Source organism: Centropristis striata, chromosome 5 (assembly GCF_030273125.1).
Source record: "Centropristis striata isolate RG_2023a ecotype Rhode Island chromosome 5, C.striata_1.0, whole genome shotgun sequence".
Lineage (NCBI taxonomy): Eukaryota > Metazoa > Chordata > Actinopteri > Perciformes > Serranidae > Centropristis > Centropristis striata.
Genome location: NC_081521.1, coordinates 26,456,678 through 26,745,035, shown reverse-complemented (window position 1 = coordinate 26,745,035; position 288,358 = coordinate 26,456,678). Strand labels below are relative to the sequence as shown.

At 38.9% G+C, this 288,358-nt stretch overlaps 10 protein-coding genes and 6 non-coding genes across 23 annotated transcripts; 10 read left to right on the top strand and 6 right to left on the bottom strand.

The window, feature by feature from the left end:
• Nucleotides 1-4,920: 4,920 nt before the first annotated feature.
• On the top strand, nt 4,921-24,428 carry LOC131972283 (prestin-like). 3 transcript variants are annotated; one of them, XM_059334089.1, is made up of 19 exons: nt 4,921-5,032; nt 7,004-7,149; nt 7,262-7,401; nt 8,804-8,914; nt 9,143-9,291; nt 10,276-10,440; nt 12,880-13,032; nt 13,698-13,780; nt 14,349-14,496; nt 14,744-14,857; nt 15,759-15,836; nt 16,014-16,109; nt 16,211-16,317; nt 17,565-17,634; nt 20,765-20,854; nt 21,151-21,312; nt 23,245-23,299; nt 23,957-24,081; nt 24,186-24,428. In XM_059334089.1, the coding sequence occupies exons 2-19, from the start codon at nt 7,004-7,006 to the stop codon at nt 24,213-24,215; spliced, it is 2,022 nt and encodes a 673-aa protein (XP_059190072.1). In that variant the 5' UTR covers nt 4,921-5,032; the 3' UTR covers nt 24,216-24,428. The 3 variants fall into 3 exon arrangements, with proteins under 3 accessions (XP_059190072.1, XP_059190073.1, XP_059190074.1); XM_059334090.1 differs by lacking the exon at nt 4,921-5,032 and adding an exon at nt 5,889-5,940; XM_059334091.1 differs by lacking the exon at nt 4,921-5,032 and adding an exon at nt 6,561-6,659.
• Nucleotides 24,429-24,765: 337 nt separating this feature from the next.
• trnam-cau (transfer RNA methionine (anticodon CAU)) lies at nt 24,766-24,837 on the bottom strand. The gene has a single exon. It is a non-coding gene; the product is annotated as a tRNA-Met (tRNA).
• A 3,263-nt stretch (nt 24,838-28,100) lies between these two features.
• Nucleotides 28,101-28,173, bottom strand: trnar-ccu (transfer RNA arginine (anticodon CCU)). Its single transcript has one exon. It is a non-coding gene; the product is annotated as a tRNA-Arg (tRNA).
• A 602-nt stretch (nt 28,174-28,775) lies between these two features.
• On the bottom strand, nt 28,776-28,848 carry trnar-ccu (transfer RNA arginine (anticodon CCU)). The gene has a single exon. It is a non-coding gene; the product is annotated as a tRNA-Arg (tRNA).
• A 602-nt stretch (nt 28,849-29,450) lies between these two features.
• On the bottom strand, nt 29,451-29,523 carry trnar-ccu (transfer RNA arginine (anticodon CCU)). The gene has a single exon. It is a non-coding gene; the product is annotated as a tRNA-Arg (tRNA).
• Nucleotides 29,524-30,129: 606 nt separating this feature from the next.
• trnar-ccu (transfer RNA arginine (anticodon CCU)) lies at nt 30,130-30,202 on the bottom strand. Its single transcript has one exon. It is a non-coding gene; the product is annotated as a tRNA-Arg (tRNA).
• Nucleotides 30,203-32,430: 2,228 nt separating this feature from the next.
• On the top strand, nt 32,431-60,433 carry LOC131972282 (solute carrier family 26 member 6-like). 2 transcript variants are annotated; one of them, XM_059334088.1, is made up of 19 exons: nt 32,431-32,553; nt 33,464-33,603; nt 33,788-33,898; nt 34,901-35,076; nt 36,110-36,274; nt 36,353-36,505; nt 36,610-36,692; nt 36,777-36,924; nt 37,160-37,273; nt 38,511-38,588; nt 38,993-39,088; nt 40,004-40,110; nt 40,326-40,395; nt 41,432-41,524; nt 51,788-51,901; nt 52,101-52,247; nt 53,525-53,579; nt 55,446-55,588; nt 58,861-60,433. In XM_059334088.1, the coding sequence occupies exons 1-19, from the start codon at nt 32,444-32,446 to the stop codon at nt 58,882-58,884; spliced, it is 2,127 nt and encodes a 708-aa protein (XP_059190071.1). In that variant the 5' UTR covers nt 32,431-32,443; the 3' UTR covers nt 58,885-60,433. The 2 variants fall into 2 exon arrangements, with proteins under 2 accessions (XP_059190071.1, XP_059190070.1); XM_059334087.1 differs by lacking the exon at nt 58,861-60,433 and having other exon boundaries at nt 55,446-55,941.
• Nucleotides 60,434-67,189: 6,756 nt separating this feature from the next.
• mgll (monoglyceride lipase) lies at nt 67,190-115,768 on the top strand. 3 transcript variants are annotated; one of them, XM_059332791.1, is made up of 8 exons: nt 67,190-67,318; nt 69,294-69,429; nt 84,919-85,025; nt 89,550-89,686; nt 102,713-102,823; nt 103,369-103,458; nt 106,532-106,747; nt 108,464-115,768. In XM_059332791.1, the coding sequence occupies exons 2-8, from the start codon at nt 69,302-69,304 to the stop codon at nt 108,593-108,595; spliced, it is 921 nt and encodes a 306-aa protein (XP_059188774.1). In that variant the 5' UTR covers nt 67,190-67,318; nt 69,294-69,301; the 3' UTR covers nt 108,596-115,768. The 3 variants fall into 3 exon arrangements, with proteins under 3 accessions (XP_059188774.1, XP_059188772.1, XP_059188773.1); XM_059332789.1 differs by lacking the exon at nt 67,190-67,318 and adding an exon at nt 68,285-68,514; XM_059332790.1 differs by lacking the exon at nt 67,190-67,318 and having other exon boundaries at nt 69,113-69,429.
• Nucleotides 115,769-119,992: 4,224 nt separating this feature from the next.
• prkar2aa (protein kinase, cAMP-dependent, regulatory, type II, alpha A) lies at nt 119,993-170,354 on the top strand. Of its 2 annotated transcripts, none has more exons than XM_059334136.1 (11): nt 119,993-120,645; nt 121,558-121,837; nt 152,668-152,703; nt 158,412-158,548; nt 161,070-161,176; nt 163,813-163,954; nt 165,028-165,129; nt 166,418-166,492; nt 166,617-166,682; nt 167,179-167,317; nt 168,995-170,354. In XM_059334136.1, the coding sequence occupies exons 2-11, from the start codon at nt 121,591-121,593 to the stop codon at nt 169,117-169,119; spliced, it is 1,176 nt and encodes a 391-aa protein (XP_059190119.1). In that variant the 5' UTR covers nt 119,993-120,645; nt 121,558-121,590; the 3' UTR covers nt 169,120-170,354. The 2 variants fall into 2 exon arrangements, with proteins under 2 accessions (XP_059190119.1, XP_059190118.1); XM_059334135.1 differs by having other exon boundaries at nt 119,994-120,645; nt 121,554-121,837.
• Nucleotides 170,355-172,069: 1,715 nt separating this feature from the next.
• On the top strand, nt 172,070-178,460 carry LOC131971531 (N-alpha-acetyltransferase 80). Its single transcript, XM_059333038.1, has 3 exons — nt 172,070-172,158; nt 176,013-176,037; nt 176,273-178,460. Exons 1-3 carry the CDS (start codon nt 172,070-172,072, stop codon nt 177,239-177,241), a joined length of 1,083 nt encoding a protein of 360 aa, XP_059189021.1. The 3' UTR covers nt 177,242-178,460.
• hyal3 (hyaluronidase 3) lies at nt 172,100-182,808 on the top strand. 2 transcript variants are annotated; one of them, XM_059334131.1, is made up of 7 exons: nt 172,100-172,158; nt 178,527-178,802; nt 180,340-180,775; nt 181,532-181,679; nt 181,819-181,939; nt 182,050-182,139; nt 182,223-182,808. In XM_059334131.1, the coding sequence occupies exons 2-7, from the start codon at nt 178,554-178,556 to the stop codon at nt 182,574-182,576; spliced, it is 1,398 nt and encodes a 465-aa protein (XP_059190114.1). In that variant the 5' UTR covers nt 172,100-172,158; nt 178,527-178,553; the 3' UTR covers nt 182,577-182,808. The 2 variants fall into 2 exon arrangements, with proteins under 2 accessions (XP_059190114.1, XP_059190115.1); XM_059334132.1 differs by lacking the exon at nt 172,100-172,158 and adding an exon at nt 174,465-174,947.
• LOC131972415 (U5 spliceosomal RNA) lies at nt 174,059-174,174 on the top strand. Its single transcript, XR_009394473.1, has one exon. It is a non-coding gene; the product is annotated as a U5 spliceosomal RNA (small nuclear RNA).
• Nucleotides 182,809-183,671: 863 nt separating the features above from the next.
• si:dkey-20d21.12 (uncharacterized protein LOC556245 homolog) lies at nt 183,672-185,497 on the bottom strand. The gene is made up of 3 exons (XM_059334137.1): nt 185,291-185,497; nt 184,452-184,670; nt 183,672-184,245 (listed from the first exon to the last, which is right to left on the bottom strand). The coding sequence occupies exons 1-3, from the start codon at nt 185,424-185,426 to the stop codon at nt 184,109-184,111; spliced, it is 492 nt and encodes a 163-aa protein (XP_059190120.1). The 5' UTR covers nt 185,427-185,497; the 3' UTR covers nt 183,672-184,108.
• A 2,899-nt stretch (nt 185,498-188,396) lies between these two features.
• On the top strand, nt 188,397-198,870 carry amt (aminomethyltransferase). The gene is made up of 9 exons (XM_059334134.1): nt 188,397-188,901; nt 191,153-191,320; nt 191,422-191,502; nt 192,639-192,770; nt 193,011-193,089; nt 194,196-194,341; nt 195,322-195,502; nt 196,965-197,120; nt 197,597-198,870. Exons 1-9 carry the CDS (start codon nt 188,776-188,778, stop codon nt 197,770-197,772), a joined length of 1,245 nt encoding a protein of 414 aa, XP_059190117.1. The 5' UTR covers nt 188,397-188,775; the 3' UTR covers nt 197,773-198,870.
• Nucleotides 198,871-199,814: 944 nt separating this feature from the next.
• On the top strand, nt 199,815-212,670 carry ifrd2 (interferon-related developmental regulator 2). Its single transcript, XM_059334133.1, has 12 exons — nt 199,815-200,372; nt 205,152-205,268; nt 206,024-206,108; nt 206,230-206,354; nt 206,547-206,704; nt 208,028-208,081; nt 208,248-208,426; nt 208,542-208,650; nt 209,041-209,175; nt 209,327-209,455; nt 210,825-210,917; nt 211,049-212,670. The coding sequence occupies exons 1-12, from the start codon at nt 200,330-200,332 to the stop codon at nt 211,127-211,129; spliced, it is 1,308 nt and encodes a 435-aa protein (XP_059190116.1). The 5' UTR covers nt 199,815-200,329; the 3' UTR covers nt 211,130-212,670.
• A 3,635-nt stretch (nt 212,671-216,305) lies between these two features.
• Nucleotides 216,306-230,174, top strand: zgc:136971 (S9 family peptidase). The gene is made up of 21 exons (XM_059333222.1): nt 216,306-216,761; nt 221,508-221,643; nt 222,503-222,578; nt 222,667-222,742; nt 222,931-223,043; nt 223,259-223,393; nt 223,527-223,618; nt 223,969-224,006; nt 224,106-224,227; nt 224,312-224,372; nt 225,160-225,254; nt 225,604-225,655; nt 226,820-226,911; nt 227,064-227,196; nt 227,603-227,686; nt 227,784-227,864; nt 228,056-228,144; nt 228,349-228,542; nt 228,635-228,737; nt 229,354-229,460; nt 229,594-230,174. Exons 1-21 carry the CDS (start codon nt 216,644-216,646, stop codon nt 229,691-229,693), a joined length of 2,097 nt encoding a protein of 698 aa, XP_059189205.1. The 5' UTR covers nt 216,306-216,643; the 3' UTR covers nt 229,694-230,174.
• Nucleotides 230,175-288,358: the final 58,184 nt, after the last annotated feature.

The window sequence follows — 288,358 nt, the reverse complement described above, 5'->3', positions numbered from 1 at the left end:
CAACTGAATAATAAATTATTTATTAATGTCTGTGTATTGCTGGTAGCTTGAGACAATGATGCTGAAGGCACACCAATAAAAATAGTGTGTTTTCTTATGGAAATGAATGAAACTTATGAATCGATACCCCCTTCACCACAATGGCCCTGCAGGAAAAAGAGTTTATTATTATTTTATTATGATGAAAAATGTATTCTTCTTATTTGTTGTCACTTTTCATATGAACGCATAGCACCTTTTTAACAGAAGGGGACCGCTGAAGCTGCAGTATTTCTCTTCCAAAACAAATAACTTGAGCTGAATTTCATAAAAAGCTCCAGGCCAGTATATTACTCTTCTGGTGGAAGGGTCTGTTTATATGACACACATAAATATTATTATTATTATTATTTTATCATGTTTTCCAAAGTTGGTGCTGCTATTTTAGTAAAATCTGTAGTAAACATAAACTTGCCTTCTCAGCTTAAACCATAAAGGATGTTTGCAACAGAGAAGCACATGTAAGCCTCTTAGTTTCATTTTATGAGACCAAAACATGCAGATTTAAGCAAGACCGCTTCAGTTACCAGTTAATCTACCAATTACACTACTTTGTATCTTTTTTATTGAAATCTCACCTTTCTTACAGCAGCCAAGGCACCCCTGTCCTCCCCAACTCTCCAGCGCCCCCGTCAGACTAATCACAGAAAACGCAGCCAGCAGCAGACATCTTCATCCTCCTCCTCCTCTAATCCTCATCCTGCTCCTTCTTCCATCCTCGTCTCAGACACCACCATGACACCTTGGGGAGGCCTGGCCCTCTCAGAATCCTCTTTTACCTCAATCCCCCTGCCTCCCCCTCCACTTCCACCTCCACCCCCTCCTGCTCCTCAGCCCACGCCATCCACTCCTTATCGTGGGAGACAGGACAAAGACGAGGACGTTTCAAGTTCCAGTTTTAACTCTGAGGCTCCGTCTCCACCTGGTGCTGTCCCTCAGGACAGTGCAGGTATGTCTGGAAGTAGGTCCCATCATGTTCTAGCTAAAATATTGTGTTTCTTTAAGATAATGTCAACCTACTGTGTGTTTACTTAAAAATGTTGTGATATTTGAAGTAAAAAAAAAAATCCTGCTTTCCACAGAAAAAATACAACACAAAAAATCAAATTAAGGGGGAATGCCCGTACCTTTCAATGGCCCTTCAGTATGATAATAGTCTGAAAAATGGGGATAAAAAAAGCTCTGCATCAGTCAGCCTTGTGTTTCCCTTAGTGCCCCCCTCAGTGGTTGGGATAACACTAATGGCACCATGTCCTACCGGATAGCATGAACTGTAGACTACCTAACATTAAGGTAATTACCTAGCTAATATTAATAACCGGCCTAGCTAACTGTTAGCTATAGAAAAGTAATTTTACTTAGGTAACAATCAGTGGTGGAAAAAGTATTCAGATCCTTTATTTAAGTAAAAGTACTAATACCACACTGCAGAATTATTTCACTACAAATAAAAGTCCTGCATTCAAAACTTACTCAAGTAAAAGTACAAAAGTATCCGCATCATTATGTACTTAAAGTATCAAAAGTAAAAGTACTCTTAATGCAGAATGAACCCACTCAGACAGTTTTTCTATATGACAAATATATTACTGTATTATTATTGATGCATTTATGTTGATTTTCTCAAGAAAGGGCTCATTTTAACAAAATAATATACTGTTATGAGGGTTCTTTCATAAAAAAAATAGCTAATCTTGAAAGTTATCATGTTTTTTATGTTAAATCTCGACCTGAAAAGTAACTAAAGCTGTCAGGTAAAATGTATTGGAGTAAAAAGTACAATATTTGCCTCAAAATGTAGTGAAGTGGAAGTATAAGATTAAATAAATTTTAAATTATCAGGTAAAGTACAAGTACGTCAAAATTGTACTTAAGTAAAGTACTTGAGTAAAAGTACCACTGGTACCAATGGATAGATAACTGTTAGGTCTTTTTATTTTATTTTTTAAAGATTTGTTTTTATTAACGAAGAAAAAACTCTAACAGTATGGTTATGATGTACAAACTGTTAGGTCTTTTAATGAATTCAGGCCCTGTACATCTCTATAGTTTTGTGACCAATTTCCTCTAACTTTGTCCACATCTGTCCCTCTCTGTTTATGCAGGTGGAGGGGTTAGAGAGTTGCGGGCGAGGCGGAGGTTGTTGCCCCAGCGTCGGGTGCCTCGTCCTCCCCGTCTCCCGCCACTGCGTCCCGTAACCAACCTCAGTTTCTCTCGGAGCTTCACCTTCTCTTTCTTTGAGCTGCCGCTGCACCAGTCGCCTCGCTGCCGTGCCGAACGCATCAGAAACCTCATGCTGCTTTTGAGACAGATACACTACTAAAGAATCAGTGGTGCATGGACATTTTTATTTTTCTGTTGGACATGGATTGATTACATACATACATACATACATACATACATACATACATACATACATTTCAGTATTCCATTGTCAAATCAAGACTGAGGGACAGACACTGTAGTTTCTGTATTTTCTGTGAACAGTTGACATTGTTTGGGTATCTTTTTGGATCAGTATGTATCATGTTTTGAAATATTGTATTATGGGTTTGAACCTTTTGATATCCCCTCTATATATTTTAAATCAAAATATAATATGTATTCCGCCAGGGAAAAAACACTCCATAGGTCATTTGTACAAGCAGCTTAATACAACCCAAGTGGCGGCGACCTCTTGTGGCAGTAGGTATCGTATTTCACAACTTGAAGACGTCATGACAGGTGGGGACAGACCTGAAGTCAACAGGTTAGAGGTTTTCACTCGTCTTTTCACCCCACTGACACCATGGATGAGGAGATGTTGATTCTGAAGGTCCAAAATCATACAATTATCTATGTCCCGTCACATCCTTTATGTAAAGACAACCATAAAAAGGAAGTGGCTTGGAAAACCATTGCAGGAGTAATGGAAGTGGATGGTAAGTTACCATTATGGTCCAATAAATGTTGTTTGAAAGCAAATTTTCTGTTCTTGTACATTAAATGAGAAATTCTCTAGTTATACATGTAGAAAATCCGGTTATATCACTCGATTACGCGCGATTTTGCAAGATCTCGTGCGTCCTCAGGACTCCGCTGTCCGCAACAGACGGCACTTAATACTGCATAGTAGAGGTGGGAATCATCCACGATACGATTTTATCGCGATACTTGAGTCACGATACGATATTATTGCGATTTTAAGCATTTTGCGATATGGTGAGTATTGCGATACAATATATTACTTATTTAACTGCATTTTGTGTCCACAAAATTAAATTAAATCAATAATTGTTTTGTCAAATAAGACAGTCTTTTTATTTCTCCACAATGAGAGTCAAACCCACAGACTGACCAACAAAGTATTCAGTCAAACTGAACTGAACTGATATCAAACATGCAGTGCAACGTTTGCTCCGTTGTGACTTTCATGTTCTGCTCGAGTCTAAAGAACGTGAGACAGACGCTTCCAGTCATCTGTCACACAATGAGCCGTTATAGTCACATATGAATCTACTGCCCGCGACGTCCACGCAACACAAGTTATCGCAAGTATATCTGCTGTTCCCAAACTTTCCTCAACTTCAAGCTTTACTGCTGTGTATAGCTTTGATACGGCTGTGTCCGTGAAATAACATTGCGACGGAGTCACATACCTGGTTCCAGTGTCTTTACCATGTAGCTAAAACCATCGTTTCCACAACGATGTATGGCCTCAAGTCTTTGCACATGAAGCAAGCAATGGATTGTGTTATTTCCTTTGCGCGTTCTGAATTGAGAGGCAGTTCTGTCGGCTGGTTTCTCGGTAGCGCTGATGTAGCGTTAGCTTTGGCGTCATCAGTTAATGCAATCTCAGGATGGTGCCGAGTTAGATGAGCCCGCAAGTCAGTATTTTATTTTCATGCGGCACTCCTTGCAAACTCCATGTGTCATTTCTATCTCATTCGTCCCTTCCTTGTTAAAAAAAAATCCAAAATAAATCCACACGCTTGACATTAACGCGGACGGGGCTCTCCTTAATTATTATCTCCGGTGCCGCCATCTTTGTTGTACCAACTTCTTCTGTCACGCTGACCATCACCTCTACTGACCTCACCAGAATAATACTCAACAGCACCATCTAGTGGATCAAAAAAGCAATTGATTTCATTTTAAGTACCAAAGAATTCACTTAATTTTTTTCCATTAATTATGACAAAAAAGTATCGATACTTGGCGGCCATGAATCGATATTATATCGCCACGCAAAATATTGCGATACTATGCTGTATCGATTTCCCACCCCACCTCTACTGCATAGCTTTCGGAATTATCCACATTCTACTACAACACAAGCTACATAATGTCAAATGCTTTAGCTTAACTTACAGAAATGTAGTTAGCTTAAAACTGACTTTGGATATATGACTTAGTGACAAAATGCAATGCATAGTTAACATCTACTGAGTTTCAGGATCACACAGTTTGATGATGATGTCTCACATCTGTATACGCCTGTATTCAGATTTTAGACACATAGTTCAGTTTTTTTACCCTGTTTGTAGTACATTTCACCACACAGTAGCTTTTAGACATTTTCTGTTGTTTGCCAACAGACATAATTGACAAGGAGGCTCCTTCATTCAATACAAAGTCAATAGAGAGCGGTGGATTGTTTTTTATACCCTCTGGTGGGGGCGGGGCTTAAGTGCGCTCTATCTGCCAATGGACCATTTGCAAAAACTCCTCCCCCGAACGCTCCTCATCCAATCATACCTTAGCAACCGTTACTGAGAGAAGATGGTCCGTCAAGCTTTGAGCTCTGAGCAGCAAGGTGAAACAACGTGCATATGGGATTTGTAAATCTGACACCAGGTAGGCCTACCCTAAGAGTTTAGCTGGAGGAATCGTTTTTTCCCTTTTCCAAAACCGAAAAAGCAAGAAGAGCTGGCTGTGAATTAAACAGTGTGGGAGACCCCTCTCCCAACTTAATATCTTGAAGATCAAAAGACACGCATATGTCTGCTCCAAGGTAATCTGCTAGCTAGCAAACATGAGCTAACTAACGATTGTCCAGCTATGTTAGAAGAGATAACCCAAACTGGATTTAACAGTTATGGTTCCTTTCAACTAGTATTCTTACCACTAGTCCAACAAACTAATGTTAATGACACCATCTATAAAATTAGCACGCTAAGCTAACTAGAGTCTAACTAATGCCTAGAGTCTAACTAATGCCGGTGGATTAGCTATCGTTTTCATGGATCAGTCACTCTCATCTCCTCGCTGTAAAACAATGGGGGCTGCTGATTCTTTCGGGGAGATTGGATGTTTCTGGGTAAGCCGAATAAATATTACCGTTATCAACCATCGTCATCAACACACCTGGTCCGGTTCCCTATTTTTTCAGTCCTTCACAATAACTCACAATACAGTAAAAATACAGATGTAGCCTATAGCACATGCTAACGTTACATCAGTCTGTGCTATGGATGATTTACCATCTTGGCACTAGTGACATTTATTTTACATGTTTTCTAGATTGTAGCCTACAGATGAGATGTTTGTAACTATAGTTACATACCAATGCTAAAGATTTTGTGGGTTTTGCTACAAAACCTCTGTAGCACCAGTGCTTTGAGCAAAATAAGTTAATGTCCAGCTGTGTAATGTATCAATGTTGAACACGGCCCAACAGGCTATTATAAACTTGTTTTATTTAGTCCTTGTAGCATTTTGTGAATGGGCAGCCTACCTCTTGGAGGTATTACTCCAAAAACACTAGCTAACACAACAGCGGTCTGCTCCACGGCTGCTGACAGTCCTGGAAGCTTGTCAGGCATAGCAACAGTAACTAGTAATAGTAAAGGGGGTGGAGCTTTGAGGCAGTCGCTGTTCTGTTTTTATTAAGGATAAACATTGGAGCGGGGTGACAAACAGGTAAACGGTACACTTAAATATGTTTCTAGATCTTCTCCTAAATTTATCCAAATCATTTTGGTGCATTCAAACTAACCAAACTGCTACCATTTTCACAATGTTAATCATTAATTATGTGTTTTAAACTGTAACTGCGGGAGGTATTACAGTGTAGGAACCAATAACTTACTTACTGTGGTTGCACAGGTTGGAGAACTTGTTGGTCAAAAATGTAGGCAGTTGTTTAACTCCTTATTTTCCTTTATTTTTAATTAACAGAGGATCTGCAGCCACAGCTTTTCTTTTGTATAATCCTGGAAAATGGTTGTTGTTGTTGTTTTTTTTAAACTATTTGCTGTTCCAATTTCTTATTGAGGTTAGATAAAATGTTGTATTTCTGTCTATTCATTCTCTTTGGCTTCTTCATTTCCCTCCATGTAAGTATTTTAATTAATTTCACATTTCCTCAGTTGGAATGGATTTCAAAAATTACCTATTGTGAAAGGTGGATTACATTAATGTAGATTAAAACAGAGAAAATACTTATCTTTCTCATTTGCTCTTTTTCTCTCGTGCTCGCTCTTTCACACACATACAGAGCATGAATCTCTGAAAGCTGAGCTCTGATAATGGAGGCATTCAGACACACTGAATGGGGGGTGAAGGGGAGGAGAAAGGGGCCGTAAACTCTCTGTAATGTGCAGAGTTCAAGGCTGTTCTCAACCTTCCCCGACTCACGTGTGAGTTTTTAGAACTGTGTGTGTGTGTGTGTGTGTGTGTGTGTGTGTGTGTGTGTGATCCTCATACACGCACACTGTTGCATGTGAACCCTTTGTACTCGTGCGGCTCCGTGCTGATACAGAATAGGTCAGTCCCTCTCTCTCCCTGGTTTGGTTTGTTTTGGTTACCTATGCAGTTACTACGGTACTACTCATCTTCTTCTTTGTCATGTAACTTTATACACACATTTTACAAACCTTAAGAAATGTGCAAGAGACACATTATATACACACACAGTCCTATGAAAAGTAAAGTGAAAGTGGAGCTTGACTGTGCTGCCAGTAATCTATGACACTGATTTCAGATGGACAGCATTGAGCGAAATGGCCTTCCTCACATCAGGCAGCCTTATCTCGCTGTTGCTCTGGACGAAGCACAGCTGGATGTCCTCGGACAACGGGTAGAAAAGAAGACCTTGTCATGTTTGGAGAGGGTGAAGGCACACTGTTGGTAAGTCAAAGGATAGGTTTAGTTTTTGAACTTTTTGTGTGTCCTCAGACAGTTTAAGGCCATTTATATGAAGCTCTATGGCCTTAAACCCTGTTTATATGTGTTCCTCCAGGTGTTCTGGTCCCAGGTTGAAAAGCTTTCTGCTGGGCTTTTTTCCTGTCCTGTCATGGCTACCTCGCTACTCCATCAGAGAAAACGCCATTGGAGATCTGGTGTCTGGAGTCAGTGTTGGGATGATACATCTGCCACAGGGTGAGGATGCTGCAACCGATGATTATCACAAAAAGAGTCTTAACAGGTTTTAACAACTTTAGCTACAGGTTTGAAGGGTGCAACTTTAAAATGCAATGACATATATAATATATGTTTTTCTTTTGTTTATGCCCCCTAAAATGTTTGGCTTTCACTATACTGTAACTTTCACTATAATCTGTGCAAAGATTGTCACTAGTGAGGTGTATTCACATTCCTCTACTGAAGGAGAAGATGTCACCTCACTTCCTTACAATGTCACAACTTCAAAAGTCAATATAAAAAGTCATGAATGAAACCCTTCAGAGCAGAGTTGACCTGCCAGTACTGAGAGCAAAAACAAAGCTGACAAACAACATAAAAGGCTAAAACTACACTTACCATTCTGATGCGTCTGCGATCACAACGGACTCCTCATTTGAGTCTGGATGATCAAGCAGGCTGAAACTCTCTGGTGTTTCCTCTGATTCGGAAAAAATAGACCAGATGCCAAAATTAGAGCTGCAGATTGTGAGCTGGCTGCTTGAGAAGGGACTACCCACTTGACATATTTTCCTAACCTCAACCATAGCTGCAGTGTGTCAGCAGATAAACTAACTTGGGCCACTTTGTTCTTTTACTGGTAAACCTTGCATAAGCTAGCCTTTTCAGATTTGTATTTTTAACTTTTTATCTTTGTCATAGCAGAGTATTTTGACACACTTTAAAACTTTTCAGAATCTAGTGCTGAGCTTTGAGCCAGTTTGACATAGTGACTAAACGATGGAATTACAATTACCGGGTCCGTCAGATGACATGACATTAGGCCCAGAAAGACTTTTCCCCATGGATTTACAATGAGAAAGCAACATCCATAAATCAGCAGACTTGTGAGTCTAGAAGAGCAGTTTTGATTAAACTATTTATTCCAATTCAAGTTAGGGGAGCACTTAGCTGGAAGTAGCTGGCTTGGTTTTCAGAAGTGTTTGGCGAGCTTGCTCCATGGGCCCATAGTTTTGGAAGAACCATAGAAGATCTGGATATTTTTCAACTTTCAACTTCTTAAGTTTCCACTGAGCAACTTTCATACCAATGCTATATCCAGTTCTCTTTTAACATCCATTGGCTGGATGGGCACACAAAAATGTTCAAATCTCTGAGTTTCCATCATGTATTTACAGTAAATGTAAATAAACTGTTGTGTGCTATTGCCCTCAGCATGCTGTAGCCTGCTTTACATTCCTCTCTCCCTTCTTTGCCTACTTCCTTTATTTCGCCTTGAACCCTTGAACCTTTTCGGCCCTGAACCATTTTAGGAAGAGAATATTCCAGTGTAGAGACCCCTCAACCTATAGCTTTAGGGAAGTTCTGAATATTTAATTGATACAGGGTTTTAACCTCTACCTCTCTGCTTCTTTCTCAGGTATGGCCACTGCCATGTTGGTGGGAGTTCCACCAGTGTGTGGTCTCTACACCTCTATGTATCCTCTCATCATCTACTTCGTCTTCGGCACCTCCAGACACCTCTCCATTGGTGACTATCACCTTTTATTTCACAATCTCAGTGCCTTCCTCATGAGCAATAACTGACAATAACTAACAAACTTAAGGGAAATCCAACCTGGTCCAATAACAGTAGGTCTACAATAATCTAATAACCTAGTCTTTTTTTTCTTTTCTGTTGCAATCAAATTTTCAGTAAGATGTAGTCTTCACAGTAGAAGTCCTGCATAAGGCTTGTGTGTCGGTTTATGTGTGACAGGTACTTTTGCCGTCCTGGCCATCATGATTGGGTCTGTGACAGCTAACGTGGAGTTGCCTAGCAACGGTGGTGAAGAGAGTCAGATTGATGTGGAAGCCGCCAAACTGAACGTGGCTGTACAGCTCACCTTCATCTGTGGCCTCATACAGGTACACACTCGTACACACACAGTAAATTAGTCAATACATGGAAAAACAGACTGCACAGGCTCATGATCATAGCTGTGCAGCCTATGTTCACCTATGACCTCTTAGCCCCATTATGGAGACAAGCAGCAGAAAAGAGAATTTCCCTGCAGACATCTACTGAAGTATCAAATTTGTTAAAAACATTCCATCCATTGTTGTGCATACACAACCTGCTGTGTTCTCTGAATCTCTCACTCTTCTTCATTACAGGTCAACATGAGGTGTTATCTGCCCCAAAGCTACATATAAAACAACAAAAAAAAACCTTTAGGGCCCACTGTGCATTGATAATAACAAGGTCCCTCACTGGGTTCCCACTACTGTAATAATTAATTTTATTAATTTGTGAAAACAGGTTTCAAAAAATGGTTTTGGCAGGTGATGATTTTGGAAGGACAAGTGTTTGTTGTTGTAATACAAATTTTGGTCAGAAGAGGATGAAACGCACCAATACCTTCTGTTCTAAATATGACTTTAGAACAGTTTTTTTCCAGATAAGTTTAAATTTCGTCATGCAATCTAAACTCAAGGTCTTGTGTCAAAATAAGTAATACAATAACAAACACTTGAATGTTTGTGATGATAATCCTTTTTTTTATGGCACAACTTTTAAGAAATAAGGAACCTGGTAAGATTATCCTGGCAAAACCATTTTTTCAGCTGTTCTTGAGTCATAATATAGGAGGAAAACAATTTAGATTAAACTTAGACAATGAATCATCAGTATTTTCTTCTCACTTGCCTCTAAGGGCTTCGATATAAAGAGTTTGATAGCAGAGCATTTTTCAGTGATAGAGAAAAATAAATTGTCATGTTGTATGAGAATTAAAGAGGCAGCATTTTGCTCAGATATTCAAGAGATAAAAAGAAGAAACTAAACTAAAGCTGTTTGTGTATGTGTATGTATGTATGTATGTATGTGTGTGTGTGTGTGTGTTCCCTCAGCTTGTGGTGTACCTGCTGCGTGGAGGCGGCGTGTGTCGCTTTCTGTCTGATCCTGTAATCAGAGGCTACACCACAGCGGCAGCTCTGCATGTCGTCGTTCTGCAGCTGCCACTACTGACTGGAATACCTGCACAGAAACACACTGGACTGCTGGCTTCAGTTTGGGTCAGTTAAAATACTGTGACGGCAAGCTTTAACACTGCTGATGTATCCTCAGGCAAGACTTTTAAGCCATATGAGCTCCTGTAGCACTGTTATGTGGCTGATCCCTGACCTCTGAAGTCCTGTTTTCTCATATGGGTTTAATTCATCAGCCTGCCTGTAAAGCTGAAACATGGTCCTGAGAATTTCTGTCATTTTATCAGTGAAAAGGAAAAGGAGCAAGGGAAGGGGCTCAAATAGGATTTTTAGCCTCAGCGCTCTCATTGACTACAACCTGGTTGATCGATACAAGCTCCTTTCACACTGCAGACCAGAACCTGGCAAACATAATAACTCATGGTTGATTCATCAGACTGAAGGTCACATCCCCTTTACTGGGCCAGCACTGACAGGCCCTAACTGTGTCTCTACACCTCACCTTAACCTCTTAGAACCTGAAAAATGTCATCATATTGGCACAGAGATGTTTTGGCAGTTGTTACTGCTGCAGGGGCTTCTGCTGCGAGTGAGCGATAGCTTTGTTTTTATTCTTGGCACTACACAGGGCGAACTCAAGGTTGGAATCAAACTCCTCCAAGGATGCACCTTGTCACCTCTACATGGGCAGGATTTCAAGTTGTAGGCTGCAAATATCTGCTGCCAACAGCTGATAAGTAACCAAACCCAGGCTGTTTGTAGCTTCCAACTTCACTGGACCATAACTTCCAGTATGCACTGAAGCAGCTGACAGCTATGAAACTAATACTTCTCTCTCTCATGCACTGATTGTCACTTTATTAGGTACACCTTTCTACTACCGGGTTTGATCCCCCTTTGCCTTCAGAATTGCCTTAATCCTTCATGGCATAGATTCAACAAGGTGCTGGAAACATTCCTCAGAGATTTTGGTTCATATTGGCATCATATCATCACGCAGTTGCTGCCAGCTGCACATTCATGATGATACATTCCCTTTCCAACACATCCCAAAGGTCCTCTATTGGATTGAGATCTGGTGACTGTGGAGGCCGTTGGAGTACACTGAACTCATTGTCATGTTCAAGAAACCTGTTTAAGATGTTTTGAGCTTTGTGACATTAACAGTTATCCTGCTGGAAGTAGCCATCAGAAGATGGGCAGACTGTGGCCATAAAGGGATGGACATGGTCAGTAACACTCAGGTAGGCGTTTAAATGATGCTCAATTGGTCCAGCATCAACAAGGCATTTTGGCCCAGAGAACTTCCGCTCACTGTATATTTTATATTCTCTGTAAACCCTAGAGATGGTGGTGCATGAAAATCCCAGTCAATCAGCAGTGAAATACTCAGACCAACAACCATGCCATGTTCAAGTCACTTAAATCACCTTTCTTTCCCATTCTGATGCTTGCTTTGAACTTCAGCAGCTAGTTTTCACCATGTGTACATGCCCAAATGCATTGAGCTGCTGCCATGTGATTGGCTGATAAGATATTTGTGTTAATTGGCAGTTGAACAGGTGTACCTAATAAAGTGGCCAATGAGAGTATATATCAGGTGGCAACCTCCAGGTCTGAGCAGTGAGGCAAACCAGGAAGTGCCTTAAGCTGCATTCTACCGGAAATTCCAGCAGGGGGCGCTGACGGTGGCTGCAAAAGCATTTCGGACCATCCATTTCAATACAAAATGAGAAAACTCACTTGATTTATTACCTCAGAATTTGTTTTATGAGAATACTACAGTCTCAATCGCTAGTTTAAAATCTTCTTCAAGACAATTTGATGTTAATAGTTCAAATAAGGGCCCCATTTAGAAGAAAATAGAAGATATCATGATTTGGGTGTGGCTACCTCTGATTGACAGGTCACTAACAAGGCAAGTCATCATCAGAAGAGAAGCAGAGCAATGTGTATCCACAGCAACGTGTCAATAAAGTTATATATTACGTTATATACATATAAAAAAGGACGTTTACCAGTTTGGTCTCTTTGACCCTTTCACACTGTATTTTCACTTAATGACAGTTTATTTGAACGTTTTGTTCATTAAAAATGTCTAGTGTAGTGTTTGGTTGGACTAACAGACACTCCAAAGATTTGCCGTTCATTTTTCTTAAGTAAGAAACGTACATTTTGTTTTTGTTTTTTGCTTGCCAAAATGAACATCCCAGTTAATGCTACAGGTAATGCTAACATGAATTAGCAGCTGCTTCTCTCAGTCAGGTTTCCTGTGTAGAGAGGTGTGTGGTCAGTGTCATCATATCCCTCTCGCTCCTCCACAGTCCAAATATGGTCTGCTCCCTGTATCGGAAACAAGATGGCGACGAGTGAAACGCTGAACTTGATGCCTCAAACGGGCAGTCCACAAACCAATGGGTGACTTCACGGTCACTACGTCCATTATTTATACAGTCTATGGTTTATATACATTTATTTATTATTGGTACAAGTATTTGAAAACTGTATGTGTGTGTCCTCTTCCAGACTTTAAGGGATGTTCTGTACGGAGTAACCAGCGCTGTACCAGGAACGCTGTCAGTCTCTGTGGTTTCCATGGTGATACTCATTGGAGGCAAATCGCTGAATGAGCGCTTTAAGAACAAGCTGCCTATGGCCATACCATGGGAACTTATACTGGTAAGGGATGGACACACACACACACACACACACACACACACACACACACTCAGAAGACTCATGTCCATTAGATGCACCCAGATGGACAGATGCCACAGTGATGAACTGATGAATGACTCACAGTTATATAAAAATCAGCTTTTATCAACAAAACCACAAATTCCCACATACAATAAATATCTGCACCTGGTCACTGATTAATCATCATTCTGTCTTCTGATGTTGTTTTGTTTTATATATTATAAAATTTGATTTAATATGTTTTTTTAAAGTTTATAAACGAGACATTTACTGTAGATTATTGTAATTTAAACTGTAAAATGTAAAATTAATTGTCCAAATTTACCAAAAAAACAAACATTTTTTTCAAGTACCATGACATAATTTGTCAGAAATTGTGTTTTTATTCGTAACCTGATTATTTAGATTATTTAAATCTTCAACATATATCACAGTTAGACTTGGTATGGTATGTAAAGGTGTGATGAGGAAATAATAATATTCCCATAGAACCTTTTCCCTGTGGTTTCACATCATTACAGTGTGTTGAAATTGTGTACTTCCATGTGTATGTGTTTGAGCAGGCTGATTGACCTGACATTTAGATGTAGAAAAACTGGACATTCTGTGCAGAAAATGTCACGTCCATTGTTTTTCTCCCACAGATTGTCCTGGGCACCATCCTGTCAGTGCAGATGGATCTGGTTGGACAGCACACAGTCCAGGTGGTGGGACACATACCCAGTGGGTCAGTAGAACTGTGTCATTGTTTTTTCTCTCCTCATCATCTAATTTGCTATTTTTTAACAATCTATTTTATCAGACTATTGTGTTGGTTTTTGCTTTGTTGAAGACTTCAAATAGTATGGATTTAGAGTGTGGCTGTTAGCCAATGAGTACATGTTTTATTCTAAATATAGTCATGGAAACTGAAACATAAATCATTGATTATTGAACTGAAAAAGATTTATTTTATTACTACTTGCACATAATGTTTTTGCCAATGTGCCGCATATTGAAAAAACTTGAAAATATGGTTGTAAGTTAATAAAAGCACTATGGCTCTTTTCTCTTCATAGATCTGACACTTTGATCCTTTAACCTCCCATTCTTCATACTTCTCTTCTCAGCATACACATAAGACAGTTAGCTTTATTGTGTTAGTCTTTATAGCTTTAAAATAATGATTGTTATTCATTGGGTGACTCGTCTTAAATTGCTGGTTATAATAATTTATTTTACAGAATATTTATTTTCTTCATTCAGTTGATCAAGCTGCCATCTCTTTACTTCCTCCTCCTCCTCCTCTTTCCTAGCCTGTCTTCTCCAGTCCTTCCCTCTCTCTCTCAGGCCAGAGAGCTGTTCATTCCAGCTCTGTCTACAGCTCTAGTCAGCTTCAGTTTCCTCACAGCAATAGGCTCCGTGTTCGCCAACAAACACGGCTATCACGTGGACTCCAATCAGGTACATTGATGGGAGCTTTAACTCAAGTATTTTCACCGGGGACCTCAAAGAGATAAAGTTTTGTTGTAGGCTGTTTGTTTTGATGGCTCTGAAATGTGAAAACTTCTTATTATACATTGCCCCATAAAGATTACCCTCACCCTAAGATTTTAAGCATTTTCCCTGAGTTCACTCCAGCAGTATTCCTGACATGTGCTGCAGTCTCAGTGCGTACTTTTCAAATTGCTGCTGTCTGTCTCTGCCTCAGGACCTGCTGGCTCTGGGTCTGTGTAACACCATAGGAGGGATGTTCCAGTGCTTCGCTGTCAGCTGCTCCTTCTCTCGCAGTACTGTCCAGGATAGCATTGGTGCCAAAACACAGGTATTGTGTTGTGTATTCCAAAAAGCATAAAAACCTCAAGCCACTTTTGTTTTTGCACCGTGTAAAAGATTCTATGGGGAAGGAAGATCAACTAAAAATTAACTAATCTTTTAGTTTAGTTCATTATGTAATTTTTCTGCCATTAGGGGGTCTCTCAATCAAAACAATAACAAAAGATGGAGTTTGGTGGCTTTCTCCCCTTTTCGACCTAGACAATTCCAGGGCCGGTTCGGAGCCGGTGCCTAATCTTGAACTAGTTCCTTGATTTTCAACTGCCAAAGAACCAACTCAGCCAGGAAAACTGGTTCCAGAACGGCACCAACACTGTGCTGGTCTTGAACCAGGAACCAGTTACATCAGGGGCGTGTATCATCAAAGTGTATCATTAATTTTATTTTATTTGTACAACTGCAATGTGATTGATACAGGCTCGCTTTCGTGGGCTCGTGTTAGGTTACAACAAAGTCTTACATTAACATCTTACGTTCAGTATTAATAAGAACATAATCGCTGTCCATAGCATTCAAGACGAGCAGAATAAATGTGTTGTACCTGTCGTGTTTGGATGTCAATATAGGTTCTCAAAGGAAACGTTTGTAATAATGGAAAAGTAAAAACACAGCTCAACAAAAATATTTTACAACCCCATTTCCAAAACACTGCTTGAAACTGTAAAATGTACTGTCTTTATACAGTTTTCAATGAAGTATATATCACTAATGATGATTATATTATCATGTCATTACTTTTTATACAACATCCCAACTCTTTTGGAATGAGGTTGTAGACTTTTCAAGGTGGAAAAAAGTTTCATATTGTACCTTTAAAAGGTCTTTCTCTCCTTCATTATGAGTTTTCCTTACCTATTGCCCTTCTGTTTTGTTTAAATCTCATGTCTTAGATTGCCGGTTTGGTCTCAGCTCTGGTGATGCTCACCATCCTGTTGGAGATCGGTCACCTCTTTGAGCAGCTGCCAAAGGTAAAGTACAAGTTTTGACAGTTCTCCTGTCAATGTGGCTTAAAGCACCAAAGCCCGATAGAGCATTATCAGTGAAGATGTTTTAAGAAAGTGTCAAGTCATACTCCATCTGGACGAGACTCGCAGTCAGGATGACTCACTTGTCTTAGTTCAGTGATGCCTTGCTGTGTGTTCCAGGCAGTGTTGGCAGTGATTATCGTGGTGAACCTGCAAGGGATACTGGCTCAGTCCAAAGATGTGTGTGTGCTCTGGAAGTCTGACAGATTAGACCTGGTGGGCTACACACACACACACACACACACACACACACACAGAGTTACAAACAGTCTAGCTCCCCCTCTGACCTGGTCCTCTCTCCTCCTCCTCTCCTTCAGCTGGTGTGGGTGACCTCGCTAGTTTCCACGCTGGTCTTTAACCTGGATCTGGGTCTGGCTGTGGCTATCGTCGTCTCTCTGCTCATACTCATCTATAGGACACAACAGTCAGTAAATATCAATTTACAGTTGCTACATTGGCTATTTTCCATCAGTTAAACCTAGTGGTGGAAAGTACATTTATTAAAATACTGTACTGAAGTACAATTTTGAGGTATTTTACTTGAGTATTTCTATTTATGTAACTTTATACTTCTACTCCACTACATTTTAAAGGCTAAAAAATTTACTTTAATTCCACTACATTTAGCTGCCAGCTTTATTTACTTTTCAGGTTGAGATTTAACATAAAAAAAAACATGATACATTTAAAATAAGTATTGCTACCTTGACAACAGTAAAATGCTGCTTACATAAATGAATCAAAATTAATAATTCAATAATATATTTGAAATATATATATCAGTCTGAGTGTTGTAATACAAGTAGTTTTATTTTTGATACTTTGAAATGCAAAAGTATCAGCATCAAAATGCACTTAAAGTATCTTCCACCACTGTCTAAACCTCACTGTTTAATCACAATAATACTGTATAACTTTAAAATAAACGTATAAGGGAAAAGACTGATAAGGGTGGTATACAACCAGTGGTAGAAAGTAACTAAGTACATTTACTGAAGTACTGTACTTAAGTACAATTTGACTATTGACTATTTCAACTTTATGTAACTTACTACACCACTACATTCTTCAGGCAAATATTGTACTTTTTACTCCACTACATTTCTATTTTAGTCACTTTACAGGAGATTTAACATAAAAACATGTACAATTAAAATTATTAGACTTTTTAATTAATGATTTTTATAACAGTATATTAAGTAATTAAATGAGCCATGTCTTTACAAAATTAAAACACTGCTTACATAAAAGCATCAATACAAATAATGTAATAATATATTTAGAATATATAAAACAGTGAGTTCATTCTGCATATCAAGTACTTTTACTTTTGATACGTTAAGTACATTTTGATTCTGATACTTTTGCACTTTTACTCCAGTAAGTTTTGAATGCAGGACTTTTACTTGTAGTGGAGTATTTTCACAGTGTGGTATTAGTACTTTTACTTAAGCAAGGGATCTGAATACTTCTTCCAACATATCCTGTATGTGCTAAAGGTATATTGTGTAGATTTGACTTGTCTTCACTCACTTATTCATTTATGTTGTATTTTTCATACATCCTAAAAGTTTTATATTCCCCTCTCTACTCTCACTTGTCTCCCAGGCAGAATTGCACTCTCATTAATATTCCTCTGTCTCTGTCTTTCATCTTGTTCTCATCTTTCAGCTCCTCCACTGTTGTTTTTGGTCATATTCCTGGTACAGACTGTTACAGAGACGTGGGACTCTACATTGAGGTAAACTCAATCTGTCTCACAGGTCCCGTGGCAATAAGAAATGTGTTTGATTAAAGTTTGGTGTTGTTCGAGATAAGTTGAGCAAAGTTTAGCCCCGAGGAAATTAGGAAATGACATGAAACGTAAAAACACAATGCAACTCTTTGACAACACAGAGGCAGCATCCTCACCATGTTTCTGTCTGTCTGCCTTGTGCCGTCCCTGTTCAGTGTTATGATTTGGGTTAGGAACATGGTGTTAGAGCTTTTTAGCAGCTGTTTCAGAAGATGCATGTCATTAATCACCTGACAGCTGCTGTTTGTATCCATGAGACAACACCAATCAATAACAATCAGTATCACCTATCAAAGTTCAGTATGTTTTAACTGAACTCTCTTAGTTCATTCCAGTTTTCCCTAAAACTGTATCTAGAGTTTCTGTTCTTCTCCACCAGCCTCAACACAACTAAAGTCTGTTTACACAATCAATTTTCTAAATCCAACAATATTGCGACAATTCATGTCATCAATGATTTTTGACAAGTTAGTGCTTAGCATGAACAGATAAAACATCAATGCAGAACAAAACCTACAGAAATGATACATGTTGGTTGTGTGTTATAAACTGCTATATTGTGTATACAAAATAGTAGTCCACTAACCAATGAGGTCACAGTCAGTGTTTTGTACAGTCTATGGTCCTGACCTAAACAGAGTTAGTTTCCACAAAGTCAGCAGCTAGTGGCCATGAGAGGAACTGCAACTTAACTTCAATTAGTTATGAAGTCATGATAATAAGCGTATTTTCCCAAAATGTTGTACTATTCCTGATAAGTTCTTGCTCAATTTCAGTCATAATGAGTTGGAAAGACTGCAGCTTTGTCACACATCCAAAACATCCAACTCTGAACTTGAATCCATCTGTTATATATGGTGCTTAATACACCACATAGGCAAAACAAAAACAAAAATAAATCCTTGGATAAACCCAGTCTGTTGGTTCTATTTTTGCCTGCAACCTCACCATGAACTTCTACTGAGTCCTCAAAAACTTTTTTTTTTACCAAACTTTCTCCATTACCACCTAAAGCCAAATATATGCAGTATGTGATTTGATATCACATAAGTTTCTTGGGTTATCTAACACAAACAGTGTACATCAGGCCTCAGTGTCATAAAAGGGCAAATATTTAGGAACAAGTACAAATACACTGATTGCTGGTGGACTCAGAGTCCTTGATGGTAGATAAATACTCTAAAATGTACTTAAAGTATCAAAGTAAAAGTACTTGTTATGCAGACTTGACCCACTCAGATTGTTATATATTTTCCAAATATATTATTAAATTATTTGTATTGATGCATTTATGTAAGCAGCGTTTTAATGTTATAAAGATATGGCTCATTTTAATTACTTAATATACTGCTATAAGATTTAATTTAAAAAAATGTTTAGTCACTTTAAACATATCATACATTTTATGTTAAATCTCAACCTGAAAAGTAAAGAAAGCTATCAGCTAAATTCAGTGGAGTAGAAAGTAAAACATTTGCCTCTAAATGTAGTGGAGTAGAAGTATAAAGTTACATGAAACAGAAATACTCAAGTAAAGTACAAGTACCTCAGAATTGTACTTAGGTACAGAACTTGAGTAAGTGTACTTAGTTACAAATTACCTATGTTCATGTGCGCTGGTGTCCAACTGCACACAACTGGTGCCTGATATTCTACTATTATGCAACAATAAATACTAATTCCATAATATAGTGGCATGGAAAGTAATAATATGGACAATTAGGGGCAGACACCTTTGACACTAAAGAAAATTAAAAAGCAACAAAGAATTCAAAAGACCAAAGTCTGTCTGTCTGTTTAATTTAACAACAACATGATGTCTCACAATTCAATAATGTTCATAATTGGGCAGCAGGCCATTATACAGCTTCAGTATGTCAAGGCCCGACTCCGGATGATACTTTACTAATAAAAGGATGAGTCACTCTGACCTTACATGACCACTGATGATCTTAGCTGATTGCAGGCTGTGGACTTGCATATCTAAAACACTATCAATGTGAAACATGGTCAGTAATGAACTCTCCACACCCTGTCCTGTATCTGCACATGAAACACCCCACTCTTTCAACTGTCATCACTGGTATCTGCCATCATCACTTGGTGATTACAAACGGGCAGGAGATAGATCAATATCAGTCTGAATAAAATGAAATCAGTTATGTAAGTATATATGTAGCAGGTCAGGAAATTAAAGTGTCCTCAATGTGTAAAATGACACCAAGTAACAGCAAATTCTTAAGTGAAGGTCAGTCTTTTCTAAACTTTGTGAACCACTCTGTACGCTACAACTGTCATGCAGCCAAAACACACTAAAAATATATCCCTGGCTGAAAACCACCATCTGTCACACATCAAAACACCAAACTGTCACCAAAGGCAATCTGTCTGGGCTCCGAGCTTCAGTGAATCCCTGTCAACTTCTCGCTCTCTGTTCCCTCCACTTGATTCTCTGCTCAATCTGTTACACTGCTGGCTGCCGCACCACTCCCCTCTGTATACTCTGTCAAGTATCTATCATGCATTGGTGATATGTGTGCAGTGGCTTTCTTTGTAGAAGTTTTACTTCATGAGTTATTTCTTTATATAAATTATTTTTCTTCCTTTCATTGTCTTTGATCTCTCTCTGCAGAGCCACATTAAAACAGTGTTTCTGAGGTAGATATTTATCAAATTGGTTTATTGTATGATCTAAATGGTGTAATCTCTAAGATTGTGGGAGATTTCCCTAACTGGCTACCCCCAAAAAGAAGATTTTTTAAACAGTTGTAAAAAATTAAAGTATTTTCAATAAACAACATTGACACAAACATTTTCCAATAGATGATATAGCATTTAAAAAAAGTTATATACATATGATTGAAGGAGGTCAATCCTTCCAGTAAAAAAATCCGACTTTGTGTTACTATCACAACAACTAAAGAAGCAATTACTTTTTTTTTTGTGTTACTCCTCGACTGAAATTGTGATTAATATGTCAGGTCTAATGCCAGTTAATGCAAGTGCACCAGAGGAATAAAATAATGCATAAAATAATATTACTGTCTCTTTGTTGTCTGTGTTTTGTTTTAAACAGGCAAAGCAAGTTCCTGGTGTGACTGTACTCTCCTGTTCCAGTCCTATTTACTTTGCCAACTCTGAACTGCTCTTCACACAGATCAGACAGGTGCCAGCACACACACACACACACACACCATGGAATGAATGTAAATGGTGAGATAGAGAGGAGGAAAAGTGCCGTATCAGCATCAGTCAAATAGGAGTTTTATTTTATTTTATTTTAATTCACCTTAGGCAATATAGGAAGTGTGTTTATAGGGAGTATGAGCCTGTCTCTGATCTTTGATCCCTCTGGTTGGAACAAAATTACATATGGATGTTTGAAGAAAATTATCAAATATATCGTGTTAAATGGCAATGAAAACTCATTTTCCACTTGTAACTTTTCCTCACCTTATCTAGACAGCGAGTCGTGAACAGAAGGAGAACCCAGCTGCTGGAGTCCACACCTCGAACACTTCCTCCTCCTGCTTAGCCAAGGCATGGACACACACTCATTGCTTGGTTCTGGACTTCAGCTCAGTCACCTTCATGGACTCTGTGGCCATGCCAGCACTTTGCAAGGTAAGGAAGGAGAAGTAACCTGACTGTCTAAACTCATCTTTAGTTTCATTTTGGATAAAGAATACATCTAATGAACGATTGATTTTCATTCTTTATTTTGTTGCCTGAGACATGTCATTGTGATGTTTCTGCACCAAAGATAAATTGTTGATTAAATGGTGTGGGTAGCACTACAGCAGCTTTATCTGGAATATACTTTGAGTTCCAGCGAGTGGTGCTCTTTTTTTTTTGTCTTGGCCGTCCGTCACACATACCAGGAAATTGAACACGTCATTTCTCATATAACAAATGATCTTTCCTAGAAAAGAGGTAGGACCAACCAACATGTCCCTCCTATGGTCTTAAGCTCCGATCCCCAACAGATTTAATTGATACTTACATGAAAGTACCTGAGTGAGAAGGGCTAAAAATGGTTTAAACAGGAGTGGAAAAGCATTTTGTGGCAAAACATCGCGTTACTTTGGCGACACCAATATACAGTCATGGAAAAAAATGTTAGACCACCCTTGTTTTCTCCTTGCTTTCTTGTTCATTTAATGCCTGGTACAACTAAAGGTACATTTGTTTGGACAAATATAATGATAACAACAACAAAAAACAGCTCATAAGAGTTTAATTTTAGAGCTGATATGTAGCCATTTTCCATTGCTATTTTGGTTGATATCATTTTATTTATCCAAACAAATGTACCCTTAGTTGTACCAGGCATTAAAATTAACAAGAAATTGAAGAAAACAATGGTCTAATGTTTTTTTCCATGACTGTATTTTATGTGAAGTTGTGGACTTTGAACTATCTTAAATCCATTTCAATGTAGTGTTTCTCTGTAAATTGAATATGTCAGGCTGAACATCCACGTGCCACTCCTCCTTGTGTATCTCTTTCTTTTTAATGTTACAACACTATGAACTGTGGGTAATTCCCCCAGGCAAAGTCTGCAGAAATGTACGGATTTACGGAATTATTCATAATGGTCTCCAAGATAGATAGACAGACAGACAGGCAGACAGACAGACAGACAGACAGGCAGACAGACAGACAGACAGGCAGACAGACAGACAGACAGACAGACAGACAGATGCAAAAACAGGGAATGAAATTGTCCATTGTGGGGCGAAAGAGTGTTTAAGTCTATTGGTGGAGCTGGATTGGGACATATGGAAGTATCAAATTATTCACATGCATCTGAATGCGGAGATAAGGATTGGACCCTACAATCCCAATGCCTAAAGATAAAGATAAAAAAAAATATGCGTGATAAATATAATAAAATGTAGGCTATATTTTCTCTGTGGATATGGGCTTTAAAAAATAAAGCATGTTTAAGGAAACACTTGACATAAGCATTCATTTGACATGTCACAGGAGGAAAATTTAAAGTTCTGTATGAAAGATATATATTCTTTGGTGATGTTCAATATAATCTGCCTTCATGTAAACAGTGTGAAGCCTTAAAAAAAACCCCAGACCAAATCAATTCAGAACACTAATTGTCGTGAGTTATTTTTAGTCGTGGCTATATTTTGCAGTTTATTCTAATGTGTTAAGATGGGAACATTAGCGTAGGTTGGTTTGAATGGATATCAGCCGTCCTCTGCCAGCTCTAAACCTGCCAACTCTGTCATTAAAATTGCTGTAGTGGTTGGCAGTCCTCACACCTTCCTGCTGATCAAAGACTTTTACAAGAAATTATTATTTAAGACTAGACTTCATGTCCAGTAATTGCACATTAGAAAAAGAAGATTCGAGACACGCCCCGTTGGTCGCACACACACACCTCTCACAGCTTTTGATGAATAGAGTTACCGCACTGATATCACTTTGTTATCTCTGCCTCCTCTTTGACCCTCATGATAATAGAAGAAAATCCATTCATTTGCCTCAGCACTTGTGTGTGTGTGTGTGTGTGTGTGTGTGTGAATTATTCACCAGGTTGTAGAAGACTTGGAAGTCCAGGGTGTCGGAGTGTTTCTGGCAGCGTGCCCAGGTCAGCTTCAGTTTCATACTCACTTATTGTTTAAAGAGTGGCACTTTTTTTGTCTCTCTTGTGTTATTCACTCACTTACTTACTTACTTACTTACTTACTTACTTACTTACACACACACACACACACACACACACACTAGCGTCTAGCGTTGGGCTGTAGCTCTGCTTGAAACATGTAGCTACAGGACAGTATTTTTTTTTTTTAACCTGTTGCTTCAAGTTCACTGTACTGTAAGGCACTGAGGTTTCCCCCATTTACAGTGAGGATGAGTACATTTACAACAGTACAGAAATACAAATTAAAAATACAGATAACAGACAAGATAAATAAATGAGTAAAAATGCCATTTAAAATGACCAAAGGTAAAAACAGTTGCAAAGAAAGTCTGCAATCAAGCTTAATTGAAAAAATGTTGAGGCCGTATTGATCCTCACTGTAAGTTTAAGATCATTCCAGGTTGTGGGTGCATTAAAACAAAAGGCTGACTTCCCAAGTTCAGTCAGCACATGGGGAACTGAACCAATATTTTGATCGTGTCAAATCGTGTCAATGATTCCAATCAAGAAGTCTTGTTAAGTAGGGAGGAACATAAATACTTGAAACTTTAAAAATAAAAACATAAAGTGTGTGATCTGATGCTCTCTGTGCGTTTACAGAAAGAGTGTTATGTCAGCTCCAGACTCAGGGTTGTATACCAAACAGCCTGCACAGCTCCTGTCTCTTCCCATCAGTCCATCATGCTGTCCAGCACTGCCTCAGCACCCTGCCCAGGCCTCTGGAGGTAAATTATCTCACTTCACATTGTAGACATCCTGAAGAAATTAAGGGGAAACTTAAGTCTGAAGTTTCATATATCAAAGTTTATTTGTTTTTATCTCTTCTTAGGATATCACCCCAGATGCAAATGACTGTTGAACCTCCATGACTGCTACTTTTGAATGTTACCAACAGGACAGTTTTCTCACTGTAACAAGATGACAGAAAGAAGAGGGGTGACAGACAGACCAAATACAGCTTCATTTTATTTTGAAAGAAAGCCATTATCACCTTTCACACTGTGTATATACGTCCACTTCTCACACATTTCCAGACAATAAATATAATTGTTCCTCAATTTGCACCATTATTGACCTTTTTATCATGAAGTATTTGAGATTGGCCAGCTGCGATTTGTAGTTCTCTCACAGTTCAAGATTATTTTCTGTAGCTCCAATTTACAGGTGTCACGTTAACACCTCACAAGCAGGATTTTTCTAGGCACTTCATAGGGTACGGCAAGGCGGGTTGAAAGACGAGTAGTCAAAGGGTCAAAATCACAGCTCCAGTTACAATGCGCATGTGCTATACACTGACGATGAGATGACATTTCACTCTTGATTACTCCTCTTTCTACTGTACTTGGGGTACTGCTCACAGCAAATAAATGAAATATCTTCAAGGTAAACAGCTGCTATTAAAATGCAACTAGCAGAGGATGGTTTCGATCCATCGACCTCTGGGTTATGGGCCCAGCACGCTTCCGCTGCGCCACTCTGCTGGAAATCACCCCAATGGGACTTGAACCCACAATCCCTGGCTTAGGAGGCCAGTGCCTTATCCATTAGGCCACTGGGGCTTGATGATCCATCTCTTTCACTATACAGAAACAATGGGGTAGCACAGACATCAGCTTAGAATAATATAACAATGGCCCCTGAGGTCACCGTAGCAGTGGCAGAGGTGGCACAACAATGAAGAGATAAAAGCCCTTTTCATAGTGCCGTTTCACGCCGGGACATTTACGTCTCTGTAATGTCTCGCCTCCACTATGAATGTGCCTGAAGTGGGATGCCGGGATCAAATGATGCCATCAATTTCCCACCTCCAGAGGTAGTCACAGAGGCGGAAAATTGGTGGGACGTTTGGAAGCGGGAGCGCTATGAACGGGCCATCGGGGCGAAGCGGGATATTTGACGTGGCACGTGATGTCTAACACACACCTCCGACTTGGTCTGACAGTCATCGAATCACTGTTCAGCAGCACAACAAATGCGGCAGCTGTTGCTAACTGTGCACAGCGCCGCTTATTGTGCATGCGTATCTCCGCATGTCTGGCCGACATCTCCCAGTGGATGTCCTCACACCACCTCAAACTCAGCCTGGGAAAGACCGAGCTACTTTACCTCCCAGGGAAGGGCTCTCCCACCACTGACCTCCACATCACTGTCGAGAACACAGTGGTTACCTCCACCAAGACCGCTAAAAACCTTGGTGTGACTCTCGACAACCAATTGTCCCTCACCTCAAACACTACCACCAGATCCTGCAGATTCTTGCTGCATAACATCAGGAGAATCCGCCCGTTTCTCACCCAGAAGGCATCTCAGATCCTGGTCCAGGCGCTGGTCATCTCACGCCTGGACTACTGCAAATCAATCATGGCAGGTCTGCCTACCAAATTCATCCGACCTCTGCAGCTCATCCAGAATGCAGCTGTCCAATTTGTTCTTCAATCTTCCCAAATTTTCACACACAACACCACTCCTCCGCTCCCTCCACTGGTTACCAGTGGCTGTGCGAATTCGTTTCAAGACTCTAGCTCTGGCGTACTCTGCTGCTAATGGTTCAGGCCCTGCTAACATCCAGGACCTTGTCAAACCCTACACCCCTGCCCGTCCTCTCCGCTCTGCATCAGCCAAACAGCTGGCGACTCACACCCTTCGTGGGGCGACTCGCCAAAAAAACTCTTCCAGACTTTTCTCTGTCCTGGTGAAACAAGCTTCTGCCGCAGGCTGAAGACCTAGCTCTTCCAACAATACCTCGGTTAAGACATGGTCACCTATATATATATATATATATATATATATATATATATATATATATATATATATATATAAAACTCTACTCTTCTCTTTTTCTCTTCTTTAGCATATAGCACTCCTGTAGCGATTACAGATGACTCTTAAAGTTATGTACTTACTTGGTTCCTGTGGTCTGAGGCTAGTACCATCAGGTTGAATGCACTTATTGTAAGTTGTTTTGAACAAAATCGTCAGCCAAATGACATGTAATGTAATAAGCTGATTGCTGGTTGTGTCTGTGACACAGATGGACACTTATAGGTTACTCCAATAGGCTCATAACACCAGGCTGAAACACAGTGTTTTGTTGTTTTGTAACCACACCTGACAGCGTGCTTGACACCTCGTACATCAGGGTAGTGAGGTGTGAAGTTTAACCATTAGGGTTAGAAAAAAATTAGATGGTTAGTTACTCTTTAATGATGGATGAACATGATAGGCCATGAAGAACCATTTCCTTGTATCACTTTACAGACAGACAGTTTATTTAGTCTTGAATTACACATATAGGGATGGCCTTACACATCCAGATTAAGTGTAGTGCTGCACCATCAAAAGTTAATGAACGCTTCCAATGATGTTTTTAAAAAATGGCCGCAGCGTGAGGGAGCGCAACGCAGGCAGGTCTGCTCTCGTAAGATAGCTCGACAAACAATCCTACTTATACTATTCACACCTCTGTCGCATCGCAGTGTTTAAGTCCTGCTTGTTGTTTGGTACAACATTTGATAACACTAAAACTGCAAACAATGGCAGCTGATCAACAAAGCCAGATCTCCCTACAGACTTTGTGGGATGGCATACAACAAATCAAAACTGAAATGCTCGCTCATCTCGATTCAAAGGTGGATCCCATTCAAACTAAATTGTGCAACATTCAGGTTTCTCTGGAGACTCTTGGAGAACATGTGGCCTCACTAGAGCAGCGGGTCAGAGCAAATGAGGACGACGTTACAAATCTCAGCGCGCTGACTAAGGAGCTAACTAAGGACAATGCCTACCTGATGGACAAGATCCAGGACCTGGAGAACCGAAGCCGAGCCTCCAACCTTCGCTTTGTAAGGATTCCTGAATCCGCGGAGGGCCACGATACCCTGGAGTTTATGTCCAAGTTAATTCCTCAGTTATTCAGCTCGGAAAACTTTCCCACTCCTCTGGTCATTGAGCGAGCTCACCGCACGCCTACGTTCCGCCACAACGACAGAGCAGGTCCAAGACCCGTCCTGATCAAACTCCTCAATTTCCAGGATAAGGTAAAAGTCCTCTGTCTTGCCAGAGATAAGAGGGAGCTGGTCTTTCAAGGTAACCAAATACACATATATCCTGACTTCAGAGCCGATCTAATGAAGAAACGCCGCTCCTTTGATCCTGTTAAACGGAGACTTCAGGAGTTAAATTTAAAATACTCCCTGGTATCCATCCACATTGAGTGTCATTGTCAACAGGAAACCACAGCTGTTTACCTGTCACAGGGCTAAATTTCGGCAGACAAGGGAAAACGCTGATTGGGAAACATACAGGAAACGAACAATTCTTTCCAAGACAATGACCCGCAACGCAAAATCTGATTATTACAAGGAATGTCTCTCCAATAAGTTTAAAAATCCTAAACAATTCTGGAACGCTTCAAAATCCATAATAAATACCTCTGATAAAAGCTCTATTAATAAAATTGGTGATGATAATGCGATAATTCATGACCCTTTCTTAATTGCTCAAGTGTTCAGTCAGCATTTTTCCACAGTCATCCACATTCAAAGTCCAAGTTGTATAATATTGTTATCAGAGGATGATTTTGATCTATCGACCTCTGGTTTGGATTGGATGATTTACCAGATTGTCCACCAGACAGCAGTGAATGAGCCTAGACCTAAAAAGCTGTTAGCAGAGAATGCTTTTGATCAATCAACCTCTGGGATATGGGCCCAGCACGCTTCCGCTGCACCACTCTGCTGTAAATCACCCCAGATGGGACTCGAACCCACAATCCCTGGCTTAGGAGGCCAGTGCCTTGTCCATTAGGCCACTGGGGCTTCACATATTAACAAATTGCACAAATTAAAAAAATACAATTGGTGGTTTGAGCTGAAATAGCAATGGCCCATGGTGAGTTTGAGCTAAGAACCTCTAGGTTATGGGCTAAGCACACTAGGCCAATCTGCTGTAAATCAACCCAGCTGGGATTTGATCCCACCATCTTGGCAAAGGAGGCTTTGGTACCACAGGTATGCCACAGGTTGACTTTGTTCATTTGCACATAGTGGACTGACTGAATGTGAAGGCAACAGCATTCCTGATCTTTTTCTTCTCAAACGATGGACACAGTCACCAAACTCAGTCTCCCAGGAATCAAGTTGCAGTTTATTGTGCCCAGGTGTGCTAACCTCATTGGTCAAAAAGGTCTCTGAAAACTGTAGCAGGAATGTGTATGCTAGACCAAGCAGTGCAATATTGTTATCAGAGAATGATTTTGATCCATCGACCTCTAGTTTGGATTGGATGATGTATGGGATTGTCCACCAGACAGCAGTGAATGAGCCCAGACCTAAAAAGCTGTTAGCAGAGGATGCTTTCGAGCCTTTGACCACTGGGATATTGGCCCAGCACGCTTCCGCTGCAGCACTCTGCTGTAAGTCACCCCAGATGGGACTCGAACCCACAATCCCTGGCTTAGGAGGCCAGTGCCTTGTCCATTAGGCCACTGGGGCCTCACATATCTTGCAAATTGCACGAATAAAAAAAATACAATTGGTGGTTTGAGCTGAAATAACAATGGCCCATGGTGAGTTCCATCTAATAACCTCTAGGTAATGTGCTCGGCACACTTGGCCAATTTGCTGTAAATCAACCCAGCTGGGATTTGATCCCGCAATCTTGGTAAAGGAGGCTTTGGTACCACAGGTATGCCACAGGTTGACTTTGTTCATTTGCACATAGTGGACTGACTGAATGTGAAGGCAACAGCATTCCTGATCTTTCTCTTCTCCAACGATGGACACAGTCACCAAACTCAGTCTCCCAGGAATCAAGTTGCAGTTTATTGTGCCCAGGTGTGATAACCTCATTGGTCAAAAAGGTCTCTGGAAACTGAAGCAGGAATGTGTATGCTAGACCAAGCAGTGCAGAATTGTTATCAGAGGATGATTTTGATCCATCGACCTCTTGTTTGGATTGGATGATTTACCAGATTGTCCACCAGACAGCAGTGAATGAGCCCAGACTTAAAAAGCTGTTAGCAGAGGAAGCATTCGATCCATCAACCTCTGGGATGTAGCCCAGCATGCTTCTGCCTCACCACTCTGCTGTAAGTCACCCCAGATGGGACTCGAACCCACAATCCCTGGCTTAGGAGGCCAGTGCCTTGTCCGCTAGGCCACTGGGGCTTCACATATCTTGCAAATTGCACAAATCAAAAAAATACAATTGGTGGTTTGAGCTGAAACAGCAATGGCCCATAGTGAGTTTGAGCTAAGAACCTCTAGGTTATGGGCTAAGCACACTAGGCCAATCTGCTGTAAATCAACCCAGCTGGGATTTGATCCCACAATCTTGCTAAAGGAGGCTTTGGTACCACAGGAATGCCACAGATGGGCTTTGTTCATTTGTACATATTGGACTGATTTGAATGTGAAGGCAACAACATTCTGTATCTCTTTGTTCTCCAACAATGGACATAGTCACCAAACTCAGTCTCCCAGGAATCAAGTTGAAGTTTATTGTGCCCAGGTGTGATAACCTCATTGGTCAGAAAGGTCTCTGGAAGCTGAAGCAGGAATGTGTATGCTAGACCAAGCAGTGCAATATTGTTATCAGAGGATGATTTTGATCCATCTACCTCTAGTTTGGATTGGATGATCTATGGGATTGTCCACCAGACAGCAATGAATGAGCCCAGACCTAAAAAGCTGTTAGCAGAGGAGGCTTTCGATCCATTGACTCCACTGGGATATGGGCCCAGCACACTTCCGCTGCAGCACTCTGCTGTAAGTCACCCCAGATGGGACTCGAACCCACAATCCCTGGCTTAGGAGGCCAGTGCCTTGTCCATTAGGCCACTGGGGCCTCACATATCTTGCAAATTGCACATATAAGAAAAAGTACAATTGGTGGTTTGAGTTAAAATAACAATAGCCCATGGTGAGCTCCAACACATCCATCCATCCATCCATCCATTCTTGTCCGCTTATCCGGGGCCGGGTCGCGGGGGCAGCAGGCTAAGCAGCGCATTCCAGGTGCCCCTCTCCCCAGCCACAACGTCCAGCTCCTCCTCGGGGACCCCAAGGTGTTCCCAGGCCAGACGAGAGGTATAATCCCTCCACCGTGTTCTGGGTCTTCCCCGGGGCCTCCTACCAGTTGGACGTGCCCGGAACACCTCTAACGGGAGGCGCTGAAGGTTGGAGCTCTAACACCTTTATTAAAAAAATCTACCATGACCACTACAGAAAATTACAATTAAACATTTAACAAGCAGTAATTCACACTACCACTGACTATCTTTGTAACAGTTTGGCCACAATTTTGTACACTTACCAAACATTATTCAGCCTTAGTTTATACCTTGTCTTGTTGTTTGAGTGATTTAACAGTTTCAGCTCTCTGATTCACTGGGAGGAAATAAATGACTGACAAAAGTGTGACTCAGCAATAAAAAATGTCATTGTCCACTGATGAACCTAAAGAAGACACTGTGTCTTTAAGAAAGCATATTGTCTGTGCTACTTAGTTAACCAGTATATGTGGTTCCAGTGATAAAGCAGCCCCTCCCACTCACTCTACTTTGGTGTTATCATAAATTAACAAGAACAACCCTGACAGAGCGACAAATGGCTGACTAATCTTATCACACGCGGATACAAGGAATGACATAAAGATTATGTCCAGTTTAAAGTGAATACATTACTGTATGTACAGCAGTTCTGTCTGTAGTCATCTGAGCTCTCATTTGTTTAGTTTTCTGTGTATGTATTGCATGCTGTATATACCTGTAAGTGAAATTAACATTAAGAATATTTTGGTTCAATTTATCAAAAAAATATTTAAAGTGCAAAAAGGTTATTGGCACAATGAATTAAAAGGCCACCGTGACAATAACTACCAAATTGTTAAAATAACTTGCTATGTAAATGTTAATTTGCCCCATTTCCGTCTCCACCACCTCTGTACAAAAGCAACAGCAGTTTGGAACTTTGCACCCTCTCTTCAAAACAATATACAGTTTCGTATCTAGATTTGTCTTCAAGGTCTCAAGGCACAGCAGTGGAGCCACGACGCAGACAGAGACTGTCTCACCCTCGAACAAGTGAAGAAGAGAGGACATAGAGAAGTAAGAGGAATATGTAAGGGAGAAAATTGTCGATTTAAAAATAAAACCATTACTTCATTTGTGGACTGCGACAAAAAAGCAATCACAACATGACGTTTGGTACCACTTGGAGCTACTTGGATCTGTGGGAAACTCTACAGCAGATTTAATTTGAAGCCTCAGGACCACTGCACACAGAGAGGATTAATTCATCAAAAGAGGGATGTTCCATTTTAGGATTGAAGGAATGTTTTTCTTTTTTTAATTTAGGCTGAAGTTTTTCATTGAGATCCTGACCAGACTTGGAGTTAGATCTATTTTCTCTGAACTGGAAAAACAGAAAGAGGACATAAGCATAGAAGCGATAGCATCATATCGCTCGCTTACTCTGAAAAGCTACACTAAACGGAAGGTTAATCTCAGGGGCTTTCAACATAAAACATTTTATTGATACAGTTCGGACTCACAAGGTACTTATTATCAAAGGTTTCAAACAGTTCAGTCCCAGAGAGATCGTGATCACGACTTGACTGAACATTAAATTTAAAAAAATGTATTTTTACAGCTGTTATTGTGTCAAAACACATTTAGATTAAGATCTTATAATAATAATTATAATAATAATACATTTTATTTATGGACGCTTTTCACGTCACTCAAGGTCACCTTACAAACAGAGCAAAAAACACTAGATAAAAACAAAACACAATAAGCTACATAAAAACAAACAACTACATAAAAACAACAAACAGAGCAAAAAATAGGATGGCAAGGTCAAACAGAAGAGGCAAATCTAAATAAGTGAGTCTTGAGCTGAGATTTGAAGGTGGAGAAAATAGTAATATGTTTCTGATTTTTTTAAAAAGGGTATTGTCTAATGACCGCATTTGTGCAATGATGATTAAAAAATAGATTTTCTGCAAAAAACAAAGAAAATTTCACAGAAAATACGTTTTTTGTTTATGTTGCAGCTAGTTTTAGCCATGGCAGAGAGGAGACGGATGGGCTACAGTGTGCAAAGGGAGATCCTGGACGAAGGAGCAGTGGAGGAGATTGCAGAAAAGTCTGATTCAAAACCATCTTTGGCTGAGAAGGTCAAAAAGTCAGTGAGGTAAAATACCCCCCACTCTCTGCACATACAGACATTTTCTGTATTGTACATTTATTTTCCTATGAAAGCACACAGGAATTACTCTACATTAGTCTTCATTCACACAGGAATTACTCTACATTAGTCTTCATTCACATGACAGTAATTTACTGTTTAAACTGTCATTCAAAACGCCTTACCAGGACGTTTTTTGCCCTAAACCTAGGTCAATGGTTTTATAACATAAATTCACAGAAACTGCAGCTGTTTGTACAACCGCAAACCTTACATGTATGTATAATGACGTGTGCTATTTTTAGGATGTGCCGCTAAACTGTAAGCCGCGAAGCACGAACTGCTTTACATGCATTTGTGTTGCAATGGGTTGTTCTGACACACGACCTATTCTGTGGTTTAGGTTGGAGAACTTTTTTTGGTGTATGCATGTCAAAAGGTCTTTAGCCAGGTAGATAGATACACCATGAAAGTAATTAAAAGTTAATTAAAATCTCATAAGCACACATATAAACATACATGCATGCATTCATGAAAACTACGTTAAAGTACTTTATGTCAAAAATATTCAAATATATAGAGATAAAACAGGATCAAAACCACATCCATGTCTGGGATCAAAAACAGCAAGTCATGTGCTTCTAAATGTAAGACTACTGTATAGAGAGTCTGTAATGCTTACATAACATACCCTGTAAACATACAGCTGACAGACAGAGAGGATAAAAGATAATTTATTAACTTTTTTAGATGGGAAAAATATAGGTCAACAGTATAATGTGGGTCAAAACAACACCAAAAATCCGCCTGAAGTTCAGACATGTCATGTACGCTGACATCAAAGTATATCCCTAAAATAATATGTAACCCCACTCTTTCTGTATCTCCTTTTTGTATCCCTGACACACAAACTCAGGTGTTCTGGTCCCAGGTTGAAGAGCTGCCTGCTGAGTAGTGTTCCTGTTCTATCATGGCTGCCTCGTTACTCCATCAGAGAAAATGCTCTGGGGGACCTGATCTCTGGCATCAGTGTGGGGATCATGCAGTTGCCGCAGGGTGAGGATGGAGGTTCAGTTCAGTAGAGAGGGGAAAACAGATGGAAGAGATAAAGGAAGAGATTTTGTCATAAATTATTGATTTTAAATGGTAATCTGCAGGTTGTACGTTACCCTTCTACACAATAGCTGTAAAATATTACGATATTGTAGGAAACCATATTTATGCTCTGCTCTCCCTGCAGGTATGGCTTATGCCCTGCTAGCAGCTGTTCCTCCGGTATTTGGCCTTTACTCATCTTTCTACCCAGTCCTGCTCTACTTCATCTTTGGAACGTCCAAGCACATCTCAATCGGTTTGTACTTTAACACTTGCTGTATCTGCACACCAGGTCATTTTGACAAAGAGAGGATTAATCTAACACAATGATTACTAACAAACTGAAATAATCCTTTTTTTTTATCTTCTCTAATCACGTTTAGGTTTAAAGCATAGACAAACAGTATAGAATCTCTAGCTGAAGCTCATGGCTTTTTAGGCCTGTTATGTTGCGGGCCAAATTGACCAATTTCAAAGTTTAAAAATGTAAAACAAAATTAGTTAAAAGTAGTTTTTCATAAAAAGAAAAAACATTAAAATGTAATATATATATATATATATATATATATATATATATATATATATATATTATAAAAAAATGAGTGAATTATCCTCATTGCACCATAATCTGTGAGAGGTAAAGAACACCATTGCACTAAATATTGATTGAAATAGTTAGCAATGGAGTCAAATATAAACAATATTTATTGGGATTTTTTAGTTTCTGCCACTTTTGTATAATTAAAAATCCCCCGGGTCAAATTGACCCACGACCATTATTGATGTTCCTGAGAAACGAAAATAATAGGAGGGTTAAGGAAAATATATTCTCTTCTATCGATTTCTGGAAGAAAAGTCATTGCAAAATCATCATGCATGTTGTTAAAGTACCTAAAAACCTGATTTCAAACCATAGGTATTTCTATATAATTTTTTTATATTCATGATTAAATATAAGCAGATTTGTTAATATTTTGTCCTGATGATGAGTCTGAAAGAGCTGCATGCTGATTCAAGTCATAGAAGTACTCAAACTATAAGAAATGTGACATTTCCAGTGGGAAAATGAATGGGACCTTTACTTCTGGAACCATCTAACGTGACCAGAACACTTTGTCAGAAGACAATGTACGCACATAGGACCCCAGCAGTCATAGCAAGAAGCCGAGGCAAAATTGGCTATCAGGACCAATTTGTGTCTCTGACAAATCCAATGATAATGACCAGCAAAACGTAAGTTTCCATCTCCCTTCTTCAGGAACATTTGCAGTGTTGAGTGTGATGCTAGGAGGGGTAATAGAGCGATTAGCCCCAGAATCTGACTTCATGATATGGAACAATGAGACCAACTCCACTACGGTTGATACCATCGCGCTGGATGCAGAGAGGGTCCGAGTGGCTGCGGCCGTCACCTTCTTGTCTGGAATATTTCAGGTAAATTACACTTACTTATTCTCTTGTCTGGAAATCAAGTATTTTTGAGGAATCTTCCAATCAGGTTGTGATGTTTCACAGCATGGTCAAATGTGCTGTCATCACTGCCAATGAATCAAAATAAAATACATTGTACTATACATATACTTAAAACTTACAGAGCTCTTTACAGACAGCCATTACATGTCAACAAAAGCTTTTAGCTGTTAGGATCAATTTCAAGAAATTACAGATCACTTGAAGCATGAAGGGGAGCTACTTTCATCTGTATTTGTCAATCAACAGGAATCTATATGTACACTAGTGCTCAAAAGTTTGAGGTCACCCAGAAAATGTGTGTGTTGTTTTCCATGAAAACGGATCGAAGATATAGTAAAGACATTGACAAGGGTAGAAATAACAATTTTAACCTGTACAAATCACCAACTTTACCTCTAGATACCCAACCAGCCTGAGGAAGGACCATTTTATTGTTTCTCATATCAGCACAAATTCGTTTCAGCTGTGCTAACATAATGCACAGATGCTTTAATGATCAATGAGCCTTTCAAATACATAAACGTGGATTAACACAATGTGCCACTGGAACACAGGAGTGATGGTTGCTGACAATATATAATAGATATTTCATAAGAAAGTCAGCCGTTTTCAGCTTTAATAGTAATTTACCACTTTAACAATGTCTAGACTGTATGTCTGTTATTATTATTTTTTTTTTAAATGTGCTTGTCTTTCAAAAATAAGGACATTTCTAAGTGACCCCAAACTTTTGAGCGGTGGTGTGCGTTGTGCCTTTCAGCTAAAAACTCCTGCACAGTCCAGGCTGAATTGTTGTTGATTAGTTATGATGGTGTAGGCATGATGGTTATTTGGGCAAAAGTTTTTCCTTGTATCACTGTGATGCTATACACTGACAATCACCTATGATAAACCAGTTTCTAATTCCATAAATGTTCATTGTATGCACAGGAGTGAGTGAGTGTCAAATTAAAAGCTCCCTGTGTTTTTTTTCCATTCTCTATAATGTTTGTAGATTCTGCTTGGTTTAGTCCAGTTTGGTTTTGTTGTGACCTACCTGTCTGAGCCGCTGGTCAGAGGCTACACCACAGGAGCTGCCATCCATGTCATCGTGTCCCAGCTCAAATACACCTTCGGCATCAGCCCTGTGAGATACAGTGGACCCCTCTCATTGATATATGTAAGGAAGAACACCGTCATAACACCTAATTGGTTCTTGAGCTTTTAAACAATAATTATATTACTTCTTTCTTTCCAGACTGTGTTGGAGATATGCTCTCTCATGCCACAGACAAACATTGGTGCTCTTGTGGTCAGTATAGTTACGATCGTCTGCCTCATCCTCGCCAAGGAGCTCAACGCATACTTGAGTAAAAAACTACCTGTTCCTATACCTGTGGAGCTGCTTGGTGTGAGTATTCTTCTAATATACTTCATGGACAGTTAGTTTCTTACAACAAAACATGCAATTATAGTTACACCCACTAACTCATCACTTATTATGGTTTTCTCCAGGTTGTTATTGCTACAGTGGTCTCATGGCAAGTTAACTTGAAGGAGAAATATGGAGTGGATGTGGTGGGACTGATTCCCTCAGGGTGAGAAACACACACACCAAAAATACACAAATGTGTTTATACTCATAAAAGTATTTGTAATGGGTGATTTTTTCTATTCACCAGCCTCCAGCCTCCTGTTCTCCCAACTGCCTCTCTGTTTGGTCAGGTGATCGGGGATGCCTTCGCTCTGGCAGTGGTTGGCTACGGCATTGCAATCTCATTGGGACGAATCTTCGCACTAAAATATGGATACAATGTGGACAGCAACCAGGTAGGGAAGTGATGGATGGAATCTTGATGATCTGCTCTTTTAAGTCGATATCTTGTAGAGGTGTGAATCAGCAGAGGCCCCACGATACAATTTTATCACGATACTTGAGTCATGATACGATATTGTTACGAAAAAAACAAAAAAACAATAAATATCGATACTTGGCAGCCATGAATCAATTTTCCCCCCTACCTCTAATGTTTCTTATATAAGTAATGTGTTTTTCCTGCTTTAGGAACTACTCGCCCTGGGCCTGAGTAACTCCATTGGAGCAGTTTTCCAGTGTTTTGCCGTCAGCTGCTCAATGTCTCGATCCATGGTTCAGGAGAGCACAGGAGGCAAGACCCAGGTTGGTATAAATGGATCTTATTTTGCTGCAGTGCCCTTCAATAGTGCTCTTATGAAGTCATAGCTGAGCTGAGAAGAAAAGATCTAGACCATCTTCGTTCTGACACTAACCTATAGTCATGAGCTTTGAACGAAAGAATGATACTGCCGATACAAGCGGCTGAAAGGAGTTTTCTCTGTAGGCTGGCTGGGCTCAGCTATAGAAATAGCGGAGTGCAGACATCCAGTGGGAGCTCGCAGTAGAAGTGCTGATCCTTTGCATCGAAAGGGGCCAGTTGAGGTGGTTTGGGCATCTCCTGGACGCGTCCCATTGGAGGTTTTCCGGGCATGTCCAACTGGTAAGAGACCCCAGGGTAGAACCAGGACACAATGGAGAGATTATATATCTTGTCTGGCCTGATCCGCCTCAGGGTTTTTCTACAGGAAGAGAAAGTGAAAATGCTTGTGGGGAGAGGGACGCCTAGAATACTTTGTTTGCCTGCTGCCCCTGCGACCCGGCCCAGATTAGCGGATGAAAATGGATGGATGAGGTGCTCTAATCTCTCTCACTATTGTATTGCCTTGCAGCCCATTGGGATCTACTTTGACTCCCCACTAGACCTGAGCATCTGGAAATCCTTTTAACTTATTTTTAAGATTTAAACTAAAATGTGTTGTACAAGTTCAAGTTTTTTTAATTAAGTTTACACAATCTACTGTGTGTATTCCACATAGCTGAAGAGCATTTCACCAACATTTAGAAAAAATACTTATTGGTTTTTATGCCCGGCATTTTTTAAACTTGACAAGGACGTCATGAGATCTTTCCTCAGATCACTATTTTCATACCAACAGTTTACTCTGCCTGTAGCTACAGAACTGGGCTAACTCAAAGGTTAAACAGAGTGAAAAAATGATCATAATTAACGTTGGCCTGATAAGTGGCATCATTAAAAAACACTTAGGGAATCGATTTTTGCTCACATCGTTGAAGTCCACCTACACAAACACAGATTCACTGAGAGGCTAAACCGATTTAGTCTGACAACACCATTAATCAGCCAAGGCCCATTATAGAGGAGAGGAGAGGCTTTAACTGATGATGCCTTGACTCATCTCATAATCATGTACCAATTCACTCTAATAACCACTACATCATTCCTCCTTTCTTCTCCTTCTTTAACTCCCTTCCTCTGATCTTTCTCTCTCTCCTGATTTCCATTCATCATGCCTCTATCTTCTCTCTCTTTTTGCTGCAGGTTGCCGGAGCTCTATCGGCAATAGTTATCCTTTTCATCACGCTCTGGATCGGAACTCTCTTTGAAGATTTGCCAAAGGTACTGTGTGTGGGTGGGGGGGTGTTTGCATGTGTGTTCACATCTGTGCACAAGCATGAGCACATACATGTGTCCAAGACTGAGTTAATGTTTTTGTAGAATAATCAGCCCTTCTCTGCGCTTCAGACAGTAAACCACTGGCTACTATTAAAAACAAATGATTAAAAGATCAGGGGCAATAAATTAATAACACTGACATATCTGAAGTCAATCATGTGAAAGGTACGTTAGAGGCTGTAAAGCTTTATGATTAAACACTGCTATTCAGGTCTTGTGACTCTTGGTCATTTGTTTGTAGCCTATTAAACTAGAGAACATAAAACCTAAAAAAAAAAATCATGATTTAGGCCTCGAAACTGGGTCACTCCATATAAACTGCCTTATATTTCATTTTCACTTTTCAGGCAGTGCTGGCAGCCATCATCTACGTCAACCTCCATGGCATGATCAAGCAATTCATGGACATCCGTGCACTGTGGAGGAGCAACAAAATAGACATGGTTAGTGTAATAAGACAAGGAAATGGTTAAAGTTTAAAAAAAGATAGATTCATTAATGTTTTTGGAACAGGATGTACTGCACTGAGTTCTCACATCTTTTTAGATTAAATGTTATCTTAAATCCCTGTCCTTCACATGCTGTTTGTGACACTCTGTTCAGATCAACACTGTTCATTATGAAAACGCCTCCAGCACACAAATTTCCTAAAACTAATAATAATTTCCTGTGAGCTTCACGTATTGTTTTGGATTATTGCTAACATATTGTCGTATTATGACTTGTTAATGTTAGCATGATAGCTAAATGCTAGCATTTTACACTAGCATACTACTGTTAGGATAAGGTTTGTATGATAACATGCATTTGCATACCTAATATAAGCATGTAAACACTTTACTGCAGCTGCTACTTATATTTTCCTGTTATTCCTTTTCTGCCAAAAATGTGAATACAGGCTGCGTCCATATAACTGATGAAATACTCCCGAGACTGACAGATTTGCTAAAACTGATTAAACTGCATTGAGCTCATGGCCTGTGTAAATGGTAAATGTTAAACAACCAAGTCCATCTTAACATTTTCATCCACTACTGATAACCATCTAAGGGTGTGTTCACAACTAGCTGTTGTATAAATCAGTGAAATTGATACTTTTGGCTGTATTTAGTCTGGTTTGCTTTCATAGGGCAAAAATGTAAACAGACCAAACAAAGAATCAGTCATGGTGATCTATTGTGCGCACAAATCCTGTCTTCTCCAGTTGATCTCTAATTATTTTATAACGATAGCAAAGTTACATTTTATGTCCACTTTTGCCCTTTCATGTGTATTGTGTGCGACATTTAAGGCTCTCTAGATTTGTTGTCCTGTTTTACTTCCCATTGTTACTCATCGTTAATCTCATTAATCTCCAGATGATTTGGGTGGCCACCTTCATCCTCACCATACTGCTCAACCCTGATCTGGGACTTGCTGCGTCCATCGGTTTCTCCTTGCTCACTGTCATCTTCAGGACACAGCTGTAGGAATACATTGCTAGACACACCCACAATGACATACCAGAGATTGTGGTGTATAATGATCGCACACATGTTCATTGGGAGAGGGTGCCACGTATAACAAAAAGATATCAGTCACAACACCAAACAATTAAATCGGTCCTTCTCTTACAAACAATACCTGAAGACAAAGTGTTACAGATTATTCATACACTTGTTTGTTTTGTATGTATTTCAGACCTACATACTCCTTATTAGGGCAGGTCCCAGGCACTGATGTTTACAGGCCACTGGAGGACTACAGTCAGGTATGGCACATTATATTTCAATAACCTGAAAACAGGGGCGAGAGCAAGTAATGGCTAAGAATTAAATATAGAGGTGTTGATGGGAGTTATGTACCACTCTGTGTCTTCCCAACCAATACTGGAATTCAGCTCTGTGTTAACTTTTTTTAATCTTAAACTTTGAATTTTACTAGTCCCATTTTTAGCCTTAAATATGAAAGAAGATTACATTACCTACCAAGCTTTGGTATTCAAGTGTAGTTAATGGCAATTTCAAAGCAAACAAAGCAGAACTCAACAGTAAGAGCTCACTGCCAAATGTTGTACCATCAATATTTAATTTTGAAGGCAGAAATAAGACTTGGTGTGTATTTTGAATATCACACCAAGTGAATGACTGTAAATCCCCTGGGATACACTGCCTTTTATATGAGGGATTAATGAACACAATACATCACTAAACATATTTTTTATTTTATTTTTATTTTATTTTAAGAAAACATGTCAGAGAGAGTTCATTTCTTGCTGATCTGTAATTTAAAAAAACAATGTTGGGGTAATCCTAGTGAATTGGTGTTTAGCTTATAGTTCATGCCTAGTTGCATTTGCGAATGTGTGTTAGCCAAAACATATATATGTTTTGAGTTGAACAAAACCTGTCAATAGGATTTTTATATAGTTATGTAGGAATTATGTGACATGGACAAAATTTTAACTGCACTGAGCAAATGAGGTTGACATGTACTGGATTAAATTCCCCAAATTTTGTACGGATTGTACCTCAAATGTAGCTAAGCTAATGTAGCTTTATGTTGAATATCTCGCAACTACTGGATGGATTGCCATAATATTTGGTCCACATGTCACATCCCCCTCAAGGTGAACTGTAGTAACTTTGGTGATCCCTAAACTTTCCAGACTAATCATCTGGTCAAAACTTTGTAACAAACTACCTACAAACATCAGCTGCACTTTGGGTTTAGTACATATTCGCGACTATTAGCATGCAAACAGGCTACACTGAGAGAGTGAACTCTAACTGACCGAATGGTTTCAGGTGAAGCGTGTGCCAGGGATTCTGATCTTCCGTTCCTCTGCCACCCTCTACTTTGCCAACGCTGAGATGTACCAAGAAGCTCTTGGAGAGAAGGTAAGGATACACAAATACACTTTAACTGTATCGAGGTGGGAGTGTCCAGGCACCTCATGATTCGATTTCCTTTTTCATAATTTTTTTTCATGGACGTAGGCCTTCCCCCATTCTTGCCGATCTTCTGCTGTTCTATGCCAATATTTTTCTGTTTTGTCGAGGTCGTCTCACCATCTTGTTTTTTGACCTTTGTTTTGTGTGCGGCCATTGGATGGTCTTTGTCGTCCAACGGTTATCAGTTCTTCTCGCAAGGTGGCCTGCCCATTTACATTTGCTTACCTTGCATAATGTCTCTTTGGAACGTTGGTTTGTTGCCGGATCCATACAGCTGTTTTTTGATCTCGCCATGTGATGCCGAGCATGATCCATTTGTGGGCCTTTTCGTTGTTCTTAGTTATCCATAGGTGACTGTCAGCAGGATGCATTGGTTGTATTCAATTCACTTTTACGGGACTAAAATATGATTACAAATTGATTATTGATGCATATAAATTTTGATTTCTATGCACTATTTCTCCTCAATGTGACGACTCTCTACTTTTAACGTATTTGTAATGATCAGTTATTAAAATGGATGAATTCTCTTCCGTTATTGTTAATGCTATAGTAGTAACAAATGAAAGAGATGTGTCAACTAAAGGGTTACACTCACACCAACATATTTCCAAGCAAAAAAGCCAAAGCTTCATGCCTCCATATGTTAGCTTTTAAGGCAGGGGGTCCTGGTCGGATTGCATCCATCTGCTGTTGCTCATGCTAAGCCAGCCATAGAACACATGAGAATTAGCCAAGAACACATGTTTACGTGCATTAAAGCCCAGTCTTACAAAATAGTTTCAGGCGATTATAATGTATGCAATGGGTTTTAAATTTCCAATTATTGACTTTTCTGCAATGATACATGATCCCTTTTCCCCCACCCCCATTCATAACCCAAAAACCAGGTCTTAACCTTCAAACAGCTCTTTAAAAGTGCAATACTCATTCATTCAGAACATTGATATAGCAGCAAGTATTCAATTTGAGAATTACGTCACGCTTCTCTGTTTTGTTTTGTGGTACTGTTGTGGAAAATCTAGATGACAAGAGTTTCTTAGAAAGACAGCCCTGTCCGGAATTTAACCGAAAAGTATCAAAAACAGAAACAATACTCAAGATACACAAATGGGTACTTGATTCAAGCAGCAAGTGCGGTTGATTTTCCATTATTGGTTTGATATACCTTAGGTTTGGCGTAAAGTCTGACTCATGATATCCTGTTTTATTCCAATCTGGTGTATTGGGCATTCTGTGTGTTTATCAAATCATATGTGATGCATTTTTAACTGCGATATGTCTGATAATCTTCCAATTAAGTCTACAACATTATCCTCCCATGTTAATAGAGATAACAATTAATAAACATACTGCAATTCATCTGTAAGATGTGTGTTTTATGTGGGAGAAACTTCTACATTGCCACATGCCCAAATAGGTGTTTGATATACTGATATCTACATATACATTTTCCAATTAAATCTCTAACAGTACCTGGTTCCAGAAAAGGCACGCCAAGGGGCTCCCGAAAGTGTCCGTTTGTTACTTGTTGGGTATGAGACCGAGAGCTGTGTGGAGGCGATCCCAGCTCTGAGGCATTTACAGTATTTGCTCTGAATGTCGTGTACAACACCTATTAAACTGAACGTCTAAAAGTAAAATGTTTCCTTTCAAACACATGAATATTTACATGTATTAATACATGTGGACGCCCCCAAAATACAGTATCATACATACAAAAAACACCATGATGGACACACAAGCCCAAATTTATTTGAACATACAGATAAACATACTGCAGCTACACACACACACACACACACACACACAAACAGAGAAAAAAGAAACCATCAACTCCAGCAACAATCCCCCTTGTCACCATTTCCATGCAATTAACTCCTCTCTTACAAACATTATTTTTGACACACTAATAACTGACCCGGCATTTCACCAATTCACACATCACAACCGTGACAGACATTGTTCAAAATGTCATCCCACCATTTTCTCTTCTCCTTTTTTTCCGTTAAACTTTTGTTTAAACACTCCCCTCCTTCTCCTTACCACCCCCCCCTCCTCCTCTTCTGTCACGTCTCTTTGGAGGAAATGAGAAGACAGATTGAGGGAAGCTAGAAAAAAGATGACAAAAGATGGAGGGAGGTTGAGAAGCAGAGACTGAATACGGGAGAGAGATAATGGCACGTCTCATTCATTTAAATGTCAGCATGTCAATGCCGCAGGGTCGCTCTTTTTCCCCCCCTTGTCTTTGATGCACAAATAAGCTTCCAAAGAGCTGTTGTTGACTGGCAGATGCTGCATATTTGTTTATAAGGTGAACAATTTCCAGCAGATGATTTCTGATCATTTTTGGATCTGGATGAGAGGCAGTTCTACTCAGCAAGTCACGGTGACGTGCAAACAATAAAATTAGAGATTATTTTCCAAGAAACAGTAAAAAAGTGCTGGTGAAATTTGGGATCGTTTACTGTTCATTCTCACGGGCAGAGACTGAGCTGATGGGCTGCACTTGCGTAAGTGGATACTAATGCAGTGGTGGAAGAAGTATTCACATCCCTTACTTCAGTAAAAGTACTAATACCACACTGTGAAATTACTTACTTAACCCTCTCATGCATGAATTATGATAAACTCAATCAGGATTTTTTTACCAAGTATTTTTATACATCATTAGGGATATAAAACAAGGTTTGCAAAAAAAATTTTTTCTATCTTTATTCTATAAAGAAATATTTATTTGTCCATTCAAGTGTACTTCATGCGTTTTGTACTGTAAAAACACATCAATGTAATAACATGGTAGTTATATAGGTATAGTTGTAATTTAGTTATACAGTTGTAATATGGTATTCTGTTGGAATGGTGGTTCCTCCACTACTCTGTAGGCTTCTCTATTTGAGCTCTATTGATAAATGTAAAAGTTAACATAAAAAAATTTTTTCACTCTGCTTTTTTATTTATCTTTAGGGATATCATACTGTATTCTTGTTAAGTCTCTGAACTGAGCATATTCTCTCATAGTACTACTGATGATTTACATCATCTAACATGAAAAAACTGGCTCATTGAATCCACAAGTCTCAGCTTTCTAGTGATGCCCAGTTTATGTAATTGAAAGCCTGTTTTGGGACCTCCGTAAGCAGTAATACAAATGAAAATCAAATGATTTGTACAATATTTGTTTTTTTTATTCAGTGTAATAAACTCAATGCCTTTAGAATTGTTTCTCAGCTGTCCTTGGTGTCGGCTTCCTGTGTGTGTGAGGAGCTTCCCAAACCCTCCAGCACAGAAGAAGAAGATGGTAACAACGTCCTCTGTGCTGGTCGGGTGGGGGCAGGACTCGTGGTGTTGGCGGGGGTCGGGGTGGAGAGGCAGGGGGGGTTGAGGCTGAGAGTGGGTCAGTGGTCTGCTGTGGTCCTGGTTCTGCCTGAGGTGATTGACAGCCACTCTCAGCTGCTCAAAGAGTACCACAAACATAGAGGAGTCCCGTCCTGTGGAAGACAGAAATATAACTCATGAATAATGTTGGACAAATTCACAATTCACTTATATAAGATTGACTCATCACCACTTAGTGTCACTACTGGTACTTTTGCAGTCTCAGTGAGGGGATTACATACTTAGCTGACTGAAAGAAAGGCGACCACCGCTCTCCTTCTGGTCCTGTAGTCGTCCATCCTTCTCATCTGGTCCGGGGTAAACACATCGTCTTTGTCGTCAAGAAGTCCTGGATGTTGGGTCTCATAGAAGAAAAAGAGAAGACAAACAAGATAGTTAGCCACCAGTTACTTCACGTCTGTTAGTTACAACACAACAGAGCAAGAGTGAGTAAAATCATCAGTCTTTGAATCACTGGGAAGTGAGATTATTTAATGAGAACACTAACTCCTGAGACTTTGAGGAGTTAATGTTCTCATTAAGTATTGACTTACATTTGTTTGGTGTGACCTATACCTGAAAAACAAAACAACAACAAAGTGAGTAAAACGATTAATCCCTCAAGTATTAAATAAGTGAAATTAAAATGTGTTGATGCTGTTATTAATCAACTTACCTCAGGTATACATGCCTGAAAAATCAAAGAAGAAGTGCAAGAAACTGAACCCCACATTTTCCAAATATATAACCTGTAATAAAAACCCTGTAAAAAGAAATAACTAGGTGCTAAACGCTACCTAATGCATCCACAACAATGTGAGATGTGGAGAGTTCACCTGGGCCTTTTAGCCCTCAAGATTCAGATACGTACAAGTGGGCCCTGGTGCAAGACGCTAGCGAGGGCTGAGTGAGCCCCGCAAGACGCAAAGGCTTCCTGAGGATTCTTCTGCCCCGCAAGACGCAAAGGCTTTCCAATCCTGCAATATACATTACCAGCTGTCCTCATCGGAGTCGCTGTCATCATCCCACTCGTAATGGAAAGGACGCCAGAATGTCCTGGTGGTGGAGGTGCCCAGGCCTGTAGAGGTGGAGGGTGCAGAGTTCCTGTAGTCCTCTTCTGTGCTCCTGGGAGCAGGAGGTGTGGGTGCTGGCTCCTCAGGGTGGATCCTCTGCCTCTTCGTACCTACCTGCTCTCCATCGCTGTCTTCCCTGCTTCTCTTGGTGGAGGAGCCGAGGCCTGGGGTGGAGGGAGCAGAGGGCTGCGCAGGCAGCTCCGGAGGCTGGGCACCAAAGAGAATCGGGAACAGGAAAGAAGAGTCTTCACTGGCAGAGTCAGACCGGACACCTTCCTCCTCCTCGTTGGACTCAATTAGAGGAACCTGATCCTGAGGAAAACCCTCATACTCACCGTCCGCATCAAAAGTGATGGGGTCTGGGAGATAGTTACCTGCATCCTCACCGTACAACACCTCGTTGAAGCCGTCTCCTGCAGGAAAAAAAAAGGAACTGAGAATGTGAGTTTACACCATAATGATTTCTCTTGACATGAAATAGTTTGCATTATATTAGCAACAAACAAGGTTAAAGTTGTTAAAAACAACAACAACTGCAGCATAACTACGACTCGTCACAATATAAAATATTTTTATTCTGAGCAGATGAGAACATGAGAATCAATTTATGCTGCATTAATCTGAGACAAAGATGATCATTATTTATTCTTCTTAACCTAACTGATAATGTGTTCATCTTAAAAAATATAAAATTTTGACTTGATATCACACGTTTATTCAGATATGTGGTGAAAGACTTTTACTCATATTGTGGCTATTCAAAATATTGTGTTTGGAGATTAAACATGATTGTAAATATAAAAGCTGTTATGACGTTTTCTTCAGAGTTGATGAACAGATAACAATAAAAACCATAATAATAATAATATTCAGATCATTTACTTAAGTAAAAGTACTAATACAGCACTGTGGAAATTACTCCACTACAAGTAAAAGTTCTGCATTCAAAACTTATTTCAGGAAAAGTAAAAAGTATCAGCATCAAAATGTACTTAAAGTATCAAAAGTTAAGTACTCTGTACCTCAAAATTGTACTTAGAACTTGATTAAATGTACTTAGTTACATTCCACCACTGCTACTACTTCTACTAATAATAATCATCATCATTAATAAGAAGTTGCACATGAAAAATGCTTCATAAGTGTTGGAGGAGAGGAGGCACCGTCTCGCGCTTTTACGCACGGCTCCCTCCACTTCTTTTAAAAATAAAAATAAAAATCATCAAGGAAGCAGTGGGACAACCGGAAAAATGATAAAATAGGGAGAAAGATACACGAACTATCCGACATGGAGCTCGGAAAGAAATGGGCTGAATCTTCACATTAATCTGTTGGTGTATTTTGAGGAATATCTAACAAGTGAATTTAATATAATAAAGTTTAAAGTAAAAGCTTCCACATTAATAATTTGAAGCTTCAACAGTGAAACAAATGGGTTTCATCCAGATTCCAGACAGAAGAACACGACATGTTTCAGTACAGCTGCACGTTCTGACGCAGCCGTTGACGTTCTGACGTCCTTTTCATTCATTCATTACCATTAAACGCTTATCCGCAATCGGGTCGCGGGGGCTGGAGCCGATCCCAGCTGTCATTGTCATTGGGCGAGAGGCGGGGTACACCCTGGACAGGACGCCAGACTATCGCAGGGCTGACACATAGAGACAGACAATCACACTCTCATTCACACCTACGGGCAATTTAAGTGCATAAGTGCATGTTTTTGGACTGTGGGAGGAAGCCGGAGTACCCGGTGGGAACCCACGCTGACACGGGGAGAACATGCAACATGCAAACTCCACACAGAAGACACCACCGTGTAGCCCCTACACCACCGTGTAGCCCACGGTGTGTCCATGTAATAATAATAAAATAATAATTCCATGGTCTCCATGGGAAACGTATATACATATATCAACATATATAGGGAATTCCCCTAAACTTGGTTTGGTCGCCATTTTGTTTCAATATTTTCAATATCAAATTTGGTAGATTTGGTGCCCTCATACCAAAACAACAGTGTTTTCAAACCACATCAATCATTAAATATGCATTCCACATCCCTACCGGGAAATTTGAGACATTATTTGCCAAAAAACATTAATATTCACGGAGAAATCGTCGAGTGAAAGTCTGGCACCCCTTAAATTTGTGATTTTCCAAAAGGCCTGATGCTTGGTGTGACCTGTCCATCTTAAATGAAAGTTTAAGTTTGTCTTACCTCCAGCGATGAGACGCAGCCTCGGGGCAGCGGGGCGGTTGAAGTCCATGGTCACGGTTCAGTGATGCAGGAGTTTGGCTTTACAACAAGATCAGATTATCTCTAGCGGGTTTAAACTGCGATAGTTTGTTTTTCAAAGGTTGTTTTGCAAAAAGTCAACTTGCGTCAAAGTCTAGATGCAAAGGGGAGATGAGACTGAGCTGCGGCCCTTTTATACCCGACCTGGATCGGCCAACGTTCTGTCTCCATGGCAGTAATTGATGCTTGTGATTGGACAAGACAGGAAGAGAAGAAATATTTGTTTTTCTCATCTTAGTCATATATTCTTATTTTATTTGTGCTTGTATTTGTTTTTCATTGATTTGTTTGACCATTAGTTGTAATTTAATTATCATAAATTATTATTTAATAATTATTGTAACATTCGGAGCTATTACTGACATTGTAAACCTTATACAACCTGAATATACTCATCAATATAAATCAGTCAATATACAAATACAAAAAAATTCACAGAGTGATGTGATTCATTGAGGTAAATTGGGGAGATGGTGACGAAATACATGTGTCCGTTTCTCCACATAATGTACTGAGATTGTTATTACATTTTTTAATGAATTAACTTTTCATTTATGTATTTCATAAAGCATGCTGTATACACTAAAGTTTAGACACACCTTCTCATTCTATGTTTTTTTCTTTTTTTTTTTCTTCACTTTTATTATTTTCAAAATTGTAGATTAATAATGAAAACATCAAAACTATGAGAGAACACATATGGAATTATGTAATAAAACAGCTTTGCACACTTCTGTTATTCTCTCAATCATGTTCAAGAGGGGCTCACCTGGAATGGTTTTCAGTTAACAGGTGCACCTTGTCAAAAGTTAACTTGTGGAATTTCTTGCCTTTTTAATGTGTTTGAGCCCATCAAAGAAAAAGGTGGCTTTGAAGAATCTAAAATATGAAACATATTCAGGTTTGTTTAAAGTATCAAAAGTAAAAGTAATCGTTATGCAGAATGGCCCCAATCAGATTGCTAAATATATTCCAAATATATTAATGTATTATTATCATTATTGATGCATTTATGTGAGCACCATTTAATTTTCGTAAACATAGGGCTTATTTTAACTTCTTAATATACTGTTATGAGGTTTAATTTAAAAATGTCTAATCACTTTGAATTAATCATATTTTATGTTAAACCTCAACCTGAACAGCAACTAAAGCTGGAAGCTAAATGGAGTGGAGTAAAAAGTACAATATTTGCCTCTAAAATGTAGTGAAGTAGAAGTATAAAGTTACATCAAATGGAAATACTCAAATAAGCTCTAAAATTGAGAGAACTGACCGCCGGAACCTTGAAAGTCACGTGACTTGGACACAAACCAATAGGAAAAGCTACGGGATATGACTGTCATTAATTTGTCATTTTTACGGATTCCTGTGAGACCAGGTTGTTCCAAAGGGATTCCAGTGTAAGTGGATATATTAAGTTACATCAAGATTGCTTCACGACAAACTTGAAAAATGTGAGCTTATCCTATAACCCTCCTGTTATGTTGAGGGTCAAATTGATCCATTTCAAAGTTGAAAAAAAAAAAAAAATAGTTTAAAGTATTTTTTCATAAAACGAAAACTTTTAAAATGTAAAATGAAATGTTTAATGATCAGTGTTATACAAAACCATTGTATTTTATATTTAGGTCTTTACAATGTACATAAAAATAGTTTTAACATGCATTTTTTATATTATCCTCATTGAACCATGATCTGTGAGAGGTAAGGAACACCATTGCACTAAATATTGATTAAAATGGTTAGTAATGGAGTTATTAATGAAATAAAAACATTGTTTATTGGTATTTTTTAGTTTCTGACACTTTTGGTTAATTAAACGAACAATATTGCTTTTCCTGAGAAACAAACATAACAGGAGGGTTAAAGTCAATGTAACTGAGTTCAGCAGCTAAAACTATATGGAGAGCCGTGGCAGTGACTGAACCGTTGTTGGCCTGTTATGCAGTCAATACAGAATGTTTTGTTCGATCTATGGTATCATTGCATTACTGTGATGAAGCCTGACCAAGTTTTCATGCTGACCAACACTGTAAAAATGCCTTTTTCATTATTTGGCATAAATTAGGATTTTAGATTATTAGATTTTTTTTTTCAGCATCTGGGCATACAACTTCTTCTTCGAGTGACAACTTTTCCGTTCACTTGTGTTCTTTCGTGGTGTAACTGTCATAGTTAATGTTTAACTTGAACCCTCAAGCAGAAGCACCAAGCTTCCTGAGCAGCTAAGACTTTCTTTGAAGTGGCTTTCCTGGAACGCCCTGTGGTTGTGTTCCTGCTCCACTAGTTAATGTTTCATTTTGGGGAATTACTGTAGTTGGACTTAGATAAATGTTTTTGTTCCTGGTTTCTGTTGTTACTTCCTTGTGACTGGTAATGAGTTTTAACCTCCCAATATCTTTAATAGCTTAATAACATTTGTCTATGGGGATCCTTAAGTGTGTATTCGAGGAACTGCAGTTTGTGGAGCTTCCACGTTGACTTAATTTTGCTGTCCTGGAGACTGCTGCTTGAATTCAACAAAAAAACAAAACAATATCAATACTATGGAATAATATTACATTCAAAGAGGACGTAAATGTAGTTTTGTAAACTTGTACATTCATATTTCTATATGTAAACTTAGTTTTGTACAGGTGTTTTTTTATTTTATTTTCTGTCTGTGCAATCTGACGCAGCAGCCTGTTCTTTATTTATTTTTTTATTATTTATTATTAGATCAGCTTTGTTTTCTTCAATTTCTTGTTCATTTTCCATAGTTTTCTTGATAATAACCAAAATCATCAACAAAACCATAGAAAATGGCTAAATATTAGCTTTTAAATTAAACTCTTATCAGCTATTTTTGTTGTTATCATTATATTTGTCCAAACAAATGTACCTTTAGTTGTACCAGGCATTAAAATGAACAATTAATCGAAGAAAACAATGGTCTAATAATTTTTTCCATGACTGTAGGTGTTCTAATTTGTGGTACTGACACAAACCTCTTTTTTCGTTTTGGTTGAAGAACTTGTTGGACAAAGGCTTGCAAGCTCACTTTCTTACGTGCATCCTCGCACGCACCTGACCACTTTACTATGTGGTCATCTTTGTAAATTGGGTTTTTGCAAAGAAAGAAGGAGGGATCTCCAGCTTCTGACCAATCAGTGTCCGTGGAATCACACATACAACAAAGTTGGCCTGTCAACACATACAACAAGAAAGTTAGTTGAAGTCTCTTGGGTAGATAAAATAGTGAAAACAGTCTCCACTGTAGGATGTTCGTTGAAAGGGATCTATAGTTCACATATATCTTATAATTTCAGCTGAAGTAAGTGGTGATGTGTTACAAAGAGCTGGTGCAATTTAAACTTGGAATGGTGCCTTTTGTGTGTGCAAGATAATAAAAAACACAGTGGTTTGTTGCACTGCAGTAAGGATGAATACCTCATACTATTACTGTGTTTCTTTTAGTCCGGCATCGATATTACCAAGATCCTGTCAGCAAAGAAGAAACTAGAGGCCAAATTGAAGAGGCATGAGAAGAAAAATGCCAAGAAAGCTGCCAAGAAGAACGCTGTGGACACGGTGAGGATGAATTGAGACATATTGACTGAAATGTTGCTGTTTTTCTACGACTTTCTAATACAAATGCTTTTCAGTGAATTTAACAGGAATATGCACAAAGAAGTACTAAAACATTACCAAGCTTGATGTTCATTGAAATTCCTGGTTCTGCATTCACCTTTGCAAAACATCATACTTTTACATGTCTCCTCCTGTACAGAAGGGGGAGCCAGAGAAGGAGGAGCAGAAGGACATTGCCATCATTGAGATGGAGGTTCAGCTCGACCCCTCGCTCCCCCGATCCATTATCCTCGACCTCAGCCCCGTCAACTTCCTGGACACTGTGGGAGTCAAGGCGATACACAGTGTATGAGTGAACTGTCACATTTACACCTGTACACACATATGCGAGAGAGACAGAGAAATACTCAATCAAGGTTTAAGTTACTTGTACATACAGTCATGGAAAAATTATTAGACCACCCTTTTTTTCTTCAATGTCTTGTTCTTTTTAATGCCTGGTACAACTAAAGGTACATTTGTTTTAACAAATATAATGATAACAACAAAAATAGCTCATACGAGTTTAATTTAAGAGCTGATATCTAGCCATTTTCCATGGTTTTCTTGATGATGATTTTGGTTATTATCAAGAAATCCATGGCAAATGGCTCGATATCAGCTCTTAAATTAAACTCTCAAACCTTTTATTGCAATCACTGCATTTGTATATGCATTACATTAGCTAGCTGTTCCATAAATTGACTTTTGTATTTAATATTTTGACCAAATTAGCAGGTTACTTTAAAGAATTTGTACTTTTTTGACATCTTATAAACACTACCACTCAAAAATTTGGGGTCACTTAGACAGGTCCTTATTTTTTAAAGAAAAGCACAATTTTACTTAAATTAAAATAACAGACATACGTACAGTCTAGACATTGTTAATGTGTTAAAGACTGGAAGCGGCTGATTTTCTTATGAAATATCTATTATATTTTGTCAGCAACCACCCCTCCTGTGTTCCAGTGGCACATTGTGTTAATCCATGTTTATACAGTTGAAAGGCTCATTGATCATTAAACCACCTGAGCATTATGTTAGCACAGCCGGAAACTATTTTGTGCTGATTTGAGAAGCAATAAAATGATCCTTCCTCAGGCTGGTTGAGTATCTAGAGGTAGAGTTGGGGATTTGTACAGGTTAAAATGATTATTTCTGCCCTTCTCAATGTCTTTACTGTATTTTGATTCATTTCGAAACTCATTTCATGAATAAAACAGCTTGTTTTCATGGAAAACAACACAGACATTTTCTGGGTGACCCCAAACTTTTGAGCGGTAGTGTAAATCTAAACTTCTCTTTTGAAGAAACTCGCTGGCAGACAGTTGATAGCTAATAAAGTAAATTAAATCCTCCCAGAATTAGATAATTTATTCACCTTAGGAAAATAAGGCAAATGTTGTTGCCTTATACATTTCTTTCTGATCTAGCAACTGCTGTCACTCTGCCTTTCTCATCTCTTCCTACAACAACTTTATCATGCAGCTCCTCAGCCGTTCAGTTACTGTAAATTGAATTGTCAGACTAATGAAATGAACCCCAATCTGACCTGTGCTCTGTGCTTCTGTGTCTGCTTCAGATCCATAGAGACTATGGGGAGATTGGTATAGAAGTGTTTCTCGCTGGCTGCCAGAGTAAGTCTCTCTACATCACTGGAACATTTAAAAATATCATTTTTCTTGCACAACTGAGTGGATTTTTGCAGAACAGATGAAAAGTTAAAATGGAATTACCACAGTCTTCAGTACTTCAGTACTACTTAATTACACATTAAGCATGTAATAATTTCTGATGAGTCCCTTGGTGAGATAAAATATTGAAAGAAGGAGGTCTAAGAGGGATTTCAAAATCTCTTTTGTTTCAATATGATTAAGTGCATATATAGTACAGTGGAAAGTAAGTACATTTACTCAAGTACTGTACTTAAGTATAATTTTGAGGTACCTGTACTTTACTTGAGTATTTCCATTTTGTGTAAGTTTATACTTCTAATCCACTACATTTTGAGGCAAATATTGTACTTTTTACTCCACTACATTTAGCTGACAGCTTAAGTTACTTTTCAGGTCAATATTTAACATGAAAACATGATAAATTAAAAATTATTATACATTTTAAACCCAACAGTATATTAAATAGTTACAATGAGCCCTATCTTTACAACATTAAAACACTGCTTACATAAGTGAATAAATACAAATAATCTAATAATATATTTAGAATATATATAAAAATCTGAGTGGGTGTATTCTGCATAAGGAGTACTTTTACTTTTGATACTTAAGGTACATTTTGATACTTTTGAACTTTTACTTAAGTATGCTTTGGATGCAGGACTTTTACTTGTAGTCGAGTAATTTCACAGTGTGGTATTAGTACTTTTACTTAAGTAAGGGATCTGAATACTTCTTCCACCACTGGTACATATATATAAAACACAAGTCCAGCTGAAGTTATAGAACTGCCTGACTATAGATTTGCTCTCTGTTTGTATCAGTGCTACCAAGAAAATGTATTTTATTAAATCTATGGGTTGATTCTCTTTGAACTCCATTTTTTTTCGATTATCAAATTATTTTTAAATCCATTTAAATCTGTCTTTAATCAAAGCTGTAAGCAATCCCTTGACAGTTCTTTTTTAAAAACAATACCAAAATTCCCCTGGGATATCTTTGTCCCACATTCTGTAATACACAATGGATGTATTTTTACATTCACGTTCCAGACCTGCTCAGCCACACACAATTTAAATCCTTCCAACAACACAAGATGTTGTTTTAGCTGTTTTAACTGATGTTATTGTAACAGTCCAGTGAAGGAAGTCGTTCATTCAATAGCTGGTGAGTTTTCCAGCCTAGTATGATATGCATTAGTGGGTCATGAGAAGATTTTAATGAGTTCTTGAAAAAAAAATGAAAATATCATAAATGAAAAATCTGGCAGGGGTGGTGATGTTTTTACTGTCATAAAGCATCCACTCTGTTTATTTTTACATAGCAGCCCACAAATCTTATTCGGTCTCACATGCTGGGAAGAAATGTGAGTCTCCAGGGGAAAATATCTTAAAACCACAATGCTAGGAACCATCCAGTTTATTCCAGAGAATCAGTAGCTCTAATTAGCCTGCACTGACTTGATAGCACCTAATGAGGAAAACAGTTTATTGTAAGTGTTTGCGTTCGAAAAGAGAGAATATTTTTAAAGGAATTATAATAAGTTTCAGTTAACACGAGGACTTTCCCTCCCACTCTCTTTTTCTCTCTCTTTCTTTCTCTCTCTCTCTCTCTCTCTTATTTACTTTAACTTTCTTTTTTCTCCTACTCTGAATGTTTTGCTTCATCCTCCTTGAGTTCTCCGTTTTTCTCTCTTTTTTTAATTCCATTTATTGTCATCTACACTTATTGTCTCCTTCATGAACATCTCTGCTTATGGACCCATTATTGCCTCTCTTTCTTTCTTTCTTTCTTTCTTTCTCTCTTTCTTTCTTTCTCTCTTTCTAGCTGGTGTCGTGGACAACTTGCAGACTGGAGGTTTCTTTAACGACAAAGTGACAAAGTCCCGTCTCTTCTCCACTGTCCATGACGCGGTTTTGCACTGTCAATCTGCCAGAACAGATATCCAGGATGAGGAGACATACTGCTCTGTGAGAATGCACACATGCACTCAAACAAACACGCCATAATGCATCACAAAACAGGGTACTGAAGTGTGCAGAGAGAAGTTATATTTAGTGATAACCTCAATGTTACCTGACGCTCTGGAGTAGATCATTTAAAACTACACTGATGGATTTTAGCCATTATTATAAATGTTGGTGTGCACTAAATACAATACTTATTATGTTACTATGGAGTCATCCTCTTAAAAATAGAAAAAAATCTTTGAACAAAATCCTCAATTCTAATAAAGTGATTAGTTGGATTTAATGTTTTAAAAATTGTAATTGTAATTTTACGGTACTGTTAGTTTGCTGCTCGACTGCCCTAATTATACAGGTATATGCAAGTGAACAGCTTCTTTACTGCAGTGAAATGTTTTTTTTTTTTATAAAGGCTCAACGCAAAAACATATAGAGAACAGAATATTTTTTCAGGGAAAAACATGTTGGGAAATTTTGGTAAACAAAAGTAAACAGCTTTTTTTTAACGTAAATTCCGTTTTTTACTTCCGTGGCTCACGTCACCCTCATAACTACTTCACTTCCGGCATTTACATACATTTATTTACTGTTTGAACTGTCTATAACGCTTAACCAGGACCTAAACCTAGGTCAGTTGTTTTGTAGCCTAAATTCACAGAAACTGCAGCCTTTTTTACAACCTTGAAGCATACGTGTATGTATAATGAATATGTGCTATTTTTAGAACGCGCCACTGTAACTCATATGGGTGGTATTGACAAACGGTCTATTCTGTCTTTTATGTTGGAGATCTTGTTGGGATTACCCATTGGAATCTTATTTCACAAAAAGTATAACACTAGTTATATATGCAACTGTGCATAAAATATTGCTTTAAAACAATGAATAGTCATTAAAAAAAAAAGATGTGCAGCATTTAAATGTCTATTTAGACTTTGCATGTCAACGTCCAACCATTCAGTACAGCCATAAGTAAAATCAATACAATGACTTGAAAGGTGCTTTAAAGCCTCACAGAGCTGAGGGGAACTCCAGAGTCAAGTCATAATCCCCTGTGGGTGTGTCACCACAAGTGACCCCTTTCTCATTATAGATTGTCCTTTTGTCAATATGCAAATATTGTTAACGCCAGCTTCAAGTATTTATGTACAGAGAGGTGATCAGTCGATTGGGTTTTAAGCAGAGGTATTCATTTAACTAATGGTTTAGCCAGGCTTCACTTGCATGAAATTGCTTTTGCAACAATTGAAAAAGTGTTAAACATTCTGAATCTTGGCTGCCTGATATAACACCCCACCCCCCTCCTCCATACAGAACATTAACTGAGATGTAAATGAAGGGAAATTACAGCAACTAAAAATGTTGCATGTAAAACTGTGAATGTTTTTTAAATGCTGCTTTAGACCGGTGAACCTCCTCACTGTTAGATGAAGAGTGAAGTCTTACTTTGGTACCAAGCTTATAATAGTTTTGGATTTTCCATTAGTTTTAGTTTTAATTTCGTTGTGAATTTTTGTTTTCAAATTCAGTTAGTTTTAATTAAAGTTTAAATTTTTCATAAAATGCATAGTTTTAGTTTAGTTTTGATTAGTTTTGGTGTTGGTTTTAGTTTTTTTGTAATAGGGTATTGGATATGAGATTCAAAAAGGTCACAATAAATTTTGCCTTTATTTCCTTTGCCTTATCCATCTCAGCCCTTGAAGGCAATTGACTCACATAGTCGTGTAACATCCCAGTCTCAATAAACATAAGACAAAGATGAAAACAAAGAACATTTTCACTATAATTTTAATTCGTTTTAGTTGGTTCTGTAACCATACAATACAGTTTCAGTTAGTTACTGTTTTTAAAAAAAAACCCTCTAGTTTTTTTTTATTTCCGTTAATGTTTTTCAATTCTAGTTTTCGTTATTTCTTTAGTTTTGGTTAACTAGAATAACCTTGTTTGGTTGAATTGGTGAAATCTAATTAAGAAATGAATAAGATAAGCATCACATTTGAGGTTAACCCTCCTTGTTAATGAGATGTAAAGAGTGGGAAGACGGCTGAGTTCGATCAGCAGCCTGGACTGTTGGAATGATGTATTAAGCTCTTGATTTCTTAATGGACGATGATTAAAATGTTTTTTCTGGATCGGTCCATTGATCCTTACTCTGCACTCCGACCTCCACTGTAAATTGATTGCACACAGTGAGACGGCTTGGGGGTGGGTGGAAATGGTATCACAGTAAAATACATAATATATTTATAGTTGTTTTTTTTTCAACACAAAAATGTAAAAGAGCATTATATGCCTCAGAAAAACTGCTCCTCTCAGCACATACCATCAATTTCCTCAACACACGGGCTTTCTGCGTGTGTGTTAATCTCATTTATACACCTGTGCTCACACGGATGCCTGTATATTGTTGAGCTCATGCGCTTTTGTTTCTGCCTGTTCTGTTTTAGTATTTAGTTGGGTGCGTGACTTTATGTTCCTGCTCCCATAGGAGAAATCTAACAGAGAACAAAGACGTGGCACTCGTCCATGAAATACAGTTCACAGGAGCAAATGCTTTTCATGGGAGAGATGGGGAGCTCACACACACACACACACACACACACGAAAACAGTCACTGGCACACACACAAAGACAGAAAAATACAGAGGATGTAAGCGAGTGGATGTTAAAAAGAGGATGAGGTTGGTTGAAGGAACTGTGCATAGAACGAGAACACATACACACAGTAACATGCATGCAGGCATGTGCAGATTAATGAATGCATGCACGCATACACGTGAACATATGCAGCCCATACTGTATGAATATATTCCACATGGAAATGGTTTTACATGAAAGAAGCAAGAGGCTACTTTGGAAATCCATCTGGCCTGTAGTGTATAAACACTTTATTTCAGAGAAGCATTTCAGCAACGCAGAAAGCAGAGCCTTACATTCACCCCGAGGCCAAATACAATACTTAAAGTTAAACATAATGAATGCACAAATCCACATGGTGTAAAGTGAAGACATAAGATTTGAAATAGTTTGACGCATTAATTCTGAGATTGCAGCATGCTGAGCCAAAGTTTCAGGCAACATGTTCCCAGTACTGTTGTGTTCCTCCTCATTAACCTCTACAGAGACTTTGATGCCACTGGAGAGGAAAGAAAATTCTGGAACATATTTTGAAAATTCCATCTACCGTCCCAGTTGGTAGCTCTGATCTTCTATCTCTGCTTCTTCTTCTTCTTCTTTTTATCTGTTTTGATCTCTCTTGTATTTCTTTTCCACAGGAGATCAGAGCGACACATTTGTGAGTCCTGAGAGGAACGATGGAGGAAATTAAGAAGAAGCGCCAAACACTCTATCTGTAGGAGGATTTTATCCAGTGAGCTTCAGATTTTTGGGATTTCCATCAGTCATAACAACCTGCAGACACACACACACACACACACACACACACACACACACATTGAAACAAACAAAATGAAGACTAAAACAACAGAATGCAATTAAATGAGGAAAGAGTACACACTTAGAGTAATAATGTTGTGCTGAAGGAGCATACAAATCAAAGCAACAGCACAAGCAAATACAACTGACCCTTCAGTAAGTCCCGCCTCTTAAACACAGACTGCCCAATCATAGTGTTGCGTTTGGCCAGCTCCAACCAGGGTCCGACAACTAGACTCTCATGCAATAGCTTCAGATTTTCTTTATTTTCAGGTTTATTTTCAGAAAAAAAAAAATTAAAATATAAAAAATTAATATATAACACTTTTTAAGAACTGAACATTTTTTTTGCACCAAGGGTAATACATGGCATATTTTTTTTTATAAACTCACACTTCTAAAAAAAAAAAAAATAATGCATTAAAATCAAACCCAAACAAACAAACAAACAAACAAACAAAAACAAAAACTAAAAAAAACTAAACAAAAACAAAAAAACTAAACAAAAAGCAACTAATAATAAAATTCCAGTTTGCACTTAGTATGTGGAAAATATTTCATATTTTGTGTTTTTATCATTTAAAACATGTGGGTTAATATTCCTATTGGCTAAAGGGTTCAAATTATTTAAGATGTACATTTTATAGTTATGATCAGAACTGAAGTTGGTCAAAAGATTTAATGCAATGAAAGTGAAAAAAATATTCATATATAATATTTTTATACCCTTCAGGGTTAAACATGGGGCCTGGAGCACATGTTATTGTGATGCTTGTTAGAGGTTGGAAGGAGATATACTATATTAACACAAAGCTAACATTACTAGAGTACAGCAACTCATTAACTCTTGCTACTATCCTACAATGGCAACTGAAGGTGTATTCAATATAACGTAGATATGATGCTTTTGCTTTTTAATAATTTTAACAGTGAACTAAGACCATCAGATTGCCCACCAGCAAATGTCCTCTGAATCTGAAAGTTTCAAAAGTTTCCCCTGAGGAGCAACATTATTGCTGTAAAGCATAATATATTCTGTGTTTATCTTTTACACCTGTTTTTGGCTGATGAGTTAGTTAACAACAAAGGGGCGGGGCTTAGTGAAGGGTCAATCATGCACAAACAATACATGTAGTTAAGATTATTAATCCAGATTTAAATTCTTCTACTATGTATTTTCAGTCAACTTTTTATGACAAATCTTATTTAATTGGAATGTCTTTAATCAGTAACAAACAACATAAATACCTGCATGGATTATTTATTTATGAAAATCTAAAAATCTGCCAGTGTCCATGTGCTTGCGTGACAAATAAATATTATTTTACTAAGTCAAAGCTTCTCATTCATTTGGAATGTTAATTTCCTTTCCAGACAGTTTTCATCTGAATGTTCATCGGAAGACATTTTGGTTTAGTGACGCAACGGCAGGAAATCTCCAAATTTCTCTGAAGAATGACAACTGATGGCTCAAATACGGAAACAGGGTGTTCCTATTTGTGGTTTTACTGGGGGCGGCTGCTTTATTGATACTCAGACTATGCCTTAATTATCTACAGGCGTTTCCAGTTAATGTTTATACTGTGTAACAAGTTTTTCTCTGAGACATTCTTCTGCCAGATGTTGCAGATGCTCATTATAGTGACTCAAACATAGATGTAGCAGTATGGACAGTGCACAGTGCAAATCAACCCCATCCATAACTATGAGGGGCTGTACAGGCCATAATTCATTCCTCCCTCTCACATACACAATTTTACCTCTCACATTAACAATTTTACCTCTCATATTCACAATTTTACCTATCACATATTCAATTTTACCTCTCACATTAACAATTTTACCTCTCACATTCAATTTTACCTCTCACATTAACAATTTAACCTCTCACATTCAAAGTTTTACCTCTCACATTCAATTTTACCTCTCACATTAACAATTTTACCTCTCACATTCAATTTTACCTCTCACATATTCAATTTCACCTCTCACATTCTCAATTTTACCTCTCCGTATTCAATTTCACCTCTCACATTCTCAATTTTACCTCTCCGTATTCAATTTTACCTCTCACATTAACAATTTTACCTCTCATATTCACAATTTTACCTATCACATATTCAATTTTACCTCTCACATATTAACATTGACCTCTCACATTCACAATTTTACCTCTCACATTCACAATTTTACCTTTCACATTCACAGTTTTACCTTTCACATTCACAAAAAATATGTGAATGTGAGAGGTATTCTTTGTCTATGTGAGAGGGAAGAATGAATTATGGCCTATATGGCCGCTCATAAATAACCACCCCAGATGTTCCCATATTGTAGCATATAATGCATCATTTTGTTTCACCTGTCTTAACCCCAAGTCTCTTGTAAAGCTGAATATTTACAGATCCACCATGTTTTGATCGGGGAGTTTAAAGTTCCATAAGAACACAGGAACAAAAATACAAATCAAAAGTGGTGTTTGTCAGCTTCATTTTTAGACAAACTGTCTGCAGGCAGTTAAAGAGGTGGGAAGAGGCTCATTTGTCACCACAATGATTTTGCAACCACATCAGTCCTCTGGTAACTAAAACCAGGTATAATGAGTCATTGTTTACTGGAACAAGAACACTCTGAATCATATTTAGTCATAAAAATGTAATATGAGGTAATGGTTTTCATTTAAAATGCCTTTTACTTTTCTCGGAACAAAAAGTGACTTTTCTTCATGGATTCACTTACAGCGTCCAAAAAACAAGATGAAAAATTGACTCACAAAACAAATGACAGCATACTGTTTTCCTCAAACACTCAAAACAACTTATGTTTAAGTTTTTCTGACAAGGATCTGTTGTGGCCCTGTGAAAATAGCTATGTGCATAAAAGCTAAAAAGTTAAACCACCAGAGGTCAGCAAAAACAAGATTTTCTTAAACTTCATAATTCAGCCTGACATCATCTTAGCTTTTTTTTTCGTTTGAGATTGGATGTATTTCTAACCAATCAGTAGCAAAAGCTAGAGGTCAACCAGTATACCCCCCCCCCCCCCCCCCCCCCCCCCCCCCCAGCTGTATATTGATGAGATCAGCTGTAAAAAATTACAGCTGATCTCATCAATATATTTATGATCATAATGGATCCAATGGTTGTATGTAATGTGAAGTGGATGCTCTTAGTGACAAAACCACAGAGAATTATCATCAGTTCTTCCGTTCCCCCTTTGAGCACTTTTGAGTCTCATTTACAGCTGTGCTCAGACGCTCTGGTTCTCAGAGCTAAAAGAGTGAATATTGGGGTTGTATCTATCAGATAGCCAGAAACGTTGATGGTAATGTTGCTCCGTGTTTGCTGGACATGTAAATAGGCAACTGTGTGCTAACAAGCTCGCTATCACTACATCAACTTAAAGATGCCCTGTGGATTTTTCTTGTGAACTAACAAAAGTTGTGTTTACATTAAGCTCTAACAAACTTTTTGTTGTTTATAGTCATGTACATTAGCTTACTTGTATTTATTCCCTGTCTTTGCTCTGTATACAGGACATTCTCTAACACATTTACTATAACAACAAAAGATCATATAATGTCAATGTTTACAGCTTGTTGCGCAGCCCCCGGGTGAAAACATCAAGGAATGCTACTTTAACCAAGGAGTTTCACCGACATAATCTGACCAAACATCAGTGATGGAAGAAGAATTCAGATCCTAATTACTAATACCACATTGTGAAAATACTTATATATTCAAAATATATTATTTGATTATTATTACTGATGCATTCATGTAAGGAGTGTGTTGATGTTGTAAGGATAGGCCTCATTTTAACTAGACCTTAATATACTGTAATGAGGTTTAGTTAAAAGAAATGTCTAATAACTTTATTGGGTTTTTCATGTTTAATCTTCACCTGAAAAGTAAAGCTGTCGGCTAAATGTAAAAATCAATGCAAAAAATGAATAGATGTGACAGATCACAAAACAGTCATATTAATATTATGTTGGTTTGTAATGCTGAACAATGTCCTCCAATGACCTGCTTATGAGGCTCGGATCAGGAAATGTGCTGTTTTGGAAGAGATTCTTTATTATATAATGTTCACATTCGGTGCGGAGAGGACGCTGGCGCGTTTGGCTGCCGCTTCTCCCTCCGAAAAACGAAAAACGTTTGCCCTGTTTTCGACCCTCGCCCGAGTGTGTCAGAAACCCTTACCCTGTGCCACTGGAGGCTACCCCCAGCTCGACCACTGCTTGTCCCGGTGTGGCTGACCATCGCCTGGTACGACAACTAGCCTCCAGCTTTCCGCCGTCGCTGCGACCACCGCCGCTGCCGAAGGCATCTACGGTGCGGTTAGCCCTTAGCCCTTGCTGGCTTGGACCGCTGCCTTCCTGCATCGAGCCTGGCTCCCAACCAGGTCCAGGCTCGTCTTTCCACTAACGATGCTGCGGTTGGTCCTGCTCTACCTGCTGTCTTCTCACCACCTGTCACAGCCATCCACCGGCTCCTTCAACCCGACCATGGCTCAACGCTACACAACCACGCAGCTCCTCCGGCTGAATCATCAATCGCCTCCCGCTACGGAACTCATCGCCGCAATAAAACACTTCGGACTTCTACGACGCCGCCACTACATCCATAGAGGCTCCCGTCGCAAGTTTCTCTACAACTCCACTGCAGCAAACAGTATCCCATCTCTCTGGACCGACTACAGCTCCCGCACTTCCGCATTCCGTCACCACAACAACTCACCACGTCATCAGGAGAACCACTACGTACATGCCTTCAACCTTCGCCCGGTAGCAACTTCCTCCATGCAAACTTCAAAACAAAAGCCTCTGAAAATAGCCCTGTTCAACACAAGATCCCTCAACAATAAAAGCCTCATCTTAAATGAATTCATCACTGACAAACAACTGGACTTCCTCTGTCTGACCGAAACCTGGCATAAACCCTTGGAATATTTCACACTCAACCAAACCACACCTACTGGATATTCATACATGGACAACCCACGCTCTAAGGGCCGAGGAGGAGGAATTGCAGCCATACACCGTCAAGACCTCAACCCTCGGCCACTCTCCATCACTGCTGCACCATCTTTTGAACATCTGGCATTTAAACTCCCCGGTCCAAAACCCCTCATCATTGCTATCATCTACCGTCCACCCAAACCCAACCCAAACTTTCTGTCAGATTTCTCAGAATTCTTCACACAACTGTCTTCACTCTCCCCATCCATCCTACTCCTAGGTGACTTTAATATCCACATTGACTCCCCTGACTGTAAAAGTACAACAGACTTTCTGGACATTCTCAACTGTTTCAACCTCACCCAACATGTAAATTTCCCCACCCACCGCCGTGGGCACATTCTGGACCTGGTTTGTTCCACTGGCCTCAATATTGACAACCTCTCACACACTGACCTCACCATCTCCGACCACCTGACCATCATCATGGACATCAACATTCCCAGCCCCCAACCCAAACAAAACCGCACTATAACCTTTCGCAACCTCAAGTCTCTCTGTCCAACCACCCTCTCCACATGCATATCCAACACCATAGCTGACTCTACCCTCCCTGAAAACCCAACTCCAATAGACCTCGTCAACCTGTACAACCACACTCTGTCCACCTGCCTCAACCAGCTTGCTCCCATAAAAACAAAAAATGTCTCATTCACTCACTCTGCCCCCTGGTACACTCCCGAACTTCACCAACTAAAGAAACAGCGCAGAAAACTGGAACGCCTTCACAAGAAAACTGGACTCACTGTACACTACCAAGCCTACAAAGACCATATCCACCAATACAAGTCAGCACTAAACGAAGCCCGTTCCACCTTCTACTCCGGCATCATTCACTCTGGCTCCTCCAACCCCCGCACTCTGTTTTCTACAATAAACAAGCTCCTCAAACCCATGGACCACATCTCACACTCCTTCACCCTGGAAAAATGCAATAACTTTCTATCATTCTTTCACTCAAAAGTTGACAATATACACAGCCAGCTTGCCACCTCCTCCTCCGTCAGCCTCAACCCACAACTTTCATCTCCTTCACTAACAGACCATTGTCTTTCTTCCTTCTCACCCATAACAGCATCTGACCTCTCCAATATTTTCTCAAGCATTAAACACCCCACCTGCCCCCTGGACCCCATTCCCTCCATCCTCGTCAAAGCTTGCCTCCCCTGTCTCACCCCACTCATAACCAACATCATAAACTCCTCCCTCACCTCTGGTACGGTTCCCTCCTGTTTCAAGCTTGCTGCCATCACACCCATCCTCAAGAAGCCCGGCCTGGACCCTGATAACCCCGACAATTTCAGACCCATTTCAAACCTCCCATTTCTCTCAAAAATTCTAGAACGTTCTGTTGCCGCTCAACTCCAGCACTACCTCCACTCCAATCAACTCTACGAAATATTCCAATCTGGCTTCCGTACCCACCACAGCACCGAAACCGCTCTACTCAAAGTGACCAACGACCTCCTGCTCGCCTCTGACTCCGGCTCCCTCAACATTCTCCTCCTCCTCGACCTCAGCGCTGCTTTTGACACCATCAACCACACCATCCTCCTCAGCCGTCTGCAATCATGCATTGGTATCACTGGCTCAGCACTCTCCTGGTTTAAATCCTACCTCTCTGATAGATTTCACTACATCTCCATCAATAACTGCAAATCCCATATCATCCCTGTCACACATGGTGTCCCCCAAGGCTCGGTGCTTGGTCCCCTCCTATTCATCCTGTACATGCTACCCCTCGGGCACATCATACGCCACCATGGACTACAATTTCATTGCTATGCAGACGATACTCAACTCTACCTCTCCACAAAAACCATCACTCCCGCCACTCTGCTCACCATCACAAACTGCCTCACCGACATAAAAACCTGGATGAACAGCAACTTTCTCAAACTCAACTACAACAAATCAGAAATCATAGTCATTGGCCCCAAATCCCGCCTCCCCTCTTCCCAGGACTTCTCACTGAACATTGATGGACACACAGTCACCCCCTCCCCCTCTGTCCGAAATCTCGGCGTCACCATGGATCCAACTCTCTCCTTCAAATCACACATCAAGAACATCACCAAAACATCCTTCTTCCACCTCCGCAACATCTCACGTCTTCGCCCAATCCTGTCCTCCTCCGCTGCAGAAACATTAATTCACGCTTTCATAACCTCCAGACTGGACTATTGCAACAGCATTCTCTACGGCCTCCCCTCCACCAACCTTCAAAAACTGCAATATGTCCAAAATTCAGCTGCTCGTTTACTCACCCACTCCCGCTCCAGAGACCACATCACGCCCATCCTTCAGCACCTTCACTGGCTCCCTATCCAGCACAGAATCCACTTTAAGATCCTGCTCATCACCTACAAAGCCCTCAATAACCTTGCTCCCCCATACCTCACAGATCTGCTCCAACGTCACGCCCCCACCCGCAACCTCAGATCTTCAGACGCCAACCTACTCACCCCCATCACCAGGACCAAGCACCGCACCATTGGCGACAGAGCCTTCTCCACTGCTGCCCCAACCCTCTGGAACTCCCTCCCGACTCACATCCGCAATTCCGACTCCCTCCATGCCTTCAAAAACCAACTCAAAACCCACCTTTTCAAAATAGCTTACAATACCTGAACTCATAATCTCTCATCTCTGTTTAGTTGTTTTCTTCTGTATTTTTGTGTTTGTTTGTGTCTAATTTCCTGTCATGTAAAGCGACTTTGAGTGCCTTTAAAAGCGCTATAAAAATTTAATGTATTATTATTATTATTATTATTCTCTCATTAGGTGGAAGCTTTACAATAAATAATCAGAGAAAGAGAGAGAGAGAGAGGCTGATCCACACATGGTACTTCCAATACATGAGTATTGGAAAGTGTGAACCATGTGGACACAACCATGAGTTTTTTCTTTACAGTAAATGAGGTTAAACAGAAAGAGAAGAGCTGTATCTCCGCCTCTGGGGAAGTGTGAGTGTGTGTGTGTGTGTGTGTGTGTGTGTGAGAGAGAGAGAGAGAGAGAGAGAGAGAGAGAGAGAGGCTGGCTGGCTGGCTGGTGTGTGTGTGTGTGTGTGTGTGTGTGTGTGTGTGTGTGTGTGCTTCTTTAGTTTCAACCCAAACGTCTCTGCCTGCATTCTTCTCGTGGCGGGTGGCGCGAGCAGAGCATCAGAGAGAGAGAGAGAGGGACGGAGAGAGGGGGGAGTGACAGACATACACACAGAAAGAGATTGGAGGAGTCCGAGAAGAAGCCGAAACTTGACTGCAGGCGCCCCTGAACAGGTTGGTTCCATCTCTGTCACAATCTTATTCTTGTAATATGTCTGCATAGGGACTTAACGGTGCGCCTGCGGTACTCAGTTTAAACCTTATTATGGACACTTCAGTGTATTAAATCTCCATTAACATAAAATCCTCGTTTAACTTGTAGTTTTACAGTGATAATCGCACGTGCGGCATCTTCTTTGGCTTCCTTAATTAATCTTTTTCATAAAAAAAACCCACAGACCTTAATATTGATGTTATTGCGCGTATTCCACTAGATATCAGCAGCCAAACCAAATGCATCGATTTTCCACCACCACAAGGCTATAATGTAAGCTTTATTATGACACTTGCGTTGAAGATGTTTTCCCTTCTGGACGCATGCAGTGCAATGATCACCCTGCCGTCCAGTTCTGCAGAGTCGTTCCCATGTGCATGAAGCTGGAATTGGGATGATTGCAGCAGAGATGAAAACAAAAGGGAGGTTTTGCGCGTACGTCATGAGAGCAGTTTCCAATAATGATCCAGTCACACTATAATTTGAGTGATAACGATTATTTTCTCCACTTCTCATTGGTATTCATGGGTTCTGTTATGATCCTGTCATGTGCAGCTCAGATGAGACACATTTCCCCGCACTGATGTGGCAAAGCAAGATGCATGAACCAAAATGCAGCCATATAGTTTACTCAGGTTTTAGTCACTTATTGCCACTTACTATAACCTATTTATAAGTGAAGTCAGGTTGTTAGGTCACCAAACCTGAAAGACGGCACGCGATCACCTCAGGAAATTGCTTCACACCAGGTCTATTTTTATTTTTATTTTTTTTTACCTCCGGTGGTTTGCTGGGCGGGTACACTCACTGTCCTCCTCATTGTAATGCTGCACATGCCATTAACATGATGTAGCCATATAACCAGTTGGACTTGATGTCAGGGCGAGACAGAGAGGGGGGGGGGGGAAGAGGAATTCATAAGATTATTTGTGTGTGCTACTAAATCAGCTCATTCTTTGTGTGCAGCGGACAGGTGTGCGCGTACTAGTGATGTTAAAGGGACCCCGCCAAATTCTGATATTTTTTTCCTCTTACCTGTCCTGTAGTGCAGTTTATATACAGTCAGATCTAAACGACAAAAAAAAAGTTCCTATACGTGAAACTGCTCGTAACAAGCCTCTGTGGACTATCTCGAGTAACCAGCTCATGGGTTCTGGTAAGATATATTCCTGTTGAGTTTTTTTTAATGCATTTTTGCCATTATACTTCCATTATATTTGAGAGGAGGCAGACATCTCCAACACCCCACACCAACACAATCTAGTAAATGGAAAAAATGTGTATTCTTGAGTTTAAGGTGGACTGTCCCTTTAAAACTATTGCGATAAAAATAGCTTATTAGCCTTTTATTGTTCACATGACAGCCTACAATCAGCTGTTACACTATATCTCAATGTATTATAAGTCATACAATGTTTATGTGTCATCATATATTTTATTTTATTCTTTAGATACATTTTTTTCTTTCCTCTCAGTAGTAATGTATTTGTTGTAACATTGTGGGAAAGTCTAGTAATTTGTGATTTTTCTTGTTAGCCTAATAGGCTATGACATGCACTTTTAAGTGTCAATAAAGCTAATTAGCATGAGAGAGAAAGAGAGAGAGAGCGAGAGAGAGAGACCTTGGTTGAAAGCAGAGCATATGGTTTAGTGACGTAACGCCGGTCGTTGCGGACGCTTTAACAACATTGCTCCTGTGTGTGTGTGTGTGTGTGTGAGAGTGAGTGTGAGTGAGTGTGTGTGTGTGCAGCTCAGGATTACATCCGCCATAGCCTTACCCACAAACCGTGTCCTCTCCGATGCACGCACCATAAATAAATAAACAATAAACAATGAACGCCGCGACCGCCGTCACCTGCCTGCTCGTCGCCGGCTTCAGCTGCTACCTCTACGGCAGCGATGTGTTGTTATCGCTGCTCCGTGTCTCTTTTGCAGAAACCTCCATGCCCGAGCCGGGAGCTGCTCCGCGGCGGAGCCCGCAGGGAGTCCCCTACACCGACCTGCAGCACATCGTCAACGCCGACGGACTGCACCTGTTCTGCCGCTACTGGGAGCCCGCTGGCCCTCCAAGGTCAGTAGAGAATTTAGCGCGAAAACTAACGGATTAAGTGTCTCTGTTTTGCAGTATTGTCCCTCTGCATGTGCGTACAGTAGGATATGAGTGTGGGAGATGGAGAGATGGAGTAGGCTACCAAGTGTTGGGCTCATTTTGTCTAATTGAATCCTGAGTTGCTGAGGATAAAAGCCTAATATGCACATGATTGCTTTCAGTACTAGAGTCACATGAGGACTTAAACTTTCTTGTGAGGTCGAGCGTGTGTTAATGTTTAGTGTGTGTGTGTGTGTGTGTGTGTGTGTGTGTGTGTGTGTGTAGCTCAGGACCCAGCTGTAATAAATTGGCACAGTTGGGTTTATAATCTCTAACTGTGCCTGGTCAGTGCTAGTGCACACAGAGACTATATAACCAACACCAACAGTTTTTTCGATTAAGGTTTCATATTCAAACAGTTCCCTATGAGCCTTATCAGCTCTGGTCTGGTTGTTTGACCGGTTTAATCAGTATTGCTCATCCTCCATAGACTGCCACGGTAACATCAACAAGACAAAATGTGTCTTTTTAAACATTTAATCTTCCTACTGGTTACATACTGAAGACAAACTGGCTAAAAAGCAGTTGTTGAGCTGTAATTCAGTAACTCAACAGTAATAAACGCACATTTGATACACAGCCATGTTCACAACAAGAACACATCGTCCTCACATCTTTATTACAAGTCATATTAAAGGCCTGGTCTGGTACATTATGTCAGTAATCAGTTACTCCTTAACTACATATATGCAACAAGAAAACATTACTAGGTCAAAATAAGACAACAAAGTGGTTAAAGTATGAAAACAGGGTATAGAATAACATTCATCTGTAATAAATTGGGGCAGTTTAGTCTCATTCAGTGACCCAAGCTCGTTAACAACAGATTTATGTTAATCTCCTCATATTGGCAACTACCAGATGCACCAGTGAGTCATACTGGGTGTGACCTAGAAACAAACCGTATTTTTTCAGCGGGCAGAACAAGTTAAACAATATAACATAACATAACGTCATTTAGAGAGGACACACGTCCAACAAGGCTAATGGTGCATTTACATGCTCATTAAATAGTCCCTTTTCCCAAGAAGACGATCTGGCTTCGGTGTGCTCAAGTCGTAATGTGGAAACAACATGGACGCAAAGAAAATGTGTTGTATTTTGTTGCGTTTTTGCGTAAAGAACACATTTATAGCTGTTTGCAGTATCAAGAGAGGAATGAAGTATGATTGAGAAACTAATTTTTCGGATTATTCTTAATCAACATGAATGCAGAACAAATTCCCAGTGTGACAGTGTTAACGGAAGTGAAAAATACTTTGTGTATCCTCCTTGTGTTTCAGATGTACTCTGAAATATGATGGGTTCTTCCCTGACCCATGCTTCCTCTTTCTCCCAAGTCTCATACAATTCTGCTGAAAAACAGTAAAGATAAGGACAGACTTACTTCATTGGTGGAAGTAAGAAATCAAAAAGCACATTTACTGGGAATGGTGATCTTCTCTTGACTTTACTATTGAGGAATAGTGATCAGCTTTTTGGGGTGTACAACACAATGGAGAAGGTTACAGATTTCAGTTAAAAACTAACTTAGTTGCACTTTGTGTTTGTTGCTCACTATTCACTAGATTCAAATGTAATAATTTACAGTACAGCACACATTCGACTGCATTTAAGGAACACTCAGAAACGGTTGGTTGTGGTTTTCCCCCCCTCACTCGATTTTGAAAACCCCCACTGTCCAAACATGAGGAAATGCTGGCTATCAAATGACAACATCTGTCTCCTCGTACCCATAGATCTTTGTGTTTGGAGGTTGCTCCTTGTAGTTGCGCTGAGCAACATTGTCAGCGTAATTAATATCATCATAGTTCATTTACAAAAGGCCTGAGATCCTGACTCATCGGGCATTCTGGTGTGTGAAAGAGTATAAATGCTGTCTCTTAGCCAAAAAGACACCTAACAATACAAGTAGATGATTAATGATTTATTAAAAAAAACACTCTGTGCTCGTGATATATAGTCTGCTGTTGGAGGCCCCTTTGCTATGAACTCTCGGGCCATGGCGGAGCATGAAACAGAACCCAGATGTCATTCTTTGAAGGGATAGTTCAGATTTTTTTGAAGTTGGGTTGTATGAGGTATTTATCCATCATCAGTGTATTACTTACAGTAGATGGCGGTCGGCATGCTACCAGTTTGGATAAATAAGCATAGAAGCTAAAATATGTACTGCTGTGGATTAGGGCAGTGTTAAAAGCACGTTATCAGTTGATTGTATGTATGTATATTTAGATTATTTTTAACACTTAACCTTGCTGATCTTTTATCTGTGCTCTCTTCAAAACTACCAGACTCCTTTGACAAAAACTGTAATTTTACCTTGCAGAACACATGAGTTGCTAGTCTTCTGCTGCCTCGATTGGTTAGTTTGTTTGTGTCATTGTGTTACCTCTGTGCTATTCCTTTAAGCTCACTTACAAACCACACAGTTGCATGCAGTGTGAGTGCACTGAGGAGATGTAACAGGAAGGCCTACAAAACATCTGGAGTCAAGACATTACTGATCTCTCCCACTCACACACATGAGGCTCACACATTTCAGTAGAGCAGTGACTCATTAACTGACACTGTGTATGTGGCTCTGCTGCATAGATTGCCCAATAAACTGACACTCATGGTTTGCAATAGTATGTGGGTAGGCATGTGTGTTTATTCTGCAGTCATCCATGATTATTGATGCATTTGCACATACAAATGCTCTTATATGAGTGTATGTGAGCAGCAAACCTTGGGATGCTGTTTTTGTGGGTGCTCAGGCATTATTAAAAAACATTTGACCTTATAATTAAACACAATACCTCTGAGGACAGACCTTATTGTCGTATAACAGAAGCCATTTCCCAAACTTGAGCCCACACGCCTCCAAGAACAGAAATTCACTACTCGCCATATATTTCAAGCCTGTCAACAAAGAGTCTTGGAATTGAATAACCAACTCTGAAAGTGTTTCCTACTCGTCCTGCCAAAAACAATCAATAAACTAAAAAACAAATTTGATTGGCATACCGTAACAGCTTTTTTTCTTCTTCTGCACTGCAAATCATGTTTTTTTGGAAGTAAAAGCTGAATCACTGCAGGCTTAAAATAGCTGCAGATCCCTCTGTGTTGTAACCGTTTTAGAGCCAAGGCTTTGGATGGCTTATATAAGACTGACTGGAGGCCAGCCAATGACCATGCAAGCACTCATGGTACAGAGGCATGCAAGCCTCCATGAAATGCTGTGCATCGTGATGCGTATATCTGTCGACCAATGTGTGCTTTTTTACAGCTGATATAAGTAGATATATATTGTGTTCGCCAAGTTTGTTATGAGGATTCTGAAATTCCATTAAAAACTGTAGACAAACAACTTTAGAAGCTGCACTTAGACTTTCACAGGAAATTAAAATTCTTCACTGAAGCCCAGACTAATTATTTTTGAGCTGAGCTAGCAGCTCCTTGTGTAAAGTTGGTTTACTGCAGGTTTTACAAGCTGACAAAACAGAAGCTATTCAGTTAAATCGCACCCTCACCATTACCCGAACTGATTTATTGTTCTTAATATGCTATTGCCTATGTTTGTCCGAGTATAATAGTTGATAGTTCAGAGTGAAACAGCTTCTCCTTAACACGCTGCCATTTAAAACCCTCTTAATGCAAAATCCTAGTTTCACACAGGATGTCATCAGAGAGTAAAACTGCTGAGCAAGTGCCACTGAAGGAGAGACTCCAGCCTGTTGTCTATCGTGCAGCCTACACTTAACCGTGAAAGAAATACTGTAATACACACCTCCTGCTTTAATTCAAACTGCCCCTGCACTCTGATGTGTCACAATAAAAGAGTTCTCTGTGGTCGGGATGGATGCAGCCTCCAGACTCACAGCAACCCACTCACTGCAGCAGTCAGATTAGTAATTTAACACAATGTGACACAGCATGTCAGAACCCAATTTGTGAAATCTCTCTGGATGCAGTTCAGCCATAAGCTTATAGCATTATGAGTATTTAAGTTAAAAAGTGGTTATGGCAATTGGCATGAATGGGGAAAAAGGAATTAGAAGTGCTTGGTATACACTGTTGATGTTTTTCAATTACAAGTTTCATATAGAAGCCTCAAAAACTGCCATACTTTATGCAAAGCAGCAGTAAAATTTATCTCTTTGACTTTTTTTGATAAGAATAGTTTGATATCAGCCACAGTAGCAGCTGCTGCAGTGATAAGCTTTGACGATCAAAGTAATCTCCAGACAAGAGATTTGCCATTCGACAGTTCATTCAGACGAAAGCCAAGCTTCTCAAACACATTATGAAATAATCTAGAGTGATACAAATTTAGTGAGAGAGTATGTCTGAGCCTTAACTTTGCTTGTTAACTTTTAAGTGAACTAGGACACAGTTGCAAGATTGTCAGACAATGATTAATTAATGGTTAATGGGGGTTGGCTATTGGTCAGACCAAAAATATCTAAATTAGTTTTCTAATATCCTACTTGATTATTGGATACCCTGAAACAAATCAATACAAGACAGCAGCTAACAATAATTTCAATAAAATTGTGATGTGATGTGCTGCAATCGTGGTGACGGGCAGCACTTTGATAATACCAGGCCTACATTTATTGGCTTAATCAGCTGAACCAACCAGAGGCCAGAGAGTTTTATCGCATGGGGTGTTTGTTTAGCAAAAGAGCGGAAATTAAGCAGACCGTTTGATATTAAATCTCATGCTGAATGGAGTGGGAAAGACCCATGCAACGTGTGTTCTTTGTGTAAAGAGGCACGGAGGTCGAGACGCCATGGAGAGGTTTGATGACTTCGGCTGACTGTTGAAAGATGTGGACAGATTATAGCAGTAATCCCAGCATCGGCCAGCCATCCTGGTATCTTTGAGATTTAATAGTAGAACTATATGATGAATTTGGTAAATCAATAAATCTGTCCCCAACATGCAATTGTCGCCACTTTGCAAATATGTCTTTGTGATTAACATATAAAAGATATAACAGATGGATGAATGACAAACCATTGTAGTAACAAATTAAAAACACATCACACTTTGTTCTTTAGCAAATATAAGTTGATAAGCGTTATGACATCAACAAAGGCCTCAGCATAACCTTCCTGATACTTAGTTTGTTGTTCCACTCACTTTCTGTACAGTTCAGGTCTCAAATGCGTCTCTTTTCCATCTCCTTTCCTTTAGATTGTTGCTTCAATTAGATAATTATTTGTAGAGTTGGAATCTTTCTGTAGTGTTTGTTTGACTGTACCTCTTTACTGTCACATACAGTATCTGTACTATGCAATGTCATTGATGGCAAGGAAACCACTTATTTAAAAAACTCTTCTGATAAAGGTTTTTTCCTTGTCCTGCATGCTGCCAACATGCTGTGTATTCAGTTGAATAGTCAGAAATATACAACCATGAACCCATAAATCTTTCCTTGAAATGTTTGTTTTTGGGGTGAGAATGAGATGGGCTGAAAGGTTATAAGCTCCTGAAAAGCCCTTTCACTAGAAGTAGGTGAAAGTTTGAGGGGAGGGGTGTTAAGAATGATTGACAGATCTTCCAATAGACATCCAACTGGGGCTTTGGCCTCTCATGGAGACCAAACATACCAGCCACACATGCCCTGCACACGTAACATTCATCTTTACATATGACTGACACTCACAAACACACACAGTTTGTGTAAGTGGGTCAGCCTGTTGTCAGTGTTTTCATTGATGGTGTTTCCTTCCCTGTTTGTGTTTCTGGTGTCATTTGATTTTCCTGCTGCTTCCTGCCACTGTTATACTTGTCAGTGGAGGACAATTTACAAAGATAAAAGCTCTATAATGGCTCTCTTCGAGTTTGCGCTTGGGGGGAAATTTTGGCTGAGTAATGCAGTGTATAAAATATTAGGGCCACTTGTATCCCCATAAAATTCACTGAGGAGGTGATTCCAAGTGCCAACCGGGATCATTTACTGTAAATTAATTTAGAAAGGAAACAGAATAAAGTCAGTGTTTATTCTGCTGCTACTTGTATTCACAATGACTTAATAATTTCATTAAAGGTGTTAAAGCGAATTAGAATTACTGCATCAGCAGCATTACAAGTAACAGCTTTAAAGGGATAGTTTGAATTTAATGAAGTGAGGTTATACGTATTATTTATCAGTGTATTACCTGCAGTAGATGGCATTTAGCGCACCACAAGTTTGGAGAAGCAGGCTCAAGTACTGGCACGTAAGTGTGATATTTTCTTTATTCACCATTATTGCAAGTAACTTTATCAAACCAATGCATTATTAATGTGCTTGTGGCACAAAGTCCTGGCAGTGCTGGAGTTAAAAGGTTACTTCGGATTTACCAAAGTCACACACTATCTAATGTATCTAATTATTAGTATTTCCATGAATTCGATTGGTTTCTGCTGATGCATTAAATATTGCATAATAAATGCAGTTTGATGATCCCCATGAGAAAAGCGGAATGCTGTCACAGTGAGTAGTGATAAGATACATCAAAGAAAAAGAGTTAAGAAATCCGGCTTGTAACAGGAGGGTCACCGGTTCGATTCCTGGACTGACAAGGACTGTAGTGTCCTTGAGCAAGGCACCTAACCCCCCACCCAGCTTCCCGGGCACCCAGAAATGTGCTGCCCACTCCTCCTAAACATGGTCATCTATCTATCTATCTATCTATCTATCTATCTATCTATCTATCTATCTATCTATCTATCTATCTATCTATCTATCTATCTATCTATCTATCTATCTATCTATCTATCTATCTATCTATCTATCTATCTATCTATCTATCTATCTGTCTGTCTGTCTGTCTGTCTGTCTGTCTGTCTGTCTGTCTGTCTATCTGTCTATCTCCGCATGCAGATAGTTTGTCGATTTATCAGCGGAATAAAGTGTGCATTCTTTTGATGACATGTAAGTTCAAGTTACACAGGGTTTTCTCTCATTTTTTTGCATTATAAACTAGCTTCACACAAATGTCCTCAAGGAGATGAAGGAGAGGGAGACTTTAATAGATTAGGCTCTTACTCTGACATTTAGTTTCCTGTTAAACTTTCCATAACAAGCAGATGATTGCATGTTGTGATTGCTGGAAATAGACAGAGACTGTTGACTCTTTATGTCGTTTTCTTTTTAGCAATTGTGCCACCACTAATGAAATGTCCCTGAGCTCCACCACACTGAGAGAAGAAAGAAGAAAGTTAGGCTGATGAAATGAGTCAGAGCTGAAGATTTTTTCAAATTTTTTTCAATATTGTATGTCTCCGTCTTTGGTTTACTTTTCCATATCACTGGTGGAAACTTCCCTGCTGTCTGTCTGTCTGTCTGTCTGTCTGTCTGCCTCCATGTCTTTCCATCACACAGCAACGTTCTCTGACTGTCTCTCGCTCTGTTTTTTGCTGTTTTTTCCTGGTACAGCAAACAAACGCACAGAGGCACACACTTTCTTTCCTGTACCGGTTTGTCACTCTTCATCCCTCTCTCAGACTCTCATTTTACACCTGTCACATTGTTCTTTTCTGTCATGTCCATTTTTCTTTTTCCTCCAAGTGTATCAAATGTCACTGTCACCTGGGATTTCAGTTACAATTACTACTCGCATGGCTACTTGGTGAACCACCTGTCAGCTTCTAAAATGTTGCAATTTTAAATGCTGGTGTGACATTGCATATAATTAAATATAATAACTTTCAAGTAGAGTCACTGCACATTCTCACATTTTAATCTGAATCCCAGGAAGACTGGCTATGTGGTTTCTTTATTTTAGTTTTATAGTATTTGAAGTTTGGCTTGTCCTGTTTCCTGTGTCCAACATATATCTTCTCGTTCTATCTTTGGTCCTCTCTTCTTTCTCTTTTCCTTTAATCTTTGCCTTTACATGTCTATACACACCCCTGTAACTAACTGTACATTCACTGAGTCTGCACTTAACAGCACTGATGTGGTCACCCACCTACACACACGCTGTACATCACATCCTTCTGGGAGCTTTTCAAAGAAAGCTCAGTAATTTGTGGTTCTTTTTCCTACACTCACACTGTGATACACACGGGATAAGAGGAAAGGGACACACACACACACACACACACACACAGCCCCATTAAGTTCTGAGCAGTCTAAGACTATTAATCGTATTAACATGCCAGTGTTCGGTCGTTCTGTCTCGTCCTCTGGCTCCTGCCCAGTCTGGACACACGGATGCCAAAACCTTCAGCGTTAATTTGACACCACAGTATGTTTATATAAGAGCACATCAGCAAAAGCCAATTAAACACATTCGGAAGGTGTTTAACAATTTCCTCAGAGACATGTTACAATCAATTTTTTTTAAAGTCTTTAAAGTTATGCTGCCTGATATAATCTCTTCCTGCCAAATCAGCAGAGTCAGGAAGCTATAAACCTTTTTCCCAGCAGACAATTTTACTTTTTTATAGTAGCAAAATTATGTTAAAATGGCATGTGAGAATGTCTTTGTTAAAAAAGTCCTATCTTTTTGCCAGTCCTGATGCTGCATTCACCTTCTGTTGTGCTGCATTGTAATTAAAAGTAAGCAAAATAAAATAACTGACGTAAAGAATGTAGCATATTCATGTAAATGGATTGCAAGGGTTATTTGTGGTAGCTAACTAGCCTCGACAAATAGCAGACATGTCCCGTACTTTACTGTAATTTATTCCTTCAGTGAAAAGTTACTGTTTACCATCAAAGTTGTTGAACTGGAGTAAACAGAGCTACACAAAAGGGGGACTTTTTATAGTAACCCATATAGTAAAATATAGATTTAAATGTCTTTGTTTATTATAAAGCATGTCAAGGTGCTTTATAAATACTATCAAAGCATCAAAAAGTGGGGCGCCCTAATAAATAAAACTATTATGTAGGGCAGGTAGAATGGACTTGTGGAAAGTACATTTCTGACCTCCTTGCCCAATTGTGCCAATGAAAAAAACATTATCATTGAACCCTGAGTTTGTATCCAAATTGTGCCTTTAAAGGAGCTTTCAGGACTTTGATTGACTCACAACTATACTATATATACAGTCATGGAAAAAATATATTAGACCACCCTTGTTTCTCCTTGCTTTCTTGTTAATTTAATGCCTGGTACAACTAAAGGCACATTTGTTTGGACAAATATAATGATGACAAAAATTGCTCATAAAAGTTTGATTTAAGAGCTCATATCTAGCCATTTTCCATGGTTTTCGTGATAAAAACCAACATCATTATCAAGAATACCATGGAAAATGGCTAGATATAAGCTCTTAAATTACACTCTTATATATTTCTCCAAACAAATGTACCTTTAGTTGTACCAGGAATTAAAATTAACAAGAAATTGAAGAAAACAATGATCTAATAATTTTTTACATGACTGTAGGCAGAAAAGTGCTGTTGACTTTTTTGGGATGGGGGCTTAAGGAGACAGGCAATAAAACTGAGCATTCCAGACAGAAAACCAGAATGTTTCTTCTTTTTGAAAAATAAATTTACATTTTTAGGTCTTTTTAAAATATATGAATTATTTGTGGAAAATACCAGAAAAGTCACAGAATTAATTTCAAGGCGACCATAAAATCCCTGCAAGGATTCTGTCTCTGCTCTTTCTAAATGTGAGCCTCAGTTTGCATCAGCCACATGCCAAAAATACTGAAGATTTTTGCTTTTGGTGTAAATTCACAGTCGAATGTGCAGAATGTGGCATCCGAGCACAGTTGGAGGGTTCCTACATAATCTTGGGGTAGCCAGTCAGCATTGCGTTAAGGGGATTAGGGTCTTGGCTTTGTTTTGGGCCTGTGGTTGTTTGGAGTAGCTCTGAGTAGAGCCAGAGGGAGGACTGAACTCTTTCTCGCTCTCTCTAAGTGTTTTAATAAGGCTGGTTATAAGCCATGTTGTTCCAGCAACTGAAACTGGTGTGGGAGACAAGTGGGTCTCCAGTTCCCATGAGAGACGAGAGAGAAGAACAGAGAGAGGGTGAAGAGAAATAAGAAAGAAAGAAAGGAAGAAAACCCTCTTATTACAGTACTTCAGATACACACAAAAGAATCAACACTAATACAATAATGTCTCTTTTATAACCAGAAAATAATCATGCAGGTGATAATGCACAGTAAGTCCTAAAGTTTAGTGTTAATGCGCATCTTTATCTACTTTTAAGGCAAAGACGGCTACTATTAAACATTATTGAGTGAGCAGAATATATCTAGTGCTGGAACTACTCTTTAATTAATCAATTACTTGATCAACAGAAGATAAATCATCTGAATAGCTGCAGTCCTAAATATAAAACATGTCTGTACAATATATACAGGCAAAGATACTTTGATGGTGTTAGTTGGGATATTTGTCCATCTTTGACGTTTCTCTCTGTTCTGTCCCCATTTAATCATGATTGGTCAATGTTATTTCGCCGTCAAATGGAAGTTAGCATTATCCACAGAATACCAGGGGCCACATTCACAAAATATCAAGTCTGAAAGGGCTGTTAAAGGGATAGTTCAGGTTTTTTGAAGGGGAGTTGTTGAGGTTGAGGTTCTTATCCATATTTCTTTAAACTTGCTATACTGTGTAGAATGTAAATAAAACAGAATGCATCAAGTTCTGAATGTAGAGTATATATTTACCAAAAACAAAAGTTCATCAGTTTGAACATAAGGTTCAAGTGTACTTTATAAAATGTCATCGGTTGTCCTTGCTGCCCATTAGCCTTTTCTGACAGGGAACTGAAGCCCTTATCTATGTTCTCTTTAAAGCCACCAGACTCCATTGATAAAAACAGTAATTAAAGTAACAAAAAATCAGTGTAAGTAAATAGATAAAAGCTTCAGCTCCCTCCGTGAACACTTAAACAGGGCTGAAACTGCTTAAACTGACATCAACACTACATATGTAATATTTTCACCGCTTTACCTTTGCTCCTGCCTGCTTAGAGTGCAGTCAAATGCTTGTTTGTAATTTGCATTTAATTTGGTTGAGCAATGATTTAAAGTACTGCAGGTATTCCGTATATAAAATAAATTACCATTCTACGACAGAACCTTACTTTTAACTATTTGTTGGAACATTTTGAAGGTATTTCACTGATTCTAAGGTTCCATGTTGATAAGTCATTATTTGGCTTTTTTGTAGCAAAGACCTATGACAGCCCAGAATGTAGTACATCTGTCGACAAAGGTGAAGGAAGGGTTCAGGCTGATGTCTAAGTAAAAGAGAACAATGGCAAAAATGTCACAGCCCATTGAAATAACACTTGTTCCAAGCAAATACCTCTTTGAGCAATGCCAGACCACTTTTGGCAAAGTGGAAACAGTGGGCTGGCTCTAGCACGGCTGAGCCGACATACTGATGATGCCTGAATTTTGTCACTCGTCTACAGATGCCTGGATCTGAATGAATGGAGACATCTGTTAAGATTAGATTGCTGGGTAATTAAATCCTTCAAAAAAAATGTAGACTTTACATCTCCCACTGTTAGCTGTCAACAGCTGATTGCCTTTATTTGATTATTTTATTTCCTCTTTCTGGCAACTCAGGCTTACTTTTAACTGAAACTGACAGGAGGAAGCAGAGATGGAGAAAAAAACTGAGAGCAAAGAAGAGAGGTTATCAAAGAGAAATTTAGAGAATGATTGAGGGAGAGTATCTTAGAGAACGGAGCAAATTCAAAATGTCACATTACAACTGTGGAGTCTGCAGTGTGTTGTTCACTGTACAGTCGCCTTTACAATGAACCCAGATTAGCCCCATTAATCCCCCACTGCCCCTCTGCATGTGTGTTACAGAACATTGTGGCTATACAAAGAAACTCATTCACACACACACACACACACACACACACACACACACACATAAATACATGTACATGCACACTCGTTCTCAGCCAACAAGTGCAGAGGAAGTCTTAGCCCGAGGCGATGGCTTTTCTAAAAAGGAGGGAAAGAGGAGCGGGTGGAATCAGAGCGATTTGCTAATGAAGCCTGATGAACAGCTACTCTTATTCTCCTCTTCTACCCGCCTCACACTCTCACTCACTTTCCCTCCTGTTTCACTTCATTCCCTCTTTCTCTGTCGCTGAATACATTTGGGCTAATTGTCTGCCCTGATTGAAGCTCTCACAGGCTTCTCAGCACTGCTGCTGCTTGGAGGAAGAACACTGCAGCGTTTCAGTGCAGCTTTATATGCGCTGATAGAAGAAGTAAAACCCTTAAAATCCTGGTCTCACAGCCAGCGCATTAAAGCAAAAAGTCTCTCTCGACATTCAGTACAAATATTTTCTTTGTAAAAACAAAGTGGAGAAATGGTGTCCTGAGCAGAGAATAAAGTTGCACTCTTTACGTGTGTGTTGTAATAACAGCTTCTCTGTTCTTTGTTTTGATAGGCAGGCTGCAATGTGAGTGTCCCTTGCTTTGAAACTGTTGGCACTCCCTGTGTTCGTGTCCCAATGGCTAGCTAATTTCTGCTACTCTGCACGCTACACTACTGCTGATATCAACTTGCATTCTGCAACAAAACCACCCTGCCACCAAGGGGCGGGACAGCGTGGAATCCAAGTTGCCCCAATGAGTGTAAGCTAACCCCTAATAGCAGTGTTAGCTCTGTCAGCAGTGTTGCCTAGGTAACACTTTTAGCACTTGTAGCACTGCCAACAGCATCCCAATCCATGGTGGCGGTTGCTGCATCAAATCACCCAAGTGAGCGTGGCGCTATAACCCCCATTATAGTGCTATCTTGACCCACAGTGGTGGTTGTTGCGCTATCAGCCAATTCACTTAAATGAGCTAGTAGCTAACCCATTAACTCTGTTAGCACGGCTGCCGTTGATAGCTGTGTTAGCACCACTAACAACACATAACAGATCGGAGGCGGCGATTTCACGCATGTGTGATTCATTTGCAGAAAGAGAAAAGTTGCTAGATTTGTCGCTAATCGCTTTTTTGAAAAAGAGCCGCTAGAGGGGTCTGAAGAATCGCTAAATATAGCGACAAAGTCACTTAGTTGGCAACACAGCTTGCCGTGTCAGTCTGTTGGCACATTCAAACTCCATTGGTTAGCCGCTACAAGTACCTGTATGGGAACAGAGGCCAAGGGGAACTAAATAGTGGGCGTAGCCAAAACACTCAGCCGCTTTCCAAAAAGTACTCAGAAAGTACTCAGTGGAAACACCTATAGCTGCAGTGCTGTGTTATCAGCCTGTTCACTCAGGTGAGCGAGTAGCTAATCTCCATTAGTAGGGTTAGCACTGTCAAAAATGTTGCCGTTGTTAGCATTGCTGATAATGCCATCTTGACCAATGCTGGTGTTGTGGAGTTATCAACCATGACACTCCATTGAACTAGTAGCTAACCCATTAACTCTGTTAGCATTACTGCTGTTGTTAGCACTATTAGCATCACTAATGACACTTTCCTGACCCATGCTGGTGATACAGAACTATCAGCCAGGTCACCCCACTGAATCTGAGTTAACCTATTTTTAACACACTTAGCTCTGTCAGCACTGCTGCTGCACTGTTAAAAACATTAACACAGCTAGCATTGCTAGCCACCGCCATTGTGGCTCAGTCACTTCCATGTTTGCTTGTGGCGTCAGAGGTGAATGTAGTGTGCAGCAAATCCCGGCCCAGACTGAGTTTATTTCTGAAAATCATGAACAGCACATTTAAAAAACAAACTTTACATGGTGTTATCTTAACTTCTCTTCACTCTGTCAGTCTCACTCTGCCCTGACGGAAGTTGATTTAATACGTGAAATTAACAGGGGATTATCCTGTTTGCTTTTACATAATTAGGCTATTATGTGAAAAGAGCTTTTGACATACAGTATTGGACATAGCTTTACCTTTGAGGCATGTTTGACAAATCGCTAATTGCATTGTGCGTAATAAGTCCACTGAGGTACCTAAAAGGAAACATAGACAATGACCTAATTGTTCTGCTAGTCCTCAGGGTGCTTAGGACTAATGGAAAATTTGATATGCACACATTTATGCTCTAAGTATGTTAATCATGGACTGTATCATTTATTTTGATGCATATAACAATGCTATGAAAGCAGTGAGATTTTATATAGTCTATGAGTGAGACTCAAGGACAACAGTAAAGTTGTAAGACAACAGCTAAAAGACAAGTTTGGTATGGCTGTGGGAAGCTGCAGATTTTTATGATAATCCTCGGTAGTTTAATCACTGTAAGTGGCCCCTTTTACATAGTTGTGACGCTGCACAGGCAACAGTCATTGCTGAAGGAATTATGTTTTTGAGTTGTCTGTCTGTCTGTATGCACATCCTATTCCAATGAGCACTATTTCTCAGCAGTGCCTGGAGATAATTTCTTTAAAAGTTCAATATGACCTCAGTAACTAATTAATTATGACCCAACTTCACACAAATGTGTAATAGGATACACTTCTGAATTTTTAATTCAGGAACAGACTAGTGACACTAATCTTTGGTGCTCACCTTGAAACTGGTGATTATAAACATCTACTGTGCTTAATTTATAGCTTCTTTGCAGCAAATTTATATATATATATGTATATTTTTATACAATCTATGATATATATTCTTTGCAGCAAATTCATATATATATATATATTTATATTTATATATTTACACTAATTATTCTCATCTCTTTAACCAACAATACACTCCAGAAACCTCTTTGAAAGCCATTAATTTTGTTTGTTTGCCTTGGAGGTATGTGTTAATTGAATTTTAATTGAAACATTTGCAAAAATACAAAAATATAGTCTCATTGAGTAGAGTTGGAAAAAACTAAATAATTGGGCTGCTAAAAATACTCCACATAAAAAAAACACAACCCCTCAAAATTGCCTTTCATACCGTGTCATTTATGTAAGAAATTAAATACCACTGCATAAATTCCCTAATCATCAAAATGGTTCTGCTTAAAACCAGAAGGAAAACTTCAAGATATTTGATGTGAAGTGGTAAATTCCATGCAGCCTTATTCAGTGAATATATTATAAATCACTTTTTTAGAAAATCACTTGGAGGGAAAACTGAAGAAAGATTTGCATAAAGGCTCCATCTTGCTGAATGTTTTAATGGATGCTGTCAGACAACCATAGTTTCCATACAAAGAAAGCAGGAATGTCACCGCTGTTTTCTGTGTAATAATGGGTCACATTGTGTTTTACTGGATCCCCTCAGTGTTTGTTTTGAGTCAGGAAGGAAGGGGTGTGTTGAGGCAGATAGACAGACAGATGGATGATAGCTGCCATCTTTGTAAATAGTCTCATCTTTTTTCTCTCTAATCTTTGTCTCTAACACACACACACAGCAATGATGTACAGAGATATATGCGTATTATCAAGATTTCCCTCAACCGGAACACTTAATGCAGAAAATGTAAAATGCAAAATTCTTTATCTCTGTTTCTTCTCCTCCTCTCAGGGCTCTGGTGTTTATCGTCCACGGGGCCGGGGAGCATTCTGGGCCATATGATGAGATCGCACAGAGACTGAAGGAACTGTCCCTGCTAGTATTTGCACATGACCATGGTGAGTCATAAACGCACACATTTTAATGACAATAGCACGCTTACACCTACACACATGGGAGCCCTTGTGTTCCTCAGTAGTTCAAACACAGAACACCTTGTGCACAGGTTCAAAGAAAGCCCAGCATCCCCTTCTCTGCCTGATTACGGTCCTTGTTAATTGTTGAGTGAAAGAGTGGAAATGAATTAGACTTGGCGGTACATTGCTCTTTTGTTCTGCTGCAACACCTCTTTGTCACTGTGCAGGTGGTGTGCTTTTAATGTACTTGCAAGAAAAACTTCACAAGTGTTGGTTTAAGGGGTGAATACAACTTCTGGCACTGTTCAGGTTTCAGTGAAACTGTTGTGTACCTGGAGAACTGGTTCTGAGCACCTTGGCAAAGTGACTTGGCAAACACAACATCCGGATGATCAAATCTGATAAACAGGGGAGAAAAAATGGATTCAAGGAGGCTTCCAGCTCTTGGCGTTGCTGTGCTTTTGGATGTGGATGAGGAAAAAACCCCATAAAAGTCTAGTCTGTTTATCGGCATAGTAAACACAGTGTACTCATCAGAAAGATTCACCTAGCTGCTCATGCAACAACTTGCATGTGCTCACCAATTAGTATTTGAATAATGGGGACCTAGAACTACTTCGTTTATTGTAAATTCCACTAATACCAACTAGAGCTGGGGGAAAAAATTGATACAGCATAGTATCGAGATATTTTGCATGGCAATATTATATCCATTCATGGCCACCAAGTATAAATATTTATCATCAGCAGGCCTGCAGTTTTTTTTTCTTTTTCTTCCTGAGGCTGTAGCGGGCTCAGTTTTAGGAATATGCTGGAGATACTGGAATCCATGAAACTAGAAGATTTAAGGAATCTATAGGCACCATGTGTGTCAGGATATCGTGTGAGGAAGTTGTCGAAATAATGCTTTTTTATGTTTCATTAAAAAAAATTCAGAGCAGTGAAGCTTAAAGTTGTCGTCCATACATGTTTGATATCAGTTAAGTTCAGTGAGAATGAATAGACTGATCATTTTCTCTTATTTGACAAAACAATTCTTGATTTAATTTAATTTTATGGAAACAAAATGCTGTTAAACAGTTAAATCGCAATATATTGTAGCGCAATACTCACCATATAACAAAATGCTTAAAATCTCAATAATATCGTATCTTGGGGCCTCTGGTGATTCCCACCTCTAATACCAACCTTTCCTTCTATTCCCGCTGTTTCTGTTCAAAACAAGTAGGATGTTTTAGAGCACTAGAGCTGATCTCTGGCTTGATTTGATTGGCTGCCGGGGCCAAGTGTGACATTTACCACAGTGTGACTTTCCATGTTGTGCTGGAATGTTCAGAAAGTTTTTAACTTTTATGCAATGCTGTTGCTGTTGCTGGTGATGGGTTTTAGCGACACATCTTGGTCTTGAGTTGTGTTTTTTTATGTTGAGCTTAATACTTTTTTCAGTTTCTCAAGGCACACTTCTTCAGTTGACATAATTAACCAAATAAAACTTGTGTTACCACCTGGCTCAGCTCAGTTCAGAGGCTGCCCTGTGGTGGTACTGATCTTAGGTACAGCAGGAATGTGCGAGCTCATGTGACTGTGCAGCAGAGCCTCGCTGCAAAAACAGCAGCATGTGTGTGTTCAATAAACTCATCTAAAGACAAACAGGAGAGAGAGAAAACGAGCGTGATGAAGACATAAGGTCCCAGCTGTAAAGGTAGAAATATTTACAGAGGTAGACGTCTCAATACAGACCTGGAAGAGATAATAGAAAAAACGAGAAAGATGACTGAGGCTGCTCACACAGGAGCAGTTTGTTCAGTGACTCGCAGTGAAATGTCACACTGTTAAATGGAAAATGCTGAACTGGAACAAGTCCCTGGAGACACTCGTTTTCCATCTATCTATCTCTCTCACTCTCTCTCTCTCACACACACACACACACACACTGCCGCAGGCAACCCCTGGTAGAGTTCAGCAGTTGAGATATTTCACTTATTCTTCCTCTGTCGCACTTTCCTCTGTCTCTCATGTGTTTCTTTCTAATTATAGGACTTTTATGTCTTTTTCATTCACAGCCTGCACAGACTGGAGCTTTGTTCCATCTGTCACACACTGCAGCTATTTACCATGCAGAGAACACCCTCCAAATACGGCTTGCTGGCTGGTTAACTATCTAAATATCTTAAATTTAACAAACACAGGAGGTTTTGACTTTTGTAGAATGTGGAAGCACAAAAGCAAATTACACCTCACTGACATCAAGCGGTGGGGACATTTTCATAATGGATTGTTTGTGAGAGGCACAGATAACAGCAGACCGGAGCAGCCTAATGATGTTTGCTGATGCTCAAATCCTGTTCTTCTCATTACATTATAGAAAAATAATGGAATTTTGACAGTTAATTAGTTCAACACTTGAAAACTTTCTGAATTCATCAGTCCATGCAAAGATTGTTTTTCTTACAATTCGATTAGAGCTCTCCAAGAGGCCATTATTGAGAAAAAATAATAGTTATTGTTTTTTGTTTGATGGAATTTATTTCAGACATTAAAGAAACATCATTACTGTTCAGTGTCAGTCAATTGAAGACTATTTTTTTAAAAAGAATAAAAAATTACACTATTTGCATTATATATTGTGTAAAAAAAAGTTTTCATAATGGCACATATCAGACAGCATATACACCGATACCAAAAGACCTTAGATACGCCAATATTGGCCGATAATATCAGTCAACCGATATATCTGTCGGGCTCTAATCACAAGTTGCAGCTCAAATTCTGTTAAACTATATGATTATTCTTCCCCTCGTGACATGTTGGCTCCCATGATGGTCTCTAGTACAAATCAATTGTGCACTTTTTTCTGATGTGTCAGCACATTTGTATGTAATTACCATGCAGAATTAACCTGCGACAGATAAGATGAGTCAACTGGGCTTGCTTTACCAACTCCAATAAAATCATAAAAAACATCCATATCAGGACTGTTTCATATCGCAGCAGTGTATCTGCAGTGTGTGTATGTCTGTGAGTGTCAGTTAGCTGAAGCGTGCTCATGTGTAAATATCTGCGTGTATTTTGAGAGTAAAAAAGTGTCTTCAGTGGAGTGTGAGGTCATTGATCTAAAGTGGGAGGAGATATAATGTGCATCGATCTGAGGTTTGCAGTGCTCCATCATTCGCGGGCTGCAGTGATTGGACATTGATTTCCAGGCTGCATTGATCACTTCGGTATCGGCGAGGAGAAAAACATACAGCGTGAAGACATCCTGGCATACGTGCTGCACATACACAGCATTTATAAATACACACACACACACTTTAGATTACAGAGCGAGAGCGAGAGAGGTGTGAGCTGCACATGTTGTGAATGTTTAGGAGCTCAGCGGTGTTATTGGTTCAATGGTCACCATGGCAACCCGCCTCACCTCTCAACCACTGCTGCAGAAAGCTCGAGGAGAACACACACAATTTATGTTCGCCTCGCATACACACACATACATATTCATATTTTCCCTCTTTTCCATCTGTCAGTCAAATCTCCCTCTCCTGTCTGTCTCTCGCCCTTTCACCCCTTTTTCTCCGCTCCTGCGTTCCCTCCATTTTCCTTTAACTTCACATCCTCACTCTCCTTCTTCCTCCTGTTCTCTTTCCTGTCCTCCCTCCCCCTCTTTCCTGTCCCCTTTTTCTTCCTCTCACCCTAATTCAGGAATGCATGTTTTATTTGATCATCTGTTGCTCATTGCCTAACCCATTAATCTGGGATTATTTATTTCCTAGATTCATATTTTGGTCTGGAAATAATAAAAAAATGTCCAACTATGTTTCTTAAAGTCTAAGATCTCTTGTTCTGTCAGTCAAGTTCAGTTAAAACAATATTAAATAGAGACAAGCAGGGAATCTCCATGTTTGAGAGACTGAAACTGCATTATTTTTGCAATTTTTGCATGGAAGATTACTTAAACAATTAATGAATTATCAAAAAAGTAGCCAGGAGGAAAATCGTTCTCTGTCTGGTCGAAATACAATTGCTTAAGGAGAGACATATTTACATAATTTACGCTTCTATTCATAATCTGGATCACTGAACACTACATTTTCAAATTATAACAGTCAAAACCACATTGTTGCCATTACAAATGGTTCATAAGAATTCAGTGTCTCGCTTTCTTTGTCACCTGCTCCCTCTCTCCCTCAACCTTCTTATTTCTTGTTCACACCCTTTTTCTTTCTGCTATTTATCCCTCTTTTGATCCTCACTGCTGTCTTTCATCTTTCACCCACCTCTCTGAAGGGTATAAAATGATTGTGAATGAGCGTCTGCAGATTAATTTTGATGATTTTGTCACATTCAGAAATCACTTCAGATGGGAGAGAAAGCTAAATATTGGAAATAATGACTATTACAAGCCAAGAACTTTGTTATTTTGGAAGGATTAAAAAATGTCTGAAACATCATAAAACATCTTGTAGTAATACCTGTTTCTTTACACCCGTCTTGTTCTTCCCTCCACAGTTGGCCATGGTCAGAGTGAAGGAGAGAGGATGAACATCAAAGACTTCCAGATTTACATCAGAGACTCCCTGCAGCACATTGACCTGATGAAGTCGACCCACCCAGACCTGCCCATCTTCATCCTGGGTCACTCCATGGTAGGACGCTTCCCATGCAGTATTTTGCTTTAGATTGTGGGTTAATCTCTGGGTTGTGTTTTATTTTAATTGCATTATTGTATTTCTAAATCTGTCCTTTACTAAAGAATTCTTTATTAACTGCAAATACCCCTATTCAACCAATGTGAACATAGTTCTAGTGCTGGTGCTGGTGCTGGTTCACAGTTGGTTCAACTTGCGAACCATCTCCGAACCTGTTTTTCCCCTTTTCGACCAAAGCAGTTCCAGGGCCGGTTCGGAGCCGGTTTCTAGTGCTGGTTCGCAGTTGGAGCAACTTGCAAGCCAGCTCTGAACCTGTTTGCTTTTCCACAGGCTCTAGTGCCAGGTCATTATGTCACCATTGCAAGTATAATAACAATAATGGCGGACTACATCGTCTCTTTAGAAATGTTGCTCCTGGCATTGTAAGATGAGTTGGTCTTGTTGGTCATGATAATCCTGCCCCCAGCCCCTAACGTAAGTGGTTCGGGGTTCAAGATCAGCAAAGAGTTGGTGCCGCCCTGGAACCAGTTTTCCTTGCCGAGAGATGTTTTTTTGGCTGTTGATAAGCGAGGAACTGGTTCAAGATTTTGCACTGGCTCCGGACCAGCCCTAGAACTGCCTTGGTCGAAAAGGCGATTTGTTTTTCCACAGGCTTGAGAGCCACGTCATTTATCAATGTATACATCTCCGCTCTCAGCAAGTATAATAACAACAACAACATCTCTTTACAAATCTTACACCACGACTGATAAAACACATTTTTTCTGCTCATCTTGAATGCTATGGACGAGGATTGTGTTTTTATTAACACTGAACATAAGATGTTAATGTTAGCCTTTGTTGTAAGCTAAGCTTGCCTGCTAACGTAAGCCCATATCAATCACATTACAGTTAAACAAATAAAATGAAATGAATGACCAGCAAAGAGTTGGTGCTGCTCTGGAACCAGTTTTACTGGCAGAGAGCTGGTTCTTTGGCTGCCGAAAAGCAAAGAACTGGTTCAAGATTAGCCTCCATCTTTGAACCCGCCCTGGAACTGCCTTGGTCGAAAATAGGTAACAGTATCATTTAAAAGCACCATTTTAATCTTTTTATCTTGTTCTTACCAGAGATGTGCTCTCAAGGGTCTTTGAAAGGACTCATTTAGCATAAAAAAGCATTAAAAAATGACCAATCAGCTAAAGAAATCTTGATCAACTAAGACCAAAATGATTGATTCGTCAACCGATCGTCTAAGACTCGGCAGTCCTATGTATTTCAAATAGCTGATAGTGAAACTCTCTCTGTTATTGAGGGTTGTTTCTGTTTTGTTTGGTGTGAAATTACATAATATTGTTTGAGTGCTTGTGATGCAGTGTGCTTGACACACACACTCAGAGAGACAGCTGCATGAAATTGAAGGGCAAGCCCTGCTCAAGCACAGGAAAGAAAAATAGTGAGATCAGTGTTGAGAGGTTTTCATCGACAACGTGACATTCAAATAAAAGAAATGGCACACGCTCTTCTTTCAGTATGAAGTGGTTTTATATCCCAAAATAGTCAGCCATGAAAAACCAGAGCGAATGGTGTTCTGCATGAAATTTGACAGTAGATCAACAATAGAATCAGGGGAAGCACTTTCAAGAATGAGTTGTTTAATGCAATAAAATACCATGACACCCTGCTTTTAATTATATGTTACTTGGTTTAGTTATATGTTACTTGGGTTTGAGCATCAAATACTTTATTTCTTTATGATGACTAAATTCCACCAGCAGAAAAACAGCTCAGGGATGGTTTGCTAAGTCAGCTCTTCTCAGCAAACATACCTTTTACACAGTGACACATTTTGTGCAGCAGCAGAGCAGTCACAGGTTCAGTGACATGCTGAAGGGCATTGTGGGTGTTTTTGTTGACGGTAAGCTCACTTTCCCCAGCCAGTCCAGGAGTCTAGGTAATGTTTTATGTAACGTGGGTTCTTTGTCGGTGACTGTGTTCACCTTTATCCTCAATTTCAGGCTTCCATTGAAAGTATTTAAATAACAAAGCAGTGGGTGTCCTAATATCTGTTAGGTTTCAAAGTTTTCTTCTGTGAGAATAATACCAGATTTTTTTCATTAGTTATGATTCCATTTGTTATTATTGTTATTTAAACAAATCCAGCTGTTTTTTCCTGTTTCTTGTGTTGTCTTGTATACTAAGTCAAGCTTCTGCCCATGTACTGTCATAGTTAGATTTATGTAGCATGCTGCATATTATTTTGTACAGTGAACATGTTTTAACACAGCATGCAAAATAGTTGCGAAAGGTTCCGACAACCTTCTGACTTTTTTTCTTTCGGAGGCTGTAGTGGGTTCAGTTTTAAGCTATAACTTTAAAAACAGACATGGCCATTTTCAAAGGGGCCCCTTGACCCCTGACCTCAAAATATCTGAATGAAAATGTGTTCACTCGGTTCTCACCAGTCTCCCATTTACAGACATGCCTACGTTACGCTAATCCCATGCAATTTTGTGCAAAAACCACACAGTTATTCTCATTCAAGCACAATTATGTTATTCTCAATTATTGTATTTGAATATCTCTGCATCCTGGGGTGCCTACAATGAATTGAAATTGCATACATTTGGTATGACTTGAAAGCTGATACTCGTATGGATTCAATGAACCCGATTTTATTAAAGTGTGGTAATGTTAGGGCTCCCTAGACACACAGTGCTGAGCCACATCCCACCGTAATCTTCAGGTTCCCATCTTTCAGATGAGGTACTACTTCTATCTACTGTGGACCTTGTATCTCCCCCTAAATACCCCCAATTCTCTTTAAAAGGGGGCAGAATGGTAAGGAGCTAATACATTTATTTATTACCTATTTTCTTGAGCTTCCTATCAACTTAGTTTAATTAAGCAACATAAAACTGTGTTACTGTGTTCAATTCAGACTGCATCAGAAAGTCTTTGGAAAGAAATGTGGCTTCAGGAAATCTCCAGACTCTGGGTCGAAGCAGAATTCTCAATGAGAAAATTACATAATTTGGACACAAAAAGCACCAAGGCCGGCCAGGGAACTATTTTTAACTGGTCAGTTTATTCAGTTTTTCACAGCACTGCATTCAACATCACAGCCTCTCACTGTTCCCAGTGACCCACTAACTCTGCAGCTAACACTACACAAACGGTATTGATGAGTTACATAATATATTATTACTGTCAGTGTTTGTAGGTCCAGTCAGTTTGTGCTCCTATGAGTTTGTGTCAGAAGAACAAGCTGTTCAGATTGTATTGTATTCATGCAAAAAGATTTTTATGCATGCAGCCTTTAGATGTTTTCACTTCATTGTTACAGCACAGGAAACAAGAGCTTCTGTGAACAGTGCAGTCAGCAACACCTGCGTAAGTCAGAGACATTTCAGGCCCAAACACAAATACACAGTTCTTGGTCTTTTGCTCACAGCTGGAAGACTCTTTTCAAGCGGGGAACACAGAAGATAAATGCAAATTCATTACAGAACTGTTCTGCCGTGAGACGCGCGGAGCCTTGTTATCTCGCAGCAGCAGCCCTGATTCAGCGGGCTCGTCGCATTCAGCAGAAAAATAACATTTTTCAGAAAATTCGCTTTGTGCTTTGAGGCAAATGAGATCCAAATGTTTCCAAATATACATCTTTATTTGAAAAGTTGACAGTTTCACCAACTGAATCATTTATATGTAAGTTGACACATTAAACATTTAACTTCAAGGCAGCCCTTGTTAGTCATGACCCTTTGATCTATTTAGCCATAATTTATACAAGGTTTATACTTAAGATTATTTAATAAAGTTAATATATACTTTATTTATGCTTTAGCTCAGTCATTAATAACAACAACAATGCTTTTTTTAGTGTACTTTAGGTACTCTCTTAGCATAACCCAGCTTTGTCTCTATAGCTACATATATGGCAGGGCAATATGGCTGAAGTCTTCCCTCCCACTATAGGTTATTTCATATCTCAATAACAATATAGATCACGATATACCATTTCTGGTCAATAAAGAAATATATAGTCCATATAAAATACCCATGGTAAAGCCCTTTTTTATACATTCCATACTTACAAAATATCGCCGTTTTTTTAACCTAATGTTTTGATTCTATAAATATTCATATCACCCAGCCCTAACATCTAGCACTTTTTATTTTATTTCCCATTTCTAAAAGAGCTGCAGAGCACCTGGAACAACATCGATTTCTTAACAGTTGGTCATTCCCTCCAGGTATTCATGATCTTGCATGGGGCTGGGCGATACAGACCATAACTCATATCCCAGTATTTTTAGGCTGAACGGCGATATACGATATACGATATACGATATATATATATATATATATATATATATATATAGATCAAATTCAAAACCTTCCACCTTTTGAAGCAATTTCCTTGCAGCATGTTTTGCAAACAATGTCGTGTTGCTTTTCATCTGCAATCCGAAAACCGAAATACCTCCAAATTACAGAACCATGGTTTGTTTTTTTCTTAGGAACTTGCTCTTCTGCCACTGTGTCCTCCATCTTTTTTTTTAGACACAAAATCCACACACTCCATATACACTTAGATATTTGATTGCACTAATGTAAATAGCTGAATTTGATGTACATGCTGTGTTTTTGCAAATTGTGGACAATGTGCATTTCATTTTCGTTTTTGGTTATAGTTTATAAAAAAATGTTTATCTCAAAAGGTCAGTTATAAACACACTCAAAATAAATTTCCTGTGGTTTGAAAGCATTTTGTGAACCTTTTTTTCAATGATACTTTTTAGGGGTACAGCTATGATATTTCTGTATTTAGAAAAAAAAATGCATTTTTTGTGTTTTTTGTTGTTGCACTTTTTAGCAATTTATTAGTATAGAAATAAGTCAATGCATATTATTAAAATGGCATGTAAGGGTTGTATTGATGCATAGCATATTAAAATGCTCCAAAGAAATAGTACTACAGCATGTAAAAATGTAAAGATGTGCTCTGGCGGACTTGTTCTATGGTAGTTCATAAAGGGTTATGGCAACATCAAAAGATATTATATATCGGTATGGCGGTATTGTTTCAACTACATATCTCTTTCTAAAATATATCGGTATAACTCGTAATACTGATATACCATCCAGCCTTAATTTTGCAATCACATGAATTAGGGGAAGATCAGATCCCGACACAAATATTCAAACCGGACGATGTCGCATGCAAATTTTACCAGTAACCAAAAATATTTCTGTGGATAAATCATCTCTATCTGCTACACTTTTTTAAAGCCAAGGTCAAATAAAAATCAAGTATTTGTCTTCTCGGAAGAACTGTTGTTGAATATTATAGTGGATTGCTTTCCAACACTTGTTTGTCTTTTAAGGTGAGAATCCATTAGATCTCATTAATGACTTTGTTGTCATCTGTAGAATTAACAGCTTATTCTAAAGTGAGAAAAACATGGGATCTTAATGGATTTACCACATTATCTCATGATTTGCGTGCATGTGGATTTTTTTGCTATCACAGCATCTCTTCTGATGATATTTTTTGTGGACTCAGATGATCAAATGTTCATAATAGCTTGCTTTACTCCTGGAATATTGCTTTCTGCTATGTAGCCTTCATGCTGACTGTTTTATATCAAACTGTCTTCAATTTAAGACAACTGCATCTCTTTGTAAATGAGGTCCTATCCAGTGCCACCAGGTGGTCTTTGAGATGTTCTAAACAGCACTCAATTTCATTTGTGAGTCTGTTTTTGCAAACCTTTTACGGCTCATGCTTTCCCGTGCAGCAGTACTGTATTTATATTAAGACTGATGCTGCGTTCAAAACAATCTGAGGATGTCGGAGTGCAGACGCCAATAGCTTTGTGTAAATTAAACTGTGGGTTCCCAGATGGGGGCTGAGTGTCTGTTTAGACATCGGAGTCTGTAAATATTAAGGCAGAGCTGGCTCACAGGAGCTCCACCTTCCTTTCCTTTTCCATCCCCTCTTCCCTCTTTTCTCTCAGTTATTTCCTTCATCCCTCCATCTGTGTCATTTCGTCAGGTGTTTGTTCTGTACTGTCATGTAATCCAGTCCACCTGTCCTACCATCACCTGCATTCATTCCCTGTCTTCTCTTTCCTCCACAGCGCTTCCTCTCAGTTGTTTTTCTGTCATTTAATTGTCTCATGTCCTTTCTTTCATCCTCAGCGTCATTTTTCTCACCTCTGTCCTTTCCTTTTCATGTCCTCTCCTTGCCCTTTGAAAACAACATAAAAGTTTGGGAAACCCAACCCAAATCAAATGTTGTGTTGCTGTGTTTTGGCAGGCCTCATTTCCCAGCTTCCCAGTGTTGTGTCTCCTCATCCTGTTTCTAATAGGGCACTCCTCTGTTTGAATCTTTGTTTAACGGGGGCCCGGATGAACAAAAACACCACAGTACCGTGGAAACCCTGTGGATTCTACAGTGCTCCAATGATAACATCCTGACAGACTGTGAGGCAGTTAGCAGTGTAGAGTCAGTAGACGGATGTCTCACTCCTGCATGTCACCTGCACTGTCAGTAGTTGTTGTTTTATTAAGTAGCTTGGTTGAATATTTCACACTGAGCTTTAATTTATTTGTAGTCAGTGGTTAGATTTCTGATTAAAATTGTGGTGCAGTGGTGTAAGATAAGTGTACATTGTCTACAACTTCTTGATGGATTAGCATGAAGTTCTGTTCAGACAGACATGGTACTGTGGCGCTCATTTGTCTTTTCATCTAAAACCATGAGCAGGGTAACGTTTTCACAAATATAGTGGAACAATTTTGTACACATATTCAAGGCACTTAGACATGAGCTGTGTTTTCATTAGTCCAAGTTGAATCAGATTTTGAAGCAAATTTTTTGAAATGTCACAGTAAGAAAATGTGATTAAGGGCCTTTCCTGGTTTGGAGCGAATAAACAAAGCTGCATAATTGTACTTTGGTCAGAAGATGGCAGTGTGATGTATTGATGTAGGCTAATCCTACAGTAGAAGAAGAGATTGAGCAAGAGAGAACAAATAATAAAAAAGAGATTGCTAATCGACAACTTTGGCCATCCATGAGAGAAAATATGTCTTCAGGAATTGGATTAAATTGGGCAACTTATAATTGTTCTTTCATCTCAGCTCGTCTTGACCGGCAGAGTGGAAACAGCCGATCAGTCATGTGAGTGAATGTTGTGACATTAGAAGTTATTCGGAAAAAAATGTTTCCATCTCCCGTTTAGCGCATTACATTTTTATCGAAAACAGACAAAAAACACCTTAAGCGAGCGTAAAAACATTTATGCACATTTTCGAAAGTTTTAGGGACTTTTGGTGTTTTCATCAAGCTTTTCTCATGCAAATCTTTAAAATGTACAAAGAAATGTGTTGATGGAAACACGGCTTATGTATGCTAATGAGTTTGGAGACTTCCTCTAGCGCCAAAATCAGGTCATAATCAGTGGTTTTTTTACGTGTCAAGTCTATTTTTGTGGCGTTAAGTGAATCGTTTTTTGCATCGACTGCTGTTCAAATAACACACATATAGCACTGTATATGTGTTTTGAACTTATTTACTGCATTTACTTTCACTGATCGAGACTCCCGGTCTGTTTGTGTATTCCTGTTTCACTACATGCAGAGTCCCCTCACTCACTACAGTGGTTGGAGAAATTGAATCAATCAATCAATCAACGTTAAATAGATTCAGTGGGGATTGCACAATAGAACATAAAAGTGTCACTCACATCTCTTTCACGTCTCGCTGACATATTTTTAAGCTGGTGTGAATTATCCTTAGCCAGAATAGATCAAGGCTAACATACCTTTGTTGATATTATCATAGTTAGGCTACTTCAACTTGAAAGTAACTTTTGCTCTTGTTTATTTGGATTTTTAGGACTTCCAGGATCCCAGCAGGAAGAGTCCTGTAGTCCTTGCTGTCAGCTTCTTGAAGCTATAGTGCCTGACATTCAGAAACTATTCCAGACACACAGCTGCATTCAGTTAAACAAAACTGACGTTGCCACAATTCTTTTTGTCTGACCTAACAGCAAGAACCAAAAAAATCTCTCTGCAATAATTTACTCCCTAAATGAAGTGAATAATTACAGTATTTGAAACCACCATAGAATGAGTTTCCCAGAGAGGGATCACAGATCTCACAAAATGATTAAAACTGACTAAATAAATTAGCTACAAATATTTAGCCTCTGTGTCTGATAGACTACACACACCATGTCATACGTGAAGCAGTTTGTTTGTGTTGTATCAGCTCATGGGAATGCTAAAAAAAATGCCTTCAGCTCTGGCCCCGTCTCTTATTTCTCTCCTTCTCCAAAAGCGTTTCTGGCTGAGGTTCATTTGTCGTACTTCCTCACTGTCAGAGTTTTTTATAATATTTGTCACAGTTGTCAATGTATTTTTTCAGCTTGTGAACCCTCCATCCTCTTACACTAAAACATATTTTTTTGTTTTATATCGTGCCATTTTTTGTGTGTAACCTCATCATTCTCCCATTTTGTCCCAGACTTTTTAGTGAAGGAAATCACTGTTTAACCCTATAAAGCCAAGTGTATCACATTTGATACACATGTTGTTGAGACCTCTACATCATCAGTGTGATATATTTTTTTCCTGAAAAACCTGATGTATACATGTGTTGGAGATTAAAAACAAACAAACTGAGCAACAAATTGCACAAAAATACCAGATGTAGCAAAAATGATACAGGTTCATTGCTGGGTGAAAACTTCACATCAGCAGATAAATAATTTTTTTCTTGCATATTTGAATTAAATGTTAAAAGGAAAGTCTTAATAGGATAAAAATGTTAGGTTTATATGTTTTTGTTAGTTCAAGAAAAACAAACTGTGAGCAACAAATTGCACAAAAGGACCTGATGTATCAAATATGATACAAATTAGAATTCATATATGCAAATGTATTTATTTATTTTTGTCAGCAGGTTCAATAAATACTCAAGTTTTAAAAAAAATATAATTTTCTCGCAATTATTTCACGGTTCAGGCTTTATAGGGTTAACCCTCATTTTATGTTCGCTTCTCAGAATAGCCATAATGTTCATGGGTCAATTTTTTACCAGGGGCATGTTTAATTCATAGGTGTCACATCCATAGGTGTCAAAAACCAATAAATCCCAATAAACATTGTTTATATTTCATCATTAACTCCGTTACTAACCATTTAAATCAATATTTAGTGTAAAATAGTGTTCTTTACTTCTCATAGATCATGGTTCAATGAGGATAATTCACTCGTTTTTCATAATAAATGCATGTTTAAACTTTTTTATGTACATTGGAAAGACTTACATATAAAATACAATGGTTTTATATGACATTGGGTTTTTGAAATTTTTATTTTACATTTTTTTTTTTCTGTTATGGAGTGATGTTGATAAATTAACATGAGTCACCTCTTCTGTTCAGGGTCAGATTGACCACAACAGTATCTATGTAATATCAACATGCATATATGTGAAATGAACCATTTGCATTTTATATGTTGATTACACTTATTAGACCAAGCAGATAAGTTTCATCCCGAAAAAATACTTTCAACAATTTTTATTTTATTTTTTAACTCAATTTGACCCGCAACATAACAGGAGGGTTAACAGAAAAGTTTTTTTTATTTCCGATTCTTATTGGGAAACTGATGATGCAAGCTATCCATATAATGTAAGTATGTTAGCTCCACGGGGGATTTTTGACAGCTCGAGTCCACCCACTGTCAGCAGACAGACATACAGTACAATACAAGTATTCATACGCTCAACCAAAGTTCAGAGAGAGAAAGTGTGAGGAGGCCTGTAATCAGCTTCTTAAAAGGCTCTTCTGTCCCAGTCCTCCCTCACTCGTCCTTCAGAATGAACTCACCCCAATGAGCTTTTGTACCAAATTACACTGAGTCATCTTATTCTATTTAACCGGATCAGATCAGCCAGTTTGGGAGGAAATGTCACCATTTCATCAAGCAGTTTTTCAGGGAGTGTGTGTGTCATGACATGGATATTTCAGTGTGCGGTTGTCTTTAAGTAAGTGTTGAAAAACTGTGTTTAAAGAGAGAAACAAGACATGGAGCTAGTCAGCCTCTTTTTCCAACTCTGTGTGTGTTTGTGTGGGCATATGCAGTGGTGAGTGTGCTTTAGAAAGGGAGATTTTCTGGTGGGAAACGTTTTGTCTTTTGGTGCCTCTTTTTCCTGAAGTGAGCCTGTCATTGGGCCCAAGCCTGATGAATATTCACACAAGTGACAAAGAACGCTCACATAAACAAAGTTGAAGCCAATTAGTGTCCAGAAAGAGAGAGGAGAAGGAGCGAGAGAGAGAGAAGGACAGATTCACCCATGCAAAAAAACTGTGCTCATGTGTCTCTGTGTGCAAAACACTGGCACTTGTTGCATATGGGAAGAGAGACCACGACAAATTGAACCATGGCGAATTGATTTGAGTCCTGGCCGCCACAGTGCTGCTAATTATCATGGGACTACATCACAGGATTTGAATAACAATCCTAAATGTCAGCATGGGTGCCAAGGTGTGGCCCTGCGCCGCTGTTTGCTGCAGCCACACAGTGCATGTTGTGGCCTGAGGGCCGTGGGCTCACATTCACATTTCTCTCCCAGTCTGTGTAGAGCATCTGCAACAAAAGAGCAGGGTGGAAATTCACGCCCATGTAAACAAAAGACGGATTGTTTTATGTTCTTCTTGACCTCTGAGGAGTTTTCCCACTGCTCCTCTCATCCAAACCTCTCACCTCCTTAGCTCAAAACCTTCCCAGTCTTATTAGAGGAGAAAAAACACTCTCTGTCTTCTGTTACAAGCCTAAGAAGGAGCTCATATCATTTTCCCCTCCCAAACTTGTTCGGTCTTCCAATTTTAACTCTTTAAGTGGCTTTAATTTGCTTCTATTGCTTCTAAAAAACTTTGCCTCTTGTAGACCTGGGCGCAAAATTATATGGTACTTGGAATAAGTAAGGCTCCATTTTTAATTTAACGTTGAAGTTTAATTCGCCATTTCCTAGTTGCTGAAAGGGTTGCACAATGAATTGCAACTTGCATTGTTAAAATGCTGCAGTTGTTGTTGTCCAACCATGTTTGATATCAGTTCAGTTCAGTTTGACTGAATACTTTGTTGGTCAGTTTGTGGGTTTGACTCCCATTGTGGAAACATAAAAAGACTGAAGTGAGATGAATAGACTGAGAATTTTCTCTTATTTGACAAAACAAGTCTTGATTGAATTCATTTTGTGGACACTAAATGCAGTTAAACAGTTAAATCGCTATAATATTGTATCGTGACTCAGGTATCAGGATGAAATCGTATCATGATGCCTCTGGTGATTCACACCTCTAACCTCTTATCCATACCGATTTTACTTTATTGTGTCTTTTCTTTCCTTCTGTCTGATTGTTCCTTCTGCAATACTTTATTCTTTAACAATTGTAAAGCTTGCCTGCAGCTTATATCTTTAAACTGAACCATGTGCATCACTGTTTCAACCAACAACAAATCCAAATGCTGGTATCAGATCACATAACAGTCAGCTGGTTCTACCAGGATCAACTGATACTGAATTATGGTCACCTGCCAACACAACCATGGACAGCAAACAGCTTGTGACCAAGGCTGCTGTAAAATAGCCTAAAACAAATATGGTGTCTTTTCCTAAGCATGTGTCCTCAACCTCAATGAAAATTATCATGAGGGCAAGTAAAAGACACACACACATAGTTTAATGATGGGTGTGTGTGTCGCTCAGGGCATTACAATTTCCTCTGCACCTTTACTAGCCCTGGGCTAAATGTCTCTGTGAACATGTGTCGACTGTAATCATACATCTAAAATTACATTGTTCACTGTAGCTTTAACTAACTCTAGCAACTCATAGCCTCGGTTAAGTTGATTTTCAGGGGTTAACCCTGATAATCGACTGGTCTAGACTGAAGTCAGGGTTAGCCCACTTTGGCATGTGGCAGAATCGTGCCATTGTGCTTTTTTTAGCCTGTGACTATGGGTTGTGCCACATCATATAATTTATGATAATACCGGTATAATTATATATGATTAAAAAAATGCAGCATTATTTTTTTATTGTTTTCTAATACTTCCATTTTGCACTGAAGAGAGAGTACAATTTTATTGTGTTGGGCAACTGCTGAGGTTTTGCACTTTACACTACAATTTAGATTTATGGTTGATTTTTATTTTGTTGTGTGACTTTGTGTTTATACAGGCTCAAAAAATAATTACAAAAATCCTATTTATATTTCAATATTCGGTATTTTGTCATATCATCAAGAATGTAGTTATTGCAAAAATATTGTGATATTCTTTTAGAGCCATATCGCCCACCCCTAATGATAACCACTTTAAGGTACTTCCAAGTCATTTTACTCAGCCAGTACCCTTCCTAAGCAAAAAAGACTATTTGACTGCAGCCATTGGTGAAATGAAATCTCCATGACTGAGTATTTGAATGTAGATTTGTGGATTAAAACATACATCTTGAGTTCTGTTTATTAAAACATGAACAAGTTACATATCTGTTGAACAAGATTTACTGTACCCTGAAGAACAATGTGTTTAGCTGATAATGAAAAACAAACAAGATAACCAGTATCAGTATGTACACGGTCACCCATAAAGTTGGAATAATTTTGTTTTTAGACACAATCCTCTGTTAATTATGGTTTCATTGTCATTGTAATATGTTTGAAAGAGATTAAAGTTTCGGGAAGATATACACTTTATCTGTCAAGAATAAATTACACTGTCACAATCATTTCATGGAAAGAGGTTAAAAAATATTTTTTATTCAAATTGTATAGGCTTCAGATAAGAGATGATTTCAGTGTGTATATCAATGATGTCAAGTATTTTGTAGAGCTGCCTCACCCGGATCATCTGCATCTCACCTCTAACCTCTTGACCTAAAAGCAAGTTTTAAACAACTGAAAATGTTTATTTATGAGATAAATAAATATATATTCTGTGCTTTTTCTTCCTCAGGGTGGTGCTATCTCCATCCTGACAGCCTGTGAGAGGCCCAGTGATTTTGCCGGAGTGGTTCTGATCGCTCCGATGGTCCAGATGAACCCGGATTCTGCCACACCGTTTAAGGTACCACAACATCGCTCGTCCATTTATTCTCTCCTCTTCTCTCTTGACTTTTCCTCTCCTCTTTTCTTCATAATTGTGTCACACTTTTCAGTCAAGTAGTCAGTTAACTGCAGAGTCATTTGTCTTACTCCCCTCAGCCCTGCTGTGGGTGATGACTGTAATACTGACACCTTTTATTTTGTTTGTTTCAAGGGCAAGAATCAGTGTAAGTGCCACTTGAGCAGCATTAGCTGTCTCTTACTGAATCTCACAGATTCAAGTGTGTAAAGGCCTAACACTGACAAAATCTGCATGGAAGGAAAAGAGACTTCTAATTATTAGCAAGATTTAACAAGAAGAAATGTGGGTTTTTTAATCAGGCACTGACAGAAGCATGACTGCATGGAAACAGGTGAATTATACTCAAAATGTTCACGACTGACTGTATTTCTTTGTAACACGAGTCAGATGGTGAGAAAAAAAATTGAGAGCGATAGAAACATTCATCAGGGAGGTGTTAGTGTGTGAAAATAAACTGACATTCTCTGCGTGTGTCTTGTTTGAAGGTTTTTCTGGCGAAGGTCCTGAACCACATGCTGCCCAGCCTCACTCTGGGATCCATCGAGTCCAAGTGGGTCTCACGGGACCAGAAGCAGGTGAGAGTCACATGTTGGTGTGTCTTGTTGGCTGCACAATACATTGAAATTTGATCAAAATCACAATATGGACCGGTGAAACATCCAAATCACAAGAGGAGCAAAAAATAGCATCCTGGATTAAGTATTGTGGTGCAAGATGTCTAGAGATTTAACAGGTCATCAAAATAGAATAGAATAATAAAAATGATGTAGAATAAAGTTAAAAAGAAATAATTACTTCAACAAACGACCGAGACCAAACTAAAAAACTAGTCGTGCCAGCATGGGAAAAACACAATTGCAATGAGCAATGAGTGCAATATTTGTTATCTGTGATTGAAATATCAGGTATGTACAAAAATAACATTCATAAGTCTCATGGGTAAAATATGCGTGTGAACGTTATCCGTATGTGTGTGAAGTCATGCACAAACTTGAGTTGACAGTCCCTGGAGGAAAGCTCATTCAACAATACGTACTTTGAATCCTTTCCAAAGTATTCAGTCTTATCAAGACCCGTGTGTGTGTGTGTGTGTGTGTGTGTGTGTGTGTGTGTGTGTGTGTCCTTGGCTGAGTTGTGTTATTTTTAATTATAAAAGCAGGTGCATGTGCTGTGTCAACTACAGGCCAAGGGGACACACTTGCTTGGTGTGTGCTGTATTTGGTTGTGTGTGTGTGTGTGTGTGTGTGTATTTTTAATGCACCACAGAGGAGACCAAAACACACACAAACAGGCACGCATGCATGTCTCTATTTGCACGTATTTGTGCTCAACTGTGTGAATACATACAGTATGTGAAACCTGTGTTTCTTTGTAAGTATTGAAACACCAAAGCCGGCCTAATAATAGAATCCCACTTCCTGTTGCCTCAGCTGTCTGTCTGTTAGAGGAAGTAAACTGTAATGATGAAAGAGAAAGATGACTTGTGATAAAGTGTCCTTGATGTGTACAAAGTAAAACAAGATATATACATGACACAAGGGGTTAACGGGAGTCCTACCATAGATACCTATTGTTTTATATTTTTATAGTTCAGCTTTGGATTCCATACTGCGCTAAAATTATATTCCTTCTGCAAAAATGTGCTGCCCACTGCTCCTAAGAATGGTGTGTTCACTGGTGTGTCAAAAAGGATGCAAATGCAGAGGGTGACTTTCCCCATTGTGGGAATAATAAAGGAATCTTAATCTTAATCTTAGTTACTGGAGAAGACCCACCTTGTTCCATTACTGAATAGTGTGTAGAGCTCCAACACGACCAGCTACAACAGTAAACAAAAATAATAATAAAAAAACACTTTTGTTTGCATGTTTGCTTGTTGCATCAGTATTAAAAACAAATCATTTTTCAGTCATCTGGGCCATTTTTCTATGGAACAATTAATATTACTTTTGATACAACTTTCTGATACGACTTCTGTACTTTAACCTTAACTTTAAGTTGTGTTTTACTTGTAATAGAGCAAAATGAACTGCACTTATATAGCACTTTTCTACTCTTTGTGACCACTCAAAGCTATTCACACTACAGACAGCTCATTCCCCCATTCACACACCCTAAGTGGTGCCACCTGCCATCATCAGGAATTCATTCATACAGCATCAGGAGCATATTTCACCATTATTAAATATTCAGAATGTAATACAGATCATGTAAACAGCATATTCTGATTGGATAGGCCTTATTCCAAGTGTAGCATCTCTGATAGAGACATGTGGGATATGCTTATATTATTCAGGTTCATTCTTTGGACATGTTTATAATGCATTCAGAAAAAGACATCTCTATTGTAGTTTAGAAGGCCTCTTGCCTGTTTATGCTCAGCCCTTTGTGTTTTAACTAAAAGTTGCTGTAAACTAACAGTTTGCATGGCTGGAGTAGAGAAAGAAAAGCCCACATTTCTGGTCAGAAGGACAAACACGCATATCGGTCGTACTGTAGGTATCACTTAATGCAGACGTATGAATGAAGCTTTAATGTGCAAACATAAGGATGTACAGGTGCATCTCAATAAATTTAAATATCATAGAAAAGTTTATTTATGTCACTAATTCAAAAAGTGGAAATAACACATTATATAGATCCATTACACACAGAATGAAACATTTCATGTCTTAATTTATTTAATTTCTTCTTATTATAATGATTATGGCTTACATTTAATGAAGACCTGAAATGTGTCAGTTTGTCAAACGACCAATTTTAAAAAGTATGTTTAATATGGAAATGTTGGCCTCTGAAAAGTATGTCCATATATATATGCACTCAATATTTGGTTGGGGCTATTTGACCTGAAGTACTGGAAATTGACTTTTATTCTAATGTATTGAGATGCACTTGCAATGCCTCTAACTATCCCTGCAGCTACTTTGAAGATGATTTATATTCTGTCATTTATTCCTTTTGTAACATAATGAAGGAAGTCTTTTACTTTTAAGACAGTGTTTCGGAGTGTCACTGACTCCTCCGATCTGCTGAACAGGTCGCGTTGTGTCACATCTCATCTTACAGTCATTCATTATTTAAAGCAGCAGTGCAGTGTCCAGAGAGAAGCTGCTTCTATTAGAGTGGGCCATCAGCTGTGTTTACATAAAAGATGAATATAAATGGGTGTGTGGGAGTTATGTGAGAGCATGTATGGAACTTGAAAGTATTCATTTTTAATGTAATCCTCAACTGTGATTTCAATTAATGTCACATATTCTTTCTTTGTGTCTTCTCTTACTCTGACTCTTGTTTTTCTTTCCACAAAGCCCTCCATCCATTTACTTAGGATTCCCTAATCCAGTTTGCCAACTTTTCCCATGAGTCTTCTCATTTTCATGTCCCTCTTTTTCTCCCATAAAAGTACTTATTTTCCCTTGACTTTCTTCCATATTTGGATTAAACTACAACGTTTGTTGTGCTTGTTATATTTAACTGCTTAATACAGACATCCAGACACTACTGCTCTCTAAATATCCAACAAAATATGTTGTGCCAGAAGGTTTCTATGGTTACATTAAGACATAAATTAGCCCTGCATCAATGTGATAAACTTGAGCATCGTCCGCTTTGCCCCATACATCTTTCCTTCCTCTCTCCTGCCAGGTGGAGGCGTATGACAATGATGAGCTGAACTTCCATGGCGGCATGCGGGTTTCGTTCGGTATGCAGCTGATGGGGGCGGCGGCGCGCATTGAGAAGGAGATCCCGAAAATCAGCTGGCCCTTCATGCTCCTGCACGGCGACGCCGACAAACTCTGCGACATCCAAGGCTCCAAGATGATGTACGAGAACGCTCCAAGCTCAGACAAGAAAATCAAGGTTGGCACATGTTGAGACATTGGTTTATTTTTTATCTATTTTTCATCTTTATTTAGAGGGCTGCTGGATAATAAGGGTAGAAGAGAATAAAATCATCACGCTGTTACAGTGCATATAATTCCTAAAAATTAGAGGGCAAAAACGTATGTTTTGCTTTTGTGACTGACTGACTGACTGACTGACTGACTGATACAGAACTAGAGCTTCAAGCAGTGTAAATATGTTTACTGGTACCTTTGATACATGAAAACACAGTTCAGTATACTCAACTTATGGGCAGAAAGTCTGTTTTTTGCAGTAAAAGAATTTAAATTTTTTTATTTAAATTAAACTCTCTGTTTAAATCATTAAAGTGCATTAATGAATGAAACCTTTCAGTTAAAACTTACTCACACAGGCCTACAGCTGACACTGACACACAGAGTGACTGACCTCTGGAGGTTCTTCCTTTTTGCAGGAGGAAGTTCACACACTTGTTTTGCACATGATTAAACGCATGAAGGACGAAATACAAAACTGTAATGAGAGGCAAGAGAAGTGAAAAGGGAGTTGTTCCTGCTCAATTCTTATCGTTCTTCTTCCCTACTGAATCAGGTGTTGTTCATGAGATGCAGGGACTGCTGTATCATGTGTTTTATCAAACACATGATTTGACTTCCAAATGTCAGAACAAATAGTATCAAGAGTTCACAGAACAGCAGGTGTTTATTTTCTTTTATAGTATTTCCTAGTAATGCACAATATTGATGATTTCAAACCACTACCAATAACTGATTAATAACCTGCTTCTCATGGCTGATATAGATACAAAAACCAATAATTTCACAATAAAAAGGAGTCCTTCAACTGCAGTTTATGCACACTTAGTAAGAGAGGCTAAGATGTAGTGAGCGAAAATAATTATTTAATATTCCATTTCTTTGCTCTAACCAAATCTAACTGATATCCTTACTGTTAACACAACAAAAATGAAGAAAAGTTATGACTCTTTAAATGTTCATTCATGTGTTAGTGAAGTAAATATAAAAAACTTCACAAACCACTAACATACTTTGGCTTTTATAGAGCTTTTTCAAATGAAATACTATAATATAATCTGTCAAATCAGACATATAGTAAGTATTGCATATAAAAAATAAAGTGTTCAGTTAAATGACATGACAAAAGTCATGTAGAAGACTGCTATGTATACTCTATTTATCTTAAATATTGGAATAATAAATAATAATATGCATTTCCCAATTATCTGACAATTTATCAGCCAAATATACAGTCATGGAAAAAATTATTAGAATTAATTTAAAAGCTGATATCTAGCCATTTTCCTTGGTTTTGTTGATAATAACCAAAGTCATTATCAAGAAAACCATGGAAAATTGCTAGATATCAGCTCTTAAATTAAACTCTTATGAGCTATATTTGTTGTTATCATTATATTTGTCCAAACAAATGTAGAACTTGAACTTGAAGAAAACAAGGGTGGTCTAATATTTTTTCTCATGACTGAATATCTTGCACCCCTAGTATTTCCCTGTAGATTTTACTTAGCATGATGGATTTGTCCCCTGACTGATATTTGACTGTGGTTCATTTTAAAGAAGCCTGACTCACATTTTATTTATTGTTCTCCGAATGGCTTCGATTTCAATCAACATTTCGAGCTCACATAACTAGTTTTGAACAGCCCTCTGACTCCGTCTCACTGCCTCTGTTCAGATCTACGATGGAGGCTACCACGCCCTTCACCACGACCTCCCAGAGGTGGCCGAGTCCGTGCTGAAGGAGGTTACCGGCTGGATCACAGAGCGACTTCCCGCTGTGACAATGCCAAAACCGCAGGGCTCCTAGAATCGTGACTTTGACAACCAGCGCTCCAAGGCAACTGCCAAGCTCGTCCCAAGAGGCCTGCTCACTTTCCAGTCAGGCATAACAATACTACCACTACACTCTCTGCTCCAAGAAATACATTTGGGCACATAGACTGACTTTATTTTCTCAGTATGAAACATTTACTGACTTTATCCTCTGGGCATATCAGTCAGTTACACTGATTTAAATTGGATGATGGGGTCAGAAACCACTTCTTATTGTAGATACCTTTCCCTGCGGATATATGTGTCGCATGCATTTATTTGCTTACTATTTTATTGTCTCTATTAGACTTCACTGAGGTGCAGCTCACGTTAATACAGTTTAAGCTACTACAGTATGCTGGGGTTCCAAGTGCAATAATACGTTTTCTTCATCATTTATACAAACAGGCTAAATATTTTTATGAAGTAATGGCAAATTTAACGTAGTGCATTATTCATCTGCACAGGCCGTTTGCTTTTTGCTCATCCACCCTTCACACACAGGTCAGAGGTCAGGATCAGCTGGAGGACAGCAGCTCTGGAGCTGCTCTGGGGTCAGTGACACTGCTTCACTGTCCTCACAGTGTCAGCAGATGTTTAAATAGGTTATTACAAATCGAAAGTGAGACTGTTGTTTTTTAGTGCTTGCTTGGAAGCAATCTCAGGAGAAAAAAACAATCAGAAAGCGCCAGGATACTCTCTTCAAATTATTCTCATCTTCCTTCTTGATTGCAGTGTTTTACTAATGACCTAAAACGCTGCTGTGACACTTACGGAGTGAATCAGAAATGTTTGCTGTAAGCACACGTGACTGATTTTATAACACATCCTCTCTTCTCCTGACTTCCTCTGCATGACCTTTTTCTTTGGCCCCAAGACAGATGCTTGAAACTTGTACACTGCACATGAAATCCATGTAAATTCTGAGGTCTAGTTTTTAACCTAGTCCGAGTTACCAATCATATAAAGTACTATACTTCTTCCACTTCTAGTTGAGAGTGTAAGGACATGAACGGATGCAGATTAACCAGGTGAAGCTGCTTTGTCTCTCTCTGCAGGTGGGAATTAGGAATTAGAGGAAGAGGGCAAAGTTCAAAAGCCCCCCCACCCCCCTCCATGTGACCTTTGACCTTTAAGGTCACACTTGATTTACCGTTAGGGTCATTCTCTGCAGCTATAACTTTATTAGGCTCAGACTGCAGACTTAGGTCCAGCTGGAAAACGAAAGGGACCCGTCGCTCTGTCACTGTGGACAAAGAGGAAGTCTCCTGTGCACAAAGCATCTGTCGTGTGGTGGACACTTTTATCCAAATGACCTTTAAGTAATATGGATGTATGCATTTCTTGCATGAGTGGTCACAGCGGGAATCCAACCTTTCAGAACAATGCATTAGTCCTCCGTTTTTTGGGGAAAACAGGATGTTCTCTAGAATGGATTCCAGACGAGGAGAGACAGACAGACAGTGGTCATACTGAGAATTAAACTTCTGGCTTCAAAAACACAACTAAAGACACCACATTAATATTAATTGTGAGTCGACTAATACTATAATTTTTTTTTGGGATTAATCTATTTATAGGGCACATCTATAAAACTGAGTCTATTCACAAAGAATCATGCAAAAGCACCACTTTAACCTTCTGTGGTTTGCTGTATGTTGTGCCATATGTTTCTTGGAAATTCAGCATGAAAAAACCATTAGAAAAGAAAGAAAGAAAAATGCAAAATCTAAAACCAAAACATTCAATTAGTCGACTTATTGACTAAGAGAGGGGGACGTGGCCTATATAGTCCATATGTTTATGTTTTCAAATGGAATTTCATCCAATTTAAATACATTTTAGCAGCTTTGAGGAACTTTATATGATGATAACTTCTACACATGATGGGGACTTTAAAGACGGATTTCAGTATTTGTCTAAGATAGTTACTGATTACGATTAGGACATATGTGTGTAGAAAAGGCAACTTTTCCACTTTCATGTCTCATAAAAAAATGTGAAAACTCAAATTCAAATAATCAAAAATAATTTAAAAAAAAAAGATGCCTTTTAGCTCGTAACATGAAAAGCGTGCTTTTTAAAAATCCTCTAAATCGCATCTACAGTATGAGTGGCTAAAGCAGTGTTCAAGCTAACATTTCCCCCTTTTTTTCTTATTTTCCTAAAGTTTAAAATTGTTGCTTCTCGAAGTGTTCACAGCAGTGTGCAGCAGTTAAAGTCAGCCCTGGCTTCAAGTAGGTTTTCAAAGAAACCATAGCAATAATGTCACAGTAGCCTGTACTTTTGGTAGCCATTAATTATAAGCTAGACAGACACACACTGAGTTCACCATTTTATATTGTCAGGTAGACTGTAATTAGCAGGTATTGCTATGCGTTAAGCTTTTTCCACCTGTTCAGTGAGCATGAGAACATTTCAGCAGCAAGTCAAGAGTTTTAAAGTGTATCAAGCATGGAGAGGGATCAAACATTTTGTAACACGTGTCTGAGTTTGTTGAATTCAGTCGTCACATATAAAAAAAATATGTAATGACACTTGACAGTGTCACCCAGCTTTTAGCTGTCTTTTCTTGATTACCCAGAGTTCAAAAGGGCTCATGCAGAGAGTGTAGGGGAAGCATGATGCAGTATCCATGGTGACTGTCACTCACATGTAACCACGGGAGAATTTTTTTCTCTCTTTTTTACATGTGTAGTAACCACAGTGATCACTACAAGACTGTTAGAATGAGATTAATTTCTGTCTCTCTTCCTATTTCCTCACCCTGTACCACCCTCTTTTGTATTTTCTTTTTTTTTTAGTTGCTGTGGTGACAAAATCTCTTTGTTCTGTCCATCACAGAGCCCCTTGTTCTGCTGCTAACCCAAACATCTTGTACTGTCAGCCACCCACACTGACCCTAGTGGTCAATTAGCAGAACAGCAAACAAGTTACATTTTCATCCGTTTTTTCCTGGGCCTTTTGGTCAGAAAACTCCCACTTATTTAGCAGGGGACACATTATTTAACCTGTCACTAACTCTGCTCAGCTTAAGACTGTTTTTTAATCAACTAAATGGCTTCAGGGATACAAAAACTTGACTTTTCTGAATCGGTATGCAGGGTTTGATTAGAAATTGCTCGCCCCCTGACATACCCTGCAGACACATTCCAGCTTCGATCTGTTTTGCTGTTTTTGTCTTTATTTTGTCTGATGTTTGCAGGCAGTTCTCTGAGCGTAAAGACACAGTTTTGCGTTGGAAAATGACAGCTTAATGAATTGAGATCAGCAGGATAAGTAAGGCAAGGTGCCCTTATAGTGTACATTTTCTACACACAAATCAAAGTGCTTTACAGAACGGATTAGTTACAAAATAAATCATAAGATAGTAAAACAATAAAAAGGATGGAAAAAAGTAAACAAATGGATGTAAATGCATGATTTCCTCAGTTTTCTCAGGCATCAGAAGATTTAAACCAGATGGAATATCGGGTTACATACAGACATAGATTGAGATGTAATGTATTCATTGGTCCCAGTGGGAGTCAGATCCTTAACCTCAACCTCTTATCACAAGCACTTCACACACAATCTGCTCCTGATTGAGCTTCAGCAGGCTCAGCACACACACAAAAGCTGCACAGTCCCAGTTGTATTCAAACTGCTAATAGCACACCTGCTGCACAATGGAGTCAGGCTGGCAGGATCCTATGGAACAGTATGAAAAGCTCTACCTGATAGACTGCACGAGAGCATATTACTGAGATGCAGATGGAGTGAGAGGAGAGGAGAGGAAACGAGGAGAGGAGAGGAGAGGAGAGGAGAGAGAAAAAGAGAGGAGAGAAGCTGTCAGTAACCATGGCAGCATGTTATGTTTTTTTTTTTCTTCAGTGAAATCACCCGGTGAAAAATGTGTTTTTGTTAATGGTGCAGGATGTACAGCCGACGTTGCTGCTCTTTCAGAGCCGCTTGTTCATTTCGCTGCTCTGAGGATTCCCTTTTGTGCGAGCATCGAGATAAGAGCGCAAACAATTACCGTCATCAGCTCGCAGTGAATAATAAGAGCTGCACACGCTCAATGAATTCAAATCGAGCTGGTATGCTGTTTGGACTGAGAATCTTTTTTGCAAAGAATTTTTTTTTTTAACTAAGGGTTAAGATTTTTCCTTTTTTTTCTAGGGTGTTTGTGTATTTTTGCCCCCATCTATTCATTATCTTGACTAAAAAGTGGTGAATTAAGGTATATACCTGAACATGAAGGAGGATTCTACCACTTTTTCAAAAGATTCCATTATCTTACTGGCATGTATATTTATACAAGCATGAACTGAATGCAGATTTGCCATAGTGAGAGACAGCCATGTACAGATGCATTGCTCTGTTAATACGTCGTTATCCACTCGACTGTTAATATCTTTTTCTATTTACGACAGAATGTTATGTAAGGGAGAGAAAATAACAAAAGAAACCGCTGATTCTAATTGGGCTGCGGCTTTTCTGACAAAACGATCGGCCTGCCAGTTTGTGAATGGGGCCATTGTTTGTTTTTTTATCTGACTTTATGACTGTTTCAAAGAAAAGAGCTGTTATATATGATGGAGGAGTAAGGGGACACAGGGCAGTCTTTCTGTGATTTTATGAGATTAAAGTGCACTGGAATTATTTAGTGCAGTGTTTGCATGAATGGGGTCTAGCGTCAGTGCTCAAGTGGACAGCAAGAATTGATGAGGTCAGCTCCAAAATGCTGTAAATGCACGAAAAATAAATTCTACCTTGAGTTCATCATCATCATGTGCATTGTGAAATGACTGATATACAGTCATGGAAAATATTATTAGACCACCCTGGTTTTCTTCAATTTCTTGTTCATTTTAATGCCTGGTACATTTGCTTGGACAAATATAATGAAAACAACAAAAATAGCTCATAAGAGTTTAATTTATGAGCTGATATCTATAATGATTTTGGTTATTATCAAGAAAACCATGGAAAATGGCTAGATATCAGCTCTTAAAAACATACATTGAAGAAAACAAGGGCGATCTAATATTTTTTTTCCATGACTGTAGCATTTAGGAGATAAACCCTGATTCATGTCTTGTTGCTTTTATCAACAGTGTGATTCATTCGATTAATTTCTCGTGGCCAGACTGCTTGATTACTGACCATAACTGTAATACACTGTATCATAGCATAGCAATTAACACTTGATGAAAATACAAAAATCAAGACCCCTGATGTATTTTACAAATCTTTTATTTATCTTGTCGAGAGTATTTATAGGAATTCATTTTATGTATAGGCTATATATCATGACAAGGCACTTTTTATACCATAAACCAGTCATATTATGTCATTTTGACTGTTGATGCTCAGCTACATGAAATAACCATAACACTTTTTGAAATGTAAACTGGTTCAAGGTTGTATGTATGTACAGTCAGGGATCCAAAAACAATGTATGACAATGATTCTGATATGATTTTGCTAGAGAGTATTTTACTACTGTGTGTTGAAGTCTGTTTTGTGTTTAAAAACAAACTCTTTGTCACAGACTATAAATGTCGAAACCATCTGATATTGAAATGTTTTTGTTTTGTAACGAGCTTACAAGTGTGGGAATATCTTTTTCTTCCCAAATTTGCCTTTCAGGAACTTAATATTCACTTTAATCTTGAGGTATCTCCTCTTAACAAAAAGCTTAAATGACATGAATGTGAGAGGGACCTTCTGTTACATCAAAAATAATGTATCTGTATAATATGCTTGAGGACTAAATTGCAGGTGTCAGGTTTTCACATAACAGGCAAAATAAGCATTCCCCACAATTAAAGAGATTTTTATGGAAATATGTATTGTCTGTCTATTTTTAGATTGTGGTCCAGTGTTTGTGCCTTATTACCATGACGATTGTGTATATGACTGTGTGCGTTTGAGTCCATGACTGTGTGTGTGTGTGTGTGTTTTGATATAGATGAAGTGTTCAGAGCTGCGTAAAGCAGATCAGCTTCTCTCTGGTTTTCTGGTTGTCACATCTGCTTCTGTTTTGGTAATTGTGTCTGTCTGCTTGTTTCCTCCCGTCTGTCTCTTTCTATTTATGTGTGTCTCGATTTCTGTCCAATCAGGGGTCTAAGCAAATTTGGGTCAGAAAAAGAAAAGCTCATAGATACCTCCCAGTTCCTTTAAACATATGTTTTGTGTTAATTATTAAGAAACACAAAACTTTACATTACATATGATGCTTTTGTGTTCCTTTAATGATTGTAACATTTGGAGTTTATCTGTTTTTTCCCATTGGTTTCTAACGGAAAACAGGAAGTATGCATAACATGATTATCATGTGATGGACATTTTCTGTTTTCCAGTTTTAATAGTATTAACACAAAGATTTGTAACACAACAAGAACCAGATGTGTTTTTACTGAGTCCATGTAGACGGTCCTGTATGGAATGATTTCATTATTTTTCCTTGTTGTTTGTTCATGTTGAGATACTGGAAGACTGTTGTTAAAAAAAAGACAAAACATTTTAAACTTTGAGTGTTGAATGAAAATACACTAATAGATTAAAGTTTCTTTCTTTTTCTGGACCACCCTAAAAACGTTTTCTTTTTGTTTTTCAAGGTTGAAACTATGATTTATATTTAATTTCAGCAAAAGCTGTACAATAACATAGCCCTAAAATAGTCACAGTTGGCTTCTGTATCTTTTGTAATGAGAAAAGACTGCTACATGTTTTTTTTTTATCATGGGAAAACAACATTAATCTAATCCTAATATGATCATGCAATGACATTAAACATGAAGTTGAATGGGGTTTTTAATATAAGCAGCACATCATGGACCAAATAACATCATTATCATTGAAGCATCACATTCTTGAGTCTTCCTTGTAAAGTATGTGTTGTTTGTTCTAACAGTGTACTGAATACTGGATGACACTTTATTTGAGTAGCCGATGCTGATAATTTTTGTTTTTTTCTTCATCTCTTTATCCCCAAACTTGAACTCGGATTTATATAGACATTGCCAGTTCATGATAAGTTGAGTATCAGCATTAGACAACTGAATTCAAGTGTGACAAATGGCTGTATATAAAATGTAAAAATGGAATAACTTCTGAACTACTTGTTACTAGAATGTTCATATTGTGCATACTCTCTTACAGAATAAACTAAATGACTGTTTATCTGTGCAGCCTGACTGGAATGCTTTCACAGCTTACCTTCAGGTAAATGTTTTTATTTAACATCATAGTTCAGTTTATTTTAAAGGCAAGAAATTGCAGGTGAAAGTGCACCATGGAAAGAAAACATCCAAAACACACATCTAGCTGTTTAGAATTTTGGAATTTTGAACCTGGCTCTATCTAATGTTCAGATTTCTGTTCTGGAAATGTATGCCAATTATTGCACATTTTTTATAAAAATAATGCCTTGTATGCAACATTTCAAAAACTTTGTAATACAAAAAAAATGGTCTTTGTAAGTATTCAACTGGGAAAGTTTCATGGTGATATCTATTAAGTTAAAATGTTAATCACCTGAAGTGTCTCCCCTTAAACTATATTAGTAACAACCAGTGGTGGAATGTAAATGAGTACATTTACTCAAGTACTGTACTTAAGTACAATATTGAGGTACTTGTACTTTATTTGAGCATTTCCATTTTACACAGCTTTATACTTCTACTCCACTACATTTAGCTGACAGTTTAAATTAATTTTCAGGTCGAGATTGAACATAAAAAACATGATAAATTTAAAGGTTTTCTATTTTTATCTAAACCTTAAAATAAGCCCTACCTTGAAAACCTTAAACGCTGCTTACATAAATGCATCAATGAAAATAATAATCCAGTCATATATTTAGAATATATAAAACAATCTGAATGGGGCATAACAAGTACTTTTAAGTATATTTTGATCCTGATACTTTTGTACTTTTACTTAAGTAAGTTTTGAATGCAGGAGTTTTACTTGTAGTGGGGTATTATCACAGTCTGGTATTAGTACGTTTACTTTAGTAAAGGATTTGAATACTTTTTCCAACACTGATAACAAAAATTACAATGTAAAGACTTTATCAGAAGGAAAGAGCATTATGTGTGAAATTATTATGTTTTGAACCTAATCCAAGCAAGTAAGAGGAAACTATTATTTCTGGCACACTTTTTGGGACCAATAATTGGATGCAGGCCAGCAAGTCATTCTCCTACTGCAGGAAAAAAGTAATGTGTACAGCAGGGTGAGGGTGTGATGACCTGGTGTCTGTGGTGTTTCATGTGCAAAACTCAGTGCTGGATAGTATCAACCAGATGGTTTAATAGTAGACTTGGTTGTTCAGGAGATGGAAAAGCTCACATCAGCCAGTAGGTGGCGATGTTGCATTACAAACTACATTGAAGAAGTCCTCTGTTGTATGAATGTAGTGTTGGAGCTGTGTATCCACATCACTGCACACACACAAGGCATGAATGAACCAAAGATCAAGCTGAAGATGTAAAATACACAGATTTCTATTCTTTATTTTATTTGGCTTTGTGATTCTGGGCATGAATTTGCCCTGACCTACTCTTGTACAAACACTGAGGGCCTGGTGCAATAAAATCTTATTTACCAGCAACCCGTTCTGAGCATGAGCAGTAGTTTGTGATAACACACTTCAAATCAAACACATGCTCTGCTGTATTTGTCTTTTGTGGGGTATTCCTCTATCACTGACCATGTTTTTCAATTCTCAAGTCAAGTCAATATTTTGCAAGTCACAAGAAAGTGTCATGTCTTTGCTCTCAAGTCCCAAGTCAAAGATGACAAATTGTAAATCCTAAACTTTAGCTTCTGTGCCCCTCATTAAATGTAATGCCATTTTAACAACAGAGTAATAATATATTACATTTACAGAAATATTTAATATTTTATGCAGCTTGATTGGATGCTGTTGGATTGGATCAATCTATGGCGCATACCGATATGTATAGGTACTGATAAATTATTGGCCAATAATGGGAAATTTCTATTAATATGAATTAAATTTATATTAAAATTATAACAGATAAATTACCGTTTGATAATATGAAGCCAAATTGCTTTCATTTACTTAACAAGTGCAGCATCTACACACTCTGATTCAGTTGGTGGTAGTCACAGGTGTCTGATTTGAGATTAGGTTTTTAATTTGAATTCTTTGGCCAAATTATGTTCATCCAAGTTAAAGTAAGAGTCGAGTTGTGAGTCTTTTTTACTTATTCAGGTCGAGTCTGAAGGTCTGAAGTCATCAGATGTTGTACTAGGGCCTGATTTGAGTCTTAGTATAAAGATTTTTTCTTAAAGCACTGCTGCTTTTATTTGGCTCCATAAATTAAAAAGTGACTGCACAGTTGAGGCAGAGCGAGGATGCAATGCAACAATTTTCACAAGCCAGGAGACCCGTATAACTGCAAGCATATGGTACAGTAGCTTACTGATCATCACTCTGTTTTTCGTAGTAAATCTCTCTTCTCTTTTCGTCCTCCTCCTCATGTCAACACCTGATTAAACAGAAAACTGGCTGTATGTCAGCAGTCCAAGACAGAGATGTTTGGAGAGGATAGATACTAAAAAACACACATATACACACATCCAGATCTCTCTCTCTCTCTCTCTCTCTCTCTCTCTCTCTCTCTCATGCTTTTTCTCTGCCCCATTTTCTCACTCCTCCCTCTCTGTCTGAAATGTAGGCTAGCAGCTCTCCTTGAGACATTTTTGGAGTTTGCCTGAACCGCATTAGCAGCGGCTCCCAAAGGATGCCACTTCTAGGAAAGCCAAGACCACAGTCCCAAACTGAACATGTGAATATTTATCTATCACTTTCAGTGTAGGTTGTGCTGCCACTTGTTCATGTTCCTGTGGGCGTCCCCTGGGAAATCCTTCCCCAGAAAAATGCACTCCCACTGGGAATAAGCAGGCATTAGTCTTAGTGAGGGCCAATTCACATTCAGCACATGATTAAGGGAGAACAGTAAGGTTCACATGCTAATCTGCAGTGTAATCAACCTCCATCATATATTGTGAGACTGAGAAATGTCATATTGATTATTTTACTGGTTTATTTTGAGGGGTTTGATCTGTCACTGTGTAAACATATTTTAACAAGACATCCTCTTTCAAGAATGTTTCATTTCCAAAGTTTGTTCTCCCAGCAGAGGGAGCATGGAGGTCTGTTTTTCCTCTGTGTTTGTTGAAAACAAAGTCCTAAGCCAATCAGAAACCGGTTCGAGGAATTAAATCCGGGCTCGCTGTGGCCATGGCAACGGCTTTACCTCCGTGACAGCTGAGGAATGGAAATGGAAGAGAGGAGATGCTACATGGTCTGTGGTTGTGCTTAGCAAACCTCTCAGAATAGGGACCTGTAGATCCCCTCTTAGTGATGCAGTATATTTCTGCAGGGGAGAACTGACTGCAGATCTGGATTCAAATATTGTAAACAAGAGCAGGAAGATGGAATATGAAACAAGAATCATTAGTAATGCACTGAAGCTGTGTGTACAAAAATAGAAAGAAAAGCAGGACTGATGGATTTACTCAGATGAAATGCAATTTAGAAGGTTACATGAAGATTTGATATATGTATTCAGAGGATAAGAGCAGAGCGGGCTGTCTTATCTGTACAGACCTGTGAAGAGCCTTGAAATTTGGAAGGTAAGAAAGGATGATAAATGGATGGTGGTTTATAGAAGGGAATGAGTGAGTGATGAGGGCAAACAAGAGAATTGGGACAGTGGAAATTCTGTGAGGTCTTTTTTTTTTACATCTTATAATATCAGAGATGATTTTGGCATCTCAAGAAAGGCTTTCTATTGCAGACGTGCAGTACCAAGATGTCTGATTGATACAATATGTTATACAGTTAAGCCACACTAGTCATGAAACAACACAATGTGTTGAAATGATGGGTTCCTCAGATTGAAGTGTAACAAAATTGAGCATTTTCCTTTTAGTTGTCAGTTACATAGGACTGTTTCATTTTCCATATCATATTATAAATATTTTCAAGGAGACATCCCACTAATTGAAGCACAAATGCAAGAACTCTGAACACATTTTATACAGCAAAACACATCTTCTCACAGTCTTTAAAGATTATGGCTTAATGCTAAAATGTGTTCGAGTTCTTATATCTTTTTATGAACTAATATTTCTACAGATATCTACCAAATGATCAAGGCCACTTCTGTGGGTGTGGTCCTATTCTGAGTGTACAAATATGGTTCTGCCTTTGATCCCGCCTCTAGTAACATAATTGTATCCAATTGGCTGAGGTATTCTAAACGTATATTCTGATTAGCTGGGCTTTCTGTCAATCAATGTCAAACGCTCTCTGCTCGCCCAGTAACCACGCCTCCTCACGCTTGACAGAGACAGCGGTTCATTCGTGCGTGTAGGGCTGCGGAGTGCCTCGCCGGGAGGGAGGAAGCGTGTGTTCAGTTCATTTTGGGGGGTTTCACTTGATGAAATTAGCATAAATAATACCGGATTTTCGTTAAAAAAAGGAGTGTTTCGTCCAGTATCTCGAGTTGTACTTAACGGCTGTGTGGCGCAACGTTGTAAACACTGAGCTTAGGATTTGTCACCTGGCTGCAGCAGCGACTTGTGTCTTGATGAGAGTGGAGTCGCTAGGCAGTTGCCAAAGGAAAACAGGCAGTTGCTAACAAGTAGTTAGCAACTCAGCCAGTTAGCCCGACAGCTAGCCAGCTCTCCCTGCTGCTGCCACAGCAAGTCCCACCCTCACCAAGTGCGTGGACGTCGTAAGAGGCTGCAGCGGTGAAGTCGAGTGCTTTTTCCTCTCAACTTAGCCAGCATCGCTGTACAGCTGGCTGGCGAGCTAAAATAACCACCTGAACGTAAACTAGGCGACGCCAACGTAAAATAGTTGGCTTTAACGTTGGACAAGTGTCTTCTGTGGAGTGATACGGTCGCTACACTGGCAAAGAGACTGGCTAAAAAGAAGAGACGAAATAAGAGAGAAGAAGGAAGACACCGAGAAGGAGGGGACTGGCTAGTTGAGCCGGGGAGACAGAATCTCATGTAAGTGGCACACTGTTGCTAATGTTGAGTTAGCTTACCAAACGGCTTACCGGTCTGGTACAACTTGCTGTGCTTGCATGGCAACGTTTATCCGGCCAGCCACTTATCTGTGGCTTAGCTCTTCCAGCCAGAGCGCCATACGACGTTATAGCGTCACGTTAAGCTAACGGTGGAGGCTTCCTTGAAGGTTGCACACTAGCTAGCAAGATGGCTAATGCTTGATGTGTTTAAAGTGAGACTGCAATTGAATAGCGGTTCCTTTGCGTTTGCTGCATTTATTGCTTGCTAGCTAAGTTAGACAGTTCGGTGTAAATAAGTCTGTCTATGGCTAGAACAGCGAAGAAAAACAGTTTTAACGAGTATTAGCTAATTAGCTGCCTTGCTAGCTAGTTCCAGCCGGCCACCCACCCAAGTTGACAGTTCAGTTTCAGACGATGCAAAGTAGTATTGATTGTGAAACCTAGCGAATATCACTGGTTATCTGTTCCCTCCTGTGGTAAATTTTAGTTTCATATCTCTTCTGTGCAGCTGTGGGAACTGTGTGTTCCCTGGCTCAACCCTAGATAAAGTGGCCGCTCAGTGACAATGTCACAGCAACACTTCATGTACGTCATTACACCGCCTTATACATGGTAGTGTAGTATCTGTTCAGCTGTCAAACTTGATGGGTGATTTTTTTTCAGTTACCATGCGGTCCCAGTACATTCCAGTTACCTTGCAGAGCTGTCATCATCCACTTAACATTCACTGGCCACACAGGGCACACAGTGTACTGGCATAGTAAGAGTCAAAGTCAGCTGTTGAAATCAACAATTAAGCAATCTGTAACCACATCACAGCCCAGTATTCAAACACAAGTATGACTCTGTATGAAAACTAATTCTGACTCATTTTCTTTCCTCTTGTAGATAGATAGCAAACGCCGCCACCGAGCCACACACAGCCATGAGTATTGAGATACCGGTGGGGTTGACAGAACTGCTGCAGGGCTACACTGTGGAGGTGCTGCGACAAAGGCCGTCAGACCTGGTGGATTTTGCAGTACAGTACTTCACCCGTTTGCGGGACACCAGAAGCCAGGATGGGGCCAGTGCTGGTGGAAAGACGGGAAAAGGGGTGATGTTTGATGGCGAGCCGATGCAAACAGAGTCCAACGGAGATGATGATGAAGATGATGATTCTGACTTTGAGCGTAAGTTGATGTCTTGTTGTTATCGCCGTCAGCTGTTGTGTTGAACATGTCTGCGTGAGGGAAATGTGACAGATTGAACTAGGGTGTAAGTGTATGTTTGTGTAGAGTGAAAGCGAGAAAGTGAAGGTGAGGCTTGAAGCCTTGTCACTGATGTCGTCAGAATCTATTTCATCTCCTCCTGAGAGACTTTCCAAGTGTGCTAGACCTGCTATATTTGCATACTCATACTTGCACCCAGAAAATCCCATTGAGCAAGAGCCCTCATCTGCCACTCATTTAATCTAGGTCTTCTCCATTATCATTATGTAACTGACTGTCAGGATCTAAAAAAGTACTTCATATGATACATATGAGGCATTAAAAGGGTCTCATTTCACTAATAAATCTTTCCAGTCAAAGCATTTCAGAAACTATGAAAATATAAAACTTTTGCAGTGGAAACTCTCAAGTGAAAATTATGCCCTTACTCAACAGACCTTCATGGAAGCTTTATGTAGAATAAAACCGGCAACCTTCAGATACTCTGTGAGCTACAGTTATATTGCACCTCTTAACAATTTTATTGTGATAATCTCATACTTGTAGCATTTTAACAGGATATCCCTACTGCTAGAAAACTGAAATAGGCCCACATGTACAACCTCACACTCAAAGCACAGTCTAAATTGACTTAAATTCTTTTTCTTTAAATCTACATTCATGAAAAAAAATGTGTATGTCTTCTCTTGGCAACATAATATTTACACATTTGAGTTTAAGAGTTCATGAACTGCATAACCTTTACTTTGTAGATTTATCTATCAAGGCCCCACACAGTATGTTACCTTTATCAGAAGCGATGCCATGCCTCTTTCGCATCACTCCCCTGTGTTTGTCAGACTGGCAGAAGATGTAAGCTGCTCCATAGCTCAGCTCTCCTCTGTGCTGCTGAGAGCAGCGTGGCCTAGATCACATCAGCGTGCTGTGGAGCCAGGGGCTGTTACCTTGTGAATGGGGGTTCTGTTTTCTCAATGAGTTCATCCATTGTGATGATCACCCTGGATAATCTGTGAATTTATCGTAGGTGTATCTTCTAAAATTCTCTGACATGACGGCAACATTTTAAGATAATGACAGAATTTCACAATGCTTTATGTGTGTGGAAATCTAATGCTTCTGAAGTATGATTGTGGCTCGCCGCTCATACAGTTTCTCTCATGCCAGTATCATTGGCAGATCATCTAGTTGCTGGGTAAAATAAAAAGGGAATTCATCAGACTTTATCTCTGTGATTTGGGTAGTTTTTTTTAGTTTAAATTTTAGGTCTTGATTTTGCATTAATAGGTAACCCATATTTATGATGCTCCATATGCAAATCTTTATCTCTGCTGAAAGCAATATTGGCCAACCTTGGAGATTGGTACAAGCTGGCTCTGGGAAAAAGGGGATTACAGTTTCTGTTTCTACAGTCACACAAGTGGGGTTTGGCTGCTGTCAAACAGCTGTGACCTCAGCTGACGGAGCACATTGTATCAGTGTGTGTCTCTTAATGGATGTGTATGTGAAGGCCAACAGATGTGTTATGACTTGATTTCACGCCCGTTCAAATTCCAGCCTAGTGACGCAATGAAGAAAATTCTTCCTAGTACAATTTGATTAGCGATCGGTTGTTAAGCATTTTCCACACCTCATCCAAGGTGGCAATAAAGGACAGTCAGCTGACGTCATTGTTCTCTGGGGCGGACCGTTTGCCTGCATGCTGTGGGTCACACACATGACCTCCATGACAGTAGATTATCCAGCCAGACTTGTGTAAGCTACCCCCAGGGGAAATTCATTTCTAGTGGGAACAACACAGGCCTGTATAATGAAAGGCATCATGTGCTCTTGCCTGACCACTGCTGTAGCCCATAGGTATAAAGAGTACTATAGTGCTACCAGTTCACAGCACATGCTCCAACAGTTTGGTCTTGTGAGGAAAACACCAAAATAACTTTTTAAACTCGGGATTGCAAAATTGGGATGGATATTTTTAATTATTTTCACAAGCGACACATAACCTACCTAGTTACAGTATATTCGTTTTAATCCTGAACAATGTAATGTAACGATAAGACATTACACACACAATGTTAGGACCGCGAGGATACAAAGGGTGATTTGATGATTATATATTTAAAATCCAAAATATGAGTAACTGCATTGCAGTTTGAATGGGTAGTGTTCTGAATACAGTTGGTGTCTTTAAAAATAGAAGGATTACTTTCCTTCAGTTTGGTTTGTTTATCTGTTTCAGTGGGATTACAGAAAAACTACTGGCCTGATTTTCAAGGAACTTAGTAAAAGGATGTACCATAGGCCAAGACAGAACCCACTAAATTGTAAGATCTGAGTCACAGGATGGATCATTTTTCACTTTCATTAACATTGCAAAATGTGCATTGGCCTTGGGGGAGGTCTGTTTAACTGGCTTGTGTTTGGCTGGACTTTATATTCTGTTTAAAATCTAAAAAATATTATCTTACTTTTTATTGTTATGTTGTGTCAGAACTCTAGTGCCAGGATTGAGCACATTCTCCAACACCTGACTTTGATACTCTTTTAGAGGTTAGAAAAACTTGAGAAGAAAAAAAGTAATTTTCTCACTTCAAGAGTGCAGCTCAGAGCATTGCAGCAGCTTGTATCAGGCAGTGACCCACTAGAAGTAGGCCAACAACTCATTTTGTGTTTTGACCCCTTGATTAAGAATTATGGCCATTGTGAAATATTGTATTGAACTTAGCCAGAATGGCTCTCTGTGGGAGACATATTTTGATTGGATAATTAGGGAGGCAGACTCTGTTTTAAAAGTCTAGAGAACTTAAAGGAGAAATACCAGTTGTGTAACATGGACATGATCAGTATCTGTCTGATGTATTTGTTGTACATAAAATCTCGACACTCTTTTGTTTTCTTTTATTAGGCTATTTACAGTTACGATGATTCATCAGTGTGGTCTTAACCTTTCATTTGTGCTGCAGGAAATCGCTGTGTATGAGTGTGCTGGTTAAACGCCTAAAATGTAAATGAATTAGGTAGCTGGTAATGCATCCCCATGAGCAGTAGTATGCTCTTAAACCATGACGTCCTATTTTACATGCTTTATTTTCCCTATACTCCTGCAGCCTTAATCCACAGCAGGATCATTACACAGACCAAAGCTGCTTAACAAAAGGAGATATTGTTTTGGATACAAAACTGTTGTACCTCCATCATATCTAGTGATGTGGCTTGTGCCAAAGATTGTTCACTAACCCTTTCTGTATTTAGCTTCAGTTAAGAAGTGGCATGTTAATGGATTGGGAAAAAAACTTTAATTTTGAGCTGCTGTATTTTGCTAGAAGTTGAGTTTAAGAATGTAGTTGTACTAAAACTGTTGTGCTCCAGACCAGAATTACCTGCTGTCCTGTTACCTGATGAATCCAGGTGAAATGTTTGATCTATCCATTTTACTCAGCGTTACAAAGGGTAGTGGTTAATGAAGGAAAGTGCATATATCCAGAAAAAAGGTCCAATACAAAGGGCATCTTTTTAATATGTGCATGTGTTTTTTTTTGTCCTTCGAGCTGGCCTGTGGAGTGTCAGTCTGGCAGTGCGTGCTCACTAAGTGAAACGGAAAGGATTGAATAGATGCTCCTGTGACTGAAATAAGTGGAGCTTTTTATTAAAAGACGGATGGACGGGCAGATGAGTACCAGGGATGATAATGGAAATGAATTAAATGTGTTTTTATAAGAAAGACAGCAGCGATAAAGCAGATGCTAAATGAAAAAAAAAATGACTGCGAGAGGAAAGAGGTTGAGAGTGTTTTAGAAATAAAGTCGGCTCATGCTAAATCTCAACAGAATAAAACACAGATTTGTAGCTAGATGACGAGTCACCTGGACACATAACAGACTTTAAGCTTAGCTCTTCATCCTGGACAGTGCAGGGTTTTTTTTTTATACCACAGATGAATGGGAACTTTCAGCTAACTTTATTTATCAAGCACCTTTGGAAGATTTACTAGGAGAATGCTGCAATCTGTTCCGGGCGGGGGGGGGGTCTTGTGAAGACTCATAACATCAACACAAGCCAGTCAAGTGTTTACTTTTAAGCGCAGCAGCCCTCTTGCACCAGTAAGTGCACATTTTCCCAGATGGCTGGTTATGAAGTGAAGGTCTGAAATTATGACGTCAGTCCCATTGCTTGGTATACTTAAATTCTTAAGTGGCCATGATGTCTAAGCATTTCTAAGCAGGGTGTCTGGAAGTCCAGGAAAAGTTTTAAAATGTTGTACGTTGCCTTATATAAACCAAAATTTCACTATAAATTAGGATTTTCACACCATAAAGTCAGTCGCTGCGGCTTTTAGGTGTTGAGTTCTTCTGGTGATGCATGCAAGTAGCTGTTTTCATTATTTTTATCAGTAAATTACTGAATTAAGTGTTACCTGTTAATGTGAAAATTGTCACCCACATCCTCTCAGTCTTAATGTCGGTGTATGACGACCACAGTGTGTTTGTTTTTGGAGCTGTATGTTTGCTTGATGTTAAGCCTGGGGTTAATGTAGCTTGGGGCCTGATCTCACACACAACATGGGGAAATTCTGCCTCTCTGACCTCTTTCTGTCTCTTCCCTCGCTCTCTCTCACCTCCTCCTCATTGATGTTCTCTCTTACACTGTTTCTGTCACCCTGCCTTCCTCTCTCTGTCCGTCCGTTTACCCCCTACTGTTCTGCCGTGCTCTCTGTTGCTTTCTATTCCTCTCTCTCACTATTCTCCTTTTTTACCTCTTCAATATAGTGATGACCAGGCTGTGTGTTTACAAAATACAGTAACATTTTGCATTTTTTTTCTTTTCTGATCAGTTTTCATGCTCTAATTCACAAATTTGTGTCATTCAGTATTTTTTTTTAAATTAAATTTTCTGTTATGTGACAGTATTGACATACTGAGCCCCTATAGGCGCTAGTAATTAGTGCAATTGGCAGAGCTGAGATGTCCATATTCATTATCTTGCAGGCACTGTGTGCATGTTTGTGTGTATATGTGCGCTCACGGTAATATGAGTGATTTAAAAGCAGGAGAGCACACGTGCGCGAATACCCTTCGTGTGTGTGTGTGTGTGTGTGTGTGTGTGTGTGTGGCTGGTCTCAATGCAGTGTTGTGCAACAGGTGACCTGATTAGCAGGCTGCAGTGTGTGTCCAGTGAGCTTTTAGCCCACAGGCAAATTTAATGCAGCCTAGCATCCCTACAGAGACCTGCCAGACCGGCTGACTGACAGCGCTAAGTGGAAAAGCCCTCAGACGGCTCATGCTACTCAGTCTGGCTTTCTGACTGTTTTTTAATACAGTACCTGTCTGTCTCCCTGACGTGTCTTCTCAGGTCTTGTCTTTCTTTATCTCTGCTTTACTTTTTATGTCAGTCAGTTGAACTTGCTCTCTGTCTCTCTTCCTTTCCTTTTTTCAATTTTTCCTGTTTACCAAAATATGTGAATGTCTGTTTCTCTCTACCTGCAGATCGTCCTCTCTATCTGCCTCATTTATCTTTTGCTTGCTGACATCCTTCTTTCCCTTTCTAATCTTTCAGTCTCATTCGTTAAATCTCTCAAAGCATACCATACCTCTCCACATCTCTATGTACCCGTTTCTCCACCGCCATACTTGTTTTTTTTCTATATCTTTCTCTTGTATTTACATTAACATATATAACATCCTGTCTGCATATTTCATTTCATGAATCTTTATACCCCTATCTGTTTATTGACATAAAAAGCATGTGAGAAAACATTAACGGTGATGGTGAGACACACGCTGTTTGTTGTGCAGCTGAGATGAAGCAAAACAACCACAACAGTGCAACACAGCAGTTAAGTAAAATGTATCTGTCAATTCTTAGGCCACAGTTCAAGTCAAAGAAGCACACAAATCCTGTGCAAATGAGGCATTGAAAGTCTGTGTCATCCTGTAGCCATCTTTATCTAATCTCCATGTAAGGCAACGTGTCTGTGCATCAACTAGGACATTTTTGCGGTTGACAAAAGGACATAAACAGAGCAGCGTGTTTGTTTGTTTGTCATTAGGATCCCATTAGAATTCCATAGTGGGAAAGCAGGTGTTCCTTTGCAAAAGTACAGCAAGACAAAACTGGAAGAAAGGAAATCCATGAAAAGAACATATTGAAATAGACAAAAAGAAGGACAAAAGGTATCATCATAAGAAAAGAGAAGGGACGGATGAGGCTGAGCAGGCTGTGGTACAATCTGGCTTGCTTTAATACACTGGTGATGGGTATTATTTGAACTTTTGGCGCTTCCTCATTCTCTGCCCTCGAGCTATCTTTAGTGGCAGGGCAGAAAAATGAGGAAATGGTTGGGGGTGTTGGCAGGCCTTTAGCCAGTACATCCTCCTTCGCTGCTCCTGTTTGGAGCTCTTGTATTACATTACATTACATGTAATTTAGCTGACGCTTTTGTCCAAAGCATTAGGTGTGCTTTTGCCACATGGACCTTTCGTGGATTAGTTTGACACTTCGGATCCAGATTATGTTGTTATTTATTGATTTGCAAAAATATCTCCTGCCTCAGACTTCAATGCTAAATTGGAAAAAGTACTATGTACTAAAAGCCACATGTACCATTCTTGGAGATGATCATATCTCCTACAAATGAAACATTACCAAATGGGAGGAATCAGAATGCAACATTTTTGAGGCGAGCCTGTATTTTAAAGAAAATCCGTTTTTGATAGAACATTCAGATGAAGATTTGCAACTTTGATGTTCATGAGTTTATCCAAGGGACAGCAAAGAGTTTTGCTAAAAACCTTGTACAAGTTGGTCATGTTTAAAGAGAAACTTTCAATGGCCATGGACCCAAACTGACCCCTGTTCCTGTCTGTACAGAGAGAGGGAGTGAAAAAACAAAGGCCATTTCTGGGTGGGGGATGAGGGGGAATGAAGAGTTTAAGTGGAAGATGTTATTTTAAATGGATAGGGTGTAAAATTTTCAAATCTTAAAAAAACAAGTATTTTAAAACTGTATTTCACTATTTTGACTATTAACCAAGTTTAACTACATTCGGATACAAAAGAGGCCTTTGCAATAAAAATGTGTTTGTATTCTTTAGCTAATTTGATTACTTAATGAAGTGGAATACTTATAACAGATAATAGTTATAAAATGCTTATTCTGTGATGGTACCGGCCAGATAAGTAATATTGGCAGATATAATACTGGTGCTGGATACTAGCCTACGTATTGATGTTTCTCTCTGGAGAGAAGTGGGAGTACAGAGGGGAAGAAGAGAGAAGGCCATGGGATAGGAACAAAGTTGGAGACAACAAGAAAACAAGAAACATGACACAGAATAATTCTGAGGAAGAGGATGAGCCGTGCAGTGTGGTCACATTACAGGATGAGGATGTGGGAATCAGTCCTCCAGCGGTCAGTGTTTTGTAACTGGCTCCACAGGCAGCTTAGAGGGTTGTAACCAGGATTTAGGATATAGTTTAGGATTCTCAGTCCTTCTTGAAAAGCAAACGGATGCTTTATTTTTCCCTTTTACTGTTTGACAAATTGCATCTTATGGGTCACACAACAAGCATATGCTGCTCCTGCAGCTGCTAATTTCAGAGAAGAAGCTATTGGCTGGACCTGACTCTGGCATGAAATAACAGGGCAACAGGTGACATGCAAATGTGTGGGAGTCTCACGCTGTCTCTGAGAAAGATTGGTGACAAGAATGTCATATTCTGTAATGAAAAACATGAGGCGAAAGACAGCACTGTCTCTAATCAATTTTACACATTTAATTACATTAAAGTTTTATTTCACAAAAAGGTTGGGTTTTTTTAGCCATGTGATTACTAAAGATTCTCATTGAAGGTAGTTGTATAGCAGACATTTGAAGCAGTTATTGTTAAAACACATCTTTATTTGATAGGTTAGCCTATGCTAAAGCTGGCTTTATACATTTGTATGATTACATTTGTGCTCATTCAAAGATAGTATAATAAATGGCACTCTTTGCTGCTATTAATTAAATAAAAACATGCTTCCTGTGGAGCCATTTTCCAAGTACTCAGGACAACCATCTCTGAGCACCATCTCCCAGTTTGATCTACTCATGGATGTGTCAAAAAGTGCCATATTTGAGCTGTGTTTTTGGATAGCTTGCATGGAGGTTAAACCAAAGTAGAAAAACGGGACAGACAGGACTTGAAGCTGAACCATTGAGGGGAAACTGAGATATTGCATTGTGATGTCATGTGGCGATAATATCAGTTTATGCTCATGATGGGCATGATGATATGAATGGAAGAGTTCTATACGAAAAGCATGTATACAGCTTATAAATACGCCTACTTAGAATAATATCAATGGTTGGATCATTGCTGGCAATGCAAATATAGTCAGCGATTGTATTCAACAATTAATCAGCCCTGTTTCCTGCTTTATCAGGCCACAAGATCTTTTTAAATTAAACAATGGTTGGTTACTCAACGTAGTGGCCAGAGTAGATAAACTTACCGCCCACAGTTCTTGTCAACGTTTCCCAACCCAGCAATGTGAGATAAGAGTGAATTGACTGGGGTTTTGGGACTAGTGGGTTACCTAGCAGTCCTTTAAAAAAAAAATCGTTTTCTAACAAAAAGCTTGTGAAAACAGGTTCCAGTACCACGTTCAATTTGTTCTCCATTGTGCGGTTTGTCACATGGTCAGAGTGACAGAACGACAAAGCACATGTCATGATTTTGTCCTCGCCTCTTTTACTGTAATACTCTTGCACATTACTGGTTGCTTTTTTCCCACCAAATTCAGCCTGAAGACTTGTTTAGATCTCTACTATTGCATAGAATTGACGACCACATCTTTGTTTTTCATCTCTCTGTCAGTCTGTCGTTACACATCAGCCATCACTGTCTCATCCTGTTTCCTCTGAACTTACTCTGTCGTTCTAAGTATCCCCCTGTCTCTCTCGCTCCGCATGTGTTGGTCTCAATGTACAGGCCAAATCTCATTAGACAAGAAGGCTTAGAGAGAGAAGGGGTTATAAGGGCGGTTTAGCAGGACCGACTTTGGCACGGCAAGAAAGAGAGAATTAACAAGGGGGGACAAGTGTAGAAAACGAAGGAAAACATGAATGAGAAGACATTGAATGAGAGGGAAACTAGTGGTTTAAAGCCAACGGTAAATGCCAGCCAAATGCAGTTAAGTTTTGACTTTGGCTGCTGGGTTTGAGTGCCCTCTCAGACACCTTGGCACTCAGAATTTAGATATTAAAAATGTTTCTCTTGTAAACTGTGAAAGGTGGCTGCTGATGCTTAAAAAACCCTTTAACCTGCCTTGGAAATCCACCTGTTTATTTCAAAGAGTGAAAGAGAGACATGCAGACAGACAGGTGAGAGACGGGCCACAGGTGGATAGCTAGACACTGAGATTGAAACAGCCAACTGGGGTTATCCACGTCCCTCAAGTGTCATCACTGCAAAACATGACCGTGCATTGGATTTCTATTTGAAAAGAAACATGATGAATTCTAATTTGGCACTTAAAGTTTAGAGCTTTCTAGAAACCAGACTTTTTGCTTTTCAGAGTATGGGTCAGGATGGAGAGATATATTGTGTGCAAGTAATACTGGACTGGATCTCATGTGGCAAGTGAAAAACTTTTTTAAAAATGTGTCAGATCCATGTACACCTGTGGATATTTTCTCTTGGGTGTAAAGAGGGGTCATTTCAAAACATGGATTCCGTTAAAATAAGTACAAAAATGTGTGTCACATGAAAAATGATGATTATTGTGTTGTTTAACCTCACCTAGTCAGAGGAGGTGAGGAGTTTCCCAGCCTCCAGCTCGTACCAGTTTTAGAGAAGGGGCTGATGGTTGATTTTCTGCCAAATTGGCTTTTTCGAGCAGACAGCTGAACAGACGAAGACCAGCATGTCGCTGGTGCTCGTATCACACCCTGCCTCAGACATAATTCTGACTGGTCAAGTGAACAGTCGAGGGCACATGTTAAAATATTGTAGATTAGATAGATTCTGTGCCGTTGCTGTCATTTCTTTGATGCTCATACATAACACTACACCTTTACACATGGTTAAGGATATATGGAAGATTGTAATTGACCTGTCTGTACACAAATCTGTATTCACACTGTATTCCCTGTTTTTTGTGCCTACATTATGGCCTATTGTTCCACCAAATGTTATTTAGATTTGATACAAATGTCTCAAAATATCTTGCTAATATACGTAGAAATATATGAAACTTTTATTGAAACACATCCTCTATGCTGTTGGCTATAAGAGATTGTTGTATAATATGGGCTGTGAATGAGCTAGACTTGTGTGGTTGTGGTACTGGAATTTCTAACTTCGATACAAAACCTTGAAAAATACAGATATCCAATGCCATTTTTGGTACTACAGGCAAATAATGTACTCAACGTTCAGGGCATAAAATTATCTTACACTGATGACTTGTTTACTTTGCTAGTAGCGAAGAACAGAATGACTAGTAAATAATAACAATTATTAGATCTTTTTACAAATACGAATCCTTCAGAGAAGTGAGACCGGAAATCAGCTAAATCGAAGTATTTGGAAAAAATATTATTGAAAACATATGAAATTATATTAATTGAAACTTGGATATTTTTGACAACACTAGGAGAGTAAATACTCTTTTTCTTCAGTAACAGATACTGATGGATCCCAGAACCCACCACCTGTTTTCACAATTTACCAGCCAATAAGGACATAAACATACCCCCATTTTTTTGGTTTTTAAAAAAGAGAGAGTTGGCATTTTAACACTGTGTAGATTGTGGATTTCACATCAACTGAGTGCTAAACTGGCACAGCCATGGTCACCATAGAAACCACTGGCATTGAAACTGCACCCAGCCATTCACTGCTGGAGGTGACAGTGATAGCCAGTGGCCTCGCTTAATCATGATCCAGATAAAGAAAGTCGGGAGGTCAGTAGTAGTTCACAGCCCTCCCCTCTTTAGCAGGAATCTCTATCAGTATATTTGCATAGCCTTGATATGACAGACTTTCATATCGCTCGCTTTGTATTGCAGTTCTGATAGTGTGTTTGTGTAACCCTCTTATTATTTATCTTCTTAAAGGGCAGCTGCACTGTTTACTGTCCGTCACTGAGGAATAAAGTTGTCATTGAGTGAGAGAGAGGGAGAGAGGGAGAGAGAAAGATGAAAAGAGCACTAGTTGTCACTTTTTAGCCCATGCTGTTAATGCTGTATATTTATAATTGTACATTGCATAACCACCTTTCTTCCATGACTAGCCTGTGTTACTTGAAACCTAATTAACATGACAAACGCACAATTTGACCTGTTCACCAGATACTGATACTTGCTCAAATGCTATTGTTTTGTCTCTTTATGGCTGCAATAATGGTCAGATTTAAAGTAAGCATACACATAGATATTTTTAGTTTCCATGACACAGTATCCACAGGCTCCTAGTGAAATGGCATTGCATTTAATGGCCTTTAAACTCTAAACATAGGCTTGAGAATGTGGAGGTTTGGAGTTCTTTTGTGACTGTAAATGGTCACGTAATGGGAGACCAGATTGGCCTTGTTTATGTTACACCCCAGTGGTTTGATGAGAGCGTGTTGCACTCTCCTACCCGCAGGCTGGCCGCTAATGTTATTCTGCAGTTTGATGTTTTACCACCACACAGAACTTCTGGAGGCCAGATATTGTTCTGTGCTCGTGTGTTAAGCCATACACTTTTCATTCACCCTGGGAACCAGAATGAATAAATTGAGCATCATCCTGGGGATATGAAAACATATTGCTGTGCTTGTCATGTGGGGAATTGATGCTTAAGAGCCAGATGTTGGGAGGCCTGAGACATTGTAATTATTAATGTCTTTCAGCTTGCCTTCGCCACACACAGGATTTGCCACATCCCAGGCTACTGGGATAATACTGGTCCATGCAGTGTCTCCAGGGTCTCATCTCTTAAACTGTGTCAGGACCTCGAAATAATTACACACCCATCTCTTGTGGGTTGTCCTTATGGCAAAAGAGGCAATGTGTTTTATTGAATCAAGCTTCTAGAGACTATAAATTATATGTTGTGTCTGAGACTGTACATGTTGCAGAAAAACCTGCAGAAGCTAGGATCATAAACTCAGTAACAGATAAGGTCAGAAAAAAAAGATTCCTTTCACCCACATTCTGCAGCGTCACATTCTGCAGGTGACAGGTAGCATGCCTCAGGTTCAGCAGGTTTACAATCGTACAGGCTGTCACTGATAACAGGGTGCACTTGAGGATGAACGCACCATCAAGGGTGCAGGCTACATATGCTAGATTCTGATAGCAATGCTTTTTCTTTTGTTGCAGATTTGTATTTTCAGTTCATTGCTTCATATTTAAGAATGTGCGTTTTGTTGTACATATTCTTCAGCAAGTTCACATTACACTGTGCAGCAGCTTTGATGTAAGCAAAAAGCAATAATCAGTAATGGCCAGAGCCTGCTAGTTCTCTTCACAAATGTGTCACTTCCAAGAATTTGTTTTGGGGGGAGGGCAGCATGTCAATGAGAGAAACTACACTACCCCCCCTGAGAAAAGAAGTGTGGGAAAAGCAAACAATCAACAATCTATAGTCAGTCATTTACGCTGGTCTCTCCCATAATTTTTCTTCCTCATTTAGTCATAATTATACATGTTAAAGACATTCTTAGTTTATGCCATTTTTTTCTCATGTTATTGATTTTGTGTTTAAATATATATTTCTTTAGACTTTCATCAAAACTTGACATTAAACACAGCCAAAATGAAATTCCCTATAGCTTCAGTCATTTATCATAAACCTCTTTTATAAGAAGAAGATGTAATTCTAAAGTGGAAAGTGCAGGTTAGGAATTAACAGGATAAGTAGCAGCTAGTGAATTAAGTTGAAAGCTGTTTAGTCTTGCTTCCATGCAGCATGGCTGGTCTCAATGACCTGTCTTATGTGTTTGGTGACCCAGTAATTGATAGAGATCACCCTTGTGGTATTTGTAAAAGAGTCACTTCTTTCACTGCAGCCACTGGTGGCGTGTGTAACTTAATATATTACATTGTATTAACATTATCAGGGTCATGAGGGGATTTCCACGGGTCCTAAATAAGCACTCTATCATGATGCTCTAAGATACTTTGAAAAAGCTTTGCTAAATGGCATAAACATGTGTGTACTGCAATTACTGCTGATACCAAAGCATAGCTACTGGACTACTGTATTGTGAGCTGTACAACATGTGGAATTTCTGTTTGAATACTGTGATAACCTAGATTTCATCAGAGGTCATGATCTCCTTTGTTGCTATTTGCAAAAGGTGTATAATATATTATTTCCTTCGAGTTACTCATGGTATGTATGCTGCTTGTATGCTATGTCAGATTTCTTGTATGTAACTGTTTAATTATCTACTTGGGCCACACAGTTAACCATGCACTAAGTGGTGTTTAAAGAAAGGTATGGCACTTTCTACACAAGCAAAGATAAGTCATCAAGGATTTACTGAGGTGTTCTGGGAATTCGTCAGTTGTTTATAAACACCAGAAAAACGACTTAAAAATCATTTAACCTACTACACCATCCTCGTTATATTAAAGTTCCATTTACTTTCATTTTTTAACATAAAAAAGGCTGATTTTGTGCAAGCATTGCAGATTCCACAGAGAATTAAAACCCTACTTAACATGTCTATGCTGCTTTCATCTCATGGTTATTATACAAACCAACAACAAAACAAAACTTATTGAAAACTGTAGGCAGCCATTTCCAACACAGGAACTCACACTGACTAAAGCCAAACACTTAAAAATACCTAGCTGCATAAAAAACTGTGATGTCCATACTTTGTGTAAAAAGGTAGTCAGAGCTAATGAATAAGGTTACGCACTCCAAGTTAAGTTTGGAGTGTTTCTGGTATTATTTTTTATATGGCAATTGGCAATAGAACATGCTACTAACTGATGTTGATGTGGGCCTCTGCCTGTGACATGTAGATCATAGACAGAGATAAATATAGGGAAGGCTATCAGGCCAAGTCAGGCTTAAAGGGGTTAAGTGGCATCAGTAAACCTGGTGATGTAGGGAAAGGGTTAACATCAATGCAGCTATAAGCAGGACAGGGCTACTTCCTTTTAAGGGCTTAAGTCTTTTGGAGAGCAGTAGAAGGGGAGAGCGAGAGGAAAGAAAGAGAGGGTGAGATAGTGGGAATGGGAGGGAGTCAGATATGGGGCAAGGGGAGAGAGAGAATGAGAGAACAAGAGACGAGAGTTTTTGTGGGAGGGAAAAGGACAGAGTTGGTTAATGGGGAAGGTAAAGAGAGTGAGAGGGGAATTGCATGGTGGGAAACAGGGCTAGAGAGAGTGCAGAGCGTGAGAATAATGGTAGAAGCTTGATGACCCAGGAAGAGGAAGGTATAGGCTGTGAAGGAATGAGATGGGCTTAACTACAAACCAGAAAGATGCACAATTGTTACAGCAAACATAAGAAAATGAGAAAAGCAAGGGACTAAGAGAAAAATGTGTTTTGTGTAGGAAAAGCATTGTGTGACAGGGAAAGGCAGGATGATGGAACAGCCAGAACACACTATGTGAATAAATTGACTAAAAAATGGTCCATCAGAGAGACAAGCTATTATTTGAGTAATCTATTAGACCGCAGCTGCACATCAGTCACAGAGGAAACCCTAAGTGCGTGTCTCTATATATGTTGTTGTTGTTTTTTTTGCATATGTGAAGCAACCCCAGTGTTGGCAATGTCTCCACATATCTCTGTTTGTTTACAACTTCTGTGCAGTAAATTCAACATTCAAACAAGTTCTCACAACCATAAATCACGGGGTAGAGAAACTGTAGATCAGTAAAGCAGGCTTGCCCATTTAACCTGTGTTTATGCTCCATATATCACGCCTAGCTTCTGCTTACACATTCAGCCACATGTGTGTCACAGTGAGAGTGTGAGAGATCTCCACTCCTATTAAATTAAGTGATGGTACAAGAGAGGGAGTGCTAGGTATAACCTAATAACATGTAAATCATGCTGCTTGTTCCTACCAGTTCATCCTGTTAGCTGTTTATAGAACAAAAATGGGTGTCACTGTGGGAGACATAATGTAACATGTTGTCAAAGGTTTAAAAGTGGCTTCCTCTGGACTCTGTAGTCTTGTTAAATAGCCCCATTGCTCAGGGCTCAAGACAAAGTAATTGCCAGGCTGTCAACCAGCTATCCTTTGGTTGCAGAAATTGATAATATGGCTGGCCTGTTCAATCACCTTTTTATATATTGAGTAATTGAGATACTATGTTGTACGTCAGCTTAAAAATATAAATGTGACATTAAGTTTTTTACGGGTTGCATTTTATCTGATACTTAACAGAATTTGAACTTTAGATGTTATTAGTCCACATGTCCTTTCTCAAATCCTATATTTTTAAATGTGATATGGAATTAGACCATATTGCATGTATCGATATAGTTCTTTTTTTTCTTTCTTTATATATAAATGCTACCTAATGTTTGTAATGTTCGTTATTTGTTTCTCGTATAAATATATTTATTTCGGAAAAAGATTGGCCTATTTTAATTCATAGGGTATTTGTATTTAAGATATTTTTATTTTAGTTAAATGTGCACTTTATGGAGCTTTGATTTGGAAAAATAGGTATTCCTGTTGTTATACAGTATTTATGTTCACTTAAATAAATGGTTTCAATTAAACTACTTGCGACATGTCATATTTGGCTTTGACTTTGACTGAACATTTGCTCTCATTTTGCCCAAAAAAATATCGGGATATATATCATATACTGATATTCAGCCTAAATATATCGGGATATGACTTTTGGTCCATATCGCCCAGCCATACTGATTGCTTGTTCATCCATCCTTCCTCTTTAAAAGTTTAGTTTTCTGGACCTTTGATTCCCACCACAGATCCATTGGCCCTTCAGCACTGGAGTCTTGGATTGTGGCTCCCTTAAGTGACACCATCATCAGCTTGTCCATTTCTCTTTTTTTATTATGGGACACATTCTTTGCTGTTTGCTGTCCCTATTTTTATGTTAAAAACACACCGGCCACCATTACTGCTGAGCCCTGTTGCTAATCACAGGACCTGATCTTATCGAACTAAACAGTTGTGTCTTTGTCTCAAGGTCATGCTATCTGCTAATTTCATCTAAGAGATGTATGTTCAAACTTATGAATTCACCAATGTTTTTATGTATCGTACAATCCGCCACTACCTATTGCCAATGAGAACCACACCTATCATTGTTTCCTGCTTTTCACAGGAATTCTTCCTCATTTTGTCTCTGTGCTCCTGCCACAAGTTGTTTCTTAACTTTCAGCATCCCTGATTTATTTTGAAAATTCCTCTCTGAGCTCCGTGCCTTGCTCTCTATGCCTCCTTGTTTAAGGCTTTGAACTAGTAAGAATCATGCCAGAGTTCTCTGTAATCTTTGTTCTATTGCCACCCACTTTACTATGTACTGTTTCTTAAAAGTCTATTCCAATGATCTGTCATCTATTTTCCCAGCTGACTCTCATATGAGACAAAAAGCCTCTGGCGTAAAACAGCCAGCACTGCTGACACACATTGTGGTTATAATAAAGGACAATTCCACCGCAAAACATTATCACGGTGCCATCCAAAGTACAGTTTTGATATCTGGAGCATTTGGAGTGCATGCTCAATCCATTTGGTAAGGCTCCAATTTGCTGGAGGCAATAATTGACATGTTGTTTGACACTAATAATTTGCCTTTGGTATGACGCACAACAGCCGGCAGACATGATACGTCAGCAGACCTGATACCTGCATTGCACTGCATATTTTACCTAGAATGACACAAATCATTTTCTCAAGGTTTATAATCTGCTGTCTGCTGTCTCCAGAACTGATCTCTCAGGATGAACCTTTCTATGCCATGTGATGCATTTATTGCAAGCTTCGACAAAGAAAGTGTTATTATATATAGGCATTGAAAATCTGAATGATACCAGAACTAATTATTTTACCAGGGACATCGAATCTGAGTTAAAATCAGAAAATAAGAAGCCATATTACAATTCTAAATCCCAAAAAATGCATTTACTTTATTAGAATGTGTTCCTATCAGTCAAATAATGTAATAATTATTGGAATGCTAATTGTGTTCATTTTGCCCACACCCAAATTCAGTGAATGGATTGCATGTAAAATCTGTTTTTGGACAGAGAGTCTACTTTAAAGAAAGGAAGAATAGATTGTGTTGGTGTTGTGTGTGTTTATGAATCAGGCTGTGTGTGCATTTGTGCACCTCCTCTGCTGTCTGTGCCTCTTGTTTTTTTTATTATGCGTCTCTCTACATATACTGCAAGGTCGCTGCTTGCATGTTTAATTGTGCAATTGTGTGCAAATGCATTTAACGTATGTGGTGCGGACATTATGTGATTAGATTTCCACATTAGCCTGATATTGTAGCGAAAAGCTGCAGAGCCTGGAGTCAGTGCTGCTTAGGTCAGCACTTCAGCACGCATTGACATATAGAGCCAGACTACATATATCCTCTCTGGGGGGGAGGACACGCTGGGGTTGGATTTATGTTTGTTCCTCTCTGCATGAGTCTTGGGAAGAGATGAAACAGGACGGAATGGAAAAAAATAGGGTGCAGACTTGAAGAGATGAAAGATATATTGATAACATTATTATGATGATAGAGTGGCCCCAAGTTTGGGGAATATCAGGTATTGATCAGATTGCTGGCTAGTATTAATCTTCTTTTTGTTTATCATGTATATTTCACAGTCAGTTACTGTTTAGAGGAAACACTGACACAGGATCCTCTCTTCTCTGTTGCATGTGTGCATTTTGAAGGCATGCTTCTGGAGGGATTTCTATGTATGTGGGTGTGCAGTAGGAGACTGGAGCTGATGATGTGCTTTATTGAGTCTGCTTTCGGACTCGCCAATTGTTCTGTGTCTTCCACCTCCTGTGGGTGTGTGTATGTGAGGCTGCACATGTATCTTGTACTCTGCCTACCTTACTCTGTGCCCAAGTGCATGATTAAGCAACTGTGTGTGTGTGTGTGTGTGTGTGTGTGTGCCAGCAGAGGCTGACAGTGACGTCTGAGGCTGCTAGCTCTGGAGGAGGCAACACGTGAGGGAAGCTCCCTGCTCCACATCTGACCCTGCTGTTATCAATCAGGCCTTGAGAGGAGGAGGAGGAGGAGGAGAGGGGGAAGAGTTAGAAAGCAGAGAGGAAAGTAGATGGAGCGACAGTGGGAGGATAGGTGAGGAGGAACAGATGGTGGGGGTTGTTGTTGAGGAAGAGAAATTGGAAGATACTGTGAGGTGAGGGCAGAGAAAGGGGAATAGCTCGCAAAAAGGAGAGCGATAAGTATGATTATGTGTTACTATAATGGTTTAGACTTTAAAATGTTGCAAACACAAAAAAACACATTAAGAGAACAAAGTGATGTCTGTAAATTCCACGTTTTTATCTCAACAGCAGCCAAAACAACTAAAAGTATTCATTTATTTAATAACTATTAGATGGATGCCATCAAAGCTTTACACTCGTAAAACTGTAACCAGCAGCCGGGGCTTCTATTAATAAAAAATCAGTTTGGGACCTGGCTAATAATAGGGGCAGGCTATTATTTGAAGGGGGCTTTTATTAAAAAAAGAAAATCAGAGCAGCTCTGATCGGCACTTTTTAGAGTGTTTTACACAGTTACCCGGATGTCAGCCATATTGGAAGTACTCGGATGTAAACAAACAATGAACAGCACGCTGAATGTTCATTTTAAGCAGGATTTAAAATGTTTAAACTACTAAAAAGCCCAGAAGAACGTGCGGAAACGGCTGGACTTTACAGAGAATAACTAGGACATTGGGGGAAACAACAATATTTACTACAGTAACTCGTGTGGCGAAACTTCAAAATACAGGTGTTGTGTCGAAATCTGTTACCCCGTCAAATGATGTTTCCTGAATGATGTTCTCCGTAGCATCACCTCCGCGGTTGGAGTTAGGATTTAAGTTTAAGGTTAGGCCTTGTAGAGATAACTGTTTGGGGTTAAGATAAACTTGGGGTCATGTTAAGCAACTTAAAGGACGACTGGTTGGGGTCAGGGATAAGGTTGGGTGCAGGTTAAGGTAAGGGGTACACATATCGACGGGGGAACAGACTTTGACATAACACCGGTAAGACTCCCGGCTTATAAAAGAGGCCGGCTTTTATTTACTAAAAATTGTTTTTACACCCAGATACTAAATGAGGCCGGTCATTAATATGGGCCCAGCTTAAATTGAGGAAATACGGTATATCTGCATATGAATGCATAATCTTGAGTCTTGGTTTTGGATGTGATATCCATTTGTCTTACATTGTATGGACCAATCATGTTTGAGCGGGCATTGAATTGAATGCAGGTACACAGTCCATGTGGACTGAGAGGTGGAATGCATTGGCCATAATACAAACTTGGAACCCTTTGCCGATTGTAAACGGTGACCTGTGCTTGGAAAGGGATATATTGGATATATGTTGGCTACAATCGAGCCCCAGTAATATTGGCCCTTACCCCCATGGCTAAATTTTAGTCGGACCAATAGCTGATGGGTTCTCAGATTGTACCTAGTAGTTGTATTTTCGCAGTTTAAAATGTAGAATTGTTATTCAATTTTGTGCAGATTGCGCTTGATAGCATGCACAAACTTCTTAAAATAATAAATAAAAAGTTTTCATGGTGCCCTAGACTGCAGAGAGAAAAACAATAAATGAGAATTTGTCAGCTGTCCCTTATTGCTGAAAATGGACACAAATTGGCCATTTAGGAGACAGAAAATCTCTATGAGTCAGCTTCTGTAGCGATGGTAGAGTGCCTCCACTCCCCACAGGCTTGTGTTTATGATATTTGCAGTCTAAAATGAATTATTCTCACAAGAGCATCCATGTGTGCGTGTATTAAAACGATTGGGAAGTCAAACAGCTTAATTTTCTACATTTAATGCAATAAATTAATAGTCAGGCACCATTCATAGTCTATGACTATTTCGGTGATTGGCTGAAAAACTGCCAACAGCATGTCCATCCCCAAACATGTTTCAACCTCTGTCACTATTTTATTCTGCCAAATTCTTTTTGTCGAATAGATTAAAGGCTCCAAATGGTAGCTGACTCTCTGCCAAAGTTGCTAACGTAATGGACAGACTTGTCCTTTAAAAAGAGAAACCTTTTGCTGTGTTTTACTGTTTCTATTCAAGGAAGCAGAGTGGTAAGAGGGAAACCAGGAGGTGTGAGCAGCAACAGGTGGGCGGACAAATAACAGACCTGTCCAAACTTAGTTTATGTTGCCTATTTGCCTTTAATTCACCCACTTAAAAGCCAGCCGTTGCTTCCGCAGTTTAGGTTAGGGTTCATTTAGTCCTTACGAAATGTGTCGCCGGATCTGTCTTTCTGTCATGTGTTTTCTCCGTCTGTTCCCCTCCATCTCATCCATCCCAACAGTCAAACCACTCTGTAGCCATTTTGTTAAAGCAAAAGCAGCACAATGTAAAATATTTAAATTTAAAAGTGGCGACATTAATGCTTCGGTCTGCCCTCCAGCTAACTAGCTGATGTATTGACGGGCCGAGCAGACAGAAACTCACACACTGAGAATGGCTGAAAGAGAAATCAATGGAAAACACCAGGCAGGGATGGAAGAATTGCTCTCTTTTTCCCCTCATTCACTTATTCACTCAGGAGGCTCTATCTCTCTATGTTTCTCTCTCTCTGCCTCAATGATTTTCTCTCTCTGTTTGTGTTTGTTTCACTGTATTTTTTTCTGAATCACCAGTTATCACATGCTATAGTCATGTCCTCTGTCCTCTAGCTAGTTTTCTTTCTGTCCCCTTCATCTCTCCCCTTTCATTCTGATATCAACAGACATATGCAGTAGCTTATACCATCATATTGGCATTTTCTATCATATTTTTTCTCTTTCTCTCTGTTTCTGCCCATTTCTTTTTTAAATCATAGTTGATCTCACCTCTTCTCGTCTTTTTTGTTTCTCCCCCTCTGTTCCTCCCTCTGTCCTCCCCTGTCTCCTCTTCTCTCCCCCTCTATCTCTCTCGTCTCTCCATCTGTTAATTCTGTTATGGCAGTGAGTGGGTGTATAGATAGAGAGAGAACGTGGGGATGATCTGCCACTTGTTATAAGCTGGGTAGAGGAGAAGGGGCTGGATGGCGGCCGAGAAGGGGGAGGAGGAGGGAAGGTGAAGGGGGTAGCGTTGTTATGGCGATGAGATCTTCTTTGTGTTAGGTTGCCAAGGCAACTTCAGGCGTACACTTGATACAGCCTCCATCACCACCACAAACCCCCCCCAGCCACATGACTGTAGGGAGAGCACTTCACACATTGAACACTCAGACTCACGCACCCACACATTGAAACACACAAAAGCATGTGCACACACATTTTTTTTGTATGTCCACCTGCTCTTGACAGACAAAATTGCATTTTCTGTGACTGATGGAGACAATGCATGATTCATTTTGAAATGGGGCCGAAAACACGTGCTGATCAGCTGATTCTTTTTCTGCTTTAATGCCCCTAAAACAACTTGCTCAAGGAGAACAACTCGCTCGTGTTTGTGTTATTTTCTTGACTTTTTATTTATTTATGATTTAAATGTTCAAATATGGGGCTCATGTTTAGGTGATTCAGACGTTACATCGTGCTTAGGTAGGGTTTGTAGAGCTACACCCTGTTTAGTAACCTGGACCTTTTAACGTTTTAAACAGAGTAAAAAACAGGAATAAGTTTTAAACCCAGAAAGTAAGTTAGGAATTAAGCACCCTGGGTCCTAACCTCTTAACTCAATGAGGATTTTTTTAATGGGTTTTTGGTTAGATGCCTGAAATAAGGTCTGTGGTTAACACAAGCTAAGAGATGTTCGTGTTTGTTATTCAACGGACACAGACAGGAAATCTCTCACTAGTCTGCCCTACGGCCTCTAGTCTTGTTTTTCAGTCCTCTTGCAAATCTTGTGGTATTAGGCTACTGTTTCTCTATTTGTCAAAACTGCTGGTTTAACTTGTTGGAGATCGTCTGAAGCATAACGGTTGTGGCGTTGAAGTCTTACGACCGTGCAGTCGTTCACTTTAGCATAACGCTAGCTTTTACTTCTGTCGGCTGCATTACCGCTTCAAACATCATAAAAGTGGTGTTCATTTGTGAAGATTATCCTGCTGAACAAAACATGTAAGCATCAGAAATGTGTGTTTGCCGCAGAGCTTATTTTCTGTAATGATCCTAAATGCAATGCAAAGATCCCAAAGGCTAATTCTAGACCCCATGGCGATGCTATTTCCAGGTTATACGTCATTTCATTTGCTCTCTATTTGGAGCCAAAGCAAGAATAGCCCCACAAACACTGTAAAAATGTAAATATGGAAAAATTATGATCACAGTTATTGAAATCACTATTATTTATACCCGTTTGATTAAACACGCAGCAAACTTTTCTATGCAAAAAAAATTGTGATTGCAGAAATCATATAAAAAAAAAGAAGAGCAAAACTACTAGCACTAACAACAATATAAAAATGTGCATACAGAGTACTATAGTGGGTTTCACAGCATTTTCATACACCACACGACAAATTGTGCTCCCTGCTTTGGGTCTATGTGTAGATCTCCAATTCTGTGTGTATTTTTTATTTTTTTGTTGCTTTGTGCCTCTTTGGTACCTGCAGTGATCTGACCCTGTTCATGAGTTTGACTTGGATCGTAACAAATCATTTTAAGCACCTTGGAATGTGTCCTCCTGGTAGGCGGTTATGCTGCAGATAATAGAGTTTTGGAGGGCAGGGGGGGTTGTGTTTACGGAAGCAAAAAAGTGGACTAAGGAGAGGGTAAAATTGAGGTCACTACAGTGATCATTCAGAGAAATCATGTCATGAATGTTTTAGATCTTACATGTTTCATTGTACTTATCGCACATTGTGTTTACTCTACTTACTGTTTTCTTAAATTATAAAAGTTATAAATGTAGTTTTATACTGTTCAAGCAGCCATTGTTTTCAGCTAATATCATTGATGTGTAAAATATCAATTTTCTGCTTAGAGAGTTAATTAATCACACTGAACAGCAGGTTGCTTTTCCTTAAGCTCCTTTGAGAGATGACAGGCAATCCGGACGCAGACCAAGGGCGTTTTAGTTCATGGTCAGTGCCTCAACCCTGAGGCCACCAGGGTGCAACAGGCCCCCAGTTTCATGCCAGTTCTGAACGACCAGTTCCCCCATGCCGTGATCTGTGTCGTTGCTAACTCTACTGTTTGCATTCACCGCTTTTAACCCCTGCTATCAACGATACAACACACAGGAGCAGAAACAGAAAGACGTTACAATGGATTGTTTAAGGTCGCGGGAAGAAGTGGATGAAATATACACTGGAAAAGAGAGAACGATTGGGGAATAAAAGGAATGTTCTAATTTGTTCATGTGAACGTCTATTTACTGTATAATATATCCAACAGTGAAAGGGGAAGAAAGGTTCAGCCATGGGGAATAGGCACCAGGGATTAAATAACTGATGACTAAAGGGTGGAAGCTTCTGTGTTGTATGGTTTAGGACATGTGACTTACTCTTTTAATTCATTTTCCCATGGAAATTTCAGCCATGTCCATATTTATCTTATATTCTTTTTCTGTTCTGAACTTAAGTAAACACAATACAAGATATTTGGAGTATGGTTAAAACTAGCCTGTCAAATTTTTCTTACTATTTTTTTCTGTCGATGCTGCTTCCAAAAACTTGTAGTTTAGGATGTAGTGTCAAAGTAAATTAAAAAAAATGTATCAAATACTTAAGAATTCAGAGAATGCTTCATAGTTTGAGTATTAGCAATTTTGTCTTATAGGTCAAAAAATATTTGCAAATAATTCTGTTCTGCATTCTGTTTTTTATTTATGTTTGTGACAGTGTCACAGTTTTTCATAGTCTAGGTTTTATTTCTCTTTTCACCTGTGGCAGAGACAGAGAGGTCAAAGGTCAGGGTCCGGTCCAGAGCTGTAACCTGGTTGCTAATAGGAATGCACTAATCCAACTTCATCAGTTCTGATACTGATACTGCTACCTGGGCTTAGGGCATTGACTGACACTGTGTACCGATGGGATACCACTGTGTAATCAATTACATGTATTAGGCTTGACTTAACATATTGTTATTAATTATTAAACATAATAAATCATGCCCCAGCAACTTGGTAAAAAATCTCAACAAATCAAGTGTAAACCTTTTAAATGTAGCAACAATTTTGCCAAAACTTAACAGGAATTAAAACTCTACTAAATAATGTGTATAGTATATAAACAAAGAATTGGAATAAAAAAGATCAGGCAAATCCAGCTATTTAAATCGGTATCAGCCTCACAGTAAATATCAGCATCATTGCATTCCCAGTAGCAGAGGCTCTGGCAGAATCTTATTTACCTTGCCATGAAAACATGTAAATATAATGTTAATTACCACACTCAATTGTCTGGTATAAATTGGCACCACACAGCTTGGCACACACAAGGTGTTTCTGAAATTGTTGCAGTAGTCACTGCTTTGATATTGCTGTTTCTTCAGATTGGCATTGCCTAACAGTTACATGTTACATAAGTAAATAAGCAGTCACCCAAGAAAAGCCAGCATGAGGCTTGCAGTGTAAACATAATGCTAGCTGTCTGCTTAAGTGTTTTTGGCTCAGCTGTACTATACAGCAGCAGCAGTGAACATGAGGCTAGAATCTGTTAACTGCTGCTATTTGAATGTTGACTTTCATCTTGGCCATGAACTGGTTAAGAAACTGAAATACAGACTGTATCAGGCAATACACCAAAGTCTCTGTTGTGTATCTTTCCTCTTGTTACAACCAACTCCAAAGGACCGATCTCTGTCTTGAGGTTAAGGAGATAAAGCAAGCTACCAGACTTGGATGCAAACGAGAAGCTGGAGGAAGGGAGAGGAGTCATTAAGCTTTGGGAGCAATACGGGGGAGGAAGGTCTGTTCCTTTGAGACAGCTGAGGGGGCGAGGTATACAATAAATGACAGAGGGAGGGGGGGATGCTGGAGAAACCAAGAATAGTGTATTCAATGGAGTGTATTACTACTTTCACTGCATTGTATAGGTAGAAAGAGGGTTGAAATTGACATTAATGGAAAGAAAAAGCTGTGATCTATATGCACAAGAAGAATCACATTGGTGGAGATGTAACTATAAATGTGTGCTGTGTTTTATCCAAGTCAACAATTTATTTTACTGTCTTTGCTATGAACAGACAGTAATATTTTGATATTTCAAAGCAGTGGCCTTGTGATCATAGTACCAGAGAAAAACAACTGTTTGGGCTATACCCTGCAAGTTCTTGGATGAGGTTTAAGTAAAAGCAAGAGATAAAGGAGGACAAAAACTTGCAGGTCAAAGAATTGACTCATTTCCTGCTCCATTTTGGCTGTGGCTGGTAGGTTTGTCTGCCAGTCTTGTTGGCAGGCGACCAGACATGGTTTGGAGATTGTTTTCTATCCTTAAAAAACAATCACGTTGTTAAAAAATGAAGGTCTATAAGTTCTGCCCTGAGATGTTGGCCTACAGATGCATAGTTACAGACACAATGCAGATGAATGGAATGTTCTGAATGAAAATATCTAAAAAGAGAGAAGAGCTTTTGTGAGCAGTCATAGGCAACAGGCACAGTAAAGGAGAAACTAACATGTAAGCAGTGTAACTGAGTCACATGCCAACTTCTGATAACATTTTAGAAGTACATGTGTGTGTATATATATATATATATATATATATATATATATATATATAGATATATATAGATATAGATATATAGATATAGATATATAGATATAGATATAGATATATAGATATAGATATATATATATAGATATAGATATATATAGATATAGATATATATAGATATAGATATATATATATATATATATATAGATAGATAGATAGATAGATAGATAGATAGATAGATAGATAGATAGATAGATAGATAGATAGATAGATAGATAGATATATATATATATATATATATATATATATATATATATATATATATATAGATATAGATATAGATATAGATATAGATATAGATATAGATATAGATATATATAGATATATATATATCTATATATATATATAGATATATATATATATATATATATAGATATATATATATAGATATATACATACATATAAATATAGATATATACATATAAATATGTAAATCTAGCAGTACTTTGAACCTGTTTTTTAATTAAGATTTACATTCTGTACCGTTTCTTCAGATTCAGCTAATCAGTTAATCAAAAAATGTGCTGTAATTGTGATGGACGAAACCTGCCATCACTTGGTGTATATACATTTATTACATGGTAAATATCATAAAACAGCAAATGTTCTGTAAATTCAATTAAGAAATGGTTTAAATAGCCATAATGCACTTCACAACAATTGTTTTTGTTGTATTTCAAAACAATAAAATAAAAATGATTGAAAAATGGCAGCGTTATTAAGGTTCATGAAAGTAATTCATGAAGTAATTTTAAGTGTTCCAGGTATAAAAGTGAACAGGATTCCTCCTCCTCCTGCTCTTGGATTTACAACTTCACTCTTCTTCTCTATGTCTGCCTAAATCGCGTGACTATGCCAGTCAGCCGAATTTGAGAGACTGACGAGAATCACAAGATCACATTATAATCTTATCCCATATAGCTCCTGACGTGGAAACAGCATTGCCAATTCTCTACCTGAGGTCACATTTCACCCTAGCCCTTTGTAGCTTAAATGCATATCAGCACACAAATATTGTGTTTGTATCTGTAATTGTATTTGCACTCGTAAGGCATTTATCTTTGTCCTAAATATTGGTTCACTTCTGGTACCTGACAGAATTAGAATGGATCCTCTTCCTGTTTGAACAAATGGTCATTAACATTAACCATCCAGTCACCTGAGAAACTGAGATAATATATGCCACTGCTTTGTGCGGAACCAGTGCAACAGGCTGGCATCTAGGAGAATGTTTAAAAGGGCCATAGCTCTGCTTTGCTTTGATTGGTTAATGGTCAGATTGTATCATGGCCTGCAGGGACATAATTATCTGCCAAGGATAAGTTTAGCTGGTGTTTGGCACGTTCCTGGTTGTAACTCATTTGGCAGTTATCATGTTGGAGATTTTGACCCTGTGTTTCAGCAAGGCTAATATGTGGGCAGGCAGACTTAGAGTTCAGGTAAAACAGATGCCCAATGAGTCTGAATATGTGGTTGGCATGGGAGAGTTAACACAGACTTACAAATTGCGTTGAAATGCATTTTTGTACTTTTTCTATGTTATTTTCCTGCAACCCGTTTCTGGGATGTTTTAGGCAATTCATTGAAAAGAGCAGTAAAAATCTGTCAGATACCGCAGTAGCCGAGACTGTCAGTATCTGAGACCGTCTTTGATTTGTGTTGAGTGATACTAAGAGTGATCTCCACAGAGAGTAGAGTGTTAAACTCTGTCCATCTCCCCAGGTGACCAGGAGAAAGTGGTGTGTATGTGTGAGTTTCCCCCCAAGGCGCCCGTCTTCACAGTCTAGATCTAATGGGCTCTGACAGGATGGTAATAAGGTAGAAATGGACACACACTGTGTGTGTGTGGGTGTGTGTATGCGTGTCGCAGCACTGAGCTATGTCCATGCTGGCTAGTAACAGCCCTGTGTTAGAAAGCAAGTGTTTAGGATTCTAACTTCACTCTTTGTGTGTAAATTAACACCCTGTTACACACATTCACAAGGTCAGGATGCTCCTATGGACTCCAAGAAATGCTGCCTAAGGCCTTGCAGCGTGGTGACTGTGCAACCAAATATACTGTACATACACACACATACACACACACACACACACACACACACTTGCACTGCCTTTTTGTTTCCCCTTCATGCACACAGTTCTGGCTCTCTTTCTCCACTTGCCACTTTATTATCCCTGATGCATATTCATATCCAGCAGTGTCCTTCCAGGCTGTCTATACTCTGATGAATACTGTCTCGTGTCAAGTGCACAGCGCCGAAATCATGACCAGAAATTAAACTCGATTACAGCAGCTGTTTAGACATTTCCAGGAAGCATCCTCTGCCTTGCACAGGATGTTTTCCCTGTGTTTGGTTTGATGTTGTTAAAGCCGTGTTCAGTATCATCATCTGGCGTAATGAAGAAAATGTGTTTTATTACAGAATGAGAGCTTTCACCATTTAAATAAATGCTGATACGTGAAACTATTGCTGACATAGACACTTGACCGATTGTAATCTATTCATTTTAATCGACATCAACATCATATTATAGTGCATGCTTTTAATATTTTATGAGCACACTACCCTTGTTAACCAGACAAAGTGGGCAAGACTCACCTCGCTCCAGGGTCTCCCGTCCTCCTGCCCATGAGGCTTCTGTCGTGGCTTGAACTCATCAGGGTCAGTTGAGCAAAGCCTGACAACAAAGTGAGGCTGCTGCCATGTGAGCCAAAACCGGTGAAGGTATTAGCCTGGATAAGCAGCAGAAAATGAATGGATGGAGGCCTTTTAACAGCACAGGACAGGTTACCCACTAACCTGCTAACCTAAAGAGTAGAAAAAATCACATACAAAGAAACATTTGTTTGCATTGGGTGCTGGTATTTTTGTCTCTATTACTTCGTTGTTCTACGGTTAGGAGTAGATTTAGGTTAGGCTGTTAATCACCTTAATATCCTAATCCCTCTTAGCATGGAATGGATTCTGCATATTTCCATAGAACCATTACTCTCATAACAGGATGATAACTTTAAGCTGTATGCTATTTTTTCCTGGCTAATATCAATGTCTCTCATATTTGGATGACACATAATCAATGAGCTCCTCTGGACTAATGTAAGAGGCACGTGCCGGTCTCATGGGCCAACACTTTAGTCGCGAGTGTCTTGAATAATATGTGAGCATTAATGCGAATATAAAACAATTCACTGGCACAATGTTTGCTTTCTGAACAAGTTAAGCAGTGTGATTAACTATTGTGTTTTTTTCTGAAAGGACATTTATTTTTTCAATTACTGGATCTGACCTAGATACGTGGTCTCAAAAAGCATGCAGCAGGACAAGTATATTTTTAATACAGAGATCTACAGGGGGTCAGAGATCGGGGTCAGCTCCTCAACAGTTCCGTGTTTTGCTGAAGGGAACACTCGAGTTGGGCAGGTGCCGGCTGCTGCAAGTCCTTGAATGCTGAATTTTAAAGCAGTGCGACATCGGATGCTCCATCCTGGTGGCTCAGGAATGTTAACTGTGCCCCAACAGCATCTGTGCTTCCGAACAGTAATTTGCAACAGCTTGAGGCTGGCTATGCTGGCACAGACAGGCTCGTCATGTCAAACCGTAAACAAACCACAGACCTCTTTGTCCATTTGTAATGAATACAGACATTTGGATTGGTTGACAGTGGAATTAAAAAATAAACAAAAAACTATTAACACCCACTAACATTTGGCATTGTTTTTAGTAGGAAAAGTAACAATCAGCATTCATTCCTGGACAAATGACTATAGTAGTGGCGGCTCCAGGTCTGATTGGCAGTGATGGAAACATAATTAGCAGTGATGCTAATTATGCTAAGTCGAGCCTTCCGATCAGAGTGAAATTGATACATTATTATCTTTGTACATCTCACCGTGCAGGTAGCAAAACCCTCTCTGCAAGTGGTCTCGGACCGGTTGTTTTGGTCCGTACCAGAGTATGATTGAATCGTTCACAAGCAACCAAACAAACCATAACCAGGATTTAACCGCAACAGAGTTTGATAAATACGTACTAAACTTTGGGTTGTTATAGCGCCCTAAGACATTGATTCCTTGGTCTAGTCATCTGCTGGCAGTGGGAAAATGGTCAACTTTTAGCGTGTTTTCCTGCATTTAATAAACCTGCATATTTGTGCTTATTTTGGTGGGAAAAGGTACAAATAATTATCATATTGGGAGCTATTAGGACATGGCCAATGTAATGAAGCCACAGCGTAACAGATTTGATTACAACTATAACTGCCATTATCCTTCATCCTTTCTCTCTCCTAATACATTATTCCTTATAAATATTTTATGTAGCTATGAGGGCTCTTATGAAGTTATTTGTTAATCCACTCATATCTGTCTGCCTTCCGGCAATCATTGTGTGATTATTGCTGCTTAGTTTGATCATGTTTTATTTTATTAGTTTTCTATTTGTAGTCATGAAAAAATTATGCTGCCATTTGTTGCAGGGAAAGTGTGTGTGTGTGTGATGATGATGATGATGCTGCGGCAGGCTGTAGCTACTGCTCAAAGCAGCATTCATGTGTGTTAAGAAAATATGAACCTTTCAATACCGAAAGTACTCTTCTTTCGCTCTCGCTAAGCTCATGTTTTCTTTCCTGTTTACGCTCTGTCTCTGTTTTTCTTCACATCTGCCTATATCTTTGAGCATGTCCTACTTTTTTTTTATCTCTTCACCTCTTGTCGCCTTTATCTGTTCGACTGTCTGTGTCTTTCTCTCTCCGATGCTGGCCGTCACTCTGACTCACTGCCTTTTCTCCCTTCTCTAAATCTTCTTTCGTCTCAATGATTGTTATGAACACCGTCTGTTCAGAGCAGATAATGGTAATGAGGATTTCAAAGCAATCACAAAATCGTATTAAATGTCATTATGTAAAAACAATGATGTTAATTTCACCTCTCCCTCTTTTCTCTCTCTCTCCACAGCTCCCCCACCCAGCAGATTCAACAGGAGAGTGTCAGGTAAGATGTGTGTGTGTGTGTGTGTGTGTGTGTGTGCATATGTTTGACGTCATGTCCCTTTAGTGTAATCCACACCAGAGACTACATTGCATACATCACTGCCCAAGTGTCTCAGTGTCTGCGTTATTGAGTGTCATGCACGTTCAGGCCAAGCGGTAACCTCACTGATTTGTGAGTCTTTGTGATGTTTTGGTAATGAGTGCATCTGCGTATGTCGTGGATTTGATTGCCTGTGTTAAGATGCACCGCTGCAGTTGTGTTTTGGGTTTTGTGTGACTGTATTCTCTCTTTCTGTGTTGGCGTCTGTGGTCTTGTGTGTATGATGCTCTTGTTTTCTCACGCTTCGTCGTACCCGTCTAGTGTTTACACATGAGTAATTGAATGTCGTCAGCCGTCACAGAGCACTGCACTTTGATTAGGCTTTGGGTGTGCCAGCTGATGTTTATCTTTTTACTGCTGTCCTACTGTCACTATTGACCCTCCTGTCTATACCACAGCGTCATGACAGTTTGTTATGGAGTATGGGGTGTTTCTTTTGTAGATGTAACGCCTAGTTGTGTAGATTTGTTTGTTTTTATGTAGTGGGAAATAAAGTGGTTAAAAGTTTTCTTTGTTGGCAAAAGTGTGTTATGATAGTAGACCTTCTTTGTAGTGTTGTAAGACATAATGATCCTTTTTGAGCCCTGAAGAGAAATTGTGTCAATACAACAACAAAGATAGAGCGTGTTTCCCAGAGATGTTACAAAAGTCCCTTTTCCACTTATTTTTCGTTTGTAAATCGTACACGTAGTTAGTTGTCACATCGTACACATAGTTAGTTGTCTTTTGCAGGTATTTTGTGAGTCTGTTTGTGTGTGCGGTGATTTCTGTGGGAGAAACATTTAAACTTCTCCCAAGGGAAGAAGTCTCATTAAAGCTTAAATCAAAAATCTCTCTCTTTATCGTAACAGTTGTTGTTTTTTTTACCAGAAGAGAGAAAAATACTTTGTGTAATGTGCCAAGCTTTCCTGGGCCCATTTACTTTAGTGTGTTTTTATGTTGCAAAGATAGTTGGTAAAATGCTTCAAACAAGAATTCATAATAACATGACTGTATGTTGCAGAAACGTAGAGGCTTTTGCACATTATATTGAAAGACAAAAAGTTTAACTGTAAATCTATATATCATTTTAGAAAATTAAATATTTTCACAGGACAATTTCTGGTGATTTTTGCACCACAAGTATGAAATTAAGAGGCATTTACATAGACAAGCACCCCCTATTTGCCCCTTGATTATGTTTAATGGGACAAATATTGAACGAACACCTCAACAAGAGGGAAAAGGTCAAAACTGCCCCTAAGTTGAATATGAATTGTAATGTATGGATTGCATTATATTCTAAGGTGCTCTAAACTTATACAATGATATGATAAACACCTTTCAATGTACTGAATAATACAACACCACCACTAACTGTAGCTTGAAAAAAGATTGAATCGCCATTTAAAGCAGTATTCTCAACAAACACTGAACTTTCAAAGAGAACTTTACACCAGGCTGAGAAGAACCTGTTTCACCTCTAGCCACAGCTGGCATCACTCTGGGTTTGGTTGGGTTTTGTCCGAAATGTGCGTACTTGAACCTGTAATTAACAACACCCAACAGTGATGTCACAGGGTCCTGGAGTACACCTGTACTGTACTACAGCACTACAGATTTTACCTTTAGGATTTTGAAGGGTTAGTAGCAGGGTAGTAGTTAATGCAAGGCTACTGTATTGCATTGAATTATTGTGACCAGGTTGTTTTTCTTGTCACTAAATGTAGAGTGGAATGAGAGAAAATGCAAACGTTTCTTGGCCTGTCAAGATAACAATTTCCAGTAGTCTCCTTTCCTACAATGAATTTATATGTGCATTTTGAAGATCAGCATGAGAAAAACTTGATGGAAGAACCAAAATTAGATAAAACTATCGAAATGTGCATAAAAGTATTTACGCTCGATTAAAGTGGTTTTGTCTTTTTCAGGAAAAAAAGTTAATGTGCTTTTGTAACAGGAGATGGAAATGTTTTTTGCGAATACGCCCTGAGTACTTAGCGAATACTTGGCAAACATTTAACTTGCATTACTGATCAGCTGTTTTTGCTGACATGAAAAAACAATAAGTTGCCCAATTCAATCTAATTCCTGAAGACGAGAATGTTTTCTCTCATGGCCAAAGTTACCTGATTAGCTTCGTTTATTCAATCTCAACCAGTTGATGGAAACATCCCTTATTCACATTTTCTTTAATGCAACATTTCAAAATTTGAGTACACTTTAATGGAAACATGGCTAGCGATCACGTGTACATTCAATAATATGCCTTTGCTTGGTTACTTTGCCAGTCGTTCAGAGTAGATAAATGTCTTAGCACATGTTTGCTCCTGTCTCAAAGCATTTTAACTGAAGTAGTAACTGAAGTGGGCATTAATAACCACTCCGAATAGCTCCTGGAAATAATTCAAATTTGCATCTTTATGATTTTCACAATATGCTCTCAGTGGCCCTCATTTATCAAGCGAGCGTAGAAACGAGCGCAGATCTGAGTGTATATTTCGTCTTACGACAGGGTCCACGTGTGATTTATCAAACGATCGTATCTCGCCAATCACAGCGTAAGAATGATCGGCTGTTGATAAATGTGGCGGCTCGAAACAAGCGTAATTTAAATACCACGCCCTAATATATACCCGATTCAGAAGACTCGCCTTCAGAGTTTACGACACCGAAGGGCGCAATGCGACCAAAAGGAGGATTTTTTCACCCTCTAAAGTCAGCTTTATTAGCAAAGTGCACCGTTACAATTAACAATAGGGGCAATATAGACATATTACAGAAATAGACCAAGTCCAGTGATTATTTTACATTTGGAGCACGGACTTAGAAGTTTTCAGCAACAATGTTTTAAAGTAAGTTTTAATTCTAAAAGAAGAGGAATTTCTCAGTCAGAAAGTGAAACGCTGACGTCCAACAGCAGCAACACAACAAACTGGTTTTGTTTGGCAGCATAAAAAGTGAAAAAGAAGGAAATCAGTGGTGCTGTCAGCAGAGTAGCGGACCATTAAACTCCCGGCGAGGTTTGAGTAATTACATGGTGATAGGCTATATAAAGCCTAATAATCTATATAATATCCGAATGTTGCTATTATTATGATGGAGAGATATTATTCACCTCTTTACATTTACTAATAATGATGTCCTATTCAGAGGAGCGTGTGACGGCACTGATTGGAAATGTTTCTATTCTGGCAGCACCGATGGTAAAAGAGACGCTGACGCTCCGGCGTCGGAGCTGGATAACAGTAAACAGCAGAAGACAACAACATTTAATGTCCTCGGCTGGTATTCTGCTTAAAGAATTTCACGATCGCAGGGTTTATTTATTTTTGGATTATGTTTTAATGATAAATTATGTAGTCTAAACATGTTTTGCTTTGTCACTATTAAAAATCAAAACACCACAGAGTTTTATCAGCTCCAGGCATCGATACTGTAGTCTAAGATCAATTCTCCGACTCAGACGTGTGGACTACACGCTGACTCAGATTTGCGTACACGAGCTGAGAGCAGACATCTGATCTTACCGTCCGCTCACGTCCAAATTGATAAATGCCGAGGCTTGCGTAGAAATCATCTTACGCCCACTTTATGCACACTTTCTGACGTACGCTCGTTTGATAAATGAGGGCCAATGTGTTGTGACCCAGTGATACATTTGAGATTCTGAGAGTGTTGTCAGCATTGCATTGAATGGTGGTTTAAAAAATCCCCAGTTCTTCTATCTTCAAGAGTTATCTAAATGTTTAGGTAAACTTGTGGTGCAGCTTGAGAATGCGACACATGACTAATTAATTATTGCCAGATGTAGAAGAAAACTCTTTTTCTCATCTCAAAGTGCACAGAGACTTGCAAGCTACATTCAAGAAGGTGGACAGCATCAATGTTGTTAGAAATCAGTGTTTCCTCACATGGGAAACATAAGGCCACAATCACATCTACAATTTATTTTCTTTGGCCCAAAAAACGGGCTGAAAACGATGACATGACTGCATATTTGCATTAGATTTGATCACACTGCCCTGTTACAAGTGAACTTGTAAACAAAACACACATAGACTCACAAGTAGTACGTTTATTGGCTGGTGTTTTGATATCCTGTCATGCTGCCAGGGATAGATGGAGGTTTTGGCAGCTCGGGGGAAACAAAACACATAAGCATGATGGATCTGCCTGCAGTCTCTGCCTTATCTTATTTTTAACGAAATTCATGAAGAACACACAAAGCTGATTATTTGTCCAAACATCTGTGTTTTCTTACTAATAAAACCCTTGTGTTTTGGGGTTGTATCTTGTCGTTGGTTCAGATTATGTTCGCACGCTTAATTAACTGCATCACATTCTGGTTGGCAGAGCACAGAGGCTCATGTTTTTACTGCTTTTCATGTGGTCCATTGTATTTACCTGCCCAATCAAGCTGAACTAAAGGAGTTCACACGTTGACACTCCAAAGGCCACATCGCTCCAAACATGACTGGTATGAATGCTGAGAGATAAGACGTTAGACCCATGACTGCACACACACCCAGACAGACATCCGTGTGTTTTGTGGTGAATGTCATGTGAGAAGTGGAGTGTGTCTCCACAGAGCTGGAGAAAACACAGATGCATAGTGACAATTTGAAATGACCTTGTCAGGGTTTGTCATCCAGCGTGGTAAAACATGTCGCTGTGCGTGTGTCATTTCCTCACTTCTGGGTTCCTTCTGTGTCCTGCAGTAATGATGTCCTCTCGTCCCTACTCCTGCAGGCCATCGCCTCATGCTGTGTTATACAATATCTTCCTCTCTGCGTGTGTGCTTGTGAAACATCTTACCTTTCCCTACACTCTGAGTATGTGTTTATACGTCGGCACCCCAAAGAGGTGGATAGAGTGTCTGTGTTGGGATCTGTGTGGTTTTCTTTTCTCATTTGCTTCTGTGTTTTTGTCTTTTTGTGTGTGCTTAAAACATATATATATATATATATATATATATATATATATATATATATATATATATATATATATATATATATATATATATATATATATATATATATATATATATATATATATATATATATATATATATATATATATATATATATATATATTTATATATATATATATATATTATATATATATATATATATATATATATATATATATATATATATATTTATATATATATATATATATATTTATATATATATATATATATATATATATATATATATATATATATTATATTTATATATATATATATATATATATATATATATATATATATATATATTCGTCTCTTGTCAATATATTGACAAGAGACGAATATCAGTCTGTCGTTGAAGGCCGACAATGACTATTACCATTTGTTCACTATCCACACATATAGTAGTAGTGTATTTTTGACAAGGTTGTCAATACGTGAGTTGCCTGCAACCTGTTTGCTTACTTCTTGTGGTTGTTTAATATATCCTTGTTGTCAAGATTAGTTGTAGTTTTCATTGGAGGTTTATTGCATCTACTCTTCATGAGTTTCAGAACGTGTCCATAGAAAACTTTCTCCTGGATTGTTTGCTTGGTCTAACGTAATCACACAGGACATGTTGATGCAGTGTGTAAAGTGGGTTTACATGTCTTTCTTCCAGTGTGTGCGGAGGCGTTCAACCCAGACGATGACGAGGAGGACGCCGAGCCCAGAGTGGTTCACCCAAAAACAGATGAACAGCGCTGCAGACTGCAGGAGTCCTGCCGAGATATTCTACTTTTCAAAACGCTAGATCAGGTAAAACATGCAACATGCTCAGGAGGAGACATGAACACACACCAACACATTACTTTCATACAGCTGTAGTGATTTTTTTTTTCCTTTTGTCTCTCCACTCAATCATTCAGTTTTTTCCTTTTTATAAGTCATACTGTGTAGAGCCACACATGTAAAAGTCACAGTTTTCTGTAACAATTAATAAACATATTAAATACACTTGTGCACAACATTCTCTGATGTTAGTATGTAAGTGGAGATCTTAGATCTTAGTAATTATTTGTATTAAACAAATAGTTAAGCATACATTATGCCTATTTCTGAACACTTTTAGGTATGTGTTTGCCCAATCAGGAAAATCAAAGTGAAACAGATTATATATTTTACATTTCTTGCGTCTATCGAAATAATAAGATATGATATTCCTTAATTGATCCCCCATGGGGGAAATTCAGATGGTGCAGCAGCACAAGTACAGAGTAAAACCAGATTAAGGTAATACACATTTAATAGAATAATAAAAACAGAAATTGAATAAATATGAAAATATAAATAAATGGTAATGTTATTGTAAAGTATTATGCTTTAATAACTGTTAGGGCTTTTGCTGTTTCATTCCATCAACTGGATGCTTTAGGGTACAGAGTGAAACTATTTGAACTCTAACAGACTGTTGAATCTTTTAGAACTTACTTGATCCCCTAGACTGGCCTGGGAAGACAGAGCTAAGATATAACTAACTTTGGAGTTAACCCTTTCACCATACTGAGCTCCTGGGAAACTGCTTGCTTCTCAAAGAGCTGTAGCATTTACCTGTAGCTTATACCAAACATTCACTGTTATATTAATGGATTACTTGCTAAAATGACCCGGCTCACACTCGCCACACACACAGCGCTCTGTGTGCTGCAGTACTTTGCTGTTTTCCGTCAGTATTTACACTTAGCTGTGTTTTTTTGTTTTGTATCCTGCCGAATGAAGCCATTACAGACATGGCATCTTTTTTCTGTACCCTCAGGCACACTCCCAGCTGCATTTTCTTCAGTATCTGAGTTGGACTGGACATGCATAATTACTTTTGCTTTACTTTTGCTCGGTTTACCAATATCAACTTCTCTTATGAAATTAAACCATACATTAAGATTAAAATGTCCTTTATTAGTCCCACAATGAGGGAATTACCAGAGGTAGATAGCAACAAAAAATAGAAATATAAGAAACGTAAATAAACAAATTAAAACTATAATAAAGTATTAACAATTTTACAATATAAACAAGTAGAAATATAAAAAGTATCAACAATTAAAACAAAAATAAAATTAAAAAGTTAAGGAACATTATATATAATGTAGATTAATAAGTAGGCTGAGTGTTCATAGTGCAGTAATTGATTGAGTTGTTATACCAATACATAGGGTTTTTTTGTCAAACTTTCAGGTACATTTTTATTACTCACAGAATTTAAACATGTTGGTAGCCATGAAATATGATCAGATGAACAAATACTCTGTCTCACATTGTTAACTAAAGCACAAATTTACTTGTTTATCCGCACAGTGATTCAGATCCACCTCAAAGTTTAATTGGGCCCTTCTTGGCCTATGCTCAATCCTTCCAACAGGTTTTATAAAAATCCGTCCAGTAGTTTTTTCTTATTCATGCTGACAGAAAAACAATCAGACGAACTTAACGGCACTAAACACAAGACCTCTTAAGCTGAGGTCAAGAAAATTCTCCATTTCATAAAAGTTGTATTAATGGCACAATGTAGCATTGGATTTACTTAAAGTACAGTGGATTCCCTTCTTGTGATAGTGCATAACATCACTTTACTGTCCTCAGGAAGCACACTTAAAAGGCAGCAGCTGCTCTTGGGGCAGGTCATATGACTTTGTACAAAAACATCTTAGCAAAAGACAGAAATGCAGTTCACTACATGAACTACAGAGAAAAGGGACAAATAAGTACTCGTTAAAGACATATTTATGTGTTCATTGCATCATGAACCAATACAATCTCCACTCTTCTGCTTGTCTTATGGCCCAGAATCCTGAAGTCATAGAAGCCTCTTACTATGTTCTTAAAATGTTGATTTTTGTTGGCGTAACAAAACTTCTCTGATAAAGTCCTCCTGTATTTGGACATGCGTAGACTGTCTGTTTTCCAAAAATCATATGTCTGTGTGATGTTGTTACACTTGATTTATCCACATTCGTTTTGGCTGAAATTCATTTGATATTTTCAGTTTCTATTGTGAATCATGTAGCACTTGGCATTTACTATGATAAATCTGACATTATGATGGACTCATACCCTAGAGACAACAGTATTTTCCTGAAATTACAGATCCTGGTAAAATATGGAGAAAATGCCCCCTCTTCTTTCTCTTCTGTACTTTCTCACACAGTTTTCCTCCTGGGATCATTAACTTACATGAGCTAGATGCTATTTTTCAGCTGGTAGTCGAAGTCCTCATGCAACTTTCCAACTTATTGCTCCATGTGATCTTTGTATGACGACCTTCCTCTTGTCTCCCCTCCAGGAGCAGTTCTCAGAGGTGCTTGATGCCATGTTTGAATTACGAGTTCAGCCCGCGGAGCACGTCATCGACCAGGGAGACGATGGAGACAACTTCTACGTCATAGAGAGGTAGTAGGCAGACAGTCATGTTGGGTCATAAAAGCTCGGCAAATTTGATTATTCAAAAACTTTACTTACTTTGTTTATATGAGCTTAATGACAGAACGGCTGGAAAGTTACTGCAAAAACATTGACAAAGCTGATGAGGAGGTTTCTGTGAATATTTTATGCATTTATTACCGTAAATAAATAGAAAATTGTAATAATTTATGCATGGAGAGATGGCTATATTAGCAATATTAGAGACAGCTGGAAAATGTGTAACACCAACAGTTATGGGCACAAATTATACCATACAGTTGAGTATTAACAACATAAAAGTTTATGTTTCTAAAAGGTTGTTTTTATTACAGCACTGCTGGTTTTGAGTGCAATAAATAATAGTGAATTATTTATGTGGACTACTAAAAATCTTAAAGATTTACAACAGTACAGCCATTTCACTGCGATTTACAGTTGGCCTTGTGTTTACGCTGCACTGTTTATGATTATAGCGGTGTGTGTTTTTGTGTCCATGTATACAGTCGCTATGAAGGCTTTGTGTAATTTTCCTGCCATATTGCTAATGTAAACTCTTGCTGTGTACACAGGCCTTTGCAGTACAGGCTTCATTGCCTGGTCTGGAATACAATGTAAAGTTGCAGGAAATGAATCTCCTTGTCACACATTTTGACCTGAAAACTATCCATCATAAATGTCCTTAAAATGTAAAAAGACTATGGTAAGGTTCCCTGAGAGGAATTAATAGCTCTTTATTCACCATCACCAGTCATTTACATTACTTTACTAGTCCAATTAGCCCCTTTTCTACTAGAAATGTACTTCAAGGTGGCTGCTTTAACCTCTGTCAACTAAGAGAGAACAGACTGGTGTTTGGCTGGCGGCTGCTCATTGTTTATCCCACCCTGGCCTCTATTCATTCCTGGCATGGCACATATCAGTTCAGCCCAGCGGTGTAGTTCCACTTGTTGTGTGCTATCGTTCAATCTGCATACAAACTTTCTAACAGCGTGCTCCCTGTACAAGAGATGTGCGATGACCTTTAAGAGCAGCACGCCTGCCTGGTCATATACTATCCCGGGATTTTCCCTGGCCTGTAAAAAGCGTAGGTGGTAGCTAATGTCACCAGCAGGGTGGGGTGAGAGCATGGACACACGCAGAGATGGAGGGATAAACAGAAAATAAGGAGAAAAGCAGGAAAGAAAGAGGACAGAATAACACATTGTTTAAACGTTACCTATTTTTATTATGTATACTTCTCTGCATTCCTGTTAGGCATCATAATGTAAGCCATCAACTTAAACACACTTGGGTGTCTGCTGTGGGGCAGAGCAAAAATAGTACATCTTGACAAATTTATGAGGCATGAAAGGAGACTGAGAGTATAACTGTCACCTTCAAGCATGTAGCTGGTCTGTGTGCGACTTCATGGTAAAGAACACTTAGCTAACAAACCTAAACAATGCTGTTCTGGGGCCTTGAAGACAGGAAGGAACTGGAAATCAGTCAGATGCCCTGAGGGACTAGGAGTGCATATATAATGGGAGGAGTGGGCTGTACAACGTGAAAAGGATCGTTGTTGTACTCCAATCTGATTGGCTGAATCATATTTGAACCGCAACTTGACCGCACATAACTTGACTGAATGTGTACATTTGTACAAAAACATTTTTGTTTTTTCCAAAAGTCATCACAAGATCAAGTTTTTATGTTAAGATGCATCTTCTGTCTTAAAGGGATAGTTTGGATTGACTGAAGCGGGGATGTATCAGACACTTATCACAGTCAGTCATTGATCATGGTTGAGTTGTCTCGTTTACCAAGAAGTGTTAATGGTTATTAAATTCTTGCTCCCTGATTCCACATCCGGCATTCTAAATTCAAGATGATTAATTATGTATAATGTGTTAATGTTCCCAGCTCTCACATTTGCTTAGTCTCTTTAATGAAGAGCTAGCAGAACAGTCTTTCAAACGGCGTTTAGTTCATCTCGCTGAACTGCGCTCAGGTAGGCGACAACACAGGTGATCATTGTCTCCATCATCATGGTAATCCAGTCCAACTAAGTTAATACTAATACACCAGCGACAAGGGCCTTAGCCTGACTATGCAGCCAATGGGTGGACAGGGTATCTTACAAAATGACTGGTTAATCCCTCCGAGCGACAACCCTGCAAATTACCTTCCCCAGGTTTAATCCTCGTAGGGGGGGAGGGGGGGGGACTGCTGCTCTGCTCAAGTAGTACAACCAACCATGAAAAACATTTTTTGATGATGTACTGGCATATGCTCGTACATATAAGCTTCAGATGGCTCTCACTTTAACAAATATGCCCTTGCAAATGTATGAAAAGCCTCTACTTTCATAGAAATATCCACACAAGCATACACACTGGTGCAACCACACAAACAGAGTCAATAATTTGCTCACCCAGTCTGCCAAACTAACACAGGGTCATGCCTAGAGGCTACAGATAAGCTGTAATTAGATGTGTATTTAAACCAGTCAGTAGGTCAGTAAACAAAACACTGATCTCCTCTTTTGGCTCAATTAAATAAATCAAAGTCATTCTAATTTCTGCGTTGCCTTTTTGGTTCATGTCTAATTCTTCTTTCCCTCTCTGTTTTTCTTTGTCTACCTCCAGGGGGGTGTACGACATAGTGGTAATGGGGAAAACGGTGGGTCAGTATGATAATAAAGGCAGCTTTGGGGAGCTGGCACTCATGTACAACACGCCACGTGCTGCCACCATCGTCGCCACCGAGGAGGGGTCGCTATGGGGCCTGGTAAGAGTGTACGAATAGACAAACACACATACTGTATATACAACATTTATATATTCTGATGGGATGTGTGGCACTCTAAATTATTATAAAATACCAAAAGACATTATAAAGGATCCAGTTTGCTAACCAGGTGTACTCAGTTGCATTACAATTTGTACTTTTTTTTTTAGTTCCTCTGTCACAATCTACGACCCTGAATCCAATAAAGTTGAGACAATGTGTTAAACTTAAATAAAGAATACAAAGAATGCATCAGATTCAGAATGAATGCAAACCTTTACAGTTTGAGCATTTGACATATTGTATTTATACATTATTCAATTGAATGTAGGTTAAAAATAATTCTGCATACATTCTGGGGTTTTTTTTTCATCAGGGTTGTAACTGCAAGCAGCAGGTTTTTTTACTTGGTAAAAGTAGTAATACCACAGTGTAGAATACTCTTACATGTAATAGTCCTGTATTCAAAACAGTGTTTAAGTAAAATTAGCATAAAAAAACATTACCTTAAAGTACTCAAAGTAAAAATAATCCATTATGCAGAAGTGTACAGCTTATTTCAACTACTGCTGGGTTGCTTAAGACATAAAAATACGAATAATTTATTAATTTGATTCATACTTTGTATGAATAATAATTGTAACTAAAGCAGTAAAATAAATGTGAATAATTGTGGAGTAAAATAATTACTATTTGCTTCTGAAATGTAGTGGAGTTAGAGTATAAAGTAGGATAAACTAGTAATACTCTAGTAAGTCAAAATTGTGCTTTAATACAGGACTTCCATCACAGTCTCCAAGCGACACTTTTTGTACTTTTCACTTCTAAACCGTTTTCCCTTAGGTTAGGTACAGTTACCAAAGCCAGTACATTGAGCTGTGATGCTCAGACATGTTAAGAATGGAGTACTGTTATCTATGAATGGAGCCGGGCTCTGCTCTGATGCTTCATGCTGCTGCAGCTCCTCCCTGTGGCCGAGCACAGCAGGACCGGCGGCACTCACACACAGTCAGAGAACAGAATCAAATCTGCCTTTAGGAGCTGTTTGTTTACTCCTGTTTTGTTTTCTCTAGGACCGTGCCACGTTTCGTAGACTCATTGTGAAGAACAATGCCAAGAAGAGGAGGGTGTACGAGCATTTCATTGAGTCTGTGCCCTTACTCAAATCACTGGAGGTGAGTTTGGTGATTGTAGGCTGTTCAGGAAATCCTCTCACTTGCTCCAGCAGTTTTTGGCTCTCATTCGCAGGTTCTTTTTTGGAGTCCCAGCAGCGTCAACTGTGAAGCTAGCAATCCATCGAAACAGTTGATAATGAAAAAATGTTCTGTTCTCAAGCTTTACATGTACATAACCCAGAGGTTGGAGGAAATGTGGAAGAATAATCTAAAGCAAGAGCACAGTGACCTGATGGAGGGATTGAGGGAAAGAAGTCTAATGTAAAATAATTTACTGTAATCTGCTTGTGGAGTCAATAGCAGTATTTCATTTAATGTATCTTTATGTGCATTTTGAAGTAATCCTTTGAAAAGCTGAGTGGAAAATTCAAAGTTCAATAAAACTTCCTCAGTTACACCAAAAAAAATTGTTTACGCTCACTTGAGAGGTATGGAAATGCATTTGCTGAGTAAATTCTGACAGCAAACTTTTAACTCGCATGACTAATGAGCTGTTTCCACTTCTTCTGGATTAATATATTAATTTGTCTTCATCTCTGGACAGCGTGAAACATAAGCAATACTTTCTGACATGAAAGAAAAAATTTAACAGGCTCAATTTAGCCAAATTCCTAGAGACCTCTCTCCATTTTTCTCTCTTGCAAAGGTCGGATCATCAAGGTGACTTGTTTTGTTTCTCGTTTTCAACCTCTACTTCTTCTTCTCTGATTACTGACACAATAGCACAATCTCTTGACAAATTGACACTGTAGTTAATAGAAATTCAGCTTTATATGTGTTTCTTTTTTGCTAGATTTTATGATTCTCTTTTTTTATTGAAAACAAAAATTTAATTACATGCATCATTTGTCATATATTTAGTACATGGTTATTACATACTCTGGTATAGTAAGATAAATGGTATGACAGGAGATGGAAAAATGTATGAATAAAAGATGTGCATTTGTATTAAATGAGACATTTTCAAAGCTCAGGTTAATAATGCAAAAAAGTAATTGTAATAATAAAAAGAAGAAGTATGTACCAAATATAGTCTCTCAGGCTCATTTTGTATAATTCGGGTGGGTTGTATTCTATTAAATTTCCTTCATTTGCAGAAAATGAATGTAAATGTAAACTATATACATTCTGAGAGGACAAAAATAGTACAAATAGCATTTGAAGCAGCTCTCTGTCCTTTTTTTCCCTGCAACATTTTTAAATTCGCTTGACATTTGAATTGAAACACAGCAAATGAAACAATTCTCTCTTTTCCCTGTGTTTCTCTAATTATTCCTCCTCTTTTCAGGCAAATGAAAGGATGAAGATAGTGGATGTATTAGGATCAAAGCAGTTCCCAGAGGGTGAGCGCATCATCACACAGGTAAGACATGGATATAGCTGTTAATTTCAACAGCGTTGAAATATTATGGATTTCGACATACAAATCCAATGCACAGCTTTTTTTTTACATGTATTTATAAGTTGTCTGTTTTCTTTCTCCTCAGGGAGACAAGGCCGACTGCTTCTATATAGTAGAGAGTGGAGAAGTGAAGATCATGATGAAGAGTAAAGTAAGAGCCTCCTCTTCACCTTCCGTCTCTCTATTCCACCACTCTGCATGCATTTTAATTAAAGCATTTTACAGTGAGGGTTAATGTATTTCACTGTGCATCCCTCAGGGACCATGTAGGTGAATTAATTTCCCCCTCCAGTGCTACTCTACATATTTCCATCAGCATCAGTTCAGCTGTAATCAAAAGGCCAGCTGACATAAATGAAAGGAAGAAAATACTCAGGCTGAGAATGTTTTATTGGTGTAAGGAATATGCTTGTAAGATTGTAATTCTCCCACCAGGTAGTTTGTGTGCAGAACATTCTGACAATGACAACTCACACTCCCCAGTGAAAAGCCACCAGAGTACCAAAGTGTTTCCTGTTTTTGCCTAGCAACAGCAGGAAATCACGTTTGTCTTCTTCGCCGCTGAGTGCCTCTCACTGGGGGGAGAGGGAAAAAAGGATGGTGCTCAGTGGTTCCTAACCTTTAATCCTCTCCTCTCTTCCCTGCAGACGAAGGCAGACCATGCAGACAATGCGGAGGTGGAGATAGCGCGCTGTAGCAGGGGTCACTACTTCGGGGAGCTGGCCTTGGTCACTAACAAGCCCCGGGCCGCCTCAGCCTACGCAGTGGGCAGTGTCAAGTGTGTGGGTAAGACGAAATACACTCCGACACACTCATTTAGCACATTTGTCAGCATCAATGTAAATGCCACTCACAGGGAAAACCATAAAGAAGTCATATATGTGAATAAAGCAGCTTTATCAGAATTAGATTTCCAACAATATACATTTTAATGTGGTTATAATCAAATTACATTTAACATTTAAAAACAACCTCAGTTGACCAAAGCGCTGTACAGTTATTAAAATACAATAAAAATCATACACAAATATAGTGAAAACAATAAAATAATACTAAAACAATAAAATAGTAATAAAAACTCAATTTAAAAACAGAGTTAGAGTTAGAAAGGAAATAAAAGAATAACAAGTTAAAAAAGCCAAGAATTCTTGCCTAGCTGGGACTGAACACCAAGGAGAATAAATAGGTTTTTAATAATGTTTTAAAATGATGACATAAGTTTTTGTTGCATGTGTTGCTATCAGCCCGTTCATTCATTGAAGTTTACAAATCACCTTCTCCATAAAACTACAATTCAAAAAAATCTGGTAAATCCCTGTAATAATAGGACAACATTAAGTGAAATTAAAAGCCGTTAATAAGCACAATTAAACCACTCAACCTTACAACAGTGTCCAAGGTATTAATCTCCCACTCATTGCACTTTCACAAGCAGTTTGTCATGAGGTATCAAGTGGCATTTGAGTTTTGATGAATTCACGATCGGTGTTTGGCTCCTCTTCTCCGCTCTCATTACCTTGTGTTTTTTGTGTTGATTAAAGGCCATTCAGTAATTATTTTGCCTTTAAAGTGGGTGTACTAATTCAGCCTCTACAGTGGATGAGCAGCTCTTCACTTAAAAAAAAAATCATATGATTTTTAAAAAGCCTGTCGTGTTTCTCTGTCGCCTCTGTTGTGAAATCTACTCAAAGATATTTGTTCACACACACGCAGGTTACTTTTTTCATGGTAGATGCCGTGTCTCTCTCTCTTAAATCCCATGTTTGCTTCTCTTCAGTATTTACCACACACACTGTCAGTGAACTCACTTACCTGTCTTGTTCAGTGTACTTTTTGTTTACTGTACTAACAGTACAACAGCTTGTGTTGAACAGCTGCTTGGCTTCGACACAGGAAAATGTCACTCCTCTACTGCCGGTGTAAAATATGACAACATTTTTATTTTTGCTATAAAGTTGGGCATTTTAACACGGAGGTCTATGGGGATTCACTCCCTTTTGCAGCCAGCATCAAGTGGCCAGGCAACGGGTTTCCCCTTTTGAGCACTGGAGGTTGCCAACTCGTCACTGCACCTTCATTGCAGCTGGGGAATGACTAACAGAACTGTAGCAGCACTTCCTACCAATATATATGTAGTATAGTTGTGACACCACAACTTTACAGAAGTCCTAATGGCACACTTTTTGAATAAGGGCTGTGTACATTTCTCCACAGATTGAGCATTTTAATAATGTCACAATATTTATATAGCATCTAGACCTGCTTAATAATCATAAAAAGACATGTAAATCTCACTTATCACCATTAAGTTCTTACTGTTTGAAGATTGTTTGACCTCAAAAGGGACCATAATTTAGATATTTAAACCCCTCTCTCTCCCTTTTTCCCTCTCTATCTCTCCCTCTTTCTCCTCTCTATCTCTCCCTCTTTCTCTCTGTCTCTCTCCCCCCTTTCTCTCTGCAGTAATAGACGTGCAGGCGTTTGAGCGCCTCCTGGGTTCCTGTAAGGAGATCATGAAGAGGAACATCGCCCACTATGAAGAGCAGCTGGTGGCCCTGTTCGGCTCCAGCATGGACCTGAGAGACTGAACCTCCCACACCACCCTCCGTGCCTTCTATTACACACACACACACACACACACACATACATGCACCACTCACACATCCACACACAGACATATGTCCTCTCTCACATCATGCAGTGGTTATACAGACTCATAATAAGCTTTACACGGGGCGTAGGAACACATGAGAAATTGCACCTGGCTCACCTAAAAGTACATAAATTCCCACACAATATGAACACACACTCACACACATCTACATGGACACCATAGGCACTGAGAGATGCCCACTTCACTTAGTCTGCCCATCCTCGTGCACACACTCCTTGATAAGCTCGCACACACACACAAACAGAACAAGGCCACACACATTGTTGCTTGAGCCTGCTTCAAACCTCTCAGTATGAATGTCTTTGCTGCAAAGACCTTAATACAGGTAACGCAGTGCAAGGACATAAAATACACTTATGCACAAACTTCATACACACGTTAAAAGACAAACACATTTTCATGCTTCATATGTGCAAGCTTTGCATTCACATGAGCACTTATACAACTCAAAGTTGTTCCAACAAGCCTCAGCAAAAGACACATCAACATACAAACACACACTTGCGCGCACACAGGGGTACTGACACATACACTCAAAACACATAGGCAACCACACTTGCAAAAACGGACACATTGTGGTAAAAATGGAGACGAAAAACTTTTAAAATCTCTGAAAAGGAAAATTAATCAAAATGCAAAAAAAGAAAGAAAAGTTTAAAGAAGACAGATAAGTTTTAGAAACGTTTTATGAAGATAAAAAAAACAGAAGCTTTGATAAAATATTATTTAAATAAAAAAAAGTGTTTCCTCTTTGGGAGGCCGGGGTGCAGAACTTTGTGAACGCGCTCCCTTTCTTCCTCTACTGTTGTTGATTGAGTTGAGTTAGTGCTGGTGATTATTGCAGTACCACAGAAGAAGCAGTGAAAACAATAAAAACCCTACGTTTTCTGGGCCATTGTTATTCTATCATTGATGCCACACTTCATTGTATTGAATTAATTATTAATGTATTGTTATTATATATTCATTTATTATTTTTGTTTTGTTTTACTTTGACCAATTCTGATAAAATTCACCATCCATCTCTGACAAAATCTATAAAAAAATCTAATAAAAACATTAGTGCTTATTTCTCCTTGATTATCCTTGAATGAGTTGTCCTGGATAAAGAAAAAAATGAAAAAAATAAAGCAAACATTTTGTTAAAAATCTTGTCTTTGTTGAATTTCTACTCAAACTCGACTAACAACTTCAATGCTATTCGATGACTGTCAGGGGCGATGACTGCAGTGCAATGCAACAGTTTGTGGTGCCATAAAGCAAATATCACTGCTTCAGACTGTTGATGGGGGTCTATTTTACAACTTTTAGTGTTGTGAAATAGAAGTGTCGGTGCTATTTATTTTTAATCAAGTTAAAGTTCTGAGAACTTAATCAGAATTAGTTTTATTGGCAAGTAGATTTTTGTATGATGGCGTATTAGGGTCAAGTATGAAATTTTTTTTTTTTTTAAATATTATATTATATATATATATATTATATTATATTATATATAATATTTCGAGAAAAAAGTGGCAAATCTTTGAGAAAACAGTAGCAGATTGATGAGATTAAAAGTGGCAAATCTACAGAAAAAAAGTAGATTTACGAGATTAAAAGTGGCAAATCTAGGAGGAAAAAAGGGTTTTAGTTACTTTTTTTTCTCAGAGTTGCCACTTTTTTTTTTCTCATAAATCGACTTTTTCTCATAGATTTGCCACATTTTGTCCTCATAAATCTACTACTTTTTTCTCCTAAATTTGCCACTTTTAATCTCATAAATCTGTTACTTTTTTTCTCCTAGATTTGCCACTTTTAATCTCATAAATCTGCAAAATTTTTGTCAAATTATTACTCCCCTCCCCCGGCTCCATATATATATATATATATATATATATATATATATATATTTTCATACTTGGCCCTAATAAGCCGTCATAGTTTTGCTATATAAGGAATTTGCTGTGGTATATTGGTGCCTAAGAACAAACGTAAAGTACTAAAAAAATAAATAAATTAATAAGTCTAAAAATAAATAGAAAATATTATGGAAATAAAGAGTAGAAAAAATATCTACAAATATATTTAAATGAGTGTGCAGTACAATATAATATGCCGTATCTTTTACAGGACTGCTGTGATTTAATCCCTAGAAATAATTATTTTAATATATTACCTCTAACAGCTACGGAGCCCCCCAGGGGACACGGGGAAAAAAAAAAGATGGGTGAAAAAAAAAAATGATGGGTGAAAAAAAAAAAAAATGATGGGTGAAAAAAAAAAAATGATGGACGGACTTTTTTCGAGATCCTGAGATACTTTTGCGAGATCCCGAGATATGACACATCTGAAGTGGTTTAGTGTTGATATCTATAAAATCAAGTGAGCTATTACAAAATAAAAGCCTAAGATATGAAATAATAATATATACTGACTACTTATGCCTTTTAAAAAAATTGAAAGAGTTTTTAATGACAATAAAGGGTTGTGGGAAATCCACAATGAATTCATGAACACATCAGAAGTGGTTTGGTGTTGATATCTATAAAAACAAGAGAGCTATTACAAAATAAAAGGCTTAAATATTGTACACACTGAATTATAGGAATTGAAAAGGTGTGTATCTTTTTTGCATCTTTTTTTTCCCCGTGTCCCCTGGGGGGCTCCGTAAACAGCAACAGGTTGGTAGCCTTATTAGCTGTTACAACGCTCCTAGCCGCAGGGTGGCAGACAAGACCGCTTAGACCAGTGAGACCTACATCAGGAACATTTCCTCCTGTCACAGAAGAAGCACCATGCAGACACTCCTGGTTAGAAACTGATCTGGGAGCAGATGTCATTGACGGTTATCAGCTGTTGTCGGTTTGTTGCCGCGCGTTGCAAGAATGAAGGCTGACCGCAGACCAGCTGTCGGTCCAACACATGAGCACCAGGCGGAGGACGAGCACCGGCGACGAGCCGCGACACTAAACATGTAGGTAACGTTACAGTGTAATGAGAAGCAACAAATTTAGATTTTTTTTCAGCTAATGAACAGTAAACTTGTGCTTCCTCAAAGTATCTAACAAGTGTCACTGCACTGCATGTACTTCTAAAGCTGAAAGTAAGCTAATGAGCTAGCTAGCATGCAGCACTGACTTCCAACTGTGAGTTTGTAGTTTTAAGTTACCTTACAAGGAAGTGGATACCAAGAAGGGAGGACTCATGGTTTACCAAGTGTGCCATAATAGTTGTAGTTTGTTTTTCTACCAAAATAACCCAACAGATCCCACGTTACATTTCTTCGTGTTGTGTTCCTTAAACATTTATCAGGCTTTGTTTTCACTCGTGTTTTGACTTCAGAGCTCGCAAATACAGGACTGCCTCATCTCAGTTTAGGCTACAATGATATATTTAAGTGGGAGTGGGATTCGTTTGACTCCACTTTTCTCTGCCACATGCTGTTATTTTGAAAATAAATGTGATTGCAGTACGAGCAACCAATTCGGAGAGAGATTACAAAGATTTTCTGGATCAAGAGCAAGACTGACAAATCGTCACACTGTTAAAATAATCGCCGAAGTCATTTTTTGTCAAAATTGTTTTGTTTTTTTGCCTAAATCATCTCCTCATGACGCCGGCCACTGGATCATGTGATTTTACCCCTTTAAGATCATCACTTCTTTGACAATTTGCCACATTCATAGGCATCAGATAAGAACTCAGTAAAGAAGAGCTAGATGGAGATTGTTTAGTTATCAGTTTAGTTTATCAGTGTTTTATTGTTGACACTAATATTGGTAACACTTTACTCTAAGGTGTCTACATAAGAGTGACATGAGCGTGTCATGAACATGACATGGGATGTGTCATGAACATTAATGACACTTTGAAGTAACATTAATGCTCATGATACTTGTCATGTCATGTTTCTGACAGGCTTGTGTGACTCTTATGTAGACACCTTCAAAATAAAGTGTTACCATATCTTGCTTAAGTCACAAGGGCATGTTCAAAAAAATTGCCTAAGTCATTTATTTCTCTTAAGTTACATAATTTACACACAGTGTTATTACTATGCCAATAGCCATCCTTTGTTACATCCTTTTTTAGTGAAATGATCAATAAATGGCATATGTTACACTTTTGGTGAAGTTTTTTGTGTTTCCTGCAAAACTTGAAAAAAATGAGTTGGGCGATTATTTTAACAGTGTGACGATTTTGAGAATAAATATGCTGCAGTACGAGCAACCAATTCGGAGAGAGGTTACAAAGATTTGCCGAATCAAGAGCAAGACTGACAAATGATGTCTCGTCTTTAGAAAAGGACCTGCCTACAAATTTGACCGAGTAAAATGTAATTTATTCTGAATATGCGGCCAATGTGTTAAAAGTAAAAACACAATGTTCCACGGAATTAAATGATATTGTGTTTCAGTTTAACATATTAACGTTTGCTTGAAATAAAGTTTCGATGAGGCGCAACGAAATGCGACATTTTCTCATATTTTTACTGTTTAATATGCTTACACACACTTGTAGCACATTAGTGAGGAGAAAATAACGCCAAACATCCCACAACCCTTTTTTATCGACAAGATATGGTGATTTTTAGCCGCAGAAACATGTTCAAAATGCAGAGGCGTGGAAGCGGTCGCCATGTTCCCATAATGCATCGCGCGTGCTTAACATTTACCCATTTACCCATATTCTAAACTATTTAAACTTATAATTCACTCAAAAAATTGCTGTACCATAAGTAGGCAATGTAAACACTGTATATCTGTGTCTGACTCAATTTATTTGAGTTTTACTTTTTAACGTGTATCGATGAACCGTAACAGAGGAAGGTAGGACGGCGAATGGCTTTCGGCGCTTGCCCTGCATTCAGTAGTACACTCTTGTTTCTCTTCAGATCGTATAAATCTTTCGCCTTTTACTAAAGATTTCCGTGGAGAGGAACAATAAGAGTATAAACTAATTTTTTGATGCCCTGCTTCAGTGCGGGGCTTCCTATAACTGTGAAAAGAAATAAATGTGATTGTTCATGTTAGATGATATTGGAAGTTGCTTCTCGAAGTGACCTAAATTATATTATAGTTTACGTTTAAGTCTTACTAACAACAGACTTAAATCACTACACTCAAACTCAGCAGTTACTCCTTTTTCCACATGTGTATAGAAAATATCAATCATTATTTTAACTTCAAATCACCCTTTATGATCCAGCAAATGGTGCTAGTGCAGCTTAATGTGAGCATAATAAAGCTACCTGAGAGGAGACGCTTTAAATTGGAAAAATGTTAAACAATATTATGTTAAAAAATACTAAATTAGCTTTATTCATACATTGATGTCTCTAATCAAATGCTGTTTTTTTGTTACTCTTTTCTAACCAGACTCAGTGAGTGCCAGCGAGTACAAATACCACATTGTGAAATTACTCCACTATAAGTAAAAGTCCTGTATTCACAAGTTACTTCGTAAAAGTACTGTTATAAGTTAAGACTGCTTAAGACAAGGCCTCACAAAGTGATTAATAATATTTATAATAATAAAAATCCTGCCATTTTAAGTTTAGGTATCTGATATGTGGTGGTCATCGGTTCATATAAGTTTCTTTAGGTTGACACGTCATCATCTTCTCTTGTGATTATCACTCAACTGCCAGTTTCCTGTTGCATCTTTCTAACATCCTTTTTCTTGGTGCATGTTGTGAGAATGTGAAATAACACTGAGTAGCTGTTTGACAGTCAGGAGTTCGACTTCAGCTTTTCTCTCTTGGTAAGTTAGTATTTTTTAATTGCTGTTGGTGAGTTTTTTTCCTTGTTTTGTTTTTAATTTCTGCAATACTAAAATGAATCCTGGGATATTTGGACCACAGCAATTTTTCAATTTCCGAACTCTGAAAAAAGAGAAACTCCTCGGGTTTCTTCACAGCTTTAAGATGAACCCAGCTCTGTGCTCGTGCTTCTTTATGACGATCAAAAGGCCTTCTAGAGTTTGAAACTCTTAACTGTGAGTTGTTGAGATGTTTAACAGCGTTAACGCTCACTACCATCCTCTCTCCGACCATGTGTGGTCTCACTTTGCGCAGCAAAAAGCCACATTTCGACATTAGGGTGTATTAACATGATATGATAAGAGATTATGATGTCACGGTATGAATCCACACATGGTTACCTTCTTGAGGAAGGTTTTTTTTACTGAAATCAAGATATTAATAGAACACAGAGTAGCCTGAATAATTTGCGAATAAAATGCAACAGAAAACATGACACTGCAGTTCAGCCAAGATGTGTTAGATAAAGGTCTACTTCCCCAATCTTTCTCCTCTCCCCAGACGTTTGAGACACAAACATATCTGAGATCATCAATGTGAGCATTCATCAGTGTGTAACTGCAACTTCTAGCAGAAAAATACTGGTGGTATTTGTTGGTTGGACAAAACATTTGGATACTGTAATAGGCATTTTTGGTGCTGTCTTGAGATTTTAGGTGCTAAACCAGTAATGTAGAAAATAAGATTATTATAAGATTATATTAATCTGTAATAAAATGAATAGATGCAATAGTTGCTTTAGCTACTTTAGAGCTCTATTGCACATCGACCTGAAGCACAGTTTTTTAACTGAAAGTCACTTTGTATTCACACCAGACCTGGATGGAAATGAAATGTTTTTCTCTCGAACACGACTCCTTCCTCTGTGTCCATGAGCAAGGCACACAGCTCCCAACACTCTCCATCTGTTACAGAAGCATGAGTGCAGTAAAGGTTGCATTGGAAACAGAGATTAGAGGAAGATCAGCACTCTAGTTTTAGCCTCCTGCATGTGTCTCCTGTTTCAGCAGCACCGAGTTAAAGACCTGTCAGGTTGCTGGGTGACTGCATGTCTGATCCTGCTTTCAAGATGATGAAAGTCAGGTTTGTCTGTCAGATTGTGACAGAAAGCATCTTTGATCAGACCTCCTGGCTCAGACCTCCTGTAAAACACACTGTGATGTGATGAAACTAACCACAGAAATGAGGAACTGCATGTTTGAAACATTTTCGAACATTTTTAACATTTTACACCTAGCAGTAGGAGTTGAATGCAGACTGACTTTAGTTAAACCCTGATCACCACAGGTCGGAACCGCTAACATCAGCAAACTCCAAACCGGAGAGCGGAGTTGACCTGCGCGCCATCCCAGCATCATACTGCCTGACACGGGATGGTGAAAAAGTCTGTGTAATCTCAACGTTGGATGGAGAAGTTAAGGAGAAGCTGCACACCAACTCTGAACAACCGGAGAAGATCCGCGTGGTTCCGATCCACCGGCGTCCGGACCTGCTGGTCCCCTGCGCTGACCTGGTCAACACTGAGTGGCAGAGGAGCCAGGCCGCCCGGGTTCACGCCCTCCAGAAATCCTGCTCCGAGTTCCCTGTCTGCCTGGTTCTGCTGCAGGGCCACAGAGAGACGGAGCGGCTGCTCGGCCACGCCCGGCTCTCCCGGGTCGTAGGTCACGGCGGCAGCCTGTTCGTCGAGTCGGTGGTGGTGTCCAAGGCAGAGCGAGGAAAGGGCTACGGCCGCACGCTGATGGAGGAGACTGAGCGCTACGCCAAAGGCAGAGGGTTCAGACGCCTGTGTCTGACAACCCACGATAAGCAGCACTTCTACGCCCACCTCGGCTACGTGCTGTCGATGCCGGTGCAGAACGCAGGCGCCATGACAACGTTTGTCCCCATGGAGACGCTTCTGAAGTTTTCAAGAATGCCGAGCGAAGAGACGAACACACAGAAACAAACATGGACAAAGGTGGAGGCTCAGCTACCACAAGGAGGAGATGTAGGGTCAACTCCACCTTCTAGTGTACCTCCCCCTCCTCCTTCCATCCCTCCTCTTCCACCTCCACCACCTCCTTCCATCCCTCCTCTTCCACCTCCTCCACCAGCTCTTTCCATTCCCCCTACTGCTCCTCCTCCACCTCCTCCTCCTCCTCAGTCTGCAGGGCAGCCTGTAGTTCAGACTCTGACTCAAACTCCCTACAGAGACGCCAAAGGAGTTCCCATCTACTGGATGCACAAAGACATTTGACAAACACAGTCAGATACACTTGGGAACCCACTTTAATGGACACATGTTACATTAGGGTGTCATGATTCTCTAAATCCAAAATAAGTTAAGACTTTATGGACACTATTTTTGATTCAATTATCACTTTAAACATTGTTTCTCAGTTCTGAAGGTTTTGCCAGTGTTAGATTACTGAGCCATGATCATTGGTTTTATACCCTGACAACTGCCTTTCACATTTTCAAGTTCTTCTTGCAAAAGATACATGGTTTAACGTGTTGGAATTTACCACACTAGGGACACGTTTTTTTTCCAATCCTGCTATGGATTTTGATCTTTGAAACTGAAAGCATATTTCATCAATTTTTGATTCAGTATTGAAATTGTAGTGTACATGTACACATGAAAAGACACAAACACATGTACAAACACATATGGTACACACACTATTATTGGTCTCTCTGACACACAGAAAACAAGCAATGGAGGAAATACAGACACATACAGAAATATTCTAGTAAACCAAAGAAATACAGGAAGTCCTGAATTTAAAGACTAAAAACACTCACAGCACAGATACAGAAGCGAACACACATTTATAAAAAGCAGTAGGTATAAATGCCATGTATTTTCGTTATTATGAGATTTTTTTTAAGTGAAGAGGATTGAATATTTTTTATCAAATTGTGAATTGTTAAAGTCCCTGTTCATTCAAAAAATGTGTGTTGTTTATCATTACTTCATTCAGATGTTTGAGCTTCAATGAGCAGACGATGTATGTGCTGAGTTTGACACTAGAACTGTTTTCAACGTACAGAAGTGTGATATGAAGGTCACATATGAGAGCTGCTTCCCTATCAAGTAGTAGTCATCTTGTTTCCAGCAGTAACACATTTCAAATTAACATATTCATCGATTCTGGATTTTGCACGAGGGAAGAAGGATCAGTGTATAATCTCATACACAGGTAATCCCTTCCAATCATCACTTTTATATGACCCACCAGACCTCTGTGTACCAGTATGTATCTTCTGCTATCAGATGACACTGTAATGTTGAACTGTCGGGTTGAATGTGCCTTGTTGAACTGCCAGAAAACTGAAAACTTGCCTTATTGTGATGACATTCTGAAAATAAAAACAATTTATTAACATAACTTTGTCTTTATTTTTTCGGTTTTATTAACTGTCATGGTTTTTAATCATCAGATATAAGCTAAAAAATTAGCTATAATTATGATTTTATGGGAAATGCAGAAAAGTTCCTCATGAAATAAGTCTCATGGCTCATTTCTCTCTCCTGTCAGGAAGGAGTCATCAGTGGGTGAGCAGCCATGGTGCTGTCTCCCCTCCTCCTCCCCCTCTTCCTCCTCCTCTCTCCTCTCCCCTCCACCTCTCTGTCACCATCCTCCACCCATGGAGTTGTGCCGGCTGTGTCGGCAGCAGGTCCGATCCTGCAGGACCGGCCTTTCGTTGTGGTGTGGAACATGCCGACTGCACGCTGTCACAAACTCTACAACATCCACCTGGACCTGAGCTTCTTCGATATCGTGGAGAACAAACAGCAGCGCTTCCAGGGACAGGTGACAGATCTCAGTCTCACCAATGAGATGTGATTCTTTGCTGATCCCACTAAAAAATGAACATATGTTTATAGTTTGTCTGCTGTTTGATGCTGGGGTGGTAGAATACAGTGGGTTCATTGAATAAAGTTGCCTGCTGCTGTTAGAAACAGGGTTGGAGAGGGCGTTAAGACTCAAAAAACACTAATGTCACATTTCCACATTGCCACCATAGACTGGATGAAATGAAACACGGCTTGACTGGTCAATTATACAGCGTAGTGTAAGGCCTAGTTTTGTGGGATAATCATTTTTAAAATATGGGTCTAGCGAAAAAAGAAATTGCAGTCACTATTAAAGGCTTGGGTATTTAAAAAGCAACTGCTAGTGACAATTCTCTCTGAACAATCAACCAGCTGCAGTGTTTTCACTTCACCGTCTAGTATCAGTTCAGTGCATTTGGAACCTCAACTGAGGTATTAAAATAAGTACCATGTACTTTCCATAACTTTTTCTAATGGAAAACCAGTAGAGTTTAAAAGAGCCGTATCATGCATGGGTAAAACAGCATACAATAATGGAAGAAATTATTAGAACACCCTTGTTTTCTTCAATTTCTGGTTCATTTTAATGCCTGTTGATAATGATTTTGGTTATTATCAAGAAAACCATTAAAAATGTCTCTACAGTATATCAGCTCTTAAATTAAATTCTTATGAGTTATTTTTGTTGCTATCATTATATTTGTCCAAACAAATGTACCTTTAGTTGTTCCAGGCATTAAAATGAACAAGAAATTGAAGAAAGCAAGGGTTTTTCTTTTTTTTTTAAACTCTTTTTATTGGGTTTTTCTTTTCAAACCATGAAACAAGACAGACATTCAACAAACAACAGACACTTCAATCAGAAAGGAGAACAAAAAAAAAACATACAGACAGGCAGTTCAGGGCTTTTTTCCCCCTCCATCACGATGGGCTATAATGGCTTAAATAAATAACAGTGATCACTTATTGCAAGCTTGGTCTGGAGATACATACAGGAAAGTGGAAAGGTTAAAGCTTGGCTTCAATGTAATCCATAAATGGTTTCCAGGTATTCTCAAAGTTATCTGGGGAGCCTCGTAACATAAATCTCAATTTCTCAAGTTTAAGTTGTTGCCTCACATCTCTTAGCCAATGAGTCCAGCTAGGTGACTGAGGATTTTTCCAATTGAGGAGGATCAATCTCCGTGCTAACAGGGTGACAAATTTGGTTATTCTGAGTTTATTTCCAGAAAGATTCTTGTTCATCCCTCCCGCTATACCAAAAATAGCTATCAGAGGATCTGGCTGAACTACCGTTTTGAAGACCTCTGATAGCGTTGTAAAGATTGAACTCCAATAGGCGTGCAGGTTGGGACAAAGCCAGAATGAGTGTGCCAGGGAGGCAGGAAAGGCCTTACACCTGTCACACGTGGGATCAGCGAGGGTTTTTCTAATATTTGTTTTTCCATGACTGATAATGTGCCACGAACCCAAAACAATAAGCTAAAATAGGCTAATAATTTTCCAAACTTCAGAAAATGACCATCTTCTACCGTGACCACCTGGGGAAATATCCGTACCTCTCCCGAGATGGCAGGATGGTGAACGGAGGGATACCGCAGCTCAGCGACCTCTCCGCTCACCTTTCCTCCATGGTGACGCAGATTTCCGGCTTGCTGCGGCCAAACTTCACCGGTTTAGCCGTTATCGACTGGGAAGAGTGGCGACCGTTGTGGGAGTTAAACTTCGGCACCAAGAAAGAGTACAGGAGGCAGTCCAAGCTACTGGTGAGGCAGGAGAGACCGGATCTGCCAGAGAGGGAGACCACAGCGTTGGCAAGGCAACGGTTTGAGGAGAGCGCTCGGAAGTTGATGGAGGAGACGCTGCGGTCGGCGCTCAGAGAACATCCCAGTGGATTGTGGGGTTTTTATGGTTTTCCTCTCTGCTTTAATAAGCACAAGGAAAAGACAGGTAGGACCATTGTATCTGTCACTCTCTTACACAATATTATGTCTTTTACATGCTCTATATTGTTGTTGCTGTGAATTGGAATCAATATTTTGTCTTTAAATAGGCATTTCCATAATATAAGAATATATGTATGCAATCTTTAAAGGCGGTTTTCTCAAAAATGTTTTTTTTCTCATGCTCTGAGCCATAAATCTCAACTTCAGCTACACCTACATACACACTTACCAATTTTATTCCTAACTATATTCTGAAGGTTTTCACTGAGGGGTTTGTTTAAATATCATTCATTCCCTGATTTTGTTCCTAAAAACATGACAAAAATGTATCTTTTTTATGGCTTTTGACAGTATTTTCTGATATTTTCTTATATTTTATGATAAACGGAGATATAACTATTTCCTTCTGTAAAAAAATCAATCATATATCAACACAATAAAATAATAACTTTGAAATTTGCTTTAGCCAATGTTCAGATTTATGTCCTGGAAATATATGCACATTAGCATGAGTTCACATTTCATTTGCATATCGAAACATAACATTTCAGAAAACTTGAAATGTAAAAAAATATTGTCTTAATGTAAATAATGAACTGGGGAAGTTTCATGGTGTTATATGTAAGTTAAAAAATGACCCTATTCACCTGTATCGTCTCTCCTTATGTTTTAACAAGTAAAATTGTTGCAGTTCGTGAACATAAAGTCTTTAAAAAGGATTATAAAAACAGACCCTGTGCCTTTTCTTGTTTCACTTCAGATAAAAGCTACACAGGTCGCTGCAGCAGGGGAACCAGAGAGAAAGACGACCGTCTGTCCTGGCTCTGGCGTCAGTCCACTGCTCTCTATCCCAGCGTCTACCTGCCACAGAGGCTGGCAGGATCCACGGACGCAGCTCTGATGGTCAGGTACAGTCAAACATGAACAAATGTTACTGCCTACCAAACCTCTATGAAAATGTCTGTTATTTATCTGTCATTCATCTACAGTTGAACTAAACGCTATGCAAGCAGGATGTTAAATTAATTCATGTACTTCTTCTCTCAGGCACAGGCTGCTGGAGGCTTTGAGGGTGGCCTCAGTTTGGCGCCGTGACACCGATCACGCCACACCGGTCCTCCCCTACGCCAGGCTGGCATTCACACACACTCTCACTTTTCTCAATAAGGTGGGATTTGTTGCAAATCAGGATAACAAACACATTGATGCAAACCCATACTCATTGTGTGTGTGTGTGTGTGTGTGTGTGTGTGTGTGTGTGTGTGTGTGTGTGTGCAGACAGACCTGGAGCACACACTGGGGGAGAGTGCGGCGCTGGGAGCTGCAGGTGTGGTGCTTTGGGGTCAGCTGAAATTTGCCAAATCCAAGGTACCGTATGTAACATTTGAGAAAGTTATTTATAAAAGTGTGTGTTTTTGTATGTAACCCTCTCCTGTTCTCCCACTCTCCAGCATCAGTGCGTCCTCCTCCGGGACTACATCCACACTGTCCTGGGTCCCTTCGTTCAGTCGCTGAGGTCCGACACGGATCGATGCAGCCTCCAGCTCTGCCGCGGCAACGGACGCTGCGCCAGGCGACGCCCCGGCTCTAGTCACATGTTCTCCTCAGGTTCTTCAGCTGTGACCTCTGACCTGAATGAAATTAATCCCCTCACTGACTCCTCCTCCAGTGGCAAACCTTTTCGAAACCACTTCATGTGTCAGTGCTACCCGGGCTGGACCGGGCAGGAGTGTCAGGAGAAGAAGAAGAAGAAGAAGAAGAAGAAGAAGAAGAAGAAGGATGAAAACAGACAGAAGAGCAAGTAACCCAAACCAAGGTGCTGTTAGTAATGTCAAAATGAATTAAAACAAATTAATATGTGAATTTTGTTTAGTTTGTATTTTTTTTAAATAGGGTGAAATTTACATACAATTTTACATGATTTTATAAATTAGAAACCATCAAGTGCTTCATAGTGCAAATACTGAAATTTGTTAATCTATTCATTGATAACATCGACATTCTCCATCAGAAAACTCATTGATATTGGTACCTCTGGGGGCAACAGACTATATTTCTGTGGTTCTGGGATTTGAAATTATGACTCCTAATACAGCAAAGGAATGACCAACTCTACTCTGCCACTGATAGGTTTGCCCTAATATTCTTACCCAGACCCATACCAGCCTCACTCCTCCTGCCTAAATTGTACCAACCCAATAAATTAAAGGCAACAAGTACTAGCCAATCAGAGGCAGAGTAGGGCGGATCATGCCTTCAGATATCGGTTAATGGATCTTCAGGCTAAGACTTCCTCTTCCATGCACATCCATGGTCACTGATTAAAATCTGATTACTATTTCCACTATGCTTGTTCTAACTTTATACTTCTACTCCACTACATTTTGAGGCAAATATTGATACTTGAAGTACATTTTGATGCAGATACTATTACTATTTCACAGTGTGGTATTAGTACTTTTACTTAAGTAAATGATCTGAATAATTTTTCCACCACTGCATTTCAGCTAATCTCTATAAATTGATATCTGCATATGAGTGCAGATACATTTTAAATATGTTGTTAAAACATGAAATTGTCATCAATCGTCAATGGATTCCATTTTGTCTAATACATTCTGTCTCTTTAACTCCACTGACTGACTGTTTAACTGAATGCAACCAAAGGCCTCTCAAACGTGATTGGTCAATACTATTTGGACACAAACAGACTACAACTAGAAACCAGAATGTTATCCAATACTATAACCTCGTCCCATAGCCTACTGAGTCTGCATTCATACGCAGATATCATTTTTAGAGATTTTCAGCTTAACTTATATTAATTTTTCCTTAAAATTTGGGCATTAAGTCATCAATGATTGCTTAAAAAAGAGCAAAACAAGTTAACAGAAACATGCTAGGAAAACAGTATTGTCTTTATTGTCACATTTAATGATTTGTGTTTCAAATCACAGTCAGTTTTACTTTTTGTCAATATACCACATTTTTTCTGTGTTGCTCCACGCGTATGAGACATTCATCATTATATACATTCATCCAAACAGTTCTACTGCTTTATTGATGTGTTATCACAGAGCATCTGACTTTATTAAAAAGTCCTCTCATACAGTTTGCCAGGGTTAGACAGAGTGGAAATGTTTTTTTTAAGAAACCTCCCATCTGGTAACTACATGGTTTCATTTCATCAGTTGCATTTGATCTTGAGACACAGATAGCATTAAGTGTTTTCTCTTCTAGGAAAAACTACTGTAAAACTCTACTGTTTTACTGCATTTTTAAGCATCTCATGTCCTGTGAATGTGTTTGTATGTATACATGTAGTTTTCTGTGTATATCACGTCCCTCCTCTCATGGCTGTCAGGTTGCGTCTCAGTGCCTGCAGTTCTTGGATCAGCAGTGACAGCTCTGCTGCTGCCGCCTCCTTCTCCCTCACTGCCTCAGTCAGCATCCGGACGGCGCCGCCCTGCTGGACTGGAGGAGGAACAGACACAGGCAGGCATTCTGTCAGTTTGTCTATCTCACAGACATGTTTAACAAATTTGTAGTGAATACATGACAGCTTGAAGTGGAAATTTTAGTGAGAAGTGTCAAACACCATGATAAATGCAAAGACATATGGAGAACCTGGGTGAAGTGTAATTCATAGTTCTAGGAAACACAGTAATATGGAAACTCACCCAAAAAGTAGAAGATGAGTAACACTGTCAACAGGAGCAAAGTGATAATAGCGCAGCCCATGGCATAGGCACGCGATGAACTGGGCGTGAGCATATCCTGTAGACGACTCTGCCATTTGCTGCTGACTGGACGGCCTCTTTGATTGACAGCTGTCATGTCACTTGTGTAGAGATTCCCATTCGAGGACGGGGAGTAAGCAGGACGAGGAGGCCTCGACCCTGAAAACACAGCAGAGTCAATCAGTGTCGATGTGTGTGTACTTTTGTAAGGATGAGGTGTGTGTATACCTTTGTGCCTGTGTTCAGGGTAGGTGTGTGTATCTGTACCTTTTTTGCTGCCTTGAGGGTGTCTATGTATGTGTGTGTACTGTTGTGGCTGAGGGTGGTTGTGTGTGTGTGCACTTTTGTAGCTGTGCTGAGTGAGTGAGTGTGTGTGTGTGTGTGTGTGTGTGTGTGTGTGTGTGTACCTTTGTGGCTGTGTTCAGGGTGTGTGTGTGTGTGTGTGTGTTTGTGTGTGTGTTTGTACCTTTGTGGCTGTGTTCAGGTTGTGTGTGTGTGTGTGTGTGTGTGTGTGTGCGTACCTTTGTGGCTGTGTTCAGGTTGTTTGTGTGTGTGTGTGTGTGTGTGTGCCTTTGTGGCTGTGTGTGTGTGCCTTTGTGGCTGTGTTCAGGGTGTGTGTGTGTGTGTGTGTGTGTGTACCTTTGTGGCTGTGTTCAGGGTGTGTGTGTGTGTGTGTGTGTGTGTGTGTACCTTTGTGGCTGTGTTCAGGGTGTGTGTGTGTGTATGTGTGTGTGTGTGTGTGTGTGTGTGTGTGTGTGTGTGTGTGTGTGTGTGTGTACCTTTGTGGCTGTGTTCAGGGTGTGTTCGGTGCAGATCATTGATAGAGTCGACAGAATGTAGCTCGATCTCAGTGAGGTCTCTCTCGCTGACCCTGTAGGACTGAGGGGTGGTCTGGGAGGACGGAGGCCTCGACATCTCTCCTTCTGTTGAGCGCCTGATGGTTTAAGACAACCCTTCCTATATCAACACCGTCTTCCTAGTGAATATTTCTGAATGCTATATAACCTCCATAAAGGTGTACCATTCAGCTTTTTACAGGATTATCTTCCTAAAGCCATGATTGGCAACTTTATAAAAATAACACTTTTAGGAAACTTCAATGGAACTGGGCTCCAAATAATAAAAATAATTATCAAGAGCTGGTTTGTTTTTTAGAATGACAAACTCAGACCTGTGAAAAATAATACATGTCTAAGTTCTTCATTGATTACAAGCAGACACTGTGGCAGCTACTGCAGATCATTTTCGTCCATGCTGAGGCTGTTTACTTGCCTGACATTAGTAAAAAGTAACTTGAATCTAATCTGAATCTCAACTGTTACTTCTGTAATTAATAGAGATGAGAATATGATGGGATGGTTCTGAAAGTCAAAGGGAAAGAGGAGAAAGAATAAGAAGATATTCTGTAGTTAAAATGAAATTAGAGCAGTAGGTCTGCATGTAAGGATGTATCATATGAGAGTGCAAGAAAACAGATCAACTTCTATTTGAGGACAAAACAAACAGGTCATGTAAACCGCCAATTTATTAGAGCTATAAATAGAGCTGGTTGTCCAACCCATGCAGACACAATGTTGCTGGAATTTGAATCAAAGACCAAAGGACAGGACAGGTCCCTATGTAATGACTAACTGAGTGAATGAATGGATGATTAACTTCCTGACTACCAGATTAACAGGCTACCTGACTGAATTTAGCGCTGTGTAGCCAAACCAGATCTGCTTTATTGGATAAAATAATTCTGTTTTTCTCCTCCCTTCTCTTCCCACTTACCGTCTGTCACCACAAACAAAAGCTGTGCTGGATTTTATGTGTGTCTGCTTGTTTGTTCTTGTCAATCTGTCGCTCCTCTTGTTCTCCCAGTTTCCTCACACTCAGATTAGCAAAACATGTGTCTGCACCCACAGGAGCAGAAACGAGCATATCCACAGGTTATTCCAGGAGCCAAAGTAATCCAACAAGACTCTAAATTAGACTCTAAAATCCATAAATACATGTTTCCAGTAGAATCCTTAATTTACCAAAGCAAAATGGAACTTCCAGGTTTTGCCTCAGGGCTCTTTGAGACTGTATTTGTGTCACTGAGCAACTGTAGGATGCCCCACTGCCACCCCCTCCGACTAAGTATGTTTGTGTGTGTCCATGTTCTGATTTAGCCCACCCTAGCTGCCCTGCGAGAGAGACAGAGTGAGTTAGAGACATAGAGAGAGAGAGAGACAGCCCTATTGCCCCCCCTTCCAAAAATGCTCACACACACACCCAACCCTGCCGGCCCTCAAGGCCGAAAATAGCAGCAGAGGCACGGGGTTATTATTAGTTTTTCAGGCCAAAGGATGACTCAATGATCTGTGTGGAGGGCATGATGGGGTACACAGGGATAAACACACACATTATTACTCACATGGAAAAATATCATTGGACACTCAGTCAGGTGGGTAGCGTTATCCGACCAAATACAACTTCTATATTTTCAGGAACTGAAAAATCTCACTGTTTTCTAAATTAAGGAAAAGATCAATTACTGTATGCAAAAAAGGATAGAGCAATTGGCCAACACCAACTCTGAGATTTTTCAATTTATACACTTTTTTTAAATGAGAAAGTTCAATAAGAAAAATTGAGACTTACAGTCATGGAAAACATAAATATCTCATATCTCGTATCTAGAATAGAAATAAAATATCATTTAAAAAAAATATGTACAGTTTAACTGTTTAAAAGAGCTATGCAGGAGTGTGTATGATATATGTGAGTATTTTTGTGCAAAGGTCAAACTTTCCGGTATTGAGGGAAAAAAAGAACATGTAATGTACAGATGTAGTCTGGGGATCCTGTTGGCACAAGGTGTTTCCTGTCACTACTCACTTTTGAACAGCCACTGCCCTCAACAGTAAAATGGGGTGTAACTGAGATTGTCTACTAACTTTTTGCGTCATTGATATCACATCTTTTCAGAAATAGGGCATAGCTATACAATTATATATAACACATTCATTACTGTCCTATCAAGGAAACCTGTGTATGATGGGGCGTATGGGCCATAATTCATTCTCAATCATTTTACCTGTCACATTCACAGTTTTACCTCGCACATACACAACATAATAGGTATTTTTATGTGAATGCAAGAGGTACTTTTTGTGTATGTGAGAGGGAAGAATGAATTATGGCCCATACGGCCCCTCATACCTGTGGCATGGAGACTTTTTGGGATATCAGGCTTTGATGAGCTCCTGATATTGTTTCCTGTCCTCTTTACTAAACTGTGGTCCCATTATTTGGTGCTGAATCCACATAAAATGATGTAGTCCAGACTAGCTTTGGACTAAAAGGCTGAGGTTGAGTTTGACCCTCACACTAAGAAACAAAGCACAGGGTTGAAAATATGACACACACACACTAATTAACAACCAAAACAGTGTCATGAGATCCACTTTGAAAGAGAAATACTTCACTAGCAATTAAATGCAACGTACAACATTAAAAAGGTTTTGTCCTTCAGTTTGTGAAGTGAGGCTGTGGAACAGACTGGGTGTGGAGCTCAAGCAATGTCCAAGCATGATCCAGTTTAAAAAGCAGTACAAGCACATTGTTTTCACGAGGTACAGGGAGGAAGAAGGGCTTTAACAACCGGGGGTTTTCATAAATGATAAATGATTTATGTATTTGTTTATTTAATCTATTTATTTTCTTTTTTTTTGTAAATATGTATTATGTAAATATGTATGTTTAGGGGAAAAAATGTTAATTGAGAAGTGGAGAAGGGGTAGGTTTAAATAAGCATATGCTTCATCCTTCTCCTTTTCGGAAATGTTGCTTTCACATTATTGCTTTTGTTTCGACTATTGCTTTTGTTGTTTTGATTATTCTCATTGGATTTGTTTGTTTTTCAGTTTACTTTGTTGTGTTACTCGCACATGTTCGAAATGAAAAAGCTAAAACTAAAAAAAACCTAAATAGCTAAGGCTAATTTGTATGTCATCCATATGATCTAATTTGTAGTAGATATGCCTTTCACTATGGCTCTTTCTTTATTATCTAGTAGCTGTGTGAGGCTTATCAAACAGTAAACTCGTGCGCCAGGGGAAATTATCAACTACATCTCCCACAAGCCTTTGCTCCTTCCTCCAATCGCTGCCGCTCCGCTTCATGTGTTTTTGCCAGAAGAGCAGAGATTCCAGAGTGTTTGAGTCCAGAGAGTTTAGTAGGAGCGGAAGTGGCATCCTGTGTGTCTGTGTGAGGCTTCAGCGGGGACTCGGGTGGCATGATGTGGGCTCGGTTGCTGGTTGGCGTCGGGGGTCCGGGGGTCGGTCTGCGGGCTTCCCGGGACGGTTTGCTGCGGGTCGCTGGAGCTGGATGTGCGGGGAAGAGACAGGTTTCAAGTGCAGAGGTAAGTGTCGCTGCACGATGAACTTTCGCTACAACTTATCCAAAGTACGTGTGCAATAGTTTGGTAAAAGCAGCTTAATTACAGTTTTCTGACTGATACTGGAATAAGCATGTGTTGCTTTGGGCAGACATTGTATCAAGTGTTGCATTAATCAGCAATCTAACCCTTAAAGTTGTAATCTTTCATTTTATCAGTACAATATTCCAATCATACAATTTATTTACAGTAACTAAGTGTTTTGATATGTTGCTGTATGTCTCATCATAAAATGAATGAAGGGTTTAGTTGTATAACGTGTTAATTGTCCTCAGAATAAGGTTAATATGAACCCAGAGAATGCCAATGCTAGATTTACAGTGGGTGTTGTTGGAAGTATTTTGTCCATCATATTTGAACATTACCAGTACCAAAAACCAACGACTAAATCACTGGCTCTTTTACTGTTTTTGCATATTACAATAAAGACATTAGAGTGTCCCAGCCGCAGTCAGTTCATGCAGACATAATGTACATCTGTCCCAGCAGACTGTCCTATCTTCCCTCCCTCCCTCTGCCTGCTTCACTCCACTGAGCTGCACAACATGATTTTATTAAAACCACGAGTGACTGACTCTACAGTAGTGTGGCCTTACCCAGATTCATTTATTCAATCACTCACTCAGAATCCTCCTTCCTGCACTCACTGAGGAGGTTGTGAATGAAACGATCAGTAGCGTGGCTCAAAATTTACAGTTTCTGCAAAGATAAAGCTCTTGTCTGAATATAATTTCTCTAGATTATCAGTAAAGCATGTCAGTTAAGCTTTATCTTTTAGTGTTGCATGAAGCAAAAGCGGTAAAAAGACTAAAGTCCTAACCATGTGGCTGCAAGCCCTAATCTGATTCTGTAGTAGCTCATTAAGTGTATGTGCCACCTCTCCTTTGTTCATTCAAATTAATGGCCGACTTTGGACCTGAAAAGTTTTGTAAAAAGCAATTGAGTGTTATGTAAAGTGCCGACACACACTCTGCCCCATAATGCATTTCTGCAGCTGCACTGATAAGACCCCTTCACTGGAGGGTTCGAAGGTCAGAGGTTCGGGGCACAAATAGTACAATACAGGAATGTAACAAAGATCTGATCTATCATTCTACAGTTTGACAAGTATATACTGTACATCTTTGAACTTATTCAATATACTACTACTACCAGTGGTGGAAATAATATTTAGATCCCCTATTTAAATAAAAGTACTAATACCACACTGTGAAATTACTCCACTACAAGTAAAAGTCCTGCATTCAGAACTAATCACTCTAAATTAATCATGTTTTTTGGCTTAAATCTTGACCTGAAAAAGTAATTAAGCTGGCAGCTAAATGAAGTTGAATAAAAAGTACAATATTTGCCTCAAAATGTAGTGGAGTAGAAGTATATAGTTACATAAAATGAAAATACTCAAGTAAAGTACAAGTACCTCAGAATTGTACTTAAGTAAATGTACTTAGTTACATTCCACCACTGACTACTACTACTATTTACTTTTTTTTTTGGAAAAAGTTTAGAAAAATACCATATAACAACCAAGTAGCAGCAAGTTGCGCTGCCAAAAAAAAGTATTTTTTTTTTTTTTTACTTTAAAACAAAAAAAGTGTGATAAGCAATTCAATCAAACAATTTAATGTCCATCTTATCACTTCAATCTGCTCCTTAAAAATAGCCTTGCTGTGGCTGCTGCTGTCCAAACACTGTATTACATTCAGAAGCCTGCATCTCTAATGCCTGGTTCCTGTTTCAGACCCCCCTTTCCTTTTTTTTTTTACATTTTCTTGTCCATCCTTCTTGTTGGACATCTCACTGTTGCGAACCACTTTTGCAGAATGCTAACGTGCATGTCCTATGGACGAAGCATGAGCACCGTATAGTTTAGCTGTATGCAAATTGAATGGGGATAAAATAAAAGACGCAATTAAAGAACTAAAAATAAAAGCACATTGTGTTCAACAGCAGCTTCGCTGGCAGCTTTGCTGTGTGAATGCAGGCATTGATTTAAGCCAATTATCTCAAAATGACACACATTTTTAGAAACGCTTGTACAATCACTGACATCTAATGATTTAATGACTGCATAGATATTTAAAACTTGTAACACATTTAAGATGCATTATTTCAGCCAGTTGGAATTATAATTTATGTATCAAAATCCACTACCTGTTTTCTCTGTGTTTTTTTTTATTGTTTTGTACACTCAGTATAATGTTTATTTTCCCAGGCTGCCTTGAAGAAGACTCCGCTGTTCGACTTCCACAGGGAGCATGGGGGAAAGATGGTGGAGTTTGCAGGCTGGAGTATGCCAGTACAGTACAAAGACAGTCACATCGCCTCACACATGCACACCAGAGAGCACTGCTCCATCTTTGATGTCAGCCACATGCTGCAGGTGAGATGAGTTACAACATGAATTACATAGAGTACACACGACCCAGCAGGAAAAAATTGTAATTGCTGTGTCTAAATGTTTTTTTCCCTCTTTTCTGTCAGTCCAAAGTCCACGGCAAAGACAGGGTGAAGTTTATGGAGTCTCTAGTAGTTGCAGATATTGCAGAACTCAAGGACAACCAGGTGAGATGAAGGATTGTTTCATGTTGAATCTGCAATAACTGATTTTTTTTGTCCACTTACACAGTCCAGTATTATCTCTCCATTAGCTCTGTTTTGGTCTCCACCAACCCAGAAAATATTTGACTATTTAGCTACTAAATGCACCACTATGTTCACCAGCTACTTTTTATCTTTGTCTGTTTGCTCATTGGTGCTGAGAAGGTAGTGTACAGTGGATTTTGGGCCTTTTTTTTTAGCTGAAAACATCTTGAAAGCCTATAAAAGCAGTGAGAGTGAAACAAAACAGTAGAGTTGGCCTGAAGACCAAAACAATGAGCTGAAGGACTCTTACATAAACTTATGAGTTAAGGAGAATGGCATAGATGCTTTAAAGAAAAAGCGTGTACATGTTTCGTTTTTTTGTTTGTGTTAACAGAAAAATCAACAGATTGTGGCATTTAAGGGACCTCTTCCGTTTATGTTCACATTTTTAAAAAACACATCTTATGAGTCAGAAAAGCTAATTAAAATTAGTTCTCAGATTTTTTTACATTTTGAGAAATTGGCAACCAATTCCTTGCCTTATGGAAACCACCTACATATATTAAAACATGGAAAGCAAACAGCAAACATGCACCTTAAATAAATACATTTTAAAATATTTTTTGCATGAGTGATATTTAAAATTGCTGGTAGAATCAGACCTGAAACGCTGCACATGCGTTTTGCTTATTTACTATGAACACACTGGCATCTGTTTTGGGAAAAGCAAATTAAATTGTTTGACTGTGGGGTGAAGAGTTTGACGCATCTCAAGCAAATGTGCAAATTGTTTGAACTGACTAAGTATTCATTATTAGGCTGACTTATAATGACATAGTATCTAAAATAATCAAAATATAATTTGACTGAAAATGCAGACCATATTTAAAGTTAGCCATAAGTCCTGATTTTGAGTTGTCCACTTTTGAATCATTTCAGAATTTCACAAAAAATGAAGAAATGAGCTTTGTTTGAATAGATCTTTGATAAAATCCAGATGAAAAAAAACCTGAAAAATATTTGGATCATCTAAGTCACATTTATTGTAAACAAAGTCATTAAATAGGTAATATGTGCACCCACTCATCTTTCTCTTTCCCCTCCCTGACCTTCAGGGTACATTGTCTCTCTTCACCACTGAGAAAGGAGGGATCATCGATGACCTCATAGTGACAAAGACAGACCTGGGCTACCTCTACGTTGTCTCAAACGCTGGCTGCGCCGACAAGGACTCGTTTCATATGAAGGTAAACCGCAGACAGAGACTCAGTGTAGACAGACAGGTTGGGGGAGTGATCACATCAACCCCACCCTCCTCCACCTTCACTGCCACCCACTTAAATCACGCATTGAATACAAACTCCTCCTGACCTACAATTCCCTCCATGCCCTCTCCCCTCCATACCTCACTGACCTCCACCCTACACACCAACCGTGTGTGTGTGTGTGTGTGTGTGTGTGTGTGTGTGTGTGTGTGTTGCCTGTAGGCCAGACTGGCAGAGTTCAAAGCTGCAGGTTTTGATGTGGATCTGGAGTTCCTTGATGAAGCGCTGATCGCAGTGCAAGGTAAAGTATTCTTCAGTCTTCCTTTGCTCATTTCATCCACCTATATTCTGTTGTTTCCTTCCTTCCTCTCTTTCTGTCTTCCTTCTAGGGGTGGGCCTTCGGAAGAAACCAACTCCAGCATCTATAACACTATTTTACGATCAATTAATCGATTAATAGCTATGTTTTTATACGTTCTCCATTATGTATAAAACATGCATACATGGGCAAAAAGATATACAGTACTTGGCAAAAGCCTGTTTTGATAATGGATGCTTTTATTTTGAAAGGACGAAAAGAGACTTCCTGTCGATTATAAAACTAACTCAAGCGATGAGTTAGATGATACTGTAAAGATAACGTCAAGGAGTTCAATGTTTTATGTTTTAGCCCCCGAAGAGGCATGAGGTTAGTTTTCACAGTAATCTTGCATATTTAAATGTGTTTTGTGTTTAATAGTTTTGGATAAAATTAAACTCAGTAATTCATGCTAGCAAGGTTGAATAGTAAGATAGTTTTGCTCAAATTAATATTCTTGTTTTCACATTCATACTGGTGGCCGAGGCTACCAGGGCACACTGGTGCCACCTGCCACCTTTGGGAATTGATTCACAGACTGATGAACACAGCATCGGGAGCAGTTTGGGGTTCAGTATCTTGCTCAAGGATACTTCGACATGTAGGCTGCCATGGTGAGGGATCGAACCACCAACCGTCCGTTCAGTATGCGACCACTCTACCAACTGAGCCACAGCCGCCCAATTGTTACTGCAACTTTCTCTTTGCAAACTGTAGCTTTATCCAACTTAATTCTCAGCTCATTGGCTTATTCACGTAGAATTGATACATTTTAAATTAAAAAATACACAGATCGATTAAAAATTCCAAATGATCGACCAAATTCTTAACGACCATTAATCGATTAATTATTTCCATCCCTACTTCCTTCTACCTATTCTCTTAGATCTTTTTGCTTCCACATGTCAGCCTATCATTTATTGCTGTCTGCATTTCTTCTTGTTTTCCTTTTTTTTCCCTTTACTGAATCTTTTGTTTTTTTCGCTTTTCCCTTAATGTGTATAGGACCCTCCATGTTTATGCAGATAGTTTATCTGTTTTGTTGTCAGGTCCATCCATGTCTCAGGTGCTCCAGAAGGGACTGAAAGAGGACCTCAGTAAGCTGACCTTCATGACCTCCACCTTGGCCACTGTCTTTGGTATTCCAGGCTGCAGGATCACCCGCTGTGGATACACTGGAGAGGACGGGGTGGAGGTGAGCATCTCTCTCTCTGCTTGCTTCATTCCTCCATTTTTCCCCCCTTTTTTTCTGATGGAGACCTTGATCAAAGGCAGCCATGGGCTTTCAAACATTGCCAATGAAGTGTATTGCAACAGTAGCCCTGTGTCTACCCAAAACTAGATACATCTTAAATTAAACTCTTTTGAGCTATTTTTGTTGTTACCATTATATTTGTCCAAACAAATGTACCTTTAGTTGTACCAGGCATTAAAATGAACAAGAACTTGAAGAAAACAATGGTCTAATCATTTTCCATGACTGGATGATAAGAGAAACTCACATTTCAGTTGTGCTTAGACAAACCCAGAAAACACTTCCACCAATACAAGATTTCAGAGGCGTGTACAAATAGGTTAAACACTCTTTAGTTATTCTGTTTGGAAGAAGCTGCAGTCTGGTTTCAGATTAATAGATTTATCTTCTCTCTCTCTCTCTCTCTCTCTCTCTCTCTCTCTCTCTCTCTCTCTCTCTCTCTCTCTCTCTCACTCTCACTCTCACTCTCTCTCTCTCTATCAGCCCACTCTGCTGGATTCCTGTAGCTTGAGTTGATGTGGGCGGGTCTTTATCTGTCTTACAAAGGAAATGTGGGAGTTTGCTTCTCTTTATCTGAAATATTCTTTCACAGAAACATATCTTTACCTTAGTGCTGAGACTCACTTGACTCACTCAGTTTTTATTCCATGAACAATTAGTCTCCAAAAATCAGATGCTAATTAGTCAGATCTCTCAGATAAATGGGCTTTGGCTTCCTTAACATAGTAAGTAAACATGTAGAAAATAGAATGACTATACACTTTTATTTACACTACACACTGTTATTACTTGTATACGTCATCTGTTTATTACTAATATATCTTATTGAACCCCTCCACCACCGCAGTTTACTTATAGTTTCCATTAAAACTTCTTGGATGGAGACCTAGCTCTACAATCTGTCTGTCTCTGTGTCCCAGATCTCCGTCCCTCAGTCCAGAGTGGTGGAGCTGACGGAGAAGCTGCTGGCTGACAGTGAGGTGAAGCTGGCAGGCCTGGGATCCAGAGATAGTCTGCGGCTGGAGGCAGGGCTTTGTCTCTATGGCAACGACATAGATGAGACCACGACACCTGTGGAGGCCACCCTCGTCTGGACCATAGGTACGATTTTCAAGTTTATTACAGATTTTTTTGGGGAAAATTTTTTATCTAACTAGATTTGTTTTTGGAGAAGGCTGTGGAGATTCAACATGTCAGTTCTTTCATATACTCTTTTGTGAAGCAGATAGTTAGATCTCCTATAGCTCCTTCAGCTCCTATAGGAGCACCTTCAGCTGTAGACTGAAGACCAGCACAGAACACCACAGGATCTTAAAAAGATTGATTTAAAGGGATAGTTCAGATTTTTGAGGTGAAGTAAGGTTGTATGAGGTATTTACCCAGTTTAGAGAACCAGACACGCTTCAGGCAGTAAACAGACTGCAGATGGGGACTGTCACAAAATGTATTTTAGCCACCTAAACAAAGGTTAACCCTAAAAATGTTATACCCATTTATGTGTATGCTATATTTATAATATTTCCACCAATTTTTGTTGCTATCCACAGCTCTTTTTATTTGGCACTACTTTTTCTCAATCGTAGAACTTCCATGTTCCTACGCATAAGCGCGGCTGCAGATCAGCTGTGTATTGGTCAGAATCAAGTCTCTATGCGCATATGCATAGGAAAAATCGGTGGATATATGGTTAATATAGCATACACATAAATGGGTATAACATTTTTATGGCTGGCCTTTGTTTAGGTGGTTAAAATATGTTTTATGACAGTCCCCATCTGCAGTCTGTTTACTGCCTGAAGCGCCCATCTGGTTCTCCAAACTGGGAACATGCAAACCATCATCTTCTACATGGAATACACTGACTGTGGGTAGGTACCTCATATAACCACACTTCAAAAAATCCGAACTATCCTTTTAACTTTCATGCGTGTACATGAAATATGTCGCTGGAGCCAGCAGTAATATTAGCTTAGCTTTGCATAATGTCTGGAAGCATTGGAAACTGCCAGAGCTCACTAATGAACATGTTAGAAAAACAACTATTTGCTGTTTTACAGGAGCTGTATGCCAGATTTTTTTTTGGCTGGAACTAGTCACCAGGCAACCAGCGGACACCAGCCAATAAACAGTCTGACACAAAGCTCACTGCAGAACAGCTAATTGTTGTTTTTACTTGTAGTCTTTTGTAAGAATTAATAAGCTGCTATAATTGATGCTGCAATGATTGATATTTTTCTGATAAAACTGTATTGATTGAACCTAGAGAAATATCACCCAAAGCTGGATATTCCCCCGCTTAATAGAACATCAGCTTATTGTTTAGCTGTCCAGACTGAAACTTCACTGTTTGGGTTCACTCTCCTCGCTCTTTGCAGCCACTGTAGCCAGTTTTTTCTGTTAAGAGGCTCTGTACACTACCTGCTCAACACCAAACAGATAACAGACACAGTTAGCGACTAGCTGGGGAACACAGTGGAACATGTACTACTGGACTTGAGCTTTAAAATACACAGTGCAGTCTGTTCTATGTATCAACTCTGCTGCTTTGTTTTCTCACATGAAGGAAAGCGTCGGCGTCAGGCCAAGGATTTCCCCGGCGCTGACATTATTGTACCTCAGATCAAAGCCAAGACAGCCAGGAAGAGAGTCGGCCTGGTGTCCGTCGGGCCCCCCGTCAGACAACACACGCCTATACTCAGCCCTGATGGAAAAGTCATAGGTCAGAAAGCAAACATGGTGGAAGTGGTGGACAAGAGAGAGCTGTGGTGCCTCTGTATTTCAGTTTTAAAGGAAATCACTGCTTGAATAAATGTGAAATTAAATTTGCAGTATTAAGTTTAAAACCTATGGCTTTAATAACACAAATCACCTCCACAGACAAGCAAAAAAAATATATTTTTATATTGAATTTTTATAGTCTTATATGATGCTACCACTGGGGGGCGCCAGAGTAACATATTTCTAAATCCCACACATTGTAGCTTTATTATATCAAATTTAATTTAAAGTCAATTTGACATCATACATAACATTACCATATAGATGTGATTAATATAAATTATTCTAAAAAAAATTCTAACATGTTTTCATATATTATTTTGCAAGCATACAGCAAAATTGAAAATAATAATAATTATGATTTCAAGTCCCAGCATTTGAGGGTATTACCTCTTCTTTTCTTTCTTGTTTTTTTAGGTGAGGTGACCAGCGGTTGCCCCTCTCCCTGCCTAAAAAAGAACATAGCCATGGGTTATGTTGACGCCGCATTCGCTAAGAACGAAACGGCAATCCAGGTCGAGGTCAGGAAGAAAGCAGTGCCTGCAACCGTCAGCAAGATGCCCTTCGTCCCCACCAACTACTATTCTGGATAGGAGGGACACACACACACACACACACACACACACACACTGGAACATTCCTCCACTCTGCCCCCTCTGTTTACCTCCAGCAATGCAACACCAAAGTAAGACTGAATGTCTTCATTGGTGAAAATAATAATAAAAGTGAGACTATTATAAGATACAGCATGTGTGCTGGAAAAATTACAAGCAGTATTGTTGAGTCTGAGAATGTATGTATGACTGTATGGGCCAAGATGATATGGTAACATGGTTCATAGATCAAGTTCTGTTTCTTCGACAGCAGGTTAAACTGAATCAACCTATTGCAGTTTTAGTAAGAACAGAGACAGTGAGGCTGTGTGGATCCATTTAACACAAGGTTTCTAATAATGTTTTGTAGTAGAATATAGGTTTTGCTAATGAAACATGACCATTTACTTTATAACTGCTGGACCAAAATAAAGAGATTCCAAATGGTGTTTTTTTCCCACGTTAAATCACGACAAGTCTGCATTTTTTCAAGGTCTTTTAAATACAACAGATCCAAATTTTCATTCATGTTATTGTTCGTTGTATAGCTTGATCAAGGGAGGTCAGACAGGACCAGCTAACAACAACCCTTCACACAAAACACTAATGTGAAATCTGCAAACTGACACAAATGTGCCAATTAGCATATTTTTACATGTCGTTCTATTTTGGAGGGATTTTTAATGAGTTCTAGTCTGCTCTGTTGATCTCAACATCAGACTAATATCTGACCAGACTGTTTACACTATGATAATATGATGAACCTGATAGAAATTTACACTACATGTCGTACAATGATAACTTAACTTGAAAACATGTTAATTGTCAATTATGTGTGTGTTTTCTGACAACTAATGAAATGTAATTTCATTGTGTTTTGACTTTCTGTGAAGCTCTGAATGTATTATTTAGTTAAAATAATGACTTACTTAATATGGAAATAATACTGCTGATTCATAGGTAGCTCTGTCTAGAAGTTGCACTTTTTTGCATCACTGGATTTTAATGTTGAATTGAATTTTGAAATGAAAAAATATCTTCTCTTTATTAAAGACTATTTCAATTTCCCATGACCTGCTGTCATTTTTATAGTGAAATAAACACTGATATAAAAATAAGATTGCATAAATGTTTTTTTATACAATGGCATTCCTCTTCACATTTCTGCGGTCAGGCAGTCTGGCATAAAGCAGTGTCGGTTTGAAAATATTTGCAAAAGTTTAAAAAGAAAAGCAAATACTCAAAATTCTGACTTTAATGGTAAAAATCAATCTCAAAGTATGACTTCCCAATATATTGATATTATATCAATGTTGTGGTATGACACTAGATATTGCCTCAGATTTTGGATACCGTAAGTGTTGTCTTTTCCTGGTTAAAGGTTTAATAATGAATTATTACTTACAATTATGCTATTTTATAAACTTGCCAGACTGTACTAGTTGTTCTATTACTTGCCTTTATCCCACTTAATAATTATACCCACATTTCTGATAATTCTTATAGAAAATCTTGTGTGAATATGTTGTGAAAGCACCAATAGTCAACCCTACAATATTTGATACAATAATATCAAAATATAATTCAATAAAAGGTATTTCGTCAAAAATATTGCAATTAATTTTCTCAATTTTGCCATTCCTATCTCAAAATCAGAATCAGATTTATTGGCCAAGCACAACATACAAGGAATTTGACTCTGGTTTTACAATACTTCCAGAGGTACTTACGGTAAAAAGACAAACTGTTAATTAAATAGAGAATAAACTGAGCAACAAGTTAAAGAGAAAGTTCACAAATGATTAAAAAAAAGAAGAAAAAAAAGAAGTACCTTCGTGAATTAAAGTATTGTTTCATTTCTAACAATTCTGACTGTTTTTCTACTATGCTGACTTTTTATCCTTTTAACTCTTTGGTTCATTCTAAGAGAATTTGACCATTTCTATTAAATTCACATTCGTCAAAAAACAAGACCTTCATTCATCATGTCTGGGGTTGGTTTTGGAGACCGGAAACGGGGGATGCTAGCAGAACTAACCTGGCAACCCCGCCTGCCGGTTTGTTCAGTAGTTACTGAGGAAGATGGTGGACTTGGCGACAGCAGCGTGCTCAAAACTCCGTCCCAAACACTTTGGAAAATACTCATTATCTCAACCTGGTGTTAGATATAGATTACCGGGGGACAATCATAGATAATACATATTTAAAGCCGTTGAAGAAAGTGACTTTTTCGCCACCGGACAACTCTTTATTGTGCTGACTGAAGAAAGCGGGGAGTTGCTGAACGTGCTGTGGTCGGCTGCTCGTAAAGGACGCTAGCCAACGGCAGGCAAAGTGTCAACCAAAGTGTGAGAGAAGGTGTAATTTTGGGAGCTTTTTTTTACTCGGCTGTTAAGATAAACCACGGAGACCTTGCAGCCTTCTGCTGCTGCCACCTCCACAACAACTGTCACATCTGCGAGGAGCGGACTTGACAGTTGGACTAAAACCAGGCTAACTTCAGCTAGCTAACCTCAGCTAGCTTTGTTGTGAACTGTGGATCAAAGCGCTATTCAAAATGCCACGGAGTAAAAAGGGGAAACGTGGCTCTGGCAAACCCGGTAAGTGTCGCAGTAGCGGTCAAGCTAACCATCCAATGTCTGCCAAGAAACCAGCAGCAGTGTAATGACTGAATATAGCAGCTAGGATGAAAGTCTTGATAAAGCTTTATCGCCACACCTGAGAGCGAGACTAACTGAGCGGGAGCAGTTCGGGTATCTTTGCATTATTACATGAATAATATACCAGTAGGACAGCTTGTTGCTCCTCTTACTTTAGCTACTTGACTTGGTTTCCCAGTCTGCCATGTGGCTTATAATTAGTGCTGCAGCTTAGCAGAGCACTCTGCATGTGTCTGTGATATTTATGTTGAAGCCGGTGAGTTAATATACGTGCAGAATCATTGAAGAATTGCCCTAAAAGTGTTGTTAATTTATGGTTAGGTGATGATTTCTGCTAGCGTCCAGGACCCTGATTATTGCTTAGGCTACACTTACAGGGTTAACCATATGTTATTTTTAGCAGCAATGTCATGCCTTTTAAAAAAAAAAACTATTGGAGAAGAACAACAAGTGGAACAGGGTCTTACAGTGCACAATTACATACTATTTGATTTCGTTTACGTGGAGTTGCAAGTTGTTGCTTTGGGGTCATAGTTACACGTTTTTATCATTGCACAGTAGTGTTGCGGACCATGCATGTGCCTGTAAGGGCGTTACAGCCCCCTCACGTTTTATTGAGAGTGACGTAGCCCGGGAAGCACACACGTGCCAGCGCCAATATACACACACACACTAACACATATACACATTTTTAGGGTTGCAGATTTCTGCTGAAGAGTAAAAATAGACGGGTGTGGGGATAACTTGTCTAATAGTAGTATATGGTGTTTTTTTCCCTTCATTTTATTACATTTAACTTTAGTTTAAGGCTTCTGATTGTGCTGTATTGTTAATTGTGTCTCAGTATTTTGCAATGCAAAGTTTCATGAACAGAAAATGGACCTCATTTCTGATGTTTTCTTCTCTATCGTGATCATTCCTACATTGTACCCATCTCTCAATTCATTCATGCATCCGCCCTCCAATCCACACACTCCTTATTCATCCACCCATTCATTCCTCCGTCCATACGTCATCTCCAGGCTCGCTTCGTCAGGAGGTTCTTCAGCTGCAGCTGTCGGCTAAAGCCTCACTGAAAGGTAACTCCTGTGATGTTTGACCCCACCGTCTCCACCTCAAGAAGCCTCTGAACCTCACTGCAGTGCATGAACCCACCAACCCACCAGCGTCTCACGGCTAAACTCACTGTGTGTTTTTTTCACCTGCGCTGGAAATTTCTAACTTGTCCCTCCCTCATACAATACCTGCCAAGGCTGCTTCCTGCCCTGACTGACTTGCCTTAACCACAGCCTCTATGTGGTTTTCAGCACAGTGGCATTAAAATCACTTTGTCTGTGTTTCTAAAGTCATCATTTATGTCACGCCTTGAGTTAACACGACACCATCATGGTGAGTTTGATGTTAAAAAAACCCCCGCACAAAACTAGATTAAGTTTATCCACATCTGACCCTCTCATCCGCCCATCCCTTTCACTTACAACTGGCTGCTATATATAAGACTATATCTAGTCTTACTTCATCACCGTCTACTTTGCCTAATTCTAAGCTTTTACTACAACAAGCCCACAGCCAGGGGAACGAGCTTCCACGCCTTTGGCTTGGACTTCTGATTTGTCCGTCAGCAGATCCTCTCCCTCAGGGACTGACTTGACTGCTGGAGCTGTTTGGGTGATTGCTATGTAAGCAGAAAGTCGCAAAGTGGAGACGACACGTGAGCCGAGGCAGGGAGCTCACACTTTACCATTCTGAGCTGTGTGTGGGCAGGCTTGCGTGGGAAGGTGTGGAGCTGTGTGTGTGTCTGTGTGTTGAGGGAGTAACCTGCTCCGTGGCCAGGGGGGTTCAAGGATGATCATAGCTGGGAAATGAGTGACTGATACAAGCTTGCAGGGCTGTTATCTCAGCGGTAGCTTTGTGAACGTGAGAGGCCGCAGGCAGTTGTATTAATGAAATCAGAATGTTACGTAAGGAAAGCAGTATTGTACAGGCTGCCTTCAGGTTTAACACTGAAAAACAGTTTTTTATGAAGTTATCAGAAAAAAACAGCAACTTTAATGATCTCTAAGTCATCTTAGGGACTTTACTTTATGTTGCCAGGTCAGAAGTATAAGCACTCACAAACGCGTTTTTACAACTGACTGTGTTATACTGACGTGAGTCATGAAGGTAGCTATTAATAGTAACCCAACATGAAACTATTATGACGTTGGTGTACTGTACAGCTTTGGCATTGTGCAATTGTCCAGCAACCATCCTGTCAGCTCAACTGTAAAATATGTCCCAAGCAGCAGCCAACAGTAAGATTTGTAGAGTTAAAACAACAGCGCCCAAACAGGTTTTTAAAAAACATTTTACAACAGCTGTCACTGTTTACCCGGCAGTAGCAAATTAAGAAGAACAGGCTGTAAATGATAGTCCTTTACATGGTACAACTGTCAGCCACTGCAGAAATTCAGCAGCACGTGGCTGAAGATAACTTCCACCCGGAATGCTTTACTTTTGCAGTGTGAAAGAAAAGGCAGAATAGCAAGCAAACAACAACAACTTTACAACTGGGTCTGCTCAGTTTACATATTCTGAGACTTCATTTGAATTTAAATTCTACTCAGAAATGTTTTTAATAGTTGAGCACAGCTGGGAACAGATGTCAACAAATTTGTGGCTAGTTGCATATTTATTGTAAATTCAGTTTAGGCATTAAACTTGTACCTAAAGCAGAGTGGAATAACAAAAACTTGATATTTTGGCCGGTAGTCTAATATTAATATTAATTGAATAGTTGTTATTGAGAAAGTAACTCGAAACTACAACTCCCATGTTGCATTGCTGCAACACTAAAAGTGACTTCTGGGTTACCTCAACTGTCCTGGTTGACCCGAACATGAACACACACATAGTCTGACCATTCTGGATCGTACACACTGAATGAATGAATGAATGGCCACTCTGGTCTCCAGTAATCCCACCAACAGTAGAAAGTCCTGAGCCAGCAGGAACCTGAGGGTTAGCTTAGCTTAGCTTAGCCTGCCTGGCTCTTACTCCCTGTTGTTGTTCAGACTGTGTAACAAACTGACACACTTCTCATACTGGGTTACACACCGCAGAGCTCTGTTGAAACAGAAAAAACACCTAATTTCTGCCCTGGTACCAGTAAGAAAATTAAAGATGATGGTGAACTGCCTCATGGAAAATCCATCTGTTAGCAGCTATTTCCTGTCATTATGACCTGATTGTTATTATAGGGAACATCAGCCTGTGTGGGAGGGATTGATAATAAAACATGATGTGGGCATATTGGAGAGTAGGTGCAAAAATAGTCCTCAGTGTTGGCTCTGTTAAGGTTTATTGATGACAGAATTTTGTGTTTGCCATTCATCCCGGTGTGTGTGAGTCTGAGCGTGTCGGTGAATGTCCGTGTATAAGAAGAACTCCACTGGTGTACAGTTACTGACACAGAAAGACAGCTGAGCAGAGTAAGCCTACAGTCAGCTTCCCTAAACCTGCTATTCGTCTCTGCTGGGAGATGGCCTCCAGCCAGATTCTGGGTAATTTTGGGATCTGTCTTGTTGCTTTTTTTAAATTTCACTCCACATTTAACCAGCTGACACATTTTGACCATTTTTATATTTTTATAGAGATCACAACTGGCTGTTAACTAGCTGTCTGTCCAGACTTTGAATGATGCAAATGCATCCAATAAAACAAAACCCTGTCTAACATCTGTCCGATTACCAAAATGTAATTATTATTACAGGGCTCTTGTCTATGACGGCATCCTACTGTAAGATGTAGAGCCTGAATGATATGGGATTTATGAGAATGATGCCAATACTGATTTAAGAGGGGGAAAACTCATCAGTAATTTTTAAAATATTAAATTGAATTAAAATATATATTTTTTTATGTAGTTGTGCACTGATTTTTCACCACTCTGTAAATAGAACTCTCTTAAATAATATTTAACATGGTTATACATAATACAAACAATGCATTACATTGTCAGCCAATTCTATGAATCATAACTGAGGAAATGAAGAATAAATATGAATAAAATGAATAGCTAAATCAACATCTTTACTGTTCAGTTTTGGCCAATTGCTGAAAAAAAAAGAAAAAAAAAAATATATATATATATATATATATATATATATAATTAAAAATGAGTAGCTAACACCATTTCTAAATCAAAATTTTCTGCATTATATATTGTGTAAAAAAATAATATCAGTAGTAGTAAGATGTTTCTGCACTCTCTTGTATTGCAGCCTGAGGAAAAAAAACGGCACATAACAAGACAACATTTTTAAAGAGAGGAAATACCTACATTGAAGCTTTTAATATATTTTTGACCTTGTATTGCTCAATGTTTCCTGTCCTGGTGAGCTTTCTTTGTACTTTGTTGCTGCCATAACAACCACTGATGGTGAGCTTGTTACTCCTCATGATGCCTGTCAGGATAGAGATGCTCATTGTTGCCTTTCACCCACTCTGAGAACAGCATTCAGACTTGTGTTTGGTAACTCAAATCACGATTCAGTTGTGATTCATCCACATTTGCTCCTTTGACATAACCCAAAAATCAGAGCTCATGTGCCAGTGAATTAATATTTCTCATGGACATTTCACACAACCCTTGCTCGTTCCTTTCTCAACTCTTGTCCTCATCCCCCCCTCTCTCCCTCATTATTCCCTTGTCTCACTATTTTTTTTCTCTCTCTCTAGGTATGAAAAATGGGGTGAAAGGAGAGTCTGGTGCCAGCGATGATGAGTTGATGTCTGATATTCTCAGCCACTGTAGCAGTGCCAGTGAAAGCACCTCTGTACTGGACGAAGGCACAGGTTTGTACATGACGATAACAATTTTAGAATCATGTTAGCTAGAGGTGTGATTCACCAGAGGCCCCACGATACGATTTTATTGCGATTTAAACATTTTGCGATATGGTGAGTATTGCGATACAATATATTTTGATTTAACTTTTTAACTGCATTTTGTGTCCACAAAATTAAATTCAATCAAGAAAGAATTGTTTTGGCAAATAAGAGAAAATTCTCAGTCTATTCATCTCACTTCAGTCTTCTTATTTCTCCACAATGAGAGTCAAACCCACAGACTGACCAACAAAGTATTCAGTCAAACTTAACTTAACTGATATCAAACATGTATGGACGACAAAAACTGCAGCATTTTCTCAAACTTTCCTCAACTTTAAGCTTTACTGCTCTGAATTTTTTTGAAGGGAACATAAAAAAAGCCGAACTTTGCAGCATTATTTCGACAACTTCCCGACACAATACCCAGTATATTCCTAAAAGTGAGCCCCCTACAGCCTCCAGAAAAAAATCCCAAAAACGGTGAAATACTGACGGCTGTCGGAATACTAAATATCAATACTTGGCAGCCATGAATCGATATAATATTGCCACGCAAATAATGCGATACTATGCTGTATCGATCCCCCCCGCCTCTAATATTAGCCAAGGTACTGCTTATATACACCAAAGGAAGTGAACGCAGCCAACATTTTTATAGCACAAATCCTTAATTGCATACATTTAACAAAATCTTGTGTTTGTCGGCTGGCCGAATACAGGAGGGGAGCAGGTGGATGAGCTGACTGCCCAGGAGGAAACAGAAGACAAACTCAAGCAGTGTATAGAAAACCTGATGGATAAGAGGTGAGGTTATTTCTTTGAACTTTCATCTTGTCGCTGTAGTAGATATTGGAGAAAGTGATGTTATTAAAAAGAATCTTCCCAATAACACCACCCTCGATCTCTCTCTCTCTGTCTCTTTCAGTGCAAAGACGCGTCTAGCAGGTCTCGAGTCATTGCGACAAGCCTTCTCCTCCAAAGTGCTGTACGACTTCCTCACAGAGAGACGCCTCACCGCCAGCGACTGCCTTGAAAGAAGCCTTAAAAAAGGTACATTTACATTACATTTTAGATGTAGGTCTTTCTGCAGACTTGTTGATGCTGCATGTGTATATTTTGTTTATAATCACACAGGGATCATGTTTTGTCAGGTTTGTCTCAACATTTAGTCTTCTGTTTCTGAAGGTGAAACAGAAACGGTCATCTGCCCGTCAACAAATATTCATTTTATTTTCCCTCCAGGCAGCGCAGAGGAGCAGGCAGCAGCAGCCACAGTCTTCACCCTGCTCTGCATCCAGCTCGGGGGTGGAGACGAAGCAGAGGAGGGCTTCAAGATGCTTCGACCCATCCTCACCGCTATTCTGATTGACAGCACTGCCAGCATGGCAGCCCGCCAGAGTGTGAGTAGTCACGTAAACCGTCTCTGATATTCAGGAGTTGCAGAATATCATCATTTATGTCTTCTTGCAACACCTGAAAAAAATGACAGCAGATAATGAAACATGAAATGCATATCAACTGACATGTACATGTGTAAATGCCGGGTCTAAAATGAGTCACATGGATTGCAGCTTATAATCGGTCAGCAATGTGACAATAAAATTTGCAGAGCGACAACAAATCCAACAACATCTGGGTCAGCTAAAGGTTCATTGAGTGTAAATTCTCAATGCTTTTCTCCCACCCAGCTGACCTCACTCTCACCTCCATTGTTTAACAGTCTATTGAGTCATAGCTCAGAAATTCAGTTCAGTGTTAAAGGGAAAGGTCACTTCAAAATATATGACACATTCTGTGGTTGTGATTTTAAGCAAATTCAGTTATAAGGTGGACTGTCCACATATACAGTCATAAAAAAAGTTATTAGACCACCCTTTTCTTTTCTTTTTCAATTTCTTGTTCATTTTAATGCCTGGTACAACTAAAGGTACATTTGTTTGGACAAATATAATGACAACAAATATAGTTCATAAGAGTTTAATTTAAGAGCTGATATCTATCCATTTTCCATGGTTTTCTTGATCATAACCAAAATCATTATCAAGAAAACCATGGAAAATGGATAGATATCAGCTCTTAAATTAAATTATCTTATTTCTGTTGTCATTATATTTGTCCAAACAAATGTACCTTTAGTTGTACCAGGCATTAAAATGAACAAGAAATAAGAGAAAACAAGGGTGGTCTGATAATTTTTTCCATGACTGTAGAGAATCTCTCAGCCTGTTAGGTTTTAGCTTTGATGTTTAAGTGTCTTGCTGCCCTTATGAGCTGTTATTTTGTGCCCACCTTGTCAATTTTGGAAACAAACAGAAGACATAAAAAACACAGGTAGTGCTTAGGGGACTCTTGAGGGGCAAACGCACAGCGTGACTTTAGCAGGCTAATACAATACAGGCTGAAAGGACTGAGTGATAGACTTTCTGTTCCGTTCCTTTTTTTTTAAATTATCTCAGCAGTTGCCAGCTGTTGTCAAAACCAGCAAAGCATCTGAACAGCAAGCATAAAGAAACTAGTACAGAACAACAATTTTAAGCTTGAGGTTATTTTTGAAAATAATTTGCATTTGAATATGGTAGCAGTTTTACTGCAGTTTGTCATAAGTCGTGCTTTAATGATTGCAAACCTCAAGTTTGCATCAGGGAAATGACAGATTCACTTTGTCTGTCCTTGTGTCATTGAATGTCTTCTTATTTGACTTTGATTGCATCTGTCTCCATCAGTGTGCCAGAGCTTTGGGGATGTGCTGTTATGTCTCTACAGCTGAAGAAGGAGAGGTGAGAACAGCTTGCTCTCTGAGTCTGAATGCATCGTGACACTCATAATTCTCGCTGGTGTTACAGGGAAATATTGTTTTTGTATAACAGCACATTGGTAGCTTTCATTCCTCATTACATTTTTCTCTCTCGTTTTCCTCTCATCATCACCACTGAACCTCCCCAGGACTTGATCAAGTCGTTGGCCCTTCTGGAGAGCGTGTTCATGTCTTCCTACCCCAACAGAGAAGGAACGTTACCCACACCCAAACCCGGCAGTCCAGGGCTCCACACTGCTGCCCTGCAGGCCTGGTCTTTACTCGTCACCCTCTGTCCTGCATCCAGACTGACTGTGCTGCTTGACCTGTGAGTGAAACAAGCTGTGTTCACAATGAAAATGAATGCATCACTGTGGACGAAATAGTATCATAACCCTTCAGTTTAGTTCAGTGTAACCAACAGTGATTCTCTCCCTCTATAGTCACCTCCCCAAACTGCAGGCGTGCCTTGAGAGCAATGACGTCAACTACAGGATAGCAGTGGGAGAGACCATCGCCCTGCTGGTGGAGCTGGGACGAGATGTAGACGAGGTAAACAAACATCTGTGTACCTTTTTATAATCATGGACTAATTTGTATAACTGTCCTTCGCCATGTAACTGAACCTGACTGTAAAATTGTCAGTTTGCACTCGCACATGTATAATGGCACTGCTTACATTTGCACTGTTTTATTATTATTGTTGCTTTTTTATTATCACATTTTTAGCATATATTTATTGTATATTTTTTTAACTTTTACATTGGTTTTCTACTGTACATATGATAATAACACTTTGAATCTTAAATTTTGAATCTTTGAGAGCACATAAAAAATGCTGTCTATACTGATTTAACCATTATACCCATATCTATGGATTATGGTTTTTCTTTCAATTTTAAAGTCTTATTTCTGTGCTGCACTAATGTCATTTGTGTGTAGGACTTCGAGGTGGAGGACAGTGAAAGTCTGTGTGAGTGTCTGAAGAGTTTAGCCACAGACGGCAACAAGCACAGAGCCAAGAACGACAGGCGGAAACAGCGTTCCATCTTCAGAGAGGTTCTTCATTACATAGAGGTATGTTTCAAAGCTGCAACAGTGATATTTGTAATCAATGATTTTACTTCTATGTTAGTTAATCAGTCCCTGAACTATTGGTTAATTTCATGTTTGAATTTTTCACATTTGCCCAGGCTTTGACTGTCATGTCCCCTTTCTTCTCCTGCAGAATGAAGACTTCAGCGTGGAGAGGATCAGGTTTGGAGTGGAGAGCGTTTACATCGACAGCTGGATGAGGAGAAGAATCTACGATGCCTTCAAAGAGATCCTGGAGTCTGGAGTCAGACACCATCTACAGGTCAGGAAACGCACTGAAGACAGTAGTCTACTTCCAAATGATGACATGTTTGTGCCTTTGATTAAGTATTGTGTTTGCTAATTATATCTCTTAAGTTGTGACTGCTAATAAATGAACACCTGAAGTTATTTGTCTTCAGGACCAATTTCAGCGGCAGACTGTGATATATATCTTTATATCTATATATATATATATATATGTTTATCTGCCATGAGGGCTTGCAGACTGTTAACATTAGCATAAAAAAGGACAAAAATTGCCCCTAAAAGTTGCTAAAAAAAACAAACAACTGGTGATAGCCGATTAATTGGTCCAAGCGCTCCCAGCCCTTTTGGGCCCTAAACAATACATATGCCATGACATGGTCGTGTGTCCCTTCGCAACGCTAGAGTTCATGTGTCATTTTGCTAACAGCTGGCTATTTTCAACCAGGCTATGTCTGGGAACAAAAGCATTCATTGGGACAGTTACATTGCTGATGCTTGAAATGTTTGAAATGCTGAACAACATGACCCAGCACGGGTCCCCTCTCAACACGCAGTCTGTACATAATGCACTACTCATAAATATGTTTATGAGCTGGCACTCGACACTTCCTGAGCAATACACCTGCTCAGCGTGAAGCCAAACGGTTGTTGAGAAAAACATACAACACAGATAGACTCCTTCCATTTTAGTTAGATAGGTTAAGCAATAATGCACAAACACTTTAAATGAGAAATCCAACATTTTAGCAAAATGGTGCTTATGTACTGCCAAATACAGTCATGGAAACAATTATTAGACCATTGTTTTCTTCAATTTCTTGTTCATTTTAATGCCTGGTACAACTTAAGGTACATTTGTTTGGACAAATATAATGATAACAAAATAGCTCATAAGAGTTTAATTTAAGAGCTGATATCTAGCCATTGTCCATGGTTTTCTTGATAATAGCCAAAATCATTATCTAGATATCAGCTCTTAAATTAAACTCTTATGAGCTATTTTTGTTGTTATCATTATATTTGTCCAAACAAATGTACCTTTAGTTGTACCAGGCATTAAAATGAACAATAAATTGAAGAAAACAACAGGGTGGTCTAATATTTTTTCTATGACTGTTTATCCAATAAGGCCACATTAATAAAGGAAATGCTAGTTTAGGTATTGGTAAGATGACTTCAGTTAATTAATTTGAGTTTGAAGGTGAATGGGGATTTTCAGAGCTGTTATTTGCACACATTCAGCTTGCTCCACTCATCTGTTTTTCCACAATTCTGTTCATTTCTTTGACTGTTGAAGGTTTCCCCATAACATAAACACAAAACAAAATCAACAGTTCCTCAGTCTGTTATTCATTTTAGTTTGTTCTTTTGTTTTGGTGCAGTTCAACCCACTACTGAGAGACATCTTCGGACTTGGCGCGCCCCTCATCCTGGACTCTACTGTCAAAGGCAACAAGATCTCTCGATTTGAAAAGGTGACAGCATTTCCTTTGTCCTCCGTTTGCATTCTTTAGCTGGCTTATTCAGCAAGGACAACTTAATAAAAACAGGCCTTCAGTGTAATAAGAAAAAAAAAGTGTCATCTCTTTATCTTTTTCTTCAACAGCATCTTTTCAACTCAGCTGCCTTCAAGGTCAGGACTAAACAGAGGAAAAAAGTCAGGGACAAACGGGCTGACGTCATGTGAGAGGAGGACGGGGATGGAGTGAATGGATGAGTATACAAGGAACTCCTTGGGCTATGTTGAGATGGAAACAAAACGATGCCTTCAACACTTCAGCTGTCAGACTGTCAACAGGGCTTTTTCACTTGTGCTCTTCACCTGCAAACAAATACTACACAGTCAAGACGGCCAACATTTAATCTAAGCTTTAATCTAAGGCAAACAACAAGCAATTTTACTGTTCCTCCTTAAAAAAAAAAAATGCTGTTTTGCAACAATTGATCACAGTATTTTTCAAATGCAGATTCTTCATGTAAACTGTAAAACCTTTTTAACTTTGGATTGAAACAACTTGAACTTAATTACACAGATGAGTAAAAAGGGGGATCTTCAGTTATATAAAAAAAAACAAAGAAAGTAAAGTATTAATCTCATTGTGACTCATTTATTTAGGAGCTTTATGGTACATTTGAGATCTGCGAAGGCCGTCCATGTTTGGTGCTGATGGGTATTGTTTCTGATACTCAGTTTGAACAGCTGCCTGGTGCCTTGACAGGGCAGTAAAGTCTTTTAAAATCCTAATTATAAACTTCAGTTTCCACATAAAGCTGCTCTTCCACGACATAACCAGTCCCGGTTAGTCTCAGAAGTTTAACCTCTGAAGTCTAATGTTCGAGACTCAACTTCTGTAAGAAAAAGCAAAAAAAAAAAAGGGCCACAGAAGCGATCAGGAAAATCTTTCCTCTACTCTCGGCCTCGTTATTCCATCAGTCGTCCGCTCTTTTTACACCCAGAGTGGCTTCTTCAGCTGCCAAACCAGAAACTGACAAAACAATGCAACCCTAAAATAAAATGTGTGGTGTTTGTGTGAGTGTGTTTTAATTAAATTTTAATTTAACACCATGAAATAAAACCACATCAACAGGAAGATCCTTAATAAAGAAAATCAATTCAAAGGGGTAATATTGTCATCTTTGTATGAATATTTTTTGAGAGGAAAATGCATTTGAAACATTTCTGGTGGATAACTGTATTTTACCTTCTAATTTATTAAAAGAGCAGTACTGTGTGATTTTTAAGGAACTTTAAAAAACGCTAAGAACTGTTTACAGACACCAATATGGGATGATAAGAAGAATTTCTAGTTTTTTTTCATGTATATTTTTAATGAGGGTTGGTGGGTCATACAATCTATCCATGTGCATGTATTGCAGATAGACTGAACATAGGGATTAATGGGAAGAAGTGTACTTGAATCTTTAGATGCATTTGAATGATTTTCCCTCTGATGAGCAGTAAAACCCTGCAGGCCACGAACCAGAGCTGCTGGTCAGAAGTTTGACAGTATTGTTTGTAATGGTTGGTCAGACGTTTTTGATTATATTCAATTTACAATAGTGAAAACTTCTCAAAAGCTTCTGTTGTTAAACTAGATGTGACCCACTGGATGAAGTGCAACAACTGGCCTCCTGTATTACAGCTTCAACAAACTGTCTCATCATTGGTTCTGGTGTTACAGCACATGGACATATGATGGATCAAATGAAATAAAGACTATTTAAGCATGTTCTTTATGTGTGTGTTTTTTATATATTTATTCCAAAAATGTTGCCCTGAAAGGAAGTGAATTTGTTTCTGCCCTGAAACAAATTAAATTGTGGGAAACAACGGATCGGTGAGGAAAATAATACACATTGTGAACCCAATTGGATCATACTTAAGATAGAAAGCAATATGATTTTACCACTATGATAACCTCAAGAAAAGGTCACTGTTAGCCTGAGGCACAGACATGACCAACTTTAGTATTGTCTGCTTTTCTTTTCTGATTATCGGAAATATTAGACAGATTACGTAGCAAAAAGCAGTTGGAGTTAGAGATTTAAGAATGATGACTGGTGAACAGACCCACATAAAAGGATACAATAAGGTTGTGCTCTTTAGAGTGCATAATTCCTTAAAACAAATTTGGTACACTGCAGCTAGAGCAGCCAATCGTTTTCATGTCACACCTTTTGGACTCTGGTCTGTTGTTATATTGTAAATATCAATTTAAAAATTAAGTTATAAAATGTTTATAACTAAGACTCCTGCATCTGGAGAGACTATTACGCTTTAAACATATTCATAGTCTTATAAACATGAGCACTAAGAGTAAACTACATTAAAAAGGCTGATAATTAAATGTTCATGAAGTACACAATGACATGAGAATCTATAGAAATGATAACGGGATTTTTCCAACTTTTATCAAAACATCTTCAAATGACACAATATTTATGTTTGACACAACTTATAATAACTTAGTTTCTTTCTTTCTTTCTTACTTTCTTTGTGTTCAGGAATACTTAATGGTAGTGTCTATGATGTGAATGTTTTGGATAGTAATATCAATGCATTCGAATTTTTATTTTTCTATTTTTAATTTTTGCTATTGATTTATTTTTTTTCTTATTTTTTAAAATTATTTATTTATTTTTCTGCGCATGCGCGGCCCCGTTGCTCGTCTGCGCATGCACGGTTCCGTCGCGCTACTGCGCATGCACGGACCTGTTGCGCTTCTGCGCATGCGCAGGCATGTTGCAGGCATAATTATTTAATAATTAAAATAAAAAAAATATTATTAAAAAATATATATTAAAAAAATAAATTAAATAAAAAAAATTAAAAAGTAAAGAAGTAAAAAGGACAGTGGAGGAAGAAGTATTCAGATCATTTACTTCAGTAAAAAGTACTAATACCACACTGTGAAATGACTAACTGACCTTATTTTGTTTATTTTTCTGTCTTTTTTTTTTTTTGCTATTCGTATTTTAGTTCACATCAATATCTAAGTATAGTCTGGACCTGTAAGAACTTTTAATAATTTTTTATTTTAATTTTTTAAAAATTTTATTTAACTTGCCATTTCTTAACTCCCACTGTCTTAAGTTGAATGATGTGTGATATGTGCCTCTTTTGTGTGTGTGTATGAGGACTCTATACTGCAAACAAAATCTACCTCTGGGTACAAATAAAGTAAATAACATATATAAAAAGATTTAAAAAACATGATAATGATAATGAATTTCATTTTTATTTTTTTTATAGTTTTTTATTTAATTTTTTTTTTCTTTTTTTTAAATTTTAGAATTTTTTTCAATTTTTTTTTCGATTTTTTATTTTTATTTTTTTATTTTAAATTTATTATTTTTATTATTTTTTTTCATTCTTTTTTTTCTTCGCTCCTGCGCATGCGCGGCCCCGGTGCGCTTCTGCGCATGCGTGGCCTTGGTGCACTTGTGCGCATGTGCGAAAGCCACGCATGCGCAGTAGCGCACCAAGGCCGCACATGCGCAGTAGCGCACCAGGGCCGCAGATGCGCAGTAGCGCACCCGGGCCGCACATGCGCAGTAGCGAACCGGGGCCGCACATGCGCAGTAGCGAACCGGGGCCGCACATGCGCAGTAGCGAACCGGGGCCGCACATGCGCAGTAGCGAACCGGGGCCGCACATGCGCAGTAGCGCACAGGGGCCGCACATGCGCAGTAGCGCAGGAAAAAAAATATTATTAAAAAAATATATATTAAAAAAATAAAAAAGTAAAGAAGTAAAAAGGACAGTGGTGGAAGAAGTATTCAGATCATTTACTTCAGTAAAAAGTAGTAATACCACACTGTGAAATGACTCCACTCTGCTCATTTTAACTACCTAATAAACTTTTAAGTGGTTTAATTTATAAAAATGGGTAATAATTTTAAATGTATCATGTTTTTCATTTTAAATCTTGACCTGAAAAGTAATTAAAGCTGTCAGCTAAATGTAGAGGAGTAAAAAGTACAATATTTGCCTCAAAATGTAGTGGAGTAGAAGTATAAAGTTACATAAAATGTACATAAAAGTACCTCAAAATTGTACTTTAAGTCCAGTACTTGAGTAAATGTACATAGTTACTTTCCACCATTGCTACCTGCCTCTTCTAACTTATACATATCAGTTAAGAGTCCTCCTTCAGACACTGTATGAGGATTAAAGGGATAGTTTGTGCATTATTGTACAAAACTTGGTACAATTATTGTCAATGCCCTCCGCAGGTGACACTGTGGTGGCAGTCTAATTTCATATTTGGTACCGTGGCCACACTATAACACTTAAGGCAATGAATTTCATAGGGGTGGTATAGACTGGCCCCTGTAACGCAGACACCCCGACGGCAGCATGCCCCGACACACGTGTACTGCGAGGGCCCGTTCAGTACTGCTTGCAGTCCTAGTTCTAATTATAATGATTATGGCTTACATTTAATGAAGACCTAATATTTAGTGTCTTCATTACAAAAACAATATTACAAAAGATCAATTTCAAGAATGTTTAATATGGAAATGTTGGTCTCTGAAAAGTGTATTTACATTATATGCACTCAATATTGGGGCTATTTGACTTGAACTACTGGAAATTAACTTTTCCATGATATTCTAATTTATTGAGATGCACCTGTACATATTCATAACATCATTCTACTGTGCATATGTGTGTGTGTGTGTGTGTGTGTGTGTGTGTGTGTGTGTGTGTGTAAAATGACCAAAAAAGACAAAAAAAAACATCACCAAAAAAAGACACAAAAAGTGTTTTTTTTTATCTTGGTAAGAACTTAATAATTTGCAGTGAACTCTGCTTGGGCCAGTTCATCGCTGCTTGCTGCTTTAATTTTGTGACCAAAAGAAGATGTAAAAAGACACAAAAAAGGCCCCCACAAAAAAGACAAAAAATGACCACAAAAAAGACACAAAAGACCAAAAAAGAAACAAAAGATATAAAATGACCAAAAAGGACAAAAAGGACACACAAAAAAACACCAAAAAAAGACAGGCCTATAGCTGTTGCTCTACCTATCTGCTTAATGTTTATTTATGAAAGTCCATGGTTAAAATTATTCTTGAGTATGCAGGAACATGACCACAACTTTATAACAAACCAAACCGTTTGAAAATGGGTTTAAAATGTGGTTATTTAAATGCTACATGCACCATAGATTATGATGTTATGAGTGGGCGAGCTGCCTGTGGTAAGATGGCCGCCGTATAGGGACGCTGGTGACTCCGCCTCGAGCCATCTAGCCTTTCTCATAGATATCTATGGGTAAAACAAAAATCAAGAACAACCATCTTTGTGATTCTCTGCTGCCCCCATGCGGTCACCTTTCTCTCCCCCACACCCCTCTAATACTGAAGCAAAGTGGTATCGTCCATTCATGAATTCAACATGGAGGCACTTGGAGCGTAAAATCCATTGCTGGTAAATGTTGAATCGGGTCCAGTGGAGGTGAAGAAATCATTGACAGACTAATGTGGATACATTCATGAACGGAGCTGCAGTAAACCGAGCCTCGCGACTGTTTTAACCCTCCGTGCAGCTACTAACGGTTTCATGTTATTGCTCTATGCAGGAGTTAGCGGTTGCACCTATCTGAGCTGCTCGTGCAAGTGTGACAGCCTGGCGTTTTGAAGTGATCCGCGTGTATGTGTGTGTGTGTGTGTGTGTGCACGGCAGCAGTCACAGATGGAGAGCAGACAAGTGACCGGAGTTTACGGAGAGGTCAGCAGCCAGCCTTCGCCTCTTTCTGCCCGTGTTAGTGAAGAGCAGCTCCCAGAACTCCGGACGTACACCGTGACTGCTGGTGAGCTGCTGAATCTCTCTCTCTCTCTCTCTCTCTCTCTCTCTCTCTCTCTCTCTCTCTCTCTCTCTCTCTCTCTCTCTCTCTCTCTCTCTCTCTCTCACACACACACACACACACACACACACATTCTTGTACTTCTATCTTTGTGAGGGCCCTCATTGGAATGGTGAATTCCCTTGCAAGGTTATAATAGTTTTGGATTTTTCATCAGTTTTAGTTTTAATTTCGTTGTGAATTTTTGTTTTCAAATTAACGGGGTATTTGTTGGGTGGGAGATTAAAAGAGCTCACAGTAAATTTAACCTTTATTTCCTTTGTCTGATCCATCTTCGTTATGTATGCAAAAAGTTGACAAAGATGAAAACAAAAAGTCTGAACTCTCAAAAAAGAAGTGAGGACCGGCGATGATGGAGCTTTAATTGGATGGATCAGCTTCAAGTTAAAACTGTCTGCTAATTTGGGGGATGATATACTAAAATAGTATACTATTTTAGGCAGAGAGCATTGTGGAAAACAATGGTCCTGTTTAAGCATAAAACCCAATACATTTTTAACTGCCCCTCATAGTCACACATGAAGAGAAAATATGCATGAACAACACATAACTTTTCTTATTCAAGGTCTGCAAAATACACCATACCAATTTGTAGGCAGTCCTATTAAAGCTGTGTAATTCAACCATATCAATTAAAATCTGTTTCACTTTTTAATTAAATACTCGTCCATCTTAACCAGACATGACACATAAATCATTAAAGCCAAGGCTCAAGCCTGAAACCTCAGTAGGACGCTTGTCTAAGGACCCTTAGAGTCTGCAAAGTACATTACACTACACCGTATGAAAATGCTGAAAGGAGCAAAGGACAACATCATAGTTTATCGCATGGGGAATATGAATGTGAAGTTCTTAGGATGCAAAATTCCGGAGAGTTGGAAACTTTCCATGGGAATTAATAGGAATTGATGAGGAATAATGTTAATTATTGGAATAAACCAGGAATTTATAAAATTGAAGGTTGGCCCTTAACAGAGAACTTAAATATAGTTGGGGAAATTCATTTCAGCCTAATCTTGACAAAAACAACTAGATTTCATGCCAGTACACTTGAATATCTGCTATTCCTCAATCACATGCACACTGCTTACTGCAGGGCTACGTGAATTCCCATAATTCCCATGGCAAGTTTCCAATTTGGAATATTTCCAAAATTCCCCAGCTTAACTTCCCATGGGAAGTTTATGGAAATTTACGAAAATTTCACCCCTGTGCAACACTAGAAGTTCTTAGATAAATTATCAATTTCTTTTATGAATGCGTGAATTTGTTTATATGCCTGTTCAGATAACCAGGTGAGATGAGAAATCCTCCTCTGGGAACAAATTATTTCAATATTTTCATGACCATGTCTGGATATCTTGCTCTCTCTCCTCATATAAGCACTTTACATTATTTACCTGCTGAGTCACAGTTAAAGAGATCCTCTTCATATTAGGGTTGTCACAATACTAAAATTTTCAACTCGATACCGATACTCAGGAAAATATTGATACTCGATACCATTTTCGATACCACAAGGATAAAAACAAAGACCCTAAAATTTAACAGAAATATTTTTATTAACAAGAAAAATGCAACATGTAAAAATTAACAGAACCACAGGTTAAATATTTATAATAAATAACAGTTGTGCAAAAAGAAACTGCAACTATGATAACAAGCTTCAGATACTCGATACTTTTGAAAATGAGTATCGTATCCGGATACAACGTTTTAGTATCGATACTTTTTTGAGTCTCGATACTTTTGACAACCCTACTTCATATTCACCAGCCAGAATAAAAAACAAAATCCCTGTGGGAATAACTACGACCAACATTTCTTTGGATCTTGTGGCCGGTCAAAGGAGCTTGTCAATTGACAACAGTGATCTTGTCCAAAGGATTAAAAAATAATCTGTTTCTGTGGAAGAATACCATTCAGCCTGATTGTTGTTTATTGGATGTTGTACAGTACATTGGATTATCGATTCAGGGAAGGGCGCTCATGTTGTAACACTACCGGCTACCACTGATTTAAACAAGCCGCTGCTGAAATGGTGTTGTTATTGCATTAATAGCATTAAACATTACATATTTTTAAGATATAAAGGTTTTTGCAAGCATCCTCAATTAATTAAATTGTTGCCATAAACAGTACAGGTGCATCTCAATAAATTAGAATATCATAAAAAAAGTTTTTTTATGTCAGTAATTCAATTCAAAAAGTGATTACAGTGGCAAGAAATAGTATGTAATCCCTTTGAAATTACCTAGTTTTCTGCATGAACTGGTCATAAAATGTGATCTGATTTAAGTCCCAAGTATAGACAAACACAACGTGCTTAGCCTAATACCACACAAACAATTATAATATTTCATGTCTTTATTGAACACATCCATTTAACATTCAAAGTGATGATGGGAAAAGTAAGTGTTTTACATTAATCTGGGGTTTTTCCAACGTTTTAATCATATTAAGCAAATGTGTCCCTGTCTGCTGCATGTAGAGGCACTGGCTTTGGGTTACATCAGACCAGTGTTTCTGCTAAAAGCTGGCAGGCTAGATAAGGTTAACTATATGTTAAGATAAAGGGAAGTACACATGACTGGGGGAGTCAGACACGGGTCAGACGTATTTCTGCTGACCATACCTTTGACTTTGGGAAACTGAGAATAACAGCATCTGTGTCAGACAGGTCAGCTAGACGTTGGAAACCTCCCACTATAGGAGGCATATAAGCCAATAGTTTTGACTACCATGTGAGCCTTTTCTCTGTAACCTTACTCGCTGTGTTGCATGATTTAAATTTTAAATTGATTTAAATTCAACTTAAACTTTGATACTCTGAATCCAACTGTCTTTATTGAAGGGTCACTCTGAAAAATTCTTATAACAGTAAGTGAACCCTTTGGCAAATGACTCCTTGAAGAGCTAATTGGAGTCAGGAGTAAGCAAACTTGGAGTCCTAACAATGAAATGAGATTTGAGTGAGGTGTAGAGATACATTGACCTATAAAAATCATTCAAACTTTTTGATATTGCTATTCACAAGAAGCATCTGCTCATGTGAACCATGCCTTGCAAAAAAAGAGATCTCTTTCCGAAGACATGTGATCAAGAATTGTTGATTTGCATAAGACTGGAAGAGGTTACAAAGTAACCTCAAAGACTTTAGGTATTCACCAGGCCACAGTTACACAAATGGTCCACAAAAAGAGACAATTTAGTGCTGTGGCTCCTCTCCCTGGAAGTCTGTGCCCAGCCAAGTTCACTTTAAAGGCACAACGCAGAAAGCTCAGTGAGGTAAAAAAGAACTCCAGAGTAACAAGTAAAGACTTGAAGGAGTCATCAGAACGGGTTAACATCTCTAGTCATGAGTCTACCACACACACTTTGATTGAACAGGCAGGGTGTCCATGGCAGGACACCATGGAGGAGGCCGCTGCTTTCCAAAGAAACATCACTGCATGCCTGAAGTTTGCCAAAGAGCACCTTGACACTCCACAACATTACCGGGAAAATGTTTTGTGAACTCATGAAACTATGGTGGAATTGTTCAGGAAGAACATGCAGCACTATGTATGGTGTAAAAAGGGCACCGCATACCAACATGAAAACACCATCCCAACAGTGAAGTATGATGGAGGAGCAGCATGACTTGGGGCTGTTTGGCATCCTCAGGGCCCGGACCACTTACTATCATTGGAGGGAAAATGTATTCCCAATTTTATCACGGTATTCTACAGGTTAATGTCAGGGTGTCTGTCTGCCAGTTGAAGCTCAGTGGAAGTTGACAATGACCTTAAACATGAAATTGAATCTACTTCAGAAGGACTTTACAAAAGTAAATCTGCCTTTTGGAGCGGCCCAGTCGGAGCCCAGACCTCAATCCAATAGAGATGCTGTGGAATGACCTCCAGAGAGCCGTTCACACCAGACATCCTATCCATATGGCTGAGCTGAAGCAGTTCAGAAAGCAAGAATGGTCCAAAATTCCTCCTGAATGTTGTTCAGGTCTGATTAGCAGCTATCAGAAGTGTTTGCTTGGTTATTACTGCCTAAGGAGGTTCGACCAGTTATTAAATCAAGGGTTCACTTAGTTTTTCCACCATTACTTTGAATGTTTAATGGATGTCTTCAATAAAGGCATGAAATATTATAATCGTGTGCGTGGTATTAGGTTAAGCCAGTTGTGTTTGTCAATACTTGGGACTTGGATGCAAATAAGATCTCGTTTTATGACAAATTAATGCAGAAAACTAGGTCATTTCAAAGGGTTCACATACTTTTTCTTGCCACTGTATATAGATCCATTGCACACAGAATTAAACATTTCATGTCTTAATTTAATTAATTTCTTGTAATTATAATGACAAAAATTCTGTGTCTCAAATTTTTTGTAATGTTACAAAAGACCAATTTTAGAAAGTATGTTTAATATGTGAATGTTGGCCTCTGAAAAATATGTCCATCTATATGCATATGCATAAGGAAATATATTTTAACACTGAGCAATAAACATAATTAAGAATAAGGATGATAATATCTGTATATCCATGATAAACATATTATTATCCTTTAAACCAGGAAGTTTGCACTTTCTGGCCAAGATCCTAAAATAGATATACATGCTGTGAAGACACGCTGTGTGGATCATTTACTTTATTTAACCCAACTTGGAAAACTTCTCACCATATCCATATTCAGAGTGGAGTCAGGCTGACCTGGTCCGAGGCTCCAGGCTTCGCTACTCGCAGCAGTGGACCATCATAGCAGACAGCAACGATCACAAGAGCATCAGGACCGTCCTCCCTCCAGGACCCTGTGTCCCCGTGTCTGGAGAGTGAGTACACACACTCCGTGTTCTCCTGAATGACCCTCGTGTATGCTCAGAAGTGTCACAGTGTTCTTCTAATTGGCATTTGTTAAGTAAAAATGCAGATTTGTTGAAAATTTGAATGCAAATTCATGTTTAAACCATGTTTCTTCAGCCTGAACATGAGATCTGAGCACCGTAATATATGCACATACTGCTGCACACACTGTTTTTATTGATTAAATTATCATAAACATAACCATCATTAATTTTTTCAGACCAACTGTGAAAAATCTAATTGTTTTTTTAATTTTTATTTATTTATATTAGTAGAACATACATTTTACAACACACACACACACACACACACACACACACACACACACACACACACACACACACACACACACACACACACGGATAATACATTGTAAGTTGATATTTAATTAATATGTAATCAAGGTAATAAGTGAAGTGGGAAGTGGTCATAAGAAAGAAAGATACAATTAAAAAAATAAGATATATTACATATTGACAGCCACTCCAAATGGTTAACTTTGAGTTGGTCCAGGACGAGTTGTGCTTTTATTGCCATCTTGTACCAAAGAGGGCAAAATATTGAGAAAGGATCCCAAATTTTTTTTTCAGGTGTGCAGCTGAAAATTATCTATTTGCTTTGCTCTAAAGGGGACACATTATTATTTTAGAACATATTAATGTTTAATTTTTTAATGTTCAGCACTATCGGCCTGAATATACCTGAATTTAACTGTATTCAGCAGCGATTTAGATACATGGTATGACTTTGTGTGGTAACAGGTGCCACACAGTGCAATGAAAATTGCTTTTCAGTTTCTCTTAAATTGAGGCCAAATCTTTTCTTCAGGTCGCTGAGTGGACTTTCTCCTGTTCGAGGCCTGAGGGCCGTTGTCAGGGAAACAAGTGGCCACCAGCTCCTGGAGGTGAGAGATACAGACGGCAGTATCCTCTGGGAGATCAGTGTTTGAGCACTTTGACAGATTGTTGTTGTTTATGGCTGTTTCTGTTTAGATATGGGACTGCCACGGCCTCAGGAAATGCCTCAACCTGACTGCCCTCAACATACATGGCAGAGTGTATGATGATGGTGAGAGGAAGTTTCATGTTCACACACGTTTGTTCTTGTTTCTCCACCAAGAAGAAGGAAATAGCTTTTGAAATCTGAATTTCAAGCATTCTGTTTTGATTTTACGTTTTACACAGCATCCCAACGTTTCTGGTATTGGGGTTATATGTGGGCTTTTGAACCTTTGTATATTGTTCATTTTTTTCCAGCCCAGTTTGGCTGTCTGTCATGGTCAGAGTGTGAGAACAAACTGCTGTATGTAGCTGAGAAGAGCAGGGATGCAGAAGGAGATGCATATGAACGGGAAGCTGCATGCAGGAAGGTATTAGAGACACACGCATGCACACAAACATGGATATGAGATTAAAGTGCATTAACAAGTCCTAACAAGCAGATTGTAAATCCAACAGAAGGACGGGACTTTTTGTAGAATAAATTAATGCGCTTTTAATTACATTCACGTAATTAACTACACAGACAAGTGTGAATGTGTGCATGTTACTTATATAGCTTGTGTGTGTTATTGTACTCAAAAAGGACAGGAATGTGTACTGTGAAGACTGGGGCGAGGCTTTGACCAATAAGAGCCTTCCTGCGATTTATGTGGTGAATCTGCAGAGCGGCTGTGTCGTCGAGCTGCAGGGAGTCCCACCCAGCGTCTCACCTGGACAGGTGAGGACAGGGACACTTTGTGTGAATTGACTGTCCCAGTGTGCCTATGTGTCGAGGTATATATGCCTGTGCAGATTGATTTACATCTTTAATAATACAGGGGGTGTCTGTGTCTGTGTCTGTCATCCCTCAGGCTCTGTGGGCTCCCGGCAGTCAGTCTGTGTTTTTTGTCGGTTGGTACCATGAACCCTTCAGACTCGGACTGAAGTTCTGCTCCAACCGCAGGTTAGTCAGCTTCTTTGGTTTCTTATTTAGCCTGAGTCAGCATGAAAAACAACAGTACCTTTAGGCACCAAATTAATGTCAAGTAAAGTAATGTAGCCGAAAATCACAATTTTGTAAGTAAAAAAAATATCTCAGAAATAATTACATAAATGACAGTGGCACAATCCTTTAACCTGTATTGGTAATATTTAGAAATATTTACTGGATATCATATTAGTTATTATTGGTGTTATTGTTAGGGAAGGTAATTTTCTTGTGCATGAGATATGCTTACTCTGAAAAGGAAAAACAGCAGCAACTGAGCAGAAAATATCAGTTTGCAGTTTCATTTAGCATCTCTTCTGTTTCAGGTCTGCGTTATTCAAGCTCTACCTGGATGGAAATCTGGGTAAGCACAAGTACCTCTATCTCTTTGTTAATAAATCACACTCACACACTCTCTGCTCAGCTCATCTGACCCCCGTCTGTCCTCCTCCCTCCAAACCAGAGTGTCTGTCTGGGGACAACCTGTCTGTGTCCTGTCCCAGACTGAGTCCAGACGGGTCCACGCTGATCTACCTGCAGGGTCGAGTGTTTGGTCCTCACAGTCAGTGCCTCAGTCTGCAGCAGGTACACTTTGCGTCGTTGTGTGTGCATTTGTGCATGTGTATCTATGTTTTCCTTCATTTAACAGTGACTGTTATTCCTCCACAGTTGGACCTGGAGAGTGGGAAAACATGCACACTGCTGGATGTTGTCAACAGACCACAGACTGGTAGGTTACATACAGTTACTCTAAGCAATGCCTGGTACAACTACAGGGACATTTGTTTGGTCAAATATAATGGCAACAAAAATGGCTCATAAGAGACAAATGTCCCTTTAATTGTACCAGGCATTAAAACGAACAAGAAACTGAAGAAAACCAAGGTGGTCTAATAATTTTTTCCATGACTGTATGTTATTTGTGTGACCAACACTCGTGTAATAGTAAAAATAGTGCACCGTATCATCAGAAACACACCTCTCATTTGAGTCCATCAGTAATCGAATCATGTTCAGCAACTATGCGAAACATCTTTGCTTGAGTCTGTTGAATCTCTACAGTGAGAAAAAGCACGACGGGTAGTTTACCATTTTTGTTTTGAATGCACTCATCGCTGCGGTCACTTATTGTACATAAACTGTTGCTGCTCTGCTACATGCCACTACCGTCTCCTCCCACTTAGTTCCATGATGCCGTCTTGTAGTGTGAATTCACAGACTGCGTAGTATCCACTATGCCGTTGCAGAGTGAGTATGAATGACCTAAAATGATGTCCTGCGAATTGACAGCCGAGCTCGTTGTGGCACTTTTTGCAGAAAGTGTGTGTACGAAAGTGGCCTCTGTTTGTTTTATGTAGTCAGTAATTCTTGAATGCATCAAAAATGGTAACAAAATTCCAGTAAAAATATAAGAAGCTAACAAAAACGATGAAGGAGCTGATGGAGAGAAAGTGAGGGTGCTCGGTGGACAACCAGCATTAATATATATCAAACATTTCCATTTTTCTCTGTTTCAGGTGAGTTTGCAGGTGTGTATGAAGCTCTGGCATCCCGCTGCTGGTCTGCAGACAGTCAGAGAGTGGTGTTCAGCAGCGCACGCAGAAACTGGAAGGTAATAACCACATAATTACACACTTAACAATTAAAACTTGAGTTGATCTGTAGAGGTTCTGAGTGGATCTTATTACCTTTGGGCAGAGCCAGGCTAGCTCTTTCCCTTTGCTTCCAGTCATTATGCTAAGCTAATCTAATCAGCTCCTGGCTCTTGCTGCATAATCAATAAACAGACACGAAGTCGATAGTATTGATTTCCTTGGACAAAAAGCAATTATATTCCAATAATTTAGAAATTTTCCATATGATGAAAATACATACAATACACATGTTTTTCTGCATTTTGTAAATGTTTTTTCTTATTATTTTGTGTTCATCACATCATTGTCCTTCTCTTTCTGTCTCAGGATCTCTTTATTGTCGACAGAAGATCAAACAAAGTTACCTCCCTATCTGATAGTAAGAGTCCGTCCTCTCCTCCGCCTCCTCCATCTCCTCCACCTCCTCTTTCTCTTCTGTCCTCCTCTCCATCTCTTTTTTTCCCTCCCCCTCCATCTCCTTTCTCTCATCCTCCGTTCTCTCCTCTTCTTCCGCCTCCTTCTCCCCCCTTTTGGCCTCCCCATCCTCCCCCATCTCCTGCTCATCCTCTTCCTCCTCCTCCCCTCTCCCCTCTTTTCCCACCTCCCCCTTTTCCTGCACTTCAAGTTCCTCCCCCTTATTCTGACTCTAAACTTCCTCCTTCGCCTCTTCCCGATCCTCCTTCCTTCCCTCCTCCTCCTCCTCCTCCTCCTTTTCATCTTCAGCATCAGGAGCACAAGAGAGAACAGGAAGGTACGACAAGAGCAACAGGCTTAATGATGCCACCAACATCCTTATGGGAATTACAAAATAGAAGTCAAAAGTTGCAGAAAACGCCACAGAAGCACACGCTGGGTGCCAGAGACGACACCAAATTAAAGACAAATACTATTTATAGATAATTAGGTTAACCACAATAGTAGCTATGTTGTTATTGTTTTTTTTGGGATATGTATTTTAATTTAATAATTATTTTACAATTTAATATGGGTACCATTTAAATACCTTATAAAAGAAGTGGATTTAGCCAGTTTGTGAGCCACTGTTTTAAAGTTTAGAGTTTGGTATTTTGGTCGTCACCATCTTTTTTTTTTTTTTTTTTTGGAGCTAAAAGTGACCATATTTAAATGAGAGGGAAGCCACCAGTCTGCTGGGCAAGAAACTACTTAGAAAAGTTACCAGCTAGGTAGCTTGGAAAGCAAGGTGCATCCATAATTCACAAAATTGTGATGCCAATGTTGGCTGGTCAAAAAAAAAAACAGTAAGTTTTTATATGGACAAAATATTACAATTAACAGTAATGAGCTAAAAAACACTGACTGTAGTGATACAATCTGACTTCTTTTGGCAACCAGTGTAGTCGCCCCCTGCTGGCTTAGAAAGAATGCAGGTTTAAGGCACCTCCCCATTGGCTTCACTGTTTAGTTCCAAAAACTACATCCAGTTCTTCTATACAGTCTATGGTGTGTACATGATTTCAAAATTCCTTTTAAAATGTTAACTTCATCTCTCTTTACTCCTATCTTTGCCTCTATTGCTCCGCAGGTCTGCAAGTTTATGGCAGCTGGAAGCTGCTTACAGTCCACAAGGACCTGATCGTCGTCAGCTGCACCAGCCCCAACACACCTCCCACTCTGGTCAGACAGCACACACACACACACACACACACACACACACACACACACACACAGATTACTTAGATAAGTTGGACGCAAAATTAATTTACATGTGTTTTTTTGTTTTGTTTTATAATTTGTGTGTGTGTGTGTGTGTGTGTGTGTGCTTGTAGAGGGTGGGTTTCCTCCCTTCAGCAGGTGAGGCTGTGACCTGGCAGACCCTGCAGCCGCCCATCACAACGTTTGACTTCGAATGGACAGTTCTTGATGTTACACCTCCACCACAGGAAGACAACACACTCTACTGTGAGCATGAGACACACATATGAGGGGCCGTATAGGCCATAATTCAGTCTTCCCTCACACATGCACAATTTTACCTTTCATTTAAACATTTTTTTCCTCTCATTTACACAATTTTACCTCTCACATACACAATTTTACCTCATATACACAATTTTATCTCTCACATTTACATTTTTACCTCATATACACAATTATACCTCATATACACAAAAAATACCTCTCACATTGTGAACATTGTATGTGAGAAGGAAGAATGAATTTTAGCATATACAGCGCCTCATATACACACACACACACACACACACACACACACACACAAACACACAGTAACAGCTGGTCAAAACAATGTAGGTCATTGCTCTTTCAATATAAAGCTTGCTGCGATGTTATTCTCTCTCTCTCTCAGCTGGTTTAGACTTTGGGGCCATCCTGGTTAAACCATCTCGTCCACGTAATGAAACAAAGACACCTCTGGTCGTCTTTATTCATGGTCTGTGTTTACTTATCTCTTCGCTGCATTTGTGTTTACATTGAAACACATTGACATATTAAAATTCTGGTTATGTTATGTTTATTTGCTCCCAAAGGTGGCCCCCACTCCCAGTCCCCAGCAGAGTGGAACAGCACAATAGCTGGACTGGCTAAACTCGGCCTTGCTGTGCTAATGGGTAAGACACGTCCGTTTCTCTGAGACACGCAAAAAATCCAACATGCTCACAAAGTGAATATGCGCACTTCCAACAAAAATAGCTTTAATTGAAATGAAAAGACAGGCTCAATTCACAAGAGGAAAGGTGTTTCCATTTCTCGTTAGATTGAGCTGTCTTCTCTTTCTCTCTCCCTCTTTGTGTCTATCTAGTGAACTACCGGGGATCCACAGGGTTCGGCCAAGACAGCATTTTGTCCCTGATCGGACAGATTGGAAGCCAGGATGTAAAAGATGTGCAGGTACTTGGTGACACAGAGTCTAAGGTTAAGGGAGGTTGACAAAAATCTGTGAAATATTTAAGAATTTAAGTTGTGATGATCATGCAGGAAAAGGGAAATATTACACGCAGGTAGAAGGCTTGCATGCTTTTTTAGTCCGTCACGTTTATCCATAAACAGCTCTTTGTCACCCTGGAACTGAAAATAATTTGTGTCTTCACCCAGACGGCCGTGCTTGCTGCGCTGCAGAGAGACATCACCCTTGACCCCAATCGGCTGGCTGTGATTGGTGGTTCTCACGGGGGTTTCCTGTCCTGTCATCTGGTTGGTCAGTACCCAGAGTTCTACAGAGCTTGTGCGGCCAGGAACCCCGTCATTAACGCTGCTACTTTGTTGGGCACCAGTGACATAGTAGACTGGTGAGACACACACTTTACATGACAAGTCGTCCACACACACTGCAACAAAATCTAAACCACTCTAAATGTTTTTATCCTCTCTGTGTCTTCAGGCGTTACACCAGTGTCGGGGTTCAGTACTCATACGACCAGATACCCACTGCTGAAGCTCTGGCTGCTATGTTAGAGAAGTCACCCATCACACATGCTCCTCAGGTCAGACAAAAATCAAATTTAAGTACAGTATTGTAAACATAATCAGGGTATCTGCTGGGTCAATAATTTGAATTTAAGGCCTTAAAATATCTAAAATTCGATTAAATCTCATTAAAATGTCTTAAATATGATTTTAAATGGCCTGGGCAGAATTTGAGCTGTGAATAAATTCATATAATTTGCAAGTAATTCTGGCCTCTGATTTTCCTTCATGTCTTTTGTACTTTTTTTGTCAGCACGGATGTGAAATGGGTCTTAAATTGTATTCATTATGGTCTTAAAAAGTCCTAAATTGGACTTGTTGAAACCTGCAGAGGCCCTGATAATGTACAAATAATAAACATACAGTTAAAGGAATCCTGTATTTTCTAACCTGGGTACTATTTTCTCATACTGATATCAGTAGTCGTCCAAAAATGTAGTTTATTCTGCAGGTGGTTATAGAGAAAAAGGGCCAAGATGTTATCAAAATATTTTTTTTCCATTCCATATCAATCTGTCCATTAGATGTCTGTATTTCTTTTGTATGAGAGGATATTTTAAAATGATTATCTAGATACAGGGCCAACACATGCTTGGTTCATGTCAGTGTGTTTATGTGTGTATTTGTTTTTAGATCAAGGCCCCAGTGTTGCTGATGCTGGGGGGCAGAGACAGGCGAGTGTCTCCCCATCAGGGTCTCGAGCTTTATAAAGCGCTGAAGAGCAGAGCTTCACCTGTGAGGTACAGCACAGTATACAGTTAACAGACATGGAAAATCTCATCCAACACAACAGCTTACAACTGAGTTTTACCTGTATTTTTTTCCTTGTCAAGACTAATTATTGTGATTATTACGATTTATTTCTGTTTGTAGATTGTTGTGGTTTCCAGAAGACGGACATTCTCTGTCCAGACTGGACACTCAGACTGACTGCTTCCTCAACACAGCGCTGTGGCTATATGAGCATCTCTGAACACACACACACACACACACACACACACACACACACACACACACACACACACACACACACACACACTCTCATTAGTTTACTATCATTACTATCACAGCAGTTGACAATCTTTCACACAAAGCTGCCTTTTTTTAACAATTTAATACACATTCTGTATGGGAAAAGTTACCTAATTTTGTAAAAACATTTCTAAATGAAAGCATGTAATAAAACAGATTCTTACACGCCCATATACACAAATTGTGTCATGTTTGGTTACTTCTGAGAAGTGTCCCATACTCTTAGAAATACATTTATAAATTAGTTTTTTTCCTACATTGACAGAAACTTGATATTACTCTTCACCAATCCGTCTAGAACAACACACTGTATTTAATGTCTGTTGAGAAGCCTCAGTTTTAAAAATATTTTCTATAAATATAAAAGAAAGAGCAAGGTGGCAAATATCGCTTTTCATATACAAAAAAATGACGCATTTACTGTATATGTCCACCAGATGGCAGTGTCTGCCTGTTGTAACAGCTCCCTTTCTCTGGACATTTATACCATCAATAACTTCACCTTTTATCATACCAGCTTTATGATATGCATGTATATACACAGTTTTAGATCAATTATCAAATTGTAATGCACATGTATTAATCAGTTTGCATGCATAGGAGAGACTGCACATTAAAATGAGAAGCTCAGTTTCATGCAAGTGAGACCCTCTTGGTGGCTATATCATTACTTTGTTTTTCACAAAAAAAGAAAAGGGGTAAAAAAAACTCAGAGACCCACAACTTAAACAGTCACATTTAAATCTGTGACATTTGAAGCCTTGTAACCACACAGACCCACTGCAGAGCTGTAGAACACCCAAACCACTCGAAACCTCATCTGGAGCCTCTAATTTTGGCTTTTGACCACTCTTGTTCACGGGGCTGCCCGAACAAATAATCTACTGTAATCCTTTAGCCGAGTTAACAGTTAAAGACAAGACCTGACAAAGCAGTTTCTTCCTGTCTCTGTACTCACTTATGACTCTTGTTTGACAGATGTTTACATGTCCTCACCAGGAACGTGTTTACCTTGTCCGTCCACCATTTGGCACTAGGCCGTTCTTTCCAACATTTCTGGATTTCGTTTAGATCATCGACTTCCCACCAGAGCTTTGATAGGGCCTGAAAAATCATGAAATACATGATCTTGCATAATTTCTGTCCAAACCTAACCTGAGCCTGAACCACAGCAGCCAAAACAAAACAGAAACTTGCCACTTAAAATATTAACACATTGATTACAAGCTAAAGTCTTTTTAAGTGCACTTACAGACATTTGTGACACAAACGCCAGCATTTGGCCAAAAACAGTTAAATGCCATATAGAATAATAGATGTTCGAATGATGGTGGTCAAACACAATGATGCACAAGACATACGTTATTGATGAATTTTGTGGCAAACCCCACAAGGCTCAGGCCCGGTAATTTTGTGAAATGACAGCCTGGCTTGAACATGCCATGTTGGGCCAGGCCCGATCGGATTCCGGCAGAGAATCAAACCTCAACTTCCCACAAATTCTGGGGTCAACATCCATCCATCCATCCATCCATCCATCCATCCATCCATCCATCCATCCATCCATCCATCCATCCATCCATCCATCCATCCATCCATCCATCCATCCATCCATCCATCCATCCATCCATCCATCCATCCATCCATCCATCCATCCATCCATCCATCCATCCATCCATCTTCTTCCACTTATTCCGGGCAAAGGACGGCAGGCAAGGCGAGGTATTCCACACTTCCCTCTTCCCAGCAACCTTTTCCAGGATCTTCTAGGTCTAGCTTAGGGCCTCCTACCAGTTAGGCATGCCAAAAAAAACCTCCAGTGCTCAGGAGGCAACTTGATCAGATGCCCTAACCTCCTCAGTTGGACCCTTTCAACACAAAGGAGCAACGTCTCTATTCCGAACTCCCTACGGATGTCAGAGCAATTTCCAAGGCTGAGTCAACTGGAGGTGGGAATCAGCAGAGGCCCCATGATACGATTTTATCCCGACGCTTGAGTCACGATACAATGTATTGCGATTTAACTGTTTAACTTCATTTTCTGTCCACAAAATTAAATTAAATGAAAAATTGTTTAGTCAAATAAGAGAAAATTCTTCTATTCATTTCGCTTCAGTTTTTTTATTTTATTTTTTATTTCTCCACAATGAGAGTCAAACCCACAGACTGACCAACAAAGTATTCAGTCAAACTGAACTTAACTGATATCAAACATGTATGGACGACAACAACTTCAGTATTTTCTCAAACTTTCCTCAACTTTAAGCTTCACTGCTCTGAAGTTTTTTGAATGAAACATAAAAAAATCCTAACTTTGCAGCTTTATTTCGACATCTTCACAACTGATGCACATGGTGCCTTTAGAACCTTATAGTTTCATGTGATAGCCATATTACAGTGGGCGCAGTAATTTGCTGCCCACTGCTCCTTGCATGGTGTGTTCACTTGTGTGTAAAAAAGGATGGGTTAAATGCAGAGGTTGAATATCCCCATTGTGGGATTAATAAAGTAATCTTCTTCTTCTTCTATCTCCAGTATATTTCTAAAAGTGAGCCCGCTACGACCTCCAATAAAAAACAAAAAAGCCGAAAATACTGACTGCCGTCGGAACGCTAAATATTGATACTTGGCGGCCATGAATCAATATAATATTTCCATGCAAAATATTGCGATACTATGCTGTATGGATTTTTTTCCCACCTCTAGAGTCAACCACCCTACCGAAAGAAAAATCATGGCCACCCATCGGTCATGGCTATAGGTGAGTGTTGGAATGTAGATGGACTGGTAAAAAAAGAGTTTGCCTCTATCAGGTAACATCATTCACACATCATTGTGAACAACGCACCAAACTGTCCATCTCATGCTCCATTTTCCCATCACTCATGAACAAGACTTTGAGATACTTGAACTCTTTCCCTTGGGGCAAACTCACTCTAAACTAAACTAAAATATGTTTTACTCTCTACGCTTGAGCAAAACAACCTCCCCTGCAAACTCCAGCTTAGATCTCAAGGCAAACAAACCCTGTCCTACTTTTATTGTGTAAACAATAAGGACAACACGTGAAGACTTTTACGTTGGTGGCCTTGATGAGACTTGATAGCAGCCTTGAACACTCCCACCACTCACTTCCCAGACGAGACCAGTGGGCAGTGCTTCAGTTGATGCTGCTGACAAATGAATTTCACAGATGCAGAGATACAGAGACACACTGAGGTCGTTGATATTTTGCAGAAGTTTCCTCTCAACAGTCTCACCCTGGCGTCCCAGACACAGCGGCGGACGTTAATTGTCCCCTCCACCAACACTTTGCTCTGCGGCCTTGACTACAGCTGCTGCCCAATGAAGTCACTGTGATGTGGGTGTAGGGTGAGGTCACTGTTTTGAGAAATGGAGGGAGAAAAAGATGGAGATTGAGAGAAAGACTGTTGATGAGGAAGCGGCAGATAAAGAAAAGAGGAGTGAGACAGAGGCGACTGGGTGTTCGAGACAATGAATGAGGCAGATAGAGGGAGAAGTTCACGGCGCCCCGCTGTGGTATTCTGGTGTGTGGGCCGGGGCACAGAGATGGAGCATTGTTGAGAGCTGAAGACAGAGGAAAGACTCATGCTCATGCTGGGTGAATGTAGGAGGTAGACGGACAAAGGGAGGAAAGAGTGCAAGTGTGTTTTCTGACGCTGGGGGACAAAGAGTCTTTTGGAGTTGGTTTGTTCTGGTGCTTCCCCTCTCCAGCCGGCTGCAAAGAAAGACAGGAAAAATTAGAACAGCGCAGCAGCAGGAATGAAAGATGGAAAGGAGCTGAATACAATATAGCAGGAGAGAGCCAGGTTAAGTTACTTTGTCTGACAAACGGACATCAGTGAATGAAGGCTTCATTCCCAAGGGAGCATGAATTTACTCAGCGAAATTCACAGAAAATTGTCCTTTTAGAAGACCGTTTGGCCTGAGGAAGGAGCTAGAGGGAAGTAATGTAATAATAAATAATAGAGCCAGACATATATATCAGCTGACATTTTTTTCAGCTGATATTGGCCTATCAAAGGCCTCTCTGTATCAGTGTATATGCTGTATAATAATAGCTTGGCTGGATTTCTTAAGATATTTTCTTAAAGTGCCTTAAGGGTCATTCTTTAAAAATTCCAACAGGGGTAGCCATTGGCGGTTGCAAAAGAAGTCTAGTCCTATCTATCTTAATGCAAAATGAGACTACTTCTCACTTGATTTATTGCCTCAGAAAAAAATATTGTGGCAACATTATGATCTCAATCGTTAGTGTCAAGTCTTCTTCAAGATAATATGATGTTAATTGTGTAAATAGTGGTCCCATTTAGAAACAAAAAGATGAAAAAAAGCTTATGATTTGGGCGTGGCTACCTTTGATTGACAGGTTGCTAACACAGCGAGCTGTCAATCAGTATAGAATTGAAGCAAAAGAATCCCTATCCACGGCACTGTGTACATCTAAACAGCTGTAAACCTGCTTGTCACGTTTTTGTCTCAGAACTTTGAACATTTGACTGTCAGTTCATGAAAGTTTATTCAAACATTTTGGTCATTAAAAATGTTTTGTTCAGCATTCGGTTGTACTAAATAGACACTCCAAGGAGTCGGCTGTTCATTTTTTCCCTCTAAAACGTACATTTTGTTTTATTATTCAGATTATTTTTAGGTACACCCGTCCTTGCTCCTCCACAGTCCAAATAGGGTCTTTTCCGGTTTCAAAAACAAAGATGGCGAAAGAAGTAAACCAAGACGTCGACATCTTGCTGAACTCGATGCTTCAAACGTCACGTTGACTACATCCTTCATCATTATTTATACAGTATGTGTTCAGCTGCTCTGTGTTTCAGCTGCTTTGTTCCATTCTCTCCATGCCTTCATACCACAGTGGGAGTAGCCTTTTCTGATTTGGTAATTTTTTCTTAATTTGTGCTTATACTATAAGTACATGACATTACATGTCATTTAGCTGACGCTTTTGTCCAAAGCGACTTACAATAAGTGCATTAAACCTGAAGGTTCTAGCCTAGACCACAGGAAGTAAGTAAGTATGTAAGTATGCTACATAGGGCGTGATGAGATCTTGCAGCCGTGTGTATCCCAGGCCTGTCTATACTCCTTGACTGAGCTTCACTCCTCTGTGTGCTGTCTTACTGGAGGAAATGGGTCTTAAGGTCCTTAGTCATGTTATTAGGAAACTACTGTACTGTCCTGTTGGAGTCCGTTGCATTAAAGTTCAAAGATTTAGAAATAGCTTCATGCCATGTTTGACTGTAATGGGTTAAAATTGGATTTAGATAGGCTTTGATGGGCGTAAGATCTAAAGGGCCATTCAAACTTCCATTTCCTGCTTAACCAAAGCAAAAAATTGGTTTTATGCGGCAAATAAATCAAATTCTCACTCATAATATTCCAACATCTGCATCCTTCCACACTTTGTATTAGCAACTTCCCCTCTTCTTATCCAAATCTTGAAGCCATGACCTGTGGGTGCTGGATGTGTGCCAAGACGTTACATGTTTTTGAAAAATGGGCACTATGCAAAATTGTTCTTTTACAGTCACACAATTTTTAAAACCTGTCCTTCTCGTTTCTGGCTATGTTTCCCCCGGTCCCCCTTCTCTGAACTCTCATCCTGCCCGCCATCCTTGTTATTTTCTTTGTGTCTCTGTTTTTACCACGAAACAGCATTTGTTTGTACACGGGGTTCATTCACAAGCTTGTGTACACAGGTCTTAACAGGGGGAAGCATTTTACCGTCTCCCTTTTGATTCACCCTTTGCCTGTTAACAGTTGTTTGAACAGCGAGGGCCCCGCTCAGGAAAGAGCGGGATGTTCCGTTATGTCAACTTCGTCTGCCGTGACATTTCACTTTGTTTCTTGTGATTCTTTCTTTGTCATAGATTCTCTCTTTCTCTTGTCTGTTGTCTCTTTTTCCCACTTCAGCTATCTTTTTTTGGTAACCCCACACCCCAAACCCCTTTCAGTTGATTTGTTAAATGCTGATGACTCACAACAGAGCAATAGCGTTGTCTTTGGGATTCAGAGTGTTTTATTACGCAGCTGGTTGGGACCACAATAGCTTTGGGTTTATCATCAATAACAAGTGAAGCTATTGTGTCTATAGTGAGGGAGTTGGGTGTGTTGGTGGCTATGAGGGAGCTGTAAAGACTTTAGGGTCTGGTTTGTGTTTGTTTTCAGGTTCTGTGAATATTTGGATCGGGTTGATTTGTGCATGTTGGGCTAAAATACAGATCTTTTTTTATATTTGTTGAGCCATTCAGTAATATGGATCCACTGAAATAAGTGTGTCCTTCTTGGCCTGTGTTCAACCCTTCCACCAAGTTTCATGAAAATCGAGGCAGTATTTTTTCAATAATTCACAAACCAATCTGAAACATGACCTCCTTGGTGAAGGTAAATATTGCAAAACATTTTTTTACACTTGCATGAGGTGGAAAAGGTAACGCATGGATGCAAAATGTGAAAAAGTAAAAGAGAAAAAGACATTTGCAAATAAATCATGTTGTTGTCATTGTTGCGCTGGAGACATTTTTTGTTGTTGTTTGTACTTCCTCCCACAAATCCTGGTGTCAACATCCATCCATCTTTTTTCAGGAGCAGCAGGCCAATTCAAGCAGCAACTTTTTCCAGCTTTTCCAATCGCAGTTGCTGGTAACGCTTTATATTAAGGGCCTTGTGATAATCATTAATTAACAAGTAATAAGGCCCTTGTAAGTCCTTACAAGATGCTTATTAACATTATTGTGTGTTTATAAGCTTATATAGGTGTTAATAATGGCATTACAAACACCCATGACCCACTCATTATGTCTTTGCCATGCCTTTATTAATCTTATTTTGTTTGCTTATTGATTTTAAAATATACTTTATTGCTCATCTATTATGAGTTAACTATGCTTTTTGCAACTACCGGATCTAAAGCGAGAACAATGCCTTATCACTTGTTAATTAATGGTTATTAAGGACCTTATTATAAAGTGTTACCCAGTTGCCTTGGGTGTTGTTAAGCCCATGATGCAGCGCTGTAGATGTGGCTGAAATAGTAAAAGGAGAGGAGAATGGCATGTGAGAGATTCCACCAATGGGCGGTTTACATCAGGTGAGTCAGATTAAAGAAGCAGAAGAGAAAAAATATTGAACTGGCTGTCATCAGACTGCCGATTTTGGAATCCAAGGAAAGTGAAACCCTGGTGGCTGAGATTGAGAAGGAAAAAGAGGAAGGCAGAGAAGAAGCAGAAAAACTCCACTTGAAGCAGTTAACTAAGAGTTTTTCTTTATTGCACTTGGATGACATTTGTATATTAGGGTTGCAGATATTAGTATGTTTCAGAGGGTTTATTTCTCTCATTCTTTTCATTGTGAAAACCTATAGATGAAAAAAATAGATGTGTAGGGGGAATAAGGAGACAGTAATGTTCCTCATTGATACATATCACAAACCGTATTTTCATCATGTTTCTAACTATTAAAGTTAATCCAATTTCTAATATTCATATAACCTCAGGGCATTCTTCCTCACTTTCTTCTGCCAGTTTTCTCAAAAATTTGGTTTAAATTTTGCACTAAATTTGGATATAAATCTAGTTTATAATAAGCAAATTAACTAAATAGACTTTGTGCAATGATGCTTGTTGACATGGTTTTAAACGATGTTGAACAGCAAATTAATTAATCATCGTTTTCTATTGCAAGTGCATTATAATAACACACGTGCATTATAATAACACATGTTTAGCATACTAATGCCTGTGCTGTACTGTCTAGTGTACTATCTGAGTCCTCCGCACCCAGCAGATCATGAAAACATTCCCTCCCTGCTCCTCTTAAGCTGTCGGAGCCATCTTTACCCTCTCTCTCACACACACAAGCCTCTTTCATCTCTCCTCCATCCATTTGGCTCACCTCCATCTTTCTTTTGTCACGTTCATCTATCTCCCTATTCCCATGCTGTGTGCTAAGCTACTTTTGTACCGGTGCCATGTAGGATAATATAGGGAGGGGATTTCTTGGCTCCTGGTTACAGTTGAAGCTCTCAGCGTGGCCGTCTTATCCAGAGAGCAACTTACACCAAAAAGAAAGACAAGCCCCGGTGATACACTGATATCTCTTGACCTTGTTGCTGTTTTTTGTTGTGGTTACTTGATGATGCAAATGTAAATTAAATGCTGGTTTAGATAATGTGTGAAATCAAAGATAGAGCCATGTTTGTTTATGTACAACATTCCTTCACCTGAGTTTGATGATATGTGCCGGGAGAGTTTTATGAGGGTCTTCAACAGTGAGTTATTGATAGTAGAATTAAAGGGGCACTCCCCTGAATGTACACGGAGAGATTACTTGCCTGCAGTGGTGGAAAGTAACTAAGTACATTTGCTCAAATACTGCACTTAAGTACACTTTTGATTAAGTTTAACTTTACTCGAGTATTTGAATTTTGTAACTTTTTACTTGTACTCCAATACATTTTGAGGTGAATATTGTATTTTTTACTCCACTACATTTAGCTGACAGCTTTCGTTACTTTTCAGGTCGAGATTTAACATAAGAAATTATATATTTAAAGTGATTTGCCAATTGTTGAACTGAAACCTCATAACAGTAAGAAATGAATCCTTGAGAAAATTAAAACACTGCTTACATAAATGCATCAATAATAATAATAATAATAATAATAATAATAATAATAATAATAATAATAATCCAATAATATAAGTAAGGGATCTGAATACTTTTTTCCACCACTGCTTGCCTGTGGCTTTGGAGGGAACTGTCTAAAGTTTGACAAAACATCAAATTCACAAGAGAAAGTCTACATTACAAACTTAGGGTCTGCTAAAGGAAGCAATTGCATGATGGGAACTAGTGTTTTTGAAGCATGACACTAAAAGTCACAATATTCCTGCCTCTGCTGCACCGATGACCACTGACCATTTATACATTTTTCATTTGTTTTGTTTTTCATGTTTTTCACCGGATGTGACATCTTTTATTTTGACCACATTATGCAATATTAGCACGCTAGCATTCCTTTGATCCACTGGTGGAACATCAGTTTCATCAACATTTTTTTCTTTAAGAGACTTGGCTTAATTTTGACCGTGTGTTCAGACCGGACGCGTAGCGAATTTTCGCGTCGCGTCGAGTAAATTCAACTACTCGCGCGAGTAGTTGAATTTACTCGCGTCACTCGCGCGAGTAAATGACTCGCGAATTTTCGCCCAAGAGACTATTTAGCGCCAAATAATTCCCTCCATTTCATTCTGTCATCAACCATGACAAGCATAGCGTCCCTGTACCTGCTCTGGAAGTCCGAGATACGTCGGAAAACACGCCGTCGTGTCTGGGTGAGTGACATCATCCGGAGGCGCACTCAGCACGGAGAGAGGACCGCAGAGTACTTCCACCTTTTTCCTGTCCCTCCTTCATGTCCCTACTTCATGGGCGACCGTGTAGAAGATGTGAGGGATCCATTCATGTTGCCATGTCATGATATGTCAGGAAGGGGGTGTAATAACGTGCCAAAGAAAACGCAAAAATCAGCCCATTTCTGGGCTCTCTGGTTAGCCACAAGTCTTAACCTACATGCCTGATAATAAAATGCAGTTTAAGGGAATGCCTATTGCATATGAATATTTCTGCATACTGGGGGTCACTAAACAGTCTATGCCCAGAACAACTTGACACCCATTGCTGAGCTGAGTCTCAGATTAATCTTCATCCACAGCTTTCAGATGATGCACACCACTTCTATGTGGCAGTTATTGTTGACCTACTATCTCCCCCTAAATATCCACTGCCCACAACCCACAATTCTCAATAAATGGGGGTCAGAATGATAAGGAGTTTAAAACCCCCCATTAATGAACCAAAATATCTCAACAGCAATCAATATGTAAAGAATTGTAACCAGGATGTGATAAATACAGGAAGTATGCAAATCAAGTAATCAGAATCAGTAAAATCTAAACTTTAACTCAACTTTATTACCTCTGCCAGGGTTTGGCTGTTTGTTTGTCTACTGGACTGATTTACATGAATCTTGATAAAGGGGTAGCATGGACCAAGGAAGAACCCTTTATACTATGGAGTGAATATAAATCACTTATGTAAACTTTGCAAGATAAACCATCTATGCTGCATTTATGAGGTTGTCCGAATAATCTGAAAAAGGACTTCCCAGCTGAGAAAATTCACTTGAAGTCAGAACATAAATATTGTAGGATTGGCCATGCTTTAGTGGAGGTCTGTAAGTGTCCTTCTAATTGACATTTGGCTCACAAGTTTTTGTTATTGCATCACAAAATTCACATCTATCAAACCAAAGTTTCAATAGCAAAATACCCATTCCATTTAACAGTATGACATTCACATTTACCAAATCCTTCTTGACTATAATCAATTGCTCCTGAGATGTTAAACACCCCTTTTTCTGACGTTCTACAGGTAGATGCAGGAGAAATAATAATAAAGCTGTCCATTTACTGTCATTTACTTGTCTGTTGATTTGCAGCTTCTCTATCCAGTCTGTCAGTGAGTTCATTCACTTCAATATGCTCCCAAACACCACTGCCACGATTCTGCTGTCAGACAAAAACTTCCACTTCTCCAAATTGTCAATGTCAGGCCTCGGGAATGACAAGAATTCACAATAACAGTCAGGAGTGTTTTTCATGGCTCCTGGAGTCATTGAGGCTCCCCGAGCAGTGAAAGGACTATACAAACTTTAAAAATACAAAAGACATCTTTAAAGATCCTAAATCATGTATGAACTTGTGTTTGTTTTTTACTTGTAACCTTCACCTCATCACCATCACTCAAACATACATATACTCTTTAAAACTTCATAATCATCTGCAGTGATGTCTGGTCTTGTGCTAGTCCCGAGAAGACTTTCTCTGATCAGTTTACACACTAACAATTACACAATTTGGACCTAACTTTCTTAAGCTTTCTTTATGACCACAAATGGACAGCATTCACTTCATGTGCATAACTTGGAAAGTTGTCAGCTAAAAGTCTTTCTTATCTATATATGGCTTCAATGCTTCAACATGTATTATTGCTTTCTTAAACACAACCCACATTGGCCATCTGTTAAAACTACTGAAAGCTAATAAATTTGTCCCCAAACAATCGTAAAAATACTTGACTGCAGATGTCCAGATGAAGCCGCACTTTACTGAAGAGTTTAAGCTGTCTTCTACGATGCACGTTGCTGATTGCTTTGATATTTTAAACTGTTTTTCTTTTCATCTTTCAGATGGTTGAAGGAAGTCCTGAAGATTAAATATTGTCCATTAGCTGGCAGTTATCTGGAGAGTGGGACTCATTTTCAGCATGGAAGTATCATGCCTCGGACCAGCTGACTTTAGTTTACAACCTTTTATAAGGAATATATATTTTTATAGCTTTACTATGTGAAGCTTTTCTCTACATCTTTGTTATTCACAGCATATTTTTTAAAAACATTTCCAATTCATTGCAATTAAGTTTAGCCTAACAGCCTTTATTATCCCAAATACGAGTTATTAATCATAAACATGTTTCTGAGTTTGGCACTTTTTGCATCGTCGGACTGTTTAGCTTCTCATGCATCTGTGCTGGTGATAGCTGGGACTGTGGAGTTATCGTGTTTTTGGTCAGAGGGAAGGAATTTCTTTAAATTTAGCCCAAACATCCATTTAGACTCAACAATGAACTGATGCGGCTTTGGTGGTCAAAAGTCAAAGATCAAAAGTTGTTTTGACACAAAATACATTTTTGACCATGACTCAAAAAAATTCATACACTAATCATGAAAAAATGGATGACATCTAAGGCCAACTTCAGTGTGACATCTTAACGATGATTATTGATTGCCATAACTCAGGAACAGAAGGGGAGACATCTGGTCGGATTGGTGACTCTTTTCTGGTTGAAGCACTCACATTTTAGAATTTGTTGCATCTTTGCAGCAACTTTCCATATTTGGAGTGTTTTCTGTCATGCCTACATGAGTCAGGACAAACATGACGTCGCCTTTATCTTGACTGGTTGATGGAGGCTTCGGCTCCCCCTTTTGTCTTCCATATCTCCATCTATAATACATATATCTCAGTCAATTATTGTCAATATTTTGATACATGTGGTAGCATAATATGAACAGAAATGACAGAAAAACACCATATTATGGGATGTTCAAAAATGATCCTGGCATCCTGCTTCTGGCACTTTCATAGTGCAGGCGAGACGTTACAGAGCTGTAAATGTCCCGGCATGAAACTGCACTATGTAAGGGGCTTTTGGTTGGGTGTGGTCGCTGTAACCTGTAGCACTTGCTCTGTGCTTCAGCCTTCCCTCCATCCAAAACAAGGGTCATAGGGAAAGAGGACCAACCTACTCGTCTTTGTGGGTTTTTGAGACTTTATGGGTCTTTTGAGTAGAAGGGCGGGACTATCATTGTTTGGTTCAAAAGCTGAAATGGATGGAGATTATTTTGAGGAGTACCTTCACACGATCAGTGGTATTTGCTCCGCCCCTTTTCCACTGTGATAAGACTGCTGGGTAAAAAAGGTGACAGCCACGATTGCAGCAAGTTGAACCAACAGTTTACATGATTATAAAATAAGTCTATTGTGTAAGCTGACCCCATCATACGCCCTCTCAGCCCAACAACCGATAACTGATTCATAACTTCCATCGCTGCTGTAAAAGGTGACTTGTCGTCTCTTTTAACACAAATCATTTCAGGTAGTCTCCCCCTGCTGATTGAACTCTACTGCTGTCAGCAGGTAGAGACCTCACCATTAACCTCTGGCTTGAGGAACATCTGTCAAGCATACTGGGACTCACAGCTCTCTACATGAAAACACACTTCCTCAACTTGTGAGGTCTCTTGTTATATAACATAAAAGTAAACTAGTTTCCCCCCCTTTTAGCAAACACTAAATAATATCATATAATATATTTCATATCAACTATGTTTTTTTTCTCTTTACCTTTAGAGTTTTTTGTTTATTTCAGCAGTTTTTATGTTTGTGTCAGCATGTATGCGTGTCTGTCTACACATGTATGCAGAGTGTGTGTTTGTATTAATAATCTATGCAGTGGAGCGTTTTGTAATACGTGTGATGCATAATTCATTGGTAAGAGATGGGATGCTCTTTCATTAGTCAAACCAATCGGGATGCTGTTCTGGACACACCTGTCATTACACCGCTCAGTGATTCACGCGCTGTGTGTGCATGCTTGTGCGTGCGTGCGTGTGTGTGTGTGTGTGTGTGTGTGTGTGTGTGTGTACCACTGTGAGTACATGATATATATAAATTCTTCTTTAACTATGCAATGAATATGATAAGTAAAATATAAATACATTTAAGTGCTGTGTTTATGATTACACAACAGCCTACTTAAAATGTTTTATGGCTTTTATCTACATGAAATGTATAGTGATGCCAGTAAGAGGGCAGTGAAAATCTATAATTTATATTAGGTCAGTGCTTTCCTTAGTGAGTGTCTGGTAACAGCATTTAAAATCCTGACACACACTGCTGAATATACTCAGTGAGCATGTATCGTATGGGCCGCCATTAGCAAAGTGTAACATGCAATCTGAACTTTGAATCTAAATATCAAAACCTAAATGTAAATTGAAAGTTATTAAACATGGCTGCCATCCCAAGGACAGATTGTAGCATTTTCATTCTGACCATACGGTTGGTCTGACATCAGCCGACTTGATAGATATTAAACAATGTGCTTTTAGAGCCCCATTGGTTGTATTGTGTTGTATTGTACAAATTTGGATGAATGAGTCATTTTTGACCCATGTGTGTAAAATTGATGTAAAAATACAAAAACTATTTTTCTTCAAAAAGTATGAAAGGAAAAATAGATATAATGATCTAATGATGTTGTAATAAAAAAAAGAGCAACTTCACAATTGCAGCACTAGATATTTGTTTAGTCATCTTTGCTTTAGTCTAAACATGCAGATACCGATTTCAGGTTTGAAGGAGATTTTTCACTACTGTCTTTAACTTTTTCTTCCCTCTTTTCAGCACACTATAGTGTATTGTTTGTTCTGGCTGGAGATTAACCTGCTATGGGCTGCTGAAGTCCATAACACTTTATCCATCAGTGGACTGTTTGCCAAAGGCTTCTGCTCCTCATGGGGTGGAGCAGAGAGCGAGAGGAGTGTATGAATGTGTGTTTGCTCTTTCATGCACTTTCATACGTGCATGTGCATGTGTGTCTGTTAGGGTGTGTCTTCTTCTTGCCTTGAAATTAATGTTGGTTCATCCAGGTTGGGTTTCAGACAGTGAGGGTGTGTGAGGACAATGCGTGTGTGTGTGTGTCTTTCATAAATGCAGGATTACCCCATCGCCCCTCTCTGCACAAAGACAAACAGGCAGGAGCTGAGTCCCACTTAATGAAACACACACACACACACACACACACACACACCAATCTTGTGTGTCTACAGTATCCCTGCCATGTTTCTAGTCTTATTCTGTTTGACATTATATAAAAATTTGTGTATAAATATGCACTAAATTATTGTGTGTTGAACCTGTAAAGTGTGTGTGTGTGTGTGTGTGTGTGTGCATCTGTTATCATCCCTCTGCATCTATGTTAAGATTCAGCAGGCGGCACACGTGCAGCAGCAGTGTTTATGTATTGTCCGCTGTTCTTAAAAGGGATGTGTGTACGTGGAGGGTTGCATAAATGTCCCTCCTCATGTTTATTCATCAGCTGCTGAAACTTCACTGCAGTGTTCGTCTAACTCTCCGCACTTTGATCTCTGGATCGCTCAAACAGCTGAGTCAGGAAAAAAAGTGAGGACGCACACACACACAAGAACACTGCTGAATACAGACATCGACACACTCGATTTGAACAAATATACCCACCTACACACTGCACAGGAACCTACTGTAGACATATTTTAGGTATAATATGCAACATTTTTCTAAATAAAACAACAACAACCAAATGTATCCACTCAGACAAATATACAAATACTTTCTCTGAATCACAGATTATGGCCAACTGTAAGTGTGTGGCAGCGTCTGTTTCTGCAGAGACCCTGTCCTCTGCCTGTATTGTGTTTATTCTTATTTTGCTTTGTGTGGAACATCTTTTGGTGTCAGCAAAGAGCCTTTAGGCCCCAAGTTGGTGTGTAAACCGTTCGACCACAGGAATAAAATGGAATTTAAAACAAATTTCCTGCATTTCTACACCACCTAACCTCTTAAGTTAGTTGAGTCAGCTTGAGGGTCCAATGAAAACCAAGAATGCATCTATAGCACTATATAATGGAGTGGATCAGGACAGGAAATGATTATGAGAAGAAAGGTTTTTTCATCAGAGGCTATCGCCTATTCTCTGGGATCATAGTTCTTTAAACCAAAACGGGCCTGAAGCCTCTACTAAAATTTAAGTTATCCTTCACTTTAAAGCTTTCTGTTTTATTTTTATTACCTGTATCACAGTGGGCTCTGTCCCAATTGACTCTGAAGTCTACCTAGAGCAGAAAACAAAGATCACTGTCTGAAAAATCTGCAGCTCAACCTAATTTTGCCAACTTCGAGTCTTTGTTGTCCTGCCTCCCGATTGCACTTGGGTCCTTGCTGCATTCTGACTCAATATATTAATGAACGCTGATTAAGACCTATTAGTTATATTAGTAGGCTAATTTAGACTGCAGCATCAGTAGACTGCATTCTTCTTCATTATAAGGCTCAAAATAAGGTTTGTGGCTACATTTCGACATTTTTTTTCTTTCCTTTTTTGGTTCAACGATTGATTGGTTAGTTAAGGTTGCTGACCCCTGGCCTATGCCCTCATCCATGTTGATTTTTTAACCTTTTTTTTTTGCCGAATAAATATGAAAATATAATATATAATATATAAATATGAAAAGCATATTGAAATCAGCAATGCTCCACTCCGTACCAAAAATGTACTGAATGCAACACAAAACTGCTACCCCGAAATCCTGACATGAATCAAATGTGAATTAGGTGAGACTAAGTCAAAGTACAGAGCCTCCTGTGTCTATTGAGTGTTTATTTCTAACCTGTATATTTCCCAGAGTGTGTTTTTACATGCATGTGTGTGAGTTTAAGTGAACTAATTTATTCTTCAGTCTTTGCACAAGCTTTCTTTTGCATTTGCTTCAACATTACTGTGTGTGTGTTTGTCAGGTGAAACTCTATATGGAGATGATCAGAGATTGTGATGTGCGTCTGCCAGCTGGCATCAGAGGCCCTGTGTCATCAGCATTTTGGTGTGAGTTTCATCTGTAGAGGGGATTCAGTGAAGGTGCCCATCATGTTTGGCAAACAAGCGTCAGCAACATAAAATACACTCTTTGCTTTTTCTAAATCTACAGACACACGCATGGATACATACAGTAATGGCTACATTGATTGCTCTATTTGTTGCATACACTGTATGTGGTTAATTGCTTTATTTGCAAAATGACTGCCTTTGAAGAAGGGGTTTATATGGTCATTGTCATCAGTTTTGTAATCCAAACATGGAAAGTCATGGAATTTCATAAATATTGTTGATTAAGTTGGATTTTTTATGGCTTTTCTTGCAGAAATAGTGTGATTTTTGAGGTACCATTGAACAAAGCAATTAACACACAACTGCTCCAGTAGAAAACAGCAGCTGCACCTTGTTTCTAGATGAATATGATGCATAAAGATAGGACTAAATGGTCAATAACAAAAACAATCCTTCCAGAGAACATATGGTTGTGTTTGATGCTCATTTGTGTCACAGATGGATGAATGGATGGCTGGTCTGGCTCTCATTACCACCTGGCAGCTGTAATAGGGAATAAATATTGATACAGGACAGATTAATGCACTATAAGGAAGTGTAATGGAGAATTATCAATCTGCTCATGTTCTTTGTCCTTTCCAATGTCATGTTTGTTCCTTCTGAAGGATCATTTCACCTGCATTTATAGGTTAAATTTGTGCTTTTAAATTCTGGTATCAAATCTACTTACCTGTGCCTTCAACTTGCTTGGTATATATGGTACAATACCTTATATACCATTATAAACAGCCAATATTAACTAGAGCAAGGGTCAAAACAACAGGGTTTTTGATATTTTCATGATTTTATTTTACAAGTATTACACTTCTGCCCCTGGCCCTGATTTATCCTTATAAGAGACATAATGGAAACAAGCCCCACAAAGAATATTTTATCCCTGAGCAGCCCAGATTTACGAAGTTGAACAAACAAACCTGGTGTACTCAGGGGCATTTAAGGATGATGAAATTATGACAGACAACTCTTTTTTTTCTATTATTGGCACATTCTTCTGGAGCACTGGCCCATGTTTCTGAAATGCTGTCAGGCCCAGAGCGCAATCTGTCCTCTGCTGCTGCTGTACACTCTCTGTCCTGCAAGTGAAATCCTTCTGTTTTCTGTGTTAGTTAAGGTATTATTCTGTGTGTGTGTGTGTGTGTGTGTGTTTGAAAAGGAGACAGAAAGAGAGACAAACAACTATACACGGAAAGAGATAATAGCCCCTGAAGCAGCCTCTCCCGCAGCTTGTTAAAATAATTTCTGCAGATGGATGCCTGTTTCAAATAAAATAACAGTTGTGTTTTAATCAGTGGCTCCAGCCAAAGTCTTTGTACTGGTTTCAGTGCATGTGTTAGTATATCTACTAATAGGGTACATCTGAAGATTGTCATTTATCAAAAATTGACAAATATTTAACAACAACCTTATTTAATAAGACTGTGAAGCCTTATCTGAGGGCTGGTTCAGGTTTTGAATCCAACATTCATATATTCTTCTTTCATAGTAATTTTAGAGTAAGACAAGATTGTTTACATCTGATGTAACTCCAAGAATCTAAGTACCATATAGCATTTTTTTGTCATGTTTTGAATAGCAGTGGTTTCTTTTTGAAATGATCAGAACGACAGCCTCAAGGCTTTGCAGCTGGTTTACTTTTATACAAATATTGATATTTATACATTTTCTGCCAAGATTTTAGACCAGGGGCTTTCAGAGTCTTACACCCCACCCCCCCTTAAACAAAATGAGGCATTACGGATGAGAGGACTTAAAGGAGAGAGCAAGATAGAATATTAAGTTTGAATCAGTGGTTGCAGGTATGCCCTTCTTACAGATGGTGTTTGGCTCTTTGAAATGTGATCGACGGGATTGCTCTCGTTTCAGAATTTGGTTTTTGTGGGATTACAAACCGGCATTAACTTCTGTAGGGCGGTACTGGAATAAGTGCATGTGAAACTGATCTAGTGATGCATTCTTGTCCTGCGTAATGTCTGGAAGGTAAGTGTTGTCAAAGAGTTATTGTTTTGAAAGTAAATCTGATGGCTAGATTATTTATGTTGTTCTGAAAAGTCATGGCATTTGAATGTCATCTATTGTCAATGTAGAGAGTGCAGTGCAGTAGTGAGTGAGTAAAGCACCCATGATATATGATAGAAAGTAGCTCTAGGGTCAGCAGCGAACCCAGTTAGTAGGATTAATGTTAACTCTGCTGCATCTCCCCAGCAGGAGCTAACAGTTTAAAGAAACATCTGCTTTAAGCCTATTTTTTTCATCAAGAAGAAAAACAAAATAACATGATTGAATGTGTTTCACTGTGTGTTTATGTTTTACTTTAAGGGTATGTTTGCCAATTGTTGCAGATTAAAAATTGGAAAATTAGAAATGTCCTATTACTATAGTTAAAATTATGGTTTTAAATGATCAGTTATTTTTTTATTTTGTTAGTTATGATTTTTCCATTTCATGTAGTTACATAATGTGTGTTTATTATAAAATGCATTCCAGAAAGTTTGTTTTTCTTTCCTGCAGATTATTGTGACTCATCTCTGTTATATTGTTTCCTTTGTTCTTTGCGACAATTATTTTATCATGTAAATATTTTGGGTGAAAGGTTTTTTTATAAAATTACAATGTTTGGATCAAATATGGAACAACGACAACAGCCTCAAGACCCTGAAACATTAACCTTTCCAAACATTAACCATGCTCACGTGTCATCTGATACTACCTGCATTTTTCTGCAACAAGTGTCACAGTTTCATTTTTCTGTCAACACTGTGGACATTTACAAATTGCATTCCCAATTCTGCTTTCCCAACATAAACAAAATAACCTCCTTCCACTTTTTGCCACAGAGTCAGCTGTTTCTTTCCCCAACTGGTGTTTGTGGAACACATGACCTTGTCCTTATCTTCTTTCTCCCAAGCCTTACCATCCATCACACCTTTCTGTCAGCTCAGCCAACCATGAAGATACTTACAGCTTACAAACACATATTTGACACTGTTTATAGCAAATCCATATCCATGTCAACCCATACCAGGGCTGGCTTGGCCTGCTTCTTCTCTTTTATACATAAATAATGATGCACGGTTTTATGTGAGTTAAAGGAAATGAAGTAAAGAGAATCCTTGAAAAGGTGGGAATGGGCCTAATTCGTAACAATGCCATTGAAGAGTTGAACAATACCAATAATTAAGCATGTTATATGTGTGTGTACAGTATGTATAGTATGTGTAGTATGTATGTGTACAGTATGTATCGTTGTTATAGAATGCGTGTGTATATATGTGTGTACAGTATGTATATTATGTTTGCAGTATATACTGTATGTGTATGTTTATACAGTAAATGGACTGCACTTATATAGCGCTATTATCCAAAGCATTTTACACTACAGACTGCGCTAATTCACCCGTTCACACACACATTCATACTGGTGGCCAAGGCTGAACGCAGCATCGAGAGCCATTTGGGGTTCAGTATCTTGCCTTATTGCCTTAATTTTTTAATATCAAAAGACTATAGTAAAGTTATTTTTAGCCATTTTAGACATTTTAAAATTTTACCATTTTTGACAAATTTACGATTTTTGTCAAAAAAGGTCAAATTTTAAAATGCTTAAAATGCTTAAATTACTTTATTATAGTCGGTTGATACATATTAGAATAAAGTTTGTCCATAAGTGACAGAAAAACACCATATTATGGGATGTCCAAAAATTGGACAAAAACAAAAAAGTTGCGTCAGGCCAAACAACGCCCCTTAGCCGTGGTATAATCCCAATATACCACGACCTGTCATGAGCTATTGCTTAAGTGTCCACTATTGTGTTCTTAATGCATAAGGAAAATATCATTGCTACTGTAGGAGTTATGATTTATGACTTGTCAGGTGAGTGGAAACAGGCCATCGACTGATGTAATTTGTAACAGGATTTATAGGCTTAGAGGAAAAAAAGAGTTGAAGAAAAGTTATGTTTCAGCAGATAAAAAGAAGAACCCTTCATTCACTAGAGCGGTACAGTTTGTTAATTCCTTTGCAGAAACGTAATGACACTGCTTGTACCAGGTCATTTATCCGTTAACAGCCCCAACAGAAGTGACAGTTATAACTCAGAGGTGTGCTACAGCTCTGTGAGGTCCACACAAACAGGACTTTCTGAGAAGCTGCGGGGCACACAGATTAACAACACAGCTGTGTGAGTGTTTTTCTGTGTTTCAGTGTTTCAGTGTGTGTGTGTGTGTGTGTGTGTATGTGTGTGTGTCCTTTTAAAAATCGGTGGATTTAGGCCCCGTTCACACGAGGACGGTCTCAACAGAAGACGCAAAAGTGGCGTCTCGTCTTCACTTTTTATTCCTCGTTTAGACGAGCATTTTCGGGAGGAAATCTGCGTGCATACGGTGACGCAAAAGTGTGTGAAATTCGATTGTATACATTCCAGGCGGCATCACTTAAAGCGATAAGAGCATCTTTGGGCATGCAGAAGTTTTCACGCCACACATTTTCATCAGCTTCTCCTTCCACAAAGTTATCCACCATCCACTAGATCTCCCAGGTCTCGTTTACCGTTTGGCTCGCCTCCGACGAATTGCTGCATCCTAAATGTGATAGAGGTAATTACAGATCCTTCTCTGTTCACGAATACTATCTCTACATATCCTGTACATTTGGTGGAAAGACTCCTGTAAGTTTATTAGAGCTGCCAGAGCAGCTTGAAGGTCCGACGCATGGAAATAATCCCACGTTTGTTTATTTTCCTGTACTGGAGCATGTATGTGACGTAAACACATACGTGACGTGAGCAGATCTGAGCAGAGTTTTGCGTCTTGTCAGTGTAGACGGACACGCTACGGCGGAGCGTATTTAACTTTTCCACTTTGGAAGGTGGTTTCAGATTTTTGCGTCTTTAAGCCCCCAAAACGCTGTCACCGTCTAAACGAAAGGCACTTCCGATAAAATATTTTGTCGTTTTTACCCGCGAGCTTCCTCGTGTGAACGGGGCCTTAGTGACAGTAAAAGGACTGGTTCACCCCAAAAAAATCCAAAATACATATTTTCCCTCTTTCCTGTCTAGTTTGTTTTGGTGTCAAGTCAAGTCAAAGTTTATTGATAGAGCACATTTAAAAACAACCTCAGTTGACCAAAGTGCTGTACAGTTATTAAAATAGAATAAAATCATACACAAATAGTTATAAATAAAAACAATAAAATACTAAAAAAACAGTAAAACAATAAAATAGTAATAAAAACTCAATCCAAAAACAGATAGAAAATAAAAATAAAAGGGTAAAAAAAGTAAAAGAAAGCCAAGGATTCTTGCCTAGCTGGGACTGAACGCCACGGAGAATAAATAGGTTTTTAATAATGTTTTAAAGTGCTCAACAAACTGTGCAGCTCTGACCTGGAGAGGTTGGCTGTTCCACAGCTTTGGGGCCGCCACAGAGAAGGCTCTGTCCCCACGAGTACAGAGTCTGGACCGCGGTACGGCCAGGAGCAGCTGGTTAGACGACCTAAGTGCTCTGGAAGTACTGTGGGGTTTTAAAAGCTCTGATAAATAAGACGGTGCCAGACCATTCCAGCACTTAAAAACAATTAATAAAACCTTAAACTGGATCCTAAAATGTACAGGTAGCCAGTGCAAAGATGCAAGGATGGGGGTAATGTGATCAAATGTGTGGCAGCAAATGGGCCACCACGCAGGAGGAATCCATCCAACATTGCTGGCTTGTGTTATCAATGCTCACCAAGGAGGACCATTAATGTTTACATCTTGCACTGTCACAAGCCTCTTGTCAATAAATAGATGCACACATCCTTCCCCATTGATATGCAGGAACTTACGGGGGTATCCCTGAAGCAATGTTCTCATTTTGTGGGGAAATCTCATCATCCTGAAATTGAAGATGGACCTTGTGCTTCTTCAGTCTTTAGTCTTGAGTTGGGGTTTTTTTCCGGTTGTTTTATATGAAACGTGCGACAGAGGACAAAAGTTAAAGCCTACAACTGTCAATAAAAATAGAAACTTTTTCACACGTCTGCACTTCATCAATTAATCACTGTGTTGTTTTGCGGCCTGTCTTTCTTTAAAATTTCAGTCGAGTGAATTTACACTCTCGCCTTACAGCAAGAGGGTCGCCGGTTCAGTGCTGTGTGAAGTTTGCAGGTTAGCATGGGTTCTCTCCAGGTCCTCCAGCTTCCTCCGCAGTCCAAAGACAATCTTAGGTTTATTTGGTGAATGGTTGTTTGTCTCTATGTGTCTGCCTTGTCTCACTCAATGTCAGCTGGGATCGGCTCCGGCCCCTCGCAACCTGGGTTCGGATAGTCAGTTAAGGATAAAGGGTGGATGAATTACAGTTTTTCTCAGTCGCTTTGGTGCATTTCTCACATCACTATTTACATTTGCACAACAGTTAATGCATTTCTCAAAACAATTAATGCAAACTGCAAAAGCGTGTCACTTGCTCAAAATGGATAGTTCATTCTTCAAACGCAAGTATTCATGTCAGTGAAAGTGTCAGTGACATCAAGATGAAAAGTCCTGACACCAGTGTTCATAAACAAGATAGTCAAATGGTTTTGTCATGTTTTCATTATGACAGTTTACTCTGGAAATGTTTTCCAATGCAAAAAGTCAGATCTTGGTGACGCTACCTGAAAATGCTCAAGACAGCAGTTTATACTATTTGCACAGCCATTTGAAAACTTAAAGTAAAGTTACACATTACTGTATTTAGTGAGGTAACCGAGTATAAGACACTGGATATGTGTTTCACATTTTTACTGCATATTCTCTTTGCAATTCAATTCAATTTTGTTCACAGCATTGTGCAATGGAAAAATACACCCTTATTTACAACAAAAATAAACTCCCTTTGGGTAGAGCTGTGTACAACTGTAAGCAATATTGCAGTACATATTGGAACTGAACATACAACATACATAGTACTGTAAATCATTCATGCACATCCAGATTCCTCTCTGTCTGGCCACATAGTTTCATCTACATCACAGCCAATATCATCTCTGGCAATGCAGCAAGGAAAGTATCTCCTCGAGTGGCGAATCCACCCTCTGCTGTGATATCATCATGTCATCCCCTTCCTCCCCGTACTCTCACCCCTCTTCCACGAGGACGACCTTCCATTTCTGTGTCACAGTATTGTAGAAATGGTCCACACTATGTCCTGCTTGGTTCATATATGCTTGTTAAGTGGGGGTTTATGGATTCAGCTCTGAGTGATTGTAGAGAAGTGGCTTATCATTGGTTGCAACTAATGCATCCCACAGCCCTTCTCATCAGTGAAAGCTGAGGTTCACCTGAGAGAAATTGTTCAATTTAGGAGACATTTTCAGGAAAAAAAGGATTTAAAAAACTATATAAAATTTGCTTGACAGATTTTGACAACTCGTTCAACATTTGTATTCTACATTCTACATTTCTATGTAATGACTCAAGCAATGAAATGAGGACTATTAGTTTTATATGGAATGACTATTCACAAGCATTCACAAGTATAGTTAATTTTGACTGACATGACATAAGCAAATGATAATGTTATAAAACAGCAGAATTGTATGAAAGCAATTGATGCATGTCCAAAAGCATTTTCAATCTGTTGGAAGGAATGAGAAACTGCTGCTATGATATGCACTAAATGTTGTGGTGGTTGAACTAACTATTGTGCAAATGTTAATAGTGATGTGAGAAATGCACCAAAGCGACTGAGAAAAACTGTAAAAGAAATCGGGGCTTCTTTTGACTGCTGAGATATTTAAAAATGGCGGGTTTGTTGCAGGATGTCCCTTGACAGGAATATCAGTAGCTTCCAGTGTTTTAACTCTTTCTAGCTCATCTTGGTTAGAACCTTGACTGAGGTAGTACCAAAAACAGTACCAGTCCTGGGTACTATTCCAAGAAAATAGAGTCAAGTCAAACTGTGCTGCTACGTGGAAATGTGGCTTAGCTGATCAAGTATTTAGACTGATGCCTGCCTGAACCTGCCTCTTATCACAACCCAGTGGACGGTGGCCACAGGTGGAGGGAAGGAGGCCCTTTGGAGGAAAGAAAGAGAGAGAAGGTGAAATGACGGATAGAAAGTGTTGGAGTGAGAGGCCCGGAGCTGTGAGGAGATTGAATGATGGAGGAGGCAGCTTAAGTGAAAAGTCTTCACTCTTCATTTTCTCCATTCGCCTCTCAGCTTATTATCTAAAAGGCTGCAGATTTATGTGACAGTTTGTCCCTCCCTCCTTCCACAGCTCATACTTTCACAATGTCCTTTCCCTCTCCATTTAATTTAACTGATGTTGCTCTTGAACCACTCTTGCTTTGCTTTTCCCCTTTGACTAACTTTTTCTCACACTGTCAGCCCACATTCACTCCCCATGACTTTTCTCTGCAGATGATGAATTATTAAGCCTAGAGTATGATAGCTGTAAACAATTTCACCCCATATAGTCTTATCACAGCCATTAATGGAAAGACTTTCACTTTTCAAAACTTGCACTCCCAAATCTGTATTTTTACTTATTTTTTCCCAAAATTTCCGAAATAGAGGGCCCTATTGTCACTTTTTTTTTTTTTTTTAAAGTTTTTTTAGAATCTGGGTCAACTGGGAATGATGACTAAGAATGATTACAGTAAGGTAAGGGAGTAAATGAAGGGGTTGCCTTCAATTTGAGGCCCTCTAAATGTTTTTACCTTCCCTCCAACAGTGCCCCTGGGTGTTGCTGTGGTATGCAGATAATGTGTTAAAGTGCATCAGATGGCGTATCTTTCATCTTGTCAGTTGAGGAAACTGCGTAGAGTGTTGGAGAGCTGCTACAGGTGATAAGAATCAGGTTTTCAATGGCTGTGGGTTAGAGGATTACCTGCATAACCTCGACCTAACACCAGCACCCTTAGCTGAGGCTGAATTTGATACACACCTGATACACATACACAGGCAGGTGGGCTCTCACATAAACTCACACACGCACACAGGAAGACAAGTTGGCACGTATGCATACACAGAGAGACACATTTGTGCATTGGGCTGTATAAACCTGTGTAAAGCTCACCCTAGAAACCAATCACAACAGAGCAGATGTGCAAATACTGATGTTAAAGGTACAGTATACACAATTTGCATATGTGTAATGTACATTCATTGACATACAATGTGCGTTACACATTGGCCATGTTGCCATTCAAGTCTAATCGAATTTTGAAGCGAAATTTTGAAATGTTGCATTAAAGAAAATGCAAATTACAGACATTTCCATCAACTGGTTTAAAGCAAATAAACAAAGCTGCATAAACATACTTTGATCAGAAGATGGCAGTGTGTCGATTGCTGTGGGCTAATTGTCAGTAAAAAAGGAGAGGAAGAAGAGATTGAGCAAGAGAGAAAAAATAATAAAAAGAGGTTGCTAATGGGACAACTTTTGACATGAGAGAAAATATGTCTTTAGATTAGATGAAATTGGGCAACATATAATTGTTCTTTTATATCAGCTCGTCTTGACCAGCAGAGCGGAAACAGCTGATCAGTCATGTGAGTGAAATGTTCGCTACATCATAACTCATTTGGAAAAAGTGTTTCCATCTCCTGTTTAGCACATTAACTATTTTTCGAAAAAGACAAAAACCACCTCAAACTTTTTTGCGCATTTTTGAAAAGTTTTATCCAATTATGGTGTTTCCATCAAGCTTTTCTTATGCAAATCTGCAATATGCGCAAATAAATTAGTTGATGGAAACACAACTAATGTCTCACTGTACCAAGATATAAATGAGATGATTTAGTTCAGCAGTTTTATTTTACAGGAATAGCTCTGTCACCATGTGTCTGATCTCAAGCTGCAAACGTCAATATTTTTGTATCAACAATGGATCACCTGACAACCTGCATGTAAAGGAGTTAGAATAGGGTGTGAGGGGTCTGCAGTAAGGGACCTGGCCTTACACTGGAAGTAGTCACACCAGACCCAAAGTAGGCTTACATCTTGCATCATGAGGTTTTTTTTTTATTCCATTTTTTATGGGGTTTGTGGAACCTACAAACCTAAAGGTTTCCACAAACAAGAAACAATATTAAAGACTTGAAGCTGGAGTTTGATCTCAGCTCTTCCAGTGGCAAATTTTACTACCATTCACATTTACTCATTCCATTTTGTTGAAGGAGCAAGAAGTCGTAGCAGAATGACAATCTTATTGAAATAAAAGGTCAATAAATATACACATTTACAGAGAGGCTGATGGGCAGGTGCACACAGATACACCCACACGCACCCTGCAGGCTCACCCTCATGCTAATCATAGCTGACTGTAAAAGAAGGGGAATGCAATGCTGGACTGTAATCAGGATGTTGACCCACATACTGATTACAACACTGCAGCTCCATGCACAGAAAGAAAAACTCTGCACCGAGCACTTTTGCTACTGTTTTTCATTACTTGTGCACTTTTCATCTAGGAATCACTTAGATATTTGATATATTTTTTGCAGGCTACGCATTCCAATATGTTTAGTGTTTTGCAATCTGTTTTGGCTGCATTCATTATTTGAACCAGGGGACACAGAAAGGCTTCTGTAACTGGCTGAAGTTGAAAGCATTTTTATTCCACCTTGAATTTCAGCTGCACAAATAGTCATTCATCTTTAATTTTACTAATAGATCTCATCTTACGCATACACAAACATGACACTTTCATGCATTTTGTCTGTTAAGCAGCTTTGATTTTCACATCAAAGCCTGTCTGTACCATCTCCGCCTGCATCTGACTTTGTCAACAGAAACCTGTTGCTATGTGTGTTTGTGAGTGTGTGTTTCCTATCTGTCCATGCATGATTCATAACAAACTCAATATTAACCACAAAAATTGTTTAATTTAATATTAAACACAGTTAACAGATGATGCATTCCAGTGTTTCCTGTAAAACTCTTGCAGACTCGAACAGGCTATAGTACACGTGTCCCATTTCCTTAAAGAGCAGTTCCACTTTATTTGTCCTGTCGATGTGATGGATGGAGGGGTGTGTTGTTTGGTCATGTCTGCACGCACACACACACACACACACACACACACACAGAGGCCTCTCTGTTGTGATGAAGCCCTGTGTTCACAGCATCGTTGACAGATGCAAAAGGCTTGATTAAAGACATGCTGTGTGTGTCCATTTTTGTTTACGACTATGTAAAAGCTGTATCCTGATATGTGTATTTGTGTGTGAATGTGCATCCACCTACTGAATTCAGATGTCAGTCTGTGCCAGGTGGCTGTTTGTGTGTCAGCTCTGTAGCTGGCCTGTCTACAGTAATTTCCCAAAGTGTTTACCCAGTTATTTTCTGTGTGAGTGACAGATGCTCTTTGTACCGAGTTGGAGCACCTGCCAAGTCAGGAAAAGAGATTTTCCGCCATCACTCAGCTCCACTTTATCTTCTCCATTTGTAGCATATCGCACACCTTGTTTGTGTTGCGGTTGGTTTCAGGTATGGGGACTCTGCTACACGCTCCCTGCCACCAAATACACACATGAAGAGTTAGATAGATTCATAAAACTGGAAAATGATTAACAACATGAACTAACTTAAACAAACAAAAACAAAAAAGGGCCCAGAAAAATGTTTTGTATCTTACATTTTAGAATAGGTGAAAAAATAAGTTAGCTATTTCGTCCCGTGCTGAGGCTCAGCCTACCAGTCGCTCTCAATCAAGCCCTCCTAATAATTGTCTTCCTTTTAACAATGAAAAAACGTAAAAATAATGTTTAACTTTAACTTTTTGTCATGGATAGACGTTATAAAAGACAGTTTAAAAAGTTAATAAATGTACGTAAATGCCAACAGTGAAGTAGTTACGAGGGTGACATGGGCCACGGAAGTAACGTTAAAAAAAAAAAAGGGATTCACAAACCATGAGCCACTGAAATTACGTTAAAAATTTAGGTTAGGTAAAAGGTTGTTTACTTTTGTTTTCACAAGGGACACAAACCTTGTTCTCCTGGGTTGAATTTACCCTTGTGTTGTCTTCGAGGTAAAAAATGACCAGCCACTATCTTTAACAGCAGAGGAAACCTCCTTAATGATCTTTTTTCAACTTGAAATTCTGTGCCTTTGCTGGTATGACCACAAAATGAGAAAAAAAAGTAATACATTGTCTTTGTTCATATTTCTATGAAAGCTGTTCACCAACAGGGTAAAACAGGGTTGTTTTTGACCCGGCAGCTATGATAATAACAAAAAAACCAAGCATGCATGCACATACGCATGCTATTCACAAAGTTTGTGATGAATGACAAGTTGTTTCTTCATGCAAGATATATTTTGGTTTTAAAATTCAATCAAGCTGCTTTATTCTAGGTGTTTGGTAAAGGTGGGTCATTTTTGACCCCTAGGACAAGTGGTGTATACACAATAGTTAAGACAACAAAAGGGTTAAAACTGCCTTGACTATAACTGAATGTCATCAATTACAATATTATTTTTCCAACTTGGTAAGTCCAATATATGAAGGGAAATTTCAGTGACATAACTCTAGGAATGTAGAGGTGTCTAAATTAACTTTGATTGTAAAATTAAAGAACTGTGTGTCAACCTATGCAGCTACTTTCTCCAATGACCTTCATCTGCACAATGGCACATTTATTCATTTGGTATGAGCAAGCACCTTCTAGAACACGATGGCACCAGAGTGAATTTTTAATCATTTCAAAACACAACTGAAAAGCCAGGTGATTACATTATTACTTTTGGTAGAAAATCATGTGGCAGAAAATGCTTAGGAGTCACTTGTGTGTGATTATGTCTTTGGCTCTCTAAATGGACAGGTATTTCCTAAAGCCCTGAGCCAAGAAGGTGAAATCAGAGGAAGGATGTCAAAAAATGTTGGCTGAAAGGATAACAAGAAATGAAGGAAACAGAAAGGGATTTAACCCTCTCATGCATGAATTATGATAAACTTAATCAGGATTTTTTTACTAAGTATTTTTATACATCATTAGGGATGTAAAACAAGGTTTGAAATTTTTTTTATATATATCTTTATTCTATAAAGAAATATTTATTTGTCCACTCAAGTGTACTTCATCCGTTTTGTACTGTAAAAACACATCAGTGTAATAATATGGTAGTTATATAGGTATAGTTGTAATTTAGTTATACAGTTGTAATATGGTATTCTGTTGGAATGGTGGTTCCTCCACTACTCTGTAGGCTTCTCTATTTGAGCTCTATTGATAAATGTAAAAGTTAACATAAACATAAAACTTTTTTTTTTCACTCAGCGTTTTTATTTATCTTTAGGGATGGCATACTGTATTCTTGTTAAGTCTCTGAACTGAGCATATTCTCTCATAGTACTACTGATGATTTACATCATCTAACATGAAAAAACTGGCTCATTGAATCCACAAGTCTCAGCTTTCTAGTGATGCCCAGTTTATGTAATTGAAAGCCTGTTTTGGGACCTCCGTAAGCAGTAATACAAATGAAAATCAAATGATTTGTACAATATTTGTTTTTTTTATTCAGTGTAATAAACTCAATGCCTTTAGAATTGTTTCTCAGCTGTCCGTGGTGTCGGCTTCCTGTGTGTGTGAGGAGCTTCCCAAACCCTCCAGCACAGAAGAAGAAGATGGTAACAACGTCCTCTGTGCTGGTCGGGTGGGGGCAGGACTCGTGGTGTTGGCGGGGGTCGGGGTGGAGAGGCAGGGGGGGTTGAGGCTGAGAGTGGGTCAGTGGTCTGCTGTGGTCCTGGTTCTGCCTGAGGTGATTGACAGCCACTCTCAGCTGCTCAAAGAGTACCACAAACATAGAGGAGTCCCGCCCTGTGGAAGACAGAAATATAACTCATGAATAATGTTGGACAAATTCACAATTCACTTATATAAGATTGACTCATCACCACTTAGTGTCACTACTGGTACTTTTGCAGTCTCAGTGAGGGGATTACATACTTAGCTGACTGAAAGAAAGGCGACCACCGCTCTCCTTCTGGTCCTGTAGTCGTCCATCCTTCTCATCTGGTCCGGGGTAAACACATCGTCTTTGTCGTCAAGAAGTCCTGGATGTTGGGTCTCATAGAATAAAAAGAGAAGACAAACAAGATAGTTAGCCACCAGTTACTTCACGTCTGTTAGTTACAACACAACAGAGCAAGAGTGAGTAAAATCATCAGTTTTTGAATCACTGGGAAGTGAGATTATTTAATGAGAACACTAACTCCTGAGACTTTGAGGAGTTAATGTTACATTACATTACATTACATGTCATTTAGCAGATGCTTTTGTCCAAAGCGACTTACAATAAGTGCATTCAACCTGATGGTACTAGACATAGACCATAGGAATCAAGTCAGTACATAACTTCAAGAGCTAACTGTCATTGCTAAAGGAGTGCTATATGTTAAAGAAGAAAAGAAGAGAAAAGAATAAGAGCTTTTTTTAAAGAAGATACAAATACATTGATTGAAACAATGAGACTTACCAACAATAACAACTATTTTTGTACGACAATTACATTTCTCATTTTCATGCACAATTACTTTTTTTTATTTTGAAAGTGCAGTACAGTGAGAATAATCTTTTTTATATATATGCGCAAGCTTTTGTTGCACAATTAAACTATTATACAATGTACATATTCTGGGTTCCTTTTGTGTACAATGAGATATTGTTTGAACAAAAAATAGGTAAGAATTGTTCCACCTCTCATCTTTACAAATTGATCATTTTATTATTAATTAGACACAGGGGGCACAGCAGGGGCCAAGGACTTCTTCACAGGGGCAGTGGCCCCTGTAGGCCCCTGTGTAGAACCGCCACTGCTGAAGCAGCCATGCATCTCCAGAGATGAGAGAGGCGGTGGGACAAGTTAATGAAAGAAAGAGAGATGTGAGGTGAAGAAAGAAAAAGTGTAGAGAAGAGGAATGTGATAGGCAGACAGAACAGCTGTTGCAGTGTGTCTTTAGCTGTCCTCGTTGTGCTCTGCTAGCCTCGACACATTAAGACTGAAAACCACCTGGAGACTGATGGTCACATTTAACCAGGCAGGAGTGACTTTGCGTGTTTGTGCGCACAAAGGCATTTATGTGCATGTTGTTCCAGATGGAGAGGGACACATACAGTAGGCTGTTAAATGTGTTTGTGTGTGTGTGTGTGTGTGTGTGTGTGTTCCTCTCAGTGTGCCTGGAGATGGATGTTGAATCTGAAGTCATTAGAGGGTGAACAAGGCTTTAGCTGACAGACTGTGACCAGGCCTGCCACAGTTTGTCCTTGGGATTCAGAGACAATGAGGCAAGAGATAAAGCACTTAGGTGGCTGGTGTTAGCCTACCAAAAAAAACATTTCACTCTGTTTTTTTATTTGCAGAACTCACTCTGGAAACCATCTGAAAGCCATACACATTATCACCATTATATGTTATTCAATAACTAGTAACATTTTTTCTTTCGGTAAATTTTAAATTAACAATGGTGGACTTTCTCCGGGAGAACGAGGTTCGTGCCCCATGATAAAACAAAAGTAAAAAAAAGTAAAAAAAGTTGTTTTTTACGTAACTTACGTTGTTGGCATATGTAACTTCCTTGGCTCACGGTTTGTGAATCCAATTTTTTTTCATGCAACCTCTGTTTTTTATAACATAACTTCGGTTTTTGACGTTACTTACGTGGCTCATGTCACCCTCATAACTTCTTCACTTCTGGCATTTGTATACATGTATTTACTGTTTTCATACTGTCTTTTATAATACCTTAACTGGAAGTTTTTTGCCCCAAACCTGGATGAGTGGTTTTGTAGACTAAATTCAAAGAAACTGCAACCTTCTTTTCAACCGTGAACTGTACATGTAGCCTATGTAAAATGACATGATGCTGCAAAACGCTCATTTTGACAAACGCTTATATGAGTTGTTATCGGTGGTATAGACAAACGGTCAATTCTATTGTTTAGGATGGAGAACTTGTTTTATTAATCATCCATTGCTGTAATTGGTTACTGACTGATCTATGAGGATTTAGGTGTCTGATGTGAATGTTTTGATGATTTTTCTTTTGTAGAAATGAAACCAAAAGATGTTTCACATGCATAAACAGAAAAGTCTTTGCAATACATCTGTGAAGGTTCCTCATAATTATCTTAGTGTTATATTTCAGACACTTCATTCATGTTCTTCATTCACCCAAAAAACGTAGTTTTGAAAGCAGTTCATATCTTGTTCCACATGCAACTGAACGAAGTCGGGCAAGAAACTGATGTCGGTACATTGTTGCTGAACTTTATCAGAGTAAGAAAAGTAGAATACATACATGCATACATTTCTGTATTTTCATGTTAATTAAGGTATTTGTGCAAGCTTGAATCCTACAGCCCATCCCTCTCTTCTGTCTTCAACCCCTCTGTCCTCGTCACATCCAAGACAATAAAGGAAGACGAAGATAAAAGTATCTGCTAGCAGCTCGGAGCAAGTCCAGTCTGGAGGTATGGTAACTATCACTCTCAGATCATAATAACACACTTTCAGGTCTCATTTTACACTCAGTTCTTGTTTCTCCTTTCTAACTTGTCTCTGTGGGAGATATAGATGATTTCCTACACAAGAGGAACATGTCTCTGGCTTCCTTTTTGCCATTGTAGTCTAACGTTTTGTACGAGGAATATTGGTTCAAATCAATCAATCAAATCAAAATTACTTTATTTATCCCCGAGGGGAAATTCAGGTAGTCTGGTAACTCTGAAAGAATGAGACAGCCTGATGGCTGTAGGAGCGAAGGATCTTTTGTATCTCTCTGTCCTGCAATGGAGAGAGAGGAGCCGTCCACTGCTGTTTTTTTGCTCTATAAAGGTGTTGTGTAGCGGATGATCCGGGTATTTCAAAATGGCCTCAAGAAGATGGTTCAAGCAATAAGCTCTCAGTCTTTAACCTGGAATTGATGTGTTTGGATAAACAATTATTATAAAGAATGTACTGGTTCTCAGTGAAGTCATGTATAATCTGTGCTGTGTCCACATAGCTTGCATATTTTTGACTTACTATCATAAAGCAGGTTTAATGTCTTTATTCACAGTAATGCAAGAATGTATCCCTTTTTCTGGGTTTATGCAAATCCTTTGACAGGAGACTCCTTACTGCAATAAAAAAGCTCACCTACACCACCATCATCACCACATCCAAGAGTTCTCCGTGCCTGTCAGTCTACCACTAATGCATCTTAAAGCAGGAAAGCAGGATTTAAGGTTTACTCAGGCTGATTTAAAGGCATTCTGACTGGAAATGAAAGCCACCCAAGATGGCATTAAAGCCACAATGTGGCACTGATGATTAAAACCCTGGAAAACAAGGTATAAAACAACACCCATATCTCTGCAGTCAGACACGTCATATGTTCTGTCATATCTTGACGGTCAAGCCACTCATACCTTTACAAGAGCCTTTGGCTAGACCAGGGGTCGGCAACCTTTTCCATGAAAAGAGACATTTTTGGCCTAAAAACAGAAAGAAAAATCCCTCTGGAGCCGCATCTTTGACCCTTATAATGAAAGTAATTTGCAAATTTCTCGCTGCAAATCAAGCAAATCACTCATCGTGAAGCACTAGTCGACTAAATATATATTTTTTCCTGTCTATAGGGTACATATTTTTTTTACAATTGGAGAATGTAAGAATCACTACAACAATGTGGATTATATTGTAGACAAATTCCATGTCATTTTTTTTGTCAAAGCAACAGGGAGCCACTGCAGATGGCCTGAAGCTCCACTTTATCAGGTTGCCGACCCTTGGACTAGACAGAGCAGCTAGAAGGTGACCTAAAATGCTGAGACACACTTATTTATTGCTTGTTTAAAAACAAGTCTAGGCTGTCATTGTTGTACATTCTAACAGTGCCTGTTGGTTCCACTAATGAATGTTGACTTGTTGTAAGAGGACAATGCAGAAACTTTTCCCACAGAGTAACAAGTTCCTGCTGAAAATCCATTCAAACTCTAAAGGCTGAGGTATTTCTGTCCTTTCACCTCCCAGCTTCATAATAAATGTCACGCTGTGGCTGCTAACAGTACAGCGGTTACTGTGGCAAACTAAAGAAGGGCCTAATTACTGAGGAAACAGTCTCCCAGTATTATGGGTGGAAGTATGGAATAAAGGAATAATCGCCCTAAATCAGCCAAGGGATACGGGCATACGTTAAACAAAGAAATCGTAATAATTATAAGACAATTTCTCTGGAAAAAATCCCTCTAAGCTCCCCAGAATCCGATTATGCTCCATCATAAGAGTTCGTGAAGGTTTTTTGCGAGCTAATTCACCTCCTCCTCCCCCTCCTCATGTCCTCTGGCCACCTTGTTGCTCCCCCCTGCTGGACTCTCCTCTGATTGGATCAGCCCACACTCTGGCTGGACGCTGACCTTGTGTGCCATTGGTCAGTTTGGGGACGCAAGGTATGAAACCACCAGGGGAGTTTCATTAGGGTCTGGATTGCAAGTAGCAAGTATTTCTCACACACACACACACACACACACACACACACACACACACACACACACACACACACACACACACACACTGAGCCATTCCACGGTTTTTCAAAGAGCTTAGTAGAACTTAAACACTTGGGATTAGTTAAGACGTGAAGGATTTTTAACCAACAAATAATCCTTTTCTTTTCCGTGTGGCATGATCCCTCTCTCCTTTCCTTTTTGACAGGAAGGGAAGGAAAAAGGAGTCTGGCGAGGGAAAGGAGGACAGTGAAGGATGGAGTGGGGAAGAAGGCAGGAAAGAGATAACTAAGACAGAATTTTTTTTGCTTTGACAAATTATAATGCTCACTGTTTTTGAAGCATAATGCTCCAAAACGTTGCTGCATCACTGATATAAAAACGATTTAACTTATAAAACAATTTGCTTGTACTTTATAATTAGACTGTATCAAAACCTTAATTTTGCTCTGTCTGAGCGCCAGATTTGAGTTCGCCTTGTGTCATCACTGTCAGGTTTGTTTGCACTGCCAGGTTACTGTGTGTGTGTGTGTGTGTGTGTTTTCACAGCTGTGTTTGCAGTACCAGGAGAGTGTTGGCAGTGATTTTTATCACGTGGAGGTGGGCCAGCTTGTGGTTTGTGTGCTCTGAGGGCGACGTAGCATCATGCAGTTTGCCGCACCTTATTGAATACACACACTCACTCTCCATCACTAAAACACACAGTGAGTCATGTTCATAGGCCAACCTAACCTTAATTCCTTACCAGCACAAACCGGAAACCTATCATTTACCTCCATGTAAACCTTAATTGTATGTTTTGAAGGTTTGATATCCTAATTCATAACATTACAATGTTTTGATGAGATAAGATAGAACGATAACAAGTGCTGATTAGGTTACATAATCTAGTTCTATGAGAACCAACCAACAAACAAAATAAAGTACACCAGTAAGAGCTTATCCATTCAACAAACCATTCTCCCAAGAACAACAACATCAATGTAATTTCAGCGAGTACCAAGTTTTTTTAAGGCATACTATACTATGACTTTTAATTTTTCAATTTCAATTATTATTATTATTATATATTATATTATATATAATATATAATATAACTTTTTTTTTTTTTTACAGGTTAAAAGCATGCTATGACTTAGTTTTTTAATTTTTGTCCTTTTAATTTTTTAAACTTTTTTTTACAGTTAAATAGAATACTATACTATGACTTTTTATGACACAATATACTGTGCATTTTTTTTGTTGTTGCATACTTTACTGTACCTTTTTTGGAATTCTATACTATGACTTTTTTTTTGTTTTTATGTCATGCGATACTATGACCTTTTCATGTCATACTATATTATGATATTTTATGACATATGACATACTATAATATGACTTTTTATGTCATGTTCTACTATACCTTTTTTAATGGCTTACTATACTCTCTGTCTTTCTCTTACATTTTAACAGCTACGATATTATGACTCTTCATGACATAATATACTATGATAATTTTATAGCATACTATAATATGACATTTATGGCATACTATACTTCGTTATACTATACTTTTTTGGCATGACTATTTCATCAAAATATACAGTAATGCCTGTATTTCATGTCATGTTCAGATTGTCATATTGACTGCTTTTTACGAAACTATCCTTTTTAAGATTTTACTAATGTTACATGAATGGTTAAGCTCTTACGATAGTAGACATAGAATGATTAAACTCTAATAATGACGGACTTAAAATGGTAAATATTTAATGTACTTCTTAGAACACTTGTGTCCGTGGCTAACGATGGCCAGTCTTAGCTACATGAGGTTACAGTACATACAGTTTTGGCTATTCAGCAAGTTTGACATAAGAGTGCTACAGAAAAACCTCCACTGTAAGACTGCAGTTAATGCCATTTGAGATTATATTTTTTTTTTATAGTCCACGTATCTTTTGAAAACTGCTTAAACTCACTCATAGGTTTGAGCATAGTTAGTTAGGTTCTTTAATGTCCCCAAAGGGATAATTGTTTTCACACAGTCAGGTTGTTTCAGGGCAGCATACATAATGAGCTGCTACTGGTAGGTCTTCTATCTATCATAACATAAGTATAAACGTGTACTGGGATCCAGACACAACTGAAATATGTTTGTTTTTTAACCCATTCCCCTTTGCATGTCCCTCCTTCATCTAAAGGGTCAGATTAAGCATCAAAAGAACAATTCTAGTTTTAAGAGTACTCTAAACTGTGCTGTCGCACATCAAGGCAGAGGGATATCATGGTTAGATTACAAATCCCAGCCCCATTATGCACTTAATCCCTCCTCTCTGCATCTCAGAATGGATCAACTCTTGCACACACATTTCTTGACAGCCTGTCCATCAGCGCACGTCAGTTACCTTGTTGGCGGTGTCGGGGCCTGTCAATCCCCATGGTGACCATGGTTAGGTCCTTGTAACGTCAGTCACTGCTGTTTGCTCAGTCATGGGGATCATACTAGGTGTTTACAGACCCCTCTGGGTCACCAAGGGACTCTGACCTTTGACCTTGTGCACCCTACATACTTTAAGGGTGTCTGTGTGTTTGTGGTTTTCCTTTTGTGTGTTTACGTGTTTCTGTCTGCTGGGCAAGTCGGTGCATTTCATTGTTTATACAGGGGGATTTTTCACATAATTATACACTATTTCTGAGTCACAACAGCTGAACTTGGCTTTGTTAGCATCGGAAAGCCTTTTAAGAGTTTTGCATTGTGGTTCTGGCATTTGTCTTCACACCTAACTCAAATAAAATGTGAGAAGTTTACGAACTTGGCAGTGAGCTTAAATCCTTTTTTTGTTCTTGACATGTATCTGTAGCTACATGATCTCTTTGTAGTCAATGTAACACGTGTCAACTTGATAGAGCGTGAATATCTTTATAACGTACGGGCGGATGTGTGTGTGTCTGTGTGTCTGTGTATGAGTGTGTTCAATAGTTGGTCCATGATGACTGTTAGCTTACAGACAGGCCTTGACAACAGCAGCCTGCAGGTATTCTCTGGACATGTCTCCCTGTCTCTGTCAGCCCTGTGCTTTGAAATAACAGTTTGATTATTACAGCAGTTCAATGAATCAATCATATAAAAGTAGCTGGCGGAACACTTTTGGCGAAGGTAATGGTTAACGTCAAATCGGGTAGTTAGGCCCAGGGGCATTTATATGATTTATATATAAACAGTTTGGGAATAAGGGTTGTACTTTTTCATTAAACTCCACATAGGAGCACCAGTTATACCTATTTGTACAGTGTATATATGTGAGCATTGGGTCATACTTTTACATATTATGTGTGTGCTTCACATGTCTCACACGTCTGTGTTTACAGAATAAACCTGATATCAGGTCCCGAGGGTGCAGAGGCAGGCCCATGCAGATCTTTGCCTTTACTGCCCTACTCATCTCTCTGGCCCCTCACCCTTAGCCTTTGACCTTTAACCCCCAACTATATATGCTGACAGCCAAACAACAGGTTAACCTCAGGGATAACAGGTTAGTTAACAGCATGGCAGATTGTTTTCAGCAATTGAGGAGAAATAGCTACCTCCCATTTTAAGCATTTAAATAATGTACAAACTAATATTTGTATAACATAATAATGATTGAATAATGATAATGAATAATGAATCAATAATGAATGATTGACAAATTCATTAAATCTGGATGCATTGGTCACTTTGTAATCAACATGGGAACATAATATATTGTAGACACTGCAGGATCTATCAGAGTCTAATGTCGAAGGTTTTTTAAAATAAAAAAATCCTTTGGACTCTCAATCACTGCTCTTTCTTCTTAATGTTGACATCTGCACCCCCCATGCTCCAGTTAAGTGAGTTTCGACCGCACTGCCTGGGGCAAGATTAGCTCACAGGTAACTTCACCCCAGTCCTTCCTCCTCCTTTTCCCCTTCCTGTCGGCCAAACAGGTCTCTACCTGTCCAGGTGAGCCAATAGCCCCGTCCCTCCTACATTAACTCCTTGTGGAACTTAATTTTTTAAAGTAAAAATAGTTTGCTTGGGTATTTCCATTTTAGGTATCTTTATACTTCTACTTCACTACATTTTGAGGCAAATATTTTACTTTTTACTCCACTACATTTAGCTGACAGCATTAGTTACTTTTCAGGTCAAGAAAATATTAAAAATTATATAACATTAAAATGATTACACAGGTTTATAAATTAAACCATATAAAAGTGCATTAAGTAATTAAATGAGTCTTACCTTGACATCATTAATAAATGCATCAATATTGGTAATCTAATAACATATTTAGAACATAAAAAACAATCTGAGTGGGGCCATTCTGTATTGCGAACACTTTTGATACTTGAAGTACATTTTGATGCTGATTAGAGACCAATTTCTTGTTTCTTTTTAGGGTAAGACAGGGTATCTTAAAGGAGAGATAGCAGATCAACAGTGGTGCATACTATATTCCAATACATAAATGAAAAAAATGTATTGCTTCTAGTTTATAGTAGCAGTCATCTTTTGTTTAAAAAAATATGCCATATTGTACTTTCAAGTGAAATTTTAACAATTAATGAACGTTTCACCAACATGCATATAACATGTAAATAATATTGTGTTAACACAGTATTTGCATTCATGCATCGGCTCCATTAAGTTATTACATTTCAGGCCCAGAGGCAAAGTCAATATGCTTTTGAAATCTGAGGAGCAGCCTGCTGTTTGAATTTGTTTCTTTAAAGTTTTTCCAAGCTAAAGGTTTCCTAATTTCATCAGTGATTGGCATCCGGCCTGAATACAGTGTAAAAAGATCTGTTTTCCTTTATCATTCACTCTGTCGAAAGCAGCTTCAGTTCGGAGGCATTTTCCCAGATCTTGTTTCTCAGTCTTTTGTTTCACAATGGTTATAAATGTGACATTGAAGAATTGTTTGATGATTGGCATGTGGCCTAAATAATGTGTAAATGGATCCTTGCACTGCCTAAACATCCTGTACTGTTAAGTGTCTGTGACAAAAATGTGTCATAAATCTTTTTTGTTGCTTCGCCTGGTTCTTTTCTGAGTTGCTGTCTTTCACACGTGCTGTAACTTCATACACAGGCATATCAGTAACATACTGTAGGGGATCTGTGGTAAGGAAAGGCCTTTTTGTTCTGGTCCTGATGCTTACTTGTAATGTTTGTCATGAATGTTGGTTAGTCTGCTGCTAGAATTACTCTATCAATAATGATTAACAAATAATCTGACCATATTGAGACAGAATACAGTAATCTAGATATTTCTTAACTTTGAAATGAACTTTTAAAAAAAGACAGTTGCATGTTCATGTCCATCTTGTAAATAGTATACACTAGGGGTGGGGGAAAAAATCGATACGGCATAGTATCGCAAATAATATTTTGCATGGCAATAATATATCGATTCATGGCACAAGTATCGATATTTTGCATTCTGAGGTGGGCCGTCAGTATTTTAGCCGTTTTTGTTTTTGTCACAGGCTGTAGTGGGCTCACTTTTAGGAATATACTGCAGATACTGGTATCATATAAAACTAGAAGATCTAAGAATAGGCATCATCTGCATCAGGATATCGTGTCGGGAAGTTGTCGAAATAACGCTGCAAAGTTTAGCTTTTTTTATGTTTCATTAAAAAAAAATTCAGAGCAGTGAAGCTTAAAGTTGAGGAAAGTTTGATAAAATGCTGCAATTGTTGTCGTCCATACATGTTTGATATCAGTTCAGCTCAGTTTGACTGAATACTTTGTTGGTCAGTCTGTGGGTTTGACTCTCATTGTGGAGAAATAAAAAGTGGTTCTACTGGACCTTTCTGCATCTTTTGACACTGTGGATCACCAGATCCTCATCTCCACCCTTCACCACCTGGGAGTATCTGGCTCTGCCCTCTCTCTGCTCAAATCCTATCTCAAGGACCGCACCTTCCGTGTAACTTGGAGGGGTTCTGTTTCAGAACCCTGTCTACTCACCACCGGGGTCCCTCAAGGCTCGGTCCTTGGTCCGCTCCTCTTCTCGATTTACACCAACTCCCTTGGCTCCCTCATCCACTCGCATGGCTTCTCCTATCATAGCTATGCCGACGACACCCAGCTAATCTTCTCATTTCCCCAGTCTGAAACACGTGCAGCAGCACGTATCTCTGCATGTCTGGCCGACATCTCCCAGTGGATGTCCTCGCACCACCTCAAACTCAACCTGGGAAAGACTGAGCTACTTTACCAAAAACCTTGGCGTAACTCTTGACAACCAACTGTCCCTCTCAACAAACATCACCGCCACTACCAGATCTTGCAGATTCTTGCTGCATAACATCAGGAGAATCCGCCCATTTCTCACCCAGAAGGCAGCTCAGGTCCTGGTCCAGTGTAGCATATATTAAATGTACAGTTTAAGGTATTATTAATAATAGTAGTAGTAGTAGTAGTAGTAGTAGGCTAGATAAACAGAAGATATAGATTCGGCTCAGGAAGGAAATGGAGGACTGGAAACACCACACAGAGACCAGAATTGAATTGCAAAAAGGGTACCATATATTAGAAACACAAATAAATATAACAGAAAATTACTGTAACAATAACTTACAGAAAATATATAATTGTATTTAAATAAAATAAATAACTCAACTATTTAAGTTGGATAAAGATAATTCACAGAAATTATATAATTGTATTTCAAGTAAAATACATAACTCAACTACTGAGGTTGGATAAAGAACAAAAAAAATAAATCAATGCAAGATTAACCCACAATTGTTGGACACCATAGGCTGCAATCAGAATTTTGTAAAACACATGTCATCATTCAACAATTAAATACATAAATTATGACCCAGCATCCCCATCCCAAAGTTCACAAAAAGTTCCACGTTGCCAGTAACGGAAGAGAAGTGTGCGTGTGTGTGTTAAGGAGCAGAGGGGGGAATAGTGTGTGGAAGTGTGGGGTGCAAGGTTCTGGCTGACTCCAATGGAGCCTCCTACCCGGCCCGGCAGGAGTAGTGGGAACTGGGGGAATTGCTGGTGAATATTTCAGTCGAAGCTCTTGGGTAGCTCGCCATCACAATCATCTAATCACTTTCATCATCTCCATTGACACCTGGCCAGTTCAGTATGGACGGATTTCAACCCCAAAACCCCGCAGCGGACCCAGCGGCAGTCGGCTCCTATGAGTTTAAAGGACGTCACATAAACCGGCAAGTATATAATATATAATTCGGCGGAGAATTTGCAGCAAACAATTCACCTCACCTGCAGCACAGACAGATCAGACGCGAGTGGCTCAATGCGAAGAGACCGGAAGCTACCGCAGCTTCCTCTAAAAATAGACTGCCGTGACTGGCGGCAACCCGTCACGTGAGCGTTACGTCACTATCGCGGGAGTACAGGTAACACCGCGATATTAATGACGAAATTGAAAGGAAAGGAGAAAAAGCTGCTTTATGCACCTGGGTTACACCAGGCACTGGTCATCTCACGCCTGGACTACTGCAACTCCCTCATGGCAGGTCTGCCTGCCAAAGCCATCCGACCTCTACAACTCATCCAGAATGCAGCTGCTCGATTGGTCTTCAATCTTCCCAAATTTTCACACACAACACCTCTCCTCCGCTCCCTCCACTGGCTACCAGTGGCTGCGCGGATACGCTTCAAGACTCTAGCTCTGGCGTACTCTGCTGCTAACGGTTCAGGTCCTACTTACATCCAGGACCTTGTCAAACTCTACACCTCTGCCCGTCCTCTACGCTCTGCATCAGCCAAACAGCTGGCGACTCCCACCCTGCGTGGGTCAACTCGCCTCAAAACCACTTCCAGACTTTTCTCTGTCTTGGCTCCCAAATGGTGGAACGAGCTCCCCACCGACATCAGGACCTCAGACAGCCTGTACATCTTCCGCCGCAGGCTGAAGACCTATCTCTTCCAACAATACCTCGGTTAAGTCATGGTCACCTAACAGATATATATATATATAAAAAAAAAAAAAAAAAAAAAAAAAATTCTTCTTCTTTTCTCTTCTTTTCTTCTTTAACATATAGCACTCCTTAGCAATGACAGTTAGCTCTTAAAGTTATGTACTTACTCGATTCCTATGGTCTATGTCTAGTACCATCAGGTTGAATGCACTTATTGTAAGTCGCTTTGGACAAAAGCGTCTGCTAAATGACATGTAATGTAATGTAATGTAAAAAAGACTGAAGTGAGATGAATAGATTGAGATTTTCTCTTATTTGCCAAAACAATTCTTGATTGAATTAAATTTTGTGGACAAATCGCAATATATTGTATCGCAATACTCAACATATTGCAAAATGCTTAGAAACGCAATAAAATTGTAACATGACTCAAGTATCAGGATAAAATCGTATCATGGAGCTTCTGGTGATTCACACCTCTAGTATTTATACTACTCATATGCCTTTACATGTGCTGGATTAGATCTAATTGAATATTTGAATTGCTTTATGATTCACAAGGAATCACACACTGTAGCTCCTGGTGAGTATAAACAGTCCCTCTGCTGCCTGAAGTTTCTCATTCAGGACCTAATTTGGTTTCTTTACCAACTCGACCGATACCAGTGATCAGTCACAGCCCTCAACATGTGATAGTGACAACCTTTCATGAGACATACCGGTCTTTCTGTTGACTCAAAAGTAAACCAATCCACGGCAAAGATGCTAAGAATAGCCAATTTGGTACAAAGACTGCTAAGTTCCGCGCAGGGTTGGATGGTGGGGAGGTGGGATGGGTCAAACAAACCCCGAGACTTTGACCCAGGAGACGGAGTTCATGTTCCATGTGCAACCAAGAGTTGTTGTCATACAGACTCAACCTGCATACATGGTAGTTGAGTGCAAAAGTAGTTTGTGTTTTTTAAAGATTTTTTTTTTGCCATTTTTCATGCTTCATTAGATTAAGTGACAGATAGAAAGGGGGAGACAGAGGGGAAGACATGCGGCAAAGGGACCTCAGGCCGGATTAAAAACCTATTACTATTTCAATAACCTATTATAATTCTTGTTTCATTGCTATTTGTGCCTTTGTTTTGTTTTTCTAGTTTCTTGCTCTGTATAATTCTATGTTCCTTGTCCTTTTTTATTTTTATGTTATATTAAGGAATCCCACTATTCAAGCCCCATGATGGTTTTTTGGGTTTTCCCGGCATGTTTTTATTTTATTTCAATATGTATATGGAATATATAAATTGTATTATTGTTGTTGTTATTATGTTATTTTCTTTCTTTGAAAACTGTGCCAAATAAATCAAATCAAATCAAATCAAAACCCGAGTCCGCCACAGCAAGGACTCAGCCTTAATGGTATGTGCTCTACCAGTGTGGGCCACCGGGACGCCCCAAAGTGGTTGTTTTTTAAAGCACAACTCTGTTCTTTTACCTTAGTCAAGTGGTTTTATTGCCTAAAGTGAAGAGTTTCCTGAAAACACAGATGGTTTTTTGAAGAGAGTGTGTTGGACACCAGTCGCATCTTGCTTTCAGTAAAATTCAGTCTCTGTCAGTAATGTTATCTGAGCTCACTGGTTCTTCTAGGAACCAGATTTATGGAATAAATAATATAAAATCCATTGAAGAAACAGCTGAAACAAATTACAAAAACAAGTGCTGTGGATGTGGATTCAACATGACATCCTTACTATCAGAAGGAATTAATACTCTTTACTCCTGTGATAATGTTCATGGTCTGCCATCAAAATCAGATGTTCACTAAAGAAATACCACTAGGATGTTTTAGCTTCTCCCAAGTTAAACCAGACAATTAGCAATATTTTCGCAAACAAGTGAGTGAATCCAGCTTCTAAATGATTTGTTGTTCTATAGTGGGGAGCACAGGTAGCTGTAATGCTAGGTGAGCAGGAATTATTATATTTGGAAACGACAGCTGGATTTACTAAGGGAATCAGCCAGGTGTATGATTGCAGTGCAACGTGACACTATTAGTCCATAAATCCGTTTCTTCCAAGAACTAGATCACAATACTGATAGAGACAAAAGGTTGCTGACTGCCAGCTGGTTATTATGAACAGTAGTGCAACAGGTCAAGCAGCTAAATCAACTTCTGAACAAGGATTTCTGTGAAGCAGGGGACACTGTTTTATCAATCAGGAACTACAGAGAGTGCACTGCAAAAAATCCAACTTGTATTTTTTGGCCTAAAACAGGGATTTAAGTTGGTAAAAACTTGGAAATATAAATTATTGACATTTAGGGCAATAATGTAAGTTAGCACAACAAAGGAAGCCAGTTGTCTGCTCAAAAACAAGTTTGTGAGTTGTTGTTACTAATACCTATAAGTTGGGGTTCACAACAAAGGAAAATAGTTCTTGTAACTCTTATTTCTTTGTTGTGAAATGCGGGAAAGCGGTGAAATTCATTAGCGAGAGCTAGCAGCTAAATGATGCTAGTGGTTAACTGCTGCTAGCGGCGCTGCTTGTTACAGCTACAAGAGTAGCCATTAGCATATCAATGCTAACTCAAACTTGTGGTCGCAACATTAGCTGACATTTCATAGCGGCGTTACAATCGTGCCAATTCAGCACATTGCAGAAGTTAGCAGAAGTAAGGATTAAAAGTAAAATTAAAATTATAAGTTTGTACAACTTACAGTTGACAAAAATCTGAATTCATAGTTGAGCAAACTCAAAAAAAAACTTAAAATATTTAGTTTAATTGTCCAACTTAAAATTTTATCGAAGTTTGTTGCCTTGAAATTTTGAGTTACCCAACTTTTCTTTTTCTGCAGTGTGATTCCTGAGAAGCATGCGGGTCTTAAATAAGACATAATTTTTCTTTCACCTTTTTACGCCGTTTTGCTGTACTGTAACTGTTATTTCCAGCATGAAAGCCCTTGTTACCTAACACACACACACAGATTTTAAGTGAATGTACATGCTGCACCCTAGTTATCAATCACGTTCAACCTTCTCCATCACGGCGGAGATTTACAGTCCTGTCAGCAGTGAAAGGTTTATGGAGCCTTGTGGGTTCAGCCCAGCTCATTCTGTGATGAAATAAGTCGGATGAGTAAGAGGATGTATGTGAAAAAGGTCATTGAGAAACAGAAGGAGGGGCACGCTCGTACATTTACATGCACACATACAAGACACAGCATGCTCAGTAACATATAGAAGCATGCAGGCTTTGTGTTTAACTGAACATCTGACATGATGAATTGCAATAATATACTTGTGAAAAGTAAATTCAGTTACAGTTTGTACTAGATAACATCTGTTAAATATTTCGATTTGTGCTCTCCCCAATTCAATTACTCACTTCATGCTTCTTCTTCGTACTTGTCTTATTCTGTCTCTCCCTCTAATTTGCTTTTTGACTGACTATCTCTCTGTCTTTATGTCCTTTTCTGCCTCCATCCCCCACTGCCTGTATATACAGAGATAATACATATACATATAGATTGTACACCATGGGGCTGTGCAGTGTTGTGCAGAATAGCCTCAGGGTATAAAGCAGAGAGAAGCAGAAGGTCATACAGTCAAAATTTAAATGGAGGTAAAGGGTAATGATTTTCTGTGATGTGACTACGCTTTGGGTGGAAATCTCTAAAAGCTTTCACATAAATACAAACTGTTGTGCTACAGAACATCGTGCATAACAATAAAATACAGTTAAATTGTTTTGTCCATATAAAACGCTGTTGCAAGCTGCACTAAACAAGATTCAAAAAATTGCATAATTAGCATCAGAAGTGATAGTTACTATGGGTGAATAAAGACAGAAAAGACAACCACCAGTAGTAAACAAATAAATAAAAAGATGTCAGACTTCAGCAACATATACTTGATAGGAGCAATACATAAAAAGTATATAATTTTCAAAAACCCATGCATTTTATGGCAGGTAAGAAAAGACAACAATGGCCTTATCTGTGCGTTAATATGGTGTAAATATGAAACAATTACATGACTGATAGGTTGATTGACAGAAAAATAATGCTTTATATACACTTACCTTTTTTTAACCTTAGTGTGCCTAATAAACTGGCAACCAATGCAGTCCAGTGCACCAGTCCTGCAACAAATCCTCAATTTTCTGGAGGTTGTAATATTACAATTGGAAACTACTTTGGAAGTGTTGAAGGGTTGATTCAATGGTATACTAATTTTGGAGGATGCCGTTTGTGGCGTTATTGGATTGTATTGCATTATACTGACAGGTGTCTATATTACTGTGTCTAGATCAATGAGAGATTCTCACCTCTACAGTGTGTGTCACTGGTGTTTTACAAATGAGCAAAGTCAAGGGATGTGGTCAGCTTTTGGGCGTATCTGGCAGTTTTAGAAATGGATCACTACTGGAATAAACCACACTAAAACACGAACACACACAGTTTCCATTCTTCAAACTAAGGTTGACTTGAGCACACTCTTCTGTTTATTCATGTCTCTGTGGCAACTCCTGCTGCCCCTGTTCGACTTAAAAAGTATTTACCCACCAGTTAATCACACTGATTTATCTGGACATATAATTAGGTTAGATTAAATCCCTCTGAGCTGCATCTTGGCAGACCAGCAGGCTGCTGCATACACTAAGTTGTCAGAGTCAGAGAAATATAGGAGGAAAAACAACTTGACATGAATCTTGATGTAAAGTGCTTCCTGACACTCGTTTACACTGGAGGGCCTGTCCACTCCGTCCCCATTAAGTCCTGTGGTGTGTGTGTGTGTGTGTGTGTGAGTGAGTGAGTGAGTGAGTGAGTGAGAGAGAGAGAGAGAGAGAGAGCTGACTCTGTTCGAAGAACCTGACCTGTATTTAATCATATATGAAGTGATGCAGTTCAACAACTCAACTTGCCACAGAAATATCTAGATATCATCCAGTATTACATTTTCAGAGTCTTCCCAACATTTTTTATTTTGGTTTTCATTCTTACAAACATGCTGACCAAATTTGGTAGCCAGTATCCCTGTTATGCCAATACAGTGGTCTCACTTAAGCGAATGAGGAGGCGGCAGTTTTTGATGCAATGCTAATATTGTTCTGAACACAGCCTTTACCTCCTTTCTTCTCTCTTTTTAGACGTGGACCCTTATTTATAAACCATTGTAGAGTAGGAAATCACTCGTATCTGACCTAAAAATTCCTGATGCTACTTTCAAAGCAGACCTTTGACCTCTGACCTCAAGATATCTGAATGACATCTTATATCTTATAATGATATCTTATACTTTATTTTATAACATCATGCAATCTGTAGCAGAAAACATTCAGTTTTACTAACGTTATACAAATGTGTTATCTTTGCCTTTTGACTTAGACTTAGACAGACTTTATTGTCATTCAATTATACATAAAAATATGCACATTGAACACAATTCTGATGCATTGGCTCACAATGATTGTACTCTGGAATGTCAGATAAATTAAGCATAAATATAAAATATAAAACTATAATAGAAAATTTACATTGCACAGAAGTGTAGCAGCAGAAAGGGTTTTATACATAGACAATAGACATAAAAACTATAAATGAATATAAACGAGTTCACAGCACAGTCTAGTGCCAAAAGTAGGAGGTGGGGGGGGGGGGGGTGTAAAGTCCAGGGGGTGGGTTGGTGATTAAGAGTTTCAAAGTGTGATTGCTTGGGGAAGGAAGAGGTTTTGAAATCTGGAAGTTCTGCTCCTGATGCTGTATGTGTACATGTGAATATTTCTGCATACATGTACACATACAGCAGGAGCAGAACTTCCACAACATAGTTGGAATAGAGAGCAAACGAAATTACATATTATTGTAGGTCAACCTGAAATTAGCATCGACATGGGGTCTATTGAGCCATGGATTTTGCATTGGATTTTGGTTCATTGCAAATAAGCTTTGTGGCAAACACACGTTTCTGATGCTTACACGTCTTATTCAGCAGGATAATAAACACCACTGTTATGATATTTGAAGCGTCAATGCAGCCGACAGAGACTTTCTGAAGCTAACCAGCAGTTTTGACAAGCTAGCGAAACCGTAGCCTAATAAATTATTTATTAAAATCCCATCGTTTACGTCCCCGAGAACCACTGTAGTCTCATTCAGCCACTTGTTAGCGATTTGCTAACATATTTTATGTCATACAACAAAACTCAAACATCTCTTCAGCTTCTGTTAACCACAGACCTTATTTCAGGCAACCTACCAAAAACTCCTAATCTTGTAAGAGCCTTATGAGTTAATTAATGACTAGAACAACTTGCTTTATGAAAGAGATGTCAACATTATATCACAATATAGATACTATGAATGCATACACTATAAAAAGTTATTTTGTTATAGTTTCTTTTGTTAACACACATGAATGCAAGCAGGTGTAGCTTTTACTAATTTGACATATTGTGAGTCGTTTGTGGTTGACTGCTCTCTTTTACACACGCACACACACACACGCACACACACACACACACACACGCACGCACACACACGCACACACACACACACACACACACACACACACACACACACACACACACACACACACACACACACGTGCACACACACACACATACACACACACACACGCACCATGAACAGGTTTCTTTTCCAAAACGACAAGAAAGCGAAATAAATCGTCCGCTGTTTGTTTGGAAAAGAAATGAAGCCGAGCAGAACCGAGGGCTGAATAGCAAACCAGAAAAGAGAGAGTGGAGAGGTGAAAGCGTTGGCAGAGAGGAGGAAAGCAGTGTGTGATAAAGGATAGGCATGTGGTGTGTGTTCTAGGGGTGAGAGCAGGAACTCTGGGTCAGACCGCCTCTGAGGAGCTCCACAACAGGAGCGGGAGGTTACAGACCACACAGACTACAATAGATCCTGACAAATCACATTTTTCAAATTGCTTTGGATTTGAAAAATGGATGAGTTGGTTGCCTTTTTGGCTGTCTGGTATGTGATGTTTGTAGGGAGATAATTCAAAGACTTTTCCAGAACTATTTAGCCTACAGTAGAGCTCTTCACCGCTTTGGTGTAAATAAGACCTTTCAGTGATAGATTGACTCCCGTTCTTTCCTCCCTCGCAGGAGAAAAAAATTGCTTCACAGTAGATACTGAAAGAACTTAAAATTGTCTGGATGAAAGGAATTCATCAATAGAGACTGGAAGAAAAGCTTTCAGTCTGTGGAGCTTTGATGAGTTTTGTGGGAAACTATCTGGGTCAGGATGGCCAGCTGTTGTCCACGTCGTGGAGAAAAAATGAGGTTACATGTTGACAGCCGCCTGAGGAGGCTGATATAGCAACTCTCTATGAATAAAAAATAGAAAAAACAAAAGTAGATGTTTTTTTTTTCTCCAACTGATTGACATAAACATAGTGACACTTTCACCAGAGTGCTAAATCTATAAAATAGAAATATTTAAAAAAAATTGACAGATTTTCCATTATCTTAACTTAGTTTCTTTTGAAAGCCCTAAATATCAGACAAAGTGTATTTGTCAAATTTAAGTCTCAAGAAGCACCTACTAGTGTTTGTAAGTATTAACTTATATCATCAACTAGGTTAAACCGACAAAACTAGATTCTTTTTGGCCACTTGGGGGCAGTAAAAATGAGCGGTGAGCAAAACATTGATATATAAATTTATATGCTGAACTTGTTAGCAAAGTTTGGAGTTTTTGGTATATTCCAGCTCGTGAAGTTGGCGCTGAGCTGACAGTGTGCAGTAGGCTTTAAGACCTTTAATTTTTTAAATATTTTTTTTTACTGAAAACAGCTGCTTGCTGCAACTAAAAACAAAAACTTGTATTCAGACAGCTAAACAATGAACAAAAAGTCACCATAAAGCTCCATAAAGCTGAGTAGAGATGCAGATTCAGGTGATAATTCTCAGCAGTTTCATCATGACAAGATACCCCTGTCACATTGTCATTTAAAAAAATATCTGTTAATGGAAGACAGATAGGAACATACAAATTTCAAATTTAAACAAACTGAGCTATTTGGAGTCATGTTCCTCAGTAGATACTATCTGCCGATACCAGCTTCCAGCCCTGCAAAGCAACATGGCTCACACCAAAGCAAGTCAACTCGATGTAAGTCTCAAAATGTAGATACTGGGATAAGTAACTGTAATGCAATACTGAACTAAGTGATGCATCACTGAACAATGCAAAATGTCCATGTTTTGACATGGAAGTACAGCAGAATCTGGACTAAATGTCACAGTGACTACAAGACAAAGTGAACACATCCATCACAGTGGATGTGTCAACTACAACTTAGACTGGATGGATGAACGGAGAAAGACAAAATTACTTGAAGAGAGACGAACATCCATCACTTCATCATGGATGTTAACTATTCATTAGTGGATTCTTGCAACACACCATTTAGTACTTTCTCTGCTTCAGACACAACAACATGTGTGTGGTCAGGTGGTCTGAATTTCTACACCTGCACAGGTAATTTCTTTCAGACTGCAATGGGCTGCTTACACTGAATGATGTGCACGTGTGTGCATGTTGTACACGCCTGCTCATGCATGTGTTTGTCTGTATTGGAGCTCTCTTAGCTCTAATGGGTCTCTGTTCAGGGTATAGGTACAATTTCAATATAATTCAATTTTGTCTCAACTCTTCTGCAGTTACACTGTTTGATATGTAGTTATGTTTTAAAGCCACAGTGAAAACAGGACCTTAATGATATGAGGGGCCGTATGGGCCATAATTCATTCTTCCCTCTCACATACATAAAAAATACCTCTCAGATTCTCAATTTTACCTCTCACATTCACAATTTTACCTCTCACCTACACATACTTTTACCTCTCAGATTCAGAATTTTACCTTTCACATTCACAATTTTACCTCTCACATAAACAGTTTTACTTCTCACATTCACAATTTTACTTTTCATATTCACTATTTTACCTCTCATATTCTCAAAAAATGTGTGAATGTGAGAGGTAAAATTGTGAATGTGAGAGGTATTTATTGTGTATGTAAGAGGGAAGAATGAATTACGGCCCATACGGCCCCTCGTAAAAAGATATGCTTTTATTTAAAGATTAAAATTATTCAAACATGTATTAGTCTAGTGTGTTAATGTAATGCGATCATTAATTTATCTCTGCTCTACATGCAGCACAAATATAGCAGTGGCCTTGGACGTGAAGGGGGTAGAGAGATGGAGAAATGTGCATCATTGAAAGTTCAGCAGGTTAGAGTCTGAATGACAGATAGAACCGAACACAGAAATGAAATGAAAATGAGTTTTTCAAGGACGCTAATCTGTACAGCTGGAGGACGGACCGGTGTGAGGTCTAAAAGAGTAAAAGTGAGGTGAGAGGTCTAATGAACAAGCGATCTGGGAGAAAAGGGGAAAGCGGGATGAGTAAATTGTGAAATGGGTGGAGGGTGATACAGAGAAGGCAGAAGAGAAAAGCAAAGGGATGTAGGGGTGAAGAATGATACAAAGACGAACGAAAACACACACACTGAAGTCTAGACGGAGTGATATGCTTGTTTGTCGGGTTCGCAAAGGTCATTGTTCAGTTGCCTGAAGACATGGATGTATGCATGGATGGGTTTGCGGGGCATAAAATATTCAGTCATCCTATACATGAGATGAGACATCTGTCTGCACGCATGTGAGCACTCAGGCTTTCAAATAAACACACATTCAAAGAAATTGACAATATCAAGACGTATGATGTTGTTTTTGTCCAATCTTGGGACCATTTTACTACATCTGGACTAAAGATGCCTCAATTCACTGACTTTGTAAATGAATGGTTACAATATTACAGATATATCCAGCCGGGAGCATATTTAATGGACCTGTAGAAAGGCTAAACCAGTTGAGGTGAGTTGGCAAGCTTGAATTAATTTACACACTGTGTGAGATAAAGTATTCATTGGTACATGAGTGTGAAAAGGAACACATTGGATCAGATTTAATGAGATGAACAAATTAAAAATTGAATGAAATGAATTAAAAAGTAAAAGAAGTAAATGAAAAATTAACTTACCTACTAAAATAAATCAACTTAAAACAAATAAAAAATGTATTAACATTAAAGTTAATGACATTTAATTTAAACTTTTTAAAAACTACATGTAAAAAATAATTTGGGATTTATCTAAATTCATTGTTAAATATATTTCATTTTTTATGTTAATTGAAATTGAATTAAATTTAAATTAAATAATTAAAATTATTATAACATCAATTTTACATTTTAATTAACATATTTTATTGATATTTTCCTAAACGTTATACATTGTGTCACAAATTCAGAATAATATATAATCAAAGAATAGAATACAGTAAAATATTGACTTTTTAAATATTCCATAGGTGCACGTATGCACATTTATTTCCCAGGTAATGCAACAATAGTCATAAGCAGATTTGAGTCTTATTTTTTCACCTTGCATCAAAATGCTTTAAAAAGTCACATTTTTCCAAAAGACTGATGCAATGAGACAAATCACCTGCAGAATGTTACTGACTGTGAGCAGGTCTCAGTGACTTGGAGTCCTCATGACAGTTCCTTCAGACTTTGGACATACTTGTAGTGCTGAAATGCTTTGTGAATTACTGATCAAAAACTTCTATAGTTTGAGCCGGCACGTCCATATTCTCCTGAGTTTCTTACTCATCCAGTGAAGAGCTACTTTTAGCCTCAGGATGTTTCGTGAAAACGGCCCCAAGATACAGATGACTCACTGCAGCTAGCTGTCACATGGTCACTGGTCAAACAGAAAGTTTCAGTTTTGGGGAGACTGAAGGAAAGTGTGAGAGGGAAATGGAAAAAAGAGAAATTGGGGAAATACACAGAAAGAGTAAGAGGTTTTTTAGAGGGCTTTTTTTGTTGTTGCCATAACTGTTAATGGATACAGCAGGCAGACATCTGCTTTAGCTGTGTATGAGCGGTGTGTGTGTGTGTGTGTGTGTGTGTGTGTGTGTGGTGGGGGGATCACAGAGCAGGTTGACTGGTAAAGCACAGATGCCGCCATATGGAGAGGGAGTGTGAAAATTAGGGAACACACTGACTGTTAAAAACACATCAGTGCTGAGAGGAGACAACATGAATAAGAAGCTGGAGGAAATATGAATGGCAGGATGAAGTATATTCTATGGGTATACTCAAATCAAGGATACAAGCATGTCAAGAAATGTCAAAAAAGTACAGATTAATATATATATACAGTCATGGAAAAAAAAAATATTAGACCACCATTGTTTTCTTCAATTTCTTGTTCATTTTAATGCCTGTTATTCAAAATAACCAAAATCATTATCAATAAAATCATGGCAGATGGCTGGATATCAGTTCTTGAATTAAACTCTTATGAGCTATTTTTGTTGTTATCATTATATTTGTCCAAACAAATCTACCTTACGTTGTACCAGGCATTAAAATGAACAAGAAATTAAAGAAAACAATGGTCTAATATTTTTTTTCCATGACTGTATATATGTTTTCAAGACATAAAAGTGGAGCATTATGGGAATGAGGGAATCAAACCTGACACCTTATTCCACAGTACCTCTTCCACTGGGAACTTGTCCTGTAGCAAACAAGGGATAGGAACGAAAGAAAAACAAGTGGAGAAGGAGAGAAAAGGAGTGTGAGGTCATGTCTGTATTTTTCTTCTCAGTGTTTTTACAGGTTTCAACTATGAAAACAGTGAGATGCATCGAGTCAGATGCAGAAACAAAAACAAAACAGAGGTTGGACACTTGGAAAGTTGACCAAGAGAGAAGCAATGAGGGCAAAAGTGTGAAAACATGCAGGGGACAATCAGGCTGGGAAATAGGAGAAATGAGGAGAGTAAAGGTTGGGAGCTGATTCATATTCCAGCCAGTGTGGTATTATGTTCAAGCTATGGTGTGCTCCAAATTTCCTCATAAAAAAATCTGATCATTAGCAGCAGTGGTGGAAAAAGTATTCAGATCCCTTACTTAAGTAAAAGTACTAACATCACACTGTGGAATTACTCCACTACTAGTAAAAGTCCTGCATTTAAAACTTACTGAAGTAAAAGTACAAAAGTATCAGCATCAAAATGTACTTAAAGTATCAAAAGTAAAAGTACTGGTTATGCAGAATGGACCCACTCAGATTGTTATATTTATTCCAAATATATTATTAGATTATTATTATTGATGCATTTATGTAAGAGCTTTAATCTTGAAAAGATAGGGCTCATTTTAACTACTTAATATACTGTTATGAGGTTTAATTAAAAAAAAAAGTTATATCTTGACCTAAAAGGTAACTAAAGCTGTCAGCTAAATGCAGTGGAGTAAAAAGTACAACATTTGCCTCAGAATGTAGCAGAGTAGAAGTATGAAGTTACATAAAATTAAAATACTCAATTAAAGTACAAGTACCTCAAAGTTCTGCCTAAGTACAGACCTTGAGTAAATAACTTAGTTACTTCCACCACTCTTAGACAGGTTATTTAGGCTACAGCAGACCAAGGACATGGATATCTGCTGTGTCTCCCGCAAACAGCAACAACCATGGAAGCTGGCAGTGAGCAGCATATGGATCAACAGCACGATTGATCCTCCCACAAGCAGCCGTTTGTGGTCAGCGGCGCTTTGCAGCCTCACTGTTCAGTCTGGCTTTACTCTTGAGAAGGAAAGGGGGAGAAACAAGCGGAAAGAGTGACATAAACCAAGAGGACAGAAGCAAAAAAAGGAATGTCAGGTTTAAAATAAAGATCCAAGAAAAACATAAAGATGGAATACACCACTATTTCCAAAACATGGTGTGCACACATGAAATTTAACCACTTGGTGTAATAATTTGTTTTAAATTCAATGAAAGATTGTCACTTGTGATTGATGACTCAAGATATTTATGTATCAGTGCTGTCTCTTCATTGACCATCTGTGCTGCCAGACAGATTGGGAGCTTTCATCACATGTGATTGGCTAGAAGAAGAAAAAATCATTAATTAGGAGTCGGTTGGGAAATGGAGGGGGCTGTTAAACAGGAGCAGATTTTAAAGGTCTTGTAGTTTTTTGAATGAGCTGGAGATAGGAGTTGGCCTTTTGGCTGAGCAATGAAAACAGGGAATTACAGTAATCCAGATGTGACGAGATAAAAGCATGGTTGACTTTTTCAAGGTGTGTTTAAGATTTTTTTTAATTCACAAGTTGAAGAAAGCTGTCAAAGATCCCATCCAAATTGTGGGCAGAATGCTCGACAATTTCTTTAAATGACAGGTCAGGTTTGGCTCACATTTGAAGAGACAGAAGAATCTAACTAAGGACTATTTTTTTTTTTACCAGGCCTGTCTTCTGAAATAGCTATATATTTTTATTACTACAATTTTTCTTTAGTTCATATGGATGTTACTGGTAGTTATTGATGACATTGTATGATTGCTTTAGTCCATTTTGAGTCAATGAAGAAAATGTTTATTTTACAGTCACACAGTTACAGTACAAGGGTAATGAAGCCATTGTTAAACTAACTGCTTTACTTCAATGTACGCAAGTTTGTCTCATGTGGCAGGCATGGAGGAAGGACTATTGCACATTATAAAATGTTACTTCTGTGTATGTTTGTATATGATTGTATACGTCACTGTGTCTTCAGTTGGACAGCTTTTGGCTAACATTCTTTAACAATTCCACACTAATATAACTGATCATGTCATATTTCCAATGAATTAAGTGGTGTTAAACTAGAGTCTAACTTCTTATCTTTTAAACTTTATATCATTTTAATCATGTACATTAGCCTTGGGTTTATCAGTGTTGGCAAAAGGACGATAACGCCGGTAAATTAGCCGTGCGCTATCTTTGTCACAAGTCGTCATACATTTCCATCTCCTCGCTGTAAAACAATGGGAGCTGCTGTTTTTTGGGGGGACATTGGATGTTTCTGGGTAAGCCAAATTGATATCACTGTTATCAGCCATTGTAATCAACACACCTGGGACCGGACTTCCGTCCTTCACATTAAATACAGTACAGTGAATTACAGGCACAATTTTTAAGATTGTTGCCCGAGTGTTGCCCAAGCGTTCTTACTGTCTCCTCTTTCGTAAGAGTACGAAGTAACTTTCGTATTGTAATTAGACATGTAAATCTCCACGTACATGAATGAAATTTAACATGTAGATTGATAAATATGTATAAATCAATTCTTCCTACACTGGTGATGGTGATCTTTTTCCAAATGCTTGCAAAACACTGGAAAGTGCGACACTGCAGATGTGTACGAAGAGGGCCGAAAGTACCGAACTGAGTCTGATTGGTGTAGTCACTATAACCGAAATATCACATATTAATTACTTTAAATGTCGTTTTTCACAAACCGACGTGAGCAGTGAGAGAGATCATGGTGTGGTAAACCTAGATCATTGTGGTGTGTTCTTGGAAAGCTTGGTGAAAAGTACAACATGGATGAAAAATAGGAGGTTTGGTTGAAACTGCTGACTGCAGACAAATTCTAGATCTCCACATTAAAAACTAGCGGAGCGTGTAACATCACTGTACTGAAACAGATTAGGGTGAGAGTTACGGTCATCTTGCTGTGTCAGGTATTCTACAAGGCCGTCCGAACAGACCTGGACGTATTTACTGTACATTTGTCAGTGTCAGTGGGAGACAGGTGGTAACAGTAGGATAATTTCCTGTATGTGCAGATTTATAGCACATGTTGCAGTCCGTTAAGCCTTACAGTAATGCTACAATGTATTTATGTTTCTACTGTATAGCAGGATTTAAGTAAATACCTAGCTTTCTTGAATATATTCTTCAAATTTTGACAAAGAGAATATCTTTATGTTTTAAAGTGTGACTCACAAGTTTCTCAAATCAAACATGACTAAAGCAACTGAATTTAATGCAAATCAATTTAAAAAAAGGAAGAAGGCCTAATCTAGACTTGCTGTAATTGTTTTTTTTCCACTGCTGGGTGAGATGGGGTGAAATAAGGGTGAGGCAGGGGCTGCTGAGTGAGTAATTTCCAGAGAAGAGCAGCTCTGCTCACATCACGGAAAATACTGGCAAAGACAAAAGCTGATGGGAAGAGACCAGGAAAAGATCCGGTCGGGTGAAACAGGGAGGAGAAAGGTTGGCGAAAGGTTGCTGACTGTGAAATTTATCTGGAACAGGACCGGCTAAACATAGCAGCATCGCTCACGGGACAGAGTAAGGTAGCCAGGAATCCAGGGATAAGTATCTGCAGCTCATTAAAATGTGGTGTGATTGCATTGCACTGGGACAGAAATAGTGATTCACAGTAGAGGTATTTTAACACGGGTGGCCGTTCTGAAGGGCATCAGCTGCATGACAAATGTGGCGGTGAAAATATTTTTTACCAAACGTGGCAGTGGTAGGGCTCGTAACAAACAAGTGTGGTTCCCATTGCAGGACAAGCTATTTATAGTATTAATTTAGAGGACAAAAAAAAGATCACTTGAAGGAGAAACTTAAACACAACCAACCAAACAGAACAAAAGAGTAAGGAACAAGACTTCTGAGATACAATCAGAGTGTGTTGAGCTGTGAGGTTTATAGACTCACTTTAAAGACTCCCTCACAGGTGAGATCAATCCCTAAATAATTGGAAGGATCCACATAATCAGGCCCCCAAAAACACCTGAGACACTGCTGCTTATGTGGTTAGTTAATTTTCTGCAGTGAAAATGCATCAAAATCATTTTGATGCTACACTGACAAAAATATCCCTGCTGCCTCTGTTATTCCCATACACACTTCATAAAACACCACCTACTATTTTACTTGTCTTGGTAAAACTTGATTATAATTTAAGGAGAAATTATTTTATGGCTTT

What these genes read in the sequence shown, in the direction of transcription:
- LOC131972283 (XM_059334089.1), top strand. Translation starts at nt 7,004, where the DNA reads ATGGACAGCATTGAGCGAAATGGCCTTCCTCACATCAGGCAGCCTTAT. An exon ending in ACGTGGGACTCTACATTGAG is followed by an intron (nt 17,635 to 20,764) that starts GTAAACTCAATC and finishes TGTTTTAAACAG; the next exon opens with GCAAAGCAAGTTCCTGGTGT. An exon ending in GTTTCTGGCAGCGTGCCCAG is followed by an intron (nt 23,300 to 23,956) that starts GTCAGCTTCAGT and finishes GTGCGTTTACAG; the next exon opens with AAAGAGTGTTATGTCAGCTC.
- LOC131972282 (XM_059334087.1), top strand. Translation starts at nt 32,444, where the DNA reads ATGGGCTACAGTGTGCAAAGGGAGATCCTGGACGAAGGAGCAGTGGAG. An exon ending in GTGGGACTGATTCCCTCAGG is followed by an intron (nt 36,693 to 36,776) that starts GTGAGAAACACA and finishes TCTATTCACCAG; the next exon opens with CCTCCAGCCTCCTGTTCTCC. An exon ending in GTCATCTTCAGGACACAGCT is followed by an intron (nt 40,111 to 40,325) that starts GTAGGAATACAT and finishes TATGTATTTCAG; the next exon opens with ACCTACATACTCCTTATTAG.
- mgll (XM_059332789.1), top strand. Translation starts at nt 68,349, where the DNA reads ATGTTAAAGGGACCCCGCCAAATTCTGATATTTTTTTCCTCTTACCTG. An exon ending in GAGCCCGCTGGCCCTCCAAG is followed by an intron (nt 69,430 to 84,918) that starts GTCAGTAGAGAA and finishes TCCTCCTCTCAG; the next exon opens with GGCTCTGGTGTTTATCGTCC. An exon ending in TCATCCTGGGTCACTCCATG is followed by an intron (nt 89,687 to 102,712) that starts GTAGGACGCTTC and finishes TTTCTTCCTCAG; the next exon opens with GGTGGTGCTATCTCCATCCT.
- prkar2aa (XM_059334136.1), top strand. Translation starts at nt 121,591, where the DNA reads ATGAGTATTGAGATACCGGTGGGGTTGACAGAACTGCTGCAGGGCTAC. An exon ending in TTTTCAAAACGCTAGATCAG is followed by an intron (nt 158,549 to 161,069) that starts GTAAAACATGCA and finishes TCTCCCCTCCAG; the next exon opens with GAGCAGTTCTCAGAGGTGCT. An exon ending in AGATCATGATGAAGAGTAAA is followed by an intron (nt 166,683 to 167,178) that starts GTAAGAGCCTCC and finishes TCTTCCCTGCAG; the next exon opens with ACGAAGGCAGACCATGCAGA.
- LOC131971531 (XM_059333038.1), top strand. Translation starts at nt 172,070, where the DNA reads ATGAAGGCTGACCGCAGACCAGCTGTCGGTCCAACACATGAGCACCAG. An exon ending in CGAGCCGCGACACTAAACAT is followed by an intron (nt 172,159 to 176,012) that starts GTAGGTAACGTT and finishes CTCCTGTTTCAG; the next exon opens with CAGCACCGAGTTAAAGACCT. An exon ending in CCGAGTTAAAGACCTGTCAG is followed by an intron (nt 176,038 to 176,272) that starts GTTGCTGGGTGA and finishes GACTGACTTTAG; the next exon opens with TTAAACCCTGATCACCACAG.
- hyal3 (XM_059334131.1), top strand. Translation starts at nt 178,554, where the DNA reads ATGGTGCTGTCTCCCCTCCTCCTCCCCCTCTTCCTCCTCCTCTCTCCT. An exon ending in AGCAGCGCTTCCAGGGACAG is followed by an intron (nt 178,803 to 180,339) that starts GTGACAGATCTC and finishes TCCAAACTTCAG; the next exon opens with AAAATGACCATCTTCTACCG. An exon ending in TAAGCACAAGGAAAAGACAG is followed by an intron (nt 180,776 to 181,531) that starts GTAGGACCATTG and finishes GTTTCACTTCAG; the next exon opens with ATAAAAGCTACACAGGTCGC.
- si:dkey-20d21.12 (XM_059334137.1), bottom strand. Translation starts at nt 185,426, where the DNA reads ATGTCGAGGCCTCCGTCCTCCCAGACCACCCCTCAGTCCTACAGGGTC. An exon ending in CCCTGAACACAGCCACAAAG is followed by an intron (nt 184,671 to 185,290) that starts GTACACACACAC and finishes CTGTGTTTTCAG; the next exon opens with GGTCGAGGCCTCCTCGTCCT. An exon ending in ACTCATCTTCTACTTTTTGG is followed by an intron (nt 184,246 to 184,451) that starts GTGAGTTTCCAT and finishes TTCCTCCTCCAG; the next exon opens with TCCAGCAGGGCGGCGCCGTC.
- amt (XM_059334134.1), top strand. Translation starts at nt 188,776, where the DNA reads ATGATGTGGGCTCGGTTGCTGGTTGGCGTCGGGGGTCCGGGGGTCGGT. An exon ending in CAGAACTCAAGGACAACCAG is followed by an intron (nt 191,503 to 192,638) that starts GTGAGATGAAGG and finishes CCTGACCTTCAG; the next exon opens with GGTACATTGTCTCTCTTCAC. An exon ending in AGCGCTGATCGCAGTGCAAG is followed by an intron (nt 193,090 to 194,195) that starts GTAAAGTATTCT and finishes TTTTGTTGTCAG; the next exon opens with GTCCATCCATGTCTCAGGTG.
- ifrd2 (XM_059334133.1), top strand. Translation starts at nt 200,330, where the DNA reads ATGCCACGGAGTAAAAAGGGGAAACGTGGCTCTGGCAAACCCG. An exon ending in TGTACTGGACGAAGGCACAG is followed by an intron (nt 205,269 to 206,023) that starts GTTTGTACATGA and finishes GGCCGAATACAG; the next exon opens with GAGGGGAGCAGGTGGATGAG. An exon ending in AGGTTCTTCATTACATAGAG is followed by an intron (nt 209,176 to 209,326) that starts GTATGTTTCAAA and finishes CTTCTCCTGCAG; the next exon opens with AATGAAGACTTCAGCGTGGA.
- zgc:136971 (XM_059333222.1), top strand. Translation starts at nt 216,644, where the DNA reads ATGGAGAGCAGACAAGTGACCGGAGTTTACGGAGAGGTCAGCAGCCAG. An exon ending in TCTGGTCGTCTTTATTCATG is followed by an intron (nt 227,687 to 227,783) that starts GTCTGTGTTTAC and finishes TTGCTCCCAAAG; the next exon opens with GTGGCCCCCACTCCCAGTCC. An exon ending in AGCAGAGCTTCACCTGTGAG is followed by an intron (nt 229,461 to 229,593) that starts GTACAGCACAGT and finishes TTCTGTTTGTAG; the next exon opens with ATTGTTGTGGTTTCCAGAAG.